Genomic DNA, 288358 nt, shown 5'->3' with positions numbered 1-288358 from the left:
AACAGGGTTATCCCTGTATACATGGTAATTAATCATTCGGGATATCTCGATCAAACCAGCGACGCGCGGAGAACGTGATGACGCAATTACCGCCATTTCCGCTTCTTCTTCCTGTATCCAAATTCAAAACAAATGCTGCTTCGCGCAACTTTTCGCTCACCTTCTTGTAAATCTCCCTCTCCCGGTACTTTCTACCGTCTACAAATGCCAAAATGTTCATATCCTTCATTACATTTATGAAGTGATTAGTCTCCTCCTCACTCCAAAAGTGTGGCGTGGTCTTGCGTTTCTCCGTGTTTATAAGAACGTCCTGGACTAGATACACTTCAGGAGGAACTTTGTTTGGTTTATTACACAAACACACACACACACACACACACACACACACACACACACACACACACACACACACACACACACACACACACACACACACACACACATAGTCACTTAGTCACAGTCACACGCATATACACACACACACACACACACACACACACACACACACACACACACACACACACACATGATCATATACATACACACACACACACACACATAGACATACACACTGGCTTGTTCACCTGCATGCTGGCTCTCTAGTTTTTGGGGTTAGGTAGCGGTAGCGATAGCTTAGCTCAGACTGCAATCAGATCTCAAGATTGAGGTCGATTGCTGTTATTGTTTTGGTTGGCTCCGTGCCGGTTTCGTGCTTTGTTTGTGGTTTTTTGTTGCAGATTTCCAGTGCTTGACGTGTGTTTCCGTGTGTTCCTGCTTCCTGGATTGGTAGTGGATGTCGTCACCCCACCCCCCCCCCCCCCCAAAAAAAAAAAAAAAAAAAAAAGAAAAAAATCACTGGGTTTGTATGTGTATATTTATGTATGTGTACGCATATGTATGCGTATATATATGTACCGTATTTTCTGGACTATAAGCCGCTACTTTTTTCCTAGGTTTTCAACCATGCGGCTTATACAAAGGTGCGGCTATTCTGTGGATTTTTCTTCCACCGCAGGGCGCTCTAACCGCAATTAGAATAAAAATTAAGACAAAATAAATCCAAAGAAGAATACGCTACTTCTTCTTTAGCAGATAGAAGTAGGTAGAAGCAGATTTCAAACAGATAAATAGATAAATAAATACCGGTTATTTTCTCTTGGTTTTGTCCCGTTTTAATCAGCAAAGTTGCTGCCGTGTTAAAAGACACTGTTAGGAAAGGATCTATTTAGGTACAAACATGTACATCATTTACACTTCAAAATCGTTCTGTACATGTAGTAAATATCTAATCTAACAACATAAATATCTGCGGCTTGCATATCTTTTTTTTTTTTTAAATAAAAGTGGGTGCGGCTTATATACAGGTGCGGCTTGTATATCTTTTTTTATTGTTTTTTTAAAAATAGAGCGGGTGCGGCTTATATACAGGTGCAGCTTATAGTCCAGAAAATACGGTTTATATATTAAATATAGTAATAATGCACATATATATACTTTTGGTTTCTACCATCATGGTATCAATCATTAATATGTGTGCAGACAAGGGAGGAAAAAAAAAAAGAAAAAAAGAACGTCCTGGACTCAAAAGACCAGGATTCCTTGCAAACAGAGCATGCGCAGAAAACAAATTAATGTTCCGTTTGATCGGGATATTCCGTTTGGCGTTTACATGACCCAATATTCAGGTTTTAAAAGGAGTAACCCAGGGGTCATATTCGGGTTTTTAAAAACCGGAATATGAGCAAATTCGGGTTATTCAAAGGGGTTATTGGTGTTTACATGGCCGTGCAAAACCGGGTTATTGCTAATATTCGGGTTTGAAAAGGGTTATTGACTGCATGTAAACGCAGTCGACTTCCATGCTTTTCCTGTGGTTGCAACAAATCTGTCAGACCTGTTTAATGGTATCACGTCAATATGACGCAAACACGTTTGAGTAACGTTGTTGAATCCTCAGTATGAAGAATTTAATGCAATTATATATGAAAAACAGGTTGCGACTTGGTACTAGTCACTTTTAACTAATAGTGACTGGTCAGTCTGTTAAGTCCTGACATGCTTTATATGTGAGTTAAACTATAAATGATGCAATGCTCTAATCTCCACACCTCACTTCTCCTCTCCAACACCCACAGGAGCTAAATTCCCCATCAAGTGGACGGCCCCGGAGGCCGCGCTGTACGGGCGCTTCACAATCAAGTCGGACGTCTGGTCTTTTGGCATCCTGCTCACCGAGCTCGTCACCAAAGGCAGGGTGCCCTACCCAGGTATGTGACACGATCAATATTTCCTCATAATGATACACGCACCTGAAGATTTGTGGCGACGGAAGTCTGGGATTCATAACTAGATTCATCAGCTTTCAGTCTGTCAGCTCCTGTGGCGGTTAATGTCAGAGGATGAAGGGAAGCTGTCTGTCATTGTCTGTGCTTGTTATTTATGCCTCTGCATGGGGAATACTGACACAAATACACACACACACACACACACACACACACACACACAGGCAGATTTGAGATTAGATGCGACCATCTGCTGGGGGACGATGAAGAGATTGAGCACCACTCTTGTTTATAGCCATCTGCCAGGCTGATACGGCCCCAGGGAGCAGTGCCGGTACTGTTCCTCTCTATAACACAGTCTGTCTTCATATCTGATGCCGGCCGGGACAATTAATAGATTAGTTTAATTACAGAATATAATGATCCAGTATAGTTAAAATAGCTTTAAAAAGGATTCTCAAAAAGTAAAATAAAACGATATAATGGATATAGCCTATATTCAGTTACTGGCAGCTTGTAATAAATGTAGATAATCTCCTGGTATCAAGTTAAACAAAATACTAAAAAATATTTATCGTTCTTTTATTGCACAGTCATACACTACAGGACCTGAAGTCGTACGTGACCTCCAGATTTAGACACAGCTGGAGGCTTCAGCCAGTATCATTTTGTTTTCTGAAACCAGGAGCGCTCTGTGCTTAAAGGCACAAAAACACTGAAATAATATGAGCAGAAATACTCATATAGTTCTCAGACTTTCTGTAGAGAATCTAAGCTCATGTGGGAAGAAATAGTAGCCTAGAAATAAAGACTTACCGTTAGCAAATGTATTTAAAATGACATCCAGCAGTCCTGAATGCTGGCTCTTGCAGACGAAATGGGAAAACATTGTAAGAGGGATTTGGTAAATTTACTCTAACGATAAAGATATTCAAGAAGTAATCTGAACATTATTACGTATGTCTGAGTTGAACTGAATTTGCTGACTCTGAAAGTGACACAATATGAAATCAGCATTAAGTGTATCAAAACAATTAATAAAGGGGACATATTTAGGCTCTAAAATGACTACCAAATCAGAAATTCCAACATAACACATCCCTGTCACGTACTCATGATCACATGAGTACCATAAATAATTCAGTGTGCTGTTCAGATTTCCAAGGTTCTCCGACATCACTAGACCAGAGTACAAAACTCCAGGGTCCCCATCTTTTTCTCCATCTAAATTTGAATCATGCTGCATTTCCCAGATGTCTGAAGTATGCAGCATAACACTGATTTAAAAAAAAAAAAAAAAAAAGAAACTCCATGAAGGAGAGAGATGAATTAAAGTTGAGTGTCTTAACTCCACCCCTATGCATGTTGAACAGTGAGTTCTTGTACTATACGTCTGTGGAGGTCAATCCAGCAGACGAGAGTCATAAAGTTCTACATGGCTGCAGGAAACATTTAAAGCCTTTAATTTGTGTCAAAAACTGTACAATCAGATACTCGTAAAGGATAATTACAACTTAAGGTTCACCAGAAGACAATCAGCAGTTGCAGCCTTCGTCTTAATGGTTCTAGTACTGCTATTCAGTAGGGGTGGGTATTGGGAAGAACCTCACGATACGATACGCATCACGATACTTGAGCCACGATACGATACACATTGCGATATCCCGATTATGCGATATCCCGATTATTATATTCTACATAGTTCACCGAAAAATTAAAAAATGCATTACACATCTTAAAATCCAAGTTGTATATATGTTTTATTATAACTATACAAGCTAAAGTTACAACTTATTTGTATATGTTTTTCATATTATTTACATCATATGAAATTAACATTAAATTTAGCATGAGGTTGCTTTAATTATGTGGCAAATGATAATAAACACAAGAAAGATGGGTACTAAAACCAAGGACAGGCACAGTGATCAGTCAGTATAGATATAAATCCATAAATAAATAAACCTCTGTCCATTATTTTTCATTTTTTAAGGACAGGCAATTGTGTTATATAAAAAATAAATTATAAAATGAAATAAAACGTGAAATAAAACCTGAGCTCAGTGCAGGGCCCTCCCAGGGTTGGTAGAGAGTGGCAATGCCCAGGACTGTCACTTAGGTAGGAGCACTGGGTGATATAATGGGAAAAAAATCGGGGATAAAAAAAAAAAAAAAATTTAAAAAAGAAAATCGATATTCAAATTTTTAATATCGATATTGAATCGTCTGAAAAAGTATCGCGATATATTGCCATATCAATATTTTTGCCCACCCCTACTATTCAGCCTCACTGGATTTCCACAGATCACGTGAATGTTTTGTCCCGTCTCCTGCTCAGGGATGGTGAACCGGGAGGTGTTGGAGCAGGTGGAGCGGGGCTACCGGATGCCCTGCCCGCAGGGTTGCCCCGAGTCCCTGCACGAGATGATGAAGGTCTGCTGGAAGAAGGAGCCGGACGAGAGGCCCACCTTCGAGTATCTGCAGTCCTTCCTGGAGGACTATTTCACCTCGACGGAGCCACAGTACCAGCCCGGGGAAAACCTATAACCACGGGAGGCTTGTTCAAAGACAGACAAGTCTGGAAAAGGCGTTGTCCAATGCACACACCACTGCTTCATCTCCCTTTTCTAACATCATTTTCGTTCTCCATCAAGCATCTTTTTTTTTCTTATTCTGGTACTACACAAGTTAGCTCTGTGAATTAGTTGATCATGTGAACTCTTCATGTGGATTTAATCACCATGCTTGGAATGACTGTGGTTATGGGCACTCACATTCTTGTTTTAATACCCTACACGTGGGATTCCTCGCTACACAGCGTTATAAGCTGTGAAATAAGCTGTGATTAAGCCTGGAGAAAGAAACACACACCATCTAGAACAGTTCGCCTTTATGTGGTTGAACCTGGAAATCACTCATTTGACTCCAAAATGTAGTCTTTATGCTATTTTAGTGAACTATTCATCTGAATTCTGGAGAAAAATAATAGACTTTCCTCATAGGTATGAGTTCTCAGGGGCGCGTGGGGACAGATGGTTATTACAGTGCATTTAAAAGTCAAATACTCCGCATTTTTGTGGGTATGGCATATGTTTTTGTTAAAATAATTGTTTGATGTATGTCTCTAACAGTTCATTATGGTATGGGTTAATTCATATCACATGGACATAATCTTATGGCTTCATTTGAAGACTCTCCTTCCTGTCCACTATCATCAAACAAACAAACACGTTTTGATCCTTGTACTCCTCACTACCCTTGTGATCATACTCCTGCTGTAATCACTACAGCCAACTGCTCTGAATAATCTGTGGCTGGTTTGGTTTTACAACCAACAACCATTGATGAAACTCATGGACTTGTCTCGCTTGTCATGCTCCCCGCCAGGTCAGCATGACACGGAAAGTTGCTTCCAGCCAAGCATGAAGGAGGATCGTACTGACAAAGCAACTATTTTCAAGTGAACAAAGCTACCATATAAGTTGGAAACGACCGTTTTATCCACTAAAATGTGACTGCTGAAGAACCCTCAAGCACATGCTCGTGTAATCAAAGAGACTCTACAAGAACTCTTTTGTACGGTAGTGGACGACTATGTTATTTTTCTTTGCGTTTTGCTCCCATATGGACTCGTCAGGTCAGTACTTGAATGGGAATTGACCTCAGAGCTTGTGAAGAAGGGCTTTGTAAAGTATGAAATCCTCATTTTATATATGATTATTAAAGAAACTGAAAACAAGAAATGTAAAATGTATTTGGGGAGGCAGTCGTGAGTAACTACACGTGGAATTTGTACAATAAAAAATCCTGATTTTACACGTGTTATTTTTGGAAGTGACAAGTTGATGTCTCTTTAAATGTCCTTTTTTTAATATATAACCGCTGACCACGTGAAAGTGGGTGGGGACGACTTCTGCAGGTGATTTTACTTTTTATTTTTTTTAAAGCTACCTACTTATGTGATTTCTGAAATGTTGCACAAGATAATTAATTTAACAGTGAAAGATGTTCGGTTCCCGACGTCTCTGGAGCAGCACGGCTCAGATGTGATGGTAAAGGCTTATTTATGGTTCCGCGTTAAATCGACGCAGAGCCTACGACGTAGGGTTACGCGGCTACGCGCAACGTGCGGTTTGACGCATATTTATGGTTCTGCGTCGGTGTAACGCGGAACCATAAATCAGCCTTTAGAAGTATCTGATTGACCCATGTGCTGCATTTGGAGCTTGTGTGAGACATTTTCTCTCTGTGTGTGTCTACACTGCAGCACAGCCGCATACGTGGTTCTGGACACGGACAGCGGCATTAAAGGTTTTGGATTGACGTTTACTCTGGGAACACGCACCGAAATCGGTGAGCGTCTGCAGCATGGATGTATTAAATAACGGTCTGCAGGCGTCGCAGTGCATTTCCGGACTACAACTACCGCCTTCACGAAGCTGCGTTCATGTGCTCCTTACAAGCTCGGAATTTTAATGTCTTGTAAAATTTGCCACCAGCTTCTGAGTGAAACTGCCGGGATAATATGGAGGTAGATTTGTTTCTTAATTATTCAACCAAAAAAAAGATTTTCAATTAAAAAAAATTCACTTCAATCAAAAAAAAAAATGATTTCAATTAAAGAAAAAAAGTGAAGCAACTTTTTTGATTGAAGTAGTGTTTTTTGTGTTTGGGCCATATTATGGGTAGGACATTTGTGTATTTATCTTTTAATCAAAAAAGAATTTGCTTCAAAAAGAAAAAAATATTTTCAATTAAAAAAAATCACTTCAATAAAAAAAAACGTTTTCAATCAAAGAAAAAAAGTGTTTGAATGCAAAAAATATTTGAGACCCAAAAAATTGCATTTGAACACTTTTTTTTGGATTGAAAATATTTTTTTCGATTTTAAGTGATTTTGTTTTTGATTGAAGTGAAAAAAGTTTTGAAGTCTTTTTTTTTTTGATTGAATCATTTTGACACAAACATTGTCAAACAGGCAGATGGGTGGATACTTCCCCATTGGTCATACCATAGACAGACATGTTTGAGTGACAAGTGTCTCAAAAATACAACAAAGACATGTAAAACAAACAAAAGAGACCCAATGGGGTCACCCTGAGCCTTTCAGAGTTGAGTTAAATGCAGAAGAAAGAAAAATGTAGTCCGTCAACTGGCCATTTTTTATTTTAAACATAATATGGCTTGTGTTGTAGCCATACTAAGACATGCTTGAGACCAGTTTTGAGTTGACCCAGAACGGTTCAGGGGTAAAGGTATCTTTGCCCCAGTTTGAAGTCTGTGGTAACCAGAGGACACCAGCCTTTTACCGCAGCTGGCTCCTCCAGTCGTGCAATTTTCCCCTCAAATAATTTAAGATCCTTCTAAGTTGACTTACCAGACCACAAATGAATACTCTTTCATTTGCTTAAACCCGCTTGGCAACCTGCAGGTAACCAACCTTAACTTATTGCAGGTCAGGTGACAGCAGTCCCATCAGAGCTTTGCCAGTCCTCTTCTCAGCTCTAGCATCACTCATTTTTGATGTTTTGGTAGCCGCAGTTGAAATAAGGATGTTTAAATTGACTATATTTGCTCTGAATGCGTGCAAAGTTATGTTATCTTAGTTTAGCATAAGCTAAGGTAAAATAGGTCATTTGTGGTACCTGGAGTGAGGTGTACCGGTATGTGTTACAGCCAGCTTCCAGACCTGTGGCCGGATTTACCAACGATCTTGGTTTTGCTGGTTTTGTGTTTTGTTTGCTGTTTTTGTTGCAGATTTCCAGTGCTTGACGTGTGCCTCCGTGTGTTCCTGCTTCCTGGATTGGCAGTGGATGCCCACCCCCCCACCCCCAAAAAACAAAAAAATCACTGGGTTTGTAGATAGATAGATAGATAAAGCTTTATTTATGTGTCACCCCCCAGCGTACAATATCATTATACATTAATAAAATTAGCAATAATAAAAAGTTGAGGGCCACTCACTAAGAGTTGTGAGACACAATACATATTCATATCGATAAAAAGTAACATACATTAAAGTATTAAAATCATTTGACTGTTACAAAAATCACAGTCATATTACAATAAAAACTCAATGGCTTAATCAATTAGGTCTACAATAAAAGGAGGAAAAGGGGAAATTAAGGGCCAGTACATATAAAAGCTGCTCTACGCTTTAGGATGAGGTGGCAGGCTTTGGCTGATTCGTTAAAGAGATGTTTAGCTGCTAAAATGTCACATACTTTATTAACATCATCGAGGTCTTGAAAATGTTCCTGATTCTTTGAAAATGAGATAAAAAGGTCCTCGCGAATGTCTTTGTAAAGTTCACAGTGTAGAAGGACATGGGACTCAGATTCGATGGAACCGCTGTTACATAGTGTGCAAACACGCTCCTGTATTGGGATGTTGGTATATCTACCGGTTTCAAGAGCCAATGGAGCAACTCCACACCTAAACTTGGCAAGGGCACTTCTATGCTGCCTGGGCATAATACTTTGTACATACGGCTCTGTATCAAAGGCATTCTTAAAGGTACAGTAAGTGCGAAGCTTGTTTCCCTCTGCTCTATTTATCTGCAGGAGCCATTTCTCCTTCTCTGCCTCTGCAACTGCTTGGTCAAGCCTGTTTAGATCGTTACTTGAGAGGACTAGGTCAGTGCTGGCGAGGTGGGATAGATGCAGAGAGGAGAAATATGTCCGTACCGTATGGGGATAGTTTTTCACATTTCTCATCTGATTAGCCCACAAAAACACACGCTTACATAACCGGTTATCTGGCATACTGCATAGTCTCTTCCAGTTCTTAAAAATACATGACCACTGGTGTTGCCAGGTCGTTTTCCATCCCATGTCACCTTGTATGGCAGCATTTGGGGTATATTTACCAACACCCAGAAAGAAGCGGCATGCTCTATTAAAGACTGCATTGATACAGGAGTAACTTCTGTAACCCCATACTGCGGATGCATAAGTAAGGATGGGTAGGACCAAAGAGTCAAAAAGTTTGGTAAAACATTTAAAGGGGAAACCACCCAAAACTTTACTTTTAGCTATAATTGCTCCTAGAGCTCTGTTGGCATAGAGGGCTAGTTGCCTAGCGGTTACATTGTAGTCTAAGAACTCAGTGAGCAGTAATCCTAAATATTTATACTCTTTGGTGACCTCTAGTGGGAAAGACCCGCAAGAGAAGCTGAAGCAGGTCAGGGGCTTTGCTGGGTTTCTGAAGTGCACTACTTTGGTTTTATCCACATTTATATTTAAATTCCATTTTTGGCACCAACTATGAACCAATGAGAGCATCTCCTGTAGCTCCTCTTCTGATTCTGAGATCAGGACTATATCGTCTGCGTAAAGGAGTACAGAGATGTTTTCATTTTCCATAGGTACACCTTTTCCTAGGGCCTTAATTGCTAATGTTAGGTCATTTATGTACATTGAAAATAACACTGGTGACAAAATACAACCTTGTTTCACACCGATGTCAACTGGAAAGGGATCTGTAAGATTTCCATTTATACGGACACAGCATTTCACACCCTCATATAAAGAAATCAGACAGTTAAGGATATTACCATTCAGACCTAAACTTCTCAGCTTTTCCCATAGCTTATCTCGATTAATATGGTCAAATGCTTTCGAAAAATCAATGAATGAGCAGAACGTAGACTTCTTCAGCTTTTTCCTTGAGTCAATTATAGTAGTTAGGGTGGAAATGTGATCTATACAACTCCGTTCCTTTCTGAACCCATTTTGCTCATCTGTTATGATGCTGTTGGACTCCGCCCACTCAGAAATCCTGTTGTGCAACACACAGCAAAACAGTTTGTATACAGAAGAGGTCAAAGTAATCCCTCGATAATTTGCTGGTATTCTTTTATCCTTACCCCCGCCTTTATAAATAGGGTTGATAATACCAAATTTCCACATTTCTGGGATTGTTCCATAAAGAAAACATTGATTAAATAACTTGTGCAGTAAACCAAGTGCATTGCCATTTTTCAGTACATCAGCAGGTAACCCATCATAACCATATGCTTTCCGTTTCTTGACTGCTTGCAGAACTTTAATAATCTCCAGCTCACTAATGGGCTGGTTCAGAGTTGTGTCAGGGCTATATCGGGGGGGTTCTCCGACTCTGGATGGGGTGGGGTTACTAAGTTTATTAGACTGAAACAAGCTGGCAAACTCACTCCTCCAGGTCTCTAGCACTACTTCTTTATCAGTGTGTGGTGAACCATCAGGCCCCAGGACCTCCATAGGGATGTTATCATGCCGCTCGTTACCCACACCAAGCTGATTAACTTGGTTCCAGAAGGTCTTCGGGTCATTACTTTCTAGCTCCTGGATATTCTCCTGTTGTTGTCTCCAGTGTAGTCTTTTTGCCGATTGGACTGAGCGGTCAAACTGTCTCTGTCTGTCCTTCATCATCGCCCTAGCCCTCGTTCTTGTAGGACCGGGGGGGCAAGATGTCCATTCCTTTTCTGCTGCACAAAGAGAGTTCCATAGGGAGGAGTGCTCATCTGTCCACCAGGCCTTTTTTGTTCTCCTCTTTTTATTTGAGCGACCAGACAGGATGATAATGTCCTTGTGGGGTATCTGTGTTCGCATCTCCAATTTAACAATGTCGCAGAACTTGGCATACACAGAGTCAACAGTGTGCTGGTTGGCCATAGGGGACTCTAACTGGGCTATACAGTTCCTCAGTGCTGCCTGACAGCTGTCGCTTGACAGGAAGTGATCTGGGATTGTGGACAAATCAAAAGCAGTAAAAGAGACCCCATCCCCGTTCCTCTGTTTGGAGGACTGAGGGTGAGAATGTGCTGCTGGGAGGGTCATAACGCAGGTAAGGCAGGAGTGGTCTGGGATTACTCTGGCTGTGTCCATGATTGAAATACATCCAGCTTGAGTGAAAAGATCCCTGCTTCTGGTTACATTGAAGTCACTGAACCACTGCAGATTCTCATAGGGAACGATGAAATAATCAACAACTGACAGCCCCTTAGATGACACACAGGTGAAATCATTCATACAGTAATTTCGCCCATTAAGAATACAGCAGTTTGCACTAATAAGAAATTGTGTGAGCAGTTCACCATAGGAGTTGGATGAAAAGTCCACTACATTCCGTTCTCCCACCAAATCAACGCCCTCAATATAATCCAAAGTATCTGCGCAACGACTGTTGAAATCTCCCATTATATAAAAGGGGCCAAGTTTCTGGAAGCTGTAGACATTAGTGAGGAGATTTTCATAGAAGTCTGCTGCATCCACCTGCCTGGTGGAGTTGGCTGGAGGTAAATAGCACACCGCCACACTGAATGTTTGGTTAATGTTGAGGTGGGGCTTAGCAGTCAGTTTTACCCACAATATGCCTTCCACAGAATTTTCTAGCATTTCACAGTGGTAGTCCTGGGATATATTGTCTCTTATGAATATGCCCACACCCCCTGATCCAGAGCGAGCCCGATGGTGAAGTCTAGTTCTGTTCTGCCCAAACCAACTATACCCAGTCATGGAGGCAACATTGGTCCCAGTCAAGTGTGTTTCAGCAACTCCTATTATATCTATGCCCATGTGGTTAATACACTGTGAACGAGTTTTATAGTTATCTGATGAGGTGTTGGTGTTCCAGCTCTGTACATTCCAAAATTTGTATGTATATATTTATTTATGTATGTATGTGTATGCGTATGTAGGCGTATATATGTATATATATTAAATATAGCAATAATGCACATATATATATGCCTTTGGTTTTTACCTGCAAAAAAAAAAAGAACGATCTTAAGAAATGTCTTAAGATCTAAAATTAAGAAGTTCATAAGAAAGTTCTTAAGTGCAATTCCTCAATATTTTCTTAAGAACTGTCTTAAGAACTATCATTTCTTACGAATTTCTTATTTTTATTCTTATTTTTCCTACTTAAGAACTTGGGTCTTAACCGTCAGTCACTCACTAAACATGGAGAAGGAGAAAAAGAGATGCAGGAACTTTTCAAGGTTATGGTGGATGAGATTAATGTGCGAAAAAAAATACTATTGGGGAAAATTAATAATAATTAACTACCACGCTAACTAACATGCTAACAAACAGTTAACAGGCTTTTGTGTAATTAATTACAAAGTATATCCTCAAACTATCACCTACTAGTCTAAACTTGTCTAAAATGTGTTGAAAAAAGTGATATTAGAGGCTTACCTTTTCACAGAAGAAATTTTACACCCCCTTGACAGGTCAAGGTTGTCGTTAAGTTAAGAAAAAGGTCAAGAACAAATTTGAGAACTTTTATTTCAAGAATACCATTTATTCTTAAGTTTTTTCTTAAGAAGAAACTTAAGAAGAAAGTACTTAAGAACTTTTTTGGAGAATTACTTCTTCTCTTTTTTCTTCTTAAGACTGAACTTAAGAAAAAAATGACACTTAAGAAGGTTTTTTTTTCTTAAGAATGTTTTGTGAATCCGGCCCCTGTTCTTTCTGCCCATTTGAAGCACGATGCCCTGCAGAAAGAGGAAAAGGAAGCTTTGAAACACTTCTAAATCCCATGTGTAACATCACTGGAGTTTGTCCAGTTCTTCTGAAACCGTCATGGGTTTGAGTTGAACTCGGTGTTAAATTGCTATGTGTTCAAAAGCCACATGACCTCTTAAACCACCTCCGTCTGTTTGAGCCCATGGCTTGATCCCAGTTGTGTCCTCAGAAATGTCACATCAACTACTAGAGGTCCCTCGTCTCGCTTGAACTTTATATGGTTGTTTCTTTACTCTTAAGACTTTCAAAGTAATTTAAACAACCACAAGAAAGTACAAATAACCTCAGAGATTCATTCTCTGTGTTTACTTGTTACACAGACATTGTCAGAATGAGACAAGATCTTTAATGACCCCAAAGACTCAAAATGACCAAAAAAAAAGGGCGTGACAGTTAAATGTTAAAAGGCCAAATTTATACACAGAGGAGGAGAAAACTATGACTAAATAACCAGATTGAGTAAGAAATCAGCAATGAGAGGGAATATTACTGTCTGAACAGTACACAGCTGAGAATGCAGTACTACTAATGGATAACATCTATTAATGGTTGCTTTGCCAATTTTAGTGTGTGTCTTTATTCTCAGTAGGAGTAGCGGGTAGCCTTTTAAATATCTCTGTAATTGATATCCATAATTGATATCTATTTAGCATGCTTTTACAGTCTTTCACAATTGTTTAAACACATTTATTGGAACATCAGACACAATGTGCACAACCTGAAACTCATGTTTCAGGTGGCTGAACCAATCCTGCTGAACTCCAAGCACATTTACTGCTCTAGACTCAAATTCCCATTCCATACCACACATTTCTCACAACACTACACACAATTCCCAATATCCTGCACACTCTTCCTGAATTCCCTCTCTTGCTGTTCACACAGAACACACAGTCAATCACATTTCTAAACTCCAAAGGCTGTTGTGCAATATGCAATCAGCAATTTGCCATTGAATTCATATTCATTGATGAAGCAGGGTTCAACCTTGTAAAAAGAAGGCGCCGATGTAGGAATATCATTGGCCAGCGTGCCGTCACAGAGGTCCCTGGCCAGCGTGGAGGGAACATAACAATATGTGCTGCCATCAATCACCACGGCGTCCTCCATCACCGCCACCCTTGGCCCCTACAACACTGCACTTCTTCTAGCATTCATACTCATACGGTAAAATATTACGTATTTGTGGTTACAGTAAAGAATTGTGTGTTTTCTATTTGAGTAGCCTATACATAAGAATACTATATGGTGATATATTACATCCAACAGCTGAAGGTGTAACACTGAACATACAAATGCATGATTCTACTGAGGCATTCATATAGTGTCTTCCATTCTGCACATCAGTGTTCAGTGGGTGCTGAGAAATGTCTGCTCAAATGATGTATGTGTTTGGCATTTGAGAAGGAAATACCATTTAGTGAAGAGTTAACACTGTTTTGAGGGTAGAGTGTGCTTTTGCAAGAGAAGTGTAGGATTTTGCATTTTGTGTGTGAGTTTTGTAATTTTTGTTTAGAGTTTTGAGAAAGTGAGGTAGTCAATCAGGAAATGTGTTTAAACAATTGTGAAAAACTGTAAATTTGACCGAGATGCGTATAAATAAAATATTAAACTGAAGGTATTTCTTAGCTAAGCTTCACAAGAAAAGAATTGTAAAGAAAAAGTTTTCACAAATTGCAAAGTCAAAATACAAATGTAACCCATTTGAGTTCTACTTCAAGATATCACTTTAGCAAGTGAGAAATGCTGTATTTCCTGACTGTACCTGAAGGGGTCCTTTTCCTCTGCTCGTTTGTAAACCCTACACTGCCATCTTCCGCTCAGTGGAGTTTACCAGCAGAACAACGGTGAACAAACCATTTGTAGACTAAAATTGTTGAAATATTAGGGACTCTGATATTGATTAATAACAAATGAATTCTAGCCCCATAAAAGTTAAAGAGTCCCTGTTTGTGTTGCTTTAGCAAGTTAGAGGCTGAAGGTTGTGGCCCATAAAATAATTAGGACTGATTGTTTTAGGGGAATAGAGTCTTGAAACAATTATCCTTTTTAATTGCTGTCTTTTCTTTCTTTTTTATTGTGATTGCAACCCTGGTGTGGTGTGTGCTGTGCAGGCTCTGACAGGACTGGTTGTTGGGAAATCTTTGCAAGAGATTGTGAGCAACTTTCGTGCGTTTTACCGCCTGCTGACGAGCGATGGCCAGATGAGATGAGTAAGGGAAGATGTTCACAAACCTAACCCTACTAGGCTAAATTAATTATATATGATACGTATTTTCAGTCATAATTTCTTGAGTGACTGCAGTTGAACCCAGTTATGACTGTAGCATCTAATGTACTAAACAGAATATCTCCACCCCCAAGCTCAAGGTGGGCGGTCTGAAGAATGGCCTCTATTGTTAAAGAAATTGTTATTGTTATTGCTTAAATTCAAAAATCATCTTATGTATTTTGTAGACTTGTCACTTTTGATGTTTTCTGCTGCTGTTATCAACAGTTATACTTATGCATGACAAAATGTATGGCGTCAATTGAACGCCAAATATGTTGCAGATCAAAATTCAGAACCTGAGAACCAAATCTCAGAATCTGTAACCAGGAACTCAAAATCTCTGATTCAAAATCATCTTTCTCAGTTACAGTTTTCTTTTCTCTCCATCAATTCTAAAACCATCTGCTATCAAAGCGTCTTTCGCAGTTGCTATTTTTTCTCTTTGCGTTCTCAATTCTGAAGTGGGTGAAATCAGTACCGTTGTAGGTACCAGATGTGGCCGGGTAGTCAGATCTGCACATCTGGTACCTACAGCGTGTCAATCTACAGCGGGAAGGTGGGACATTGGCTATGAATTATGTCAACATCATAGATGTAAGTTTAAAATGTAATTAAGGACATTAAAAAATTTGTCAATGACATTAACATTGTTGTTACAGTAACAACAATGATAACATAGTAACTCTTAGTGTGGCTTTGGAAAGCCTAGATTTATGTCACAATATCAGCAGAAAGTTCATATATGTGCCCCTGGCATAGCGCACCAGGATGTGCACCTGCAGTGTTAAAAAACGTGTTTGACCAGCCCCGCTTATTGGCATATTATTGGCAGTGGCTCTTTTTTTCCAACTCTGCAGGTCCATGTGCCCCCATGTGGTCAGAGGTGGGATTGCTACATAGATTGGCTTTTAAGAAGTAGCATCAGCTGTTTGTGGTCAAGGTCCATTTCATCTGCGTTTCACAGGAAATAAATAAAAGGCTTCATTGTTATTAAATATGAACAATTAGTTTTTATTTAATCTGCTTTGTTTGTCTGGCACAGTTGGTCCCAGAGAAAGGAGTTATCCACCTGGCGACTGCTGCAGTTTTAAATGCAGTGTGGGACCTGTGGGCGCGGGCGGAGGGCAAGGTGGGCCCTTTACGTGACTCAATGTGTGTAAATCTCAACATCTCCCACAAGCATGACACGTCATGTTGTCACTGTTTTCCTGCAGCCACTGTGGAAGCTGCTCGTGGACATGGTGAGTCCGGGAAGTAATCATGCGGGAAATGCCTTGTCCCGTGTGTGAAATCAGGATCCGGAGCAGATCGAGTCATGCATTGACTTCAGATACATCACCGATGTGCTCACAGAGGAAGAAGCTCTGTGTGAGTCTGCTTCACGACGCACCAAAGTACCAGAAAAGAAATCACTTATTTTTCATGGAGTGTTGTGAAATAATTAAGACAAGTCTCTCTGCTTCTCTTCCTTACTCAGACATACTTGGTAAAGCACAGGAGGGCAAGCAGCAGAGAGGTGAGCACACCCAAGAGTCATTCATTACATGGCTGAGTGGGATTTTGCTGACTTAAACAGCCTCTTAAGGAACTAACCTGAGTGCTTTCAGCCGCCATAAAACGGTCCTCATTTCTTCTGTTTAGGCAAATTTCAATGATGTTTCATCTGCCAGAGGACCAGATGCTGAAGGAGGGTTACCCTGCGTACACCACTTCCTGCGCTTGGCTCGGATACTCGGACCAGAAGCTCAAGCAGGTGCCATGAAACAGCACACAGCGGCCCCACTCATACAAGTGTTAACAGAAGCTGTGGGGTTTCTGAAGCTTTGTGAAAGTGGTTGGACCAGGTTTACGGTGAAGGTTGGCGCTGATCTGGAGGACGACATACGAAGATGTGGCCTCATACGGCAAATGTTTGGACCCAACAACACCTGGGTCAGGTTCTTTTTGTCCTCACTCCTGCATAAGATGGGATATATTATTATTATTATTATTAAAGTTTTTTCTGTTGTTGGCAGATGATCGATGCTAAGCAGAGATGGGATGTAGCTGAAGTCATCAGCTGGGTGAATTCAAACCTCTTTGGATCGAAGAGCCGACGTGTTCAGACGACATCCTCGGTCATGCTACTATCTCTAAGGTGAGATGGAGATGTTTTTTTATTGTTTGCTTTCCAAGTTTCTTGTGCGATTATGAGACGATTATTGGATCCAAAGGATTATATAGACTCCAAAAAACACGATTACATCTACTCTGTTGCTACAAACAGTATCTTAAAGATGGCTTTTCACATCCATCTTCTCAGGTTGCATGTCATAATGACTGTTCTTCATTTAGTTGAAGTTGATTTTGCTTCTGAATAGGTTGTAGCAGTTTTGCATGACTTTGAGGATGTTTTGTCTCTCTGTGGTTAGTTTACTCCTATTGTGGTTTTCTGTCTTTGTCTGTTCCTGTTTGTTAGGGATTACTTTCTTTTTGTCTCTTATCCATTTTTTTTAATATTATTTCTGCAATGTTAAGATTTGATTGCCTTTTGAAACAATAACTGTTGCAGCTACACCAGAGAGTACAGTAGCTCTTTAGGACACTCATCCGTGACTGAAGAATCAATAGCTTTCTTGTTGCAAGCTCTGGCGCCGCTCGGGATCGGAGTGGCAACGGGGGAACAGGTCAGAGCTGGAGTTTGTTGACTTGCAGCATCATTGATGGAGGAGATTTAGCAACTGATTTATTTTTGTTGTTGGTTGCAGTGTCACAACAGGATTGATGTTTAAGCAGTTCCTCCAGGCGTCTGCGCTGCAGTTTGTCCAGATAGACAGCTGTCGGCCGTGCTGCTGATGGCCCACAAGTTCCAGGGTAAAGGTCTAATGAACGACAGCAATGATGCGTCCTTCAGAAACCAACACTGTTAGATTTTTTTTTTTTTTTTAAAGGGAAAAGGCAGGAAATCTTGATTCTCCAACATTACAGTTAAACCAAATTTGTTTTTTTACCCACTTTCCCCAGTAAATCATTTATTTTTTCCAGGAAGATGTTTACTGCCAGTTTAATTCAATTGTATTTTCAGAGCCCCCGATGATGATCCCTGAGCTAATATTAAACAAAACTATAGCAAGTAAAGAAAAGTGCCCTCGCAGGAGAAAAACCTTTAAGCACAACAGTGACAAGAGATGAGGAGCAAAGGTTATGTAGAGCTTTTGTTTTTTTATTACCCCAGGTTCCCTTTACAAACCCATAGTAAATATTTAAACACTCATGGCAAAAAAAAGATATTGATCACCTGTAGATGCCACAGGGCTCTAAAACCAATGTTCAATCAATCAGCCCGTGCGACCAGAGTAAAGTCACGGGCCTGCTGCTTTGTCCTAAAGTATCAGTGGAAATGGCACTGAAAGAGAACAGTACCACACCCATTTGCTCTAGACTAGAGTAGTCCTGTACCTACAAGCCAAACCTTTAAAACCAAACCAAGAAATGAGAAGTGAATCTCTACCAAATGGACATTTCAGCTTCCATGGCCTATGGGGTTACATTTTAAATGTTGGCCTCTGTGTGCTGAAATGCCTGTTGTCTGACGGTAATGTTTGTGTCTAGTGCCCGTCTGTCCTCACGCCGGAGGAGTGGGTCTGTGTGAGCTCCAGCATCTGATTCTGCGTGTCGGCAAATCTGATCAACCGGTAAGAGCTGGGTCTTTTTTATTATCCTGCTGTTAAATAACATTTTACACAAATGAACATTTACAGAATGTGTGAATTTGTGGACCACCTCCATGAACACTTTACCAGTCCTGCGGTGATAGGAACAGCTGCTACAAACCCCCAAAGGTGGGATAGTTCACTAAACCCAAAATAACCTACGTTACTCTGAACTGTATTTGCTGCCATTTACAGTTACTGACAGCTTGTTTGTAGGATCCGGGATATTCCTGTGAGATGTTGGAGTCATCAGTGAGGAGACATCCGTATCCTGAAGGAGACGTGTGGAAACTGCACACCAATATTTAACATTTCAATTAAAATATTTACCCATGCCAGAGTTATAGTAATTTTTCTAATGAAGAGATATTTTTTAAAGCATCTTTTCCTGCCATGTAACACGTTGAACATATGCATTTTTCACAATGAACTGAGCCCTTTTGGGCTTGGATAATAAATGTCTTGCATATTATTAAAATAAAAAAATTAAAGTGCTCAAAAATATTAACATCTAAACACACAAACCATGCTTTGTTAAAGCATCCTGCACCAGACCTTTCACCGAATCACACAGGCCAAAACCTCATCTAAGGCACTAACGTGACTAACGTCCAAGTCTGGAAAAAGATCAAATGCCCAGATAATTACAACGGAGTGAAGTAGAGAACACGTCACTTTGGTTTTACACCGCCATCTGCATCTTGATGGCGGGGTGTGGGTTGTAGTCGCAGATCTCAAAGTCCTCTGCGCGGAAGTCGTCAATGCTCTCCACGTTCCTCCGGATCTTCAGTTTGGGGGAAGGTCGGATCTCCCTCTTGAGCTGCGTGTTCAGACAGATGAGTATGGATGTGAATTTGAAATCAGTCAGAAAGTTGTTTTAAATGTGCACAACTATCCCACCTGCTCTCTCAGTGGTTCCACGTGGTTGAGGTAGACGTGTGCATCTCCCAGGGTGTGAACAAAGTCGCCAGGCTGAAGCAGCACAAAGAGAGACATGGAGGACATGGTTTAGGACATTCTCCTGGACAAAGCAGACACGTCAAACTCAAGGCCCACTGGCCTCAGTCTCTTTCATTCATATCTTTGGTTTGTGAATCAGTTTGGAGACTGTGCTGCTTGTGGGATTTCCTTCGTTACACCATCGCCTATGATTAGTAACCATAACAACAAGTGAGTTGTTTACAGACGGGAGCAGCTGATTCAGATAAAGAAGTCAATTTAGATCCAGATTGGGATCCAAATCCCTCACCAGTTACAGAGGAGTAGGGCTGGGTATCGATTCAGATGTCGTCAAATGTGTAGTAAAATAATAATTTCACAATAATTATTGTGAAATAACTAAGAAATATATAACTCAAACAGGCCTTTCAATATCCATTTAAAGTGCAAAAAAAGAAAGAAATTGCAACAGTTCATGCAGTAAACAAATCATTTTAGCTTATCTAATTTATTCTCTCACCAGGCACCAAATTGCCATGAAGCACCTGGCATTTTTCAGAAGTGTCATGACAAACTGTGTGTCCGACTACTGGGATTAAAGAAGAATAATCGATCTTTAGACATAAGAATCGATTTTTAGGAATTAATATGAGAATCGATATGGAGTCGGAAAATCGATTTTTTAAACACAGGCCTACAGAGGAGACATCGTGGATGTAGAGCAGGAGCAACAGAGAGAAAGGAAGTATAAACCAGGACTTCCTATTGTTATTTGGGGGAATCTCGGATCTCACGTTTAAGATGGACGAACTTAAAGAAATGTCAAGACAAATCTGGAGATTCTACAATACAGTGTTTTGCATATATGAGCAGACAGACTTGAAGAGAAGCAGAATAAAAAAAAAGGAAGGGGGGTGGAGTTTAACAACAGATGCTGTAATCCAGGACTTGTGAAACCTTGTTTCTGCAGCCCGGATATTGAACTATTAGAGTTTCCATCCCTATTATCCAGCGAGAGAGTTCACCGGTGTTACTGTAGTGGCAGTTTACGTCCCGACATCAGCTCTGCTGTTGCTAAGCTACAGCCACAAGAGCCCGCCGTGCATCTAGCTGTCACTAGGGATTTCAACCACGTCTCTCTGCCACATTACCAACATTTAAAGTTTGTCAACTGTTCCACCAAACAAAATGTTGGATTTGTTTTGGGCATACAGCTCCTCTGCACGACCAAAATCTGGCCTCTCTCTCCTCCACCTACAAACACATCATCCAGACGCAACCTGTGACTAAAAGGACTGAGGAGGAGGTCACAGGAAGCTGGAGAAACTCTGCAGGCGGTGTTTTGAGGCTACAGACCGGGATGTACTCTGTGAGCCACATGGAGATGACATCAATGTCACGACTGAGTGTGTGATGACTTTATCGACTTCTGTGTGGACGTCACCCCCACCAGAACAGCGAGGCACTTCCACAACAATAAACCCTGGATCACCATTGACCTGAAAGAGCTCCTGAACAAGACACAAAGTCTTGGGAGGAAGACTGAATTATCGAGGTACAAAAACAACTGAGTATGTTTTGGTCATGTGATGCACTTTCCTTTTTTTGGAATTCTGTTACCAAGTTGATATCTCAATGTTTACATGTATTTGTCTCTCTGTCACCTCGTTTATGTCTTTTGGGAACTAGTATGTCAGACAAGTGGAAAAAATATCAATGCAGATATATAGATCTTGCTATGTTGGCAGCCAGGAAATGTATAACTTTAAATTGGAAAGAATCTAAACCCCCAGTATTAGTCCACTGGTGGAATGAACTCTCAAGCTACCTTACACTTGATGATATTTATGACAAGAGTAAAGGCAAATCCTCAGACTTTAAAAATATGGCAATCTCATATAGAATTTGACTTTAAGAATCTCGTAGGTCAATGTAAGGCATAGTGACAATGATAAGATCTGAGTGCAATGGTTTGTGTTGTTTTGGTGTCTTGTTTGTTTTAAGTGGGGTTTTCCCACCATTTATGTCTTTGTTTTGTTAGGTTTTGTTTCCGTTTTGTTTTGAGGGTATATGTTTGGATATCATTTTGGTTCTTTAACGGACCAGCCCCAACTTAGAATAAGAAAATAATAGGGGTGTAACAATATATCGTGCCACGAAATTTCGCGATACAAAAACGTCACGAAACGTGTCGTGGAGGTGACAAGGTGTATCGCGATATTATGTTATTAATATTAATCTATTGTGTTGACTAGAAACGCGCATCTGAGCACGCGTGACGACCGCAGCTCGACCCGCGGACCAAAATCTTCCTCCGCTCAGAAGAAACTAGTTCCGTTTTGCGGCCCCGATCACAGACTTTTAGGGTTTTGAGCTCTGAACCTTTAAGTCTGGTGTAGAGTTAAGCATTACCTTATTAAATGAAACCTTTTTCGGGTCGGGGAAAACTTCTTCAGAGTTCGAGAGTACTTTACTGTCCGCTCAACGGTGTAGGATTTTAGAACGTCAACACAGCAGCTAGTGCCGTACTGTGGCGTATCACAATCTAAAACAGACTAGCACTACAGATAAACTGATTATAGTCACTGATTTACATCAGAATATAAAGAATATATTTATAAAATAATGAACCCTGAATTACCAAAATTACCTTAAAAATAAATCTCCTCTTACACTTATAAGGTGAGCATGAATCAATCTTTTTTATTATGTAAAATTGTATGTATTTATTTACTTAATTTTAGTTGTTACATTTCTGGAAAAGAAAAAAGTAAAATCATACATGAGAGAAACTATTCAGTTTGTGGCAAAATATTTGTACTTGTATGAAACTGAAGATGCATAATGCGAACCTGACATTTACTTTTAGTTCAGTTTGTGGAAAATGGTTGGCCTGGGTTTCTCTTTAAAACTTAAACAGTTATAAAGCATTACAAACTGTAACAATAGGGCAAACGTACAGCATTGTTTTGTATTTTGTGTCTTTCAAAAAAAAAAAAAAAAACATTTTTCCAGTCATATGTTCCTCATTCAAGGTTGATAAAAAAATACTGCTATAATATCGTATCGTATCGTAATCGTGACCTCAATATCGTGTATCGTACCGTATCGTGAGATTAGTGTATCGTTACACCCCTAGAAAATAATGACATGTGTTTCCTACTTTTTTTGATAAGTCCCCTTCATCATGAAGTATGGTAGGAAGACTATTTAACTTTTTTAACTATTTAATTATTATTTGAGAGTCATTGATATGGTAGTACTATCTAATATTTTCAATTAGTGCAATGAGTAGAATTTTTGGTTAGAATATTTGGCATGATTACAGCACTATGAAATATGTCTTGGTGTGTATGGACTTTGACCGACTTAATTTTTTATTGGAAGTTGAGATGTGAGGGTTTGTGTTCCATGTATGTACAGTAAAAAAAAAAAACAACACAACAAGAACAAGCTCCGGGATGAACAAGGTACAACTGGCCCTTTGACTCGGCCCATGTTACATGATGTGGCCGAGGTTAAAATAAGCATGAAGTCGCCGGACTAAAGCATGATACCTTCAGTCCTGTGATGTGTGCGATCATGTAGGTGAGAAGTGCATAGCTGGCGATGTTGAAAGGCACTCCCAGGCCCATATCCGCTGATCGCTGGTACAGCTGACACGACAGCTCGCCGTCGGACACGTAGAACTGGCAGAGGGCGTGGCAGGGCGGCAGGGCCATGAGGGGCAGGTCTGCAACCATACAAGAGGACAGAAATGTTACAAACCAACACTAATTCAGACTTCAGAGAAGAACCAGACTAGTTTAAGATGAAACCTCATTTATCAATCACCTTTGGGGTTCCAAGCACACAGGATGATCCGTCTGTCCTCTGGATTCTTCTTGATGGTGTCTATGATGTTCTGCAGCTGGTCAACACCTTGTCCTGTGTAATCTGTGAGAGAAATTGTGAAACTAAAGTCTTTGGTTGGACAGTAGTCAGATGTAGCTGCTGCACAGGAAAGCAGCTGTGAGGAAATGTAGCTGAGCCTCGAACACAAACATTACAGAGTTAAATCAACGCTGGAATTTATTATTAGATGCTCAGGAGTTTAAACTTATGTTAGGGACCAAAATAATATGCATGAAGCCGTTCTGAGTGAGAACACAACGTGGGATTGCAGCAAAGGGCAGTTAATGTTATCTTGGGGGGTAACAGAGCGATGTCAAGCATGAAACAAACAGGATATTTTAACTTTGTATTCATACAAAATGTGCAAAGAGAAGAAAATATATACTTTGACACAGAAACCTGCATCCGTCACTTATTTTATTTTCATATATAAAGAACTGATCAAGTTTATCTATAGATACTGTATCCACACAATCATTAAAATAAAATACATTTTGAGGCCTGTCAGAGGCTTAAAAAAAGCAATTTGCAGCAAAATGGTAAATATTTGCTAGATCAAAATATGTTGCAGTGTAACTCAAAGCTGGTTCGATTCACGTCACTTTGGTCCTGAAAAAGTTTACAGTCCTCCCCATCTAATGATAGAACCAGGGTGGTTTTAACACAGGAAGGTTTCATTAAGTCTCAAAGACCTTTTGTAAAAAATGTACAACAGATGACAAAGACATGGTTGTCAAACATTAGTCCATTAGTCCACTGTGCCATAGCGTGGCACAGTGAAGTATTGATATCATTGCATTGTTTTATGCTTCCATCAACTGCTTCACTGTAGTGATGGGATGATGATACCTCAAGTTGTGTATTGACACACTACACAAACTGCATCGGTCACGCAATAGCGACCCCTGCAGTAGTTCTAAAATCATTGCAGGTAAACAAAATGAAAACATGGAAAAGCATACATGCTGCACACCCAACATCAACCTGTGAAATATTTAATCACTAGTCCTTTACTTAAAATATCATCTCATCATTGTATCATTTTATTTGCAGAGTTTAGTTGTTTATGAGAATACTTTGCTTAAAACTTTGTTTGTGTAATGCTAAAATTAGTTGGTATGTAAAATATAGCAATTTTGTCTTTAACAAAATTCAGTTAAAATGTTTAACTTATGTATTACTTAAGTGTTAAATCATGGGAAATAAAAGACTAATAATTGATTCATTTATGCATTTTGAGAGGAACGGGAGGGTGGTAATCTAGTGGATACAGAGGAGGGTTTGGGTCTAGAGGATCCAGGTTCATGCCCCAGAATGACAACCAGGATGAACCACCTTGGGCCCTTAACCCTAAATGCTCCATGAAAATGTAAGTTGCTTTGGATAAAAGCGTCTGCTAAATGACAGTAGTAGAACAAAAGTTTTTATAAGACGTCTTTGCTCCAAGGGGACACCAGCTTCCCTGCCTTAGAAAAAACTCTTTTACGGGGTACAGACGAGGATGGTGAGCATAAAAATGTAAGTGCGAGTTAATAAAAGGTGTGGATACGTTTTCTGGTTAAATGTTTACATTATTACTGAAAATGACATCTTGTCCAAGTGTACTTTACAAAACGTCTCTCTCAAAGAACAATCTTCTGTGCAATAAGAAATAAAGGTGTTTCCTGGTAGAGAACCTGGTGATGCGCTGACACGCCACCGTACCTGTATGCATGTCTTTGTACTTGGCACCGTACCTGTATGCATGTCTTTGTACTCGGCACCGTACCTGTATGCATGTCTTTGTACTCGGCACCATACCTGTATGCATGTCTTTGTACTCGGCACCGTACCTGTATGCATGTCTTTGTACTCGGCACCATAGTGCCTCCACTGGAAACCGTACACAGGCCCGAGGTCGCCCTCCTCTCTGTCTGTGAACCCCAGGTTGTCCAGAAAGGCACGGGAGCCATTGGCATCCCAGATCTTAACGCCTTTCTCCGACAGCTCCTTAGCATTTGTTGATCCCTGAAAAAGAAAATGTGTTGTTTGTCTTTTGTTTGCATGTATGTCTTATTTATTGCAAAATAATTCCCCACAAATGTATTTTCATTCACTACAACACATCACACAAACACTACAGTAATCCCCACACTACACATTCCTTTCATATGTCACATGAGTGTTTTTAGTCCTCTCTGACAGTTATTGAAATGTTAGATCAAACTGTCTAAGAGGACTGGTGAAGGACATGCTTACTCTCATACACACTTTAAAGAAAACCAACATCTGCAGCAAGATCAAAATGCATACAAATTGAGAAAAGAAAATCGCGAAATTAAAGTTTTTGTTTCAGATTCACCTTGATGAACCACAGCAGTTCTTCAAGAATTCCTTTCCAGAAAACTCTCTTGGTTGTCAACAAAGGGAACTGGTCTACAAATGTAAACACAAACAGGTTATTTTCCAAAATGTGCATGCTGCCATTTGATTTTTAACAGGTTTTAATAATGGTGACGTCACTGAGGTCCTGTGCAGGTGCTGTACTGCAGGAACTCGTTCAGGAAGGTGTATTTAGAAAAAGAAAAATAAGTCAACTACTTTTCTCACTGTTCATTTTCTAATAGAATAAGTAGGGCAGGTAACGTCTCTGCAGACCCCTCACACCCAGGACACAGTCTGAACTCCTGCCCTCTGGACGGCGCTACAGAGCACTGTACACCAAAACCTCCAGACACAGAGACAGTTTCTTCCATAGACATACATACGTAGACGCCACATCGAGTGGTTTTGCCCGCTGCTGCAATACGTCAACGTTGCCGCCATATTGGATGTGGCAAGACTGCGCTGTAAACTAATACAAGTAAATGGACTTATTTTCATAAAGCGCCTTTCTACAAATAAATTTACGTTTTACGTCTCATTTATTCATTCACACACGCACTAATATACTTGGGAAACAGTTAGGCACCAAATATAATATATTTAATTTTCTCAGATGGCAAAAATAAGAACTTTATTGATCCCACATAGGAGTAATTCATGTTATATCAGCTATAGAGAACAAGGTAGTGCCGAAAAACAATATAAATCCCCCCCCTCACAAAAATAAGAAAAATAGATAAACATATTTTCTCATCAACAAAACAAATTTAAAAATTTTCAAATAACAAAATAACATATTTGAACAATTTTTCAGACAATAAAATATCATTCGAACCATTTTCAGACAATAAAATAACTGAAAAAAATCTGAAAAATGGTTCAAATATGTTATTTTGTTACTTGAAAATTTTAAAATATGCTTACGTAATTTCTTATTCTCTTATCTATTTCTTATTCTCTTATTTTTGTGATTATTCTTTATTTTTTGTGAGCTGATATAACATGAATTACTCCTATGTGGGATCAATAAAGTTCTTATTTTTGCCATCTGAGAAAATGAAATATATTATATTTGGTGCCTAGCTGTTTCTCAAGTATATTAGTGCGTGTGTGAATGAATAAATGAGACGTAAAACGTACATTTATTTGTAGAAAGGCGCTTTATGAAAATAAGTCCATTCACTTGTATTAGTTTACAGCGCAGTCTTGCCACATCCAATATGGCGGCGACGTTGACGTACGGCTCAGCGCTCGATGCGGCGTCTACGTTTATGTCTATGGTTTCTTCCACCAAGCTGTTGCTCTGATGAACTCTCATCACTCATAGAGTCTCAGAGTAATCAATCACTGTGCAATAATGATGATGATGATAATAATAATAACTACAATCATATGCTGTAACAATGCACCTTTCAATAACCATGTCTACCTCATACTGCTGCACCTTCACTTTTTTATTTTATTTTATACATGTTAATAAGAGCCACATTTGTTTATTGTTTGATACTATTTAAATCTGGAGTATAATGTACAGTACTGGGATTCACCACAGGGGGGCAGCATGTAGCCTGCCTGTCCAGAAGAAGAAGAGTTTCCTTCTTCGCGGGAAATCATAACGGATATCAATGACGTCACAATACACCTTGTACGAAATGTAAACCGTGAAAACTACACAGTATAAATAAATGATATTACAAACAAATGCCTAGTTGGCTGCATGCTAGGAAAGGAAATCATTTAAAATGTGTCCATATTTACATAGCAGAAGATGTTACCGAGGCAATAACATGACTATAATGCCTCTGCTTCTCACATTTTATTATTATAATTGTATTTATTTATATTAAGTGTGTTTTTTTTTACTTTTGACCCGCCATTTGTTTATGTCCTTAGTTTACAACCTATGTTACATTTACTGTTGCACTCAGTGATGCAGAATGTGTTGTGTGCCTTATAAATCTACATTCTGTTTAATATGGTTCAAAGATTTGTACAATATTCAAGTGTTCAATAAAAAATGCATAAAAAATAAATAAATGATGAATAATATAATAATAATAATAATAATAATAATAATAATAATAATAATAATAATAATAATAATAATAATAATAATAATAATTATTATTATTATTATTATTATTATTATTATTATTATTATTATAATAATTATAATAACAATAATAATAAAGAAAGAAAAAGTTAAACCGAGGCTTCAAAATAAAAGTCCCTTCCTCTTTACTTAAAACAGTGTGAAAGAAAAACAGAAATAACCAAAATAAATACTGCATAACAAATGAATAAGAAATAAATTCAGTGGCAGCAGTTACACTTCCTTTGAATGTTACAAAGAAAGAAACCCTCTTGCTCGGGGTTCAGTAACATCACTTATACCAGTTTCCCTGAGTCTCATTATCAATCGCTTTTGCTCATATGGGCTGATTTATGGTTTCCGCGTTACACTAACGCGTTCCCCTACGCCGTATGCTACGTACCCTACGGCGTAGGGTCTGCGTCGATTTAACGCGGGACCATAATTCAGTCTTAAATAAACATATTTGCTAATCTGTGAATGCATTACTTTTGCATTTAAGGGTAATTTGACACGTGCATGAGTCTTAGCTTCACTTGCATCAGTTCTTTGTTGCAGAAATGTTGTGGCTAAAATGCAATGATTGAAACAAGTGGACGGTCTTACCTCGCAGACTGTATCTGACCTGAGCCCCGAACACGGACAGGACTCCCGTCCCGGTCCGGTCTCCCTTCTTGCGGCCACTTTGCATGATGTGCTCGACCAGGTCCAGATAAGCTTCTTCACCACACAAAGCTCCAGACTTCTTCTGCTTCTCCATCACCTCCTGCTTGTCCTCACGCTCACAGTCTTTGTGCACATCTTTGGAGAGTATTTCAGTAGTGGCAGGCATGTTTGGATTTTTTTTTTTTAAACCTAATTTACGAGGCTTTTTGCAGTTGATTCAACTGTTGCAAAGATAACGTGTTCCTGACAGCTTTTGAGTTGAAAATGCGCGGGGAATCCAGTTTATGTGTAGATATTTACACGTGGTTTCCCTCGCAGAATAAAACACGCCCCCTTTGCGTGACGTCAGAAAACACACTGTAAAACTCAAATATTTCAAATAAATCTTGATGTGCAGTACTCTCAATATCCAAGCACTCCAAACTGCTGTTAAACAATACATTCATGAGCAACCTCAACTGTATCTTTATCCTGCAAAAACGTTTTATCAAAATGATTACATTTTCCAATAGACTTCCACCCCATTGTTCCAATCCCTAAGTATTCTCCCATCTCACTTTTTGTAAAGATTCATATCCGGCAGTTTTTAATCCTCATATTGTACATTTCTGTTTATTTCTGTTATACATTTTACTTTATTCTATCTCTTAGTTTATCTCCATATATTTGTTTGCTTTTATATTTTTATTTTTATTTTTATTTTTATTTTTATTTTTACTGTATTGCACCAATCACCACAACAAATTCCTTGTGTGTGTTAAACTTGGCAATAAACCCCCTTTCTGATTCTGATTCTGATTCTATTTTTGCTGTAAATGTTTTTCAGATTTATATTTTTGTCTATCAATCCATTCACAAGCTACTTCCAACCTGTTTTCATTCTTTATTTCAATTAAATTACCAAATTCATCACTTCAATACTAGGTCTGCAAACAATCTCCATCCCACCCTTTTCAGGTCTACTTTTTCCCAGTTTTCAATTAGGTTCAGAGGTTCCTCTTTATTGAAACACCTTACCACTCAATATTAGAGAATGCTCAAGTACAAATAATTTCATAAAACAAATCACAACATTTTTGCTAACCCAACTTAGCAAAGCTTAACCATTCATTTCCAGTACTTCTCTGCAAACCCTCATTAGATTCCTGTTTTTGTTTTCTAGCAATTTAGCTTATTTTCCTTAGTTGTCCTATGTTTTACATATTTCTGTAGATATTGTTTGTTTCATTATAGGAGGACTACTCGACAAGCCCTTATGGGTTTTTTCGGTTCCTCCCGCACATTTTCTGTTATATTGTATTTCTTTTTTTATTTCATTTTTTTTTTCTACATACTGTTCGTCTGTACTTTTAAAACGGTTGTATATTTTTATGTGCAAATAAACTAAACTAAACACAAAATACACGGTACGGCCCATTTCCAAAGCCTCGGGGAAGCACCCCTCTTGTCTACAGGGGACAAACCCCAACATACAGGTTATTTCTGAGCTTCAAGGAAACATTATAAACCAACTCCAGATCGTTGATGTTTCTCACCCTTGTTAACTACAGAGTGGGAAAAAATCAAACCCTTCTTAGTGCTTTTTCTGCCATTTTTCACACTAGAGAACATGAATGGCTACATGATATGTGTTCATGATAGTGCAATGTGAATGGATACTTTCTGAAATGGAGCTGAAATGCTGGTGTATATATGAATTTGTTTGTTTGAAAATCTTTATTGTTAGCCTCCTTGAAACTGGTCATGAGGAAAAACATGGAGTCATACATGCTTTGCCCAGACATGCGGTGCGTCCGAAATGCCATACTAAAAAGTATATACTAAAAAGTATACTTAAGTTCGGCACACTTTTGAGTAAATATCAGTAGTGTGCATTAATTCGGACGTACTATTCAGAGCGCACACGTCACTTCCTGCCGTTGGGAGGAAGTCACGTGTCACAGCAGCAGTAACCATAGACATATATACATGTATATATGGTTATATATATATATACTTGTATACTTGTACATATACTTGTATGTATATATGTCTATGGTAACAGCACCGCTCCGCTATTTCCCGTTTATCCTGGCCGAAACAAGATGACATTATATAATATTATTATATACGAATATTATAATATTAATATTATATGATAATATTATTATACTTAATATTATACTTATGACATACGTATCACTTAGCAACCAAACACAGCTGCATTGCATTGTGGGAAGTTTCTGTTCAGCTAGTGTCCATCAATCCACACTAATACATTTCTCTGGAATGAGTATGGATAGCGCACTATTTAGTACGTTCTAATGTTTCGGACGCACTAAAAAATCTCGCATACTCATTTTGTATACTCATTAGGGTGGAAGTATGCAATTTCGGACGCAGCCATGGGCTACCAGGGTCCAATCCTAGGGCCACACCTGGAGAGGGGGGGTCATTAGTGAGCACCTGTTGCTCAGGCATTTACTCATGGTGCCTAATCAGACCTAGTCCAAATGGCCAACATTTTATAAAAAAAACAACAAAAAAAAACAACCGTATCTTTGAAAACACTCAATACAGAGGACATTGATGTTACTTGGAAATATGCAGATGGGTTTGTGTTATTGATGTGAGAATCAAATGATAATGAGCTATTAGGGACGATAGGCCTACCCAAACTCTTAACCCAAAGGAGCTGTTGACAAGTAAATGCAGTTGCCATGAGGGGAGCTTCCCTGTGGCTTCAGAAATAAGCTGTAATTTTGTGCTTTTGCACCTAAAAGCAGTTTTGAGAACCTGGCGTTCAGGAACAATTGGAATTTCAAGTCATATTTTGATACATTTAATTATTTTGGGGTAAAAAAAACACAGGTTTCATCTGGATACAACTATTGCATTGACTGACTGGATGCCAGTTTGATATTTCCAAATATCATGAGCTATTCAATGGAGAAAATGCAACACAACCTCGTTTTTAAACCTAACATCAGTAGTTTTATAGTACTGCTGTCTTCACTTTAAGGGGCGGGATCAGTCCGAGAGCTGGAACAAGCTGAGCATGTGCAATGTTCCTGTACCGCGCATTTTTAAAATAAAGCGCTAAATCTAACCCGCACAAATGTTACTAGTTTAGTCAACAAGAAAACGGCTTGCCACTTCTAAAATGCACTTAAAAGATGTACAGAGAGAGGAGACCTGTGAACTCATGGACAGGTCGGGGTCTGATGTGAAGAGGAACTACATCATGCAAAGTGGCCGCAAGAAGGGAGACCGGACCGGGACGGATCATCTCCGTGTTCGGGGCTCAGGTCAAATTTAGTCTGCCAGGTACAGTTCACTACTAGTTTCATTCATTATCTCTGCTTTTTAGCCGCAAAACTGCTTATAACAAAGAACTGGAGGAAGTGACCATAAGAGTTTTAGTTTAGTTTAGTTTATTTGCACATAAAACAGAACAGTAAAAACAATGGTCAAATGAAGCATTGTGCAGGAGAGGTAGAAGCCAAAAAGGCTTATGACAATGCCTCCCCTTTATAAAACAAACATTTAACAGTAACAGCAGCAGTAGTAGCAGCTGACTTCAAAGCAAAAACACAATATAGAAATACATAATATAAAACAGAAAAAGACAATTTAGCATGAAAAAGAAAAACAATACTGAATTATTGAAAGATAGGAAAAATGAAGATGTAGGATAATTGCATGAAAAAAAGTACAAGTGTTTTCTGAACAAAGCCAGTGAAGATATTGATTTTAGTGATGTAGGTAAATTGTTCCATAGGGATGGTCCCCTATTTTAAAGTGCGTTGATTGTGTGAAGTCCGACATAAAGGAAGGTGAAAGTCCTTTGAGTGTTGTGTCTGATATGAATGAATGTCTGAGGAAAACTTGAAAAATTCTGGAATCTGAGTGGCAGGTCATGAGATGAATATACATACTTATACATAAACATTACTTACTTATACATTTGATAGATGTGCACATTGAAGACAGATAACAAATTAAATTTTCCAAAAAGAGTCACCCCAAAACTGTCAAATTACTGTTAAAATGCAAAACTAATGCAGATTGTGAAATACATTCAGAATCTATGATCAATACCGGTTGATAATGAGTCGTTTTGAAAAGTTTATACAAAATACAAACAGCGCCGTACTTCCGCAGCAAACAGCGCCACAATGATTAAACCCTGTTAAATATCAATGCAGATATTGGAAATAAATAAGTCCTTTGTGTTTACATTTGCAGACCAGTTTACTTTGTTGACAACCAAGAAAGTTGTCTTGGATTCTTGAAGAACTGCTGTGGTTCTTCAAGGTGACTGAAACAATAACATTAATTTAACTTTTTATTTTTTGGTGTCCAGCAGTGATGGCCACCTGACTTGGACCTAAGGCACTTTGGTGCAGGAACCAGCCCTTCACCAGCCCTTCACCAGGTTCTCCTGTATGAAAGAACCTTTCCTTTTAATTGCACAGAAAATCATTTTATTTTCAGTAGCATTATCTTTTGTAAAGTGTACAGTAGGAGAGGGTCATTTTCAGTGATAATATAAACATTTACATAACCGTTGTTCACTTGCTGTAAGTACTTTTTTTTAAAACCTTGAAAGTATTACTCAAGGAGAAATACTTTAAGTACCATTTCACAGCTATACACATAATTTTGTTTTTGCTCTACATGTTTTACAAAAGGTATCCACTACTCTTTACTCTTTAAATAAGAGTTAATTAAACCCTGGTTCTATTACTACATGGTAAAGTAAACTTCAATTAGACACAAAAAAACAATGTGAATTGTAGCATTTTAAAGTTGCAATGTGTTTTTCATCACAATAGTGATTAATTTGGCACATTTGGCTTTAAAGTGACAATACCAGTTAAAAGTTTATACCCACCTTCATATCATTTTAATGGGAAAGTGTCCAACCTTTTGATTTGGGGTGTACGTTGAAATAAATTGCTGTTTTAAGCTTCTGACGAGACTCAACAGTGATCCAGTTTAAGTGATAGTGTGGGTAGGGTCCCAAAAGATAATGTGAGGTCATTTCAACAAAATGTGTATTGTGTACTGTTTGCACTGTCATCCCTGATATCTAATCGTAAACACAGGGTTGATTTAACTGTGTAGTGTCTAAGTTTGTGCTGTTTACAGATTTCCTGTGCAGCAGCTAAACCTGACTATTGTCCGACCTTCCACAGATTAAATGGGACAAAGTGTTGACCAGCTGCAGGACATCGTAGACGCCATCAGGAAAAGTCCAGAGGACCGACGGCTCATCATCTGTGCTTGAAACCCCAAAAGTAATTGAAAATGGAAGTTTTTCTTAAAGCATGCTGATACTTCTCTGACGTCTCAGTGGAGGTTTTAACATTTCTGTTCTCTTATATGGTTGCAGACCTGCCCCTCATGGCCCTGCCCCCCTGCCACGCCCTCTGCCAGCTCTACGTGTGCGATGGTGAGCTGCGGTGTCAGGTGTACCAGCCATCAGCGGATATCGCCTGCAATGTAGGGAGACCGGGGCCTGTTGTCACACTTTTTACTCTCTTATATATTTGTTGTAATCAATACATCATCAGAGGTGTCAAAAGTATTCACATTCATTACTCAGGTAGAAGTATAGATACTAGAGTTTAAAAATACTCCTGTAGAAGTTGAAGTATCAACTCAAGTTTTTTACTCAAGTAAAAGTATAAAAGTACTGGTTTCAAAACTACTTAAAGTATGAAAGTAATGTAAGGGGGAAAAAAGCCATTAAGGACTAAAGCCATTGAAAATGAATGCATCTTAGTATAATGCAAATATATTAAAGAACCATATATGTGTAGTATTGAGCATTAACATGTGTTTCACAGAGCAGGAGATATGATGACTAGTTGCCTATAAGTATTGTAATGGTGCAAAAATTCAAACTTCAGAGGCATGTTATCATTTATCCTAAACCTTTATTGGAATGTACATCCAAGTTTACTTGCAGGAATCTGAGGGCAACGGATGTAAGAACAAAACTGGACAAGAACATCTGAAACAACCACAACCAAATTCACTCTATCCGGATGGAGCAATTTAACTGCATAGTTTTTTTTAAAGGCTGAAATGAAATAGAGTAACGAGGCTGTTTTTAAAATGTAAGGAGTAAAAAGTACAGATAATTGCGTGAAAATGTAAGGAGTAAAAGTAAAAAGTCGTCTGAAAAATAATTACTCCAGTGAAGTATAGATAACCAAAATCTCTACCTAAGTAAGGTAACAAAGTATTTGTACTTCGTTACTTGACACCTCTGTACATCATATACTGTATAAAACAAATGTGTACCAGATGAAAGACAAAAGCCTCAGGTATATATTTTGTATTCATATCATGTCCATATCTTCTGTCAGTGCAGAGTTATTACCAATCAATTAGAGATTGTGAACATGTCTCAAGTTGCCCCACCAACTGGTAAGTTGTCACACAACTTACCCGGGTGATGTAACACTGGATTTTGCAATTAATAAAACAAGGACAAAACTATTCTTATTGTTATTTTTTTACTTGCATGTGAATAAACCTTGACATAAAACATTATGCAACATTAAACTAGTCCCAAACTAATCCTGGAAGATCTACGGTATTAAACAAACTAAAACAAAACCTGACCTCAGTCAGTCCTGGAACATCTAGTCATAAAGTTTCAAGCAAAACCTGACCTTACTAGAGTCAGACTCCTCATCTGAGTTGCAGGTCTGACATACATACATTGATTTGCCAGGGGTGCATTTGCACCCAGGTTTCTCCTGGGCTGTTTCCAAACGGCTCTAACAGACCAGACAGCCCATCAATGGAGAGGCGTGAGGAGTGGTTGTCAGGGAGGAGCAAGCAAGGCTTCTCAGCTCCACGAAATGATGGAGGAAATTGACAAAGTGTTGCTCTTTCATCCACCCTGTCTTATTTGCTCCACCTTTGCTGACAGGTAGCCCATCGTTGATGAAGTGATCACGAAAGTGCACCCGAGGAAATATAAAGTAGGGGAGGATACTGTTCCCTGTGGCTGAGACTGCACTGGCAAGGGTCACCAGGGTACTCCTTTCCCCCAGATCTTTGTATCACATGTTATCACACGTGTGACAACTAACCCCCAGATGACTGAGACAAGTTGCCCCAAAATACCATGTTTGCTTATGCTAGCTCTAGCACAAAGTTAGCTTAACACAGAGCAATGATGAGGTATGACAGGATACCTTAATCTCTTCTCTAACAAGTCCATGTTTGTCATTGCTAGGATTTTTATCTGAAAGAAGCCTAATATTAAATATATAAAGTTAATATATTTTACTTTGGGTGGTGGAAAATGGTTAATTGGTGCTCATCTCAACTTACAATGTGTTGCTGTCTTCTCACACTGGACATGAGACCTGACTATGTAGAGGAAGAAAACTAGTATTCCACTTTTTAGCTTCCCCCTTTGGTGAAGAAGATAATTGCAATGTGACAAGTTACCCCTGTGACAACAAGCCCCGGTCTCCCTACTTGTCACTGACATGATAGCACACATTAATAATAATAATTCATTTTATTTAGAGGCGCCTTTCAGGTGACCCAAGGCCAAACTACATTACAAGACTGAAGGTACGGGCATGCTTGAGTCAAAGCTCTTGTCTGCTTTCTCTAGGAATATGTTGTCCCTCATGTCCTGCATGTCTCGTTTTGTGCTGCGTCAGCCTGGCGACTTTGTTCACACTGGGAGATGCAGAGGTCTCTGCCTCAACCACGCTGAACCTCAGAGCAGATTGAGAAGTTCCAAACTGAAGATCCAGAGGAAAGTGGAAAGTACTGATGGGGTTCATGCAGAGGACGGAGGAGAGCGTGATTACAACCCACATCCCACCATCAAGATGCAGACGGCAGTGTCTCGTTCTCGACCTCACTTCAGCATTTTTGAGGCTTTTACTTTATATTTGTGCTTTAGATGTGGTGTGTGTGTAATTTGGTGAAAAACCTGGTTTGTTTTTATTATGTCTACATCTTTATTTTTCTGTACTTTGAATGGATCATATTATTTTGGTAAATTAAGAAACGAGTCTTGGTTCACTTGTACAGAAATGTAACTGGAACTATGTTGGGATCATATAAAAATGAAAACTGCAGGAAATGTTTTTTTTGTAATCCAGGTCATTCAGAGTTAACATGGATGCGCTTCAAGGTTCTCACCTCTGCGGGTTCTGTTATGCAAGTTTCAGATGTGGCTTTTGTGAATCATCTTTGGTGGAGGTTCTGTAAAGGAAATACGCCCTTAGTGAGAATAAAGTAAACAAAGAAAGGGCTTATGCAGTGTTCACAATTTTATTGCAGAAACATTTCAATCTAAGAACGAACATACGCTGTCGGAGAGTTTAGAGGTCTATGTGGTGCATTTTCAAGTTTTAGGAAGATAAGCTTATAGTTGTGCGAGAACAGCGGACTAGAGTGAAGTGTTTATTCATCTTCTATGGAAACTGATGTAGAAATGGTGGCGTCACTGCATTCCTGTGTAGAAAACAACCAAAAACAACAAAATTAGCATTTTTATTTCAGTTTCAATCGATTTGGGTTTACAATCGGTAAACCAGGCAGCTCAAAGATTATTCCTACTGATTTCAACACGTTTAAATATATTAGTTTATGATGTACCACTTTGCACTGCTTTTCTTCAAAACTACTGTAAAATAGTTGGCTCATTTCACTTGAATTCATAGTTGGAGATCTGCGAGATGGTGGAGTTGGGGTCAGCAGAGGGATCCTTACCTATTATCTGCTGTTTTTGCCGCGTTAGAGCTCCCTGGGTAACATGTTGGATGAAGGCAGGGTCATCCACGACCAGATCTGCTGGGACCAGTACAGTCAATGGGGTGGAGCCCAGTATGGAGACGACCACACTGCTGTCTGATGTTAGTTGGTTATTCTTCATCTGCTGCTGTGGATTCACCTGAAAAACAGGATGAAGCAAAAACCAGTCATCCAAAGAGAAGATTTAAAAGGCACTTTCCAACCTAGTTATCAGCCCTTGATTATTGAATCCTGACAAAGAAAACAATAAAAACATACTGTGATCACACTAAAGATGTTCCCCGGGTCCAGAGTGGTGTTGGACAGCTGGCTAAGCCAGCCGTAGTCGTCCTGCATGCTGTGCAGCCACCTCTGGGTGTCTGCAGTGTGCCTGCGGAGCAGCTGCAGCCTGTGGTTGTACTGCTGGCGGGAGGCGTTCAGCAGCGTGTGCATGTCGTCCAGCTCAGAGTGGAGCTGCTGCACCAGGGGACAGTCTGCAAGAGAGGCGGGCGCCAGCCCAGGTGTTGACATCAGGTATGGGATCGCTGGACACCCACATCGGGGTATTCATGTGTCCTCTGATGTAATATTCAATATTTTTAGGGCCCGAGCCCTTACAATGCAAAGGCCCTATTGTATCTGTAGGAGATGTTCTCGTTCTCGTTTTTCTTCAGACGACATGAGGGTCTTTTTTCCGCCCTAAACGTGCCCCAAAAGTCACCAAATTTTGCACGCAAGCCAGGCCTGACGAAAAATGTGATATTTAATGGTTTGCATTAATGGGCGTGGCCTAATGGCTCAACAGCACCCCCTAGAAAACATCGTGCCTCAAACCCCACAATACGGTTTGACGTACACGCACGAAAATCGGTACACACCTGTATCATGTCGCAACTTAAAGGAAAGTCTCTTGGCACCAGGCCGAAACCGAACAGGAAGTCGGCCATTTTGAATAAATCGTGTAATTTTGGCGCAATTTATGCCATTTCTTCGGCCGTTAATGCGGCCCGAACCGTAACGTGCACCCAGGTGTGTTATACATCAAAATATGCTTCTCGATCCTGCGATGATACGCTTTACTTTTCTCAGTCAAATCGCGTTAACGTGGCCACGATAGATGCCAAAAAGCGCATTCCCCCTTCACCTGATTGTTCCATATGTGATAGTTCCTACTTTCTGCCATAACTTTTGAATGGTATGACACAGAAACTCGTGGGTGGCGTCATCGGACTCGGTTTTGAGTCCTTGACCTTTATGGGTGAAAATTGCACGTGTGAGGGCCCGTTCATCGCTGCTTGCAGCTTTAATTTTTTTTTGTAATCAGAACATTTAACAGCATTTCCAGACATACATAAGCTACAACATAAGCTTGGGATCGCCTTGATTGATCAAATTCTGTTGTGATCTAAAGGGACCGTGGGAGTTCATGAGAAGTACAGCTTCTGGGCACGTGTCATAATGTCACCAGCCCCACCAGAGAGAAACCGTAATGTAGCTGATATAATGTTAATATTTATGTAAACACCATACTCAAGTTTGACACCACACCAAGGAAGGAGTGATCAGCTTCATCTACTGCCGATGCCGGCACCTTCCAGAGGTTTGAGGTAAGAAGGCTTCAAACCAAAAACCCATGACCAATATCACAGGAGGTTGGTCAAGTTCTTTTTCAGCAACAGAAGCTTTATGTTGCTTTATGTTTTCACGTTTATCAATTCAGCACTCACAGTTCAACGGTGCAAAGAGTTTAGATCAAGTTTTGGAGCTGAATACATTTTCAGCGGATAACTCAAGAACTTTGATGATTAGCTGAAACATAAATTCACTCAAAGACGACAAAAATTTACAGATTGAAGCTTTTCCAGTTTGGTGCGTCCTACACTTAAGTGTGCTGAGCTTTTCAGGGTTTTGAAATGTTCAAATAAAACCAACTAATCGATATATCATTATGCCATTGCTTTTGGTCTAATCTAGCTTTAAAAAAATCAAGACAAAAGAAAAAAGTTACCTTTGATGAGATCATTTTTGCAGGCCTCACACAAGTCTCGGAGCTGCCAGCACTCCGATACTTGTCTGCGCAGCCGTCTGCACAGATATCTGCTCGGAGGCTGTTCATAAGCAGAGCGCAAGCCTGCATCTTTGTAAATTAAACACATAAATAATATTAATCAGGTGAACACAACTGGGATAAACACATTTCTCTTGAAGGGCACCCTGCTGCATCAGATACCTCTGCCTGATTGCTGCAAGTATTCTTCAGCTTCTTGAATCTCTCCAAACACATCGGCCACCGTGGAGCTGATGTCCTCCAGGACATCCCTCCCAAGGTCAAACGCTGACTCAAGGATGTGATCGAAGCCCAAAGCCTTGAAGAAGCCACCACTCGGATCTACCTGCAATAAGTTTTGCTGGAGGTCGGAGGTGAGGCCTGCTAGAAAGGACTGCCCAAACACCTGCTCCATCCTCCTGGCCACAGCGATGCTGTGATTGGACAGGAGGCTGGTGTCGGCCAGCAGCTGACTGAACGAGCCTTCGGCCTGCAGCACCTCCAGATCCATCTCATCCTCTGTGACCTGGTTCTCAGCTGAGGGGGTTGCACCTGGATCCCCCCGCTGTTCATCGTGGACGTCCTCCGTGGCTTCCAACTGGGCAGCCATTTTCCTAAAAAACTCCTCCACCTGCAGAGACGGGGGTTCCCATTAAACCCTGCACTGGATCCACACTCTGAGCTCTAGCAAGTTTTGCAGGGAAGTCTAGGGTTGCCACCCGTCCCGTAAAATACGGAATTGTCCTTTATTTGAGAAAAAAATGTTGCGTCCCGTATTGAACTAATACGGGACGCGATTTGTACCGTATTTTCATTAACTTTTACACCATATTCTAGTTGAATTATTGAAATAAATGAACCTTTTACACCATATTCTAGTTGAATTATTGAAATAAGTAACTTTTACACCATATTCTAGTTGAATTATTGAAATAAATTTACTTTTACACCATATTCTGGTTGAATTATTGAAATAGATGAACCTTTTACACCATATTCTAGTTGAATTATTGAAATAAATGAACCTTTTACACCATATTCTAGTTGAATTATTGAAATAAATGAACCTTTTACACCATATTCTAGTTGAATTATTGAAATAAGTAACTTTTACACCATATTCTAGTTGAATTATTGAAATAAATTTACTTTTACACCATATTCTGGTTGAATTATTGAAATAGATGAACCTTTTACACCATATTCTAGTTGAATTATTGAAATAAATGAACTTTTACACCATATTCTAGTTGAATTATTGAAATAAATTTACTTTTACACCATATTCTAGTTGAATTATTGAAATAAATTTACTTTTACACCATATTCTAGTTGAATTATTGAAATAAATTTACTTTTACACCATATTCTTCACCTGCAGGCTATATTATACATCTGGGCTGATGTGGACATACAGTAGCATAGGAGGATATTTCAGTTGCTATATGGCTGGCTGTCTGTACAGTCATGCAAGTTCAATGCTATTAAAGCACTTTAAACTTTAAATCAAAGCATTTTGTTTTTTCATATAAAATAAACACATTTTTATTCAGTTTAGAAGTTTAGGGGCTTTTTTTTGGCTCCTGCGCTCCTTATTTCTATTTCTGAAAGGTGGCAACCCTAGGGAAGTCAAACCTTGAATGAGAAAGAGGCGTAGCCGCGGCGACACGTTGAAGTGTAGAAGGCCTTACAGGAATCTTCCAGACAAGGTTGACACCGTCTGAATGAAGATTTGGTTAAATCTCGACACTTCTGCTCGGCCTCCTCCAGTTTCTGCTCCGTTTCCTTGGCCAGCTGCGTCACCCCCTGGAGGAACCGCAGACCAGATCACTCAGAAACATTGCATCGTAATAAGCCAGATTCCTGGCACATAGCCCTTCCTCTTCTTCTGAACTAACCACAAAATCTATGAAAACGCAGACAGTTCATAAATCCCCACTGCTGTTACAGTACAACAGATGAACACCCACAATTTGCTTTCTGCTGTGAGGTTCCTGTGTGGCTTTGCCTTCAATACGTACAAAATATGAGGCAGGTTTCCGAAGCATGCATGGGAGTCATGTGCAGTGAAAACTGTTTTTACAACCCCGATTTCTAACATGCTGGGATGCTAAAATGCATATAAGCAGTATGCATTTGCAACCATTAATTCACAACAGAACATACAAATGTTTAAAATTAGGCACTTTGTCATGAAAGTTATTAGCCCCCGCTGGAGTTGATTATAGCAACATGTATAAAAAAATGGGAACAGAGCGATGTTTGTCACTGTTTGGCAACTCCCTCTTCTTTTAACAACCGCTTGCTGGACTCTTGGGAGAGAAATCTTATCCTTATCTGAATAGGGTTCAACTGTCCTCCCTCTTTCATTTCTGAATGTTCTCAGTTGGTGGAACATCTGGACTGCAGGCTGGCCAGTTCAGCACCCACACTCTCCAACTACCAAACAGTGCTTTTGTAGTTTATGCAGTTTTATATTGTTTCTCTGAAAGAGGCAAGTTCTTCCCTGAGAAAGACTTTGGCTGGCTATGATAACTTTAGTATGAATTATTTTTGAATGAGCTCCCAGAGAGGACAGCTTTATCTTCTGCCTGATGAGCTTTAACCTACATTTGTAAACACCACAGAAAACTGTGCTCTTACAGTGATCATCAGAAGTGTCCTGAGAAGCATGCAGGGACTCCCACTGGTTTTTGATGCAGTGCTGCTTTTTAGGGCCTGACAATCATGAGGATGATCCCAACTTTGTCCCATGCACGTTTGAAGTTGAAGATGCAAGTTCTCCAGATGATGATTTCACAAGATATCTAAAGACTACACAATTGTATATAATGATATATAATTGTATATAATTGTATAATGATCATCAGTTTCAGCAGCTTAGTGAGCATCTGCTGAACTTTACTGCAGAGAGAATCTGCCTCGCTAAGATGCTCCTTTTGTACCCGATCTGTTGCAAACCTGTTGCCAATTAACTTAATCAGTTGCAAGATGTTCCACCACGTGTTTGTTGTTTTTTCTTTTTTTTTATGTACCACTAAATATCTGGGTGAAGTATCTTAATATAACGAATAAAGTTAATTGAACTTTTGTTGTCCATATTTCGGTATGTTTCTGCCACAAAATTCATTAAAAAAATTACATTTTTCATCCCTCCATCCATCTTCTTTACCTTCATCGTATATAGAGTCACAGGAGACATTTTTCATGAAATGGTCAAATGCCTTGGTTGGTTGCCGTTAATTGTTCCTCTTGTGATGGTTTTTTGGGCAATAAAACCACGTTTTATGGGGTCTTTTCTCATCTTAAAATATCAGTTTTTATACAAATCAGAGTAATATTTGATACACAATGACCTGTCAAGGGTGTACTCCTGCCTTTTGCCTGATGAGAGCTGGGATAGCTCTCCAGCAGACCCCGTGACCCTGAAGTGTGTATAGATAATGAATGAACAGCATCCCAACTGTTTTGTAAATAGGGTTACACATCAAATATTTATTGGAAACATCCCAGTTGTGTACAAACTGTCTTCAAATGTAATCTAGACCTATTAAAGGAACGTCACCTACCATCTTCTTGTCGCTGCTCTGTCTGAGGGCGTGAATCAGCTGCCTGTGCATCTCCTCCTTCCTCCCCATCATTTCTTTCACCTGCTTCACTCCAAGTATAGCCTGCTTTATTTCCTCATCCACATACTCCTCCCCAGCTGCAGACAGCTCTGTACAAACCAGTGAAAAACATTACTCTCAAGTTCTCCCGTGATCTCTCCAGTTGTGCAGTTGTGCCATCAGAGAAGGCCTTACTTCTCAGCATGTCTTCACTCAGCGGCGGAGAGTCGAGGGAACACAACACGACCACGCTGGTGAACAGGATTTGAACTAGAAGCCTCCTCATCCTGGCTCAGGCTCTGGAAAAACTGCAAACTGTCATATTTCTTTGGTGTAAACTGGAGTAAACAGAGGTGAAAATTATTCAAAATTGCCACAAGGTGGCGTGATTTCTTTAATTTTAATTCTGACCTCGTTTAAACTTGCTGACAGCAGACTTCAGGATTGGAGTTTTAAAAAATCCGATTCATTTGCATCCATGCTGAATGCATCATTATATTTGAGACAAAATAACAAGCTTGGCTTGCAAAATATGTAATTTTTTGATTAATGCAGCAGCAGATTACTCCAATAACCCTCTGTATAAAGGTGAAACTGGATTATACTTGTACATAATCTTGCAAAAGAAAAATGGAAAATCTGTTTTTTGCTTCTTGGCTCATCTTGATAATAAGTCTGGCTGCTGTTGCAGCATCTTTACTGGATTTTAGGCTGCTGATATTGTACATTACACATCTATCCCCTGTGAATGTGTCAAACAATGGCTCATCGATGGTAAATTCAATACACATGCCTTATATAATATCTTCCAAGTAACGTGAGTGTAGAAAAGGTCTTTACCTTGAGGATGGTGTGAACCTCAGACTCCAGAGCTCCAGCAGCAGGTTGTGCGGTCGGAGGGATGACAGTCGGACAGTCCACCTCTTCTCAGGCTTGTTCTATTTTTATGGATCTACTCATCAGCGCATATCCTATTAGTGTATTTGCATTATGAGTTATTGCGCATTATGCTCAGATCAGCTTATGACTGGCATTACAGCACAGGTAACACACTATGCTTGGTCGTTTGCATGCCTATCTCTCACACTTAACTGACTCCAGAGCCCTCCGCAGGTAAAACTTCATGCTCTAATCTCCACCGACAGTAAGCCCCGGCCTCCTGCAGGGACCAGCACATACTGGCATGGTCTCAGTCCGCGGCTAAGCTCTGCTTTGCAGACCAAAACAGAAGAAGCAGGAGTGCGCGTGAGCAGGTCAAGAGGGAATCCAGTTGTTTATATGTCTCAGATTTTACTTCAAAGCAGGTATATTTTTTGTTTTAATGTATATCTTTATTCTTACCATTGCAGACGGCCATGGGGTTTTCTAGGTACATCTATGTCATACAAAAACTTTAACTGCTCCAGTTGAGTTGAGTTGAGTAATCCACCAAAGGGAACAAGCTATATTTTGCGCTGTGTTTTCCAGATACAACATTTAAACCACCTGTTAGATATTGCGAGTTTCTCTGATGTTCTGGAGAAAGAAGAAGAAGAAGTAGAAAGAAAAAAAAAATACAGGTCTGAACCACAGAAGTGTGGACTCCACAAGATGTTTGAAGGTTTTTATGATATCAGGTACCAAGACTTTAGCAGCTGATCCCTTAAGTCCTGTCAGTTTAAAGGAGGGGCCTCCAAGGGTCAAACTTGTTTTTCTAGCACGTCGTTCTAGCCCAGATGCCCAGTTGGATCGAGATCCGAGGAATTTGAAGGCCAAGTCAGGATCTTAACCTCAATTTGTCTGCAAAAAAAAAAAAAAAAAATGTTTAGGAAGGATTTTCACCGTAACAGAAATAATCACTGCTACGAGCAAATGGTGCTGGCACACTTCGCTGCATACCAGTCTCGTTCCTGCGATGCAAAATAAAACATCATTCATGGCAGCCTCATGGTTCAGTTCTGATGCTCAGTTACTCACTGGTGCTTTAGGGTTCGGCACGGACACTCTGAGCCACCCTACTGAGATTGTTCCCTCAACTCATCAGCATCAAAAATATGTTTTTTCCTAGTTAGTTGATTCAGGTGACGGGTCCCGTTGATGGAAGATGATCACCTCTGCAATCACCGATTTTAAAGTTGTGGCTCATCTGTGGGTGTCAAAGTGGTGTCAAGACCTTTCTAGTCTTCATTACACACAGTTGCAGGTTTTTTTGTTTTAATAGGTACCTGTAAAATATACTAAACTACGACGGAGTATTAGGGCCAAACTAAGACAAAAAAATTACGAGAATAAAGTCATAATATTACGAGAATAAAGTCGTAAAATTACGAGAATAAAGTCATAATATAATGAGAATAAAGTCGTAAAATTACGAGAATAAAGTCATAATATTACGAGAATAAAGTCGTAATATTTTGAGAATAAAGTCGTGATATTTTGAGAATAAAGTCTTAATATTACGAGAATAAAGTCATAATATTAAATATATTATATATATAACTTCACAAGATGCTGCTCAATATTCCTAATTTTAACACAGGGAGAAGACTGCTCTTCCTGTTAGAATTCTCATAAATTACCACTTTATTTTCATAATATTACGACTTTATTCTCATAAATTACGACTTTATTCTCGTAATATTACGACTTTATTCTCGATAATATTACGACTTTATTCTCGTAATATTACGACTTTATTCTCGATAATATTACGACTTTATTCTCGTAATGTTACGACTTTATTCTCGTAATATTACGACTTTATTCTATTACGACTTTATTCTCGCAACATTATGACTTTATTCTGGTAAATCTATGACTTTATTCTCATTATATTATGACTTTATTCTCGTAATTTCCAATTTTTTTTGTCTTAGTTTGGCCCTAATACTCTGTCGTACTAAACAATATACTAAACAGTGAAAAAGTTTCCCGTAGCTCATAAAGAAAAAACAAAAATCCCTTGTCGTGAGTTGAAAAGAACTACACTTCAGATCCACAATGGCCCTAATAGACACGTCACGTTTACTTCAGTTGTCGCTTCACATGTTTCCATTATTGCCTGCAAAGAAATGCATGACAGATGCCATAAATCTTAGGAGAAAGTTGATAGCCATCTCAGAATGCAATGCGTTTTGACTTCCTGTCCTCCTGGCCTCTAACACCAGTGACCCTCTTCTTCTCTCTACTGAATGATGTGAGTCGACGTAGCTCTTGTCATAATATCTGAACATGGCAGCAGCATGATAAATGTGGAATTCCTGCGTGTTTTCTGGGCCTCGTGTTAATCTAAGTTCAGCGATGAAAGCCTTGACCCAGCAAATGAGGTCCCAACCCCAGAATGAGGACCAGCAGGAGGCTGCCTGTAAGATATCTGACCCCGAGCTGCTTTTTATCAGCTCACCACCATCTCCAACCCCTAATACCAGCCTGCTGCTCCAATTATAGCCGCCAGTGAAATAACAGTTTTGAAGCCTTTAGGAAAACAAGTAATTAGTCTCTTTATCATTTCAGGCTGGTCCAAAATCTAATATGAAACAGAATGGCTCAAATTTGAGCTATTAGCACTGAAGCAGGGTTTGAAGGCTGTGTTATCAAAATAATGGAGGGGGGGGGGTAGTGTCTGTCTGGCTCTCTGCTTAAAGCTCGTGGATTTCAGAGCAAGACAGCTGGTGTTATCTGTATCATTTCCTGTTAATCAACTGGATTGAACTATTGACTACAAGAAGATTGCTGCCAGGGCCAGATCATGTGACCCAGTGACACTGGACTGCAACAAAAAAAAAAAGACCTGAAAGTAGCCCTGTCAAACTTCTTTGATGTTTCTTGTTAGTCTGGGAGGATGCAGCTGGGGTTCTGACTTTGATCACACATTTGCATCTGCAGTCCTGAGGCGTTTTGGACCCAGGAAGTGTCGGAACTATCACAACACCTGCAGGAGTCGAAGGAAAGTGAGCTTTACACGGCTGTGGCCAATGTTGGCTGCTCTTGGGACATGTGAAAACACTGTCAGAGGAATTTTGGCCAACATCCCAGTTTTATTCGTTCAAGCATCTTGGGTAAGAATTGTATATAAACTCCCTTGGGAGTGAAAGAACCTCTAACATGGATGTTTCACCGCCACCATAACACACAACTCATGATAGCTTTAGTCACTCTTTCTGCCGACAGTTAAGATTTCAGATTTTCTGAACAGCTGGCCAATCACAATTACACTTGGAGATAACGTGAATGAAGGTTATCAAAATGTGACAGTTCAGGAGCTTTTTTGGTGTTGATCCCTCACTGCATGGAAGTTTTGGATCCAAGGCCAAGAAAGTTCCTTCCTCGCTCCTTTTCCTTTCCACTGTTGCATCGTTCTTTCTCAGGGTCATAAAACCAAAGTGAAGATTTGATGCAATTGGTCTGGTTCTTTGGCTTGGCCCTTTTATTTATTTAAATGGTATTTGACTTTATGTATTTTGAATCTGAACTCTATTTTTGAATGTACTCTATCAACTTAATTAAAATGAACTGGAATTAACTAGATTGCTTGTAACCAGAATGTATTGACCTTGTTTTCTTTTTTTTTGTTAACAATTTTTTTATTAATTTTATGCCAACTTTAAATTGTGATTAAGTCAGGGCACCAATGTAGCAAGAATGGATCTCCATATTTCAGGATTTGGTTCAGGAACTGAAGTCCAGCATTAATGCAGAAGAGTCATCACAGTAAATATTAAATTTGTATAAATCTCATGTATTTGCAGATATAAGTCTTGGAAAGTTATGACTCTGAATGGTCCTAAAATACATCACTGACCTCCTGACCCAGTTTGACCCCTCAGGTCATCTGGATCCAGTTTATCATTCCCCAGAGTCAGAACCAGACATGGAGAAGCTGCGTTCAGCTTCTATGCTCCACATGTCTGGAACAAACTCCCAGAAAGCCTCAGATAAACTGAAACACTCGGTTTATTTAAGTCCAGGTTGAAAACACATTTTCAGCTGCATTTGAATAAAAGCTCCAAATCTCATCTGAACTGGTACTTTTGACCTTGAGTTTTAAAACGTAATCATATTTTAAGTACCGATGTAAAATTTTAAATGGGCAGGACTCACAAGAATCTATTAGTTACAATTATTTAAGTAAAAAAATAACCCATCCAATAATGTGCAGAATAGTCCAGAGAGCCTAGTCCAATATTTGTAATTCAATCCAATGTCCGTGTCCAATAACCGTTGGAGCTGTCCAGAGATGCAGAATAATCCAGGGAGGGCCAGGCAGAGACTAATCCAACGAGCCAGGAGTCGAAAACCAGGAGAGCCAATAGAGGCCAAGCAGACAAATCCTAAAGGGCTAGACGAGACACAAACACAGGAGAAACAAGTCTGAACTCTTGAATCAGGTAATCCCAAGAACAGGCTAGAGTATGGGGGTATTATTGTTCCAATATTATTTGTGTGTGCGTATCTCAATCTGTGTGTGCGTAAAAAGATTTGTGTGTCTGTATTCAGATTTGTGTGTGCGTAAAAAGATTCGTGTGTCTGTATTCAGATCTGTGTGTGCGTAAAAAGATTCGTGTGTCTGTATTCAGATTTGTGTGTGCGTAAAAAAAGATTTGTGTGTCCGTATTCACATTTGTGTGTGTGTAAAATGATTTGTGTGTCTGTATTCATATTTATGTGTGCGCAAAAATCAGCCGGGGGCTCTCGATTGGCTGTCTTTGCACACGTGGATTTTGACACACTTCTGCCGCGGCAAATCTGTAAAAAGATCTGTGTGTAAAACGATTTGTCCGTATCTTTTGCTTTGCCCTGAGCTCGGACTCACAGGCTCACGCCAGGCTACAGTAGCAATGCAGCCTTCACCCACTAGTCGGCGTGTAGCTCTCAGTCAGTACTTTACCTGCAGCAGTTCCATCGGGGTTTTGAACATATTATTAGACATCGTTTGGACTTTTATACTGCATGCAAACACCTGAACCCCATCTACTTCGGACCTATGTCGGACACTTAGTAATCGGGTTGCATATGGAGTAAGATAACTTCCAAAAAGATTTGTCCATGTTATAACTATTCGAATTCATAATGATAAACATTTGTATGTAAATAAAAAAGTTGCACTCAAAATTCTGCTGTCACGCACATGAGTCTGATAAATTATTAGGGTAAGAGTAAGAAATTAGGTAAGAAATTGACCTTTTACGTCTCATTTATTCATTCACACACGCACTAATATACTTGGGAAACAGTTAGGCACCATATATAATATATTTAATTTTCTCAGATGGCAAAAATAAGAACTTTATTGATCCCACATACTGTAGGAGTAATTCATGTCATATTAGAGAACAAGGTAATGCCGAAAAACAATATATAGCCTATCTCCCCTCACAAAAATAAGAAAAATATATTTTCTCATCAACAAAGCATATTTTACATAAACATATTTAAAAAATTTCAAGTAACAAAATTTGTCTGAAAAATGGTTCAAATGTGTTATTTTGTTATTTGAAAAAATTTAAATTTGTTTTGTTGATGAGAAAATATGTTTCTCTATTCTTATTTTTGTGAGGGAGGATAGATTATTGTTTTTTTTTTCAGCACTACCTTGTTCTTTATAGCTGATATAAAATGAATTACTCCTATGTGGGGTCAATAAAGTTCTTATTTTTGCCCTCTGAGAAAATTAAATATATTATATTTGGTGCCTAACTGTTTCCCAAATATATTAGTGCGTGTGTGAATGAATAAATGAGACGTAAAAGGTCAATTTCTTACCTAATTTCTTACTCTTAACCTAATAATTTGTCAGACTCATGTGTGTGACAGCAGAATTTTAAATACAACGTTTTTATTTACATACAAATGTTTATCATTACGAATACGAATAGTTGTAACATGAACACATCTTTTTGGAAGTTATCTTACTCCATATGCAACCCGATTACTAAATGTCCGACATAGGTCCGAAGTAGATGGGGTTCAAGTGTTTGCATGCAGTATAAAAGTCCAAATGATGTCCAATAATATGTCCAGAAACCCGATGGAACTGCTGCAGGTAAAGTACTGACTGAGAGCTGCATTGCTACTGTAGCCTGGCGTGAGCCTGTGAGTCCGAGCTCAGGGCAAAGCAAAAGATACGGACAAATCGTTTTACACACAGATCTTTTTACAGATTTGCCGCGGCAGAAGTGTGTCAAAATCCACGTGTACAAAGACAGCCAATCGAGAGCTACCGGCTGATTTTTGCGCACACACAAATCTGAATACAGACACACGAATCTTTTTGCGCACACACAGATCTTAATACAGACACACAAATCTTTTTACGCACACACAAATCTGAATACAGACACACGAATCTTTTTACGCACACACATATCTTAATACAGACACACAAATCTTTTTACGCACACACAAATCTGAATACAGACACACGAATCTTTTTACGCACACACAGATTGAGATACGCACACACAAATAATATTGGAACAATAATACCCCCATACTAGAGTACCTGGCGATCAGTGGCAACAAAGAAGGAGAGAGCCGAGGTAAATATAGTGAGGAATCCTGTCAATCTGCAATCAGAAGCACAGATGAGGTTGCATTCAGGTGACACTCGGAAAAGGCAGCTCTCACCGTGACAACTGATTGACAACTGATCTATTCTTCTTATTTCTGTCTTTTTTGGATAAATATGAAATCAAGTGGTTTTATTTTTACTATGTGATGATTTGATGTATCTGTAAAGCACTTTGACTCACCTTGTTGTTGAATTGGGCTATAGAAATAAACTTGCTTTGCCTTATTAGTATGTAGGGCTAATAAAAATATATAATTCAAATAAATGATATAGAAAATACAAAAAAAAAAACTAAACTAAACTTTGAGACATCCCAGTTTCTAAGTACGACAGGAGTCGATTCCACTTTACTGACAAATGAAAGAAATGAAAGTCAAAATGTCGCTCTCTTCACACTCTTACTGCTTTTTTTTGGCTGCAAACTAATGGGTAGCACATTTTCACCTAGGCACACGATGGCCATCAACCCTCAGTAAATGATTCTCATCTCCTGGTGGATTACGGCAGCGCCCCACGGTGTCCTCCATCCACTCAGGAGGCCACAGGACACCCACCCTGTCTTTCAAACACTGCCCACGCACGGATGTGGACACCACTTTTGGTGTAAAGTTTATAGAGAAAGCTGAGGAAAAAAAAATGAGGATGACACCGGAAATGGAAATTATGGCTGTCAAAATAAAAGTATTTTTCAGATTAAATGTATGGCACCTTTAGGACGCATTTTGAAATGTCATAACTACATGTTGATACATGGCCAATATATAATATGCATTAAAGTTTATATACAATGTGACAAAATGTTTTTTATAATTAATAATTGTTGCTGCATGGGTTTAAACAATACTCCTGGCAAGACCCTGAGGTTTGTGCAAAAACAGATACTTCGAAGAAGTGAAGCAAAATTGGGCAAAATTTCTCCACAACAATGTGAGGGACTGATAATGATAATAGAAGAAACAATGTGCTAAAATATATAATAAATCCTGTTGTGCACTTTGTTCTTCACACGCTGCTTCTAGTTTTTGGCTCAGCTTTTGTCAAATAAATAACGGCATAGTGTAATATGTCAAGTACTGTTAATCCAAGGTTGTATTTGGATAATTTTAAAAACCTGGAAAGGACCCGGTGATTTTTGGCAGAATTTCTTCCTGACAGAACTATACCAATCTGTTACATCTTGCAACTGAGAATTTGTGGTTTAGAAATTTTCCTCCAGTTGATATTTGAGAATTAACAGAAAAAAGCACCTGGCTCCTTCATGTGCTCTTCTGAAGGGGAAACAAAGGTGGTTATATTTCTCACGCTGCTAAGATGTTTCCATCCATCCATCCATCCATCCATCCATCCATCCATCCATCCATCCATCCATCCATCCATCCATCCATTCAGATGGATGGATGGATGCTTGGATGGAAGGATGGAAGCATGGGAGGATGGATGGGTGGATTAGTTTTATTTTATTTATTTATTCATTTATTTATTAAGTTTATTTGTGTCAGGGACAATGTACAAAATGGCATTAGTCTCAGAGATGAGAAAAGATGCTTTGTACCGGATTTAGCTTACTAGGTACTTTCCATCCGTATAGTCCCTGGGCAGGTATATGGATAATAAAAGGTAAGAGCATCAAATACAAAACAAATCAATCATATATACACATGTACACAGTACACACACATCTACACATCACTCACACACCCATGTACAACACATATGACATAACAGGGGGAAATAAGCTGTTGTAAAAACAATTGTAAAACAGTTTAGATATAAAATTAATGTTGACAAGTCTGATTCCTTAAAATCCACTTTTTGACTGCAGAAGAAAAAACGTTGAAGGCTGTGCAGAGTTTCAGGTAGGTTGAAAGATTATGTTCCATGATTTGATGGCTTTAAAGGAGAAAGCAGATTGTGCAAAGGCAGAGCTGCTTCGGGATGTTACAGTCTCCACTTGAGACAGACCTGGGGGCTCTGACAGTGTGTTCAGACTCAGAGCGGAGTTTAACAAAGTTTTTCAGTGGGGGAGGAGCAGTATTATGAATTATTTTATACACTAAACGGACAGCTGAGTACAATATTGAATTATCGAAGCTGAGCATTTTATATTTGTTAAGTATAGCACAGGGATGATACTGATGTGAAGATTTTCAGGGCTTGTTTGAGCCACTAAATCCTTAGTGGATTTCCCCTTTTGGTATTAGTTTGCTAACACATCATAACGAAGGGACAACCTCCGAATTAAAAAAAATGAGGCCAGTTAATTGAATGACCACTAAGGGTGGTCAATTCTGATATTGCCTCCAAAGCAACCGTTTGAATGGGATATTCTGCTGCTGACAGTTTGCAGACAACTCCTTTGGCATGGATTGGCTGAGGGAGCTGGAAGCTATGGCTAACTTTGGTTGGCATGAAGTGGATGTATTCCAGCCAGTTTTTGCCTATTTACAACTTATTATTGTAGTGGAAGATAAAAACAATGTAAAAAACAATTGACAAAGCATTAGGTCGTGTGACCCATTGGCTTCTGAAGAGCAGTTTTGAAACCCACAGTCTTTGTACGAGGTGGAGCTTTGTTGGTCGGGAAGCCAAAGGGAACACAAGACAGTTGCCACAAGACATCCAGAAGTTGTTTCAAATAAAAGAAAATAAACACAATCTCAGGGGAATATGTTATTTTAAAAAACAACATGTACGAACAAACATCAAAACCCATTGTGTATCAGTGAAGGGAGTCAAATTGTGGAATAACTGTAAAGATGAAATGAAATCATGCAAATCACTAAGTAAGTTTAAACAAATCTTTAAAAACACTACTCTTAATGGATACAAAATGGAAATGGACACATGAACTGACAACCAATGACCAAAGTGCCTTGCTCAGCTGAACCACTTTTTCTTTTCTTTTATGCTTTTCTTTTGAAGTTGTGTGAAATGAAGAAACGGTAAAAACAGAACATTAGAAGGGGTAGGACTAGAAAGGTTTTTTGAAACTTCATCCTACACCAATTCAAACAGGAAATATTTATTTACATATAGATTTGTCTCTTTAATTTGCTTTGTTTTGCATATGGTTTTCTTTGTTGTTCTTTGTTTTTTTTTGTGTTTTTTTTTGTATATACATTTTATGCATTCTGATTATTTTGTTTTTGTTTTAACCTGTTTGAATAAATAAATAAATGAAATGAAAAAATGAAATGAAACACTCCCACCATACTGTATGTCACCATACATCAATCAGAGTTAGCTTTCGCTACCAGCTCCTTCAGCAGATCCCACCATAAGATCTGCAGAGATGCTGGCAGACATTTATTGTCGATCATACTGTTAAGCATGTTCTCAGCGGTGAAATCAAAAATTACTGTCATGTTTACCCGATGCTGGGCTTGTACAAATGGCTGTTGACTTTACTAAGCGTGGTAACATGATGATTAAAGATGAGGAAGTTGTGATGGAAAATTCAGCCTTGGCCTCTGATTAAACCAAAACTGCTGAGAGCAGCAGAATAATAGCCTTGGCCAAGCTAAATGTACAGACTGGTAGTTTGATTAAAAAAAAGAAAGGTTAACACTGACCTTTAAGATGTTTTTGTCAACTCGAATTGTAAGAATTAATCATCATTCATGCTTTAAAATCATTATGCTTCCTTTGTTTCATTGTCATTCTGCATCAAGACGTCTGTATGTTCTGACCCTGTTGCATGCAATTGTTTAGTTAAATATACTGAAATCTGAATCATTTCTCAAGTCTTATTCTTGGTAACTTAGACACTCTTTCAGTCCAGTTATTCAGCTAATTGGAAAAAAACTTATTAAAGAGCATTTAATGTGTTTTTCCACATCAGAAATGATAATGGCTTGCCACTGGCTGAGCTAACTGTCAATCAATTAGAAATGAATGTAAATCTCTATATAAATTCTCTTGGCATGGTACAAAAAAACTTTACTCGTCCCCTCAGAGTTGTCATTGGTGTGAAATCAAACAATTGAGAGCCAAATGCTTTTTTGAACAGGCTGTAAATATGTTTATTTCAGCTCTAAAGTTGGACATTTTAACATGGGAGTCAGTGGAGATTTACTCGCATAAGCTTCATCCCAGAAGTTACTGTAGATGGTTGGCACATTGGAAAAAGAAGCTTCAACCCTACTCTTCAAATAAAACCTGTGGGTGGCATCAGGGAGGGTTTGTTTAGTAATTATATAGTCTATGGTCACTGGTGTATGAACTCACCCACCAATTTACAAGCTGTCATGACAAAGAATAAAGCACCTCCCTATATATGAATGAATGAATGAATTTTTTTATTTCGAACATGTATATAAAGTAGGAGTAGAGTAGGAAGAAGTATACACTTTTTCCTAGTTCCTACCCCTTTATAACTCTATGAATTTACATTATTGTTATTATCATATCTACACAATATCCATATAAATATAGTCTATATAAATACTACTTAAACATGCCTATTACTACATAATTATCCATATAAGTATATAGAAAATATAAATATTACATAAATATTATGTCAATATATAGAAAATACAAATATTATATAAATCTATATAAATATACACTATATAAACTACATAAATATCCCTATAAATATATATACTACATACCTAATAAATATATAACATATATTACATAATTATAACTATCCCTCTCAACATATGATATATACTACATAAATATCCACATAAATATCTAAACACATCTTAAGCAAGTATCATATACCTTTTTCCCTATTTAATTGTTTATCACACTCCTCGTTAACCCATTTCCTCTTCCATATACCTGTTTATAAATAATTATTTGTTTCTTTTTTTAAACAGATTTATGTTAGTACTTTGTTTCATTTCCTGCTTCAAACTGTTCCACAATCACTCCACAATTCGATATGCACATGTTTTTCACTGTTGTTCGTACTTTATGTTTTCTAAAATGTAGTTCCCCCCTTAGATATACAGTATATACCCCATATACCATCAAGCTGATATCGTTAAGGTTAATTGTAAATGGCTTCCCTTTCAAATACGTGCTGTATAATAAAATGAGCACAAAACACTTTTATTTTGAAAGTTCCGCAGGAAGCGTCAGCTGTCGTTTGGGGGAGCTTCACCGCGCTGGTTAAACAGTTCAGCAAGACAAGACTCCAGGGTCATCACTCCTGACTCCAGACCCTGCAGAGCCGCAGCCAGCTGCACAGGAGACGATGGGAGTGTAAACCGAGGACGAACATGAGCACAGATATATAGCTTAAAAAAAAAAAACAATAATAGCAACCTGACGTTTTATAATTAGATTCTACAACTTTGTACTGGATGCTGAGATGCGCAGAAAGTGACGGGGATCCTCACCGCTTCTACAGTCCTCATCCGAGTTATAAAACGCCATGAAAGGTACGAACTGCAGACTGCTTGTAAATAATAGTCAAGTGCTTGTTTTAATTTGGATGCATTGAATCCCGGTCTTTGGAGACTTTGTTCAATCCGCGCCTGTTCCTTTGTGGTGAGTCACATCTGGATGACATTACGGCACTGCGGTGCAGAAGTTGTGAAATGCGCGAGATTTTTCCCCGCTCCGCCAGTTGCATCCAATTGAAAGAAATCAAAGAGCAAATCATGTTTGCAGAATTGTTCTTTGCATCTGCTTACCTCCTACTGACAGAATTCAAAACAGAAATGAAATCCAGCTTTAAACACTCAGAAAAGTTGCTGATGAGTGGAGAGCACCACCTGCTGATGTGATTATTGAGTAATCATTTTAAAGGGGAGCATCCTCTTAATTTTGGCGCAGTATTTTGTATTTATTTAGTTTTTTTTTTAAGTTGCTATGATGCTCAGGAATCCAGTATCCACTCAGAGTCATCTAAACTAACCTCCTTTGACCTCCCAGCAACACACTCAGCTCATCCCTCCCCAGCTCCCTTATCTCTCCCCCCTCACCCATGCTGACCTCCCCCTCAGCCCCATCTGTCAACCATTACCAGTGATGTTCCCCGTTCAGCTCCAGTCTTCACTTTAGTGTAGCACGGTGTAATTAGGGTTTACTGTCAACAACCCAGAGAAACCGCAGCTCGCTGCTTTTACAGTTTCCTGGACCTCCTTCTATCTCCACAAACACAAACTCGAGACCTCATGGCTATCTTTATAGTTACTGTGGCTCGGTGCCATTTGCTTTGCTACTTTTATTTGAAGACAACGTCATGAATGCTTAACAAAGCAAAACGATATACTGTTTTAAATTTGTTAATGGACTTCAATAAGCTCGTTTGAATACTTTGCACCTCCAATATTGTCCAACTGAACCATTCACGCTGCGTGTTTCTGATTATGTCACACAGACGACTTTGGAGACGAGGAGGAAGTACAGTCTTTTGGATACAAGAGGTTCGGTGAGTGAGAAGTGCTTTTGGCTTTTCGAAAGAGAGAGAAGCCAGCACACTTGGAGCTCTAATCATAAAAGATTTATTTATTTATTTTTAATAAGCTGCCGTGAATAAAAGGCACCTAGTGTGTGGGCTTTCCCTCTTTTTCTCTTTCCAGCAGCTGCTTGCCTAGATTTATCTTCATTTTGTTTGCATTGTGCTGTTATTGAGTCTTTTTTCCCACATCTGGACAGACAGGCCGGCAGCCTGAACCTCATCATTCCTGTTATTTGGCATGAATGTGTTTCTTCTGAAAGCAGAGTTTAGCTGAAACACGGCTCACCGCAGCCTCATTGACTGCCGATCGTGAAAACTCAGAAACTCTCCTTTAATCCATTGCAACCAACTCACTCTAACATCATGACTCATACACAGTAAGTCAATGATCTCAAGTGTGGTTGTGCAAACTGATAAATCTACGCATCTGTTGTGGTCCAACACAAGCGCAGAGTTTACATGCGTCCGTTTCTGAACAACCGCGCTGACGGCCATGAAGCATGGCTGTTGCAGGGTTCAGTCTGGGACTTGTTTGAGAACCAGTCTAGACCCTTTTCTTTTGTAATCTGTCTTCTGAAGCTCAAGTTTGGCATTTAAAACTTGGGTTTTTGTACGTTTTATGTGGTGGATGACGAAAAGATCTGATTGACGAGACTTTACCATTTGGTTGCCACATGTTGAACACAAGGACGACCCTTAAATGGCACCCTACTTCACTGCCTATTTATGTTTAACCGCCTGACCAGCCATGACCATTACCTTTGTGAAAATTCTCACCAAATGGGTCTGGTAACCCTCCCGTTCATCTCTTATTTCCATCGGTATGGAGCGTACCAAATCAATGCATTGGGTTGGTCTCAATCAGAAGTTTCACCCCCTCCTGGTCGTTAGAAATACTGCAGATGTAAGATAACTGAGCATTGGTGCTGGTTTTTAGACCCAGATGCTGGATTCATCTTTAGTGCAATTGAAATTCTCATTACTGAATGTCTTAAAATTGGGTGACTTGAACCTTTAAAATGATCACCTCCAGACCTTTCCTTCGATCCATACGGTTGATGCTTAGTCATGCTTAATCCCTGCATTACAAAATACTTTTATTTTTCATTTAGATTCATTCGTTTTGTTTAATTTGATTGGGATTTGGGGAGCCTACACATTTGCCATCAAGTGCAGTCCTTCATGCTTTTGGATAAAGGTTTAAGAGTGACACCAGAGTCAAACTTTCCTTCACACACAATCAAACACATCATAATTATGTTCCTCGGGGACAGAGCCCATGCTCCATCGCTGCTCTGTTTATTCAAGATTGATTTGGCATCCGGAGTGTGCAGGGTGTTCCTGCGCTATGACTCATTCACACACGGTTTGGCCGAGGTCCGAGCGAGGAGATGTTGGGCAGCGGACCTCTGTGTTTAACTCAGCACCAGCGCAGAGGAATTCCAACTGTGTTAAAACACGAACCCTTTCATCCGAGTCACCTGAGTAGAGGCATCCTGTTTGCGTTTCTCTGTTAGCGCGTGCATGTCCTGCACATGGGTTCGATTAGGGAGCAGTGGGGAAGGGGAGCCGCATCCAGCTCCCTTTTTAACTTTATTCAAATGAACTCTTGACATTTGGATGTGTGGGAGGATGGAGCTGCCAGACTCTTATCCCAGTGACCACTCCGGGTTGCAGCAGCTGTTTGGATGAGGCGGCTCCAAGGATCTACCTCACCCATCCACAGGCTTTGTTGTGCAATTTCTTGCATGTATGTAAACCATCACAAGGGCTCATCCTTCGACTATTTACTGCTGTGATATCAAGTCGCAGGGGAAACAAACAGTTAGCTCTTCTTCTTCCTGCTGTTATTCATCACGGTTTCCCTGGAGACCAGTAGTGTTTGTACAGTTGAGACATGTCAGAAGCTGTGAATGTTGTGTAAAACTGTCCAACTTATAAAGTCATACTTCAACACTGAAAGACGGAACACTTGATCCCGCTGATTTTATGAAGTGAACATGGACGAGCACCTGAAGTGTCAGCAGGCTTCAGTCTGTCTCATCCTATTTTCGTTTCACAAAGAACTCCCACAGCTCTTCTGGGGAACCACAGATGCACGAACAAGTAGCCGTCAATGGATGAATTATGCTTCCAACGTTGAAACCTCTTTGAAAGCCTATTTAATAATAACCGATAATGTAACATCTGCAAATAAGCTGCTCGGTTGTGGTATAAAGGACTTTTATTTGAAAAGAACTGTTAAGAAAGGTTGAAACAACACTGACACAAGACATGGTTTAAATATCCCAGAAATCTGACATTTGATTCACTAATATCAGTTCTGTGCAGAACAGAATGAGTGAGTCTTTGTGGAGACGTAGATAAAATGTATACACACCTGCAACATCTGGCAGACCTCCAACCTCCTTGTAAGGGCTCTAGGGTTCATACGCTGCATAAAAACATGCACCGTATGAAATATCACACATAGGAGTAATACAAAGTGATCAGGCGTTGAAATGTCTTTAGAAGTATGCTTGGCACTGTTTGCACTCTTACTTATAAGGACAAGTCAGCATGCACGCCAGAAAGGGCCCTATAGTCATAAATATATGCTCAAATTGAAAACACTTGTTTCTGCTTCTGATGCAGCTGTCACCCAAAAGGAATTCCTACATCATTTATATTTACACAAACATGCAATAGACATACATTTTTCCTCTCGCCTGCATGTAAGTGGACTCGCATGCCCTGCACACAGAAACACATGCCTGACCATACGTTGAATGAATTTATGTGGTTACCCCACTGTGCTCCCTGCCCAGTTGGATCCAGGCTGGAATCGCTTCCACAGCGCTCAGGTAATAAGTATATTTATTTCTCTGTTGGGGTCTGCCGTAAGAAGGCCCTCGGAATGAAAAGCTAAGTCTACCTGAGCTTTGGCTGAACCCCTTGCTGCGCCGGTCGGGCTGGTATATCCATCAGTTAGTGAGCGCCAGCAGCTGTCCTCAGCACGACTCAAACCGCAGACCTTCCAGTCGCATTGAAATATACCATTTTTCAAAAGAGTTAACTGAAAGAGCCACATAAGCGACTAACCAGCAAGCCTCCATCATCACCAGTTTCATTGAAATGACATTGCTGTGGTTTATGGTTTGTTTTGCTTCTCTGTGCTTGACGGTTACATATTCCTACGTATAAAGGTAGGCTATGCATGTCCAAAAGCCTTTTTAACCCAGAACACTTTGTTATATTCTGCTAGCGGTACATCATGTGAATATAGTGTTCAAAATCGGATCTTCATGCACAGCCCCGGACCTATAAATTTGAAACAAATAAGCTTGTCCCATGAACTTGACAGGGGGAGGGGTTGTGTTTGTGCTCAGAAATTAGGGGAGGGGGAAGCTTGGGAGAGCGTGGTGGGCTGTTTCCCCGGGGAGGGAAGATCTACCTCTATGTTTTGTTGATTAAAAAAAAAAAAAATCAGAATATACATAAATTTGATGCTATCCGAAAAATGGCTTACCCTACCTTTAAAAAGGTCAACGTAAGACAAGATAAGTAGCAATAAAGTTCTTACTGTACTTCTTTAAGAATGACGACAGGGATATTAATCTCTGCAGAGGTGGTGAATATTCAAATGACAAAAGAAACCCTTCTTTTTTTATATAAAGACATAGTTTTTATCACTTTGGTAACTAAAATAATTACTGACAAAGAAAACAAATGTAAAAACTTAACTGATCCTAAGTTGTATGAATAATAAACGTCAGCTGCTTCATATTTCACAAGCCAGTTACATTTTATAAAAATAACATGTTAAAAACAGGGGGCAAAACTTTGACTCGATTAAGATATGGATCTGAGAAATTAGAAAATCCTCTTGAGTCTCTGACCCCGTCATGAAAGTTTGAGATGTTTCCGTGGTCCAAACATGGCCAGTTCACGTGAAGGGGTCGTTCTGGCTCCTTTAAAGCCTGATGAGGACCTGATGCGTTCACCCATTTATTTCAAACACGTGGGTTGAATCAGGGAAGCATGTAAGAAAAGGCTGGTTGAGAGGGGCCCGGGGACCTGGATCTGAACGACTGCTTCGCATTTCATCTTTAGGAGGTGTCACGAAGGAGAAGAGAATACTCCATGAATGGCTAAATGGCAGCATTGATGTGCACAAAAAGTGCAGTGACTGAATCCCCGGCTGGCCAGGTTCAAATAACGTTGCAGTTCAGCATGACATCAGAAAAAAATAAATAATTAAGTTCTTGACATTGTTGGTGCTTGTAGCAATGTGAGCTACTCAATATGTTCAATTCCCACAAGAAATAAAACATAAAAAAGTGGTAGAGCTGATGTTAATTGTGGTGTAATTATATTCAAAGCAACACATGTTACCATAAGCACATTGAGCACAGCTCAATCTTCTGCTCTGCATTCATCTAGTCACTGAGACCAGCGCGCGGCACATGCTTGTACAATACTTTAAACTTAAACTGAGGTTTTTGGCAAAATGCGAACAAGTGTCACCTCTTCAACTCGGGTCACGGGGGTTCGTTGGAGCCTATTCCAGCTCCTTACAGGCAAAAGTCAGGGGTTCAGGCTGGACAGGTTGCCAGTCTATTGCAGGACCACATGTGTATAGAGAAACAACCGTGCACGCTCACGAACAGGCAATTTAGAATCATCGATCAACCTGACATGCATGTTTTTGGACTTTGGGAGGAAGCCGGAGCACCTGGAAAAAACCCACAAAAGCACTAGGAGAACATGCAAACCCCACACAGAAACCCTCATGCTGGGCCCGGGAGTCAAACCGGGAACCTTCTTGCTGTGAGACAACAGTGGTAGCTGCTAAGCCACTCGGATGTTGCTTGATTCATTGCTAATATCCATCAAATTACCAAGAAACAACCCCAGAGCAGATGTTGTTTGTTTTAAATATTTATTCACGAATGAAAAATGTGTGCTCTGTGTATCCAACAAATATTAAATAAATAAGATATAATTGTAGAGAATTCAAAGATATGTTCAGCCAGGTTGGAAGGAAAGTGCCCACTTTTGAGAGAAACGTTTTCCAGCTATTTGTACCTGCCATTGTTGTTACATGGTCAGATTTGATTTAGTTTGGCTAAGACGTTGGTTAAATTGGTTACATTTGGAGAAGGAGACAGAAGGAGATGGGAAAAGTGAGAGAAAAGTGATCTGACTGCCAAGGAACAAGAAAAACATCAAACTGTAGACTCATACATTGGACTGAATCACTGATGTTGACGTGCTACCTCCTCAGATTCCTGCACATTTCCAACTACTTCTTGGGAGTTTAAAAAGATGGACAACTTTAAAAAGATGTCAAAGCAGAAAAAGCTCACAGCAGTTTTGGAGTGACTTTGTGTGTTGAAACTGATAAATAAAGCCATCAGGAAGACCGATGAGGGAAAAGCAACAACAGGTAGAAAGGCTGAAGAAAGATTGGCAAAGAAAATACACAAAAGACAAACTACAAGATGTCCTGCCAAATAAAGATGCTCTGCCTCGAGTGTCCCTGGCTGAGGATGAAAAACAAAGCGCGCGAGCCCCTTGGGATGCGCTTTCACGTCTGGATGGGGGTCTCGCTCCCTCCTGTTCCCACACATGTGGGTTTGGAGAGGCCGGGCTCGGGAGGGCTGCGGCTGGTGTGGAACCCGGAGTGCTCTAATCTATTTCCTGCACTTGTTATGGTTTCTCCAGAAAGGCCCCGGAACATTCCAGGAGCCGAGCGGGGCGTTGGGGTGTCTTTGCGTGGAACCAGCTGTGTCAGCACAGACGGGGGGCTCGGTTCGGCCCCGTGGGTCTCCACGGTCGCACCTCGCCCCCGCCACCTCATCCATCCCGGTTAGCAGGGGCCGGGACACGGTTTTGTTAACATGAGTGCCTTTACTGCACTGACGGATTTAATACGTGCCGCCATGCGATACTTCGCCGTGGTTTCTGTCTTGTGGGATTCTCAGATTCTGCTTTTTTTGTTCTTTCCTAAAATTGCGTGACAGCGTTAGATCTCTTAATTCTTTTGTGTACTCTTTTTTTTCACCCTGGCTGAATTTTCCTTTGGCACTGGAACTTCACAGTCACGCTTTGCAAACAAAATTCATTTTGCGTGTGGGTGAGCAGATGTGGGAATTAGCTTCTCTCTGATCACTTTCTCCTTCTCACATGATTTTCATAATTAACCAAGTCACAACTTTCTTTCTTACCCAGAAATGGCCTTAAAGGGAAAGTTCGCTTTTTTACAACCTGGACCTTATTCGTCCCAGACACAGCTCCGTGTACAGCTGGAGTTCGCTACTGTTAGTTTACTGTTAGTTATATGAAACATGTCTGAATATTTGTCAAATTCTGAGGTTGTGGACGACGACTTTGAATATGATGGACGTCCTTACCGTTTTGAGCCAGAGTATATGGCTGAAGAGCTCACTGAACGGAGGACAGAGTGCGCGCACAGAGATGACGTCATGAGTTCAGAGGTCTTGTTTACAAACGGATTTATTTATTACACAGACAGCGCCTTAATGTTACAACAGGTCCTGGAAGCAGATCTAGTGATTCATAAAAGAAATGAAGAGTTTCGCGGCAATCATGTGTTATTTAGACGCTGCATCGTCTGTGTCCGGCCGTGCCCTCATGCGCTACCGTTATATGGAGAAGCGGCTCGCAAAAAACTCCTAATATCTTCCGAAGGACTCCAAATGACACCAAACACCTCTGGGTGAGTATACGACCATAAAAAATGCCAGAAATAAGGTCCAGGTTGTAAAAAACCGAACTTTCCCTTTAATACACACATTTTTTTATTGGGAATGGACCTGAAGCCTTTGTCCTCAGCTTTGATTGCTATCAGATATGTAGCAGCAGGCAGTTACAATGAGATGCTACAAACAAAGCTGAAGAACAGCTTAAGTCAAGTCCCTTACTGCGACCTTCTTCGGTGAAGTGCAGATGTGAAAACCTGATCCCATTCGACGGGTCGACACCTGTCGCAGAGAGGACGCGGGGACGGGAAATCACTTACTGAAGTCACCTGTTCGAACGAGGCAGGAAAAGTAATCATTAAAAAAAAAGTATGTAAAACTCAGGCAGTGAAAACTGGTGCGCTTTAAGGCATGCTCAAGCATCTCTTTATGGTGAAACCAGTTTAAAACGCTTAAGTGGATTAGCAGAGAGGAGGAAACCCAGCTCTTTGTTTGTCTCTGAAAACACACAGCTGTTTCAGTAGTTACGAGTTAAAAGTGGTGCATTTATGTTGCTTAAAAAAAGACTAAAGAGCACATTAATGTTCATTGTCCAACATAAAGTCAATAAAAATTCTAGGATTTCAGTCATGTTATGATTACTGAATGATTGCTTTGTTTCCACTGGCTGTTAAAATGGCACATCAACAAACAACAAAATTATAAAATGTATATTAGTAAAGACTTTTTTTAAAAATCATTTTTGAATGTGGGATTTAAGTGTTAATGACTCAGTGGAGCGTTTTTCAATAGCGATCAACAGGTGATCCTCATCACTTGCTCATCCATAAAAGCTTTTTCTTCCAGCTGCATTTTTCAGTTTTTCCACAGATGTTTATCAGGATTTAGAGCAGCACTTATCAAAGGACACTTTAGACTAGTCCGTCGTTTTGTTTTTACATATTATTGGGTGTTTCTGGGTAATTATCCTGTTGGAGGACCCGTGACCTTCGGCTGAGACCAAACTTTTGACATGTTGGCAGCACGTTTGATTCCGCAGTACCTGCTAGTCTTGATGTTTTGTTGTACCAGCACGGATTCAAGACAGCTGTGACAGATGATGCAAAGCAGCTCCCAAACATAACGGAGCTTTTTCCGTGTTTCACAGTAACTTTTTCAATTTTTTTTGCTTTGAATGCTTCATGTTGAATCTGAACACGAACCTGATGTGATTTTTTTTTTTTTTTTTTTTCCCCCTCCAGAAAGCTCCCCTTTTGTCTCATCTGTCCAAAGGACATTTTACCAGAAGCTTTGTGGCTTCTCAATAGGTATTTTGACAAATACCAGTCTGGCAGGTTTTTTTTTTTTCGGTCATCCACTTTTGGTTCAAACAGTGATGTTTTGATCCGACACTGCACCTTGACCTTGGAGTTCACCTTGAATCTCTGGCAGTAGTTCTGGCCTCTTTGGTCACTTCTATTGTCCATCTCTTCCATTTGCCATCAAGTTTCCTTGTGTCCGCCTCCAGGGGGATTGGCTAGAGTCCCGGAGAACTTAAACCTCTGAATGAATATTGCACTAGCCTTTGTCTTAAAATTTTTGTCCATTTTCTTTTGATTTTCTCAGATGAACTCTCCTTTTGCATCCTTTCGTCCATGTTCATTGTGGTGAACACCATGGCTGCGTCCAAAATCCCATACTTCCACCATAATAAGTATGCAAAAACAGTGAGATTTTTTTTTTTAGTGCGTCCGAAACATTAGTACGTGCACAATAGTATGCGCTATCCATACTCATTCTGGAGAAATGTACTAGTATGGATTGATGGACACTAGCTAAGCAGAAACTTCCCGCAATGCAGCAGTGTTTGGTTGCTAAGTGCTGCGCAGATACGTATATGTCATAAGTATAATATTCGTATATAATTATATTATATAATGTCATCTTGTTTGGGCCAGGATAAATGGGAAAAAGCGGAGCGGTGACACGGTAAAAACTCCCCCTCCTAATGGCAGGAAGTGACGTGTGCGCTCTGACTAGTACGTCCGAATTAATGCATACTACTGATATTTACTCAAGTGTGCCAAACTTAAGTATACTTTTTGAGTATATACTGTTTAGTATGGCATTTCGGACGCACCGCATGATACCAAACACAGGTGGGTGACCTTTCACGCTTAAAATAGTCAGACTGACTAAGATTGAAGACCCCTGTGATAATTATTACGTGACATATTTTGTCACTATGTTCACTATGTATGTACTAAGTTTTTTTTATTACCAATTTGTCAGGTCCAAATATACACAGTATATGTGAATGTAGCTGTATTGGAAAATTCAGCCTTGGCCACTTGATTACAACAAAACTGCTCTACTCGAATCGTAATAATTAATCATCCTTTATGCCTTAAAATCACTATGCTTCTTTTGTTTCATTGTTATTCTGCATCGAGACGCCTCATATATGTTTTGACCCGATTGCATGCAACAGTTTAATTACTGTAAATCTACTTAAATCTGGATAATTTCTCAATTCTTATTCTTTGTAACTTAGACACTCAGTTTCAGTCCAGTCATTAACCTAGTTGGAAAGAGCACATTAAAGAGCATTTAATGGGTTTTTCCACAACATTGGCTTCAGAAACAAGAAATGTAATGTCATACGGGAGGAAAAAAAGAACAAATTAGGGTGTCACTTTACAAATGAGGAAAATAAAAATCAGGACAGACACAAAATGCTTGCTTATTGAACTTTTTTTGAACACTTGATTGTTTTTTTTTTTAAAGTGGGATGAAACTACTGCATCACTGTGCAAACAAAACGATGATGCACTGATGCAGGACTTCCTAAAAATGTGGTTTTGAGGGAATCTTACACCGCAGGAGAGACAGGAAGAACGATATCACATAAATGAAAAGTCAGCAGGAGTCACTGGGGTGATATATTATGCCAGGAGAAAAGAGAGGAAGTGGGAGATGAAGAGCTGGAGGAGATCCAGCCGGTTGAAAGTGAAGAGCAGGAAGTAGATGGATGGATTTTGGGGAGCCTGCGAGAAGATAAGAGTCTGAGTTTGTGATGGTTTGGGATGATAAGTGGGAGGGAGTCGTGACTGCATGCAAAATCCACCTGGAACCATTTATCTAAAGCACATATTACACACCTATACGGTGTAGAGCATATAAACTGTACTGTTTAAGAACAAAAATAAACCATTATTTTATACTGGGAGTTGTTCCAGGTTCACTCTGAAGATAATGTCTTATCTCTGATATAATTCAGTCCTTTTGGTCTGGAATCAAGTTGATCCAAGTGAATGTGAAATCCATTCACATGGATCAACCAAAAGGAGACGAGCAGATGGATTTTTTTTTCATGAATACTTATCTTTTCTTCTGCCATGAATTTTCATAGTGATATTCTATCTAGACAACCACAGTAAGTCAGTTCCTACACGTTTAATTAGTCAGCTATCTTCAGAGGTGTCAAGTACCAAAGTACAAATACTTCGTTACCTTACTTAAGTAGAAATTTTGGTTATCTATACTTCACTGGAGTAATTATTTTTAGACAACTTTCTACTTTTACTCCTTACATTTTCACGCAATTATCTGTACTTTTTACTCCTTACATTTTAAAAACAGCCTCGTTACTCTATTTCATTTCAGCGTTTAAAAAAAAACTATCCAGTTAAATTGCTCCATCCGGATAGAGTGAATTTGGTTGTGGTTGTTTCAGATGTTCTTGTCCAGTTTTGTTCTTACATCCGTTCCCTCAGATTCCTGCAACTAAACTTGGATGTACATTCCAATAAAGGTTAGGATAAATGATAACATGCCTCTGAAGTTTGACTTTTTGCACCATTACAATACTTATAGGCAACTAGTCATCATATCTCCTGCTCTCTGAAACACATGTTAATGCTCAATAGTACACATATATGGTTCTTTAATATATTTGCATTATACTAAGATACATTCATTTTCAATGGCTTTTGTCCTTAATGGCTTTTTCCCCCCTTACATTACTTTTACTTTTATACTTTAAGTAGTTTTGAAACCAGTACTTTTATACTTTTACTTGAGTAAAAAACTTGAGTTGATACTTCAACTTCTACAGGAGTATTTTTAAACTCTAGTATCTATACTTCTACCTGAGTAATGAATGTGAATACTTTTGACACCTCTGGCTATCTTCTGGAAATGTATGTAAAGTTAAAGAGGTAGCAACAGGGAGAGAGCAGATAAGCACATGCCTGCCTGTCTCCGTGTAACTGCCCCCCGTCTTCCCGGAGGATCCCCAGGTGCTCATAGGCCCACTGGGAGATGAAATCCCTCCCGTGAGGTCCACATGGCCCGGGGTGCTAAACCTCTCAAGGCAGGTTTACAGGAGGGCATACCTGTCAGGATCCCAAACCAGCCTTAAACTCTCAGAGAGTAAGCCCCGTTACCCTTCGGAGAAAACTCATTTCAGCCAATTACACCGGGGATTCTGTTTGTTATTCAGCTGTTATCCAAAGTTCATGACCATACGTACATACACCGATGGATAACTTCTCCACTAACTTTGGTACGGGACCCGCATCACTGCTGAAGGTGCAGCCAACGAGCAGCTTATGTTACTGTCCCTTTTCCTTACCCTTAGAGATAGGGCTGTTCGATTAATCGATTTTAAATCGTAATCGCGATTATGTAATTAGAACGATGTTAAAACGTGAAAATCGTAAACCGGCTCGTGTTCCTTGCAAAAACTTGCAAATGTGAATAGCAAATGTAATGAGTGACATTACACACCTCTACCTCCTTCATGGGTTGCATTATTATTTAGCATGCAAAGACCCAGTTTAGTTTAATTAGAAAATGTCTTTGTTTTATTTAATTGGAAATATAACTTACTGTATGTTTGCAACTGCTGATTTGCTGATTTTTTTTTTCAGAGATAAAACTTTATATTTTATTATATTTTTGAAAACTTTTTTTCAACTTATTTTACAGAGTTTTGCACTTTATTCATTCATTTTTGGTTTAATAAGAGCAAAGTTTGCACTTAAAGCCCAATGGGGCAAATGTTCAATAAAAAAACAGCATATTTGAAATCATTTCTTTGCCTTTTGTCAATTCACAAAATAATCGTAATCGAAAATCGGATTTTGAGAGAAAAAAATCGAGATTTTATTTTTTGGGCAAAATCGAACAGCCCTACTTAGAGATTAAAACTCCACCACTTGGGGTCAGCTCTCCCCCTTCACAGGGAGGAAACTCGCCATCCTTTTTCTGGACGAGAACCACATCCACAAGTTTTCTTAGTTGCCAATTCGCATGCCAGTCGCATCCCACACTTATGCAGATCAGTCAAGTCAACAAAACAGACATTTAGGGCTGTTATCCTCACGTTGGATGCCTTCTTCTCAACACCTCAACCTTGAGATTAATCAACCATAGATTCTTGGATACTTAGATCCACTAGGGAGGTGGTCTGGCTGCGTCCAACCAGGGGGAGCTTGTGACGTGGCACAACCAAGGACATAACTTTTGAAGATACCAGAGTACAGAATATCACCAAATAAAAACCCACTAGCCCAAACAGATGAAAGAAAGAACTGAGAAAACAAATAATACCGTTCATTTTATCAGAGATGTTTTCCAGAGTTAAAATCTGTGAAGTTCCTCTCAGTAACTTCAGGAACTGTTCGCCAACACCCCATCAACTACACTGCAGAGCTGGTTGTTGAGAAAGAAAAATACAATAAATTCAGCATTTATGTTGTTAAATAAATGTAGTGTAGTTATGGGTGCTGCCGTGTTTATTCCTCCATGTTCAGCCCGTTTGCCTCGTTACTGCCTTCACCTTTCTAACTTAGTGGCTGCAGTTTGTAAAAGATAAATGCATTTTGTTAGACTTTAAAAAGCCACACATGGCTTTAAACAGCTATTTTCTTATTTATTTATGTTTATTTTTTACAGTTCTAGTTGTTGGTTTTGTGGTTTCTTAATTAACTCTGACATTTGAAATCACCGGGGTGCTTATTTTTAATGATGTGAGGACACGTTCGGCAGCAGGTAAAGAAAATTAATGGTTTTAACATCACTTTCTGTTCCAAGAGATCCTGTAAATGATTGTCCAAAGTTTCCATCTCCTCCTCCTCCTCCTTCTCCTCCTCCTCTCTGTCTCCGTTACGCCTTCATTAGGCTGGATGAAACAGCAATAACGTGACTCCAGGCTCTGAATGCGAAGAGCAGACGTAGCTCTGTGATGTTTTTGCCAGACGAACACACATGCTGGTAATTAGCTGCTATTTTCAATCTGGCTCGTGCTCCTCTGAGTGTCACCGACTTCTCTGACTCACCTTTAAGAGTGAGGAAAAGCAGCGGACCTGAGCGCGTCCCTCCTCCTGCTCTCAATAATCCCGGTGTCCTTGATGTGACCCATATGCAGATGTCAGGGGAGGGGTCTGGAGTTCAGCAGTGCCTCTTTGAATGCCTTACAAATAGCTGGCTTAAGTCATTGATTTAGAAATTGAAAAAGTTCTTTCCCTGACACCTGCATTCTTTCAATGCACGTCTTTGTTCTGCAGGAAACAAGGCTGCACATTAGATGTTGCATTGGTACTCGCTCAGGTGTGTGCATTTAACTGCATGTGTGAGTTCAGCTCGGCAGTGACACGTAACAGCTCACTTTCTTTGTATAAGCGGATACTTGTGTGCGTGCGAGTCTCCTGTGTCCGTGAACACTAAGGTTTCTCCAACACCTCCGGCACCAGAACACACAGGAACATTTTTACAATGGTTTGGGGAGCTCTAATTTTTCCTCTTTTAGTCTAAGTCATAAAACCCCTTGAAAATCTGCTCCTCACCATCCAAAATGTTAACGAAAGGAGAAGAAAAATTAACTTTGAGAGCTGCCAAGATCAACCCACAGCTTCCTGGTTTGCAGAAGGGAGTTGAAGCAGAGAGGAACGGTGCCTTGCTCCAAAACCCTGTCAGTTGTATAATGGCTATCACATTTTCCATGTGTTCCTGAGACTGCAGAGACAAGGATTTGTAAAATTCATTTTTTTCTTACAAACCTTATCATACATGCATGTTTGAGACATTGCAAATTGACAAAACGTGCTAAAGTTCTGTCTTTGCACATTGATCATATACCTGATAACTGGATTTATGCTTTCTCTCTTCTCTGTGAAGAATTGGTTTGGTTGCTCTGGAATGGATGCAGAAATAACTTTTTCAGACTTGGCATGTCATGTGGTAGTTATATCTAATATCTTGTCAGCAGGATTTGTCAGCAGGACTAAAAAAAGAGAAATGTTAATATTGTCAATAAGGGTGCAACGATTGGTCGATGTTGTTGACAAAAATCGATGATAAAAATAGTCGCCACCAATTTTGTCAACTATTGTTGGCAAAAAGTTACCAAAGCAAGGCATCTGCTTCCTTCCTATCTCTGCTGAGAATTGAATAACGTTCAGACCGTATTGTCACCACGCAAGTTTTTCAAGTGAGGCATCTTCCTCCCTCTCTGCTGAGAGTTGCAGGCGCAATAGAGTACAGCACCTGGTAAACAATATGGCGTCGATTGATGCAAAATCACGGCGACTGGCAGTAAAGTGCAATAAAAGATGTATTTTTGAATGAAGTGTCCATCTTTAATGTCTTTAATTTATAATTAGCACATCATTTTCACAACCCCATGCAAAATTTAAAAGCTGAGAGCTAAATAAGAGCCATTTAATCATTTTGAGAGTCATAATCCGAGTAGTCCACTAATCGTTTCAGTAGTTGATGACTTATCAACTATCAAAATAGTCCCTAGTTGTTAAGAAAGGTTAAGTCATATTGAGGGATGCTGATGTACTAAAAAGACATTCCTTGTTGTCTCACAGTGACGGAGTCAAGAGAAGATGCACCATGATGTATTGTGTAATAGTGCACAACTTAATTTCGCACATTCAAGAACAAATCTTTGAAATCAGACAAGAAAAAAGTTGTGAGTCTATGCATCACAAAATAGTAGACTCAATTTTGTGAAGGAAGCCAGTTTTTAGTAAAGCTGACTTATTCCATCACATTCGTTACAGCTTCTGGAAAACTTCACATGCTGTTGGTCCTTGTGGGAGTCATTATTGCTCCAGGGTGTCATTCTTTTACAGTGGCTCTCTGCTCTGAATGAACACAAGCCCGAGCTTTCGTTTTATCCATGTCCCCAAGACATTTCCAGGCTGAATCGTCAAAAGTCCCCAAAACATTTCCAGGCGGAATTGTCCAAATCTTGAGGATTTGCTTGTGGAAACTCATAAAGGTTAATATTTCCTGAAGCTGAATTGTAGGGCTGTAAAAACCAAATACCTAACGTGCAGGTTGTTTCTAGACAGTTTTCAGCTTCGCTGTTTTGCACTGAGTGAGGAAACTCACATTCACCTGGCAGTGATATAAGTTCATCAGTGAAAACAATGTTCAGCTCCTGTAACGTTGACAGGAACGGGTTCATATCCCACACAAACACCAGATCTGACTCCCTCAGTTTTAAAGTGATAAAGGAATCGGTTAACAAGATATTGAACCAACACTTACATGTAAAGAAAACATTATATCACCTGTGACACACTGCCAAGCTGTCTTTGGATCTCTGACGTCCTTTTTAATGATTTCCTGGAAAAGTTTGAATCAGTTTTCCTCAGATGAAAGCGTTCATAGCGAAGCAGTTGGGTCTAGATGTGAACAGCTTTTAACTCAAACAACAACAAAAAAATCACCATTTTTCTTCTTAGAGGTAAAACTGAGCAATGAAATACTTGTAATTTATGATTCTATTAATTTATTTTGGGCTGGAGTTTGACATGAAAATGTGGAACAATTTCAATAAGTTTCAACTCTGGGAAACTTTGTCCACAGTTCATTTGCAGATCCATGGAGGCTTTTCCCACCAAACTGGTTCCACAGCTGGTTCAGAGAGGCTAGCAAACTTAGAAAAAAACCCAACAACTTAATTTATCATCGACCACCATGAAGAAAGAACCAGATCAGAGTCAGGAAAACTGGAGCTACGATGCCCCCAAACCTCTGCCAGGTAGACGGAACAGCCTGTCACGTCAACGGCGAAGATCATCGTGATGAACCGAAACAATGTGGCCGACGTTATTAAATTGTTAAAGATTAAACTAATGAAAACAAAAGGATGGACACCAAAATCAACTAGCGGTGGTCTTGGAGGCCTCCCAGCTCTTTGCACAGTGGTTGTTGAGTGAAGCACAAAAAGGTTTTGATGGTACAGCAAGATACCAACTCTTCTTACAAGAAAATCACCAATTTATAAAACAAGAAAGTGCAACGTTCGCCTCATTTTATTGAAATAAGAGGAATAAAATTGGTAGAACGCAACCTTTAATGTTTTAACGTCAACTGTGTTTGATTATCTGATCCATCAAAAAGGCCTTCAATGACCGTTTTACATCAGATTTTAAACACTGGGTTTCATCTTCACTAATAACCGCTGTCAGGTTGCTAATATTTGGGTTAGGGTTAGGATATGAGGTAAACTGTGATCTGTGTCCTTTGTGCACCGTAATCACTGAAGGGAAGACATGCAGTGATGTAATAAAGTGGCTCTGTGGGGGGTTCTGTGTGTTTGCAAAAGCAGACCATTTCTTAAGCTCCAAAATGAGTCGACTCTGAACTGCTTTTAGCACCAGGACATCACCAGTACCTGGTGCAAGTAGAAAAGGAATAACAGTGGGGCAGATTCAGGGTCTAAATCTGTAGCTGCGTCCTTTTTCTAGAAATGAATTCATTAGAAAAGTTCCTCTTTTTTTTAATAGAAATTAAACAACATTTCTACCTGGAAATCCAGCTGAGATTTCTCTCCATCCACCCTACTGAATCCTGTCTTTATGGATTAATCTTATAATGTGCGCTGTGAATCATTCATCTATGGTTTAATGGCCTCTGAAATTCTTTTGCCATCATTAAAATTACTCAGAGGAGTAAATTCTGTCAGAATACATCATTTGTAGTCCGATTGGAAACATTCCTGTTATCTTTTTTTTTCTGCACAGCACAGCTACCTGGAGCTGGGAGAAAAGGTCACGAGGACCCAGTAGTTTGACCAGCAACTGTTTTCGGTAACTAAATCCTCCTATTTAGAGGCGTAAAATAATCAGTTGGGCCTCAGCTGATTCCTGAGACCCACGGGATTTCACTCCAACAAGCTCCAGGGAGGAGTTTCCTGCCCAGCACTTCATAATTACACTAAACAAGCAGTTGTGTAGAGTCATTTAAGCCATTGTCTGGTGTCGATTACTGCTTTCAATAACCGGTATCGTCTCTGCGTGATTCACAAACCAGATGTCAGGCGGTTCCTCCTGCCCCGCGATGCTCAGATAGCGAGAAGAGCGTGCCACCCTCGCGTCTGGAGTGTGTCTGTGTCAACAGGCTCTTCTTCCTGAGCGGGATGGCTCTCCGTCTTTTACGCCGACGTGCTTCACACCCGCATCTGACAGCAGATGTGCAGGCCCACCCAGAAGAAACCCTGAAACCCCCGATGCAGCATTAACAGATAGAATTTCTCTTCTTGGAGCGTCAGTCTACACATCTGCCTCCATGTTTTTTTTCTTTTTTTTTCACTTGTTGATTTTACAAGATTTGATTTGTGTTTTTTTTTACTCCTACTACTACTACTACGTTATTTTTCAAAATTTGCATAAAAGTCACATCATACTACCTGAAGCTCAGCTGAGGCTGCAACCACCTGACCACACACACACACACACACACACACACACACACACACACACACACACACACACACACACACACACACACACACACACACACACACACACACACACACACACACACACACACACACACACACACACACACACACACACCGCGGTTAGATCTGTTTTACAGCCTTTCATGTTATCTCAAAACCACTGCCAAACGATAGAGCCTCCTATTACACGAAACCCAAAAATAACAGAGTGGTTTATTCCACCATGACCGTAATGTTATCCAGCCGTTACCCACAAACACCACCAGAGGTAGTAAGCCGAGAACATGGGGCCTGATTAAAAACGTCAGCCTGCACAGGTCGGTTGGAAGAAGACCAGTCCTCCGTCCAGATGGCAGCGCCTGCGGTGGATGTGGCCGACGTGGTGATGAATTTGGCTGATGGGCGATCGGTCTGTAAAAGATTTTTCCAACAGCGTTTTCACAGTGCCTCAGCAGAACAGGAGGTGCAGTTTCATGTCAGATGCTGTTTTAGGAGGACATAAAATCTGCCGAGGTTTTCCAAACAAAGAAAATTTTTACTTTTTATCGGTTTGATAAGATCAGCCTCAGAATTGGACTTTAAAGATTCCCCTTCTTATCATGTGACACGCAGCTTTACTCATCACTGATTCAGTAACATCCTTTACAACCTTTTGTTGCAGTCATATAACGTTGTTTTGCAGATTTGTCAGAATAACTGCTGTTACCAAGTTGCAACATCTGGTTTTCAAAGGTGGAAGCGTCCCAGAAGTAGGAAAAGTTGCACTTTTCCGGATGACCAGTAGGGGCCGGCTCCAAAAGTGAGTCAATCTCCTTTTGAGCCCAGAAAAAAACAGTTTTGATCTATGGATGGTATCATTTATTCACTTGTGTGGTTCACTTTATAACATCTGTGGCTGTTATGCATCAGTCTCCCGTTTTCTGTTTTGTCACATTATTAATGTATTTTTAAAATTTCTGTTCTGAATTCAGATTAAACATTTACCGGTGTAGATTGCAATTGTATTGTAAAACAAAGATTCTTTTTATTTTTCATAGTAAAAGTACTGCGCGTGCTAGACTCTTTCTTTATAGATTATTTGCAAAGCGTTGGCTCTTGTAATAGTCAAAAAGACAACATTTTAATGTTAAAGTAGACTGAGATAGATTAAAAGAAAACATATCAAAGAGCGGACTGTGGTTTGTGAGATGCTTTTATATCCCTATACAATCCTCCAAAAGCACAAACCAGAAGAAAAGAGCATGCCACAAATGCCAGTTTGTGGTTTATTATCCCAGCTGCTCATCAGAGGGAAACGTCATGTCATTTATTTTATTTCTGGCGTTCTCCCAGTCGTGGCATTTCGCTGTTTGTTTTTCTTTGAAGTGCTGGCTTGCGCTCCAGCGGTACTGGGGGGCCTTTGTAGTGGGTTTCACATTTTGACTGGCACTTGAAGTCTCCAGCAGGAGACCTGGTCGGGGACGGATAACATCAGACGGATTATGTTTTGGAGGAAGAAACTCAGTCTTTTCCCAAGTGAAGAGTCAGCAAGAACTTCAACACTGAAAAAGCTGACTGAATGTTTAGTTTAGTTTTTTTTAAATATATTTTAGCTCGAACGGGAATCTGATGCAGATTCAAGCATGGCACGGTGACAGTAGATCAGGGGTGTCCAAAGTCGGTGCTCGAGGGCCGCCGTCCTCCAGGCTTTGGATGTTTCCCCGCTTCGACACACCTGATTCAAATTAGTGGTCATCATCAGCTTGTCATCATGTCCGAACAACTCTGTTAATGACACAATCATTTGTGTCAGGGTGTGTTGAAGCAGGGAAACATCTAAAGCCTGCAGGACACCGGCCCTCGGGGACCTCGCCGTAGATGCTGAAATGAGTTATCGTTTCTCGTAGCTGACACAATAATCTTGTCTTTCACCGAGTGAAATCTTTGTGTTTTTCTTCTTCTGTTTTCATGAAATTACTCTGAACTCGCTTTTTTATTTTATGATGTTCTTGTAGTTCTATCAGACTTGAGCGTGGGGAGGCTATCGTGTTCTGGATGCTAACGTGATGGTCATTAACCGGTGGGCCACACACACTCATGGGCGAAGAGAAACACACACACACACACACACACACACACACACACACACACACACACACACACACACACACACACACACACACACACACACACACACCACACACACACACACACACACACACACACACACACACACACACACACACACACACACACACACACACACACACTTACAAAAACGCTGAAACACTCGGAGCGCCTCAGCGCTGATGTTTTGCTTTGTAACTAAAACCCAAGTCTCTCCGTGGGCCCCAAATCCCCAAGCTGAGTAAGACCATTCCCCACTCCTTTGTTGATGAAATTCTCTGGAAAGACAACCTGTTTGTGTAACTGCAGCGAGCACTGAGTCTGAGCAGAGCCGAGCAGGGGCCCCTGGGCTCATGGGGAGGGAGGGAGAGAGGCGGGGCAGATGAGGCGGTGGATGCTGCCGCTGCCGCCTGTCTGACCGCAGATCAGAGAAGAACTATTCACTTTTACTCTCCACCGGTCTTCACGGTGCAAGAGGTGAAGTGACCCCTTTGTTTCAGTTTCAGTTTCCTCCTGTGACCTCATGGTGACCAAATTATACACTGTAGTTATCAGAGGTGGACAGAGTACTCGACCCCAGTACTTGAGTAAGAGTACAAATACTACTGGTCAAAATTTACTCCGTTACAAGTAAAAGTAGCTCAGTCAAAATATTACTCAAGTAAGAGTAGAAAAGTACTTGCTTTTAAAGGTACTTAAGTATCCAAAAGTAAATGCTTTTAAATTTACTTTAAGTAAAAGTAAGAGTAAGAGTAAATTTCTTATTTTCCACATCAGTAAATTACTATATTTTTTCTAAATTAATTTAAGGATCTTTTAACTCTTGTTTCTGAGAATTAACTCTTTGAAACCAGCTGCACTGATGTGCTGCTTTTAGAACCACAATGTTATATAAAACCTGAAGAAGAAAAAAGACCTGAAAGTAACGAGTACTTTTCAGCCTTCCTAGAAATTTACTCGAGTAAAAGTAAAAATATTTTTCTTGGAAATGTATTCAAGTAAGAGTAATAAGTACCAAAGAAATCTAATACTCAAGTAAAGTACAAATCCTCTGGATATGTACTTAAGTACAGTACTCAAGTAAATTTACTCCGTTACTGTCCACCACTGGTAGTTATTTGAGATACCAGAATATTTTAGCTTCTTGTATATCTCATTAGCAGCAGTAAGAAGCAGAGAGCTGCAATAAATCCACCGTACGCCGTCCACCAGCACCAAGCATCCGTCAGATCACAGTAGCGTTAGTTTAGTGGACTTGATGGAGTACATGGCAGCAAAAGAACCAGAGTTCCCTCTCAGGGGTTGAAGAAAACCCAACCAGAGGGAAAAGATGAAAGAGCTGCTTCCTGTCTGTTTAGTGTGTCCAAAACCAACTTTTTGTAAAACACTTGTATAACATCTTTTAAATAGGATTATAATAGTTGAACTGTGTTAAAGGTCTGAGCTGAGCCAATAAACAACTTCGTACTCCAGGAAAGTAATTTCATTCAGGGACACTGAGGGAAAATGCTTTCCAAAGGGAAAACATTTACTCCCCACATCCATCCAACACGCAGACATTGCCTGCATTTTTCAAATTCAGCTCAGTTTTATTCCTATAGCTCTGATTCCCAGCTGAAGTCAAGGTTTTACTGTGTCATGATGACAGATGCGTTCAGCGAAAAGGTTTTTCATGAGTGTAGAATACCCAAAGACAGTCATTTGTACGACCTGTGAGGTAAAATATTACCTGTGGAGGAATAACAACTAGTAATCGATCGTGGCATTGGAAAACTGGGCTGATCACGGGATTTCCGAATGATCGGGATGACTGGATTTTTTTGTCATTACTAAATTAGAGTATTAGAGTATTCAACTAATGGTTATATTCATCAATTATTTATTGTCTTTAAGTACGTTTCATCATTAACAAATGGGCATAACCTTCAACCAAGAGTTGCGGTTGCAGCTGGTGAGCCGATGTCAGTGCTGCAAGTTTTCAGACTCCTCTAGCAACTTCTTTTTCAAAAACGTGCCTGCCAACAAATCTAACAGCTTTTTCCAGGTGTCATTGAAGACATTTGTGGACTCTAACTTGAAGGTTCATGTCGTTTCAATCTTCTCAGCGAGCAGCCTGTGCTGCCATGGGCCCATCCCCAAATCGGACATCGAATGCAGTGCGACAGAAGCTTTTAAGTTTGAAAACCTTTTTTTGTGTGTGTGTGTGTGTGTGTGTGTGTGTGTGTGTGTGTGTGTGTGTGTGTGTGTGTGTGTGTGTGTGTGTGTGTGTGTGTGTGTGCCATTTGTTTCCTTCACCTTCAGTGTTGAAGCGAGTAGAACCTGGTATCTGTTGATTATTATGCTGCATGTGGTTGATCACAGTTATATTTTATTTATTTATTTATTTATTACGGATCCCCATTAGTCCTCACTGCAGTGAAGACTATTCTTCCTGGGGTCCAACATTGCACACATAAAACAATGAGAAAACTCAAGGATCATCAAGGATGCCTTGAGAAAGGTTGATGACCGAAACGTTGGCCCAATACTGTAGTTTGGTGAGAAGAACGTGTGCGGGAGTTTTCTCTTTTTTTAAAATTGGCTGCGGCTTTCCTCCTCCGACGCACCTTTCTGCAGAACCGGTGTGCAAAACGTCTCTATACTTTGGACACTACACATAAAACAATAAAATGCAATCCTTACAATTAAAACATAAATAAATCTAAACAAAAATGATCTGAGGTGTAATGCAATTCAACCCTTAAATTGTTGAAACCAGCCAGAACCAAACAACAAAATATTCAATTTTTCACACTCAGAATTTCAGAATAAACTAACTAACTAAAACTGTTATGAGGGGACCGAGCCTTCTCTGTTGCTGCCCCCGAGCTGTGGAACATTTTACCTCTGCACATCAGACAGGCCTCCTCACCGTCTGCTTTTAAAACCAACCTCAAAACCCACTTTTACTCATTGGCTTTTAACCCAGTATGAGACCTTGCTCTGTTTTTAGTGGTTTTATGTAATTTTATTTGTTTATTTAATTGTTTTTATTGTCTTTTGCTGTTGATTGTTTGTCCTCTTATGTACAGCACTTTGTTTCAGCTGTGGTTGTTTTAAAGCGCTTTATAAATAAAGTTGAGTTGAGTTGAGAGTTGAGTTAAAAGAGACATATGACCGTACTTGTCAACAGTCAGACTTTGCAATAAAGGGAGGAGTAAGTTGGAGTCTGGGGTTGGTAAAAACAAATTATTTCTTCTTCTTTTTCTTATTCTTTTCTGTATACAATCTACATAGTCCAAGAATCTTGGGTATGTGGATCAAAATGATAGTATTAACAAGCTAATAATGGCTAATATGTGGCTACACAGAACATTGTGAGAAATACAAAAGTCTCCTGGGAAAATCTGGAGGGCTGCTGGATGTGTGGTTATGACATATTTGTAACCAGATCAGAAATTTTAATTGTCCAAATAAAATGCAACAGCTGCATCTCCATGTATGTTTATGGAAACTGTTTTATAAACAAAGAAGATTTGAAAGATAAAATGGAAAGACATTGCGAGGAAAAGTGCTCTTACACTTGCAAACAGCGACCTGGCAGAGAGGTTGAGTCCGTGAGAGCTCCTGGATGCTGAAATCTGCCTTCATTCATAAAAGGACAGTGATTGTCGTTGGCTGTCATGTGTGAAGCTCAGCGAGGGATCTCCTGTCAGAGAAGCCTCTTAAACCCATCTCGTTCGAGTAACCTCACATTTAATCTTTTCTCCCAATTCACCCTTTTGTGACTGAACTTGGCAGGGCGGTCTTTACGCCTCCTCTTTTTCCCTCATTTACCGACAAGCACGAGCATTATGGGTAGCTGTTGTCATGCGATGGAGTCGTATGGTTTCCATCACGTGTAATAAAAGAGACGTAGCCGGAAAAAGGGCCACACATGAAGTTGAGATGGTGTTGGTTTCCTGAAAGGCCCCCAGAACCATCTCCTGAGCTAAGAACCATTTGGCCTCACATCTGCACTTCCTCTGATTGCATCATGGGCAGGCACAACCTCGACGTGAACACAGTGGGTACGTCGTAGGATGTAATACATTCTCCACGCTGTTAAATAGTTATGAGCATCCATGAGCCAGGACCTCCACTGTGAGGGAGACTTGCGCGTTCCCTGTAGATGGTCTGTAGCAAATGTTCTCTCAAAAACATGGTTACAAGAGCTGTTATTGGCTAATTTTCTTTGTTTGGTGGTTCACAACTTTGTTTAGGGACATAAAACTCTTTGTTTTCTTACATCAGATACACAACAAGGAATTTGGCAGTACAAAATCATCAACTGAACGTTTCCTGTTGGTACATCAAAGGATCGATGGTTCACCTTGATAGCACTAAACATTACAATCTGAGGAATGTCAAATGTTTTTAATCAGTTTTGATAAACCAACCCAGCAAATCGTGGCTCTAGCGCACGCAAACACTCACTCATACCTGCAGTGCAGCACATGATTCGATGCAGGCCGCTGCAGCGCTGAAATTGAGAAAGCTGAGCTGTGCATGACTCATTCGCTGGGCCGTCGTCTCCCTCCTGACTGTAAAACAACTTGGCTTACATTACAGTATATCAGAGATCTCGTAAAACATCTTATTGTTTGAGTAATGAAGGACAGATGGCTTGAAGGATTACAGCTATTTTAAAAACACAGCAAAAAAGGAAACAAACACAAACATCACGTGGATGAGATGAATATAATCAAACCAGTCACTCATTCAGGTGTTTCAGTGGTATTCACTGTGAAAGATTGGGGATACACCTTAAACAGGTTGACAGAACACAGAACCAAACAAAACAACTGGACAAATCGCTCAAACCAAATTAGATTTGGGAAGTCATCTGAGTTTGTAGCTTAAAGCAGCACTATGTAACTTTTCCACCTTAATATCATATTTCCAGAGTCATTGTGATGGTACATCAACTTCCAACAGGTTTAATGACACCTCTGTCATGGTCTGAGGGGTCTGTATCGCCTTCACTGGCACTATGTAACTTTGAGGTGCATGATAGGAACCCTGCCACACTACTGGTAAAGCACTACCGCTTTTGTCCAAAGGAGCCATCAAACTCAACAAAAGTTGAAAGTTACGTTGTGCTGCTTTAAGGGGTGGAGGATAAAGGGGTGGGGGGACCCGGTCACCCTACTGACAGAAAAACGAAGTGGGACTTCAGCTTAGACTACTGAATAACCTTTTATTCCTGTCAATAAGCACGTCATGTTGCTGCAGCCACTGGGGAGCATGTTGTGGAAGATTTTCACTGGGTACATCATAGTGAAGAAAGCATGTTTTTAAAACCTTCGGGGGCACGGTGGCGCAGCTGGTAGTGCAGCAGTCTCACAGCAAGAAGGTCCTGGGTTCGATTCCCGTTGTGGGCGCTGAAGTGCGTGTTAGTTCCCCCATGACTTCAGTGCCCACACCATGGGTGGGGTTGGAGAAAGGATCTTTCTGTGTGGAGTTTGTATGTTCTCCCCGTGTTCCCCTGGGTAGCTAATGTGAGCTACCCTCACAAAAACATGCAGCAGTCCTGGGCTATACATGCCCCCTCTGGCCAACCGGGGCGCCAGATGGGGTGGGGAAGATCCAGCTGGAATAACGTGATCCTTCCACGCGCTACGTCCGGCCGGAGAAACCCCACCCTGTCTGGTGAAAAGATGCGGCCTGCTCACTCCTCAGGTTAAGGAGGAGACCTGAGCTCAGTGCAGGGCCCTCCCGGGGTTGGTAGAGGATGGCAATGCCCAGGACTGACTTAGGTAGGAGCACTGGGTGATAAAATGGGAAAAAACCGGGATAAAAAAAAAAAAAAAAAAAAAGCATATTTTTAAAACCTGTGGGAAAAAAAAACACCTAAAAATGCAAGGCAAGGCAAGTTTATTTGTATAGCACAATTCAACACAAGGTAATTCAAAGTGCTTTACATCAACATTAACAGCAGCAACCCCCCCCCCCCCCCAGAAAAAACAGCCACGCTGACCATGCTCAATGCTATGGAGCTACTGTAAGGATAGTTAAGATGCTAAAAACAAAGTGGAGCACGCAGCCTGCAGCCTCTACTTTCTTTCACTGTTGATTAGAAAATTGCATTTGGTGCATGTTTATGAACCAGATTTGACCTGCAGTCCAAATTGGACTTGTTATAAAAATGATAAAGAAATATAACTGTTGTTGTATTCAAATAATGAGCTTAAAAGTTTTGTGATTGAAGTATACCACATTATAGTCCAGTTTAGTCGCCATACCTAGGGTTGCCACCCGTCCCGTAAAATACGGAATTGTCCTTTATTTGAGAAAAAAATGTTGCGTCCCATATTGAACTAATACGGGACACGATTTGTACCGTATTTTCATTAACTTTTACACCATATTCTAGTTGAATTATTGAAATAAATTAACCTTTACACCATATTCTAGTTGAATTATTGAAATAAATTAACTTTTACACCATATTCTAGTTGAATTATTGAAATAAATTAACTTTTACACCATATTCTTCACCTGTAGGCTATATTACATCTGGGCTGATGTGGACATACGTAGCATAGGGGGATATTTCAGCTGCTATATGGTTGTCTGTCTCTACAGTCATGCAAGTTCAATGCTATTAAAGCACTTTAAACTTTAAATCAAAGCATTTTGTTTTTTCATATAAAATAAACACATTTTTATTCAGTTTAGAAGTTTTGGGGCTTTTTTTTGGCTCCTGCGCTGCTGAAATCAGGGCGTCCCTTATTTCTATTTCTGAAAGGTGGCAACCCTAGCCATACCAGCTCTGAGTTGCTGTTGAAGTGGTGTGTAATCAGCTAAGCAGGGCTCCGTCGTGACTTCTTCTTCCCCCGCTGCCGTCTGAGTTCCTCCTTCTCTCTGGTACCAGCTAAAACTCACTGATTGCCCTCTTGGAGTGGATCTGCACTCTGGTTCCTGGAAAGAGCGCTCAGAGCGGCTGGGATCCAAATCACAATTTACGTGACCTCAGCGCACAGCTCCGTGTTGTCATCCGTTACTATAGCGTCCCCGCTGCTATTTACAGTAAATAAACGTAGTATTGGGGTTGGCCGAAGCCCACGTATCACTCCGGCATCGCGGACATGATTCTGGCATTTCAGGGGGCCGTGCTGAGATGAAAACGATTCTGTTTGAGCAATATTTTGCCTAAGTTAATGAGGCTGGTGAAAGAAGCAGACTCAGAAACACTTTATCATCACCGTGGTGGACGCGCTCTGGATAAGTTTCCAGCCTCGTGGTTTTCTGTAAAAAAAAAAAAAAAACCACAATGTTGCGCCAAAGCACACGATAACAAAAGGAATTCCTAAATGTTTAAAAACCCTCTGGTGTTTGTTGTCCTTGTTTTGGAAAGACCCTTTGTATTCAAAGAACCATTTGTCTATGTTCCGAGCGTCCGGGACGTCAGTTGTTTTTGTGGTTGCGGTCAGTGTGATCCAACTGCATTTGCTGGTTCAGGGAGAGGGGAAAGATGACGAATCAGTATCTGCTTCTGTGACGAGCAGCCAAAGCAACGAAAACTGACTCTGGCTCCTCACCATCTCCTTGAATTTCATGATATACAAGAGAAATAATTGAGACTCTGTCACTTGAAAAGTGTTTTCAACTTCATCAGCTGGCCAGTACCTGCTACACACACACAGAGTTCCCAAGTGCCGGATATTAAATCCATGTGTCTGGATCCGTGGATGTGGGCTTTGTTGGCCCGTGAGATTGTCCGCTTGTTTAGGAGGGTTGAAGGGATTGTATCTGCCATTTTGTGGTGTGTTACTCATTTACTGGCTGAACTCATAATCATCTTTCTCTATTTTTGTCAACCATTCGAAACACAAACAGTCTCATTATCATATCGCGACCAAAGACTGACATGGATGGGACATTATTGTTGACAACGTTGTAATCTTTGTTTGAAAACTCTTATGGTTTCAGCAAGTAATTAGGACTTGCATGACTTTGACATGTGCTTTTTGTAAAGCAGTACGTTTTTGATTGTAAAGCATAAAGTTTTGATTATTTCGGATGGATTAACGATCACTTTGCACCCCGTGTGAATAGTATAGTGAATCCCCAGATTCCTATTTTTTCTACTCTGATATTAAATATGTGCAGAAATTCTCATAATGGGACTTTAGCAAGTTTATTTGGAAAATATGGGCGTCAGTGCAGTCACCTAGAAATGAATAAAACTGCACAAATAAACTTGCACTTGCAAAGAATCTGCACCACTATGGTACTTACAAGCCATCACATACTCGCCGTGGTCCGGCTAGGTGGCTCTGTTGGAGCAACCAGCAGCGGTCGGAGTTCAGACGCAGCCAGCTGAAAGTGATGTTGGATGCCAATTTACTCCACTGCTAAAGCCTTCGAGTTGGTTGGTGGCCTTCTGCAGAACCGGCTATTGGCCGTTTTGTCAGGAGTGATTGCTGCCAGCTAGCAACAGCTATCAGCCTCCGGAGCCGTCCAGGCCAACCTCAGGCTGATTAGTGGTCTGTTAGCAGCACATCAAGCCATATTATCATTAAAATAGGGAGGATTATGTTCTGTAAGCTCATTCCCAAGTGTTAAGTTCACCAAAAATGCCAAGCGCAGAGTTGCTAAAGAGTTGACAGTTAGTTATTGATAGCATGGTCTGCGGTGCAGCAGTGAAGTTGGACATTTTAACATGGGAGTCAGTGCCAGCTCCAAGTGGTCATTTCCACAATGACATCAGATGAATAAGCCAGATCTCATCCCTTGTGAGCGATCAATACCCAGAACACCACTGACAGATGGAGTCTCTTTAATCACACGAGCTATGTGACGTGTGCTGCGTGTTTTTATGGCATCCGGATTTTCATTTCGGCTCCCGCGTTAAATCGTGCACAAAGGCTACGCCAAACATGTGACTCTGCCACACACCTTCCACCCACAGACCATAAGAACAATGGACAAAGCATTAAGTCACGAACCATTGGTTTCTCAAGAGCGGTTTTGAAGCTTCTTTTTCTTCATATGGCGCACAGCCATGTTGTCAGAAAGCCAACAGGAACACGCACACCACATGTCATTCACAGTTATCTGTGGATAAGAGCTCCTTCAGCCGATCCCCACTGAAATATCTGCAGAGCTGCCGGCAGACGTTTACAGCAAAATACACCGTTTCACATGTCACAGGCCTTAAAAATCCAGCTTTGTTTTCTGATTATTTTCCTTTTCTTTCAACATTTCCATGTGATTGGTCTGATGTTACCTCTGGTTGAGGTACATAACTTCACATTTTTTCACCAAACTAAACCAAAAATAGAAAGAATATTCACATTTTTAGAGTTTTAGAGTGTCGGGGACCCAAATACAAAAGAAGGAGAAGGAGTAATCATATTTTTTGAGGAGAGAAGACACCTCACACAGAGGAGCAAAACAGGATTACGCTACAAACAGACTGACAAAGGGAAGTGAGTACATGCACACACTTGGGGACCAACACAAAACAGGTTGGGATAATTAAAACAGAAGATACACACTAGGGAGATGTGTTTTCAAAATAAAAAAAGGAACCAAAGCCAACTACTCCGCACAAAGCAGGAGTTTAACACAAGCAGAGAGCACAAGGAAATGAAGGCAATAGTAAAATGAAACAAAATAGAGGAACTGAATGAACTTAGATTAAAACTGGAGATCAAAAACCTAAGACCATGACAGTGAGACTGCAAAACCAGAAAGGTTGGCAGTGTGAAAGCACACGATCAATAATGTACACGCCATGCAGCTGGTGTGAAGCCGCCGTTACCATCGCGTAACTAATGAAAGTAAAATGTGGTCTTAGTGGGAGAGTTTATAGACACGAAAGAGACGACAGACAACCCAACCTCTTATTTCTGCCTGAGGGTCATTTAAAAGCAACAAACTGATTCATGAATAAAGATAAAAGATGATGTATCCAAGGATTCTTAAATATGATTCCATTATTTTCTAGCCAACAGTCTTCTTCGTTTCTCCGCTTTAGTAGATCTGCCCAAGTTTTTAAATCATCCCTCCTGCAGTGTGCACATTCTCATGTCATGGCTGAAACTCCGTATCTCGCAGACGTACTGCAAAGCTTTTTTCCTCTGGACAAGGACATCCTTCATTCCTCCCAGATGTAGGTGATAGTTCCTGCAGGAAGCTCAGCTAACATCAGATTACAATTACTTCTAATAACTTTGATCAAACTGTGAACAGTTAAGACTGGATATATCTGATGCTACTACTGTCATTTAGCAGACACTTTTCCCCAAAGTGACTTACATGTTAGAGCCATATAGACATGTTGCTCAGGGGCCAAGGTGGTTCATGTTTGTTGCCATTCTGGGGCTTGGACCTGGGTCCCAAGACCCAAGCCCTCCTCTGTAGCCACTAGACTACCACTGCCCCATGCGGCTCTGCTTTAGACTGGAGCGATCCAAAAGTCATCTTTGTGAAATTATGGGAATTTTTTCATGTTAATGGACATGAAAGCTAAGACAATGACTTACAATTAAACAGAAAGGTTGTCATTTCATTAATCTATCAGTGTCAGAGGCAGCGAAATCCAAGTTTTACATTTATGTCAAGGGTTTCAGAAACCGTCAGGTTCAAGGAGGCTGGTTTCAAGAGGCGGAAGTAGCTTTAGTTTTAGGTCTTAATGTGTTAAAGTTTCGTAAACCTCACCAAAGTGTGGCCTTTCTGCTTTTTTTTTTCATTCTTAAAAGGCAAAGCCAGACTTTACATTTAAGTATCACAACTTGGGTACAAGAACATATCTGTTTCTAAAAGAGGAGCTATCAGCAGATTGTTAATTTCATTAATATTTAATAATAAAAGTGCTCACTGTTTGACCATGTGATGTCTGACCCCTCTGCTTACAGAGGAGCTTTGAAAGCAAAATCGCTCCTTTCTTTCTGCAACGCCACGCCAGTCGTTTTCAGTACTTGACAGCCAAGTCATCATTTTCCATTTATCCGTGGAGTATCTGAAGATGGTTGTGCTAAAATCCAATGATTTATAGCCTTACAATTTGTTTTTGGTATAATTTCAACAAAGCAGCTTTGTAAGCACTGTCAGTTTGTTTGTGTTGATCACTGAGGGCTGATGAACTGATACACTTGCTTCGTTATTGAAGTGTACATGAGCAGACGCTTCAAACATGTCAGGGATCATGAATAACTCAGAGTCATTTATCGTGGCGGTATGTATTCCCGGTGTGCACTCCTCTGCTTACGATCAAACTGGAGGCGTGATGTGATAATTACCTTCTGCTGGGTAACTCCCCCCCCAGACACACACACACACACACACACACACACACACACACACACACACACAGACACACACACACACACACACACACACACACACACACAGTTGTAGGTATGCTTTTACACAATGCAGATGTTTCTGTTGGAGTTAGTGGAGACAGAAAAGGAAAAACCAAAAGAATCCTAAACCAAAACTGCAAGGATATATTGGCAAGAAATCTGCAAATCTTACTGCTGTGATTAATGTTTTCCTTTCCTTCTCATCATTTGCGATTTAATCACCATTTGCTTAATTTATGTCATGGTCAAGCAATAAATAAATAGAAGAAACTGTTATACCAGAATAGTTGGAATAATCTTTTTTTATAAACTACTTTTGGTCTTTAATAACGCTGGTATTTAACTTTGGAGGGCTTTTCATTACCCCAACTGGTTTCTCTTCGAGTCCTCTGTCCTCCCACAAACTGGCAACAAAACAAGTCCAAACACTTTAAAGGGGACCTATTATGGCATCTAATACTTATCTTAAACAGGCCTTAAATGTCTTAAAAACAAGCTTTTGATTGTTTTTGGTAAATAAATTAGAAATTCAGCCTCTGAGCCATGTCTTTATCTTCCCATTATCTAACCTCATTCTCTATGCGGGAGTCTGAGTGGGTGGGGCTATGATAATGAGGCCCTGTGCTGATTGGCTGCCTGAATGACGCGATACACCGCTACCAAAAAATGGCGGAAGCTCCGGCCGGCGGAGTTAGTTGTGGGCGTTGTTTCACGCATCGGAGGCCAACCTATGTATGGGCGCAGAATCTGAACGGCTCGTAGAAGTCACATCACACTGGATGTCTCATCCGGGCGGCTGTACAGACACTGCAGAATTTGGTTGCTTTCCTCCTTCTCTGAGTTGGCAGGCTGAGGGGAGACCACGAAAAAACGTGTTTTTCATAATAGGTCCCCTTTAATGTAGCAATACCACTTCTGAACCTACAGTATGGGCACAAGAAGGTTTGCATGTTAGTCCCTGGTATAAGACACAACAAAGTGCATCTATGCTATTGTATTGTCAACAGAGTAGATCGGTATGCCCCCATGTGGTCAGAAATGGTATTGCTACACAGAGCTTTGAAGGGACACTGTTTTTATATTATATTTTATATTTGAACTGATTAGCATTTTTGAATAATTAATGTGTTCGCACAGACAGGAATCTGACTTTGTGGAATCATGCTTTGTTCGGTTCGAAGTCATAACATCCCATCTGTTAAAACTAGAGACAACTGAGTTGAATGCAATGCTTTGCCACAACATAAGAAGTCGAAAAAAGAAAACGTGACACACACGTACAGGAGAGCTACTCTGACATTGCATCCTGCAGTTTTTTTCATGCTTGTCAACATCATTGGTGAATACCAACAATAAGACCATATAGAGTATACGGCTTATAAATATTTTACTAACAAGTGATACAATCAATTAGTCAATCGGACTTGAAAAATAGAAACATCCAGACAGTTGAGTTTCAGCTGCATCAATAGTCCATTATCAGAGGTGGGTAGTAACGAGTTACATTTACTCCGTTACATTTACTTGAGTACGTTTTGGGAAATGTACTTTTAGGAGTAGTCTTGAATCACTATACTTTTTACTTTTACTTGAGTAGATTTGTGAAGAAGAAACTGTTACTCTTACTCCGCTACATTAGGCTACGTTGAGCTGTTACTTTTCTTTTATCCCTTTTATCCGCGTCAATCTCATGACATCACTGGGTGATTCTTTGGGAAAAATTTTTGTTTTTGCATGTTTGTCACATTTACACAGACTCAAACACACACAGAGTTTATATGAGTTCATGGGCTTGTTCTAGTTCTGGTTAAAAAATAAAAGTACAAAGGCTTGACATTTTGTGCTACTTGTGCTTAATTTATTTTTTTATTCTGTTATTATTTTATTATTTATTAAAGTACTTGAATTTACTTTAAGATTATTTTAATTTAAGCTATTTTTTATTTTTTATTAATTTTAATTTATTTTATTATTTTATTGATTTAATTTGCCTGAAGATGATTATTTTGTACTTTTGTCTGTTTGAATGGTTGTTAAAAAAATAAATCAGACGTTACTCAACAATTACTCAGTACTTGAGTAGTTTTTTCACCAAGTACTTTTTTACTTTTACTCAAGTAATTATTTGGATGGCTACTTTTTACTTCTACTTGAGTCATATTATTCTGAAGTAACAGTACTTTTACTTGAGTACAATTTTTGGCTACTCTACCCACCTCTGTCCATTATATACAACACTTGATAGAGAAAATGCTACATTTGCGTTTCTTTTGCCTGAATAAAAGAAGCACGAATCTCCCACTTTGAAGTTGTTGTGAGTGTCTTACTGCCACAGCCAGCAGTCAGGGCTCAGTTTCAATGGTTGGGGAGAATTATTTGGGTGCTATGCTAACAGCTACTCAAAGTGGCAGCCGTGGAAGATCGATTTCGAACCCTCCAATATAACTCAAACCTCATAAAGGTCTTTGTGCTTCAGGCAAATACTATACCATGAATTTTTAACCCAAATTACTTTTTTGCATCAATCTCTTACATGAATTGGAATCATGAGGCCTGTTTCCACTGGCGGGGGTCCAGGGTAGTTATACTAGACATAAATCATCAGGGCATGACTCCTTTACCAGGAACAGCCCCACAATGACAGTTGTTGGGAACCAAAACATATCCCTTCCATGGGTTAGAGCAGCCCTGAAAAGCTGTAGAGGGGACAGTTGGTGCTGACTGGATCTGCTGTGGGCAGGAGAAGTATGGAGCTAGAAAAGTCTCATAATTCGCAAATGCACACACCGTTTCACAAATGCACAGGACAAAATTCACAAATGCACAGACCGATTCGCAAATGCACAGACCGAAGACGTCCTTCAGGTGCCCTTTGAATATAAGTCGTCTATTGTCACCCTTCGCCAACAGAAATGCGGCAGCCATCACAATTCCTTTGAATTGAATTGCCTCTTCTTCTTCATTAGCAGTTGGCTAACAGTGAAAGAGGTGAACTAACTCAGTGGATCCTTCCAGCTCTGTCACTGTAAAAGGATAGAGGAGGAAGGCAAAACTCCAGCCCTGTTACAGTTTTTTCCCAGGACTCCCATTAACTGGAATGCAGCTTTGGACGGTAATGGCTAGATGGGGGCGGCCATGGCTCAGTGGTAGAGTCGGTTACCCTCCAAACTGGAAAACTGCCAGCCCCATTGCAAAACCCAGTCGCAAAGGGGTCACCAGCCAGTGCTCTCAAAGTTCTCGTCCCACAAGGTGGAGGCTTGTGTCAACGTAAAAACGTATACATCAAAAATTAGTTCATGGGGATCTATCGTGGCACCCCCATGATGGATGAATGAAGGTTCTGCGGTAACGGTTTTATATTGCCAAAGCACATCACTGTCTGGTAGGTGAAGATCAACTTGTCAGGGCTCGGTGGTGAGCACATTTTTTAAAGCTGACAACGTCTTTAAGTGGCTTCAAACTTGGACTGCAGCACATTATTAATCCCTGGCCAACACTCACACGTCTGCAATAAGCGCAGATCTGGCAGCTTCTCACCCCGGCTGAGTGATTGGTCGGGCTCAGCTGAGGAGCTCGAGACAGCTCTGGTAGCGGGTTTGATGCACAATCATAACCGGGAACACGCTGTGTGCCGCTTTTGTCAGATGAAGATCATCTGATACTTGGGCTGTGAGTTGGTGTTGTTTTTTTTTTTTTTGTGGGAGAAACCTTTTTCCCCACGATCTTGGACACACTTTCTCTCAAGCGAAATGGGTGCGCTCTGCCAGCTGGATTGTCTAACTCGAGGGGATCTTTAACAGTCCCTTCACACCCATTAGAGTCATTCTTAATTGGGAATGTTGGCATCTAACCTCCCAGCGGGACCCTGCAGAGCAACCAGAGCAGTAGATGTAATCTATTAAATAATTACCTCAACATATAAATCATACTTGAATAGATGTGTAGCTTGAAATTGCCTGTGACTGTTGCTGGTTGATGTGGGATGGCGACTGACCGGCTCCTGTAATCCCAATATGTTTTTGGGTTATGTTACCATGGCAAATGATCATGTTACCTTTGATATGTATATATTATAAATAGGAACATGATGGGAGTCTCATTCCAGGTGCTTAACCCCCCCCCCCCCCTATACTCACACACAAACTGCACTCCCAGACCTTCCACTCACAGAGACACACACTTCACGGATTGAAAATGAAACACAGCTGTGTTCCCGTCAGCGCTGGGGATCTCGCCATTCATCTGTTATGAAAAATACCCGCGGAGAGGACTATTCCACTAGTGTCCCCGCGAGCCGGAGGTCGTAGCAGGTCTCCGCAGCACGGACGCTGCAGGACAGCTGAAAGTTGTCGTTAGCGTCGCACAAAAAGCGCACGAAAGCGAAGAAACTTTCAAGCACACGGTGACACTTTGCTGAGGGAGGTGTGAATTCAATAAGTCTTTGAGTGTCAACAACTTCCTCGGAGGGGGGGATTGTTTTAGTGTCCCCTGCCCCTTCGCCACCACGGTCCTGAGGGAACTGCTGGTCTGTTTTAATGTAGACTGCAGGGCTGTTTGTTCAGATGTGGGACCCCCGGATCCCCGAGCCAACTCCAGCCTCCACCAACATGTCCAGTCCGAACATTTCTACCCTGGTAAAACGCAAAACAGAAATGTAACGACTCACGTGGCATTCTTCTTTGTTTCCACACAGGGATCCAGGAGGGAACCCAGTGCACTAAGTGTAAGAATGAGTGGGCGCTGAAGACCTCCATAGCTCTTCTCTATGTGCTCTGTACGCTCCTCACCATCGCTGTTGCCGTACTTGGATATAAAGGTGAGATGAGGTTGCTCCTCTTGGAGCTCTCAACTGTTTTCTACCCTCCTCTTTCACCCCAACCTGACAAGCCCGTTTAAAATCACGATGGGAGTCTCACTCTTTCCCAAAATGATGAAATGATTCATTTATCTGGTGTTGAACGAACTGGCATCCAAATATATCATTACTGGAACTTTGGAGAGCGTTACAGTTCAGTGAGTGGATGAGTTCACCGAGACCTCCTGTGTTTGTGTGCATCTCTTCATCCCCCAAGTGGTTCCTCGGCATGGCCAAGTATGACATGAATGTTCTGCTGCAATAAGAGATCAGGAATGGAAACTATGACAGCAGGTTTGCCACACCTACAAGAAAAATTGGCAGTTTGACTCACACTTCTCCCGTGGATAATAACTAATTACAAAATGAAAAAAAAAATAAAATTGGCATTACCGTGTTGTTTCAAATGAAAGCCCAGGCTGTTAGTTGCTACAACTGACTTGTGACTTGTTCTGTTTTTCACCAGTGAATAATTCTGATGCCTGCAAACAAAATCTGGGATGGGGCTGCCTCTTTTCCACATACCTGCGTGTTTGAGTCATCTGGAAATACATTCATATCTGTTGGAATACCATAACGTCCAACCGCGGTCAAAGCACCGCTCTATTTTCATTCAGCTCAGCCGTCTCAACTGCAATAAAGATTTTTAACCGTTGGAGTGGATTTCAGTGAAACACCAGCCGACTGTTGGGCTGCATCCAAGTCCAGTGGCCGATGGGCTTGATAGGTTCTTGGCTTTATGCAATTCTTACCTAACTAGGTGCATTAAAAATCGCCTCCTGCAATACTTCTTGCATGACTTCAAATTAAAATTCCCTTGATTTGTATCGGATAGAAACCCGTCACGTCTTGCGAGAGCTTTTATTATGAAGGATCTGCAGGCACATGTATGCAGCAGCAGACTTTACTGATCAGAAGCGAGTCTGAGTAATATGTTATCCTGTCAAAAGCATGTTTATTTCATTCACATAGAGAACTGGGGTAAAACATTTTTGGTTTTGGTATGTAGGCTATATTATAATGACAGACATGCATTCCTTGCCAACCATGCATTCCTTGCCACCACCCCCCTACCCTTTATTTTGTGTGTGTGTGCGTGTGCGTGCGTGCGTGCGTGCGTGCGTGTGTGTGTGTGTGTGTGTGTGTGTGTGTGTGGAGGGGAGGGGGGAGTCTTTCTTTTTAGTCGGCCACACCCCCCAATCTAAGTCTGGTTTTTATTATTAAATTCAATTTCTTTAGTTGAGGGTATAGGTTATGCTATCTGCCTTCTAAGATACAAGACATCACTGTTGTTACTTACTATGAAGTTACTAAAAACGAAATGAAGTTTTAAAAAAGATCAAAGCATCTGTAGTTAGTGCATAACTAATAACTTAACAAACTCCAATTCTTTTTTTCAATCATCCATCCATCCATCCATCATCCATCATTCTCTGTTTTTTTTTTTTTTTTTTTTTTTTTTTTTTTTTAAATATTTTTTCCCGGTTTTTTTCCCATTTTTACCACCCCGTGCTCCTACCTACTGACAGTCCTGGGCATTGCCATCCTCTACCAACCCCGGGAGGGCCCTGCACTGAGCTCAGGTCTCCTCCTTAACCTGAGGAGTGAGCAGGCCGCATCTTTTCACCAGACAGGGTGGGGCTTCTCCGGCCGAACGTAGCGCGTGGAAGGATCACGTTATTCCGGCCGGATCCTCCCCACCCCATCTGGCGCCCCGGTTGGCCAGAGGGGGCATGTATAGCCCAGGACTGTGTGCATGTTTTTGTGAGGGTAGCTCACATTAGCTACCCAAGGGAACACGGGGAGAACATGCAAACTCCACACAGAAAGATCCTTTCGCCAACCCCACCCATGGTGTGGGCACTGAAGTCATGGGAGAACTAACACGCACTTCAGCACCCACAGCGTCCCCCGGCGGGAATCGAACCCAGGACCTTCTTGCTGTGAGACCGCTGCACTACCAGCTGCGCCACCGTGCCCCCTGTCATTCATTCTCTGTTTATCTGAAGCCGGGTCATAGGGGCAGTAGTCTAAGCAGGGGAACCCAGACTTCCCTCCCCGGCTACTTTGTCCAGCTCATCCCAAGGTTTTCCCAGGCCAGCCGAGAGACATAGTCACTCCAGCATGTCCCGGGTCTTCCCCGGGGTCTCCTCCCTGTGGGATATAACTGTAAAACCTCACCAGGGTGGGATCCAGAAGGAATCCTCACCAGATGCCCGAGCCACCTCATCTGGCTCCTCTTGATGCGGAGAATCAACGGCTCTACTCTGAGCCCCTCCTGGATGACCGAGCTTCTCATCCTATCTCTGAGGGAGAGTCCGGACACCCTGCGGAGGAATGTAGCACCCAATAATGTAATAATTTCCTGAAAATGTAATAAAATTTGCACTTAACTCAATCGAAAATGTAATAGAACCCAATAATGTAATAACTTCACCAATAATGTAATAAAATATCCTGACGGATATTGTAATAACATTTTTACCAATAATGTAATACATTATTACATTATTGGGAATTTATTACATGGTACTCAAAGTCTGCAATTTAACCCAATAGTCATTCTGGTGTTTCAAATCCAGCGTATATAACATTCTTAGATTCTTAAAACACAAAATGTAGAACTCTGGACTGAAAATGAACATATTACATTATTTGTCAAGTATTACATTATCAGTTTTGAAAAAAAAAGACCCACCTAAAATGTAATAAATTCCCAATAATGTAATAATGTATTACATTATCGGTAAAAATGTTATTACAATATCAGTCAGGATATTTTATTACATTATTGGTGAAGTTATTACATTATTGGGTTTTATTACATTTTCGAATGAGTTAAGTGCAAATTTTATTACATTTTCAGGCGTTATTACATTTTCAGGAAATTATTACATTATAGGGCGCTACAAGGAAGCTCATTTCCTCCACTTGTATTGGCGATCTTGTTTCTATCGGTCACCACCCGCAGCTCATGACCGTACTGTAGGTGAGGGTAGGAACGTAGTCTGACTGATAAATCAGAACTTCACATTTCGGCTCAGCTTCTTCATCCAGACCGAAGCAGAGTCTAAATCACTGTGGACTCTGCACCGATCTACCTATAAATCTCTCGCTCCATTCTTCCCTCACTCATGGACAAGAGCCAGAGATACTTGAACTCCTCCACTTGAGGCAGGATCTGATTCCCGACCCGGAGAGGGAGCTCCGTCATTTGCCAACTGAGGATCATGGTCTCGGATTTGGAGGCGCTGATTCTCATCCCAGCCGTTTCACTGTGAACCGCCCCAGCGAGAGTTGAGGGTCTTGGTCCGATTAAGCCGACAGAAGCACTTTATCTGCAAAAACCAGAGAGCCAGTTCTGGGGCCACCAAACCAGAATCCCTCTGAAAATCTATTGTAAAAAGATGTTTCAATTATTTTCAGTTCATATCATGATGCATCGTATTATGTGTGCGGATACAAACAACGTTTTTGAGATCCTGGATTGTAGATCGTAGAGATCGTAGTTTCTGGGTTTGCCAAAATAAAAAAGTAAAAAAGATACACAGACCAAAAAATAGAAAACGTCAAGTATCTTGTGTAATTGTTGTAGTGTCTATGTGAAGTATATTTGTAAATAAAGAGAATGATTCCTTAAGTTCAAGGTCACTTTATGAGATAGTGGTGGAAAAGGTTTCTTCTGCGTACCATGGATGAGGTTTGCAAGAAGAAAAAAAAGTATCCTCTTTGTAAATGTTACTTTTGATTGTACTTCCTGTCAACTTCCTGAGGCTGTTTCCTCATCAGATAGAATATAATATAAATAATATAATATAAATATAATATAAATATATATCTGACTCACTCACTTCTGCAGAACTAGGTGGAGACAAAAATGTCAAAACCTCAACATGACTCAAATCTCTACGCATTGTTACAAACTGACGGTTTTTCCTTTTAAATTGGACGAACACGGCACTCTTCGAGTAGCTGTCTTGTCTCCTCTTCCTTTGCTCTGCAACCCCTCCGTCTCCACCCTCCAACCCTCTCTCAGTAGTTTTCCACCACCCCCCCAAAGCTCACACCTCCAGAGAACCTCTTCAGCCCTTGTGGAACTTTACTTCCTGGTTCTCATTTTTTCCAGTTCGGAAACCTGTCCCGTCGTCTTTCGCGGGATTGAACTCTGAATGTCCCTGCTGTGTTTGTGCTAAACGTTCCCATATGTGACTGCTTTATGTCCCCTCATTACTTTCAATTGGTGAAAACGGCGTGAAGCGAGCATGTTTGGGGGTTATCTGTGTATTTTAAGTATGATGTCCCCTTATGTTCTGAGCCCAGTCGGTCTTTCTTGTTCCACGCTGCATGTTTTCATGCAGGCCTAATTGATCCCAGATGAGCAGCGAGTGAACTCAGTGCAAATCCAGCAGAACCCACTGAAATTGGGTTTTTACTGGCGCTGAAGCGCTGCTTTGTCAAGGGAACCACAGTTCAAATACACTCCTGGAGCCAGATGGTTATGTAGTGAGACCCACAAGGCTATGCACTTAACATGTGTGCTTGCTTCTGTCCTCCGTCACTGACCCACACAAACCACCTCAATGTGGCTGCTTTGTTTTGATGCAGACGAACCTCCGAGGCATGGCCGGGCTGCAGAGACCTCTGTCTTCTCCTGCAGCTTCTTTTCTTGATTGACACAACAAAGTAGCAACATGAGTTTTGATTCTGGACTCTTAGCATTTGCGTGTCATTAATTGTCCTCAAAAACATCAACTATACAGACAGTGAATGTCTTTCTTTTACTGTATCCACAAATAACTACGGAGAAAGTTTATTTCAGCAAACCAAAATGACAAATGAGATACTGCATCAGTAGCAGTTGTTTATAAAGCAGCATCTTTAAACTGAGCAACGTGACACACCTTCACCCTCGAAATGCATGAGACAAGAGACATGAAAAGAACGGTTTTCTGTCTGATGGAATAAGATTTGCTATAATTGAGAGTCAAAAAGGCCTGACTCCATCTAAACACCATGGCTATGCTCTGTTAAATCTCTATTCCCAGCTGAGAAGTCAAGAAAGTGCTAAACACAGTAGTTAGTGTGATGACAACGAGCCAGCTGTCAATCAGAAGACCACACCCCTAATTATGCATAGCTTTCTGGCTTACAAAATGTTACCTGATGTGGTGCATAAAGTTCACATGAAGTGCGTTTCCACTAGCAAGAGTTTTGGGGGAGATTTTTCGGGGGTCAGATTGTCTCCATTACCAGGAACGGGCCTGCAAAAGTGGCCTTTAGGAACCTTTACGTTCATGTAGAAGGAGAGATACTCAGGAACCTACTGGTGGGCGGTTTCTGCTAATCAGGATTTATATAAGATAAGATAAGGTAAGTTAAGATAGTCCTTTATTGATCCCCAGAGGGAAAATTCGGGTGTTACAGCAGCTCAAAGTCAGATACATGTTCAGGGCAACATGAACTCAGGCCCCGTTTACACATAGCCGGGTATTTACAAAAACGGATATTTCCCCCTCTACGTTTTGAAAAATTCCATCGTTTACACGAGATCGTTTTAAAAATGTCTTCGTTTACACGAATCCGCATAAAAACGCTGTTAACATCATGCCAGCCAATCAGAATCCTGGAAAAAACATCAACAAATGACACGTGTCCAGTTAAGGCTGATTTGTGGTTCCACGTCACACCAATGCAGAGCTTACGGCGTAGGGTACGCGGTGTCGCACACCGTACGGCGTGCATCGCCACGTACTCTACGCCGTAGGCTCTGCGTCGATTTAACGCGGGATCATAATTCAGGCTTTACTTCCAAGACGGAACGAGAGTCTTTCGTTTGGAGTGACAGAGAAGTGGAGTTACTTTTAAGTGTGACTTTAGGATATAAAACAGGTAAAATACAAGAAAATATTGACGGTGGCCAAACCAATTGTAAACACAGGTCGCACACATGACGCTAGTGACGTGTCTGTTGCATAATGTGACGTTCTGAAGCCTAAATCTCCGTTTTCCTCTGTTTAGACGCAAACGTGAAAACGGAGTTTTTGAAAATCTCCACTTTGGCCGGAGTTTTCAGAAATGATCGTTTTTGGGGGCTTTGAGCTGAGTTTTCGTGTAAACGAACGGCCAAAACGCATTAAAACGCCTCCGTTTTTGCTCCGTGTAAACGGGGCCTCAGACTAAATAAACGATAAAGATAAATTATAAGTATGAAAAAAAAAAAAATACAGTAAAATAGAAAACTGAATAAGTGTACTGTAAACTGAATAAGTGTACTACAAACATAGTAAGGTAGTATCAGCAGTCTCATGTGAACATAAATCATGTGAACACAAATCATTTGAACCTGTTGGACCAGAAAGTTGGAGATGACAAGAAAGAGTTTGCAAATGTGGAACTCCGTTTTCCTTTAATCTCAATCGCTCCCACCACGATGTTTGTAAAAAAGTAAACAAAAGCCCAAGTAGCATCACTTGTTTCATGTTTCTTCTTTTGCTGCATTCTTCTTTTTCGTCTCCCTTTGTGCTGATGGTCGTTTGCGAACTGCAAAAGATGCACATTACTGCCACCTTGTGGTCAGCTGAGTTATTTGTTGGGTCAGTGGTTCTTGTGTGGCGCTACAGTGTAGTGGAGACTCGCCGGCTGGAGTGGCTGAGGAGACGGTCGTCCCTGTTAGAGGTTCCTCTCCGGCCGGTTTACTCTGAATCTCCGATAATGGAAACCCACCAATACTGCACAGCTGTAAAATCCAGCTACGGAGACCAAAACCAATTCTGAACCAGACTGTAAATATGTTTATTTCTGCTGCAAAGTTGGATCATTTAACATCAGGGTAAATAAAGCTTGACTAGCTGTTGGAGCAAGCCCCTAGAGGTCATTCAGAGAACTGCAGTTTTTTGTACTTCCTTGTTGAAAAAAACCTGGGAAACCGAACATTGACCGCTAGCTGAGAAACAGGGCGGCTACTCAAGATAGTCGGGAAAAAAATGAAAATTTTCTTTCTGCATAAATGACCAAGCGGACATTTAATACACCATGTAGTGACTAAGACTTGATTTTATTGATAAAACCACTGCTCTTTGAGCTTGTTGGCTTGTTCTGTTCACATCTTTAATGTGTTTCATTAGTGAGATTGATTTTACAAGACACACACTTTCAATAACCACCCACAGAAAATCTGGGTACGAAACATCTCACTTGTAAAACATTTGGACGTCTAAGCCGAAGCCATGCCTTTCTCTGCACCACTTTCAATTTTTTGCACGTGTTTTATGGTTAGTTTTATGGCAGTATGATGCAATAATCCTCTCTCTAAGCCAGTACATGAACAGGATATCTGGAAAACACCCAGAAATATGTACATGTGTAAGCGTTGGTGAATGAAACAATATGCCTTGGTTACAGTTGGTCCGTGGAGCTTGTTTTGTTTTCTGTGGCGCTGGGCTGTAACATCCTGTGTCTGGAAACGTGTCCGATTTACTTTTTGGAACATTTCGTGTCCACATAACAGCTTTCCCCTCATAAGTTAAAATAATGTGGGTTTAAATCTGTCGACAGCTTCAGGTGGGTTTCTGGGACGTTTAAGAGGGTGACGACAGGAGACAATGACCTTTGACCTTGTGAATTGAATGTTTCTAATTTGACGTTTTTGAAGGTCTCTACATGAGTTACTCAGGAAACAATTCCTCTAACCTTTTCTTTTGGTAGTGTAAAGACTTAATAATTGTCTTTCTTTGCACAAAAGTAACTTTAAAGGTCATAACTGTCATGGAAACATAAACTTCAGACATACTTGGTGAGTTTAGCTTAGTATGAATCTGGAAAAAGGAAAACACATGGTTTTGATCAAACTTTAAAATCAACTCTCCTTCTTTTTGTAGAATTTACCAATTAATATGATCCTATGTTTGACTTAAAAAAAAGAGAGTCTGGGATCATTAGTTAGTCATTAGCTCTATGCTAAAGTAATTGGCTGCGTCTACGTTTTACAAAAATGTGAAACAAAACTTCTTCTCTGATTTAAAAACCTAATAAAAACGAGGCCAACTTTAGCGTTTGCGGGACCATAAATCAAATCTGGGAGGAAGGATGGATTTCCTCCAACTCGTCTCTCTTGTGAGGAGTGAAAGCCTTTGGACTTTGCTGTTGTCTTAGCTGCCGGGGTAAACAACTTCCCAGCAGAGGAGCCCATGCTGTTCCCAGTTAGAGGAAGTGTCCCCCTGGCAAGGCTGGTGCTACAAGTGGGATGCTTCCCTGGAATCCCAGACACATTCCAGAGGAAATGAACGCTGGTGTCGCCTGTGGGGGCGCGCAGAGCCTCGCTGCAACAGTGTCTGTCTCCAGTGGGTAGTCTTTGATCCGTGTGTTTACTGAAGACCTCCCCTGGTCACTTCCTGTCCCCGGGGCCTCTGGCCAGTGTCCTCCTATGCACCTTTAGCCTCCGTCTCCGTCGCTGACCACCCACTCCATCCATGCTGAATTTATGTTTCCTCCTCCCTCCGTCTCTTTCTTAGAACCCTTTCTAATTCTTGAATAAATATATTTGGACAATAACTCTCAATTCCATGTTTGTAAACCTGTTAACCTCTGTCACAAACTAAATCTGGGCTAATAAAGAGATCACACTGAGTCCAGCGTTATTGCATGCCTTTGAGACATGATTACACATCTCTCATAGTTTCTGTCAGACTTTCCCTCTGATCCCTTTTATATATGGTGTCTGAGGCTGCGGGTAGTTCTATCATCCCTGTTTGCTTTTTTAATAAAGCTCCATCAGTATCCTACAGCACTAATCTTTGTCTTGACTGCTGTGTGTTTTTTTTTTTTTGCAGTTGTACAAAGAGTCGACAGTGTGTCTGAAGGTATTGCAAACTATGGCGGAAAGATAAATGCTGTTGAAAGCGATTTAAAAAAGCTAGGTACGTATTGTGGTATTTATAATAGTAAAAGCTACAGTGAGATGTTGAAACATTTTGCAGTGATGCTGTGCAAATCTTCACTTCTAGATGATCAAACCGGCGAGAAGTCGGAGAATACCACCACGGAGATCCAGGCTTTTAAGAGCAACATCTGGAGTCTCCAGAGGCAGCTGTCTGCGGTGGAGGAACGCATCCACAGCGATCAAGTTAAGCTGAATCAGCTGCAGAGCATCGGCTCCGACATCCAGAGCAGCCAGGGCTCCATTCAAGGACTGCTCAACAGCAACACGGCCGTGCTGCGCTCCGTAAACGGCACCCTGCAGTCTTACGGCAGCGTCATCAAGGGCCTGCAGGAGGACACAGCCAGGCTGCAGAGGGAGCTCCAACAGCAGGTCAAACTCCAAAACCAGGCACTGTTCAGCACCAGCAACCTCAACCTCACTCAGGCCCAGCAGAGAGGCCTCATCGCCGCTCTGCAGCGCTCCGTCGACGACACCAGCCAGAGCATCCAGAAAATGCGCAATGACTTTCAGAGCTTGGAGCAGACGACCCGTCAGACGGTCTCTGATTCGGAGTGGCTTCGCAGCAAAGTTGAAAACCTGCAGGTCTTGGCCAACAACGCTTCGACTCTGGCCAGGGCCAATAACGACAGCCTGGAGGACGTGGGGGCTCAGCTCGCTGTCATGACCAGCCAGCTGCAGAACACCAGCAGCCAGGCCGAGGCCCACGACCAGACGCTGAGGGAGGTCATGGACCGACAGAGGGACTTCAGCAACGGCACGTCTGCAAAGTTTGACCGGCTGGAGGTGCGGCTGGACGAGATGGAGCAGAGTATGGACCGCGTGACTGGCAACATCAGCTTCACCACGCAGCTACTGGGGGCCATCAACCTCAACCTGAACGACTTGCGCACTTGCTCCGAGATGGTCGGCCGTCACTCAGACTTCCTGCAGAACCTCAACAGTAGCGTGACGGATGTGAGGACAGACGCTGCCAGTCTCCGGTCGCACCAGGAAGAGCTAGCAGCCCGTTTGGACAAAGAGGTCACCAGTCTCTCTATTGTCATGGAGGAAATGAAGCTGGTGGACACCAAGCACTCACAACTTATAACCAACTTCACTATTTTACAAGGTGAGCAGTGTTTTTCATTTCATTTCATTTCATTTATTCCATTCATGGTATATCTTCTTAATAATGTTGTACAAAATTCCATGAAGTACACATTATCACCATGAAAGAAAAGGAGCAGGAAGAAGAAAACTTATGATACCTGCCCCTCTCTGTTAATACAATTACATTGACTTACTGAACACCAATCTATCTATACACATATTTATAACAAGAAAACAAACAAAAATACCACTCTTCTATCTATTTTTTTCTCTTTCTCCTTCTTCTTTTTTGTAGGCCTTTATCTTTTCTTTTTTAAACATTTTCTTAAGCTGATACAAACTTGTGCAACTTTTCAGTTCCTTGCTTTGTCTATGCCATATTTTTACACCTGTAACAGAAATACACATTTGTTTTATGTTTAGCCTTGCAAAAGTATGTTTGAAATCAAGTGTTGTGTTAGTCACTGAAAAATAGTAACTAGTTACCGTTACTAGTTACTTCATTAAAAAGTAATTCAGTTAGTAACTCAGTTACTTAGACCGGAAAGTAATGCGTTACCATGAAAAGTAACTTTTTAGTTACTTTAAATACAAACATTATTTTAAATGCTCCCATTAATGCCCCTCTAGCCTTCATTTCAGCAGGTACTGTATGGATTTGCATTGTGCATCGTGTTCTGCATTTTAGTCTCCCCGCTTCTTCACTTCCTGTGTCAATAACGTTGGTCGCTTAGCAACAAGCTGAGAACGGCCAATGAGCTTCAGCAGCAGCTGAAGAACGGGACCCTTTGATGAACCGTTCATTACAGTCTCAAATATAACCAATGGTGGCATGTCGGTTTATAAGAATCTTTTTGCCCAAAAGAAAAAAGAGCGACAACAACGACCCATAACTATTTTCTTCCCTCGAAAAAACACACCTGCACCGCGGGCTTTAGGAGAAAAAGACGCTACAGAGTCGGGATGCAGCGGCTCAGAAGAGCAGTGGAATACGTGCAAGGCGGGGCTGATCTCCGCTATTTGAAGCCTTCTATAATAATTGTAAAAAGAATTTCACTTATCATGGGTTCTTTTTGGACCATAACCCCTACGAAAAACCAGGGATGACTGTAATGACAATATATCCACGTTGTGAAACTCGCCTTCTCTGGGCTCGCCATGACCGTCATGTCTTTGAATGCACACACACTACATTTCCTCTGGTCTCCGTGTGTGGGGAAAAAAAGCTTCACTGTAGCCAGAAATAACGGAGTAACGCACCATTTGGTAACGGTCAGTACTCGAGTTGAGGGGGGATGAGGGGGGATGGCATTCCCCCCTGAAATAAAAACGGTCTAAATCATCCCCCCTGTAAAACTGCCATCCACCCTTTCCATCCCTTATGTCATTTCACCAATGAAAGTGGTTTTACTGCTATTTCAACATTTAGAGTCATCACCAGAAAAATAACTTATTTGGCAATTTTCACCTGTTTCAAGTAAATTTTCACTTGAAATAAGTAGAAAAATCTGCCAGTGGGACAAGATTTTTTTTTGCTTGAAATCATTATAAACTATTGTTGTGTTTTGATGTATTTGATGTAAGCCCAGTGCATATTTAAAGCTTACAGAAGGCTGCATTTAACTGTTGCTATGTAATTCCTGCAGTATTTCTGCAGGTGTTTTGGTCAGTGCTATTATTTGTAATATTTTATATTATTGGTAATAAGCACAAATTATCTGTCCCCATATGATAAAATCCACCATCCCCCCTGATTTTTTTTTTACAACTCGAGTACTGGTAACGGTAATTGCGTTACTGAATTTAAAAAGTAATGCATTAGAGTATTAGTTACCGCAAAACTAACGGCGTTACTGTAAAAACGCGTTAGTCCCAACACTGAAGGTGAGAGATCCATAAGTAATGTTCCAGGTTGTTAGGTCATCAGGCCTCACCGAGAAAGCATTTCTTCAAATGTGATACAATAAGATAGTTTATAAGATAGTAGATAATTTTCTTGCCAAGCTGACAGTGTGTTTTATGTTCCAGGCCCCCCTGGTCCCAGAGGGCCCAAAGGGGACAGAGGATCTCAGGGACCACCTGGGCAGTTTGGCCAAAAGGGAGAGCGAGGAGAAAAGGGAGGTCCAGGGATACGAGGACCCAGAGGAGAGCAGGGTAACCCAGGACCACAAGGGGCTGCAGGGCCCAGGGGTCTCCCCGGCTTACCTGGCAGTCCTGGCTCCAAGGGCTCAAGGGGGTCCGGGGGCCGGGCCGGGCCTCCGGGACCTAAAGGAGAGCCAGGTTCTGCTGGTCTGCCTGGAAGAGACGGACAGCCCGGTCCTCAGGGAGCACAAGGCCCACCAGGCATCCGCGGCCCGATTGGACCAGCTGGAGAAGAGGGGCCGAGGGGACTGCCGGGGCCGGTGGGGCCTCCGGGGCCAGTCGGACCACCAGGGCAGCCAGGATTCCCACTTCAAAATCCAGTAATTCCTTTTGGACCTGTGTCGATGCATGACGAGGCAATGCCTCCTGTACTATGGGCCCCAGGTACATCTAAACTCATTCATTATCATCAGCATTGATGTTTGGTTTCTTAGCTTTTGAGAGATTTCTGCAGAAATTTGACCCATCAAATGTATCAAAGTCCAAAAGTTGATTAAAAAGAAATCGGTTAAATAAATGGGGGAAAAAACACGTCACTTGATTACTTATTCAAACTAAAGAAAATAACTGAGCACATGGTTGTTGTTCTGCTGCATGGCTTCACTCTGTTGAGATTATTTCCGCCTGAAGTCTCCTGATATTCTTATTTGTAATGTTCAGCTATTATTCAGAATGTATTCTTCAAACTGGGATGACAAGAGATCCTGGGATCCCCTCCAAACACCTTTGATTTTTTTCTTTTTCAATTACTTAAATCCATTTGGCAGTTCCAAAGCTGCATTAATACTTTTGCCTGATTTTTATTTATTGGGACTGTTAGGAAATGCAATCAAACCAAACTCTTGATTAGCCATCACTGATAATACTGTGCTACTTGATGCATTAACTGATCTCCTGTGTTCCTTCCAGGCTGCCCTGCAGAGTGGTTGAACTACAGGGACAAGTGCTACTTTTTCTCCAAAGATCTGAAGAATTTTGACGATTCAAAAGTGACCTGTGAATCGAAGTCTGCGTCGTTACTGATCATCAATGACAGGGAGGAACAGGTGACATGTTAATGAATGAATGAATGAATTGTTTATTTCGGTTACATGACATTATTTGCAATTCAAACTGTGTGTGTGTGTGTGTAAATGACAAAACACTTTCATACAAGTTTACACTCATCAGTTTCACACAAAAAATAATAATAAACTTCAGAATAGGCTGAAGCCAAAGCTTATATTTGCCTACCCTGTACTTTCCAACAGAAAACCCAGAATATCTGCAATATGAAAAGAAACAAAAAGAGAAATTTCCCTTTAAATTGTTCTGCTTAACCAAATTATACTCCAATCATTTAGCATTGTAATCCTTAATTATTTTACTTTTCAATATTTTTTTAAAATTCAACAGAGATTTACAGTTTCACTTCATCACTAAGTTGATTCCATAATTTGACTCCCAAAAATGAAACACATCTATATTTAACATTAGTCCTCACACGACATCTTTAATCTTAATCTGCTCTTGTGATGTGAATCACTGCTGTGCTGTGAGTCTAAGTCATGACTCGGTTCATCTTCTTCCTTCACTAAGAAATGGCTGAGGAAGCAGGCGCTTGGAAAGGGTTACTTCTGGATGGGCCTGACGGACAGGGAGGAGGAGAACGTTTGGCGCTGGCTGGACCGGAGTGAACCCGGTTTTACGTTAGTATTGAATTATCATCGCTGACGTGTCCTTGTGATTGATCTTTTGTTTCAGAAAAAAAACAAACGATTTTCATCACTGAAACCACATAAATATCCTCAGATTGTGCTGTCTCCATTCAAACTGTAGAAATACTTGTAGAAATGAAACCCAGATGTCCTCAGAAAGCATCTCTTATGTCTCAGGGATCTGCTGTCACATCCAAACTTTTCACGTAGAGGAATCTTGAATGGAAAATTCTAGCTGTAGTTTTGAACCTGCCTCCCGACTGGAGATGAGCCACCGTTGCGGGGATGTGATGTGATCGCCCCCTATTGTCTCCCTGCAGAAACTGGAAGCCCGGCCAGCCTGACAACTGGGGTCACAGCCATGAAATAGGAGAAGACTGCGCGGGTCTGATCCACGAAGCTTTATGGAACGATTTCTTCTGTGAAGATCTCATAAGCTACATCTGTGAGAAGGATAAGGAGGCTTGTACGTGTGCTTCTGTGCTTGTTTAGCCTCACAGCCTCATTTTGAGCCAGTGCACTAGGATTTAAACAGTCTTTTCTCCCCTTTTCTCTCTGTAGCAATACCTGCTGTGTCATAGCAGCGTGTTAAAAGCGAGCCCACAGTGAGCAGCTAGACTTCACCCATGTGGCACCGCTCCACTGACGCAGCACATGGACGTCCGTACGGAGACAGCAAAGGGACATTTTTGGAGACCCGGGCTGCACTAGCAAACGTCTCTCTGACACTTTCCCCTCCAGAGTGAAGGCAGTCCATTATTACCAGCAAGTGCAATACAGCAGGCCAGCCAAAGGAGGAGAATCTGTTTGATATTTTTTTTAAATTACGAAATCACCAGCTGATTTATATATAGATATATTTTTATGGTTATGTGAAATACATTTTATAAAACTGTACTCCATGAGCAACTGAATATCTGAATGTATATTTCATTATGCAAGTTTTGTAGGGAAGTATAAATGTTTTGAAGCCAACTGGACTTACTGTAATGCTTTTCTATGTTGCTGAGAATAAAAGTGGAAAAAGATGCGCCAAAAAACTCTGTTGCTGGTAATCTATGTTCAAGGAAACACTTATCTAACCTCACAAATGTCTGTATAACATTTTTATCTACCAGTATGAATAGTAGGAATAAATTACACATAATCTTAGGAAAGGGTCAGTCACTTTGGGTTCGGGTTTTAAGTCTTTTGAGTCATTTTTCGCTTTTAATGACATACATTTGTGACATTTTCTTCCCTCAGGTTTAGATTAAAAAAATTAAAAAACACCAATAAATCTGTAAAACCCTGGGATTTTTTCTAGTCGTTTGAGATTAAAGCAGACGACATGGAAACAAACCTCTGACGTAGCATCGGCTAAAAGTGAGAGATGGTAGCCAAAATGTCCCCTTCTTTTTTCAGCTGTTTTTCACATATTTACTAATATATTTTATAAACTACATTAAGCAATAATCTTGGAGTAAAAGTATGCATCTAATCTTGACTGTATCAGTCCCAGTCCATGCTATTAATAGGAAAAAATCAACTCATGGACCTCTAGTTGTCTCATTCTGTTCAAAAGAAAAGCTAAATTAAAAAAAAAAAGTCTTACACATAAACTTCTGGAAATAGTCTTGAGAATTGATACTTGATACCAGCAATCTGGACATACAATATTGAAGAAAATGCATTTATCAAATAGCACTTTTCCCCCTATCTCAGTTTTGTAACCAAGTGAAAATGAAGAACCTAATGAGTGGTGTGGAGAAAGCAAAAATCTGTGCTCGTTCCAGAAATCCTCTATTTATTGGGCCTAAGAAAAGACGTAGACCTGCTGCTGTTGTGTTTTTTACGTTTCAATACCAAACCATGACAGCAGCAGCATTTGGATACAAGTGACTGGTTGAGCAGAGGACAGCATTTGCTCTATTTCATGTTTGTCAGCGAAAAAAAAAGAAGCAACTTGAAGAGGAATAGTATAAAAGCAACGCATGGAGCTGTAGTTCCTCGCGCTGAACGCCAGGGGGCGCGTCCCGGCTTGATGAAGGAAACGAAGTTAGTGTGAAGTTCATCACAAAACTCTCCTGTGTTGTAGAATTGAATTTATTAGTTTTGCACAAAAAGGTTTTCACATTTTTATCGTCCTGTTCTCCTTGAAAAAAATCCCCATTAAATTTAATATTTTGTCCCCCTCCTTTATAACCCTGACTACAAGAAAAAGGTGTTGATTCTGCTGGATAACTACAGGCTATGCATCTCCTCTGTCATTTCACAATCCTGCTTTCCTGCTTTAGGTCAACTCCAATCACAGTCACTCCTTCAGCTGCACAGAAGTTTAAAATGATCTTGTAAAAGCACCTTTAGTCACGGGAGTGTAACTACCTTTCTATCCTATGGACACGAGATTCCCAAAGTTAAAAAACAAACAAGACAGACTGAAGACTCCAAGTGCTCACAGAAATGTCAAATGTGGTCTTACTGTAGCTACAGCGCCCTACTGCAAACACGTTTGTGAAGACTCTCGTTAGTTTAAGAGGCTCGTCTGTGAATGAACTGGACACGGTAAACATCAAAAAAACAATAAAAGGATGCAGGAGCTGAGCAAAGCGGACAAAGTGTTAAGTTTGAGCTGTTCTTGCTCTGAGCGAGACAGTGTGTGAATAAGTTAAGAAATATGCTTCTTTTTAACTGCTCCTTTCACATTGCATCATTTACACACAAGGTAAAACAAACATACACAAAAGCAGCAGCGCATTGTCTAAATGTAAATTTATTGTTGAGGTATGATAAAACTTTCAAATCTTGCTTTGTTTAGATTTGTGTGTAAAATCTGTCATGGAATAAGTTTAAACGATTATAAATATGCCAATTTTTTTAATGTTGGGGGACGACTCAGAGCACACAACTTACAATCTTTCTCCAATGTTTCTTTTCACATTTCTCCACCAGGGTGCAGATGTGTGGCTCAGTGCTCGTTTTGTCTTCAGCGCAACAAGGTGGTGTAAAGCTGGTGGGTGGATAACGACATGACGCCAGGTTTCTGCCTCAAACTCAAGCAACATCTGGGCTGTAAACTTCTTGCAATATTTCTACTCAGACAGGAACCCCCTCCTGCTTTCAGAATCGGTCGAATCTCTGATGAAGTCCCACAGTTTTGTTATTTCTGATCATAGCTGGTCGTCGCTTTCGGGTCCCGTGCAATGAAGAACTTTAACAGCCGAAAGGTGAGATGGAGATGTAGGTGAGGGTGACGTGGAGGCAGGCTGGCTCAAACAAAGGCGTGAGTTGGCGCTCGTTTAGTCATCCTTCTCCACTATGACTTCCCCGTGAAGCACCCTCCTCCTCTGCCGCAGCATGTGGAAGAAGAGCTGAGGAAACACTGAAGGGGTGGAAAAACAACAGAGAAAATATAGTTTCGAAGGAAAAAAGGAGGCAAAAAGATCATTCACATTCAGCTACACAATCATTTCAATTAAGCAACAGATGCATCTTTAATTTCACTTTTCTTCAAATCCTTTTAGGTTTAACTACAAATGCATGGAGTTCTGCTGGGTGTGAGAGAAAAAGTGTATACTTCAGGTGCTCTTCGGCATGGGCATCAAAAAGATTGAAAAACAATTTAGAAAAACCGAGGCACTCAAGAAGATGAAGAAGAACAAAAGAAGAAAAAACCTTCTATCTTCTATTCTATCTTCTTGAGTGCTTCGGTTTTTCTAAATTGTTTTTCAATCCTTTTAGGTTTAGTTTTAGGTCTAGACTGATGGCTGGCTGGTTCAGTACCCAGTCCTGGTTTAATTCATGCAATCTTAGGCATTATATTGCTGAAATAAGCAATCAATCATCTGGAAAGCAGCGTACGTTGCTCAAAAAGCTGTCCACGTCCGTTCCACATTAAAGTTGCAGTTTTGACCACCAGTCACAGTTAGTGTCTAATCATGACTTAATTATGTGTTGCTGCACTCTTTCCTTTTTAAAGGAGGGTGCTTCCACTCTGATGAACTTGAAACTTGCTGGTGTTGGACTGGGGGCAGAGCCAGTTCAGAGGATGGTACTACTTTAGAAACCATTAACTGCTTTTGTTCCTCCGTACATTAAACAGAGTCATTGCAGAGCCACAACTTGACATCTCTTCCTATGCCAAACCTCCCTCTTTCTGTACTCAACACAAAAAAACCTGCAAAACCAGTGTCTTAATATCACCAGTCTCTTTTTATAGAGGTTATTATAGACAACAGCCAGCAGTTGCTATGACAACATTCTTGTCCAAATGCTTACTAGCATCTATGAACACGGCTACAAACAGGATCTATTCCTGTTTTGACTGCGATCCAAAAACATTTTTAAAAAGGGTTAAACCCTAAACCAACAATTAGAATTAATTATTTTTAACCAGCGTCATTAGACAACATTCACAAACACCAACTGCTGAAGCGACAAAAATAAAAGTAGCTGTTATCAACAACCATGGTGTGAGGAGAGAGCCTCCCCCGCAGACCACTGGAGCTACATTTTGCTAGTCTCTTCGTTTAATTGAACACAAGGTTTTAAATATTTTGCAAATGATTGCATTTTGTGGGGGACTGTATGAAGTATAGGTGTCCGTACGTGGGATGTAGGACAGCATGACGATGATGAGGCAGTAGTAGTAGTCAAATGACACGTTGTACGTGTTAGGAAGCCTCATGGAGAGCATTCCAGATCTGCGCACGACCGGCAGAGCAGCGTAAATGGAGAGCAGCTCCCCTATGACTCCCAGAGGGTACAAGACAATGAAGAAGTTGTATCTGTGGGGAAAAATGACAAGTCAAGTGTCAAATTCACCAGGTTATACCTGCAAATACGCATTTAGAGGATGTTAACACATCAATCGGCACAACACAAGCAGTCCAACTGTGAGTAAAAGCAGCACTGATATAATCAGGTCTAATACGAGACTGGATTTCTGTAAGAAGTGAAAGAATAAAGATTAAAGGGTGATACAAAGGGTTTTGTCTATATACAATTTAATCAAAGTTTTTTTTTGTTTTAAACCGAATATTCATGTTGTTTTATATCATTTCATAGTTTTTTTAATGCACAGTTTCGAGGCTGAAAGCATGTTTTTTCTTTTAAAAGTTCACTAAAGTGGTGGGATCGCATCCAGAGGTGTAAGATATGTGACATGAACACAGAAAAAAAGGAGGCAAAGTTTGAGTGTTTTAACAACTTTAAAGCAGGCTTTTAACAACACTTTTATGCTGTTTCAAAACGTGCCAAGATTTAGGAGAAACAGCAAACGACCCACTCGGGGAGAAACTGCGGGAATGATGATGTGTGGTGACTAAAACTTGGAACCGAGGGCCAGGAATCTGATTTGGCACAAAGTTGAAGTGGGTAAAGCCGTAGGATCAGATTGTAGCGGTGATTTAGGGCTCAGACAACAATCAGCAATACTAACACCACTATCAATAGAAGTCCTGGAGTTATTTAGCACGGTGACTGAACGATGCAAAAACAGCCTCTCTCTATATTTGTTATACTGAATATACTCTCACAGTTTTGTAAACAACTGCATTTAACCTGTATTAAAACATGATAGAAGCTACTGTGGTCTAAATTTCTAGCCCAAACTATCACTACTTTGTGCATTTGTAAGACAGCCTGACAACTTTTTTTAAATCTTTACATCCGAGCCCTACAGCACAGCACAGCAAGCAGGCCATGACTCAGGAGCGCAGTGATCCTTCCTTCAGTCGAGCCCACAGCAAAGGCTCGGGGGAGCGTCTCGGCGGATGTGAGAGAAATGTTGGGCGAACATTCCATGACCAAAACAGATGGTCTTAAAAACAGGAGCAGCTGAACATGAGCCCCTCTCCGGGGCCTGGCGTCTCCGCCGTGCTTAGAGAACGACGTGAAGGCTGGGGGGCAGGGAGGGGGAGCGACCGAGGAGCCAGAGACAAAAGAGAGGCCGGCACAGATCTGGTCGGGACCCCAGAGGATCCACCCAAGTAGTGGACGGAAAAAAGTACATTTATACTTGACATGTAAGCTTCGGTAAGAGAGCAGTTAATAACTGTAAATGAGACATCGTACACGATCCCAGAGATCCTAGACGAGTCACTACCAGTGTGTACAGCTGACGATCCTCCAAATGACTCCTCTTTCAGGCGAGAGGAGAGGGCCACGTCACAAGTGCTCTCGGGATACAGATGCACAGATCCAGGGCTGCTGGGTGGCACAGTGGTTAAAGTAAAGCGGCCCATGTACTGAGGCTACAGTCCTCCTGCAGCGGTGACAGGTTCGATGTGATCCCCATTAGGAATGAGCGATATTTTACCCTTCACGATATACCGTCAAAAAAATTCCCCACCGTGAGAATTTGTCATCTCGCGGTAAAAACGATAAATTCCCGTTGATGACGTTTTTGTGTAAAGCTGATTAATGGTTCTGCGTTAAATCCACGCACAACGTACGTGAAGGAAGGAAGGAAGAAAGACTGAATGTGGTGATAGATTTATAGTTACAAAGGTGGAGTTGAATTGGTATTTTTTTTATTGTCATTTTTATCGTTATCGGGATAAATGCCAGAAATTATCGTGATACATTTTTTAGTCCATACCGCCCATCCCTAATCCCCATTTTCTCTCTCTCTACCCAATCACTGTCTACACCTTGAGTAAAGGCCACTAGAGCCACAAAAAAATCCCAGAAAAAAAGACCCGGTTCTGATATATCATTCGCGATAACTGATCGTTCTCGTTAATGTTACGTGTAATGCTACACAAGAAAATATACAGAAAGTCATGCCTTTACATGTGATCCAAAGACATCTGTTGAACAGGCAGGAATTAAATTCAGGTTTTCAAAGTAAATATCTGAGGTTAAAGTGCAAAAACAATCAAATTACTACTGAACCCTCCACCTACATTATCCAGCCTCTCAAATATGTTAAAAACAATGGTGCTTCAGCTGAATGGCATAAATCAAGCACTGCTGTTTGAACAGCAGCCACTTAATATTTTAACGTTTGGGGATCAAGCATAAACTAAAACCTGACATGTGCAGTTTATCTCTTGTGTTATCGGAGTCGTCACACCGTCAGCAGTTAGTTTATTCACTCATATATATCGTGTAACACAAGTGCTGATCATTAAAAACACATGCGTCGCCCCGCTACGCGGTCCGGAGGACATTTATTACACACACCGCTACACCACACCCATGGGTTCAAATCATGCCAGAATCAGAATCATCGCCATATCAAGCCACCATGCTCAAACACGGACATGACGATTTGCTCCTGTGACGACTAACGGCAACTCCACCTGGCCCATTTGATGAAGTACGGCAGGTGGTTGAGCAGCTTGAATGTGTAGTAGGAATATCTGGTAATCTCCGTCACTGTCCACACGACCAGGAACAGGATTACGCTTTCTTCATTCTGGATCTTTAGCAAAATATGTATAGTTGTAAGTCCCTAAAGCTGACAGGTGCTGCTCCGACAGGTCATGTTCCAAGTGCGCAAATGTGTGGGGATATTAAAACATACTTCAACAAGGTTGAATTTAACTGGTTTTGTTTTAAAAAGATTCTCGAATACAGTGGCCGGCTTTGTGCAGCGTTCACCTGTCTGATGCTGTCGGCGATAAACCAAACCATGAAAATCCGTGAACACACTTGAACCCCTGTTACAATCACAGAAGTCCTCACGATTCCTGCAGGAGAGCCAGAGAAGAAGAAATCAATACCTCTGCAGATGTAATAGAATATGTTTAAGCTTGCACAAATACAATTGAACAAAATCACATACCAATGGCACAATGTCCCACCTAGAAGACAAAATGCACAATGAGTAGGAAGCACAGCCTGTAAAGTGTCTGTTTTTCTTCTTTTTTTTCCTGCAGTCAATGTCTTACCTCAACAAGCGCAAAGGTCTGGAAAAACTTAAGTGTCCTTGCTATACTTCGGTACAGACCCTTGTGTGTGCCTTTCCTGAAATAGAAGCGCATCATTGCGATGGCCAAAACCAGCCACCTGCAAAAATAAACAAATAAAGATAATAAATACAGTCATTTCTGAACACTGCAAAAACAGCCCTGCTAAAAATAAGCCTAATATTCATAAATCTAGTCAAATGTGTCTTATTATGAGCAAAAATATCTTAACCAGTAAGAAAGATTTTCTTGACTAGAACTCTTAAAAGTAGCAAAATAGTCTGAAAACAGTCTTCTTGAAACAAGGCTTTTTAACTTTCTAAGAAATTAGTTTTTTGTAGTGAATATATGGCTTTGCAGCAAGTGCTTCATCATAAAACATTTTTAACAAAGGCTCAGTTCAAACACTAGTCTGTACAGTAACTGTTTGATATTAGCTGTTATCCTGGACAGATGTACCTTATCCAAATCAAAGTGTTATCTTCTGAACATCTTCTGAGCTCAGAATTCCTGGAATATATTTTGACGGCAAATACACAAGTCTCACTTCTCCTGTATACAACCAATATCCAATATCAGAAACAAATCACTCCATAACAATCTAATTCATGGATTTTACTTCAGCACTCTGTTCTGGGATACAGCAGCAACTAATTGTAGGCAACAGGTGAAGAGAATCCAGTATATAGACGAGTAGCAGGAGTTGTTAACCTGTTAATCAATATTACCAACAGAATTAGTCACGAGGAACCAACATTGCTGTACATGGGAATATACAGATCAGTAGAGTCTGGAAGCATGTAAATGATGGGAGTAAATATAGAATATAACAATCCTAAAAGTATTTTAACTATTTTAAAATGTGGTTGTCCTATGATGTTACATTTTAAATCAAATAAAAGTCTCAATCTTTTGTAATTTTCTGCATTTCACTTTGACTTTGGAATCCATTTTCTTTAACGTCTGTCATTTTTGTTCCATTCAACATAAATCTCACTTACTTTTCCTCTCAGTGCGTCTGCACTATTGGAGTTTGCACCCCATTTAAATGATGTATATATCAGCGGGACTCATCACTCAGATGCTGACAGCAAATGACTGCGTGTCATTTCTCTTGGGAAATCTGCTAATAACTAACAGCAAAAAAAAGTCTGGTCGCTCCAGCAGATCTTGGCTGTTTTTAGGTGCCGGCAAGTGTTTATTCTTCCCCCCTTCATTTGAGGGATTCCTCCCTTGATGCTCATCATCACCTTGAGCGGGCTCATCCATCATCAAAAAGAAAAGAAGCAGAGCCAGTTCTGCCTGTCTCCACCTCTTATTTGTTGCTGACTGACTGACCTGCGTTCACTCACTCCTCCCAGTGTATATATAACTCATGCTATCACCCCTCCCTGTATGTAAACTTCTTGGTGTTCACTATTCTCTGCCATTTGATCATCGTAGTTGTGGAATTGTCAGGTATATTTTCAGCAAGATTAGCTTGTTGGATTGTTTTCATGAACTTCAAGCCTTCCAGCATCTTGGTTTGAGAGTTTGAAAGTCTTTTTGTTTTCCTTATCTGTCTAGCTACAAGTATGAAAAGGACACATTTTGTCACATTATTATCATTATTATTATTATTATTATTATTATTATTATTACTTGCTGAACTAAAAGACATGCTTGAAGGCATATACTTGAATGTTTGAAGGGACTACCAAATCAAAAACTCAACCATCTCGCTTTTTTAGGGGCCACCCATGTCTGAAAATGTGTCGTCCAGTGAGTGGTCTGCAGATTTGCAGAGTATTGTGACATCCCAGACTCAGATCAGAGTGTTACGCATTTACCCATCGTTTGCATTTGCACAAAGCAGTGACAACAATTTCAACAAGTGAAGTAACTCAAATCACCCAATAAAACCAGCTGGTAAGAACAGAGGTTTGAACACGTGGTTTAAAAGGGAGCGTTTGGACTGTATTTCTGTTATTTTCAGCAATGCATGTCAGAGACATTTCTTTAAGACAACAGGAAACTGCATCGTCAATTTAAGAAAAAGAGGACATAACTGAATCCTTCAAAACATTATCTAATGAGTTGCACATATTACTCCAGACATTTTAAATATAATTCAGCATTAATGGTGCACATTATGTGCTCACACCCTCATACCATTGTGGATATCGACTTTGGAACTGGACACATGTAAAAAGCAGGAAAACTCTCCTCTTTAGTTCAGAGGATGAAAACTGGAATTTCATAAAAAAGAAGAAAAAAAATCTGATTGGTTGGAAAACAGCTTATTATTTAATATCCCTGCAGTCAATCTGCAATAAGTAAAATACACACATAGTATTTTTTTTTCTTCTGGATACTGAATTCTTTCTTCGAGTTCTCTGCAAACTAGTTTTGACTCGCTTTTTTTCTTTCTTATGGATCAGTAACCAACTGTGTTGACTGACGCTCCTGAGACCAGAAATAAATAACTCCAACTAAAAAGTCATACTTTTCTGACATACATTCACTCCAGAAAGAGCCTGGAGATCATGCACATTCAATACTGGGTTTCATTCTTGTTTGCCTCGTACAGATATTTCTCTGAATCTTTTATTGCTGATTTACTATGTTGGTCCCCACAGTCCTTCACATTGTGTCTCTGGAATGCCTATTTATCCCCCCTCTCCTTTTTATTACATTAACATGTTTACAGACCTGCTGTAAATAAACATCAGCAATTATTACAGCTGTATCGCTCTCATATGGTGGTGTGCACCACGTTGAACCAAAGAACACAAAGGAAAGAGTTGTAAATAGTAGACCAGCATGTTAAACGTAAAAGTTAGAAGAACCTCTCCGAGCACCTCGATGTTTCTGTGACAACAATTGCGAATTTCATTCAGGAGATTGATAATACGATTGGTAAGTAGAGCCGAGAACAACTTTCAAAGAGATTCAAGGTGAAGTCCAAGGTCAAGGTACGTTAGTGTCTGATCACGTCATCTGTTACCGTTAGAGTTCATGCAAGATAACTGAGGAGGATTACAATATTAAAACCAAATCATACTGTAACTGAAAATTGTCCAAATAAACAATGACAAGCCACACAGCTTCTGAGACAACGTCTTTTGGACAAATGGGACAAAACTAAAGCTTTTCATATGAATTCTATGTTCACAGATGAAAACATTAAGCAGTCAAAAACTATAAAAAAATAAATTGTTACTGAAAAAATCCCCCACAGAACCAGGAAAATGACCACAGACTGAGAAAGAAACAGTATGGACCAGCAGGGAGGAAGGGAAAGACAAGACAATATACACACTCTCAGGGGCTTTCCATAGACTGTGTATAACAATGAAGTATTCGGTCATGTAATAATAGTTAGCCATTGGCTGAGCTGACTGCCAATCAATCATATTGGAAATAAATTAATTGCTTGATATAAACTCTCTGCTGTGGTACAAAAAAAATTACCCCCCTCAGAGTTGTCATGGGTGTGAACTCAAATGACTGAGATCAAACAATTATGCTCTTATCACTTTAAATAGCCAAAGTAATAACAGCATCACCATACACTCCTGATGAAACTGTCAGTCCAAAAAAAGAAGAAAAAGAAAGAAAACATGCTGCTAATTATTCATAAATTTGAAGATGAACACTTTTAACTGATGAGGTACATAAAAATGTACTTTCCATTGTAATAGCATAACAATGTTTCTTATTCAGAGAAATCAGAAAATAGTGAGGCTCAAAGGACTGACTCACTTTTGAGGACATCCCCTGGTGGTCATTAGATGAACTGCACATTTTGGCATCAAAAGGAAGACTGGGGGTTGTTCCTCAGATAAAATACCTTCACTTTCTTTCTCTTCAGAGCATTCATTGGTGTCTTAAGTGACTACCAACTTGAACTTCAAACAACATAATGTAATTTGGGATGGCCTATGGCTAAAAGAGAACAGTCTCCTATGATAGCTTCATCTTTAATTTTACTTTGTTTAATGTTCAAAAAAATATTCAAAAACTTTACCAAAGCAAAAGTACTACAATGACAGCTCAAAAATAGTTTTAACAAGTTCTGTAACGGAAATTGATACTTGTGGTTCTTAAAATATAACTTTTACAGCCACATGAAAATGTATATACTTGACAGCTGCAGAGCTCAAGGTGTCAGACTTTATATGTTTTTTAATTTAGTATGTTCACATACTAAGTTAAAAAAGATTTACAAACCTAATTGCTCTCATGTTTTTTTAAATGTATTTTATTCACTCTTGGCATCCAATCCTAACAAACAACTTACTTACTTAGTCTTCTTTTACTTCTGCTCAGAGACTTTAACATTCAATATGCCCATGGGGCCTATAGGGTTTGAAATGTAGCGCTTGTTGTTGTTTTCTTTTTGGCATTTCTCTAACCACTGCATGGCCTAGACATAGGGTTAATTTCGTGGGATGGATATCTACTACTGAGATATTGAAAACTGTCTTGAATGCTTCCTACTAGTGAACAATCTATTATTATAGAAGTCAAATTGATTGAAAAGGGTTTAATAACCTTTTCCAAGTTGATGTGCAGTAGTTTCTCACTAAGACCAATGCTTATGTAGATTAAGTGCACTGAAAAAAATAAATCTAAGCGCATGTAAATATAACATATTTAAATCTGTGATATTACCAATTAAAAATGAAGTTTGTTGCTTTACATTAATACATCTAGTTTTGAACTTAATCTGCATTTGTTCAAAAAACAAGACATTGTGTTTTTTCCTTGACAAGCAGTATTTATGTAATCCCAGGCAATCTTTTTATTTACACACAAACAACAAGTAATGATCTTGTTGTATTTACTTTTCCTTTAACATTTTAATCTATTGGGCAGATTGACCAACGTTTAGATGAAACATGCTTTATTTGTTTAAGTAGAACACCACAGTAAAAAATATCTTGCTTGATCTACTTTAAAAAAGTTAAGGCAACTTTTTCGCATGAAATTTTTATGTAGATCAAGAAAGACTAGTCTTTGTACAAACTACTTAATTTTTAGTATGTACAAAATTAATTTGCAAGTAAAGTCAACTTAATTTTTTTTCCTTTTTTTTCTCCTTTTTTCTTCTTTTTTTTCTTTTTAAAGTCAACTTAATTTTGATATATAAAGTAAACTTAACACAATTAAGTTGACTGAACTTGCAAAATGTATTATTTACATACAAAAAATTAAGTAGTTTATACAAAAACTAGTCTTTCTTGATCTACATAATAATCTCATGCAAAAAGTTGACTTATTTTTTTTAAGTAGATCAAGCACAATATTTGTGTCAGTGTAGTTTTGAACTTATGTCCATGGCTAGACAGAAACCGTGTCAGCAGAAACCTTGACAGAACATGTTGCAGGTGGAAGGCTCCCAGCTTGGTCCAGAGATCTGTCTGTTCATCATATCACCAACAACGTCTATGAATGTTGTGTTGTCTAAAAAGCTGCCCATTGAGCAGTTCGCAGTCCCAGACGTGAGCTCCAGTGTCAGCAGCGCCGTCCTGCTATACTTATCCCTGCAACTGTCGGACGCACCGCGGGCCGTGACGCGCACACCACGCAGTCAGCCCTATTTGGACACGGCCCAGGCGCCCGCCCGTCCCCGGGCGCACCGACCGCCATTCATTCATTTCCTAACACTCACACAAACCCACTTTGCAACTTTTTTCTTTTTTCAATTCAATAAAATATAAACTCTGCTGTCAAACTGCCTATACCCAAGTTTATCCAAACTCCAGGACCGACGAGCCGCAGAAAGCAGCGCGCTGAACAGGCGCTTCTTTCGGCTCGGGACGTGCGCGCACACAGTCCTATAAACAGCAACGCTGCGCTTCCAGTGTTTCTGTTTTTGAATTATCGTTCTTATAAATAGACGACAGAGGGGCGGAATAAAACGCACGTACCCGGCGGTCATGGTGATGTTGTAGAGAGTGAGCCATGCGGTAATGACGGCGCTTTTCGTCCTCTTCTTGTTGTTGTTTTCCTTCTCCTCAACCGTGCCGTCCTCCTCGCTGGACGCCATGGCACCGCGGGCAGGGTGGGGGGGTCGGGACGGCAGCTGACAGCTGCGCGGGGAGGAAGGGGAGCGGAGGGCTCACACATGCATCCATGTGGGGACCCGAGGTACGGAATCCCCCCTCTGCCGCGGGACTAGTGGGACAAGTGCGTGGCCTGTCGGCGGACCGGGGACTAGGAGGCAAAATAACTTGTTATTTGACCATTTTCACCTGTTTCAAGTACATTTTCACTTGAAATAAGTAGACAAATCTGCCAGTGGGACAATATTTATCTTCTCATTACAAGCAAAAAAAATATATATATATTTTAAGGGAAAATCTACTTGAAACAGGTGAAAATTGTTGTTTTTTCCAGTGATGAGTCTTGTTTTAAGTGTCATTTTTTTGGACTAAAAATGAGACATTTTAACTAGAAATAAGACAAATATTCTTGATAAGATTTTGAGTTTTTAGAGTGTGTCAAGGTTTCTGCTGACATTTCTGTCTAGCCATGAACATAAATTCAAAACTAAGCCCTGTTTGTGTTTGTACAGGACTGTCTCAGAAAATTTGAATATTGTGATAAAGTCCTTTATTTTCTGTAATGCAAAAATGTCATACATTCTGGATTCATTACAAACCAACTGAAATATTGCAAGCCTTTTATTATTTTAATATTGCTGATCATGGCTTACAGCTTAAGAAAACTCAAATATCCTATCTCAAAAAATTAGAATATTCTGGGAATCTTAATCTTAAACTGTAAGCCATAATCAGCAATCTTGAAATAATAAAAGGCTTGCAATATTTCAGTTGATTTGTAATGAATCCAGAATATATGACATTTTTTTTTAATTGCATTACAGAAAATAAAGGACTGTATCACAATATTCTAATTTTCTGAGACAGTCCTGTATGTGTGACCTAAAGATCATATGAACACATTGGATCTTAATACTAGACAAATACAGTCTCAGACAAAGCACAACTCATGTGGGCAATACTAAGTATATCCATATATTTTTTTGATGGTAAGTTACTGCCAAACATCAGTCTTTAATGAATTTGTCAGCAGGTGTGCAGACCTCTGTAAAAGCAGATATTTTGGCAATTTCTGAATTTGAGCATTTACACACTTAATCTACATAAGCATTGGTCTTAGTGAGCAACTGCTGCACATCAACCTGGAAAAGGTTATTAAACCCTTTTCAATCAATTTGACTTCTATAATAATAGGGAATGGAAATGTGGGAATTAAAGCTACTCTCAAGATACGCTCAACTGTTTCACAACTCATAGTATCACTTGTTGATTATGCAGATATTGTTTACCAAAACACTCCAGACACCCATCTTAAACCTCTGACTGTATTATTTAATTCATTATGTAGCTTTGTGTTACGTTGTCCTTTCAGAACACATCACGGTTTTATGTTTGATTCATTGAACTGGTTGCAACCCAAATCTAGACGGCAATTTCACTGGCTTCAATTCCTTTTTAAATGTGTTTATTTTCACTGTCCTCCATATTTAAAAGAACTCATGATTCCTTATAACTCTCCATACTCACTCAGACATATGAATTTTCCTTTTTTCTTTGTTCCTAGAATTTCAAAAGAGGTTGGTAAAAGATCATTTCATTTTAAAGCTCCATCAGATTGGAATGGTCTTCCTCTCTTTTTGCATTCTATTACCTCTTTTCATTGTTTTAAGTTGTCATTATACTCTCATCTTAAAATTAAGTAGTTTATACAAAGACTATTGATCTACATAAAAATCTCATGCGAAAAAGTTGCCTTAATTTTTTAAAAGTAGATCAAGCAAGATATTTTTTACTGTGGTGTTCTACTTAAACAAATAAACCATGTTTCATCTAAACGTTGGTCAATCTGCCCAATAGATTAAAATTGTTAAAGGAAAGGTAAATACAACAAGATCATTGCTTGCTGTTTGTGTGTAAATTAAAAGATTGCCTGGGATTACATAAATACTGCTTGTTAAGGAAAAAATGCACAATGTCTTGTTTTTTGAACAAATGCAGATTAAGTTCAAAACTAGATGTATTCATGTAAAGCAACAAACTTCATTTTTAATTGTTAATATCACAGATTTAAATGTTATATTTACATGCACTTTTTTCAGTGTAGAAACAATCACTTTCTCATCCAAATCATCATACTATTGTGCTTAGCGAAGCAACCAGCCATTTGTTCCTACAGTGTTGCCTAAACACAGTAGTAACCTATGACTTCGCCATCCAATCAACATGTGAAATGGGATATTCAGCTGTAAACGTCTGCAGCTATTTCAACGGTGAGCGACTAAAGGAGCTGGTAGCCACTGCTCACTTTAAGTGACATATGGTGGGTGTGTTCCTGTTGGTTTCCCAGGCAACGTGGCTGCGTGCAGTACAAAGAAAAAGAGGCCTCAAAACCGCTCTTCAGAAATCAATGGTTCATGTGACTTGATACTTGCTTCCTTTATACAGTCTATGGGTTGAATACTTTTCAATTTTTCCCAGAGGAATTGTGGAGCTTTCAGCAAACATGCAGGAGAATATCCTGTTTCAATTGTTGTTTTGGTGTCCAAATCAGAAATGACCTTCATCACACAATTAAGTCGACAGTCGGTTGGCACAAGCTGCCAGCTGCTTAGCTTCTTCCTTGAACCCTTCAGGGTTAACCAACCAACAGCATCATGCATCATGCAGAGGTCTGTTAGTATGATTACCAGCATAACAAAATATATCTTTAAAATAAGAATGATTATGCTCTGTAAGATCTCTATTCACAGCTCATAAGCTCATAAACTATGCTCAGATGATGAGGAAGTGTTGACAGTAAGCCATTGGCCAAACTGGCTGCCAATCATAAGACCACACCCCAAATCATGCAACCACTTGCTGCTTTATATAAATTTATATACATTTATAAATGTGATACAAAAAATACAACAACCAAATCTCTGCATTTTTTCTTACCTCTTGGTTCTCAACAATACTAATGTTAGTATAAAAAGTTGGAGCTATGGTAGAATCAGTAATTAGATATTGTGCTATGCCACTAGTCTTGGAGATGCAGTTTGACTAAGGCTAAGTTTGTGATGACTAGCGAGTTTGTCCTTTTCACATGCAAATATATTTTAGCATCATCACAAACAGAGAAGACATAACAGACTTATATCAGAAGAACACTAACACACTGCACATTAATAAATCTGACAGTACCGTCTATACAATGGATTTGCAATTACACCTCAGTGCAGCCAAAAAATTCTACAGAGTTGTAGCAATACTCAGTATTGGATCTTTCTGGTTAATAAAGCATCCTCAGCAAAAAGTATTTTAGAAAGAGGCTCAGGTACAGTACAAATATAAGCTGAAGTAAAACATTTTGCATCCTAACTTTTTCTTGCAGAGTGATCTTTTCAACTTGGAATTAATTCTTTACATGTCTATGCTCACTCCACCAACACCAATAATGTTATCAGATTACAAAATTAAGGAACTATAATCAGTGCAGTTTACAGTACATTTGGAAAAAAGGGTATTTACCATGGTTCATTAGAAATGACTACTTGATTGCATTTTGATTAGAGCTTTAACATATGCCAAGAGGGTAATTTCATTACCGAATGCTATATGTAGTGGCCTCTTAAAGGTAGTAAGGAAATGTTCAACCTTTCTCCATAAATATGCTTCATCAGACATGTGTGCTGCCTTTGATGGGTTCATCAGTGTGTGATAGAAAAAGCACTGCACATACAGTACTTGTGTTCCTTAACCCATGTTGTGGAGGGCTTTGCATGTTTTGGATGTTTGCCTGCTCCATCATATCGGATTTAATTAAGTGGCTCATCGAACAGACTTGAACACTGATGATGAGCCACTATCCATCTTTCGCAGTGAGCATATTTCGCCACTAGATGGCAGCAAACAAATTGGCCATGCGCCTTGTTTTCAGTTGTGTGGTATTCAGAGCTCTTTCAGGCCCTTGCATGTTGATTTTATTGCAGGAGGTAATTTCACCTCTGTTTAACACAGCAAGTAGAGGAGATATTCAGAATTGAAAGTGCTGTATGTTTGTGGTGATGAGATGGGATTTTGGCCTCTGAATCTCAGACTGAGATATGGGTTGTTTTTACTTCCAGAAGCTGTGAAGATAGTATCTCAGGCACATCCTTGAGGATGCAAAGGTAGATGAACTTTGTTTGTATTCTGTATAAAAATAAAGTAACGGACCAGTCACATCACCGCCACACCAAGGTACACAATGCCTAGTGCAGTGTAAGCAGTTGGGTGATCAGAGAGCCAGGGCTGTGGTGTGTGGAAAATGCTAGTGGAGGCAGACAATGCGGCAGTCCGAGGCCTGACCAGCCCTCAGAGGGACAGGGGTCGCTTCACTGCGACAACAGCCCCCGTCTCCCTCCCTTCTTTCTCTTTTTGTGACTTGCCACAGGATGGGCTCTGGGAGCACGCTGAAGTTCGCCCTCTGCGAGGTGCTGCAGTTTGCAGGCCTGTGCGTGCCACTCTTCATCGTCATGCAGAGGTTTGCTGTGATCGTAGCAAAGGTCAAAACCTCGGCGCAGCCCCCCGGCGATGGCAGAACGGCCTACTGGCTGATCGTGGCCTCTTCCATCGCCTACGTCACCACCACCGCCCTGCTGGTCTGGGTACCCCTGAAGTATATGGTCTTCATGAAGAAGAAGCTTCTCATCGGGAGGAAGAAGTGGTGAGTTTCTGTAGACCCAGTAAAGGAGCTCCTAGCCGTGTGTGGTCATCAGCTGGGCTCCCAGTGATACTTTAACTAAGAGCTGGCCAGCTGCTGTGAGTCCAAACAGGCCTGTGGCTGGTTTGCTCAGAACTTGGCTACTAAATACCATGAGTTAGCAAGTCCTGTAACCGCCTTTGACCTCCTTTTACTTTTTGTTGTGTTTCCCCTCTTTTGTCCTCATATCAGGAGGCCTGTGGCCCTCGTATACGTGATCTTGTCCACATTGCCCTGCTTTGCCTTTCTCATCGCCAGCTCTGAGGTACATAATGCAGTGGATTATTTTTCATTCATTTTGTTTATTCCATCAATTTACCTGTAATCCCATCATGACCTTTCACCTAAATGTTGCTTTATTTGTTATAATGTTATATATGTTTTGGTCTTTATATGTTTATTCTCCAAAGAAGACTTTGACTCTTTTTTTTAAATTAATGCACTCACAGTGCAAAGCATCTACAAATGGAAACAAGGTGATGATTTGAGTGAATCCTTTTGGTTCTCAAGGGAGAAATATCCAACATCATGTATAAGGAGCGACTGATAAGCAGCTTGGTTCCTCTTCCTGTCAGTGCTGTCAAACCGTCTGTCCATGATGCACATTTTCACTTCCTCGCTGGCTGCAGTCCAGGCCCTAGCACTCTCTAAAGCCCGAGTTGACCTCTTAGCCCTGTGCTTATCTGCTGTCTTTTCCATAAGAGCCACAAATTCTGCAAAGATGACCAGTTCGTCTGCTTTGTTCAGTGTCCTGTTCGTGTGAAGTCCTGACTCAGGCAAATACCATAGAGCTGCGAGTGATATAACGCAGCTCATTATTGCTGCGGTTAAGTGATGAGTTCAGGTCAAATGTAAGTGCATCAGCGTAGTATTTTTAAAAAATTATGATTATTTTCATTTGTTCAGGTGCAGATAAATAACAACATGACACATGATACATTCATAGAGCTCCCAGTGTCACTTGTCCTCTTCTCGCTCATCTGTATTGACGTTGTGGAGAGGATACGCCACTGCAGACTGACCGGCCAGGGTGAGTGCAGCACTCAACACGTTACACAAATCACTCACTGAGTGCTGCAGCTCCTGAACATTCCTCTGCCAACTTCTATAGAGATACCAGCCTGGTTTCACACTGCAGAAGCTTGGAGGCAACAAACGGTGAAAATGTCTTTATATCATTTAGAGAGCCATTTTGAGCCCCTAAACCCGTGACTCTGTTTCATCAGCTTAAATATATCAGCGCTTCTGAGGAACTGAGCAAAGCTCAGCTTGTCAGCAAAGCTCAATTCTCAGAAAGTGGTGGTTGCAACACTGCTTACAGTATATCACCACAGCGTTTACAGTTGTACTTTCTGTTTCTAACATTCTTAAGAGAAGAAGAACAGAGGTGTTGAAGACTTTTTGCAATTATTTTTTGGATAAAATTGAGAGAAAGGCGGCGAGATAGTGACAAAGTTTTTATATCGTTTCAGTTTTATCATTCCGGGGTGTGGACAAAGACTTCAAAGACTCTTACCAATAACCCAACTTGAGTTTCAGCATCTAGGTTCACCTCCAATAAATCTCCATTTTTAAAGCACAAATGGAGATACTGGGTGTAATGAACACAACTTAATAACCCTCCATAGAACTGGAGTCTGCAGGTGAAAACTGTTTCCATTGAACGTTTTTCTTTCTCTGCAGCTTCACTCGTTCTCCCTACGTATTACTGTAACTCTCTGTATCTCATCCTGTGAGACCTATCTCTAAAACTTAGAAAAAGGAGATCTTAACTTTGAAGAAGATGGACAAAAGCATCTTTAGTTTTGGAGAAATTATTGCGACTACCACTACCGCTGTTGCAAAAATAGCATTCAAATGATATTTCAAAGGCAATGCCCTTATGTATTGCAGTAATGCAATCAATTATGTAGTGCTGTAGCACAACTACATCATTTAAATGAAGCCAAAAATAGCTGGTAACTTCATTTTGATGACTTTAGATTGATCGACTACGTCACATCCAGCACTGACAGACACATGCAAATGCACAGAAGGCATTCAGTTACACTTTTAGGATAAACTGGACTATTGACACATGTGAAAAACCACCTAGTGAAAGCGTAAAAAGGTTTTTGGGATGTTTGGCAGTTTAAAAAAAATTAGAGGTGGTTCCATTTCAGGTTTTCCTTTGTTATATTTAGGTTTTACACAAATATAGGGGCGATGGAAATGCAACACCAAGTATGAGCTTTCAATTCTTTGTTTATTTCCACCGCTGAAATATATCAGTATCTCTCAGGAACTGGGGAGGAAATTTACTTGCACTGCTCAATTAAAAAAAAAAAAAATTGTGCCTGGTCCAGCTGGGAGTTATTTTAGATAAAATGCAGGATTTCCGTGACTGCAAATAATTGCATTTGTTTTTCTCTGTACAATCCAGTTTGCTTGTTTTGTTGTTTTTTCTCTCCTTGTAGCTAATGAGATTGAAAGAGACACTGAAATTCCCTCCACGGTCCTGACGCATGTGGAACAAGTAACACCAGTAACTCCCATCACGCCAGCTGTGCCTGCGCCAGCTGCGCCTGGGCCAGCTGCGCCGGCGCCAGCTGCACCGGCGCCAGCTGCACCGGCGCCAGCTGCACCGGGGCAAGGAGGGCCCGCACCCCTGCAGCCGGGAGCCGGGAACCAGAACGGAGCAGGAGCTCGACCAGAGACCAACGGGACAGTCCCGGGAATACCAGGGAACCCTGGCAGGCCATTCAGCATTTCTGGACTGAGCTTGCGATCAGCAAGCACCACAGCATACCACATATCACCATACGCCTACACGGGCCCTCTCAGGTTCCTGTGTGCCAGCGATGCCCGGGCAGACGTTTTTGTGGACAGCTTCATGTTCTGGATGGACACTGTTGAGATGATGAGAGTGGCGGGACATCCTGCAGTCTTTTTCTCAGGCTGGGTGTTCCCCATCTACATCTTCAGCTACGTGTCTTGCCTCCGTGTGGTGGTCATGCCCCACAGCCCCTTGCTCTCTTCGCTGGGAGTGGCTCTGCAGGACCTACCCTTCTTCTTCGTGCGAGTTGGGCTCATTGCCTTCTTCGGTTTTGTCACACCCCTCCTCTATCTGATGAAGAACCTGTTAGTCTGTCTGGCCTTCGTCTATTTCAACTTCATGACCAAGCTGAGGGTCTTCAACACAGAGAGGATGTTCTTTTGAGAGCAACACCGGCAAAAGTGGAGAGAGACAAACAGGAATAGTAGCCTGATGGGATTCAGACAGTGGTTTGCACCAATGCTTCATATTTAAAGTTAGAAATAAAAAAGAAGAAAAAACAATGTAAAATGGGATGCACTCAATCTAGTTGAAGCATAGGTTTTACTATGGCTGTCATGTTATCTTCTATGAAGGTAACATAATATGAGGTTTAGAATTTGTGGTCAAAGAGACAAGGAAGTAAATCTTTTAAGAAAAACATCCACAAAATGAAATCAACCCTTCTAACCTACTAAATATTAAAGGAGCAGATGAGATCTTTTCTACCTGAATGCAATAATTGCTCCAGCAGGGTATGATGTCACGGTGACGTTCTGTTTACAGAGCTTACACAGTTCTTGAGTTTTAAAGTGGCAATCTTTTTAGTAATTCATTTTGTTAAAAACATTTCAGAAAGAACTTTACACTCAAATGGTAGATATGAGAAAAAGCTAGTGCAACCAAACTATGTATGCATTAGTATTTTTTAATTTTCTTTTTAAATACATGTTGGTACTTTTCGCAGGCCAAAAGGGAGTTCTTAGGCAATGGAAATTATGTGTCAAGTCGGTTGTATTATGTTTTATTAACTTCATGTGCAAACTTACTTTTTTACCCCTTAAAACCCCGCACCCCCACCAAAAATGGCACTTTGGAAATGTACCTGTAATGTCAACTGAGAGTTAAAATTTTTCTTTTTTTTCTACCATCACATGGTGTGGCAAATATGTAAACAAATAAATCCATGTTGTTCATATTCTGAGGTTTTATTTGCTAAGATAATACTCACAGGAGGAAAAAAAACTACAAAAAATAGTGTGAGTTTGTATCATTGATACATTTATTATGGTAAAAATAATAAAGACTCAAAATATTTGTTTGAACTTTTCACTTGATTTATGATGTGTGTAGAACTCACTGACAGTGTGTGTAGTTGATCTCAATTTCAGCCTCTTACACTGGCATTTACACCATTTTTTCCCAAATGCTTCCCAAGAGAAAACGTTTCCTGTCATTTTTCTGCAAAACATTCCCATCACACAAAAGAGAACAGAGAACACGTCGTCAAAGCACCTGCAAAAATGTGCTGGCATTCCACAGTGCAGCATCTCATTAAGTTAGTGCAGCTCATTATTTTGATAATGGACCAAATTAAATTGTGTTTCAGGTTCAACGCAATTTCACCTGTCCCACTTCAGTCTTTTCTTCATCACCAGTCTATCACCGAGCCACACAGAGACAAATGCCCCAAAAAATCCATTCATGTGTCCACATACACCCATGGTCAGTTACAGTCACAGTAGGTCATATTAATCCATTTAAATTCTATGCATTTTTGTATATAAGAACATAATACAAAATTGGGGATTTGTCCATGCCCAGCCCTCTTAAGGTACCACCACAGTACATGTATGTCAACCAGGTTAATATCTGGACTTTGACTGAATCATGCAGAAACCTTGACCCTTTTATTTTTCCAGTCATTTTTATGTATATTTGCTTGTTGCCTCAGATCATTGTCCAGTTGTATGATCCAGTTTTTACCTAGTTTTAGGTGTTGGACAGATGGCTTCAAACTTCCCTCTAGGCTGTTTTGAAATACAGAGGAGTTCATGGCCAGCTCAGTGATTGCAAGATGCCCAGGTCCTGCAGATTTGCTGCAAAACAACCTCAAATCATCGCCCCTCCACAGTAGACATGAAGTGCTTGTTTTTTACAGAGCATAGCACTGGGCACTGGGGCCTCATCCACTTGGGTCTGATGTGTCCATAAGACATTGATCCAGATGTCTTGTAGTCTGCTGGGCGGCAGTTTGTCAGATCATGTTTATGTGTTTTTTTTTTTTTTTTTTTTTTTTTTTTAAATCAGAGGGTTTCCCCTGGCAACCCTTCCAAATAAACTCAATCCAGTCTTCTTTTAATCATGCTGTCAGGGATGTTAACCTTTACCCATATTCAGTGAGGCTTGTTGTATCTTAGATGTAGGTAGCTCTGTGGCTTTTTTGTATTTTTAAGCCTTTTTATTTCCCTTTTGGCTTGTGTTAATACTAGAAAAAAAAGGCTTTTTGAGTTTGTGGACTACTGCCCCCATGTGGCCGACATGTCTGGATCCATAACTATATGGAGCTGAGCAGCATTTCTGGGCATTCCTTCACTTGTGAGGCCAGGGTGGTCAAATTGGCACTCACTTCCCCCAGTAGGAAGCAGGATTTCCTCCTGCTTTCTGTTTTTTACTGATTTTGACTGAACTCTGGAATCCTTCACTGCAGCCTCTTGGGGGGTCCTGTCCCCCAAAAGCTGCAACATCTGCACATTTCTAAAAAAAAAAAAAAAATATCATCCATATATGCTCTAACTTGCTACTCTATTCAAACTTCACATTTGTCCAAATCATTGGACTGAATAAGACACTTGGTTTGAAGTCCGGCTACAGCCATGACACACAAATGGACCATCTATTCCAGAAAATATCTCTGAAAAATGAGCCTCTTATAACGTCTCAACTCTTCACCCAGCTCTCATTTTCTCTGGTATTGTTTTGTTTTACAAGAAACTATACCGTAATGTTCATTTTTCTTGCTTAGCTGTAAAATCCCACTTCCTCTTATCCTTTGCCAAAGAACGTCGGGGAAAGCTCATGGAAGTTGCGGCCTCCTAACCAGTCACAGCCACCCATGTGACAGGATATCCATCAGTGTGATTAAGAAGAGAGGGACACATGTCTCTGTGCTCTCTGTTGCACACCTTTGCACACGCCAGACTCCCTCTCTCATGACTGGAAAACTCATCCACAGCCTCCACCACTGACTGAAAACCCCCAAACTGAGGATGTTGCCCTGTTGGCATTTTGCTGTGGTTCTTTGTATCTTGCAGGTCCTTCGCACCAACGCTGACATAGGTATGTACCATTGATACTTTTCTGTTTCACTATGTAATAAAATAATTAATAAGTCTTGCTTAGTTTGTTTCTTTGTTTCCCAGACGATGGCAACTTCTTGATGTTCAACCAGGAGCACAACAAGTGCGTAACAGTGGAGAGTGCATCCTCTTTAACGTTGATCCAGTGTGATCCCCATGCCAAGGAGCAGCAGTTTCGCTGGGTCTCCGAGTCGCGCATCATCAGTCTGTCTCTTAAGTTGTGTTTGGGGGCTGCGGAGATAAACGACTGGGTGAAGGTGCTCCTCTACGAATGTGATGAGAACAATGATCTGCAACACTGGCAGTGCAAGACTGATACCCTGTTTGGCCTAAAAGACCAGGACCTGCACCTGAACTGGGGAAACCGGAATGAGAAGAGTTTAATGATATACAAAGGCTCAGGGGTGTGGAGTCGTTGGAGGCTGTTTGGCACTCAGTTAGACCTTTGTTCAAAGGGGTATCAAGGTAGGAACTCTGACTCTGCAATTGAGAAATCCATGATGTTGTTTTGCAGCAACAGCTGTTTCCAGGAAATTTGAAAAGCTGCTTCATAGTGTTTCATCTTGGTTGAGAGATAGTTGTAGAAATATATGCTGTCATTGATCTAGATTAAACATGTAGCTGGGCTTTTAAGGTCTTTAGTGAAAGTATATCCACATGTTGTTCTCAATGCATAAAGGAATGTGTCGTTATGTTCACATTCCTGAAAACTGGAATGTGTAAGTTTAAAATAAGATTTAAAAAAAACTCCCTGTGAGAAGTGAAACCCTCAGGGATTTTCTTGTGTGGTTTTACACTGAGATCGTTTTAGTAAGAAAAAAACCCTGGATAAAATCCCCTTATTGTGGGTACGGTATATTAATGCTTCTCAGATGCTTTCAACAAGTTCTATCTGCTGAGATTTTTTTTTCAAGAATGTCAAAATTGACTGTAAAAACAGTCTGATTGATTCACTTACACTCTTGAATCCATTTGGGTAAAAAAACAAAAAACATTATTAAAAAACTCCTTGTGGCAGTTTGCAAGTCGGTTCATGGAGTATGTGTACTTTTGGTGTGGGACTCTTTATCTTTATCTACTTCAAGGAAAAAAATAGTTTTGAAATAATATTTTAGACAACAATGTACTTTCAGTGTTGTGGCAGCAGTTATCTAATGATAGACTGCTCTCTAAATTAGAAGAAAGGTCTTCCAACCTGTTGCTGAAACAGTTTCACCCAGAGTCAGTAAATAGTTTGAGGCTAAATGGGTGCAGATTCCTGGAACCACCTTCCAAAGTAATTAGGATCCATCTCAGAAGAGTGAACACTGTTATAGGAGAAAAAAAATGCATCCCTGTGATGTAGTGCCTGCATGTCCATACAGTTTCTTATCTTCATTTTCTGCATTTGTGTCTTCTCAGAGGTTTTCACACTAGGGGGCAATGGTTTCGGAATCCCTTGTCAGTTCCCATTTAAGTTCCAGGAGAAGTGGTACGCTGAATGTACAACTGACGGCCGTGCAGATAAGCGCTTGTGGTGTGCCACAGTAACTGACTATGACAAAGAGAAGAGATGGGGCTTTTGTCCAACCAAAGGTACGTTTCAGCAAAACATTATTTCAATCTGGAGAATTCACTTGCACCTACAATAATCAGGATTTCCAAAGAACTTTGACCCTTTTTTGGCTGATGAAACAAATCAAACACCAGACCACACAGAATTGCCTTCTCTTATTTGATTAGGAGGTCAGTACTTACAGGTCTGGTTTCTGACCCCTCGGTCCCCTCTCGTCCCCTTGCAGAAAAACACTACCACTTCCTCTCATGTTGTCAACACAGCACTGTCCTCGTTTTCCTCTTTTAACAAGCCTGTCTTTCCCCTGACACTGCTCTTCAGCTTGGACAGGAAGAGAACAGGAAAATAAAGGGATCTCACTTGACAGGAATCTTTAGTGAAACAGTTTTGTTCTTGATAAGAATATAGAAGATTTTTCTCAGCATGCAAACATTATCTGCTTCTTTGCTTTCCCTCGCCCTAAATACAGACCAATGTAACTTCATTATGTATGATATAAATGATAAATTTAAACTTGCAACGGTTTGTTTGTTTGACATAATCTAGGGTCCTCTGGCTGGGACATTGACCCAGTCACAGGAGTTCAGTATCAGAGGAATGCACAGGCAGCGCTGACCTGGTATCAGGCCAGGAAGAGCTGCCAGCAGCAGGGAGCCGACCTTCTCAGCATTGTAGAGCTGCACGAACAGTCTTACATCTCAGGTGCAACATTATCCTTCTCTAAGCTGTCTGCAGTATTGTTTGCTGGAGGCTAATTGATTTCTAATGCGTGTTTGACAAAGGGCTGACACAACATTTGGGAACGTCTTTGTGGATTGGGTTGAATAGCTTGAACTTTGAGAGTGGATGGCAGTGGAGCAACGGAAACCCATTCAGATATTTAAACTGGGCTCCAGGTTAGTGACTAAAGCGATTTGTATAGATATGTTTTTATCAAATTGGAGTGACTCAAGTTTATTATCAATCCTAATTGCTTCCGACAGGTCATCCCTCCTCTGAACCAGGTCTCAACTGTGCAGCTCTTAATGCCGGAAAAGCCTCAAAATGGGAGAGCGGTGCCTGCACCATGAAATTTGGTTACATTTGTCGAAAAGGAAACTCCACCAGTCTGCCCCTACCACCAAGTAAAATCCCTACCTTACACTCATAATGTGAATTACCATTGAAATACGTTCTTTTACTGCAAACCATTGTCTGAAAATGTGCTCAGCTCCTTCTGTGTCTCTCCACAGGCATAGGGCCCAGCTTCTGCCCCATTCACTGGGTTTCTTATGCAGGACACTGTTACTACCTGGAGAGGAGTCAAAAGATGTGGAAGGATGCGTCGGCTGAATGCCGCAAGGCTGGAGGAGATTTGGCCAGCATACACAATGTAGAGGAGCAGAGCTTCATCATTTCTCAGTCTGGATATTGTAAGTGTACAATAAGTCATATCTACACAACAATGAAGCGTAGGATACCTTTAAAGATGACCACTATCACTTGCCTGTGGGGGTTCATTAGAAAGCAAAAAGAGATTATGAGTTACAGTGCAAAGCCACAATAAAAAAAAGTTAGATGTCAGTTACAGTGTAGTACTGAAATTTACATTTTAAATTTTTGAAATCAGACTGGTCAAAGGCAGCTGTAAACAAATGAGTTTTTAAGCTTGATTTAAAGGAACTGGGGGTTTCAGCATTCCTACACATTTCTGGAAGTTTGTTCCAGATCTGTGGAGTATAAAAGCTGAATGGTGCTTGTCCATGTTTCGTTCTGATTCTGGAGACATGGAGCAGGCCTGAACCAGAACACCTGAGAGGTCTAGTTGATATTGCAAAAAATAAGTTTCTGATGTATTTTGGTCATAAACCATTCAGCGATTTATAAACTAACAGAGGTATTTAGAAGTCTATTCTCTAAGTTAGAGGGTCAGTGTAAGGACCTCAGAACTGGAGTGATGTGGTCCACTTTTTTAGTTCTAGTACTACTACTACTACTACTACTACTACTACTGTCATTTAGCAGACGTTTTTATCCAAAGCGACTTACATCTAAGGGAACGTCTAGTAAAAACTCAGGCAGCAGCATTCTGGATTAGCTGTAACTGTCTGATTTACTTTTTAGGCAGTAATATATTCGACTGAAGGTAAACGCATGGATGAGTTTTCCAAGATCCTCGTGGGCATTAGTCATTAGTCCTTTGATCCTGGAGATGTTGTTCAGGTGACAGAAGGCTGACTGTGGTTCTTCCACAGTCTGTATTTATGTGGATGTCACTGAACACCTTGACAAGGGCCGTCTCAGTGTTGTGGTGAGCACAAAAACCTGATTGGAAGAGGTCAAAGCGGTTGGTCAGAGTTAAGAAGGTATTTAACTGTCCAGATGGTTCTTTTCAAAAGTGGTTTGATGACTTCTGTCTTCAACGTCTTGGGGAGTTTTTTTAAAATTTGAATCAGATCAGATGCCATTATGGGTAAAACTTCTTGAAGAAAGATGTGGGTAAAATATCAAGGTAACAGGAGGATGAATTTATTTGATCCATAATGTCCTCCATGTTTTTGAAGTTGATTGGGTAAAATTTTGTCCACATTGGTGTTGATTGGACACAGCACTGTTCCTGGACTTGGTATTGATGCACTGCTTTTCTAATCTTCAGGATTTTCGCGAAGTTGGCAAATTCATATCATCATATATATGAACCTTGAGTCGCCACCTCCGTTTGGCTTTTTGACACTCCCTTTTTTCACTTGTTACCAGTGGGGCATTTCTCCACCGAGATTTCTTCTTACCAGAGACAACCTTCAATTTAGTGTGAGCAATGGAATCAAAGAAATCAGAAATATTAGAGTAAAAGTTATGTAGTAGTTCATTTACTGAATTATAGGACAGAGTGGATGTAGTAGAGCAGACTTGGTTAAAGGTTTCAGTTGAGTTGTCCTTAAAAAAGCATTTTTTTATGAATTCTCTGTGGCTACTGGGGAGGATGGAAATGGTGCTTTCAAAGAAAGCTGAAAAGTGGTCAGACAGGGTGATGTAGTTCACCAATACCTTGGAAATGCAAGGCCCTTACTGATGATCGAGTCCAAATTATGCCCCCATTCATGCTTTGTCTGTTTTACATGTTCAGTCAAACCAAAACTGACCACTTAAAAAAATACAAGCCTAGCCCACGAGGACATTACAACTACTTCACATTTTCTATGCATTTCAGTGCCGACGGATGAGCTTTGGATTGGTTTGAATGATTTGAGGAATCAGATGCTGTTCGAATGGTCCGATAACTCCCACGTCACCTTCACCCAGTGGCAAACTGGTGAGCCCTCTCATGCCACAAACTACCATGAAGACTGCGTCCTCATTCGGGGAACGGTAACAAGCGTTCTTGTCCAAATGTAAAAGACATGACTTTGTGGTCACAACAGTGACCTAATATTCAGTTTATCTGTCACGCAGGATGCAAAGTGGTCAGATCACATCTGTGAAAAAGCATATGGGTATATTTGTAAGAAGAAAGCTTCATCTAAACCAATAGAAGGCTCCCAAGGGCAAGTAAATCCAGGCTGCAAGCACGTGAGTGATGCGTTTCCCTTTAAATATTTGTGTAAAAATAAAATAAAGAATTCTGATTGAGTATCTCAATGCTTTTGTTTTTATAGGGCTCCTATAGGTTTGGTTCACACTGCTATAACATTGGAGCTGAACTAAAGAATTTTGAGGAGGCAAAACAGGCATGCTCAGAGGTTGGCGCTTACCTGGTAGATGTGGCAGACAGGTATGATTTATTATTTGTATTGTATATATTCATAAGACTAAAATTAATATGACTTAATTCAACCAGTTCAGACTAGATACAATTGAGAATTCACCCTTTTTCTTTCCAAAAATTGCAGGTGAAGTCACATTTACACTAACTGTATAATCACAAGAACAAGATTAAAAAACAATCCATGGTTTTATTGTGGCACAATACTAAAATTGTGCATTTTCATGCAGGTATGAGAATGCTTTCCTCATCAGTGTGGTGGGTTTGAGACCAGAGAAGTATTTCTGGACAGGTCTTTCCAACACTGAAGACAGAAACACTTTCAAGTGGACGACCAAAAGGACGGTCACCTTCACTCATTTCAATGCAGGCCTGCCAGGTAGCACGCATGTTCTCACTCTGTTTAAGTGTATGCCTTTTTTTTTATTTATATTTTTTATTTTGAAGACGGTGTTGTGCATCCTCTTCAGCAAGCTATTGTTTATGTGCTATATAAAATTCATGAATTACTTCAGTGGTCTGTTGTCTAAGAAGAGATTGTAAAACGTGCAAACAAAAAAAAGACTGAAATTATATTGCTCATTCCTTGATAAGAATCCAGACTTTCAAGAGACACTGCCTTGAACTAGATCATATTCTGAAGAAACATGACATAAAAACAAGCAGGACAGCTTCTCTGCATCAACAACTAAACCACAGCTGCAAACATGGTTGTTGACAATATTTTTTTTATTTTGGAAACCTAAATTTACCCTGTAGTCCAACCTTCAGTGCTTAATTGGTTGTAATCGTTGTCTTTTTCTTTATTTGTGTTTGATTAAAGACAGACATCAAGGATGTGTTGTCATGACAACTGGCGTTTTTGCCGGATTATGGGATATCATCAGCTGCAGCGACAAGGAAAAGTATATTTGCAAGAAGCTGGCAGAGGGTATACAGACGACAACTATTCCTCCCACCACCCCGGCCCTGAGCTGTGCGTCCGGTTGGACCCCCGTGGACAACAGGAATGCCTGCTACAAAGTAGGAGAACATGCAGAAGTAATCTGTGAGAACCTGAGAAGCCCAAAACTGAACAAGTTTTTATCTTTCACTCATTCAAAAGGCATACAGAAAGACCAAAGACCTTAGGAAGACTTGGCCTGAAGCCCAGAGCTTCTGCAAGGCCATTGGTGGAGACCTGATGAGCGTTCACAGTTCGGAGGATCTAGACAGTTTACAGTATGTCAGCGCGCACAGAGTCAGAGTTCATACTAAGCAATTTAGGCGATCATGAGTCAAGATATGTTTCTTGCTCTTTTCAAGGGTTCTTGGCTCTGAGCAAGCCTGGATAGGCCTCAGCCTACAGAGCACCACCGAAGGTTTTGCCTGGACTGATGGATCTGCTGTATGTAGCATCTCTGCAATCACAAAAATACTTTTTTGCTCCAATTCCAAATACTGATTATATGTTTGTGTAAATACTGTCACCTAGTTCAGCTATGCGAACTGGGGCTTTGGGGAACCAAACAACCACAATGACAATGAACATTGTACAGAAGTCCACTTTTATTATGGAAGGCATTGGAACGACAGACACTGTGAGTTTTACAACAACTGGATCTGCCAGATACGAAAAGGTGAGTTCTCATATTCATAATTGAGTGTTAAAGTTTTTTTTCTGCTGTTTTAATTTGTGATTCTTGTTTTTTTCAGGTGTGACTCCCAAACCAGAGCCTGTTGTAGTTCCCGAAGGTAGGTTTTGGCAGTAGCCTGTTTACTTAGCTCCACAATGTTGGTCTCGTTTTCCAAATCCAATTGATACTCACGATTCCTATAATATATTTGACCAATGCAATGAACACTCACCGTCTGAGATGTCAATTCAGATGCTATTTTACATGAAAGGTGTTGTGATGACAGAAGTGAAAGAAATGAATGAGGAAAACTTGGGAAAAGAAAAAGTCGAGGATTAATTTTAGATGTAAAGCAGAAACACACTGATTTCAAATCCTGAAGTATTTCTTTATATACACGACCGATCGAAAGTGTGGACACACTTTCCCATTCATTTGAATGTGGTGAGCCCGCAAATGGGCAACTACAGACAACATGCGATGGAGATTCTAAGAATGGGTTTGTGTGATCTCAATTATTTAATTAACCTCTATGCCGTGCACAGACACTTTCAGCTACATGAGACCTTCAGGCCGATGAGATATGAAAGGGCATCTCTATGGCTTTGGTGAGCCACTGAAATCTGCCATGTGATATCAATAGTACCAAGCAGAAACACTACTACTGTCATTTAGGAGACGCTTTTATCCAAAGCGACTTACATCTGAGACACACACCATGGAGCAATTGGGGTTAAGGGCCTTGCTCAGGTGCCCAAGATGGTTCATGTTTGTTGCCATTCTGGGGCTTCAACCTGGGTCCTCCAGACTCAAGCCCACCTCTGTAGCCACTAGACTACCACCCCTCAAACACCCGAAAACATCACTGGACGAAAAATAACACACACAAATGGCACACATGATGTCATATCCACACTCATGAGCACATTGTAAAACTAAACCCATCTACGAAACAGTATAATTATGAGTCCACAGTTTAACTTCCAGGTGCAGATGCAGTTGAATTGACTCAAGAGGCTATAACAGTTAACATAGTTTCGTACACCTGACAGCTGTTTGTTCTCTTTTCAGTATACAACACCACAGAAGATGGATGGATCATATATAATGACACTCAGTACTACATCAACAATGAAAACATGCCGATGGAAGCTGCGAGAGCTTACTGCAAAAAAAACTTTGGTGATCTTGTAGTCATCACAGGCGAGAGCGAAAGAAAGTTCCTCTGGAAACAAGTGAGAATCATTTCATGATGAAAAATGCAATCACAATTTTATCTAAACTGCTGGTAAAAATGTTACACAATGACTTTGAATGTATGCATTGTTTCCCTAACTGTATTTTTATGTTCAATTAGATAGCAAAAGGCTCTGAAGGGCAGTACTACATTGGCATGACAGTGAATTTGGATAAATCATTTAGGTAAATCAGTCTTCAACATCAAGCCTTTACACTGTGTATAGCGACTATTACAGCACATGCTATCAAACTCTGATTATTTAAAGTTAATTTCATCTTTCTGTTTCTACTGCAGCTGGCTGGATGGGACACCTGTGACTTACTCTGCATGGGAACACAATGAACCCAACTTTGCTAACAATGATGAAAACTGTGTGACTATATACAGGAGTATGGGTGAGTCCAGCTCAATATCATCCCATGGTTTACTGGTTTGTTGAATAGAAGAACTGAATAATTTCTTCCTACCACTCTGTATATTTAGGCTACTGGAATGATATTAATTGTGGCCTTGAGCTTTCCTCTATTTGCAAAAGAAACAACAACTTTATCAATACAACATTGGCACCAACCACAGTTCCTAAAGGAGGATGTGCACCTGAGTGGGTTGCTTTCCAAGGCAAGGTAATCACGCACAAATACCAAGCAAAAATACTGAGTACAACATGCTTATTTTAAAAACTAGTGGATTCCTCCCCCTCCCACAAGTCAAATGAAACATTTCCAGTAAACTGTATTCTCATATTGTCCATAAGTCTCGACAGAAAGCAACAACTAACAGAGCAAATGTTGCTTCATTCACACAGTGCTACAAGTTTTTTGTGGGAAATGATGCTAAAGTCTGGCAGAAGGCCAGGACACACTGCCAACAAGAGGGAGGAAATCTGGTGTCCATCGTCAATGAGAAAGAACAAGGTGAGCAATATGAGCAAGGCTGGCACACGTTTGTCAAGGTTTTGAGTGCCGAGGACCCAAAATGCAGGGGATGAGGGCAGAAGGAGTGAAAACCAAAGTCCTTTAATAAAACAAAGGAGCTACACAAACAGGAATCCAAACAAAACTCAAAATACATCCACTACAAGAAAAAAACCCCACAGAGACAAACAGTAGGGACCAGCAAGGAGGAAGGGAAAGACAAGACAAGGGCTCTTTATTCATGTAATCTTGTGTGTACTTGTGATTTTCTTAAACGTCGTCATCTGTACCCAAAGTACTGTTCCAATTGCAAGAACGAATCTGAACAAGAATAGATGAAATGCTCAGATGTGTTCTTACAAAGAATTAATTCCCGTCAACCAGGGAAAGTGACAGAAGATGCTATAAAGTCAGGACTTTATTTTTGCTTGACAGAGTGACATTTTTTCATGCAAGAATATAGGTAATATAACTTTATATTTGTGGTGAAGTTATAAAGATAACGAGTTTTTTTCTTTTCCCTTCTACCTGGCTTTATTTATAAAGTGGCTTGCACACAAAAGCATGAAATCCATTCAAAACATATCGTATAAAGTGTATAAAGACTTGAACGGGAGCAATATATGGCCCATTCTCAGTTGCTTTAGTGTTTAGGGTGTTTTGTTTTTATAACCAATTAAGCTGTAGACAGTGGGCCTGATTTACTAAGATCCTAAATAAAGAGTACTAAATTGCATGTGCACTGAAAAAGTTTGCACGTGCTGTTGTTGTGTGTTTTGCGGGTGATCAACTAAGAATGCGTGCGCAATTGATAACAGGTGCAAACCGCAGTATTTAAATGAGGTGTTGCGTGTCTTACGGTTTGCGCCATGGAGAGTCTGGATGGAAAGCAGGATAGTTGCAAGCGCAAAATGAAATTTGACGAGTTGGAGTTAGAGATATTAGTGGAAGAGGCAAATAAACACATTCATGAACTACAGCAAAGAAATTTAAACATTACCAAAAGAAACGCAATATGGGAGAAAATCTGCGATAGAATAAATGCAGTTGGTAAGACAAAAAGAACGGCAGATGAGGTTAAAAGAAGGTGGCAAGATATAAGGCGAAGAACTAAAGAAAAAGTGGCCTTTAATAAAACTTCGGCAAACAAGACAGGTGGAGGGCCTGCAGAAGAGATGCCTCTAACCAGCATTGAGCAGCAGGTGCAGCTCACCTTCTGCGAGGAGCAGATAACTGGGATACCCGGGTATGACACGCTAGAGCCAACTGCAGAACAGGCGCACAATAAGAAACACTTTTTTCTCCATAAAAACACGTGATTTATTTATTATCACAAATAAAAAAATTAAGTTGACTCCTGTGGCAACCTTTTGCTGAATAATTCTCGATTTAACATTCAAATAAAATATTTCTCCTTTTGCATGTGGAGAATCCTCACCACAAGTTGAGCCATCCCCACCGCAGTCCTCAAATCAGCCCTTAACTCATTCAACAGCTCCAAGATGGAATCGCTAGATAGTCGATATGTTTCAACTATCTGGTTTTCATTCATTCCAAACAAATTTACACGAGTCCGAAAGACTCTCTCTCTGCGTATTCTTTGATTTTGGCGATGTCGCCTCCTTGCCACAATAATAGCAGCCATCGGTGCGTAATGCTGGGCAGATTAGCACCTTCCTTTCAAACGTATTAAATACAGACGCAATCACAATCCCCGCAATTACTTTTAGGCTTGGTAAATCTCATTGCGTGTGGTAAATGAACCTATTTGCATTTTCCCCTCCCAGTATTTAGCACTTTCTGGCGGGTACGCCCCATATTGATTATTCATCAGGGCAAAAGTACTAAATGAACAGCGTGTGCTATTTTGCTCATTTGAGAGACGCAGTCCTCTTTGCACGCTGTTAGTAGATCAGCTTGCACATTGGTTTGCGGGTGATGTCAAGTTTGCACACGTTTTTACGCACGCAAACCTTTAGTAAATCAGGCCCAGTATGTATAGTGCAATATGTGTTAACCTGTAAGCTCAGATCTGACGTCACCAAGAACACAAGAACGTTGCTGTTCCAATTGCAGAAAGAGAGAAATGCATTCTTGGATTCTCACGTCCTCCAAAGTATATTCTCCCAACTAGTACTTACAAGTACAAACTTCCCATGAACGCAAGTCCACACTTGCATTCTTCAGAGTTGAGAAACGGCCAAGATATACTCGCAAGACTGACGAGATACAGGTGCAAACAATCAGGGCAGATGGGAACATGGGAAGTCAAACTTTAACTAAACACAGACTTTCAAAATAAACAAGGAACTAATCAAAACCCAAAACCATGACAGTGTTCCTAACAAACAGACCTCTTTGGTGTTTTTCTGTTTGAATTCAAGTTCACATGAGTGAGAGAAGTCTTCATTCTTTTTAACTAGCATTCATGACGACACAACTGTTACGTTACAATGACGATTTCTGGATTGGCATGAATGACGTCAACTGGGAGATGCACTTTGTGTGGACTGATGGGAAAGGCGTTTCATACACCAACTGGGCCAAAGGGCAACCCACGTCATCACCAGATGGACGCTTTTATATGGAGGAGGTCAGTAATTCACTCTTTTGTGTCCAAAGCTTTCTTCGTATCTGATTCACTTCATTTTGATTATTAAAAAAAGAGAACAAATCTGCATGCAAATTTGAGTACAAATTTAAAGCAACTGAGAAAATAATTACTTCTATTTATGAGCCTTATTTATTCTTTTTATCCACAACTCTAACATTATACATCCCAATATATAGTCTCAAATGTAACTGCACAGCATCTCCTGATTAATAAACTATAGAGGTTATGGACAAAAGAAGCCTTTAATTAACTGACCTAGGCATTAACAAAACAGATTTACTGTTTTGGTTGCATTTTTCTGATTCACACTATAGTATTGCATAGAGTTACTGTAGATTCCAAAATATTTGAGCAATGGATTTGAAGTAAAGTAATCAAGATGTGAAAAAAGTTTAAAGTTTCATCTTTGAGAGGTTTCACACAAAATAAATAAAAGGCCTTTCTTCTAATCAAACACATTTCAAAGTCAGAATTTTCTCTTGGGATGTTTTGTCACCTTAACTTGCTGTTTGTTTGTGGGCTTTTCTGCCATCATTTCTGTGTTCAGTGCAGTCCAAATTTACCTTCGGGTACAATAAAGTTGAACTGAACTGAACTGAGTGACTGAAAAGTATACTTTATTTGTCTGAAATCAAGTGACTGAGTTGACCATTGAAGAATATATTGTCCATTCCAAAAAGGTCTCAAGCACTGCCAATTTTGTAGCATTTTCTTTTATATGAGCAGAGTTTAGTCCTGTACACCTGATATTTCATCTTGCTACACTTGTCAGCAGTCACATCATCAATAACTATAATAATTTAATAATCACTTTATTCATCAGTATACATGGAAACACACTGAAATTTGTCTTCTGCTTTTTTTTAAGTCATCACTAGTTAGACTAGTAGCAGAGGACTGACTTTATTCTGGTGCCCGGGGAGAAATTAGGGTTAAGGAGCCCAAAGTGGGATATTTTCTTTGCCATCCTTGGGGCTTGAACCTGGGTCCTCCAGAATGAAGCCCCCCAATCAGATTTCAGAGCATGGGAAGCTTTTATAATAATATAATTTTAAAAAAAGTTCCTGAAAAGTCTAATTTAAAATCAGATTTTTTGTTGATGAATTTCTACCTCACAATTTTGTCAGTGACGGTGCAATGACTTTGAGATCTTTATTATCCAGGAAAATAGTGAAACCAAAAGGATCTAACAAACCCTTTTCTGCCCGGTAGACGTTCGACTGTGTGATCATGGTGGGGAGTATCAACAAACAAAAAGGACACTGGAAGGTGGAGGACTGTGGCTTAAAACGTGACTTCATCTGTAAAAAAAATGTTGGTTAGTAACATATTGTCAAGACCATATAATCATAAAGTGCACTAATTACAATGGCATCCAAACTCATCTCCAAAAAGGCATAAAGTTAAAGGTAAACCTATTTTAACAAAACACAAATAGTGCCTTAGTGAGCTGTGATACTTGTCAAAGCAAGTGTCAGTAAGTACTGACCATGACTACTTCTTCTTTCATTACTTTGACACATTTTGAAATTAAAATGTAAACATCTTAAAATATTGAATGACTGTGTCGTCTTATGCCTTTTGAAAATTAGCACTTCTATCTGAACTGCTTTCAAAGTTATTTTGACCCCAATTTTTGCACACAAGTGTGGAACCATCTGTCAAGAGCTGAACAATGTGTTTTATCTACTCAGATTCCCAGATTGCAGTCGCACCCACCACTGTGTCACCAAAGACATTTTACAAGCTTGGCAACGACTCGTTCAAACTGGTGGCCCAGAAGATGAGGTGGGACGAGGCTCGGAGACAGTGCCAAGCAGATGATGCAGATCTAGCCAGTGTCCTAAACCCTGTAACTCAGGCATACATCACTCTGCTGATTTCCAAGCACAATGAGCCTGTCTGGATTGGCCTCAACAATAATGTGGTAAAGGGTTTACCTGTTATTGTTCACGAGACCTTTATATTTTCTAGTTCTTCTGAAAATATAGTCAATGATGTCTTTTTCAGACTGGTGGTCGCTTCAAGTGGGTTGATAACTGGGTTCTCTCTTACACCAAATGGGGCCTAAATGAGCCTAAAAACAACTATGGCTGTGTGTATATGGATGTGGATAAAACATGGAAGACAGCACCGTGCACCAGTACCTACTACTCTATTTGCAAAAGGTCACCAGGTCAGACAGTCTCTCAGTTACCTTTTCCTGCACTTCATACACAAACAGTTAACATTAGTTCCCCAACAACTTCTATGAACGGGGTGTAACCTCCTGCATCTTTTTCAGACATCGCTCCCACTGAGCCGCCACAGCTTCCTGGCAACTGTCCAGAGTCAAAGAGGAAAAGAAATTGGATACCCTTCAGAGGCCATTGTTATTCCTTCCTCAGCTCAGTGTCGGATAACTGGGCCCATGCCTCAGTTGAATGTATGAAAATGGGTAAGTTGTGAGATATTCCACTTATTTACTAATGTATTATTATATTTCTGAGCAAAAACTGCAAGATCATTCAACTGTGGTTGTCAGGTGCTAGTCTACTGAGTATTGACGATCCTGCTGAGGGGATGTTCATACAGCAGAACCTAGAACTCCTTCAGGATGGTGCCAAAACCTTCTGGATCGGTCTTTATAAGTCCCATGATGGTATGTATACTGGAGTAAAGTTTAGGTTTGATTTCTTTAAAAAAAATAAGCAACAAAAAAACCATTCATATATATTTATGTTTAACTCCTTTACAGTAAGTCACATACAGAACACAAGGGGGCTGGGATTTGAAAGGTTGTGCTTCAAGATAATACAAGTTACTTAGGGTGTTTCTGGAAGAACCTGTCCTTAAGTGCCCTTCTCTGAAAAATAAAGATAAGTGATAGTTAATTTGAGCTTTTAACCACACATGATATACCTATCACGCAGGCCTCGAACTTTGAAAATGGTTCAAATAACCCAATGACCCACAGTGCCAAGAACTGAGCGGTCATCATATATTAGGGGCCAGGTTTACATTCATGTGAATCTTTCCCATTATGTATTAGCACATATCAAAAGAAAGAAGAAAAAAGATCATCCAGTCCATACCAATTCTCTAATATTGTCAAAAGAAACTCACATGAAAACAGCTCATGGCTTATTAATCTGTTTTATTTATTTAAGAAAACGAATCTAAAATCTTGAAGCTATATATCAAATCTAAGGGTTTGCAGAAGCACCAACCAAACATTACCTTAACGAAGTCATTTTCTGTACGACTCGATCGGACTCTCACATCCCTCTCAAAATATTTGGACCTATTCCTCTTTTAAGATTTGCCACAAAATTTGAATCTGGTTTAAGGAAGGACTTTCAGAATGCTATTGCAAATTGTTTTGACACGTGTTTTTCAGGCATTCTGCCGTATATTTGCTGGTGTCTTTGAGCCTTGGTCCATGACCCAGGTTTGGCCAAGCTTTCATACAGATGCTATACACTTGAACTGGGAATGCTTTTTATATACAGATATTTTCACAGTCTGCCCAGTAAATAAAAAGTGAGGAAACAACTCCAAAACATCAGCCTTCCGCCAATTTGACAGTTGATATGAGGTATTTACGGGGATATGCTGTGTTTGAGGAGCCACATGAGAGGGCTCTGGTTTGGATGCTTCCTAGTTTACTGGGCACATCCCACTGGGAGGAAACCCCAGTAAAGACAGAGGACATGCTGGAGGGACTATGGAGGGACTATGTTTCTCAGCTGGCCCTGGAACCCCATGAGATCCCCCCAGATGAGCTAGATGAAGTGTCCAGGAAGAAGGAAGTCTGGGCTTCCTTGCTCAGGCCACTGCCCCCTGATCTGACCCCGGATAAGCAGTAGAAGATGGTTGGATAGAGGGAAGGATGGATGGGACACTGCAATTTTTGTAGATCACAGACATGTTAAAGAGACAAACTCTTGGCAACATTTCCAAGCAAGTAACATTTATTATTGTTAGTCTTTTTCAAATTTTACCATAATGAAGTGCAATATTTTATCGTCTTAGATGTAGCTGGGTTTTATTATTTTATTTTTTCACAATTTCTTTGCCCATTGCAAGGTCTGAACATGGGGTGAACTTCCTGGGATGCCACTCCTGGTAAGACAGGGAAAGATAAGATAAAATATTCCTTTATAATGCCGCAATGGAAACATTGACGAAAACTGCAACTGTCTTGAATATTCCTTGTGAATAATCTTTCTCTCTGATAACTGATGAACGCCATAATGTCTGAAAAAGGCCTTAAAACTCCTCCAAGATGTATGTATGTGTAGCAAGAATTGCTTCTCAAAGATCAATACTGATGTCTTTCCTCTTTGGAAATGTGTTATCACATAGCTACAGACTAGCAAATGACCAAAAACAGCTGCTTAAACAGGTGGTCACACTTATTGATTATAAATTAATCAAACTGAGTTTTACAAACTTTTTCAGCATTTTAGCTTAGTGCTTTGTAAACACTGAAACAATTGAATACATTATGTGTTGCTCTTCATCTGAGGTTGTATTTAACCAGATTTTTCAAACTGGGATGATTTATCATTTAACATTGTGCCAATACATAAACCTTAGACTAGGAAGTGTGCTTTTTAAATTCCCGACATATAAGACGGTGGAGAATTCCATTCAAATCTGCCAAAAGGCATATGAAGAAAAACAAACTAGGAAAAAAAATGGATTCTTAGGATATTTTAAGAGTAAAAACACAATTTCTTAGGATATTTTAAGACTAAAAACAAAAAAAGATCTGGTATTTCCTTTTCTTTTTCCAACCCTATACCATTGAGAGGAATGTTATAGGTTTATTTTATAGTGAGTATGCACCTTTGGCCCGTTAAGTGACTTGTCTTTGTTTTAGGTCAGTGGATGTGGATTGATAACAACGTTGTAGACTATACAAACTGGAAACCAGGAATGCCAAAGTCAGAGTCATGTGTGGACATCCATTCTGTAAGCGGAGAGTGGAGTACGAACAGCTGCAGCAGATATCGGTCTTATATCTGCAAAACACCTAAAAGTAGGTTTATTCTGATGTTCTTTTACTTCTAACATCTAAAAGGTCATTTAGACTCATTGTTTGTTATCTTTTTTTTTTAGTTATTACACCCACAGAAAAACCTCCAATTGTTGGTAAGCAAGCAATATTTACTTATATTGTGTATTGCATAAATGTTTAAAAATAAATTATGCAACTATTTAACTTCTGTTTGTGTTGCCTCCTCAGATCATATCGTTCAAGAAGCTTCACATGGGTCTGCGGGCATCATTGTTGCAATAATGCTGGTTGTCATTGCCGTAGCTGGACTTGGTGCATTCATTCTCTTGCGTAGACGGACACCCGCGGCTGTCATGGAAGAGAGCACCTTTGACAACAAGTTATACTTCAGCAATCCCAACCGAGCCCCTGTGGACACCAAAGGCTTAGTGGCTAACATAGAGCAGAATGAGCAATCATAGAAAGGGATAAAACCAATCAGCACTGTCAAAATAACGGGATAAGAGGTTTAAACACTTTACTTCAGATCATTTTACAATGAAAAGGACCTCAAAGTAACCCTGTAGTGTTCTTTTTCAGGATTTCAAAGGACTGGCTCAAAGATTCTGGTTATTATAATTATCAAGAACGGGCACTGCACTTATAAAATTAGACAAAAAGATAATACTCTTAAAAAGAAAAATCAAGAAAAAAAATATCATCATGTGATTAATGAAATGTGTACAGATTTTGGGGGATTTTGCATATCAGTGTAACCAAGAGTATCTACATGTTCAAAATTGAGAGAGATGAATATGTTTTTTAAATCAGTCTGACAGATCTCTCATCGGGGGTGCTTGTTAATATTCTCCAATGATGAGGTTTTGCCTTACTTGTGATATTGTAAATATTGAATAAATAAATGGATAAATAACTGAGTTTTTTTCTCATCCAGTCAACCATAAAAAAGGAAAATTTGATCTACTGATTAAATAATTAATGAATCCTTTTGTGCTCCTGAGACTCCACAAACGCCACACACCTCTAACTTCATCAGCACCATTTCTTATGATTTGAACAATCTGGATGTAAAACTATTATCAAAAAATGGTTGGTTCTTTATATCAGTCACAGTTATAATTAAACACAATTCAACCAATAAGACACACTGTTACAACCAAAAACGTAATAATGGCCAATAACGTAATAATTTTGGCCATTTCAAATGTAATAAGGCCAATAGTGTAATAATGTGCCAATAATATAATAAAACTTTTGAGCCAATAACGTAATAACTTTTTGCCGATAATGTAATAAGTCATTACATTATTGGCTGGTTATTACGTTATTGGCCTGGTATTAAAAAATTATTACAAAATTATTACATTACGGCAAAAAGTTATTACAATATTGACTCAAAAGTTTTATTACATTATTGGCACATTATTACACTATTGGCTTTATCTCTCTTTTTTTTTTTTTTTTTTTTTTTTATCCCGGTTTTTTTCCCATTTTTACCACCCCGTGCTCCTACCTACTGACAGTCCTGGGCATTGCCATCCTCTACCAACCCCGGGAGGGCCCTGCACTGAGCTCAGGTCTCCTCCTTAACCTGAGGAGTGAGCAGGCCGCATCTTTTCACCAGAGTGGGTGGGGATTCTCCGGCCGAACGTAGCGCGTGGAAGGATCACGTTATTCCGGCCGGATCCTCCCCACCCCATCTGGCGCCCCGGTTGGCCAGAGGGGGCATGTGTAGCCCAGGACTGTGTGCATGTTTTTTGTGAGGGTAGCTCACACTAGCTACCCAGGGGAACACGGGGAGAACATACAAACTCCACACAGAAAGATCCTTTCGCCAACCCCACCCATGGTGTGGGCACTGAAGTCATGGGGGAACTAACACGCACTTCAGCACCCACAGCGTCCCCCGGCGGGAATCGAACCCAGGACCTTCTTGCTGTGAGACCGCTGCACTACCAGCTGCGCCACCGTGCCCCACTATTGGCTTTATTACATTTGAAATGGCCAAAATTATTACATTATTGGCAGTTATTACGTTATTGGCCGTAATTACGTTTTTGGTTGTAACACACACAAATTGAATATTTTATGACTTTACTTAGAAATATTGGATAGTGGACCTCTTTTCTAGAGATTTTGATAAAAAAAACGCTTGAAAGTTGACGTTTGAGTTAGGGAAATAAAGCCAGAAGTGAGTATCGTACAATTTTGATTAGTTTAGAGGATTATGAAATGCTGGATGCTGGAGGATACACTGAAGTCTGACTCAAGAATGCTATCAGTCAAGAACGAAACACAGATGAACAAACCTTTTTTTTTTTTTTGCAAAGACATTGCTGTGCAAGTCACATAAGTAGCTATAGCATCAAATGTCAGAGGCTGGTGCTGGTGAGGGAAACCCACTGTGACAGATTATACAATGTTTTCAATAAAAACAAATGTGTAACTGCCGATGAGTAATTGATGTTATTGATTTGGTCAATTTTGCTTGACCAAATCAATCTACTATATCCAGTCTATCCGATCTATCCATCCATTTCCATGTATCTGGGTTTCCTTATCAGGGCTTCCCTGTTTAACTTCTGCTAAGCAGAGACACTCAGACCTTTATCCCTGGCCAGCTCCTCTAGGAGAATACAGAGGTAATCCCAAGCTCATTTTATGAATAATCAGTTCAAGAATTTACAATTCTATTGATGAGAATAAGACATATGACAAAAGTGAATGTGCTAAATATAAAATAGATGACTGGCATAAGGCTTTTGATGGATTTGTTTATCAAAATGGACATTAGGAAAAGAAAATCAGTATGAATTTACTTTTCAAAATAATATTCCATCAGGCACTAAAACCAGAGCTTAGGTCCATGGCGTCCACTCTTAGTTAAAAGTGAGGTAACTCTCCATGGTAACCACCACTCTCCACGGTAACCATAGTTAATCCTCAAGAGCTTACTCACTTCTCGTAAGAGGGTTTTACTATAGCACCAATAACCACAAATTCTTCTTAGTCAAGAGCTCAATCTTTTGTTTATTATATGAGAATAACCTTCGCCCAACCATCAAAACAAATGCAGAATTTCTCACCGGTAAGTCTCTCGTCCTCTCGTCTCTGGGATGAGTTGACCTGTACGATCTCCAGTGTGGGAGGCTGCTGATGGGCTCGGCATGTTTTGCTCCGTGTTTTCGATTCTATATGACTCAGAGATCATGAATAATAAGAAAAGCCAAATCTCTGAGCATCACTGGGTCTTTAAGCATGGGGGCCTGACAGTCAGCACAACACATCTACTCATAAACACCAGCTCATGTCTTTCTCTTGAACTGCTATTGCTAAAAAAAGGAAACTGCCTCAGTCCATGAAATCTCGCTCATACTGATAGAGAAACTTCCGAGAAAGCTCTTTGTGTCAGATATTGAACTGTCTGCCTGAGTTATTACCGTACATTAAAAACAGCTTCTCCCTAATACTAATTATTTTCTCTACATTTCCCCCCTCTTCATGCCCCCTTATCCCTGCCCTGTGCTCTCTCTCTCACTTGCCTGCACTAATCCTTTTGTTGTGGACTGAGGGGCCCAGACTCTGACTGACCATTCGGGACTGGTGGACGGGTTCAGCCGAAGTGTGCCTGCAGAGCCGCCCTGTTTTCCAACAGACCAGCCGTCCGATTATTAATGCCTCTCTCTTAATGCCTTCCTCGGCAAAATCAAACCTGTGCTCTTATATTTTAGAAGATTTCTTTTGTCATTCACCTTTGCTAAAATCTCTTCCCTGATTTTCTCTCCTATCGTTTCCTTTTCTCGCCTCCTTGTCTCAATCCTGTTCCCCGGTCCGGGGAACGTGCGTGAGTTTCAGGGCACAGGCAGGAACATGGGTTTATGTTTGCTGCTGCTGCATTTTTGTCTGCTGGGAGTGCTGGACGGGAAAGGCCAGGACCAGGGGTACCTGACAGAGTCGCTAAGAGCTCTGGATCTTTCCCTGGGGAATGAAGACGAGCCCAAGCTCCAGAAGAACAGAACCAGTGTCCTGATTACCAAACTCTTCCAGACTGTGCACTGTGCAGAGAGGACAGGCGTCTCCCAGGATCTGTGTGAGAAGGTAAAGTTTAAATCTGATTCTTTATCATGAATGTGTCACTATGTTTAAGCGATATTATACTCCAGTGTATTTTCTGCTAAATGTTGAATGACTGGAGAAGTTAAACATCCATCAGTTTGAGCTAGAAGTAACGCACATGTTCAATCAGTGGACTGGCAAAGACATTATGTATGTGTCAAGCCCCAAAAATAATTGTAAGAAGCTGTGCTCTCAGTTTCTAACTGTTTGTCTCTGAATATGTTGATACTTCTAACTGAGGGCAGTGCTTAACCTACTCTGTTAAAGGATTGTGAGTGTAACTGGGCTTGTATTCAACTTACAACAGCAGAACAACAAAAAAAGACTTCCATGAAGCACAATACAGTGAGTGTGGAGAAAAAATAAGCCTATTATCAAGGTGACCGCTGTTCACCTACATGCTGATACCTGCCTGACCTGGTATTTTACAACACTTGCAAAAATCAGCCTATAATAGTTTTGTTTTTCATGCTAGGTGTGATTTCTGTTGCAGTGCCTGACGTCAGACATGGTCCTCTCTTTGCTGGAGGACGATGAAAGGGTTTACCTAAATGAAGAAGACTACCAGCGGATGTCAACTCTCCTGCTGTATTACATAATCAACATGAAAGATCTCTGTGTGTCAAACACGACCTCGTCATTTCAGTTCTATCTTCAGGCCCTCACCAACCTACATCCAGTTGAGGACAATCACTTCCTGTCATACAGCGAGACAGAAAGTATTTTGCAGCTCATCAGCCAGCACCATCACCCTTACAATAAACACAATTCCTCTGATTCGCAAGTAAGGGCTGTTTTCTAACAAATGTACCCTTTACAATTAAATGTGCATATGAACATGTCATCTTTGATTCTACAGTGCATTGAATCAGCTCACCTCCTAGAGGATGTGGACACTGAGGGGACTTCTGGTGCAGGGCTGACAGCTGTGCCCAGACTTGCTGCAGCAATCATCAGCCATATCCTGCAGGGCCACTGTTTCACACGGAGGAACCTCCCATCCCCTGCTTTCTTTACAGACTACATATTTCATTCTCAAAATTGTACGAGGAATATGCAGATTAAAGGTAAATTTAAACATTTACATCAAAGTATCTTTTTCATGATCATAACTTCACGGACATGCTTCAATTAGCCATACTACATAACATGGCATGTTTTCATTAAACTCCAAATTTAACTCAAATTTAGTCAAATTGATATGATTTAGAGCAAAATAGCATGTATGGTTTCTGTTATTTGCATAGTCCATAGAGAAGTGAGTAGATTATTATGGCACCGGCAGCATGAAATCCCATTTTCATAATTAGTTTTTTTGAACATGTGTCATTAAGATTTTGAGCTCTCATGCTCTCAGCAAAAAGCTCTCAAAGTAATGCTGTCCCATCCCGCTTGTCTCTTGTGACAACTGCAATTTATGAAAACATGTCAGTCTGGAAAAACGGCGATCGCTCTAAATGACTTGCAATATAAGTCAAATAAATTGTGAATGCTCTTGCATATACATTTTAACTTTCTCTAGTTTCTGGAAAGCGCTCAAAATTTTTTTAGACAAGCATACTCAAACTACCAAACTCCTATTATTTGTTGGGGTGGTAATTAAAGCCTTTATAGTAGTGTAGCCAGCAGTTTTATATAGTGCTTCTTTATCTCTGTTGCTTTATGAACTATGAAACTGGTTTCTTCATTTTTCTGCAGAAAGTTGATGTTTTCCCTCTTCCCTCTAGCTTTCTCATGAACTTGTAAACATGCAATTTCATGAAGAAATGTTGAGGCTGTGGTGTCACATGTTCTCTACTTAGACCTGAAGGAGCTGCTTCATCAGTTGGGAATAGGTCACGAAGAAGCGGCAGACTCTCATGACAGGAAGCGGCAGAGCACCAGGAGCTCACAGAAGCTGGTAATGCATTCGGTGGACAGCTACAACCACAAAAATGAAGAAATAAGCAGAGACTGGGGACAGGTAAGGCTGGGAAAAATATTTGCTCGGTATTCAGAGTAAAAACACTGTGTGCTTTGAATGACACCACACTGTACTATGGCAGCATTGCTATAACTAAATGGAGGTGCTGTACATTCAGAGTTGATAGGTATCCTGCTGATCTCAAACCCGGTTTTGTTTTCCAATCCAATCAGATGTGTTTCTCAGCCAGTCAGCTGATGGATATATTTGCTCTGGATCCTCATTTGGCCATGTCTGAGGACAACTTCAGACAAATTTGTCCTGCCATCGTTCAGCAGTTGCTAAGCAATACCTGTGGCTCTTCAGAGCAAAAAAAATCGGATTCTTTGCCAAGTGCTATTGAGAGTAAGTTATCTCATTATTTTGCTCCACATACTGTACAACTGTCTTTTAAGTACATGCTAACATTCAATTACATAAATATTTGACTAGTAATTCAATACTAATTTAACTGGGAAATCAGAAAAGTAAAAATATTCAAAGCAAGCAAAAATATATGTCATCATTGTTCAGAAAAAAAGTATCTTTGAACTAAAATGTTCAAGTTTCCTCCTACAGAGTATGGCTACAGCACAGCTGCCGTTCTGCTTATTACAGTGGGATCCATGTTCAGCATCTGCCTGATCTTCTTCAACTCCTGTCAGGAGACCTACACAATCATTCTGCAGCTGTTCGTGGGCTTGGCGGTGGGAACCCTCTCAGGAGACGCTCTCCTGCACCTTATACCACAGGTACCAGGCCATTGCATCAGTGGCAACATCCTTGGTGGTAGAGTAAGTTCAAGCCTTTTTATGTCCTTTACAGATCCTCGGCCTCCATGATGAATCTCACAGTCATCATGATAAGGACTATATTGAGGAAAAGGATTATCTGTGGAAGATTCTGGGCCTGATCGCTGGAATTTATGGCTTTTTCATCATTGAAAGGATATTCTCCTTTATGGGCCCTTGTCATGGCCATGTAAGAATTTTCTTTTAGCTTTCATTAATTCATTTAATTTATAAATATACCTAACCCACATCATATCAACAGAAAGAGGCTGCAACCGTGTTTTTTAAACATTAAAACAAATAAATAAAATCTGGGATGTTAAGTGTGAGGGCAAAAACATGAACAATGAGGTAATTGGAGATTCCAAATCATCCATAGCAGTTTCTATAGATATGTCCCTGTGACGGACTGTCTAGCTGTCCAGGGTGTATCCCTTTCCTTATGCCTGAAGAGAGCTAAGGATCCAGCAGATCCCCATGACCCTGATTAAGAATACGTGTGCATATATAATGGATGGATGGGTATAGATAATGGATGGTTGTTAAGGGTGAGTGCTTTGCAAAAGAAACGTTTGTGTCAAGACGGTGAAGCATGTGAAGTAACACCCTCACGTTTCTGTTGTCTGAAGGGTCACTCCAGCGATCTTCCCTTAGAGCTGAACTGTAATTCTCAGTCACAGAAGGGCAAATCCATCTCTACCATCCAGCTGGTGAGTCTATCCCCAACAGAAGCTCAAATGCAATGGGCTTTTATCTACACAGTGATAACAGACAATGAGGACTATGGTTACACAGCTCTTGGAAATTAATTAAAATGCTGCAACATGGACTAACTATAGACAGAAGTCACTTTAATGACCGTATAGCTACTGTATATAGAAAGACAAAAACATGCAAATGTTTGAGAACCAGCGTTTTGTCTAGGCTGAAGCATATACTCATTTAACATTAAATGAAGCTAAGTAAAAAACTGTTCTGCGATAAAATTCAACATCATGGAGCTTCCCCGGTCTAAGCAAAAAAAATAAAAATCCTCGTCAATTTAAAACCACACTTCCAAATTATATGATGCATTAAAGTACATGGCATGGGTAATTTCAATTATGAAAAAAATATTAGTGCTGTAATGATGCATTCATGCCAGTTCTGACTGGGCATGCTTAATTTAGTACACCACTTTCTGTGTTCATTACATCAACATGACTCTGTAGTAAGAGAGCCCAGAATTAAAAATGCAACATTTGAGACCCCACTCTGTTGAATTGCAGGTATCCAATATCAAGCAGAAACAGGAAAACATTTAGTCTTCGAAACTATAGACTGGTATTCTCAGTTCCCAAACAGTGAGCTGTTGAAGAGCTGCATAACTGTGTTAAATGAGGTCCATCATACTTTCAGAAACAAAAGTTTGACTACATGTGCTTTGTTTTTATAGTTCCCTATGTAAACGTAGTGTTTAAATAATAAGAAAATAACTGTTATATTAAAATTTCTAAGTGATAATTTATCATAACTCATAAAACAATTTTTATAACGTTTCATAAAATTATTTCAACTTACACTGTGACATTATTTGACAAAAACTAGGCCAAAATACAGTAACACAGAGGACAACTCATGTTTGTAACTTATAAAGTACAAGTCATACCTTGTAAAACAACATTAAGGGTAAGGGTTGAGTAATTGTTTCTATATGTTATCAGTTTCTAACGTCATTGTGGATAAATTTGGCCCACTCCTCATGACAACATTACTTCACTTCATTGAGGATTGAAACACTGATTTATTCTCAGCTCTCTTAAAGTCTCACACTGCTTTTCAAGTGGGTTCAGGTTTGGATTTTTTTATCCCACCACAACAACAACTTGGTTCTTTAGTTTGTTATATTTAGTCATTCTGTTGTAGATTTGAAGATTTCTGGAGCCTGTCAAAGGTGTTGCCTCTCACCCTGGGATGGGTTCATCCTGGACAGACTGAGTCCATTACCACACAGAGACAAGCAAGACAAACCATCCTGCATGCTTAAAATCCCTATTATAGTCCTTTTTAGAATCAAAAATCAACCTAATATGGATGTTTTTTGGAAGATCTGAAAGAGTCAAAGTGGTACCCAAGTTCTGTGGCTACGACACAAATCAGTACAGCAAATTGGCACAATTGTGACTCCACTGTCAAAAAACTAGATAAAAGAAAATAGGAATATACAGTACACAAGCAAATGTTAACTACTACTACTATTTAAATTCTTGCTGCACTGGTGTTATGCAACAGGAAACGAGGAGCAGCGTAGGAGGGTGCGCAGAAACACGGCGTGTAGGATGCTGAATTATCTGGAAAGTACTTTGTGTTTGTGTTGAATTGTGTACCTACAGTTTAATACCTACATTAAAATTAAAGCATGGAAACCTAAAGGTTGGGACCTTCCCACCCCCCCAAAGTACCCCTTATTGGTTAATCTGTCAAACCCTGTTTTCTTCATTTGACATTGAAAACTCCTTGTCTCTACTGTATCTTGCAGGGAACAGAGGATGATTTAGAGTGTCCAGAAATATCTCCTGAACATACAGACAGGATAAATGCTCAACAGAGTAAGTTAAATGGTTCCATCAAGTAAGATTTACAGTGTCACATAGATGAATGTGTTGTATTTCGTAATTAGTTGCTTGAGTGATCTCAGTACAAGCTTCAATGACACAGAAACCTCTTTGTGTTCCCAGAACAAGGGGTTCCTCTGCTGGCTGTGATGATAATTGTGGGAGACAGTCTTCATAACTTTGCTGATGGCCTGGTTGTCGGGGCAGCTTTCTCCTCTTCAGTGGAGACTGGCATGGCAACCACTGTAGCCATCCTTTGCCATGAGATACCGCACGAGATGGGTGAGAGACGAGTTTTTATGGTGTGTTTTTGGCTGAGGCCACACACCATCGTGCTTTAACTGACCACCAAGTTACTGCTTTTGTCTTGAAGGGGACTTTGCAGTGTTGCTTAGCTCTGGACTTTCTGTGAAGACTGCTGTGCTGATGAACTTCCTCAGTGCTCTGACAGCCTTCATGGGCCTGTATGTTGGACTTTTTGTTTCTTCAGAGACAGACGTACAGCAATGGATTTTCTCTGTCACTGCTGGGATATTTCTGTATTTATCACTGGTAGAAATGGTAAGACATTCTCCTTCAAAGATAAGGCTGGTGATTTCCACGATTTGCCAAAAAAAACCCCAAGAAAAGGCCAAGGCAACAACTTTATAAATCTGGTATAATACATTCTAAAACTATAATTAACATGCAAATGATCAACAATCTTGAATAGGAGGCCATATCCCTTTATTATAAGGAACAGAGACTATTTTGGATAAATTCCACATGTATTAACCATCTGTAAAAACATACTAGAGCGCAAAATTTGGATAGCAAGTTTTAAACAATGTCAGCATATGACTACAAATAGATCCCCAACAAATAAACTGTTAACAAATAAACTCTTGTCTAACATTTCCTAACAATTAAAAACCTAAATTTGTAGGAAATTAAACTGGTTATCTTAATGTCTCAAATACCATTTTTAATATTTGAGGAATAGACAATCAGCTGTCATACAGTCCAAAAACATGCAAACTGACTGTAGGATTATTTTTCATGGCTGTCTCTGTGTGGGTCTGCAATGAACTGGCGATCAGTCCACGGTGTCTTTCGCCTCCAGATGACAGCTGGGAAATACTCCAGCTCAGCCTCAACTCTGAATAGGATGAAGTGGGCAGAGTAAATGGATGGATGGGACTGGAAATTCAAATATTTAAAACTGGAATATCATGAGGTCCTCTGCAGAGATGGCTGTGCAATCTCTATTGTAATCAACCTTCATGTGCCAGGCTTACAGATGTCTTTGGTTTTTAAGGAGTCTTTCAATTAACTCAAACAAATGTTGATTCCCCTTTTAATCCTACTATAATTTATTAAGATTTATACATTATTTTTTATTTTTCGTGACTCCCCAGAAGCCCATCTGACCAAAAACCTATTTAATATGCTAGAACAGGCCTGAGCCAGAGAGACCTAGCAACCCCACTCTCAAGACCCAAAGGATCTGCTGCCAATATTCTGTTACCAGATACCACAGGACGCCCCGAACCCTCTTGTATCAGCTCAGCGCTCTGATGGATTCAATCCAATTCAAATGTATTTACCGTATTTTCGCGACCATACGGCGCGCCGTGTGGAAAGGCGCAGTCTCAGTTATGTGTGCCATTACTGTATTTAACACACACACACAGCGCACCGAACGAAAAAGGCGCCATCTACACACACATATGGGGCGCCGCACAAACATACAAGTGTGCGTATTTAAAAATAGAGCGGGAGCAAAACTGAGTTTGATTGTGCTTTATTTAAGTCTTTATTACAAAGTAATACAAATTTTCACCAATGAATAAGGAGAGCCCCCGACAACACATATTCGGCGCACTGCGTCATTGGGCGCGCGGCACATTTTGAAAAAAAAACAAGACGTTTATATGCGTATAATGCACGCAAAAATACGGTATGTAGCATCTATTACTATACAAGTTGTCTCTAAGGGGCTTCCAGAGACCCAGAGCATGGCCCCCGAGCAATTATTAAGCTCCATGGATCAGGGGAGCACTTATAGAACATTAGATGGGTGGTTTTAATATTATGACTGATTGGCGGATATAAGAGTAACACCTTGTTTGCTATTGTAAAGCCAGGGAATCAAGACTAGTAGGCTCAGTCGGGTCTTGGGTTCACTACTTTGACTGATATCAATCGAATTCTGATGACACCAGTCTAATGGATAATCATGGAGGGCTGGATGCATCCTCCTCCTTGCAGAAGAGATGTATCTCAGCAATGGTTGTTGCGTCCACAGTCACGGTGTGGGTTTTTTTTTCCTTCAATCCGATCATTGTGTGTTTGTGCTATGGACACAAGGAAGGATATATGCAAACTTTTCAATCAAATGCCAGTGTGTAGTAGACCTATAGGCTATGTTCACTTTAGGTGACAGTTAGCATTTGACCTTATATTCATTTACAGTTTTGAAATTCCACACAGAACTTTTTGTCAACTCTAGTGTTCAGATTTGCGTATTTCTGATGATTGTACAGGATTAGCATCATCTCGTGAAACATTTTACTGAAACCTGGCAATGGTGAAACACTCTTCTTTTGATTTTCCAAGGCAGTTGGCACACAACCTCCTACATTACCACCACCTTGTGGCAGTAGTAAGAAGTTACTGTTGTACCAGTTCAGAGCTCACAAAGACAATAACTGCAAAATTAATGAATTTTCTTTCAAATCCTTATTCATCTCCAACATGTATGTATACTAAATGGGCTCAGTGGCCACAAACCTTATTTCCTTCAAGTCTACCTTCTTCACTGTTAAACAGTCCATACTCCTCCGCCTGAATCAGCACCAAAGAAATTGAACCAAATATGCATCAGATGATGAAATGGCATGTTTTTTCAGAGTGCTTATCGTCATTTTGACCTGCATTGTTGTCGAGGGACATGACCTTTTTTCCTCCACATTAAATGGCCCAAAACCTTTAAATAAATAATAAATAAATAAAAAGCTATTAATTTGGGTAGTGAATGGCAACTTTTGGCCCCAACATATGATGCTGGGACGCTGTCTTTAGCATCTAGCTCAAAGCAGTGCTCTGCTTTGTTACAGCCTTGAAGGGCAGCTATCACGGCTGTGGACGCTGGTTTAAAACCAGGGTAAACAGCTGGGAAGTACTCAAAGTTGTGCCAGTTGTTGAATTTGGTCTTTTCATAGGATTACTTGGTAAAAAGAAAACTAGAGTCATGGCAGCCTTATTCCATCTTTCTGTCAAACCGCTGAATGCATTGTTTTCACCCTTATCTTTTTTCTTTCATCAGCTTCCAGAGATGAGTCGAGTGAAGACCGACAGACCGTGTCTCTTGTTTTTCCTGCAGAACATTGGTCTTCTGATGGGCTGGGCTTGCCTTTTGTTGCTTGCAATTTTTGAACATAAACTCAAGTTCTGAATGCAGTATATAATGCTTTATACAGAGGACAGGACTAAAACAAATACAGGCTTAATCTAATGATTTATTTTTATTTGGGGTTTTTTTTGCAAGTGGTTAAATGTTTAGTTGCCTTGTAATTATCACACCATGCTCTACAAATGCAAGAGTTAGAGTTTGTGACAGCATTGAATCCCCAATATATGTTTCTTTTTTTTTTTTTTTTACTTAATGATGAACTTTTTTTTATCTCAAACACAATGGCTGCCTTTATTCTGTGAATTTGTTTAGACTTTCTACTGGCCTATTTGGCAACATGTACATATGTGCATATCTGCTGCTTGGTAAAATATTACTGAAGCCTCAGAAAATGAAAAAGTTTGATTTCTAGATCAATTTGCATCAAAAAATTGATAAAAAAAAATGTATCACAAATTTTCTAATTTCTTGTTCGAATGTGTTAAATACATTTTTAGTTTAGTTTAGTTTGCTTATTTTGTACAAATATTTTTTATCTAAAAGATCAGTGAAATGTTTTACCCCTGAGAATGAGAAAACTAAGATGCTGTTAAATGCATACACTTTCAGAGAATATTATTGAAAGTAGAGCAAAGAATATTATTTATAAGGTGATACTGGAGTGCTGCCAGACATATCTGGAAAAAAAACTCTCCATTTTATCTATTCATAATCAGATATTCACAGCTGGGTAAATGTACTTCTTAAAAAAATAAAAATCAACAAATATTAGATTTGCACTTTAAAACTAATAAACAACCACTCATACAGACTTGACCACTCTCCATGAAACTTACAATATATATATATATATATATATATATATAATCATCATTGGGGTCCTGTGATGAGCTGGTGACCTGTTAAGGGTATATTCTGTCTTTTTTTTGTTTTTTTTTGCCAAAGACACCTGAGGTTCCAGCAGATCCACTGAATGGGAAAAAGGAGTGGATGACAGATGGATAGATGGATTTTTTTATGGAAATGTTTTAACAGGTAAAACTGGGCATGACCTACTTCCGGACTACTTTTTTTAAAAATCATTAAACCTTATTGGCCTGATATAAGGGTCTTTGTTATGAAGAAGGACTGGAAGTTCATAACCAAGCTGAAGATACTGTCAGATAGTTATTTATGAAGCTCTGTGTTGAAAAACTCTGGTCTCTTTCAGCATCTCATCCCATAAGCATTGTTCTTTGTTTCTGAGGCCTCTCTGTGATCCAATACACGGGCATTTCCACCCACCTGAGCTCCTCGTTCTCTTCATCCACCAACCTGGGTGACTAATGCTTCTGCTGGTGTACAAGACAGAACTCCGACCCACACAGTGCACACGCTCTTTAGCGGTCAAAGTGGGCCTGTGGAAGGAGGTGGAGATAGAATTGGGTATGATGAGCACAGAAGCACAACATGATAAATGAAACACAGTAAATCAACTTATTTGTACATAAAATTGGATCTGTGATACTGACAGAGTGAGTGGGCTTGAGAATATTTTTCTTTTGGATTTATAATCAGCCTACAGTGATTAAATTCTGATGCTTCTAATACTGACAGTTCTCAATAATTTCAGCAAACAACTGAAAAGCACTTGTCTTATTTTTGCTAAGGATTAGTTTCTTTGCTCCTTTTTCGTGGTGATTATGTTAATTGCCCATTCAAGACTCATTGTAGAAACTGCAAAGTCAGTTCTATCCACAGCATAGTGGGATTATTTTCCTATCATGTCAGAAAAAGCTGACTCCATCTACTGTGACTTCCCGTGTAATGTTCAAACAATGGAAGGAAGTCCATTGTATTTTATCTCATTCTAGCAAAATCTGCTGTTATTTTAGAAATGCCCACCTCTTTGGCATTTCCAGGAAAGTATGGATCTTGCAAATTTGTACGTAAATCTGCTCTTTAACCAGCAAAAATACATTCTTTTAAGCCTGTGTGTGTGTCTTTTCAAGGCAACTACTGCCAGGATAGAGGAAGGAAGGGCTTTTATCTGTGGTATTTTGGTGTGAACACTGAACATTCTCACTTTCTCAGCAGAGACCTGTCAGAACAAGGCTTCAACTCAAGGGTCAATATGGCAGCAGAAAACACAAACAAGCTAAAAGAGAAAGGCAGTACAGGATATATAAAAATGTTATTTTTTTCCCTTTGATTTTAAAAAGATCTGATGGTAGCAAAAACCCTGTTATCACATTTAAATTGGCTCTAACCCAGATCTGTATTCTCCTTTTTTATTATTCTATTGAAACTGCCAAACAAGTATATATCTGCCAAAAGCCACAACTGTTTCCATCAGATTTACTGTTATGTGTAACAATATTTACTTACAAAAGCAACATAAAACTATAATAGTCATAAGATTAGGTTTATAATATTGGCTTTCTGACTTTCAAGTCTTTTCATTTGTCAAAAAAAATAAAAAGTATACACATACACGTAAACAAGATGTGCATGTGAGGGCTGAGAGAGAGCAGAGATAATAAATTGCATGTGTACATTTAAATGCCTTTTGAATTCTCTAAGTATCTTTTCCTGGGGAAATCTTAATACACAACAACATTTTGGATGTGCAAATGTAACTGTTCTTCCCCTCAAAAGATTTGCACGTACGTAAAGTTTAAGTGTAAGTGTCGCCATCTCACTCTTTGCTGGATTTGACCCTTACAAGGCGCTAAGCATGGGCGCAATTTCCACTGGGGACAGGGGGGACATGTCCCCCCCACTTTTCAAAATCACGTTTTTGTCCCCCCCACTTTTTATAGCTTAAAAACTAACCGTAGGCTCAGCCTGTAATTGCGAATCATCAAGACACCCTGTGCGAAGGTACTGACGGCACGCCAGCCCCGCTCTCCCTCATTCCTCCCCGCAGTGCGGATCAAGGCTGATTTATGGTACCGCGTTAAATTGACGCAGAGCATACGGCGTAGGGGTGCGCGGAGAGCGCACCGCACAGCGCGCGTCGCCGCGTACCCTACGGCATAGGTTCTTCGTCGATTTAACGCAGAACCATAAATCAGCCTTCACAGACAGACAGCCAGGACGCGGCAGCAGCAGAAATGAAGAGGAGCCGGCAGCTCAGTTTAAAATCCAGTTTTGCAGCGGGACAAAAAAGCAGCAGCACTGCTGTGTTGCAGGTAGGCTGTGCAGAGATGAGTATTGTTACTTTAGAACAATATTACTCCAGTAAAAGTAAAAAGAACTTTGCATTAAAACTACAATTAAAAGCACAATTTATCCAAAACCTTACCCAAGCAAATGTAACTGAGTACTACCCACCTCTGGTTATGTGTGTTGGTATGGAAAGCACATTTTCCCTCTGCTGTTACTTCACTAACTGTAATGTTGGACTTACACCTCAGGCTCAAACTCAGAGAGAGGCAGGGGAAAGCAGTAGCTGCAGTAGTAGCAGCACTGTAGTGCCAGGTAGGTTAAAAATATTAACCATTTACAACATATTATGTTGTAAATGGTTAGGTGATTTTGGTTTGTTTATAAGGAAAGGAATGAATGGACATGATCTATTTTCATATTTCATGGGAGAAATATGTGGAGACAGGTCCAAGTGAAGAAGTGCAGGCAGGAACCCAACCATGTTAGCCTAAAAGTGATTGTAGAACAGCATCTCAGCAACAAAACCTTAAGATCAAGAGAAGTGGTACTGTGAATTTCCTTGGCTCCATTATAAACAAAGAGTCAATGGAATCCTATGTTTTTTCTGTTCCCAAGCTTTTGAAAATGAAAAATCAAGCCTGGCCAAGAATGCAGATCCAGCATTTTCCCAAAACGGGCAAAAAAAAAAGTTAAAGTGTCTAAAAAAGTAAATGCATATTAAAATTGTTTGATTGTTGGCATTCACACACACATAGTCTTACAAAGCCACACTGCACATCCACGCTTCAGCTACACGCACAAATTTGCCGTTCCTACCTGTGTCCCCCCCACCTCTGAAACTAAAGTTTCGCCCTTGGCGCTAAGGGATAGTTAAACTCTCTGAGGAACTGATGGCCTTTGATCTTGGTGCCTTGCAAGGGTTAAACTTTTCTTTTTATTTTGACGTCTTCTATTTTTTTCTTGTTCAAGCATCTAGGATCGAAATGTCGCAGTGCACACCTATGAGGCCGCTTTTTTCCCCCTTTAACCTTATTTAAATTCTATAAAGCCTTTAACTAAGTGTTTCTCAGTCCCTTATTCATATAAAACAATCACAAAATGCTTCCTATCAAACTTATAACCATCTTCCTTCAGGGAGGCAGACAGAGAACCATTGATGTCAGTACAAACACAACTGAAAGTCAAGATTAGAAACAACAAGAGGTTGTAGAGGAGAACGCTGGAGAACAAGCTTCAGCAGAACAACATAAGAGATGTGGTCAGGGATGAAGAAGATCACGGGCTTCCAGCAGGAGGAGGACCATAAAGATGGAAGTCTTGACAGAGCCAATGAGCTGAACACATTCCTCAGCAGGTTCAGTTCAGAAACAACCTCAGCATCCTCCTCTCCTGTGTTTGTTTTGTGTCATGGATGTGGGAACAATCATCTCATCTCATCTTGATTGTGAACAAGATGAAGGGGATCATTGTGGATTTTAGGAGAGACAGAATAAGTGGAATAGTTTTTATTTGATGGGAGTAAAAGTGGAGGAAATACTTCTGTGTTCATACACAACATACTGGACTATGAAGGGCAATGAACTGTTACTGTACCTTTCCAAAGAACACTTTACACACTGCTTTACACACTGCTGCCCCCGCGACCCGGTTCCATGGAGAATGGATGGATGGATGGACTTTACACATGGAGAAGCTGAGGATTAAAACAACAATCTCCTGTTAGAAAGAATGTCACCTCCTCCAGCTCAAATACGACCTGCCCAAATATGCTCATGGCTTTCCTGACTTCACTTTCCTTTATTTGTTGGTAAAGTGTTGTTTCCAAGCAACATATTATAAATGTCCACCCCTTATCAACTTAAAAAGTCTAGCATTACAGCTATGATGTAATGTGAGTCTGAGAGGGTTTAATGATTAGGGTACAGATATGGATCAAGCCACACTGTGGGAACAACAGTACACAACACATACACACAAGCCAGTGCTTTCAGTGGGTTTTCTCAGTCTGTCAACACATTATTTGAGATAATGTAATCATCAATCTGGGAAGATTTTTAAGTGGCAAATCTGCCAAATCCAGCAACAGCTGATCCTTGTGTTTGGTTAATGTCCAAATCACTACAACATCATACAGATGTTTTATAAATGTGAGGTAACCCTTATGGTATTATTATATTATCAGGGTTAAAATGTCAGACTTTGCTGCCTCAGAGCTATAAATCTTATTATAAAAGTATTATCATAGACAGCGTGATAGTAACTATGATTGGTAAACATGTCTAAGGTACTTTTAGTGCCCCATTAACATGAAAATAAACATGGAGCCACTAGAGGGCAATGATGAATAGTAAAATCTCAGAGCTGCCAGTGTTTAAACGTAATCTGAGTTAGTGGTTTCTCTGCAGCAACATACATATTCACAATGAAAGCTGCACTTGCTTAATTGAGGAAAATGAAAATCTGCAGTTGCTTCCTTTCCAGTGATTCAAAATGGGCTTATCCTACATGTTTCATGTAATTGCACACAGTATATATGTGGGTTATGAGTTACTGGCTGTACTGTATAGTATGACATCAAACATAATATAAAAAGAGGTATTATATTCAATATATGTCAATATACACCATACTATACTATACTATACTACATGATCACTATTTTTCTATAATGACTTAAGTGTAGGCTCTTTTCACTAGTAATATAAGAGTTTTTTCATCTAATTTGTATCCAAACATGGCAAAGGGTGTTGGAACTTACAACTCTAATAAATCTTTGTCAGGAGCTCAAATATAATTAGCCATTCCACTCAAAAGCTTTGTAATGGGCATGTATACAGTATGCTATGATTTTACTTCCTATTCTACTATAAAGCATGTAAAAGGTCTGGTGTTGACTCCACATCAAGTCCAAAACTTGTCAATTCAAGTCTAAAAGGCTAAAAGTCATCAGGCTGCAAAAACAAAACAATCACCAAAGAGGTAGAGGGAGTTTTAAAAAGTGTTCAAATGGACAGGCTGGTACATCTATGAACATTTTTTATTTATAATCAGGCAACTTTGGAAATGGGAGACTACTTTAGCCGATGTTTGCAGGATATTTTACATTAATCAGTACCACACTGCTGAAAAACAGATTTTGATTATTTCAAGTTAAATTCAGTAGAGTACAGAGCCAAAAACATTGAAATTGTATTCTGTCTAGACTTAAATTTATATAAAACCTACTCTTCTTCTACGATTTATGATACATTAACCTTTGAGTTTTTACCTCACACTTCCACTTTTCTAGTTCTGAGTTTACGTGATCTGTGCAGGAATCGGTGAGTAACTAAGTTCTTATGAAAGTGTCAGCAGCTTTAACCTTCTGCATATTCATATTTGCTGTGAAATAGAAGTTAATATATGTGTGAACACCAAAGAACAATTTTGTCATTGTTGGGTAATATAAAGGATTAAATACGAGGCAAGTTTGAGTTCAGTATAACTTAAATTTGTTATTTAAAACTTTCTAGCATATTCTTACCTTCAGCATAGCTGAACGGCGATTGCAGTATTGTCACTTTGTCATTAATGCCCGTCAACAAAAAATAGATTTATATTACCAGCTCTAAAGTAATTTTTGAGCCTTCCTATTTACAAAGTTATGAGGCATTTGGTTTTTATGTCTGGGAGCCGCATACTACAGAAAAGTGTTGATTTAAACATCCCATAAATGCTGGTGTAGACCCTCAGCCAAATATATCATGGTAATCATAGGAAGTTCTACACTGCAAAAACTCAAAATCTTACCAAGAATATTTGTCTTATTTCTAGTTAAAATGTCTCATTTTTAGTCAAGAAATCTCATTACACTTAAAAAAAAGACTCATCACTGGAAAAAAAACAATTTTCACCTGTTTCAAGTAGATTTTCACTTAAAATAAGTAGAAAAATCTGCCAGTGGAACAAGATTTTTTTGCTTGTAATGAGAAGATAAATCTTGTCCCACTGGCAGATTTTTCTACTTTCTACTAATGTCAAAAATGTCAAATAAGTTATTTTTCTGGTAATTTCTGGCGTCTAGAAATAAGACAAATATTCCTGGTAAAATTTTGAGTTTTTGCAGTGTAAAGCAACCGGATTCAGATCTTCAAGATGTATAACTTTTTATCCCAAAACCTATTCAAAAGTCCAATTGTCTTAAAGTAAATATTTCCTCCCACTTTTCTGCCTCCAAGAGTCTAAGTTACTCTAAACTTATGTAATTCAGTACTTTGTTAACCACTCTTCGCAGGGATGCTGTTCATTTTCCTCCTTTGCTGCTTTCAGGAAGCAGAAGTGTTGGCGTTGGATGAGAGAGAGAGCCATGTGTGGGTAGGAGTGAACTGATGAGGAGGCTTTGCGATGCTGCTGAAGGCAATAACATCCCAGAATTCACATCATCATCATCATTAAAATGATCGGAATTTGAGAGAAACCTTTTTCTGGACAAGCCCCTCCTTTAAATCTCCCGACACAACCTTGAAGATTAGTGGTGCCAGCTTGAGAGGCAGCAGCGTCTCGTTCCTGTCAGCCTTTCAACTGCTTCACTAACCGCGTGAACATGCGTCTTAGCTTTTTTCTTTTCTATAACCGGGGCACCTATCCAAGCCACGCGTTTTTGTTGAATATTTGCTTTTTTCGCGTGGTGTAATGGTCGTCAATAATAATATCCCAAAGACAACAGCAGCACCGCCCGACAAAGACATGGAAACTCTGGAACACACGATTTTACAAGTAAGTTGATTGAAGTACACTTTCACCCAACATTTTCACTTCAATTAACGTCAATGTATCACCCTGCTCTCTCAGTGTTTCACGAAAGTCAACATAGTTGAAAGAAAAAAGTCAAATGAATAACTCACCTGTCCATTTACCTCGCGTCATGTAAATTCAGTTGGGATTACGCAACAGCGGGGGAATGTTAACAGCTCCAAATGACTTTATGTCTTTCTAAAGTAAAAATATGTTCTGAGTCAACCGGACGTCTCAAAGTCTATTGTCAAGTTGGAGACACTTTTATAGTTTCATACCAATATAGATATTTCTTTATCCAAACATGGCTAGTTTTAACACAAGTTGGTTTAGTTTCTTTTAAAATGTATTTTACTTGACAAAACATCCTCCATCCTTATTTCCCTCAAAGTAAAAGCTCTGCCATATGGAAAATGAAAGTAAATAAACACGTAGATTTGACAAAACTAAACATTTTACCAGTCTTTTCATTGTGTCACCTTAAGAGCTCTTATTTTTGTTTTATTATTTATTTTTCTTAATGAATGCCATACTGTACCATGTTGGCTACATGTTTGAATAGTGTTTACGAAAGTATTAATTTGCTCTAAATTTTAATAAAGTTCATCATATTTGTATAAATGTTGGTCCATGGTCCAATATCAATGCTATTTGAGAAATAATAATGAGCAAAAAAATAAATATAGAAATAAAAAAATAATACCAATGGTATAAATAATGATTTGGGCAATGTGTATACACACAAAATACACACAGTATAATTTATTACAATAGAGATGCTTTCTTACAGTTTGATTACAGATTTGCCACTTCCTGGATTTAGTAAACTGAAAATATGTTTAGTTTAATTCATGCCTTGTGAAGTGGACAAATCCCTGAAAAGAGTCAAACATTTCTCTCAAATAGCATTATTATTACACATGTTTGTTATTATGATGATTATACTTTAATTGAATCTGAATGATTTCCTTATAGGGACGTATTTTGGACACAACAATCATGTTTTGTAAGGATATCCCGACAACTCTAACATATGTCGTAAACTGGTAGTTTAACAAGACTTTAGAAAGACAAATGGTCTTCTCACGATTGGCACAGTCTGGAAAAACATTTTCACACGGAGAATTTTCAAAATACCTGTTGGTAAAAGACTGTAAAGTGGAGTAAATATTGTACATTCTCCATGATGTTAAATGCATTTATTTGTTTTAGGTTGTACAAACTGCCTTTTCTGTTCAGACTGGTTTACATGACTGACTCAAAAGGAAGAGTCAGAATAGCTCTGTGTTTATTTTATATTCATGATTAACATGCCCCAGGGGCGAGTGGGTTGGAATAAAAGGCAAATTGGAAGTGAATTTATGGTTGTCGGTTGCTAGTGGCAACATATGTAGTGAGAGGACCTCTGCAATGCTTTTCCATCCCATCATTTTATCACCTGGCACAATAAACCACCCACATAATTACAATTATTTAGTGACACCTGTTATAATGTTACACTTCAAATAAACCACTTCCATAATTTCACAAATAGCAGGGATACCATGTATGTACACAGAGTTAAATTATACTTTCAAGCCAATTAAGACTCTGTAACAGCATTGATTCATTTATTTCCTGCTGAGGAGGCTTCATGATACTGTAGTAGATCACCAAAATGTATTCTACAAACTCCGGCTTTTCTTTGTAAAATTCCAGTGTTGTGTTATCGTCCATTGTTGATCGGTAAAAAAGTTTGAAAAAGACAAAGGTTGTAAAAATTGAAAGTAAAATGTAACCAGTTTTACAACCTAGCTGTTAATAAACGTTTTGCAGACATCGTGATTGTTTTAAACAGTGGATCTTGGCACTTACTGTATAGTAGTCGTTGCTTAAAGCCTGCGCCAGATCTTTTATTACTGGTTCAGTATGTTCTGTAGTGGTGGAAATGGCTCTGTATAAGGGAGAACCCAGACCTTTTCACTAAAATGTCTTCTTTTATTATTTTAAGACTATTAAATCAAACCTTTTCCAAACAGTAAGGCGTTTCGCATGCAATTTTTTGTCTATCATCTGTCAAATTTGGAATTGGAAAAGATTTCTTGACAAGTAGCTTGAACAGCAGCAAAATCTTCTTGAAATGAAATAGCCATGGGTCTGTTATTAGATGATAGGGAGTGGAAACCTTTGTTGAGGACTAAAACAACATGAATCGAAGCAGTATTTGTTTGCAGAACTTGGGGCAATATATTAACCTATCTAAAATAAATTGCTATTTTAACCATCTGACAAGACTCACAAATGTCAATCCACTTAAGTGATCGTGTAGATTTGATTTCCAACAGACAAACAAGGTATTTTTAACCTTGTATGTGTGTGTGTGTGTGCCGTTGTTGCACAAACTGCTGTCAATAACAGATACTTAACAGCTTCTGCTTCAAACACTTACGTACTTTGTCATAACTGTATAACAGTAGAACAGTAGCTTCTGTGGCAATATTCAGTTTGCACGGACTGAGGTAATTGCCCTAAGAGCTAATTCATTTTTCCTGCAAACACATATTCTGTTCTAACTCAAAACTACTTTTATTCATGTGTTTATGGTCCCTAATGAATGTTTACACTCCTTAGCATCTAATATTACACTTGAGGTTGTTTTAACTATGGAAAGTTCATATGGCCTAGGTTTTGTATAATGGTAGGCCTGCAATGATGCACTTTTTTTTCTTTTCTTTTTAACCATTTCACTCTGCTCTTTTGGCTGTAAAGTCTCAAGGTAAAGGAGCCCGGAGAAAAAGTCGGTTTAAAGGTTCAGATGGCAGCACTTCCTCCGACACCACGACCAACAGCCTTGTTCGCCAGGTAAGGTGGCAGTTAAGTTTTGATTTAGTTTAAAGTTCTTAGCATTGTTATTTTCATTTTGAATTTATTTGGGATGGTTGTTGCATGTAATTTACCATCCTTCTCTCATCTTAATTTCCTTCCATCTACTGTCATGACATATTATCTAATAGGGAAAAAAGCATATACTCTCTGAAGCATAGACTAAGGTGCACATCATAGATTCTGTTGGGGGACAAAGTGCATTTGAGAACGTGTAGAAAAGTGTATCTGATCATACCAAACAAGTATAAACGTGAAGTATAATTCAGTTTTCTTTTTATAGAGTTCCAACGTTTTGGAATGCAACTCTTGTGTGTGTGTGAGTGTGTGTCTGTCTGTCTGTGTGAGTTTTTGTAAATACGTTAGAGTAAACAGGCGCTGATATAAAAGCTCAACTTCAGTCATCATCATCCATTAGGGATATGATGTGCAGAGCAGTGAAAGCCCTTTGTAAACACTTCTGGGTACAGTATGTAAAGTGGAAGTCTCTATTCTGAGCTGCATCCTCAGTGCTTTGAGTGCAGCAGCAACACAGTGGTGTGTTATAAAGCAGACCCCGCGATGAACACACTCAGCGAGTCTGGTCTTTGTTGAGCAAGCCTACAAAGGGACAGGATGGGCCCGGTTAAGGATTCACACTCCTGCCTAAATGTTTCTGCCTTTTTTGGAGGAGGCGCAGAACGCCTCGTTTTTGGCACAGCAGCGGCAGAGCGACAGGAAGCTGGAGGAGATCAGAACAAAATGGCACCTCCTAGACGGCTGCCTGCTTCATCTCATGGCCCAAGACAACTTCTGAATATGTTGCTACAGCTTAGTTGGAGCTGCTTAGTGAGAAATTACCAGATTTTACCATCACCCTTGGGAGTTCATGACCATTCCCACAGTCTCGTCTCCAGAGCAGTGTTTCCCCTAACGTCAGCGTCATCACTCAACTTGGCTGAAAGTGACTGTCATTCTGCTTCATAAAGCCATATTGTACAAAAATGAAAGGTTGTTTGAGTAACAGAAAGCATAAAGCTGTGGAGAGTAGGAGTGATGTGTTTTTGGGTCAGTGAAAGCCTTGTACAGTGAGCAGAAATGTCTTCTTTTAGATAGTTGCCGCAGGACAACCCCATAAATAACAGACCTTCCAGTAACTCCTCCTCTGTTTGGATAACATTGTAAATACGGTTATTAAACTGTTTGAACAGAACAGTGGTTTTTATCTGACCAGATTATCCTCTTGTTCAAGCTGACTCATACTGAAAGTAATCATTTTCACTTCTCACAAAAAACAGAGTGATTTAAAAAAAAAAAGACTAATCTTAAACCATCCTACAGTAGGAAGTTGTGGCATTGTGGTTATCCGACTGATTATTCATCCATCTGTCATCTGCTCTTGTCTTTACTGGAAACATTCAAAGTTGCACGACTGGGTTTATCATTTTGAAATAGTGTGTTATATATTTTCTTTTGCTCATCCTTCTGTTTGACCTGTTGTTTCTGTGGCTCCTAGTCCTTTCATTCCTGCAGGCGTCTTAACAATATCTAATCCATGTGATCGATCCAGTGCAGCTACAAGCATCAAGGCTGTACAATAACTTCTCATAAACAGCTCCTTAAAGACAGAATTACTCATGCTTCTGCAGAAAGAAGGGGCAGAGGGCAGACAGAGAGTCGGTTGCGAGAGAAAGGATGAGAGACTTTCCCTGTAGTTATGGCCTGATGCCCAGGGGGGTGTAGAGGAGGCTGGGAAGGATGGCAGTCCGGGCCAGACCAAACTGTTCCGCCGTGGGAGTAGCGAGGTCATCGTTTCACTGGAGCTCAGCACTCCATTAAGAAGATAAAAGGCAGAGCTGTCATAGATTAGTCTGCAAACTTAAACATCCTTAGGTGGACAGTTTATTTATATTTATATGGGGGTGATTTCGTTCTGCAGTTTAAGTAAACAAGTCATCTCACAAATGACAGATTGTGTCATTTGCTTTGCTCAATGATTTCTTTTACACACGGTGAGGTTTTTTTTTAATAAATAGTTTAGAGATTATGATCATAGGCTCTGAACCAAATGGTACCAAAAATATTTACGGCTGTTGATATTAATCTACAGTTGTTCAAATTTATTCTACTTTGAAGTGTAAGACAATCCAATTTTGACAAATGCATGTTTACATTGTGCGCTCCAGTTACTGCTAAACCCTCTGAAAGGTTGTTGTCAGAAAATCGATGCTAACCCTATGGAGCAAGTTCATATTTGTCATTCAAAATGCTGAAAAAATATAAGAATGAAAACTATTTTCCAGGTCCAGCGTTAAAAATAGATAATTTTTGAAAATAAATACCCTAAAACCAAAATTATAATCTAAAATCATAATAAAACCAAGAAGCATGTTGGGATAAGTGCAGGTCAGAGAACAGCTTATGGCACAACGTTCATGAGCTGGAGAGCATCGGGGAACAAGCTGCACCTCAGCTTTGTTGGCCAGGCTTTGAGACTATGCAGCGATCTGCCTGAGGGGACAAGGGGGAACGAATCACGAGCCGGGGGGCTGGCGTTTTGCAAATGTTCTTTAAGGAAGTTAGGCTGCCATAGCCACAGAGCAGTCGCCATACAAGACAATATAGAGAAGTCTGCACTGTTGTTGCCCTGCTTCAACCTCCTCATAGAATATGGGTGTTGTTGAGCCTTTTTAATAATACTGACTATGTTCATGGTCCAAGTCACTGGAGGTGCAGAACCAAGGAAGTCTGTGTTCACCAACTCCACAACTTTCCCAAAGTATAAAAAAGAAACCCCTTAAGACTTCTTTACCAAAGCTGAACTCCCACTGCTGCTACATCTACAGTGCATCATTCAGTGGATAATTCAGACTACTAAGTCAAACATTGTTTATCATAGCACAAGGGACAAAAATAGCAGAATGTCAGAGGGGTGTTGAAAATCTACTGTGAAAGATTTCTGATACTTGGTACGTGGTGTCTGGTTAGTTAAGGTATACTCTGTAGAAAACAACTAATTGCAACTAAAAAGGTACTAAGATTCAGATTCAGAGAAACTTTATTCATCCCCGAGGGGCAATGCAGTGATGCATATTTTCTTTAATGCTTATGATCTTTAACTGTACAAAGGTTGCCTCCATTTATATCTAATTAATGTTATTCCAACTCACTAGGTTTCTGTCCTGCTGCAATTTAATTACAAGACTATAAATAACAGTAGCAGTACTGGTAAAAAAAAAATGAATGCAAGAATGTTCATCCCTACCATAGGTGTTCAGTAGTATTAATTATCTGTCTGCTAGATCTTTGTTCAGATGGCGTGCTGTTGCCTAATGCACCCTGGGAAATGATCCAGACCCCTGACCCTGAATAATAATAAACTTTCTTTATATAGTGCCTGTCTAAAAACAGTTTGCAAAGTGCTTTGCAGAGAGAGAAACAAAGCACAGAACTAACAACGGGGCTAAATACAAGCGACTGGATCACTTGAAAGTAAGCTAATAAAAGTTTGCCCTTAGCAGTGAATTAAAAGAGACAGACTGTAGGTATAATTTCTCCTGTAAGGTTTTTTCAGAAGGTAAAGTCGCTACTGAAGACTCAAAAATTGCCAACAATCTTCTATGAAGACGTAAAATATTGCAATATATACGCTGAACATGGTATTTAGACCTGCTCACTGAAGATTATTCTATTTGGCCACGAGATTAGATTAAAATTAGATTCCAGAAAAGACTGCAGGAAAAGCACCTGCTTGTGGGAGTAAAAACAAGAATATCCCATGCAGTAGTTAAAATGGGTGGCGATTTGTGTAACTCACTGGTTATGTCATCATTAACCTCTTGCTACTTCCCACACTGGTTATGTCTGTGTAAATGATTGCTCCAAGCATCCCACTCTGTAAAGTTTGTTTAGTTTTGTGTATTTTTCACTCCAATCCATATGTAATTGTGTCCTACTGCAGTAATATTGGACATTGTTGACGTTTGTCTTACTCTCTTTGTACAATCAGGCTGTGGAAACTGATCTAGTGAAGAGAAGCTGGCTGATAATGTGTTGTGACGACATAAAACGTCCTTACAGTCTGTCAGATTACAAGCATTTTTCTTTCTCTTCATTCTGTAGATTTCTTTTTTCAACTTAATAGAGAAGATGAATTATTCCTCTTGTGTCTATCAAATCTGGCAATTTCTAACAGACAAGGTACATAAGCTCAGCTGTGGTATGGAGCTGATGCCACTGGCAATCCTTGAAGATAAAGATCAAAATCAAACCTGCAGACTTCGCCGCACCGTTATGAGCAATAAATGTTAAGATTTTTCCTATATGAATTTTTGTTTTCCAACAGTCCTTGATATCAAAGAATACCAGTGAAGCCTGCAGTAAAATAGTCCATTTAAGAGCCACATACCATCAGTGCCGTTTAGTTACTTATTATAGTGGCACTAGACTGCCATCTTGTGGTAAATTGTATTATTGTCAGTTATTATCAAAACCAGAGCAGGAAGCAACTTGACTTTTTTTCTTGGAGTTTGTGGCGCTCACTGAGGGGGATAAAAGTCTCAATAATGAAGTATACCTGAAAGCTTTAAAAATCAGACTAACTGTCAGAATGCTATGCCAACAAACAGACAGAGCAAAAATAAAAGGAACTCAAACACGTCAACAAAGATGTTTAATATTGATACACAAACCGAGTCAAAAAATGTTGTCATTTCAAATGTGCAGGTGGGTCTGAGAAGCTCTTGGGTTTTTAAAATGCAACATCCAAATACACTTAAGACCAAACAACCCTCTCAAAGAACTGTACTTTGGGTGCTAAAGATTATAGCACCCAAGCATTATCTGAGGATCATTATATAAGCAATTTATTAAAGCAGGGAGTGTACAGACTAGACAAATGGGAGACTCAACACAGCCGAGACCTTGTGCCCTGACTACATCTCAAGTATAAGGGTTAACACTTATTTGAGGACACTGAAATACAGATTCTGGACAGTAAAAGATGGATGGTTTAAGTGAGGAATGAAAGACGCCATCTATGTAAAACAGAAAAAACTAAAGTTATCAGAGGAGGTGGCTTCAGGTTACACCTACCAAATGCTTTCAATGCAGCCTTGACTCAAAACCATTCAATTAGAAATGAAGATGCTTTTCTGATGTGTGCAGATCAAGAAACCAAGAAAAGAAGTCCAAATATATGTTATGCAAGTGTTTTGGATTACCGTGATTGATTACTTTGAATTTACACCTTTTTATAAAAAAGATAATTTTATGAATACGACATTTCATTATTGAACTGTAATGACACACATCTCTATCTTCTTCTTTAAACTATCAAATGTGTAAGAATGATGAAAGTGGCTCAAGATGATCTGTATCATTTATATCATGTGAACCTTGCAGGGCTAACACTGGCAGAGATTCAGTCAAGTTGACTACAAATTATTAAAAAAGAAAACATTAATCCCCTCTACTTAGAACTTGAAAGCATACCTAAATAAATGCTGATCAAGACTAATCTTTTTTTTTTAGATTGCCATCTTTCTGCTTTTGTGTTTCTGTTTTATCATAGTGGCTTAAATGTGCACCTTTGATGGCCGTAGAACTATCAGCAGCCTGCATTCTTTCCCTTGATCTAACTTTATGTTATCACACAAAGTTTGCATCCAGCGCTCAACTTTACTTGGATTACATTTACTCCTGCAACCCTGCCTGTATGAATTAGTGGGCTTGTCCAATCCTCTTTTCTCTCTTCCCATCTCAGCTTCTTCACGGTACTTTTGTAGTATTTATTAAAATGGTGCAGATCATTATATTTAAGTCATAAGAGGGGATGAAGTTAGATTTTAAATTTAACCTCTGAAGAGCAGGTTTTGCTTTCACTCTTTTCAGTCATCCCATGTTGCTTTATTAAAAAAGGCTACAGGGATGCATAGCCTACTATAAAGTAAGGTGTTAGATATAACTGATAGATTCAATTAATCGCTGTTTTCATGATCAATTCTAAGGCTGTATATTCACATGCTGGTTAAGAAATTGTTCAAGTCCACAAAATATTGTATTTAGAAAAGAGCTGAGCTCCAACAGTCACCCCTTTTCCTGGTATTTTAATCACAATATGGAGTAATTTAATTAGCTTGTACTCAACCTTTGAAAGCTTGCTCCTGCTGCTTTCTGGCTGATTTATTGAAGCCGTCTTCTGGGCAGTGAAGGAGACAAAAGGAGAGAAAAAACACATCTTTCACAGTTCTATTACTTGCATAATCTCATTAGGTTTCTAATTCTATGTAATGAGTAAACCTTGAAGCAGGAATTACAGCTTCTTCATTGTATTACCATGATTTTAGAAGGTGCACCCTGGCAGCACATCTTGAGGCTAGATTAAAATGGGAGTATTTTATTATGCAGACGTAATACCCTGTCGTAATGCTCATGGCATCAGCTGCTGAGTGATTGTATCTGAAGAAAAACGGCCTTTCAAGGTAACTGATACATGTGATTACCTCCTCACCATGAGGTCCACAGCTTTGTTCACGATGATGCCTTTACATAACTGACACTTGTCAGTCCGTAAAATATTGGCTGTAAAGATGGGACAACAGCCCAGACTTTATGAAACATGAAGTGTGTGTTAGGTTTGAGGAGATGTTTAGATACTGATACTATCACTGAGGAGACTTGCTAAAGATTGACCATTTTATGTTTTTACATTTTCTTTGTGCAAAAATTCTGTATACAACTCAAATCAACAATGTTTCCTGTGTATGGATGTACAGTTTGATATCTTTAAATTCAAATTCCACCAACTAAATACCACGTACCCCCAAAATTACAACTCAAAAAATAGAAAAGCCTGGACCAATATGAAAAATTTAAAAAAATATCCAGCAATTTTAAATGTACTTATCTGTGCAGATAGCATGAACGCATGCTTTTTCCATCAACTCAATCCTCTTTACACTTCATGCCTGCGAACATGCATGTATCATCCCAATTTTTCAGATTTTTTATATTTTCCTTCGGGGATTGATAAAGTATTTTTAAATTGAATTGAGTTTTTGAATTTGGGGTTTTAAATTGGGTTAAATTGTTAATTGGTAAATTAACTGTATCAACTTTAATTCAACTATTACAAAAAGTCAATCAGGTTATGATGGTTAAGTTTAATTGAGGGGTAATTTGTAAGGCACACAGAGCAGTGTCATAAAGACTACACATAACAATAATGACATAAAAATATAAGGGACATGAAAACACCAACAATACATAAAAAGCTATGATCAGCTGCAATTACTTATACATTACAGTAAACATTAAAACAGGGGTAAAAATAATATGAAGTTCAAGTGGCCTCAGGTACATTGAACTTACATATTGAATAGAAATTATTTTCTTATTTTAATAGGTCTCTTAGGAGACTATTATGAAAAACATGTTTTCTCTTGCAGACATGGCTCAGAAGCTGAATTTCTAATTCATTTAGCAAAAAAAAATCAAAAGCTTGTTTTTAAGATATTCAAGGCCTGTTTAAAATAGGTATTAGATGCCATAATAGGTCTCCTTTAAATAAAACAGTAGATAAAAGACTTAATGAATAAATTAATATAGAAAAGGTTCTGAAAACCACCACAAGTATTATTGGACTGCGTAGTCATTTTAAACATCTATATAATTTCTGTAATTCCAGTGACACTTTTTTTTTAATGAATGCCCTTTAAATGTTTTATTAAAGTGTTAATATAAGTCATTTTTTTTTCAAAGTGCATGACACTTCAAGAAGGACTTTGGTAAATATTAAAACTCAGTCAGTCTCTAATACTATTTTCTCACTTGCCCTTGTCCTTAATAAAGGACTAAAGGAACGTCACTGCTGCTTTTTCACCTCATGTCTGTCATTAAACACTGACACACGGAGAGGATTTGTTATTTCTGCCTGATGCAGCAGTAACGACACAGCAGTGAGTCTGCATCTCATTTTGAACTTAATCATCTTAACATTTTGGGATAGGAGAAGAAAGGACTGTGGGTGGGTGTGCAATGAGAGGCTGGAATGACACAGTCACTCTCCCCGGTGGTAACACTCGGCATAAATGCATGATTTAAGTGTGCAAACGACTTCCTGCTGCAGCACAGGCAGAACTGTGCTGCAGCTCTGCTTTCTTTCGCAGGAGACGTACAGCGTTTTGTAACGTAAAGGAAAGTGCAACCTCCACAGCAAGCTGTGTCTGTCTCAGCATCTGTCTTTATCTTTCACATAAACTGTAAAGGGTTATACAATGGCAAAGAGGACTTAACCATGACACAGGAAGCAATAACAGAGAAAAGTGGAAAAAGAAGAAATGAAAGCTACAGAAAAAGAGAAAATCAAGAAAGCTCATGTTTGTGTTAAGCCTTTAAAACATGCAAATCTTAGATCAAAGGAAAGAGTAGATGCAGGGGGCATAGAGGCGGTACCCTCTGAACCAGCACACGCCACCTCCTCCTCATGCTGAGAAGAAACATGTGTGATGATGAGTGCGTCTAAATCCACTTGCAGCTGAACCAGTGTGCCAGCCCTGCAACTGTACTGTATGTCTCTGCCACAGCACAGCAGTGCTGCAGAGGATTTGGCAGCACGGAGGATCTGCTGGAGCGTATACAGATTTCGGGGTGGGGTAAAGCGTTCAGACGTGCACCTCACTGTTAGCTGGAGGGCACGCTGCTGCAACAGTCTGGAGATGGGCAGGGCAGCGGAGTATCACAATCTGACTTTCTGAATCCTCTCTGTTTGTGGGTCCGGAGAAATAGGTGCTCGCCTGGGAGGGGCGGACAGGCGTAGGGGGCGGGTGTGGATACGACAGCCCTCTTCTTTGCTCACTCCTCCATCAAGGATTCTTCTGCCCTTGTTCTGTTGGATCTTTTTTCTTTTTTTTTTTTTTTTTCTTTTTGTTTTTTTTTGGTGGTCTGCAACCTTGTGGACCCAGTCTGCAGACATGGATCAAGGCTGAATACTGTCAATGCTGCTGACTGACGGGGAGTCTGCGAGACAGCCTGTCTGTTTCTCCCCTCCCTGGTCCCCTTCATGCCGTGCTGTGGGCTGGGCCATCGCCGGAGAGCAGAGCTTCCATATGTGAGTGCTCTTTTGTGCGAGAGTAAGAGATTAAGAAGCTGATGGAGTCAACAGTTGCCATCATGTTGAGACGAGTAAACTTAATGATCGTTTTTTAAACAGCTGTTTTATGTTGAATTATAGTGTATGAGTTATTTCTGAAGTTGCAGATTCATAACTTTTTTTTAAATCTCAGGGCGCCTTTACAGCACGAATATAAGAAATAAAACATTTGTCAGCTTTCTTTATCTATGCTGATCACTCTTCTCTGGTGTAGTGCTCTTATTTTGAAATATATCCAAATTTTGAAGAATTCAGCTGGAAAATGTTTCTTGCACTGAGCTGCCAGTTATCTGCAGAGCTGCTCTAACTGTGCATGCAGCCGAACATGATAAATCTTTTATTTCGTATTTATTCCAGGGTTTGCACAGAGAGCTGAAACAGTAATGCTTTTGAATAGTAAGAGCACACTACAGGCTCAATGACTGATCTAACTGTGTTTTGCTGGTTTATTTCACGTGCCTTTTGTGTGCTAGTGTCTTTAATTAGATGCCCATTGTAGCTGTTCAACTTATGAACTGCAGTGAGAGGAAAATGTGGGTGTTTTTCTGCTAAATTTGACGTAAGGTGCCCTCCCCCAAACTATGTTTTGTGTTTATCATTTATATGTGGCTGGTTGACACAACAGATAATATATATTATCTACATTTTGATGCTCTCGATTACACAATGCAGAAAATGAGGGTGTTTTCCCTTTTCCCCACAGTTCTGTAGTACTGCAGATAAAATGATGCTCATTAATTGAATTTACCACTAGATGGCCACATTACACTTTAACTCTCACTCACAAGCAGAACTAAATCTTTTACCAGCAATGAGTTAACAAAGATCCCCGGAGTGCCCCCCAAAAGAACTGACACTGTGAGCACAAAGTGATACACCACTTGGGTCCTTCACATTTTTCCAAACAAAGGCTCCTGATAAGATTGCTTGCCAGTGACATTTAAAAAAAAAATAACCTTTTGTAAAGGGACCAAGACATGTGGGCCCATTATGACGTATTCTGTCTAGAAATGTGGACTTTGAAGGGTCCAGCTTCTCAGCTGGAGCCAAAAGGTTGAGAGGGAATAGTGCCTAGTAGTTCTGTGCAGACGTTTTCTTGGTTTGGATTACACAATTCAGTTTTGCGTGACACGCGCCACAGATCAATATTCAGCGCACAACAGTGTAAGCTTTAATTTAACTGATGAATGGATTAGTGTAGGACCAGCTGTTGAAACACCACTCTGGAGCATTTAAGCCACATGGGCAGAGTTTTTTTGCTTAAAAACAAACGCTCAGTCTGGTGGAGTATCACTGGCAACATGTTTGTTTAATACACAAAGGAAACATGTTGAAATTAATTTAATGAGTGGAGTTCAAGCTATGCTTGGCAGAGGGCCATGCAGGGCTGAACTCAAGAAGACCCTAGTTGCCGTGACACACCACTCTCTCTATGACACTCCTCTCACATGTTTCCAATATGGAGCACCAAACCGCCGTTTTACGTCTGAAATGGGGCGGAACACAATTCTGCTCTGGATGGAATGTGGAGCATGGAGACCCGGCCGGATGGGACTCCGTCTGACAGACTGAGTAGCCAGTCCCAGACACTCCTCATGGAAACTCAGCTAATTGAAGACAGCAGGGCCTACTCCATGCCCACATTTGTGTTGTAGGCTTCCCTGCTTGACATGATTCAGCAACAGGCAGCGTATGAATAAGCTGTTACACTAGGAGGCAAAAAATCTATCTGTTTTATAAAAAATTAACCTCATGGTTAAAAGAAAAGTAAAGCAAACATCAACCAATTTGTGCCAATGCATGTACTAGATGTAGATGAAATTTGAATATAAGAAACAAAAAATCACTCGTCTGAAGGTTTCCTGCCTCTTAAAAAGATTAAGAAAGGCAAACTATGTAGTTTATGTGTGCAGCGGTGAGCTAAACTCTCATTGCCAAGGTATATCCAGGAACTCCCAGTTTTCCAGACACTGGGATGAACGCCCAGGAAAGAGCGTCAGGCCAGCACAGAGTAGACTGGAGAAGGGTTTCCTTGGCAGCAGCTGCACGTTCTTTCACTTTTCCAAACAATATAGAAATTTCCGGAAACTGAGCAGCTAATTGGTCACAGAGGTCTTCAGGAATGTTTCACATTTAACTGCTTACTGATTTTAACAGCTTTTACATAATGCATCACATCACCATTAGACTGGAAAGTGTGATAAATGAAATATACATACTGTATATATATATGTGTGTGTGTGTGTATATTGGGGAGGTCTATGTCGAGTATAACTCTGCTCCAGCATGGAAATGGTGATGTGAGAGAGACATATTGATCCTCAGGCACTGAGGGTGTCTGAATTTTAAAACTGCTGCTGGTCTGGAGACAGTGAATTCATGGGTCGTGGGATGCACTTTAGTACAGCTTTGAAAAAAAGGATGTGTCATCTTTGTGAACAAATCCCGATATAATATAAAATGGCACAAAGGAACTTTACAATTTTTAGCTCTCTGTAGGCACTCTCAGTCATCATGTATACTATGGAGCTGTAATCAAACGTAGTTGTTGCAAGAAACAACCGAAGCATGGATGTGTTACTTTTTTAATATAAATTAATACTTCCTAAAAGTAATCAGTAAGTAAAAACCTTAATGACATTTATGAAAGCCTGCATGGCCGTGTTAGTAGGTCTTTTAGGTAGTTACAAAGAAAATAGTGCTTTGATTATTTATAGTAGAATTACAACACAATATGATTAGTTTTATTTGCATTTATTAATAAGTCTTCATTTGGAGTAACTAAATATTTTGACATTGGCTCTGTACTTAAAAGGATTTCAGAAGGCCCACGGATGTAAAGTCATCCATTCCCCTTGGTCAATAATACATTGTTCTTTGACTCTTGTTTGCTGCTCTGCTGCTGTCAGAATAAAGGTTTTGGAAGGATGGAGTGCTGTCATCAATTTTTGCAAAGCTTGCAGTTCCTAGCACAGCCTGTTCGAAATTTAATTTATAAGTCTCACATGATTTTACAACTATGTCTGTAATGTCCTATGCTGTTTATTTGCTCTGTAAAACAAAAGGTTTGGTTTAAAGCGCTTTATGCTCAGATTTTAAGCTACATAACTAGGCATGGGGCGATATACGATATTATCGTGTATCGCGATAAAAAACGGCAGCAATAACGTTATCGTGGGGTACTGTAATTATCGCCAAATTTAGCGAGTGTTATTTTTTTCATGTATTTTATTAATATTATTTATTATTATTATTTATTTAATATTTTTTCAGAGAGTAGTACAATCCGTGTGCATTTGACTACTGTGGCACTTTATTTTCACTCAATCTTTGTGTTGGCCATGCAGCTTTTGTTTTGTATACTACAGAGCAGTGCCTTTATTTTATTATTTTTCCAGAGAGCCGTACTAAGTAGCAGGCAGCCAGCCACTGTTAAAGTTTCAGAGAGTAATACAGAAGTATTTTCTTACAAAAAAAGAAAGTTCAAATAAGTACCGGTACCGGTACTATAGTTTACACTTTGTAATGCATAACATTTACAGTACACTATTTGTTTTCTACCTCAAGTGTCACTGTGTTGAGAATGATTTGAGAATAAATGTTCTGAAGGAACCAGTGGATCCACGGTTAGTGTTTTTCCTTGCATTTTAAGAATTTTATAAGCGACGCGCTAATATCGTGATACTATCGTAATCGTGATATTTTTGTCCACTAATATCGTGATATGAAATTTTCATATCGTCCCATGCCTATATAACTCAACATTCCCACCCTCACTCCTCCTCTTTCTCAATGTTTACATTGCCTTTAAGATACCTTATGTTGACTTGTGCGAAGTGCAATTTCCTTTTTGTAACCATGTTACAAATATTATAAGAGCTGCAGGAAAGTGGATGGTTGTGCTGGCATTGGACTGTTGGGGTTGCAGGCTTATCTTGCCCTGTAGAGGAGCATGATGCTCAGGCCAAACACACCGTCACTCAGGAACAGGAGCAGATGTTCTGTGAGGCCAATTAACAAGAGAGAGATGAAGACAAGCTTGTGGACCCAGGGAGGATTTCTGGTCCATATGGATATGAGAACGTTAATTAGCTTGCCATACTTTGAGATTGGATCAGGATCTGTGTACGGTTTAGTCTTAAAGTGCGATATTTGATTTTGTTCTGTTTTGTTTGATGATGTTATCAGTGATTTAATGAGTTCATACTTTTTTTCACACAATAAAAGAGAGAAACTTGCTTTTCAAAATGTGATGCATTGCTGCAAATAAAAAAGATACAGAAAAGAAAAAGTGAAATCTAAAAAAAAAGGCAATATTTACATTTTTTAAAATAAATTATATACCCGGTAAGTCATAGTGGATTTGATTCTCACATGACTTGATTGTTACATGAAGTTATAAGAATGTAAGGGTTTTATGTTATTAACAGACTGGCTCCAGCCCTCTTGATGAGGTGAATCAAAGAGAGAAAAAGGCTAACAAACTTTAATCTGCCACATAAAGGAGGATCTTTTCTGCTGGAATTTAAAAATCTACCTGACTGGACCACTTTTTTTTTCTCATAAATTTCGAGTGAAAGAGGGAAAATATCCTGTAGCTGACTGCAGTTTAGGGAAAATGTATGGATACTTGCAGACAATTTTGGTAGGTTACTAGTCCATTAGATTATATTTCTCAGAAAAAAATTACAATTAGCCTTGAGTTGTTCCAACATACCAAAATAAAGATATTGTATTGTTATGTTTATGCACTGTATTATTTTGGTTAACCGAATCCCAATTTTTTTTTTTGTGTTGTTCTAAAATCCAGCACAGGGAGTTATGCAATACTGCCTGGTATTACTGTTTTGAGTTGCCAGGTGAACAAGCAGTGTGAGTGGACGGAGAAAGCTAGCTATTTAGGACTGGCATATTGTTGGCTATATGGTGTTATTTTAAGAAGTAAAACCAGACTCTGTATACTCATTAAACAGAGCTATGGTTTCCAGAAGTTGCATAAATGTTGCTAAGAAAAGCAACCCAAGCCACCGTATTAAGAACTGAACTCTCTGCAGTCTGCTTTTTAGAGATGAGATACACTTCTGAAAGAGAGACAGAAACCAGAGCAATGGTGGTCAAAACAGTAGAATTCATGGTCTTAGATGACCAGCTCACGTTGCGTGTTGTTTTGATTGAACGTCTGGAGTTACTACAGTTTCCCAGGTCAGAAATACATCTGTGAAATAGCTCTGTCCAAACACTGTGAGACTTAATGATCATATGTCATGTCAGCTAAAACAGCTTTATGACAAACATTTGGACAACCAGGGTGTGTAGATTTTAAAATACTTTTTTATTTTGCATATGTGTGCATGTTTGTTTTTTTTACATCATATTCGTGCAGGCACTTTCAGTTGAATTCCTGCATTTCTTCTTTTAACATACAAAATCAATCAAATCAAAAGATGCTTTGTTTGTTAATAAAGAAAATAGAACTAATGTTAAATAACACTGGTATTGGATTAATTGTCAGTATTACAAGATTGGTTTATTCGGACTACACCAAATACCATTTTTGTTGTGCAGTGCATTTGCTCTAGTGTTTTGGATCTTCTCTGTGGCTCAATATCAACAAAGTGTGGGCTCTCAAATCAGCAATTATAGACTCCACTGATCTTTTACAAGTAATCCGGATCAACTTATACAAACAGACTGAAAGAACTACAGAGCTCTCTCGTATGGGAAGGGAAGCTGTTACAAAAGTGTGTTAGGCTGCAGAAGTCCAAGGGGAAGAAGGTCATTTAGAGTCCAAATTGTTGTTAAAAGAAAGAAGATTTAATTCTGGGTCAGAGAGCAATGCAGCTGAGCGCTGAGAAGAGATCAAAGAGAGTGCTCCTGAGAGTCTTCCTGCCGTCTGTCCTGGTATTCATCTCTTAGTAAAAAGGTGCCATGACAACAGGTACCAGCTGATCAAAAAGATGCACCCCAGAGAGAGGCAGAGATGCAGGGAGGATGGGTGGAGTTTAGAGGAAGAAAAGTGACATTAAGTAGGTGTAGAGTAAGAGAGCAGAGATAAAACAGCAGAGAGGGGAGGGTCATTAGTAGAGAGGGCATCCATATGAAGACAAGAGCAATTACTTTAGGAGTTGTGTTGCTCCTGTCTACTACTCATATGTGTATTTGTCAGTGACCTGGTTGCCAGCAAACAGCTCTGTGCTCTCCTTCAAAGATTCAGTGTTCTTCCTAATACTTCCATAAGCTCACCCTTGGGACCTGGCCACAACGATCTGCTCCGTGATTGGGCACATGCTGGTGCTCAGCAGGGCGGGGTTAAACCTGCGCGGATGTTTCATATTCATACTAAGCTTGAATACATAATCAGTCCATCAGGTCACTGTGTGCTGTCAGCAGGAGGAGACCCTTGGAGTTTGCTGGAAATTTCCCACTTGATTTTTGTACTTTTTGCCTGCTGAAGGAGCCTGAAAAATACTGCAAACTTTTTCTCGAATCGCTCCTTTTGCGTGTAGTGAAGTGTGGCGGGGTTCTTCTTCTTCACTGATGCTGAATTCGGTCAGAGGAGGTGTTCCGGCGTTCTCGCAGGTTTGCAGGGCAGATGATGACCTATGGCGGAGCTTGACGTGCCCCTGGCCATCACCCCTGATCTCGTGCAGACCTGGCCACGCAACAGGCTCTGGGGCTGAAATCTGCTGAGGAGGGGGCTCCTCGCTCCACATTACTGGCCTGCTCTCGTTGCCATGATCAAACCAAACAAGAATAAAAATGTTTCATGGGTGAGTAGTGAGTTCACATGGTGCAGGTTTGCTCCTATCGTGTGTTTTTCATATCTGTTCTGTAGTGTCTTCAAAACAACTGAAAGCTGTGGTGCATTTTGATAAGACTGATTAGATTTTCTAGTTCAACAGATTATATAGAGAGTATTGCAGTGCATTATCATTGATTTTTTTTCTGGTTTTTTTTCTGCTTCTGTACCCATTGGCTATTCCAAAGAGAAGCTTAGAGATTTAGATATTATATAACTGCAAGCTACTATGTGCCCACTTTATGAAATCTGGTTATCAGTCCACCAGACCTGTCTGTGTTGCAAGCAGCATGGCAAATGTTGATGAGTCGAAACAGGCAACTTTGTGCCGAGTCTCCAAGACAAGACCTGTAAGACCTGTTTAGTAAAAACAGTGACAATAACAGCAGGTAAACCAGCGATCGCTGTCCTCATCATGTCTCAGGTTCTCTTAGCCTGTGTGTGTTTGATATCTGATTCTTTGCCAGTGCAGACGGATCAGGAGAGATTATAGTGAGAGTGGCTTTGCAGGGATGAAATCAGCTACTTGGGAAAGGGGGGGTGGGGTATGGAATAGAGAGTATGAGATGGAGTTACGAATCCACTTTTTGTCCTTCTGTGGATATTTTTGTTATCTGATTCTGCAGTTGTTTCACCCACTCAACTCAGGCTCCTTTTCTGTAATTAATGAACTCTTGCCGGAGTCACTCATTATTAAGAGCAAGTGAAACTGTAATTGTGTCATTAGTCTGAAGCTAAATTCACATCCACATGTACTGTGTGCTTCATACAGTATAGAGGTGTTTGACACTGCAAATACTTATGATTTGTGTCCATTATAGTATAAATGTGCACATGTGTATAAATAGAGACGTACTTGTGTGTTTTCCTCCGGAGGGAAACATTGCTCTAGTTTGCCTCAAACCACCCATATGGCGCATATGTCAAGCTGCTTCTTTTCTGCAACCCCTCTCTGTGTCCTCATGCTGAACCTGACTGGTCCTGAACTGATCTGAGCTGAAAAGTTAAGAAAACATATTGAGATAATGTCACACGGATGGCAGGACCATTGCAATCAAAAGAAAATATCTTCACCGTTTTTTTACTTGAAAACGTGATTTGTTTTCATCCTCATGTTTGAAAGATTTTCTTTTTTACACAGCACAAAATAAATATACTGATTGTAAAAGATAAATACATAAATAGATATATTAAATTAGGAATCCCAGTCTGACATGTACACAGAACCACTATCACTCTTTTGTTCTATCTTCTGTGCATCTAGTATGCTCTTTTAACTCAGTTCCTTGTTTAATTCTCATTTAGATTCTGTAAGATAAGATAAGATAAGATGTTCCTTTATTAGTCCCACAGCGGGGAAATTCGCAGTGTACAGCAGCAAAGGGGATAGTGCAAAACAAGAGGCATCAATAGAAATAATAATAATACAATAATAAATATCAGAAGCACTGGCTTTTTGCAGTTGTGTTTTGCAAGAACAAAAGGAACAACAGGAGAGTTTCACAATCAGTTCATCAAAGAAACCTTTATGAGAATCCTTTCAGAATACTCTTAGAGCTTGTAAAAATGATGAAAACATTCCATTGAATTCCAGCTATTTGTTTTCAAACCATGCACTTTTAATCAATCAAATAAAAGGACACATTACTGCTCTGATGCTTTCAGATACGGATTCTGATACCTGGGCTTTGGGTACCAGTTGATATGAAGTACTCATCTGGTATTAATCTTCCAAAAAAATGTTTTTGTTTATTTTAGGGTTTTTTGTATTTGCTGCTACTTTATTTATTTTCCTACAGCCTTGAATGACTGTAAGATGATTGTAGCCAAAATATTACTTACACTTACACGTGTTGTCTTATCTATACCACGACTACAAATGTTCTATTACGCAGTGAAATCTAATATTTTCAATGAGGCTGGTCATCCAGGATACTGATTCCTAATTTTTGCACAGTATTGCTTTAGGTTTCTGACTTTCTTTGAGGTCTCTGAGGACAAAGTCCACAGTATACTCCTGCATCTCATCCATCTTCATCTTTGACAGAATGAAGTCCTGAATGAAATCACCCGTCACTGAATGGCCCTTTAAATGCCTTAAAAAGATTGCTTGTTTGGCATTTAGCAGCATCTGTGCCACCTCTGGAAGCAGTGGCTTTGCATGATGAGCATTCCAGCATAAAGTAGAGCCATATTCATGACATAATTCTAATGCAACATAGTTAGGTCAGTCCAACAACTCATGGGCCATCTGTTAACTCAAAACAGGAAGTTGCATGGTAGTATTACATAACTTCCTGTTTTGACTTTAAGAGACGAATTGGAAGTCTTTTATCAAAACTTGTGTGGTATCAGTTGGTGCATGGAAATGAATACTTTCAGATCCTGGTACCCACCCTTGGTTTTTGTTTTTCTTTTTGGCAGTAACAGCAAGTATTTCCAAGGCGGGTATCTGAATTGGAGCGACTCTTGGCTTGCTGTTGTTTTTTCTGGACTAAAAGGGGCGAAGGAACATGCGTTATGCAGCCAAATGGGAAGAAAAAGAAAGAAACATTCTGTTATGGCATTATTCATGCCATAACCTCTTTAGATATTAGTTTATTTCCTTTGGTTTCTGTAGAAACGTTTTAGATGCAGTTACAGCACCTCTGTAGCATGCTGCTCCTGAGTATTCACTTTTCTATCCAATAAGCTTAATGACTTTGAGGGCCACATTCATAATCACAGGGGTGGGCCGTGCCAGGCAGATTAGAACTCCAGATGGTGCTGTTACTGCCTGACTGTCTGGCGACGGATGCATAGCTGCAGGAGGTCACATGTTCTACAACTGCCTGTGCACCCTCGCCGCTCAGTTTCACAGTGATATGAAAGCTGCCCGTTCCTGGTAACTGCTGAGTTTTTGGGGAATTTCAAGGTTTGCTAGTGTATGTACAGAGTGTGTGTCTTACAAGCCGCCCTACATTATGACAGTTGAGTGGAGCATGCAACAGATGTCGCACTATCAAATTAAAGCGCACACACACTTCAGGGCTAACCATGACACCACAGAGCTTAAACACTTGACTATTTGTGTGTGTGTGTGTGTGCGTACATAAGTGCGTGTGTGTGTGTGCGGGTATGTGTGAGGACTTGTACCCATGTCAAAGTGTGATTGCCAGAGTCCCTCAGGGACTCTCTTAGCCACATGAGAGCTCTTGAGGATGACCACATCTCACATCTTCTCTAGATTTCACCCTCAGACTGACACCGGATTTATTAAAGAGCAACTTGTGTGCAGTGCAGCAGTCACTGTTATCCCTTTTGACCGTGTCAGAGGTTGGCTGTTTGTATGCCAGGCGTCAGCTGCTTGCACCTCTGGGTCATGGCGCTCTGAACAAAAACCAGGGGATTTGCATTATTCATTACAGTCGCTGTGGAGCGGACAGGCGACACAGGTGTCTTGGCATTGTGGGAGAACGAGTATGCCTAAGAAGCCAAAGGTAAATGAAAAATTGAAAACAAGGAACTTGTTCTTGTTTTTGATTAAATCCACAGCTTCTTTATGCATAGTTTTTGCTGTCAGTTGTGGTCCTCGCTTGTCCTGTGGGAGCTTTTGTTTAACTCACAGTGCTTTTGCTGTTTTTGTGAATTCTTTGGTGTTGTATTCATGGTAACATAAAGACCGTTGGAACATATTGTATGGTAGGTTTGTGAGGTCTAAACATGGAGCTTTTCTGCAACAATTCATCTTAGCATACTTTAAAAATTAGTTTAGTTTAGCTTGAGTTTTTTCCTGTAGTTCAATAAACAGGTGAGACAGGCTCCCAAGGCTTTTTGGTTGGGGAAAGACAATCTGTAGGGTTGTCTTTCTCTTTCCATGTGCAGATAACTTGGAAAGGTCCAGTGAAAGTGTCCATTAGAGCAGCTTAATCCTGTGTTTGCACAATGGTTCAGATAATTTAGGGTAGAATGATTTCATCTGCTGTTTTTCACAAAGTAAGATGCTCTCTAAAACCCTTTAACTGGTGATTCTACGTGTTTATATAAGCAATGCATGCTTGTGGGTTTTTCCAAAAAGGTTTTTTTGTTTGTTTTGCTTATTTTATTTCATAATTTTCAGCAAGTGTTAAATGCTTTTTATTACAAATCATATTCTGTGTACTTTCATATCCAAACAAGTTGTGGAAGCTTGTTTATTGAATATCTGGCTTTGACATTGTTCAAGATGGTTTGAATTTTGGGAAATGTTCTCATAAAGCTTTAGCGATTATTGTAGATTAAAATATACATTTATAAGAAAAACAGCCATCAGTTGCAGTTTTACTTTGCATCCATTCACTTGCCAAAAATCTTCTCTTATGCTTATTTAGTTGATATACTATACCATTTGGTTGGGAGCCACCATATAAAGAAACAAAGCAGCAGCTATTTGTGCTACAATCTTCATGTGTGTGACGTAAAATGTAAATCCACCTGCAAAAAAACATTGTCCGTAAGCCTGCAAGGGCTTATTTGAGTAACTCATTGTTGCTGGGTTTCATAATTCCAATATCACTCCCCCATCACATATCAAGAGATACATTACACATGGGGCCACTTTGGTTCTGTTGAAAACACCCCATATATAGTTGAGAAATATTTCACAGTAGGTTACAGTCTTCTTTTTTAAAGTTGCTGTAAAAATACCAGATCTTGTCTTTCATTTCTTCTACTATAAATCCTGGATAGGTTGAGAGGCTGAAGCAGATTTAAATCTGCTTACTAAAAGAAGCAATCACTACAATGTGAGTCAGGGGATCAAGTTGGCACAAGCAATCACCCCTGTGGGTGTTCTTGTGTACAGCGTGGAGTGTGTCCTCCTGACTGTAAAGATGCACAGTTTACAGACAAGCGTTTGTCTCTGACTGATCTGTTCAAGCTCGTATGTTAAGGGAAGCCAGATGCTCATCAGCAGTGTCTCATGTGTAAAAAAAAAAAAAAAATGTACTGTACTAAATTGTACTTTAAGAGGTAACAAGTATTTATAATTTTAGAATATAAAGAAAGTGATTTTTTTTCTGAAATACACACCAAATCTGGTTTGTGTTATACCATTTTTTCTGTATTCTTGAACTTCAGGTGGCTCCTCTTTCCCCCACTGTTCTGTGGAGTTAATTAATGTACGGTTTGGTTTTCAAACATCATGATATCAAGGTAAACTATTGCAATCAAAACTTGTCTTTGGAACAGATGCTCTTGTGTAACCTAAAACCCCCATGATTTAAGTATCAGGCCCTGAGTTTAGTTGTTTAGAGAGGACAGGTACACAACTTTGTACCAAAACTCTGTTTTACAAACTGTTCAGTCAGTGCATTTTGTCCTTGTGGAAGCGTGTTTGCGTACACAGTGTTCATCACGCTCTCCCTGTACTTTCCTGACCTGTGCGTGACTGTATTGGTCACAGCAGTCCCAACTACCAGTGTGTTGATTTGTTCAGCGAGCCTAAAGTGACTCAGTTAACACCACACACAGCACTGCTGCCGCCAGACATCGCACAATCTTGTACATGTCAGCACATCAGAAGTCATCAACTGTTCGCTTCTCATAGCTGCTGAGAAACTCCGAGCTCATGATCTTCATTCCCTTAGGCATGCTTGACTGGCTTCCTTTATCTCCTCGGACTAGACACATCTTAGGAAGGGTAAGCTAAAGCCGACCTCTTAATTCAGTTTTTGAGCCTGTTTTGTATTGGCTGGACATCTCTAGTTTACTGATTTAGATGCTGCTTTTTTAGGGCTCTTTGTTTTTTTTTTTCTGTTTTTTGAGTAAATAGGTGTATTTTCATGAAGAAAGGAAGAACGTGTGCCTCATTTCTATAGTGCATGCCAGGTTTAGTGCTTTTATCATCTTTTTTTGACATGCTAGTGGGATGCTTGTTGGCTGTGGAGGAAACTAGTCAAACTTTCTAGTTGCTCTGGGGGCCAGCAGGAAACAGCAGCTGCTGCTTCTAGCTCCCTGTCTCATCCTCTACCTCTGTTTGTTTTGCTTACTCCATTCATTTTCGCCCATTGTGTCTTCCTCTTTTTGCCTCCGTTCTTTTCTCTCCTCTTCTGTAATTAAAGATGGTCCCGGGGCTCAAGCAGCCTGGCATGTAGGCAGCTGTAACTAGGTAACTAAAGCGTGATGCTGGCTGCCAACCCTGGGGCTTTCATTAGCCATGAATCAGTCACATCAGACCCAGCATGGTTTCTCCACCATATGGATGGTTTGTATCAGGTTCAATACGATCCACAGATCCATTGTAACTGAGCTATCAGTGCCTACATTTCTTATAGAAGATCTAATCATTGCAGTTTCAGATTTTTGATATGATCATTCAACAAATAAAATGAAAAACTAATTCAATAAACAAAGCAAAACTTCTCAAATGTGTTGGTTCAGAGGAAATCTTTTAATGTACCTTTTTGCTCCGTTACATAGAAGCTACTCACTACTATACTAAAGTGTAAACTGTTTTTATTTTTATTTTGGGTTATTTGCTAGACCAATCCCTCACAAAGAAAATAAATCGAAATAGAAAAGATGTAGCATCGTTGTTTCTATAAAACAGAAATGTACTAAGCTGACGTGTTTTGCCTCATAGTAGTAACTTGAGGTCGGGAGTAGGGCTGCACGATTAATCGTTAAAAAATCGCGATCTCGATTCATGCTTGAACGCAATCTCATTTCCAAATGACGACGATTTAAAAATCTTTTCTTTTTTTTTTTTTTTTATTTTGGGATGTTTATTGTTTTTATGTTCAATGTCAGCTGTTATAAAGTTGATGCCAGTCTTTTATCAGGCACCATCATATTTTTTGTAACGTTTACCTTTTGTATCGGCAGCTTCTCAATAGCAGCAAAAGGCAATGGGGGGTTCATCCCAGCCAGAGGAATAATTTGTTGCCTCAGAACTACAGGATCTGTTACAAGTCCCCTTTCTGAAAGGGCGTTCAACTCAGGGAGGAACAAATATTGTTCAAAATTGTTATTATTGTTTAAATTATTCAAAGGTTTGTGTAAAGAAGACAAGAGATGTTTATTGTTATTATATTTTTGTTCAGCTGTTGCAAAGTTAAAGTAATAAGTGCAATACATTTTATATTGGAAAAAAATCGTGAGAGAATCGTGATCTCAATTCTAAGCAAAAAAATCGTGATTCTCATTTTGTCCAGAATCGTGCAGCCCTAGTCGGGAGATCTATAGGTGGATTGGTGCAACATTTTTACTAGTGTGGACTGTACCGGTTTGTTGCGATGAAGAGATTCTGACCCTGACCTGTAGTCATAAACTCTTTTGAAAATTGCAGATAGAAGCTGCTGACAGACCTTCCCTTAGCAATAGGCTAAGAAACTCTGCTATTCAAGAGGGTGTTAAAGTAGTCACTGCTCCTCCACATCAAGAGGAGCCAGTTGAGGTGGTTTGGGTATCTAGTAAGGATGCACCCTGGACACCTCCCTGGAGAGGTTATCTAGACGTATCCAATTAGATGGACACCACAGGGCAGACTCAGGGCATGGTGGAGATAATACATTTCTTGGCTGGTTTAGGAACCCCTCAGTATTCCCCTGGAACAGCTGGAGGAGGAGGCTGGGTTGAGGGAGGTCTAGGCCTCTTTGTTTATGTTGTATATTGTGATTGGCTTAAAAAAAGTAAAAAAAACAAAACAAACATTGCTAATATTTATGAATCGTTTGAAAATGTTGGATGAAAGAAAAAGTAATGAATGATGACACTATGAGACCTTTCAAAGAGTTAAAGGTTCACGACATCTCGTTTGAAAATAAGCTCTGATTATTAAAAGGCTGCAATCAAAAGGCTGCATTGTGTCAATAGTTGTATTTGTTGAGTAAAAGTAATGTCAGACAATCCCACTGTGAAGATTTTTTTTTGTCCACAGACAAAGCCAAAGATTTTTTGAGCAGGACTCAATGGTTTGTGGGGGGTTTCATTTGTATAATAACATTCTTGGCAATGCAAAGCCCCTTTCAGAGGGGTCTGTCTGGTATTTCATCAGTGACCTGACTGTTGTATACTTTCAACCAATTATTGTTCTATTTAAAGGGGACCTATTATGGCATCTACTACCTATTTTAAACAGGCATTGATTGTCTTAAAAACAAGCTTTTGATTGTTTTTGCTAAATAAATGATAAATTCAGCCTCTGAGCCATGTCTTTATCTTCCCATTCTCTAACCTCATTATCTATGCGGGATTCTGAGTGGGCGGGGCTATGATAATGAGGCTCTGTGCTGATTGGCTGCCTGAATGACGCTACACCGCTACGAAACAATGGCGGAAGCTCCGACCGGCGGAGTTAGTTGTGGGCGTGGTTTCACGCATTGGAGGCCAACCGATGTAAATCGCATTTTTGTTACGTAACGACGGGAGCAGAATCTGAACGGCTCGTAGAAGCCACATCACACTGGACGGCTCATCCGGGCGGCTGTACAGACACTGCAGAATTTGGTTGCTTTCCTCCTTCTCTGCGTTGGCAGGCTAAGGGGAGACCTTAGCTTAACTTTATATATGTTAAAGGAAAGAGAAAACGTGTTTTTCATAATAAGTCCCCTTTAAGTTAACTTACTTCTGACAGAAAGCAAAATACTGTTGACTTGGTTGCATAAACTCTGTCAATGGTCTTATGCCCCTTCAAAATTGGTTTGCTGCAGCTTGTGTTTTTTTTTTCTTTATAACAGTATGTTTTGATAGTTGTATTAATGTAATGCACTTTAGCACTTAGTCTCAATCGCTTTGTCAGTGTCAAATGTATTTGGCAGTGTTGCGAGATGTTATCTGGGGCTGTTTACTTTAATAGTGAGCGGTTGTCACTGTGAGGTCCAACTGGGATGAAACTGCCTGACCCTTTTTGTACATCCCTGATCTGGTAGTAAAGAGGCCCAACGCCTCCAGAGACTGCCCTGTTTGTCAGAGCAGTGCATTGCTGTCTTAAACAGGAGATCGCCTGTAAAACTGAGCAGTGCTGCGTGACCCATTCCCACAGCGTCGACTGTAAATGTAAGGGAAAATGAAGGCATTCTTTTGCTTATACTGTAAGGTAAATAACAAGAAAACCTAGACAACACATAGACAATATCGATGGTATTGAGCATGTCCTAAAAATAGAAATTCGTCAATACCTATTTCAGATTCAGTAGCTCTAGCAACCCTCTAGCAACAGTTATGTTTTAATAAAAGATGCAAGCTGATCCTGGCACAGGATGTAATTTGCACACATATTATATGCTTTTCTGTGTTGATAGACAAAAGATACACACATTTTACAGGTAAATGATAATCGAAAGAAAAAGTCTAAATAAAGACATAAGCTTTGAACATCCACACTGGCAGTGTACTGAAATAATCTTGATTCAAACACGATGTTCATTGTACATAGTTTCAATCCTAGTATCTATCACAAAAGAGTAGCAAAAAATAAGCAACAGAAAAAATAAAGTATATTGTTCAGCTGAATGTAAATGAAAACAAATCATTAATTAGATCTTCAATTACAGTTTTAATTAACCAAATGTATACAAAAACAATAAAGCAGACATGTTCCGTGATAAGTGAGTCAAGGTGAGCTACACAATGAATGGAAATGACTGCTGTTGGTGTCATTTTGTTGTGGGATGTCACATTGATCCCCACCCCCACCTCCAATTTACTGCATGCTGCTTGTGTAAGCTATCCACGCTGGCCTGTGCCTGTCAGTTTGAATGACTGGTGTTATCTAGTGTGCATGTCCACTTATCAATAAGCCAAAGACAGAACTGCAATCTTTTTTTTTCTGTGGCTCTGACCAAACTGAAGCACATTGATCTGTTAAGGCCTAGTTAGAAAGCCCATTCAGAGAAAGCTGATCATTTCTATTTGGAGTAGAAAGTGATTATATGTTGTCTTATGTACATACTATAATAAGATGAGGCAAGTGTTTTATACTGCTTAATTAAAACGGTGAGTCATTTTTATGCTTTAATTTATTTATTTTCACAAAACAAATCAAGCGTGGGTGTGCATGTTTGTGTTATGTTTTGTCTCATTTGTCTTTGTGTGCCACTGTGACCGTGACCTGTGCAGGCTGGGCCTGATAATAGCAGTGATAGAGTAGCCTTTTTTGTAAGTCTGAGCAGGTTATAGAAAATGGAAAGATGGAAGTCAGACCGGTTATGTTCTGGCAGTGTTCATTTAAGAAAGACATTTGGTGGGATTTCATAGACATCAGATCACATCTGATCAAAATCTCATTATCCTCAACATGCTTAGGCATTGATCCCCATGACCGCATTTTATTGAACTTGGCTTGTTGTTTCCATAGCAGGATATAGACTGCAATACAGAAGTTGTTTATATTTATGTGTTATTTTTTTAAATACATAACATATTTATTTAAATAAATAACATATTGATTAGGCATACAACTTGAAGACGGTCTTTCAAACTGACATTGTGGGATCGTCTAGGGCACATTCTATAAATGCAGTTCTATGCTTATGCACCGACTCACCAGACGTATTGACGTCGTCAACCTGACCGACCAATCATAGTGAATTACGGGCAGTGACGCGCTTTCCTATCCTTGTTTGTGTGTGTAGCGGTAGCGCATGGAGAACTGGTTGCAAAAAAAACTATTCCACCTCAATTATATGGAATTGGTTTGGATTTTCAACAAGTGATCAAGCTCAAGCAAATGTAATTTGCAAAGTGTGCACAGAAACCATTTGCATGTTGGGTGGTAACACGATCTGTTTAATCACCTGAAGAGGAAGCACCCCAAGCAGTGTGGGGAGAACCAAACAGCGAGGGGCCGTAGCTAGCATTCAACAGTGTTTTTCCGATCATTTTTTGTGTGTGTTGTAACTTACGATAGGTTACCTCTGCTAGGCATTCATGGAACGCTTGAAACTGAAACTCAGACCTTACCTGGCAACAAAAAAAATTATTTTCTGATTGGCTGATAGATTGATAACTCCAGACAGCTGCTCTGAGCTGAGAGCTCAGTAGCGTAGTCTCTATCTGACTTGTTCGTAAGATGGGCTGTTGGAGTTACATATAGTATAACATTGCGTCCCCCATGACGTGAAATCCTTTTGATCACAAGCTATCCTGTCCTCCTCCATATTTTCTGATTCCCAACATCCAGGTTTATCTTTGTTTCAAACATCCAAAGAAACATTGGAGGCATTTTTACTAAAATGTCTAAAAAATCTTTATACATTTTCTGGCAAAGTCTAATCTCATGTTTCTGTTCTGAAGTTGTTCTGAAGTTGTTTGCACCTTGTTGTAAACCCTCTGCATTTACATTCATGAAGGTGTCTCTTGGTTGTAGATTTTGTAGATTTCTTCATCAAGGAAATTATTCTTTGAACTAAAGTGCAGATTTGGTTAGCTTTGGTCTGCTCTTACGGATATATTTTTTCTTTTTGTTGTTGGGTTTGTCCTTGGGCTTCATATTGGTAGCTCCAGTCAAACAGCTGCCAATTGCCAACCCAGTACCCAATATCAACTCGATACCTCTATCATTTGTCTTGAAGTAACAAGTTGAATTCTTTTCAGTCAATTGTCTCAATACTTTTAAGGCCCTTGAAAATGAAGGCACTTTGCCTAATTAACTTGGCTGTAATCCCTGAATTTTAAATGCTGTGTTTTTGTGGAGCCTTTTAAAGCTGAAAATCTTCACTTTGATCACAACTTGACTGTTTTATTTCAAATCTATTGCATTAGTGCATAAAAAGGCCAATCATAAAAAAATATATCTTTATCTGTTTAACTGCCAAAGACAGATCTAAAGATCTACTCTTCCTTTGTATTTTCATACTGGCTTTCTCTCCACCAAGATGTTTTCTGTGTAGTGTCTTTATTTTCTACAGCAACGGGACACCCAAACAATTGTTGTACGGATTCAGGTCTCTCCATTTTAAAACAGCTTTGTAGTTTGATATAAAGATAAAGTTGTCAGCTGACCAACTTCCATTCTTGGAAAACTGAATGTATTATTCTCTTTCTGCAAGTGACCACTTTGTACTTTTGTACTTTTTCCACAGTTTTTAGCATATTAACTGATGAAATAAGAAGCGTGTCATAAGACAACGGTATACATTTCTTCTCCAGACGCATGCACGCAGGACTTGAAGTTATTGTCCTGGTGAAATGAGAATAACCATGACACAGATTGCCACGTGCCAAGCACACACCCTGGATGATAATCCTCAGAATGGGGTTAACCCTGATCAAACACAACATAATCTAGGATTTAGGCGGGAGTGGCCACAAAACATTTTTTTTTCCCATTAGAAAAAAAAAAAATCAAAATCTGGGTTTTAACAGAATGTCAAATGTCTGATTTGTTTTTCTACTTTTTCCCTTTTTTTATAGTGACTTTGCTGTAGTACCCAGCTACTGCTCTCATTTTATAACAGGAACATTGAGATTAGTTTTGGTTTTATTTTATGGACACATGACTAAGCTTTTAACTCTTTTATTATTATTATTATTACTATTATTGCCATCAGAATATTTAACATGTGAGTCTACAAGGGCTCAGAGCAGTGTGATTACAAAGCACACAAGAGTGTCTCTGATGTCAGATCATAAAGAGATGGATCTGTTGTGAGTTTCTTTCATGTAACCGCTACAGTTTTTAGATGCATGCCAGCTGCTCTGGTCACATGATTACTGAGCCGGCTTTTACTGTATATGCTTATAGTTTTGAGAGATAGTCACTTTTGTATGTAAAGCCAAGCACAAGCTGGATGTCTGCCTTTACGGTATGTGCCATCAAATGCCCAAGCGGAAAGTTTCTCTGGTTTTTCATCCCGTTGACAATGAAAGCAAATATGGTATTTTGTCTATGCAGTTGAGATAATTACTTCCTGACATTTTGGTGTCAGCAGCATATGTTTAGACGATACAGCCAGATCAGATCCTTTAGCTTTCCTTTCCACCAAGTGTAATCTTTTGAAAGCAAAGTGGAACACATGTAAACTCCCAAGATCACACACTCGCACACAGACATAAAAAGCTTCTGCATCTGCTTTGGGTGCTTTCTGGAATTTTCAGGCCGGCCCCATTGGCCAGAGATCTTACTTCCTAACTAGCTGTGTGTGTGTGACAGGGAGAGTGTGTGTGCGTGTGTGTATGTGTGTGTGTGTGTGTGTGTGGGAGGGGAGAGGGGCAGGGGGCTTGTTTTTGGGACTGGAGGACGGTCGCAGTACTCTGAAGGAGTCCTCTCCAAGCGTGGGAAAGACGTTTGACTATTCTCTGCCTCTCAGGGACTAAAGTTAGGCCAAAGAAGGACTGAGAGGAGCCAGCATTCTTCTCCGGCTTCAACTTTCTACAAAGGCAGAGCTGTTCCCCTCTGGAGCCGGGACAGGGGATTGGTAGGAGCGAAGCAGCCCGGCTAGTAGGAGTTCTTGTGCTCCGAGAGAAGATGGACAGCAGCTGAGGAGATTTTCTCCCAGCCTGTCTGAACAGCACAGCGGCAGTAGGGCAGAAATGTTTTACTCTACCAGTGAGGAGTCAGATCTGGTAAGTTTGTATAAACATGTGCTCTGTAATTCAAACTCTGAAAACTCTTCTAACTCCTCCACCGCTTGAACAAAGAGGAAGGGCTTGGACTGCAGGGGAATGGAGGATATCAGTGCATTATTTAAAGAAACATAACCATACAGCTTCTGGTTTTTTCCCCCCCTTCACTTTCCTGGAAAGATTCTGAGTATTTCTTAAAATGCATTTAACTCTCTTGCAGCAAACTGTTTAGAAACAAAGACCCAGTATAAGTTTGCGAGCAGTGCTGCATGAGTACTGCAAGCTTGAAGTAAGGATTTGAGGCGCTGGTTAACCAATAGTGAAAGAGAGAGAGCAAACAAAAAGAAAAACAGGATGAGTTTGGTTTTTACGTTCACAGACCAGTTAATACAACAAAACCTTTTCAGCCAAAGGGGTTTTGTCTCATTCACAACAGAAGCTTTTTTTTTACTTTTGTTTTAATTTTTTCACAAGTTTAGTTCAGATACCAAGCACCATGAGTGACCCAACGTTATGTTTACAGAAGTTGTTACTCATTATTTACCATATTTCCGGTCTTGTTGGTGTGAATGATTTGGCTTATTGTTTACGTTCATGATGAGGAATTTGCTGACAAACCTTTGTCCTAATATTTTCAAGTGACATTATTCTGACATTAAAATTACAATCTCCCAGTGTAAACATCATACAGCTATAATGAGAAGTTGTGGCAAGATCATGCACAATATACAGGACTGTCTCAGAAAATTTGAATATTGTGATTTTCTGTAATGCAATTACAAAAACAAAAAAGTCATACATTCTGGATTCATTACAAATCAACTGAAATATTGCAAGCCTTGTATTATTTTAACATTGCTAATCATGGCTTACAGTTTAAGAAAACTCAAATATCCTATCTCAAAAAATTTGAATATTCTGGGAATCTTAATCTTAAACTGTAAACCATAATCAGCAATATTCAAATAATAAAAGGCTTTGCAATATTTCAGTTTATTTGTAATGAATCCAGAATGTATGAGATTTTTGTTTTTTTAATTGCATTACAGAAAATAAAGAACTTTATCACAATATTCTAATTTTCTGAGACAGTCCTGTACTGTCTACCACAGACATTTTCAGATCCTGTGATGACAAGCAATATGAAGAATACTGAAGGGGTTAGAGAAAAAGTAGGGTGGAATAAAACTGATAAACTAACCAACTAAAGCCAAAGTAATCATATATCATTCAGTCCTGCAGTAAACTGTGTTATGTGCTTATTCATGTCCTTTGATGTGAAACATATAAGATAGACTGTGCACTTAATCAATAGCTCATTGCTCTTTATTAGGACTTAAATTATCAGTTGTTCACACACAAAGAAGCACTTGTATGATTATATTTAGACTGTGCTCATGAGGTGCTGTTTAAAGTGTTTATGCATCTACTTCTATGTGCTGAAATGTTACTGTGTGCATATTGCTCTGCCACTGAGAGCTGTTGCTAACTGTGAAGTGCTTAGGTGATAAAACACAAGTCTGAAATGTGAATTGAGAAAATGGATCAAATGAGTTGCACCAATGCTTCCATCAAGGTTCTGGATTTACATTTTAAAGTTTTTTTCTGCTGTTGGTTGTTTAGTTCAGAACCTATATTTACAAGACAGTAGATTTAGCTAGACACTGCTCAGCACTGCTTTTAAACCAGGAGAATCTTTTCTCAGCTTTAATAACGTGTAACTACTTATTTGTTGCATTCAATGCAATTCTGGTTTGATAAGCCTACTAATATACAGTAGAACTTAAGGTGGCATTCAGGCAATTATTTTCTGCACCCTGGATAGATGTTATTCTTCTGCCATAGTGCCTTTATCTCGGTTTTTCCCCAATAGGTAATTTCCACTAGTAACTACTCAGATCTGCTCTGCTTGACTCTACTCTGTCATAGGGGTTTTTCACTGGGTGACAGATTAGTGCCTCCTTTTTTCGCACCTACCGGTACTTGGCTGGGGTTGTAACATAACTGAAAATGCAACGTCACCAGGCTGCAGGCCACGGATTGGCCAGAGAGTAAACATCTCTGAGTCTTGAGAGCAGCTCTGTCTCACCCGCCATATTTAAAACCTGGCAGTAGGGACCAAGATATTTACTCTATTACTAAACGTTGGTAACGAGGAGGTCCATGCAGTTCTGTGCCTCGTGGCCAACTGCCACATCCAGAGGGACTTGATGCAGCAACGTTTTTCAGGCTGCTTTGCCATGAAGGCCCCACTCACATTGAGGTGGTACTGAACTGTAATACAATAACGACTGAGACTGAGGCAAGTAAAGTCGAGGCGAGTTGAGTCCAGTCAAAAATTGTATGACCGAAAAGGGGCACGAGTGAGACAAAATTCAGATAGAAACTTAGGGTAAGAACAAAGTGGACGATGTACCACAACAAAGAGAGCTGGTTCTTTTGATTTCCACATGCAATGGATGAAAACTGGGTGAAGCTGGGGCTCCTGTTGCTGATTAATAAACTTAAGTGCTTGATTTCAATCACCCCTACTTCTCTGCTACCAAGATGATGAACTTTAAAAGAGCTGGATGATGTAGATTCATTGATGCTAGCATGACTGTCCTAGAGCAGTCAGGTTCTGTAAAACAGAGCAGATTAAATAAATAGTATGATAAGTGTGTATGTCTGTATTTATGTTCATTCACTGAGTCACTACATCTTATTTAACCCATTACAACTTATTACAACTCCTCTCTAAGGGCTCCTATGCAGTACACAATGTATACCAGGGGTATTCAACTAGATTCGGCCGGGGGCCACATCTGCAAAAGGACTGTATGGAGAGGGCCGCACAATTTGAAAATTTGGGGGTTTTCAAAATGTATTTTGCACTCAAAGACGAAGACTTATGTAAATATAATACATTTGTATTATACATTTGAATATATCTAGTTTACATATGAATTATGTATTAATTGTCTCCAGATTTAGTAATTGTGAATGTTAAATATAATATTCAGATAAAGAAATATTATTTTAAATGCAAGTTCAATTTAAAACCATGCATTGTGCAAACTTAATGAAATTGTTATTGACCTACTTTTAATAAAACACGGCATAATGACAAAGCACCACTTTCCACCAAGATTTCCTTATTTGAATATTATATTAAGCATTGAGCACAAGCATTTCAGTCCATAGTGGCCAGTTTGATGTTATAAATAAGCAACCAAAATATTAACCATAAGCTCCTTATGACACAAAAAAAAAAATAAATCTTTTTTAATCAAACACCCCCTTTTTTGAAATATGACCAGGGGCCACATAAAAGCTCCTGGCGGGCCGCATGTGGCCCGCGGGCCGCCAATTGAATATCCCTGATGTATACTGTTGTATAAGATTTTTATATCTCATATTGTACGTCTTGTATTTGCTTAATCTTGAGTACGACATTAAGAATGGTATTTGTAGCTATACGCTGATGAAGCTCCTTTAATCGGAGGCATCAGCCAGTGTAGAATAGTATCACTAGTATGTCCTGACAGTAAACAATCAACACTTAAAATAGTACTTAAAAAAAGAAGTGGGGAAGGAACTTGTCTGGGGAAAGATGGGAGAGGAGACAAGTGGCATTAATTAATACATCCTTTCATGTTGTATTTTTATTGGCTTGTCAGTAGAGGAAGTCGAAAGATAAGAACTAAACCAAGCCAGGGGTGTGTGAGCAGTGTCAGCTAATTGTGCAATCTTTGGTTTCAAGACCATTTATACCGCCATCACCAAACCACCAACACTGTAAGGGCCACAGATGTGGAACAACAACATGATAGTTTGCCACAATCCTTTCACGACAGTTATCTTTTGTCTGCGAAAGAACAAAATTGTGTGGTGCATATCAGGGATCAAACATCCCGGTTGTGCCTTACTGAGCAATGCACTGATAGCTCACTGGCTGTGCAAGCAGGTTCGGGGACAAGACAGTGTTTTTTGGAGTCAGTTACATGTATCGTTAGAACTTCTTCTCTTCCCTTTAAAGGACAACAGACTGGATCATCCACTTCCATCTTGCCTGTCTCTGACTGTTCTTCAATCCCATCCACAAATCTCAGTGTTCCCATAGTTCCAAGCCAGGATAAATGGAGAGGGTCATGTCAGGAAGGGCACAAGATTTAATATCTATGCCAATAAAACCTAGAACACTAAGCATTAAACCAGCTTAATGTACGATGCTTTTGCTGTCTTTGTGAGCAATATAGTGAGGTAGTATGGCTGTACACCACATGTTACTGTGCAAGATAAAAATATCCCCTTTTTCCCCCTCTATTTTTATTAATTAGAATTTTGTTCATGTTTTCTTCTGGCATGAAATGAAATGAAATGCTGCTCGTAAAATATGTGCATAGTTTACGTCCTGTCTTTTTCTTGCTTTTTATGAAGTTTCCAGCTAGCTTTTAACTACGCTGCAGTTAGGGATCCTGTAATGGGACTGACAGCTGTGGTCCCATCACTTCGATGGAGTGCTACTCTTATCTAATGCACTGGCTCGTTGAATGCTGTATGAACTTTTTTTTTCACAAGTCCATCAGTTTCTACTTCATGTCTATCCAGCTAGTCCCTTTTTTTGGCATACCAGAAGGAACATTTCTTCTTCTCTTTTTCTATTCATATTTTTTTCTTCCGTGTTTCCCTTTTCTTTCACAGAAGCACTGGCAATCTGTTTTTTTTTCTTGTTCTCTTGTCATCTTTCCTCTGTTCTTTGTAAGATATTAGTAACCTTTTGTAGCAGTCGCACATTTCTCACTAATGGCTGTCGTGTCTGCCGCCATTGTCTCCTGTTGATGAAGGAGACGCTTTTTGTGGAACAATGAACTGAAGGACTGTGCGTTCCATCAGCTGAAGTGGCAGTGATGGACAGATGGCTGGGACCAAAAAGCTTTGGTTCTAGCCAATAATGAGTCATGCCAAGTCTTAAACTTCTAGCTCACTCAGTCAGCCCATTCTCAGCTCGCTGCAGTCAAGTACAGTCTATCCGCCAGGACTGTAGATGGCTTGGCAGGAGCAAGACTTCATTCTTTAGTCATGATGCGAGACGTGAGCTATACTATGGACTCTAAAGAGGTTGCATCATTAATTTCAGTCCTTTGTTTTTTTCTTTCTTTCTTTTTTTATGGTTCACTGTGTTTTACAGTTTTGAGTTGGTATTAATGGTAGGGCCAATTAACAGTACATACAATCAACTCCTGTTGGGTTTTTTTTTATGTGCAGGCTTTACAGTTGTATGTCAGTGTTTGATTACTCATAAATGTATGCTATTCCTATGAAACATACACGTCTAAACCATCAGGTATAAGTTAGAAGTGGGAGCCCCTGAACCAGGGTTTTCTATGTGGTGTAGAGTCACATCATTTATGCGTTAAGTATTTGTAAGTAGCTTCTGGGTGCACTGACACCATGAAGTTGTGTGACTTCATTATCTCACACAATTTGACTTACCGTATTTTCCGCATTATAAGGCGCACCTTCAATGAATGACGTATTAAAAATGTTTTCCTTATATAAGGCGCACCGCATTATAAGGCGCTACAGTAGAGGCTGAGGTTACGTTATGCATCCATTAGACCAGTGGTTCCCAAACTGTGTGCCGCGGCACACTGGTGTGCCTTGAGGCAAGTCCAAGTGTGCCGTGGGATTTTGTGACAACCATAGCCTACTGCAATATAGTATACAACTAGACAAAAAATAATTATTTTAATTTACTATATACTACTTTGAATGCACTCATTCCATAATACAGAGGCAAACTCTTTATCTAAAAACTATTTAAAAAAATCCTCCTGAAATGGGTGTGTTTGATGAAGCCCAATTTGATAAAGTTTAAATATTTTTGTGAAGTATTTTGTTAATAAATATTTCATGAGTAGAATAGTTGTCTTTGTCATATCTTATTTGGCATTGGTAAATAATAAACTTAACAGATAAACAGATGATATTAGTGATAACACGTGTTATAAGGCTATTTTGCACAATACGTGTGCCTTGAAATTTTTATTTGTCCTTTGGTGTGCCTTGGGCACAGAAAGTTTGGGAACCACTGCATTAGACCAAGGGTCGGCAACCCGTGGCTCCGGAGCCGCATACGGCTCTTTCATCCTTATACTGCGGCTCCGAGTGGCTTGGGAAAATAAATTACAAAAAAAAAAAAACTAAATATTTAATTGAAGTGTATTTTATTTGTGTTAGTTCTTTAATATTTTAGTTCTAAATTGGAAGATTATTGTGATCTTGACATATTAGAATAAATATATTTGATTGCTTTTCATCGCTCAAAATACGTATACATGTATATGTCTATGGTTGCGAGACCTGTTGCGGCTCAATATTGATCCATATATAAGGCGCACCAGATTATAAGGCGCATGGTCAGCTTTTGAAAAAATTGAAGGCTTTTAGGTGCGCCTTATAGTGCGGAAAATACGGTATTTGACTTGAATGAATCAAGGCTAGAACTGATAAGGCAAAGAAGGATTTTGAGACACCAAAACATAACGCTACTTGGAATATCTAGACAGAAATGTTGAAAAAAACCTTCATAGTCAGTGCAGTAGCTAAAATTGAGAGTAGAATACATATTATATACAGAATACATATTTTATAGTGAAAATATATAGAGAAATAGTAGCAGTGGTTAAAAATTAAAATGGAAGCTTTCAAATAGTGGATAATTCCCTTGTGCAAGTGCTTCATTCATTATAATTGATCTTGTCAGATATAGGAGGCAGTAACAGCTGACTCACAGCTTCTTCTTTCACCGTGGCTGTAGCCACTGTGATTTGTTGCTCTAATGGAAGTATCGCCCTGACATCACTGCATGTAGAGGTTATTGGTGGTCTTGGAGCAATACCTCTGCCTAATAAATCAATAAGGTTGGTGAAAAGCAAAAGAAACCATTGCTCTATCAAATCCCTGCTTCAACTCTATTACTCTGCATGCCGCATAAATACAGTCACCTTTACCCCAACTTCCATGTCTCCCTTCACAGGATCCAATTTGGGTTTAAACTTTCAGCCTAGTATTGTGCTCTTTCTTTGGCCACACAGAGCGTGTTCAAGAAACAACTGTATTTCCATATACTACATATTGCTGTTCATAAAGGATATGAGACTAAACCCTGTGTCAAAGCTCAAAGTGCATATTTGTAAACCTAATTTTGGTGCAAGAAAAAACGAATTCAGGATATCTGTGTCAGTGTTCCACGTGAAAACCTGCTGGGGAGGGTGCAGGCGAAGTGCCTATATTACCATTCTCAAAGCTTTTCACTTAGTCCTGAATTGTCTGATGTCAATATTTTGTTCGAATTACATTCCATTTGCTGTAATTTGTTTAAAAAATGTGACGTAATTATCGACCTTTCCAGGTCATGCAAGATTGAAAACATTGGCAGGAAAAGCTCCTTGTAGAAACAAACTCAAGTATGCTGGGATTTCTTGGAAGAACACTATACTCCAACTACTTTAAAGGGGACATATTATGGCATTTAATGTATATTTTAAACAGGCCTTGAATGTCTTAAAAACAATCTAAAGCTTGTTTTTTCTACATAAATCAGAAATTCAGTCTCTGGGCCATGTTTTTATTTTTTCCGCTTCTAAAGCCTTTTTCTGTGCCTCATTTTCAGGGCGGGGGGGGGGCTATGATAATGAGGCTCTGCGCTGATTGGCTGCTTGAATGACGTGTAGGAGGGGAGGAGACAAAGCATCGCTCCGGGCAGAAGAGCAGCGGCTGCTGCGTAGCAAAGCGTGTCCACGGTTCTGCGTTAAATCGACACGTACCCTACGCCGTAGGCTCTGCGTTGGTGTAGCGCAGAACCATAAATCAGCCTTTAGTCACCTCGTCTTCCAACAGGTTTTAATTTAATTCTAAACAGGTACACCACAGTTATTTACTCCGATTCCTCATCATTTCACTTCTTATGTTACAAGACAAATGAATCATGTTAACTGTAAAGAAATCACAACACTGAATTTTCACAAATGGCAACTTTATTGTTAAAATATTTAAATAAAATGTATGCACTATTGCTGGCTCAAGGAAGGGCCGCGCGTCTTCTGAAAGTGAACAGCTCCAGGTGCTTGAAAGATCTGAAACCACAGAAGAAAAATGTATTACGGTACTAATAGAGCCCCGAGCCCGGGGCTCCTCGACGGTCTGGTCCGTGAGCAGCCCCCGCAGCTCCGTATGCGGCGCCGGGGCTCCGGAGCTAAGCTAAATACTTAGCCCTTGCAAAGATCATACAAATATAAATAACATTAAAAAAAGGAACTTACCGCTGACTCGTGTGCAGTTACCGGGTCCGTGCTGTGGGAACTGATCCTTTTATGAGGGTAAATGTCGATGCAAAATCTAATTTCTACTCTCCCTCGCTGTTCAAATAGCCACCGCTGCTGAACAATGGAGGACGCTCGAGCCGGCGGAGAGAGCTGGTTGTGGGCGTGGTTTCAGCAGCGGAGGCCGAACCTCTGCGCCTCAGGTGACGTCACCCGAGGTGCAGATTCTCATCGGCTCAAAAAAAATCACGTGACACTGGGGGATTCTGTAAGGCTGGGGTCAAAGACCTTGCAGAAATTAATTTTGTCTCCCCTGTGCTGGCAGGGTGAGGGGAGACCACTTTATATATGTTAAAACAAGAAAAAACGTGTTTTTCATAATATGTCCCCTTTAAAGAAGCTTTGCATCTTCAGTCTGCAGGGTGAGCCCAAAGAAGGAGTATCTCTCCTCACAGATCAAAATGGTTTCTTACTATTATTATGATAGGATTATTATTAGGTGCCACTGTCTGGGTGACACAGAGCTGTCAGCATCAGCCGTGGTGGGTCTAGAGGTCGGTTGTGTCGGGCACCCAGAGGCTCTTTCTGTCTCTGAGTATTTGTCAGTGTAGCCATCAGACAGCCGCCTTCACAGCTCCACCAGCCTCCTCTCTGGGTTCCTCAGCTCCATATTAAGAGCATCAGTCCACTGCCCCCAGAGCTCTTGAGGCTTTTATTAACCTTCCATGTTGAAGTATATGTGACCAGTGATTAATTTCGTGGATTTGTGGTCCTTTTTCGAAGCTGTTGTTATCTGTTTTCCAACAACTTCCTGGCTTAACTTGATTTCTCATTAACCAGTATCAATCTAATTGGACCCCATTGTAATTTTCTCTTGTCAACTACTCCCATCCCTCTGTATTCAAAACGTGATCTACTTTAGGTTATTGCTTTCTTCGTTAGGCTTATTGGTCTGAGGAAACAAAAAAAAAAATCTAATTTTTCTCCCCAAAGAATGTTCCTTTTTTTCTGTGGGACATCTTGTAAGTATGCACATGTTGTCGAAAAGATCCTGGGCAAAATGGAGCCTCGTCACTGATTGTTTGTTATAAGCACTAATGATTAGCAAGTTCTCCTTTGATGCGGAGTAACAGTGTTTCTCATGAACCAGCCTGTTTTAACAGCTGGTCCTGCGGAGTGACTTGGGAGTGACCGTAGAGCTGCTCCTCAGACAACGGGTCAGACGAGCATCATGTGTCAGCAGCGGTGAAAAAACAAAAACAAAGCGAACATTCTGTATAATCCTTCTCCAATGTTCAACTTCAGAGACAGGTTTTATTAATGTTTTTATTATTCTCATTTGTCTAGTGTGGGTTTAGGAGGGTTTTCTCATATGTAGAGGATTCCGCGGTGATCTGAGAGAAAACTTGCATCTTTTTCTGTAAAATATCCCAATCATTATTGAAGGGAGTTTTGAAACATGGAATGTTTGTCAAAAGATTAAATACCCAAAGTTAAGGAGAATAACTAAATGTTTTATAGAGAGGATATCTAATTAATCAGTTTAGTCATAGATTATGCAGGAATGTGAATCATTCACATCTTCAGTACTTTCAGATGTGAATCTTAAGCATTCCTTTGTTTCCATGACATAATTGACCTTTTGTCAAGCCCCGCCCCTGTTGCTAGGTCAGACAAAACTGTCATCTCACCCGTCCACTCCCATTGTAAAAACGGGGTGTCACTTTATTTCTAATTAATGTACCAAAGAAAATCAACAGCAACTAGGTATGAATAAAAAGGAACACCTCGGGTAGCGTGTAGTGAGATTAAAAACGTAGGTTTTCGGTGAAAACGATATCTTTTGATTAGTTTAGCTAATAGGAAGGGTTGAACTGCGAGTGTGGCAGACATTTTACGTAATTTACCGTTGGTTTGGGGAAAGGGATTAAATGTATTCCTGTGATTTTCTCTGGGTAGCGGGTGTCACTTTTACAAAGGCCTGAAGCACACCGCTTAACCATTTTAAGACAAGTAAATTAATTAAAAGCTTTCACGGTTGTAGCTATGGGTTGTAGCCTGCTGCCAAGCTGACTTTGTTTTGGTAGTACAGATCGGATTTCTGCCATTTTGGGGATAAAATTACGCTGCACTCTCGCTACACTCTGCAGTGTGTTCCCAAGTTTTCCTTTTTACTAATACGAAGTTTAAAATAAATAATCTAGTGATTTAAATTTTGATACAAAGCAAGTAAAAACTACGCTTTTTCCATAAATAAATTAATTAATTCATTCATTCATTCATGTGAACGAGAGATTTTGAGAGATTTGGTCCAACTGGATATTCTGCCCCGGAGAATGATTTTTCTGATTGGTCAGTCAGGAACCAATCAGAAGGCTGCAAAAGGGTCAATTGCGAATAATTGAACTTAGGTTTTAGAATCACATATTGTACTTTGGACAGAAATCTTATTTTTGCATTTCAACCAAAGAGATCTGGAATAGGCTTCAGCAGATCCTTGTGACGCTGGATAAAAACAAGTATGGATGGATGGATGGATGGATGGACGGACGGACGGACGGACGGATGCTAGTATATCTAGAACAGTGGTCCTCAACCTTTTTTCAGTGATGTACCCCCTGTGAAATATTTTTTTCAGCCAAGTACCCCCTAACCAGCGCAAAGCACTTTTGATTGTCAAAAAAAGACCTAAAACTGTGCCATCAGTAACTGATTTATTAAACATAAAAATATTGCTGGTATGCTTCAACCAGGACTCCATCGTTGGTCCAAGTGATTGACAGGTGAAGCCAGGTGATTGACAGGTTAGGTGGAACCATCCTGGTGTGGGGGAAACTCTGTGGTTTTAGGATAATAAGTTGAATAGCCTACTCCTGAAGATAAAATTCATTTTATGAATTTAGACTTACTGTATATTTTCCTCAATTATTTATGACATATTTATTTTTAAAGGTTTTTTGCATGGATGCTACTTTTTAAATATATGTATATTTTAAAATCTCACGTACCCCCTGGAGTGTCTTCACGTACCCCCAGGGGTACACGTACCCCCATTTGAGAACCACTGATCTAGAGAACTTTTTACCTTGTATATTGTGAGCAGCAGTGTTAAGCATATTGCAAAGTAGCCATTGGAAAAAAAAAAACAAGAAAACACCCAGCTGAAAAAAAAAAGATTAAACATGTTTTTGGCTTTCCTAAGGAGGTTATGAAAATGCAGGAATATATACAATAGTAATGACGAGTGCAGGGTAAAGAATAATTATACTTTGAGGTAAATACATTTAAAAGAGCTGATACTACCAGAGAGGCGGTGAGCAGTGTGTGTATATATATATATATATATATATATATATATATATATATATATATATATATATATATATATATATATATATACTGTATATGCATGTAAATAAGTACAGTTGATGCATGGATAGTATTCATCTAGCACTAGCACTGCAGACACAAAGTGAGCAGATGGACTGACTCTGAGGGGTAGCTGAAGATAAAAAAGGGTGGGGGGAATGAGAGAGGAGGAGGAGGAGATGTGGGTAGAGACAGAGATGGAAAGGCGGAATCACTGAAGTAGCACAGGAGCGCTTACGAAAAAAAAAGCAGTGCAAACAGACAGGCTGAGGCAGAGTGAGAAAGGAAGAGCTTGCAGCAGCAGCTTCATTAGCGCCGGGAGGAGAGCCGGTCACATGCAGCCTCTTGGAGAAAAAGCATTACACATCGCCGGCGGAGCAGTATGGGGAGCCAGCACTAGAGAAGGACGGCACGGCTGGAGCCAGAGCTGGGACTACCTGACTCACACTGGGAGTCAGCCGCAGCACCTGCAGTGGCACACTGAGCACTCCAGCTATTAGAGGAGACTGGGGCATATGGGGGGAGAGCTGCTGAGATTATGCGTGGGGCAGAGAGCTCCAGTGGATTCCCTGTCTTTGGCAACAGCAGTAGCAGCAGCAGGGGGAGTGGGAGCGTGTGCTCTGCAGACAGCAGCAGTGTCTGCTGGAGCTGCCACAAAACAAGGCGCTCAGACTCCAGATCTATTTATTTATCCAGAGATGAAAGTAGCATTTACAGCCAAGGTGTAAGAGGAACCAGCCATCAATGTAGCAACTGTATTGAATGTACCTGTAGACAAACCCGTCCCAGTAGCTGCAGCGCAGGTGCTGAGGCGACCACAGCCGTGCAGTTTAGAGGCATTTGTAGTAATAGTGGGGGGGCCAGTGGCTCGGGACACTGAATGACCAGTGTGGCTGATGAAGGCCACCTGGATCCGCTTGCTGAAACGAACCAAAGGCGGTCGAGTCAAGAGCTCCGATGCCTGTGTAAGGGGAAATCGGAGCGTTTTTTCCATCAAAGAAGTTGGTGTGATTTTGTGTGCATGCATGTGTATTTTATTCATTACACCTGTGTTTCTCAAGGAAATCCATGATCACTGCATGGTGCTGAGGTCAGTGTAGCACAGTTGTATATTACCTGGTGATGATGTCGGTGTTGCACACAGTTATGAGAATCGTGATTCAGGGCAGGGCTCCTCATCAACTCCATATGACGTATCTCTGTTGTGCTTTATCTTTGTATAATGATTAGGGAAGACCAAGTGTATTGACCTGCATCTATAAAGCCAGAGTGTGCTGTTAATTATTGTTTTTTCATTTTTGTCACAGAAATTCTTGAAGACGTGTAGGCTAATTTAGATATGTGGCACTTTGAGAGCCACCAAGGGTCGAATTTTCCGCATTTGTGATGACAACAATAGCAGGAGAGATCATGAGCCTTGCTTACTAATTTGTTTTTCATCTCAGGTACAAAAGGGAATAATGGAAAAACACCCAGGCAACTAATGGGCAGCTGGGCTTTTCTGTAATATGGGGGACAGAATTATTAATAACGTAGCAACAACACTTTTGTTGTCTGGATACATAAATCAGGTAACCTAAGTGCTGAGGAGGGAGTGGTATGATCCTTCTTTGTATGTATGTGATGGCTGGGAAATTCTAATCAGCCACAGCATGAGGGAGGCTATTTTTAGCTCAAACAGCAGAGTGTGATGGTGCAGCGAAATGAATGAAAGACCTTGTGTGGGTGGCATACAAGTCTTCAGGTACGGATAAGAAACAGACTGCATCGTGTAATTAAAAACAAAGTTTTTGTTTGTGATTGCTCATTTGTTGCCCATATGAACCCATGATTACTGAGGTCATTAATGATCAAATGTTTATTATTGTTCTGATGTTTCATACATGTATGTATATATATATATATATATATATATATATATATATATATATATATATATATATATATATATATATATATATATATATATATATATATATATATATATATATATATATATATATATATATATATATACATTTATTTATTTAATTCTTTATTTAATTCTCCATCCATCCATCCATTGTCCACCGCATTATCCGAATATTTCTTATTCTTACTTTTCTTTATTCTTTATTTTTTCTTAATAAACTCACCACCTTATGAGGTAAACTGGTGCCAGATGTAAATCATAACGTGTACTGTGAGTGTTTATTACTCACTGATGGGGAAAAAGGAATGTCTTACTGTTTTAAACCTCTAAATTGATACAGTTATTGCCCCCGCCCACTTCAAATAAATGTTGTACCATGCCAGGAGAATTTATATAAAGCATTCAATTTATTTCTAATGTGATTGATAGTCTGCTCAGCCAATGACTAACTACTATCACTTTTTCATACATAATCGGCATGCTACTGCACTTAGCAAAGCGACCACCTCAGTTAGGGCTGGGCGATATGGACCAAAAGTCATATCTCGATATTTTCTAGCTGTATGGCGATACTCGATATATATCTCAATATTTTTTCTGTGCCTTAATTGGGGTTTCCCCCAAAGCCTTATAGCATAGCATCTCTGTTAGCTTCATTTTTTTCTGAGGCAAACCCTTAAAAAAACAGTCAGTTTTAATACAAAGCCTCGTGCTAAATGTCACACAGGTACATTTATTAACAGAGGTCTGCACAATATCAAAATGTATAAAACAAATGAAATAATAAACATAATAATTTATAATAATAAACTGCCTGCATATATAGAATACAAATGCTTCTTGAATAAAATAAAACAAATATCCCTTTCCTGCATAACAATTAAATTAAAATACACTGTGCAATTAATACAATGTAGACAGTAACAGGCAGACTTTTCCACTGAGGTTGACAGTTGTGCAAATAACAAAACATTTGTGCAAATCTCAAATAAAACATTCAAGTCAATTTGTCACAAAATAAGCTATATCAAAATCATTTAAAAAAAAAAAATGTAAAAAAAGAAATATATATATATTTTTTTAAATCGATATAAACGATATTGTCTCATACCATATCGTGTTTGAAAATATATCGATATATATTAAAATCTCGATATATCGCCCAGCCCTAACCTCAGTTAACAGCTAGATTTCTATCGGAGTGGCTGTTTTCTGGGCAGGCTTCTTCTGATCTGATTTTATGACACCATTCTAATTTCGATGAGCAATTCTTTGTGTCTCTAGACAGAGATTTTTTTTCATGCATTCGTGAACAAAAAAACAAAGAAACAAGAGAAAACAACTCTTCTATCTGTTGCAGGCTGTCATGTACATACTCAAATGCCTCTTTTCCCTTAAACCTTGTCAGTGTAGTTAAAAACAAGATCACAGACGGGCAAAGTTGTGAAAACAAAGCATTACTTTTACTACCCCAGCAATTATTTATGACTGTTTTTATGCATACCACCATACTGCATGTGAGTGCTAATGCAATGTCAGGGGAGTGAGCAGCGGATCTCATTTGTACCCGTATGTATGAGTGTGGATCTTCATGAGATAATCTGGCTTTACTTCATGTCACAGAGAGAAACTGGGATCTGGTGTTCCTCAAGACTTTTCCCTGTTTCCCACTAAGGGTTTGACTCTTGCTATTTCAGCGAGCAACTGAGAGAGAGATAGCTAAGGATAGAGAAAGAGCTGCTAGTGATGTAATGACCAAAAATACAGTTTCTGTCTTTTAAAATCATTCTGCTTAGATTTTGATTTGCCACTTCTGATTTCTCCAAAAGATCCACAAAGACCCCCTTTTTGAAGCACTAGGGCAATTGATACTGAAATATGATTTCTGTTGTGTCTTTTTAAAGCTCTAAAGCCCTTTGCTTTTCTTCTAATGCCTTCATTTCAAAGTGTGAAAAGACAGATTTAAGTTTAACCTGTCGCTAAGGTGTCGATGCCTGTGTCTCTGCAGGGTTCGGCCGACTCCTACACCAGCCGTCCATCAGACTCCGATGTGTCCCTTGAGGAGGATAAGGAGGCCGTGCGCAGAGAGGCAGAGCGACAGGCTCAGGCACAGCTTGACAAAGCCAAGGTTGGTGTCCTTAACCACTTAAAACCCACGTCACCCTCTTGTATTAATACGTTCTTACATCAGTGTGTCAAGAGTATTTGAAACACCTGTTGAAAGAGTGTCAACACATGGAAGTAGTAATGGACGATATTTTACCGTTCACGATAAACCGTCCAAAAAATTCCTCACGATAAGAATTTGTCATCTCGCGGTAAAAACGATAAATTCCCGTTGATGACGTTTTTGTTCTTTGGTTCTAAATCCACGCACAACATACATGAAGGAAGGAAGGAAGGAAGGAAGGAAGGAAGGAAGGAAGGAAGGAAGGAAGGAAGGAAGGAAGGAAGGAAGGAAGGAAGGAAGGAAGGAAGGAAACAAGGAAAGAAGGAAAGAAGGAAGGAGGAGAGAAAAGAGGAAGGGAAGAAGGAAGGAGAGAGCAGGAGGAAAGAAGGAAGGAAGGGAAAAAAGAAGGAAGGAAGGAAGGAAGGAAGGAAGGAAGGAAGGAAGGAAGGAAGGAAGGAAGGAAGGAAGGAAGGAAGGAAGGAAGGAAGGGAGGGAGGGAGGGAGGGAGGGAGGGAGGGAGGGAGGGAGGGAGGGAGGGAGGAAGGAAGGAAGGAAGGAAGGAAGGAAGGAAGGAAGGAAGGAAGGAAGGAAGGAAATGAGCCTGAAAGAAAGAAAGAAAGAAAGAAAGAAAGAAAGAAAGAAAGAAAGAAAGAAAGAAAGAAAGAAAGAAAGAAAGAAAGAAAGAAAGAAAGAAAGAAAGAAAGAAAGAAAGAAAGAAAGAAAGAAAGAAAGATAAATTCCCGTTGATGACGTTTTTGTGTAACAAACATGGCGGATCTGAGAGCGAGATAGATTTATAGTTACAAAAGTGGAGTTGAATTGGTATTTTTTTTAATCGTCATTTTTATCGTTATCGGGATAAATGCCAGAAATTATCGTGATACATTTTTTAGTCCAGACCGCCCATCCCTACATGGAAGTAATCAGTAATCAATACATGGACAGTTATAAATAACATGTTATGATTAGATGTAATTTAGTGTATTTAGCTTCAAGAAGGGATGGCAGTCCTCGCTGAAATTGTAATGTAAACTTTACACTGATGTTTTTCTTGTTGAAAAGCTGAGTCTGCTTCTTTTTTTGTTTCTCCTCTTAGGCCATTACTAATATTATTACTTGTTTCTACTTTCATAACTGCAAGCAACTGAGCCATTTATCTCAATGTGTTAGAGGACTCCAACCAAAGTTCAAAGTTGAGACATGACACAGTCACATAAAAAAGAAAGTACCGGTATAGCCTCTTTGAATTCTGATAATAATAGATTGAAATAATAATAATAATGGAAGGAATAGACTGGTCCTTACCGGGTATAAGAAAAAGGCATTTAAGGCCTCAGATGTAACACAACACATGCAACACATGGCCTATTACTCCTTGCCATTATTTATGTATTATCAGCACAACCTTGGCCAGGAAACATACGGTAAGCTCTGTGTACAAAAAAACATGTTCTTTTTACTTTTGCCCACTCCAAGCTACCGTTCATAGTGTAGGATTTTGCAGTGATGGTTAAAAGTTTCTCCTTTTTTTTTCAATGATCCTTTTTGTAGATTTGCAGATAGGGCTGCTGGACTGACTTAAAAGCAATAAGGGAAGCAGGATATTAGAGTTTATTTCCACTGCTTTTTACACATGACAGAGGGCTGATGAGGGCCACTGATGTGAGAGGTTCGGGGCCTCAGAGAGTTCAGCATCACTATTTATCAAAGCCAAGCCTCTCCTGCTCTGCTCTGCTCTGCTCTGCTCTTGGCCACAATTAGCAGCACATAAACAAACACACACATGACAAAGCAGGCTTGCCTTTGCGCGACAGGAATTACAATCAGAGCTCACTTCCACAAAATTGCTCAGCTCACTGGCACTGTTAAGATTAATGTCTTTGATCTATGAAATCATTTTATTATCGTCAGCTTGCGTTCTGTTCTCTTCCCACTTTACAGCCCATTGGATAGCCCATTATTCAGGTGTTTCAAGCAGATATCTGAAAAATGGGTTTATTGTCCATTGCCATTGGGTGTTTAGGGCCTATAACAGCTGGTATTTCATTAGACCAGAGCCTTAAGACTCTGGCTATCCATCCATTTGAGCAGAGATTTCTCCTCTTTTCTGTCCCTCGGTTTCTCATAGCTGGCAAAGACAGATGATTCCAGCAGAGCTATGTTGTTATTTTCCAGAGTCACCCTCTGTGGCACATTAATTAAAAAGATAAGTTGACTTTATAGATAACCTGGCATAAATTACCCCTGCTGGTATTTTACGTGACAGATGACTAGTAAAAAAAATAGCCTCTCAGTGGTCTGGCCACCAGAGAGTGCAAGTTGGAGTCAGAGGAAGTGCAGACTCTCTGACTTTGATCCTTTATGAGCAGTAAGTGACAAGCACTTTACTCTGAACACTACTTAAATAAGCGTACTGGGGACAGGTGATACCTCTAAAACCATACTTCTGAAACATACATGCACATAAAAACATCTTCTTTAGTAGTTTTTTTATATCTGGATAGAGGAGAGTTAAACACAGGCACACAAATGATCTTTACTTGACTTAGAATCTTGCAATATGTAACCTGCAGGACTCTGGGTTTTTGGAGTTTAACACATGTGAGGGACAAAGCTTGTTACAGTAGCTGTAACAATCAGACTATCAACAAAAAGTTATTTAAAATAGCTGTATCGGAGTATGAATGTCTTTGACTGACTGTTGAACTTAATGATCAAAAGTGTCATTAGCAAATCCGCATCCATCTTGGTTGTTTTGAACAGTGGCTCATGAATGTTCCTGTAGATCTCATCGCATAAAATCCACCCCAGAGTTATTTCATGAGAGCGAAATAAATAGATATTTCTATTCACCTTGAACTCTATACAGCTTTAATTCTCTTTCAGTGGATAATTTCACTTTTCATGATGTTGTTGTCACGACCATCACCTCTTACAATCAGTCAAGACCTGCTCTGAATGGCCTGGAAACAAAGCCCCATATCAAAGTTAAATTAATTTATTTAGCAGCTAAAGACACATGTATTTCCTATATGGGGTGGTGGATGCCGAAACAAAGCTACAGGTAGTTATAATGTGCAAAAATAACGTATTTTAAAGTTTGCTTTTACTATCTTCAAACAACAAATGACATGGTAGAAGAGCAGTTACTTAATTTCTCCTGCTCTCACTGAGCATTTCTTGTAGAATTAGATTCTTTGTAGATTCTGACAATAAAGAGCTAATTATTAATGTAAACAAGATGTGGCAGAACAACCAATTCAATATCCCTCCAAGTATGCATGATGGGCAAAAGAGGTTAAATAACTGGCAGCAACATTGGCTTAGTCAGTGTAGTCAAACAAACTTGAATAATTATAGAAATATCTTCCCGTTATAACTCAATAAAAGTTGTTTTGGTGCCATATAATTATACATTATTGAGGCTCTCTGCCCTGCCTGAGGCAAGTGCACAGAGCTGAGGCGAATTAATTTCAAATCAATCCAGAGCATTCAAGGTGAAACAATGATAGAACTTTGATTTATAGCATCAGGCTGTGTGTGTGTGCTGCTAATGGAAAGGCTGTGGCATGTTACATGGCAAATCAGCAAGAGAAGGCTCTCATCAAGTCAATATAAGCACAAGGAGGCCTGGGAGGTATAATCTAATGAAATATGTATGTTGTGATGAGATACTATAACAAGCATCGTGGGTTGTGAATTGGCCGCAGTCCATGGCACTACTCATTGGGTTCACAGTTGCAGACGAGACCTGGCTTAAGTTGGTTATCCTGTGCCACGTTCTTTGTCTGCTTCCTTCTCCTCCCATTGCCTGTCCTCTGCTGTTTTTAGACCGACTGCTCCTCTGCTTTGCAATCCTCTATCCTCAATATTTATCTTCCTCCCTCTTTCACTGCAGTCAATATGGCATCCATAATGAAGGCCTGCATTATGTAAGAAGCAGTATGGGCACAACCTAAAGATTAAGAGACATTGTACAAGGAATAAAGATGTCATTATGTGCAGATCTTGCTTTCATGGGTGATATAAGTTGGTGTGGGAACACATTTGTTTGAGCAATTGCCATCAGTCTGGAAAACGTCATTTAACTTATAGAAAGCTTTGTCTGATAAGCCATGATAGATATAGACCAGAGGAGAAGCAGGAAGGGAGAAAAGAGGAAGCTGTAAAACAACTGAAAGAAAATGTGCAAATGAAAAATGGAGCTCATACTTTCCAATGAATATTTATATTGGCTCTTAATAAATCTTAGTAATGTGATTTCATAAGGATTTCTAATGCATTTTTTGCCAAAAACTCTCTTAGTTCATAATCTTTATTTTACACCTGCAGTATTTCAATGACGTACCAGCAGTGGCCTGTAAAACCTTTCCTGAGGTGTATGATGCATTACTCCCACAGTGAGATGCTTTACTGGCTAATGCTGTCTGGAAAAAAACTAAAAAATAAATCTTGAGCATAAATCCCAGGGTAAATGATCTAATTGAGTTTCATACTCAATTACCCCCCTCCAAAATGTGTGATTGAATATAAAAACAGTTTGAGCCATGCATGTACGGAGAAGTAAAATGTTCCACAGCTTGGGGGTTGCAACTACACACTATCAATCACATCTTTTTTTTATTTGGAAATTGGAACTAAAATGAAAAGAAACTGAGTAGATGATTGCAGAGCTCTTTCAGGGATGTGAATATTTTGAATTTGAAAAAACAAAAAGGGAGTCAGTGAAGGGGTTGCCATGGTGCTGCCTTTTGAGTTTTCTGCCGACATCTCAAGGAACGTTGACCGAAACCAACATAAAATGCCACATAAAATGTATATCCCTTTTATAAGGGCAGTCGATAAAATACTTGAAATTTCAAAATGTTTAACTCTAAAGGGTTATTTTAGAATATTAAAGGACCTCTATTAACATTGTAACTTTTTATTTTTGTAATAAGCATAGACTGTAGGTCTACGTAAGTGACCAAATATGGTCACTTGACCACTAAAGGGTTGATGCCCTTTCTTTGGAAAGGATCACTAAGGTGAAGCTTTCAAGGCAATCGCTAAGATTGATAAGCTGATTGCAGTCACTCATAGCTGGGAAAAACTAGACTTAACCACAGCTCATAAATCACACCCAGATTTTTGACATAAGAGTAACTATGTGGAGCAAAAAGACCAGCGTGATTTGCAAATGGATCACACATCCCAAACCAAAATAACAGTCTTGTTTTCATCAAGGTTATGAAAGTCGAGGTTTAGTCATGCTTTATAGTCCATGGGCCAGAGCCCAAAATTTCACTTGTCAGTGCCACTCAAGGTGACCAAACATACTTATGATTTTTGAAAAAACTATGTCTATAGATGATATTTTGGTATGATAACCCTTCCTGAGTGGCAGCTGGATCACAGTTATCAGCTCATGAAGTTACCCACCTCCTTCAGAAAATTACATTTTAGATACTGGTGCATATCCTGGTTTACACTCATGTACAGGATATCTGTCAATGTTTCACTATATAGTCTTTGGTATCATTTTAAAGGAGACCTTTTAAGCATTCATTCAAGCTAAGATGTGAATCTTTCTGACCAACATAGAGGTCACTGCAGCTCTTTATACTATAAACAAGACACATTTTTACACAATTTTCGCCTAAAGGCTCAGTTATGCTTCTGCGTCAAAATGGCGCCGTGCCTACGGCGTCTGGTTTTCGTCGACGCAGAGGACACGCCGTCACCTGCGCCGTCGCTGACGTGCACCTCCCGAAAATTGTAACTACGCGTCGAGGAGACGCCGAGCACACGCAGACCGAGAGGGCTGTGATTGGTTCGTTTGAAAGCGAAGCATTTCCGGTTTCCGGTTTGAAGCAGTAGTGAACTTCCAGGGCTCTTTTCTTCGTTTATATGTGATTTTTTTTGTTTTGGTTTTTTGCACAATAGTTGTCCTTATTTCTTTGATTTACTGTGACCGGAAAATGTCGGATAAACCATTCAGAAAAAGATCGCTAACTAGTGGCCGCGGGGGGTACTGCACCGCGACCAAATGGAGTGACGGAGAAGTCAGAAGGGTTCAGCACGGCGTCACGGCTGCGGCGTGTGCTCTGCGTTGGTGTGACGCAGAACCATAACTGAGCCTTAAATGATATACTATCTTTTAGCCCTGTGTCAACTACGAACAACAGAGACACAAAATACAAACTGGAAATACTGGAATACTCACAGGACAATAAGGATTGAGGAAATGTATAATATACCCCTACTATATTGTTGTTACCGGTCATTGTGAGCCTTAAACTAGATGAGCATCATTAGGCTCCTATGAAACTATAACAGGCTACTGTCACAAACTGGTCTTTATCATGCAAATACACGACATAAAGGACATAACAATGAGATAAGGAACCAGCTTAGTTTTATAAACAACATTAGAACACAAAATACAAAAAAAAAAAAAAAATACAAAAACGTGAATACTCACAGGACCATAAGGATTCAGGAAATGTATAATATACCCAATTTAGAATCATCAATTAACCTGAAGGGGGTGGTTAACTTCATGAGCTGATAACTATGATACAGCTGCCACTCAGGAAGGGTTATCATACCAAAATATCATCTATAGACATGGATCTTTTCAAAAATCATAAGAAAGTTTGGTCACCTTGAGTGGTGCTGATATCTGGTCTGGCCCATGGACTATTAAGGGCACCAAGCCAGTCGAGTAAAGATTTTAAGAGCATTGCTGTTATGTTATGAATGTTTTAAGTTAAAGAAAAATAGAGAGGAATATTATATTTTCTATACTGATATTATGTTTATAATATTATGTTATTTTAAAAATAAACTCTGAAGTCAACGTTTACAACAAAAAGTGTATAGGGCCCAAATTAGAGCCTTGGGCTTCCCCAAAAGTACAGTATTCACTTTCACTGTAGGCACTTTTTTTTAATTTATTTTGATTTCCAAAACTCTGAAATATATATTCACTAAGAATTGCATTTTACTGGTGACCTGGGTGTACCCTGCCTTTCACTCACTGACAGCCGACTTAAGCTCCAGCAGACCCCTGGGACCCTGAATATGATTCAATCAGATGTAGTTAATGGATGAATGGATGCCTAAAAACTAGTCACTAACCGTGTCACTTTTTTTAGCCCATTGTTTTGATTATACTGCTGGCCAGTTACACTCTCATTGTAATCATCATTTTAGTAAACAGTTTGTAAAAACAGAATCGTCGCTGGTTGCCTGGAAGTAACAGGAGAGATAAACTTAATTTAGCATCTAAGACTTTATGGAGACCAAAACTTAAAAGAAAAGTGGATATTCATGAAGTAACCAAAAATAAGGTAGAATAAATAAGTAACTATGGTGCTTTTCTTATTTTGAGCGTGATAGTAATTATACTAGGATAATTTTTACGAGTAAGGATATATTGGTGTGTGTACTGTTTTGGCTTGTTGAGGTCTTTTTTTCTCCACATGGGCAGAAAATCATTTAGTGCCACTTTAGAAATAAAACACAAGATGAACTTGTTTCTGTTCTAAGTTGAATATGAATATATCTTAGGCCTTAAATTTGACGTGGAATTTTGGCACAAACCTGAAACTGTAGTGGACATTACCTCACTCTGTTCATATACCGTACTTTATTTTTGGGTTGCTTAGAGAAAATCTGATTGTGGCTCTGCTATGACGAAACAGCCACAGCAGGCCAGATTTGAGCACACTTTGAGAGCATTTCCCAGAATCTGCATAAAGTCCAACTGGATAATAGCCTTAGAGCGCTGATTTAGTAGGTTCATTTCGGCTCGGAGCAGAATATTTTTCTCATCTTGATGTTTTTCATCTGCAGGTAAATATTTGTCATGTGAGTTTACACTGGGAGATTACGCTGAGCCACATCCTTGTGCAGTCACTTTTGCTTTTCAGTTGACTTCTGTCATGCTTGTCACTTCGTCTAAGGCTGAGCAAATGTAATCTGGTTGAAGCCGTGACCATGTTGCCAACTGTTGCCGCCGCTGCCGCCAGACTGGCTCCAAGATTATGTCCAAAAGCATTTTATGTAATTCTTAAAAAGATGTGTGCCTAAAATGGATATTCTGGCCATGGAAAACAAATTCAAAAAGAACTTTAATTGTTTACCTATAACATTTAATCAAGATGTGTCTATTTTAAATCCTATTCAGATTTTGTTTTATAGAAATGTAATGTGTTGGTGTGAGCAAAGGAAACGGGCTCTTGCATGGTCAATGAAAAGAGGGTTTTTATCACATCCTGCAGGGGTATGAGCAGTATTTCTTTGGATTCCTCCTTCATGTCAATTATTATTTGTCCCTAAGAGGAAGGGCAGCAGTTATCAGATGTGAAGGTCAGTATTGATTCTGCCACTATCAAGATTGTTGGATTGACATGTTTTCAGACATGTTAAACCGGATTTGTGTGCATGTATATAGATAGATGTGTGCACATTTGGTTTAGATTTACCTTATTTAGATTTATTTATTTTCTATATATTCAGTTAAAATAGATTTATTTATGTATATATTTATTTACAAGGGATTCTACATGTTCAAAATGTGTGTATATGTGTATATATATATCTATTTGTATATAGATACATCTAATGTTGTTATACAATAGTTTTGACACGTCTGGAAAGAATCAATAAATGAAATTAACATGTGACCCATTTGCAAAGGTGCTGTTTGTACTGCCCATAAATAACTATGAGAAGGATATTATGATTAATAAAAAAAAACTCTTTAGTGTGTAAGCAAAGACACAGTGTATCAGCAAATACATTTGTGTAAAGAAGACTACCGGTAAGTCTGGATGAGTCAGAGCCTTCACTGATCTCTCATTCAGTTATTTTTGAACCTCAGAAAAAGACACGAATCACAGCTCACCAAAAGTGAACAAAACTAACATTTGTCTAGGTTTCCTGTCTCATTCTGGAGTTATGGCTGTGGATTTTCTTTTACATTTTTTCTTTTAATCTTTTAAATGATTTGCAATACATTTTTCTTTGCTTTCTTATTTTGTGCTTTCTGATAGACCAAACCAGTTGCATTTGCAGTTCGCACAAATGTCAGCTACAGCCCTTGTCATGACGATGACGTCCCCGTGCCAGGCATGGCCATCTCCTTTGAGGCTAAAGACTTCCTTCATGTCAAAGAGGTGACGATACTGGCGATATCCAAGACCCTGAAAAGTAGCACGTTGATGACAATTTTCTTTTTTTGTGTAGAAATTCAACAATGATTGGTGGATAGGACGTCTGGTTAAAGAAGGCTGTGAAATCGGCTTCATCCCCAGTCCAGTGAAGCTTGAAAACGCTCGCATCCTCCAGGAGCAGAGAGCCAAACAGGGCAAATTACTCTCCAGGTACAAATTATTATTATTATTATTATTATTATTATTATTATTATTATTATTATTATTATTATTATTATTATTATTATTGTTATTATTATTATTATTATTATTATTATTATTATTATTATTATTATTATTATTATTATTATTATTATTTATTTCGTTTTTTTAAACACTGATGTCACTAATATTTATTTTTTTCCAGTAAATTGGGAGCAAACTCATCATCTAGTTTAGGTGAAGTGGTTCCTAACTCACGGAAATCTACTCCTCCTTCATCTGGTAAGTGGCACCACGGGCAGATTCCAAATCTCTTTGCATTTAAACTTCACATTTATTAGATTGTTTAACCTTTTTAACCAACATTTAAGAACTGAAATCAGGTTGAAGGTAAGGTACACTAGATTTTTCCGATTTTCTGTCAATCAGCGATTATTCTTGTGATTTTGGTACTTATACATGTTTCATTTATTATTTGCGCAGCATCTACATTCTGTGTCATTGTTGATGTGAAGTGTACAGCATCGGCTGTGACCGCCCGTGTTCACCTGTGTGTGATGAGGCTTTTGTCTGTTTGTGGATAGCCATTGACATAGATACCACAGGATTAGACCCCGAGGATAATGAGCTTCCGGTCAACCTGCGCTCCCCTAAAGCCAGTCCAAACACTGTCATATCACCCCTAGCAAAAGAGAAACGAATGCCCTTCTTTAAGAAGGTAAACTCTGGGCCGCCCCATCTTTGTCTTCCACCTTGTCGCCGCCACCGCTCTGACTAAAATGCCTGCGGCTGTTGATCTATCACTCCGCGCCCATCCTGATTGTCAACACCAGTGTCTTTTTCCTTCAATGTGCATGCAGCTATTAGCATGCATGCCTGTTCCTAACATCTCTCTCTTTCCTCTTCCGTCCCACCACAGCTAAGCAGAAGCAGAAGTCGGTAAGTCTTGTTAGTTGTTATGTAGCGGTATAGCAGAGCCCGGGCAGGACATCCATGTTCTGAACTGTACAAATTCTACATTTCCTGAACAAGAAAGTCCATCCCTGCTCTGATCTCCCACCATACTGATATAATAATACCTGCAAACCTCTGTGTTATGAGTGCGTGTAGGTGAACTTATGATGCTGACACAGTGAGACCTCTATTATTAAGATAGAAAACATTCTAAATGTATTTATTGCTTAGATGTGAGTGATGAAAATAATCTATGTCATAGCCATCCATCCAGCAGGGGCTGGAGTTGATATGATATTGATATGAAGTTACAGTAAGAAAGAAGATCGACCTTGAGCAAAAACTGGAAACGAGTGCACAAATATACCCAGTAAAAGTCCTCATAACAGCCAAAAAAAACACGTCCCATATCCCATTATCAAACTTTGAGACTTTATATGCCTAAATCAAACAATATTCATTATGCTCCTTCATTGGAATTGAAAGTGCTTGGTCCACCTTTCCTAAAAATATCAAACCTCTCCTTTGAGCTTGCATATATGATTGTAAACTACTCATTTTGTCTTATATAATCTGATATTATACTTTGTTATGAATCATTGCAGCATTACAAGTAATTTTTCAAGAGAGAAAATATAGCAAATTCCTGCCAAATACTTGAAATAAAGTTTGATATTGGGCTTGTTTCACATAATTATAGACACCAGGGTGGGCTATGAGCAAGACCACGTTGCTCATGAATACGATCATGTTAGTCGTAAGCAGAGTGTGCACCAGTTCCCACCACATTCCTGGGGAAGCTCAATGACGACAGCAAGCAAAAGTTATACAGCAAGAAAATGTTTAAAAGTGGAGCGATGAGTAAGAGCAGGGTGACAGATTGCGAGAAAGAAGTTAAAAAAAATCCACTGAGACGCAAATCGAGTGAGCAGCTCGAGCAGCCGGGCAAATAAGGAGGAGGCTGAGAAAACGACTGTGTGGTGAATGAGATAATCAAAAGTCCTTTCAGAGCTTCTGTCTGCTTCCCAGCTGTTTGCCTCCAACAGAGCTTCACTTTACATCACGGACTGTTTTTTTCCTTTGGGAATTTAATGATTTTTGCATTTCTCCAGTGTATTGACATATTGGTAAATCCTTTAAACGCGCTCCTTTATCTGAAACCAGACACACTGGCTGCTGGATTCAATCCAACAAGCTCAGTAGGTACAAATCATGTAAAAAAATTTATGGAAAAAGTAAATTATATTTAATGTAAATGCGCTTAAAAATATGCTATAATACATGAAATTATATATATTTATCACCTGATGATCTGTTAATAGCTTTTGCGTTTAAAGGTCATAGCTTAAATCAAGAATTAGCGGTTTTCATGAAAAAAAAATCCCCAAAACTGTTTTGCATGTAGAATTCACTAGTTGGACTCAAAATAATTCCTATCTGCTTTAGACGCATATTTAATCAAGGTGAGATTAAAGGTGTAAATGTATTGGTTTAGCTGATCACCACCTTAAACTTAGACAGAATTAATTCACTCTCATAAACAGCAAAGAGCACCAGCAGTGGTTCCTGTTTGGGTGTTGGTACAGAAGCAGGTAGGGACACCAAAACTTGATATTGCATCAATTTAAGGCAGGAAGTCGGACAAAGGGATGTTTAGTAGATGATCAAACAACCACCCAACAAACCAACTTGTCCAATGACTCTTGTGGAGGCTGTGGGTAAACATTTTATAGGGTCTTGAAAGAGATTTCAACCACATAGGAGGAGAAGTTATTCATTTTTAAAGTCAAGAAGCACAATTTATTTGACAAGACCCACCTTTTTCGTTTGTATTATGGCAGAAATTACAAAATATGACGAGAAATAAATAAGCAATTTAACTGAAAACCTTCAGTTAAGCTCGTAATTTGACAAATCCAGGCAAGCATGTAGCACTCAGAAGCACTGGGCTTCTGAAAAAGTTTGCACTGATCGAGAGTAAAACCGCGGTGAAGCCTAGCTTCCTGTAGCACCCAGCAGCTCCTGTCCACAATTTCCTGATTTCAGTTAAGAATTTCTTTTAATACACTGCTTTTTCCAGTCGTTGGATATTTTTAAACTCTAGAGATTACTAGAGGATAAGACTTGAAATAAAAATTAAATCAGCCATCTGACATTCTGAGAATAACAATATTATGTTCAATAATCATGTTATGGACCAAGTTAATTATAGTCTTTATCTGGACTAGAGGTGAAACGATATACCGTATTTTGGTATGCAGCGGTGGTAATTAATTGATTATTTTAATATTATGCTGCACTGTCGGTGCAACTCCACATTATAAATCATAAATCCCACTGTGGCCGGTCTATGATGTTTCATTCAAAGAGCATGGTCATTGTTGTTGGACGTCGCTTTCATTGTCAGAGGAACTGCGTGGTCTTGTTGTCTACAGAAGATGCAGATCTACAAGACATCACTACGTCGCTTAGCAACGCTTTGTATGACATCATGCCAAAGCGTAACCCGAAATGACAAAAATACTATATACATCTTCACATAAGGCCTCTACTATAGCATATATATATATATATATATATATATATATATATATATATATATATATATATACAGGACTGTCTCAGAAAATTATAATATTGTGATAAAGTTCTTTATTTTCTGTAATGCAATTAAAAAAAATGTCATACATTCTGGATTCATTACAAATCAACTGAAATATTGCAAGCCTTTTATTATTTTAATATTGCTGATTATGGCTTACAGTTTAAGATTAAGATTCCCAGAATATTCAAATTCTTTGAGATAGGATATTTGAGTTTTCTTCCTACTTAAGCATAAAGCAAATATAAGTTGTGTTACTTTACATAAATTATGTACATAAATCTGATAATTTGATACTGATACTTGTCTGTTTTGTTGGTCATTTGATGTCCTCTAGTACCAAAAAGAATGTTAATAAAAAATAAAATACTGCCCCCGTGAAATACCGCAGTATAATGTACCAACACCTTCACCGTACCATACTGTAAAATCCCACACCGTTACATCCCTAATCTGGACTGATATCAGTCAGGCATCTGCTGTCCGTCTAAATGTTGATCTCAAGCTGAAGCAGCTCCACCAACCTGAGCTCTCACTCTGTCCCACAGCAGGAAGCATGTTCCTCTGTGTCCCAAACTTTTCTTTTCTCTCGTTTTGTTAGTTGTGGCCTTTGCATTTCCTCCCTTTCTGACTAATCTTTCCCGTATTTTTGTTGTTCTTATATATTTTCTATTTTATTTATTTTCTCAGTGGCATCGGAACCATGAGATGAAATGACCAGTCATGAAATACCTTAAAATTTGTGAAGCAAAGCTCCAAATCTTTGTCCTGAAAGCTTACCTGTGTTTGGTCTGGCTCGCTCAGATGCCCCATTTCATGGTTCCAAAATGTGCCAGTGCTAATAATTTATCTTCTTAACTATGATTTCAACCTTTAAAGTAATTTGTTATGGTATTTATTTAGTCTTCATAAATGTATAACTCCTTCTTTTTGCTTCCTTGGTTCTCCAAAGACGGAACACATTCCTCCATACGACGTTGTGCCTTCCATGCGGCCCGTGGTTCTGGTTGGACCATCACTGAAGGGCTACGAGGTGCGTCAGCGCTGCTACATTTCAAATGCAACCCTTTACATTGGTCATAAGCTGTGGTCATCAGTCTTCTTCCTTCCTAAATCTTCTCCCAACAGGTGACAGACATGATGCAAAAAGCACTGTTTGACTTTTTGAAACACAGATTTGAGGGAAGGTAAGTTCCCTGTGACCTTTTAAAACACAAGCTTGCATTCCTCTTCCTTCCTCATTCTTCCTCTCTCCGCGTCTATAGGCTGGTATTTATCTGTCCCCCGAGGTTAGCAGAGGGAGTGTGTAACAAGTTTGTTTGGCCTGGAGATGTGTGCTGCTGCTCTAAATAGGCCCTCTACATGTCCTTAATAGGCCATAGTGGGCCCTGAAGCAGAACAGGATTGTCCTTATTCAATGTTGAGGCCGTGAAGTTACACAACACAAACATCCACTCAGGCCATTAGCAGCTGCAGAGAATAGTTTTCAATTGACTTTAAACTGTCGATTCAAAAAAATGCACCTTTGTTACACTTCTTAAAGTCCAGACAGTTAAACGAAATCATCTTCCTCGCTGCTCAAATTGCGTCTTTAAACAGCTAGATATTAGAGCAAAGTTTTTGAATGCAAATGTTTTGTTGATCTCAGTAACTTTAGTGTAAAACAAATGGTACGTCAAGTCCAAACTCAACTAAGCAACTCAACAGTTAGTGAATGTGGAGCTGATAGAGATCAGAGCGGGGGGCGCCCCATCACGGCTTGGCATATAATGGTGTGGCGTGGGTGTGAATGTCAGCGTGCCTGTTTGAAAAGGACATAATTATTTTTCCTTGATGTAGATAAAACAGCAAAAATACCCACACGTCTATTTTGTAACTCAACTGCTAAGGGTTGTGTAAAGAGATTGAGGAAGTTGTTTTTGCTCTTTGACACTTTTGTCGCTTTTAAAGAGGCACTCATTGCCGTTAGTCTGGCCAGCCATCCTAAGTCTTTTCCTCTTTGATTCAGCCAATCAGAGAAATGAAGCATGTGATCTAAGCACTGCGATAACCAGATCAGTATCAACAGTAGACATTACAATGGTGTGTAGTGGAGCTGCAACGCTGGGGAATGACTGAGGTTAGTTTTTCAGTAAAAATGTGTTGATCCAAGGTGTTATTATTAGGATAATGATCGGTAAATGTCAATATTTGAAAGAGAAAAAAAGACATGACTGTCTTTGCTGAAAGACTCCCCTCTAAATCAGTTATATATTTGTATTATTTATCCATCTTGCTTGTTGTTGTTTTTTTTCGATATCTGCCAAAGAATTGTATTTAACATAATTAGACTGCATGGCATGTGACTTATGGTCAGCATATTTGAAAACTTAACAATGTCTCTTCAGAGACACTATGACCCAGTTCCTCAAGAAAAACCATAAATAATGTGCCTAATTTAATCTAGGAACTATTTTTTTCCCTCTGAGTAGAAATTGTTGTGAGTCCGATATCTCCAACAAATCAAAAGCTCACACGAAACAATCCAGATGCCCATGTGGTGTTCCTACTAATGCTTTGAGTCCTGCACTGGTGATGCACACAATGTTCTCGCCCAATAGATGGATAATCAGAGAATATAGAAGTCAGGTGTAAAGAGAAATACATAATCTGGTTGTATGTTGCAATTTTCAATCACTTTTATTGTTCCTCATGTCAGAATATCCATCACTCGTGTCACGGCGGACATCTCTCTAGCCAAGCGCTCAGTCCTGAACAACCCCAGCAAGCACGCCATCATCGAACGCTCCAACACGCGCTCAAACTTGGGTGAGTTTCTTCTGAATCTCCACAATGCTTGGAAACATCTGGTGTTGCGATTTATAATGTTTTCAAGGAGACCGGCTTACGTGGAGAAGGAAGGAAACAATTAAAGAAACTCTTGACAACGCTAATGATAATTCCCGAAGGCTCTGAGTGGCCTTGGCTTGGCTCTTTTGTTGGGAATGAAAGATAGAGCATAAATGCACGATAACGAGCTCAAGAGCGGCTCTGATTTGACTGAGCTTGATTGGAGTTTAGATGCGATTACAATGAAAGAGATTCCTGAGTCAAACAGAGGTGACGAGGCTAATCTCTGCTATTTATCGCCAGAAACATCAGTCAGCAGTCAGAGCAGAGGTACAAATCTCTGGAAGAGTTTCTAAAGAAAGCAAAACATGTATAAGATGTCATTGTTTTATCTCCTCAGTATTAAAAATGCGCCACTGCTGTAGGATTTAACAATTTGACCTTTTTGTTTGTTCATTTTTCAAAGCGCCTCATGAATGAGAAACAAATCATACTCCCCTTACGACTGACCCAGATCTTATTATTTGATTAACAGTTCTGTCCTCATTTTTTTTTTTTATGTCATTCATTGAATAAAAAGAGATGTTGATTTGAAGCAGAATCACTCCAAGTTATTTCAAGAAAACCCAGCTTTGGAAACAGCTGAGATTATTTCACGACTTTCACAAAACTTGACTGTGCTGTAAAACTGGAATGTTTTCATGTCATCACGTCACTTCAAACTTTCAGTCATGACTGAAAGTCATGAAGCTTTCTTCCTGCCTTGCTTGCAGGGCGGCTTTTGCAGGCAAATCCTCATCTGTGAGAGTGTCTGAGTGTAGTCATGTGTTGTAACAGTCAGTTATCCTTCGAGGTAACATAATATGGCTTGCTGCTCCTCTCAGAGCTATTAGTTTCAACCATAAACCTTATCCCTTGAGTCTTGATGTCTTTTAAATATTTCAGTCGTGATGCTGCAGGAGGATTGAGAGCGAGCATCATCTCAATGATGCATTGCAGTTGGATTTTCCAAGACAGATATGATTACCGGACTCATAAAGAAGCAATCTGGATGTGCTTGTTTCTCTGGGGAATCATACTGATGATCATTTAATAACATTTTCAAGCCATTTTTCTGCCATGCTGGTATCATGAGGGTTTCTCAAAAAATACCCCCCAAGCCACCGTTCTGGCCATGTACAAGTCACAACATATAGATGATAGTATTTTTGAGTTTTTAGAAAGTAAAATTTGAGTTTTGGGATACTCTGAGAAGTCACCAACTGTGAATATGTTGCTATTTTAGGTTTGGTATATGTGAAATGATTGTGGTTTTTATTATTATTATTGTAGTGAGTCACAAACCTCACTGCAAAAAAACACCTGTCACAAACCTCACTGCAAAAAAACACCTGTAAAAATGCAGTATGATAGAGTTAAATGTAATAATAACTGTATTATCATGGTGGTGTTCCAATGCTACACATTACAGTTTGAACAAAATGTCCATTTATAATAAAGATTGGGTTTTTTTCAAGAATAAATCTGAACCTTTGCATCTCCCTTCAGCTGAAGTCCAGAGTGAGATCGAGCGGATTTTCGAGCTGGCTCGGACATTACAGCTGGTGGTTCTGGACGCTGACACCATAAACCATCCGTCACAGCTGGGAAAGACCTCCCTCGCTCCAATTATCGTCTATGTCAAGATCACCTCTCCCAAGGTGAGCAACAAATGCTAAAGTCTTTGAACACACACAGGGATGGAAAACAAGGACAAGGTGAAAAAAAGAAGGCAGTGTTCCCTCTCCTCTCATTAATTAGGTTTTAGTCAAGCCATCCAGACTTATTTGCATCCTCCTTGTCGTCGTGCCTTGTCACAGCTTGTACTGCCCTTCTGTGTCTGAGCCGCTCCCGACTGCAGTTTTAAATCCACCATGTCAGACTTGACTGCTGGTTTGTGAGCTAGAAAATCCAAGAGACGTCTGATTCATCACTCTGACCTTCAGCAAGTGCAATAAAAAGCCTCATGATTCAGAGATCAATAAAAAAACAAGCATTTGAGTAATACAGAAAATGAGAGATGGCCCAGTGAAAGAGACATGAGGTGCAGGCTTTAAATCAGTGGCAGCAGACTGAATCACTCTCACAGCAGGATCAAATAAATTCTTCTTTATCGTCCCTCCTCTGCACCATGCTGCCACTTCATATACACTGAAGAGATAACAACGGTATCTTTGTGAAGTTTAATGTGGCTTTGTAAGGTAGAATGGAAATGTATTAGACAAAGGTGCAGAAATGTATGATCAGTGAATTGTACTAGAATATCATCAGTGATAGCGTTGTTTCTGCACGTTCGTTTCTCCTTTTACTTATATTATGTTAATAGATAACCAATCAACGTCTTCTTTTGTACTCTATAGAGCTGACCGTGACATGCTTGAGGATTATCTTGATTTAATTCAACCAAAAGCAGCTGTGACCTCGTTGCCTTGTGTCCTGGTTTGCTTTTAGGTGCTGCAGAGGCTGATCAAGTCCAGAGGCAAGTCTCAGGCCAAACACCTCAATGTCCAGATGGTGGCTGCCGACAAGCTGGCTCAGTGTCCTGCTGTGAGTCTCCACATTCAACCTAAATCACTATTTCTGTGAAATGTAGAGTCTAAAATAACCCAGGGATTTCCTCTTTTTTTTTTTTGCTCTTTGTTTAAGAACCTTAAATTAGAAAAACCTGCGATTCTTTCATTTGCACTTTTCGTCCCAAGACGTCCATTCACTCCTTTATTGAAGACATTGCGACCAGTGGTGGACAGTAATGGAGTAAATTTACTTGAGTACTGTACTTAAGTACATATCCAGAGGATTTGTACTTTACTTGAGTATTAGATTTCTTTGGTACTTATTACTCTTACTTGAATACATTTCCAAGACAAATGTTTTTACCTTTACTCAAGTACATTTCTAGGAAGGCTGAAAAGTACTCGTTACTTTCAGGTCTGCTCTTTTTTCTTCTTCCCTAAAATCCTATTGGACACAAGCTGTTTTTGTCAAAGGAGGAGACCTATCACAGTGCACGCTCTCCACTGGGATGTACGTAAAGAGGAAATACGTCAAGCCTCCTCAAAACGATACCGCCAAAGTAGCCTGCGTTTGTCAAGACAGCAACAATTGATTTAGAAAAAATATAGTAATTTACTGATGTGGAAAATAAGAAATTTACTCTTACTCTTACTTAAAGTAAATTTAAAAGCATTTACTTTTGGATACTTAAGTACCTTTAAAAGCAAGTACTTTTCTACTCTTACTCAAGTAATATTTTGACTGAGCTACTTTTACTTGTAACGGAGTAAATTTTGACCAGTAGTATTTGTACTCTTACTCAAGTACTGGGGTCGAGTGCTCTGTCCACCTCTGATTGCGACATATTCTAAAAAGGTCTGGGGCGACAACACTTATATCTCTTTTTAAAGCTACTGTTTCTTCTCGAAACACTTCAGGTATCCTGGCATTGAGGATACATTCCTCTGAGGTCACATTCTTCCTGCAAACGCATTTCAAAATGTGCATCAGTACGGGATCTTTGTTGTTACATTTTTCATTTCTAAAAGTCTCCTCACATTATCTGATGTGGACGGAGAAACCAGACCAGAACCCAAGCCCTCTTGTTTTGCAGCCATGCCTAACATTGTAGTTATCCTGTTGAAAAAATGTACGGATGTCCCTGGAAAAGATGTCAACTGATACAACTCCCTCCATAATCTGCCTTTGAAATTTATCACTGATAACGGTGTGCATGGTCCTTTTTTGTGTTTTATCTTGGCACATGGTACGCATTTCTTTAAGAAAAAATGATATCGCCTCATAGCCTGTCATTGGTCACTTTTTATACACACAGTGGAAACATGGTGGAAATGTGACAGCAGTATATGTTTCTATTGTTTGATGATCCATCCCAGATGCTTCCGAGCTCGGGAAGTCAATGTCACCTCTATACGAGGCTTCAGTTTTTCACAGTAATTTTTTTAATTTCCATTTGTGAGTATAGCTCTGTATCATATTGCTTAACAAAGTAATCTGTTGTCCCTATGGTAATATCAGCTATTGATGAATGACGCAGTGCCATCTGAGTGATTGGAGATCACAGGTTTTCAGCCTGTAGATTTTAAGTATAGAAACTCCTTAAACCCCTAAATTCCTTAAATCCTTAAATGACATTGCTCACTATTGAGAGGCAATTCAAAAATCTCTTCCAGTCTTCCTTTGAGGAAGTTTACTTTTAAACATTTACAGGGCTTTTCTTTTTTTGAAAAATAAATGAGATGAAGTTGATGAGACAAAGCACGGTCTATCTTGGGTTCATGTTCCTCTCTAATCTGCTTAGCAATTATTTTAGAGAATGGAGCAAGCGCCCCCGGCTTGTGAAAGTGCAGACTTAATTTAGGAAGATATTTTTAGGGGGCAATCGTTTCATATTTCCTGAGAATTAGCAGCTGATGTTTTTAATTGAGTGGGTTGTTTATCTAAAACAGCTCTGGTATTTCTAATGTACAATAGAAAGATGTTTTTGACGTCCTATGGATTTCTCAAACATGAGTCATTTAACTGCGTTTAACTCGTTTAACAGTCGGTTAACTGCGATTAAGTTTTAACATCTCTGTGTTTTTTCTTTGACATTGTCATGCTTCATTTCCTTAAACGGGGGCCGTCTCGCTTTTCCCAGGAGATGTTTGACATCATCCTCGACGAGAACCAGCTAGAAGACGCCTGTGAGCACATGGCTGATTACCTGGAGGCCTACTGGAAGAGCACTCACCCACCCAGCTCCAGCCCACCTGAGCCAGTCCTGACCAAGCTGCCCACAGCCACCCTGCCCTCCAGCCCGGCACCGGCCTCCGGAGTGCAGGTAAAACACGCTGAGGCCATCCCGGTCCGGGGCAGAGAGGGCTAGTGCTTGCAGAGGTCTAGAAGGAGAAAGATGAAACCAAATGGAGCCTGTGTTTATCCAACTTTGAAGAACTGCACTTAAAAATAAGCTACACTTTTATATAAACACAGAATATATACTGTATATATATATTACTATTCAATTTTTTTGTCTGCAATGACATGTATCTATTAACTTGTCAATAATCCACAAGTTTGCAAATGAAGTATAAAGTAAATATTCCCATACAGAGGTCTCCAACCTTGGGAAAATGTGTAAAACGACACACTCAGGCAGGAAACTCTGAGTACAAATTGGAGGTTTGAAGGTATGCAACATAAATACCAGTTTTTCCAAACAGCTTTCCACAAACTTTCATTTTGCCAACATGTCTCAGGAGGGTTTTTTACCTCTGTGTTTTTAATGTATTTAGCTGGAATTCAATCCTAAATTATCTAAGAAACCTTGAAAACCTAGGAGGTAAAAATAGCAGAACTATTAACATAACAGCTTATTTTACTTTCTTTTTATGATCTACGCTTTTTTTTTGCTTGTGACTGACCAATTATCCTTTTTAGTTGACTGAAAGAGATTTTATGAGTTGAGTTGTTTAGTTGAACAAGTCTACCTTTCCCCCACTCACTGCCATTACAATGGGAAATGTAAGACTGAGAATGAGGACAAGGCTGATACCGATGACGAGCAGGAGTGAGCTCGTACTTGCTCGAGTGGTAAGTGTGGGAATGCTGAAGCCGAGTAGTGTAACATGCCGCCAAAGTGAAACCTTCTGTGGATTTGATGAGCAAGTGTGTGTTCAAGTGTGATAATTCATGCTTTCACATCGTGTGTGAACTGGGGTGAATCCGTGCAGAAGGATCGGGTGGGTATTTGTGTGCGCATGTGTGTGTGTTTGCAGTGAAGAGTGCTGATGTGGCGCTTTGTGCCGTCTTACTGACTGATCCGTGTCACTACTTTCAGGGCAACAGTACAGAGCAGAAGGGAGATAAAGCGTTAGTGGAGAGGAAGGTCTCAAAAGAAGATTACCAGCACCATCATCACCACCACCACCATCACCACCACCACCAGAGCCTGGACCCGGCCGACGCCGACGCGGAAGCCGAGGGGGAGGGCAACGAGGAGGAGGAGAGGCCGCTCAGGACAGACTCCTCCAAGAGAGCCCAGCACGTCCACCACAGGTCGGCCTCCACCAGGACGGAGCACCACAACCACCACCACCACCACAGCAGTCGAGCCAGGGGGCTCTCCCGGCAGGAGACCTTAGACTCTGAGACCCCCGAGAGCCGAGAGAGCCACGAGAGCAAGGACTCGGCTCACACCGAGCCGCGGGCTCAGCTCCGCCATCAGGATGAGGAAGAGGACGAGGAGGAGGAGGAGGAGGAGGAAGAGGACGAGGAGGATCTAGGGGAGGGGCACCCCCAGCAGCAGCAGCGCTACGAAGCGCTGCCCCACCGGGACCACAACCACCACCACCACCACCACCACCGTAGCGGGGCGGAGGAGGCCGGCCACAGCGCGGGACACCACCGCTTGAAGGAGCGCGAGCAGGACCACAACGAACGGAACAAACAGCGCTCTCACCACCACCACCGGCCCGCGCGCGACCACCACCACCACTACTACGACCGGGACAGAGAGAGGGACCGAGAGGGGGAGGTGGCACCTAAAAAGAGGGGCGAGGCAGGGGAGTGGTCCAGAGACTCGTACATCCACCAGTGACAGACCAAACTCCTGCTGCGGTTCCTCTGGACTCCTCCCACAGACCGTTCTGTTCTCCCATTGTGCTGCTATACCCCCAAACCACAGCATCCTATTTATGTACACTTCTTTGTAAAAGTGCTTGCATCATTTGCAGGATTTTGATTACGTAGATACAAATATAAATATATAATTATATGTATGTGTGTATCTATGCATAGACATTGTTTATGTGTGGATATGCATGAATATTCTCAAATATGCATATTTTAAACCTGTGTTTGGTAAAGCATGACACAAAAGCAGAATTTTTTTCTGTTCTGAGCTGTGCTTTCTGTGATTAGCATCATAATTTTTATTATTTCTATTATTCTTAATTTTTATTACTTGTTACCACTTGAATAATTTGTTCCTTCAGACTACTGCGAGGGTTGACCAGCCACCATAGTTTAATGCTGTAATTGCATATTGTTTTGCTCAATTTGGGAAATTTGCTTATTTGCCTGCGTAGACTTAAACCCAGATTCCAGTTTATGAGGTTCATCAAGCTGAAACTTACTAACCTAATGCAGCAGTCCTACGGTAAATCTCCTTGTGGTGAAACCTGATGCTCTTTTTAGAGACATAGATTCAACTTTATGATCATTTTGAATTGTTATACATTCATACTGTGTCTCCTGATTGACCTGTTTATTATAAAAACAATTTATTACAAAAACAATCTTAACAGAAGCAGTTAGTACGATAAATAACACTTCAACTGAACGACAAACTGAAGCTTTAAAAAAAAGTCTGACTGTATTTCACTGAAAACGTTTGTGAAATGACATTTTTGAATCTTTTCAGGGGCTTGTAATAGCATTTTAATTTGACATAAGGCTGTTGCTCCTTTGATAAAAAAAATATTACAGATTTGCAGCTAATGCTTGATCCTTTCTCACCTAAAACTGATTCATTTCACATTGTTTAGGTCTGGATCAAAGGTTTACACTTGTTACCATCTAATAACAGACCTAGAGTTGTTTTAAATCCAGAATGTTTGTTTGAGCAGCTGCTGGTTGTAGCCTCATATTTACCAGAGTTGTCCAGGTCTGTTTAACTCTCAGCAGGAGAGCGTTTTTCCCAAATTGTCAGTCTACTTCTTTAATTTATTGTCAACATCTAAAGCTTAGTTCCTTTTTTGTTTATTATTATTAATTATTATTATTAATATTCTGTCCACAGTTTCCGTCATTCATTTTCTGCATATTTATGTCTCCTTTGAGGCGCACTTTAGTCTTTCTTTAAAAGATGAATGATTTCAAACCAACGTTGTCTCCAACATGCAGTACTGTTCTTTGTATGGGTCCAGAAACATTTTATAACTTGGTACATGTTATTCTGCACTTTTACTGAATCAGACTGGTTTGATACGATGTTCAGCTCTCTGTAGATCTCCCAGGAAAAAATCCACTCCGCTTCTTCTTTTATCAAATCTGACCCCTTTTCTAATGAATGATGTTCTTTCATTCCCACCTGAGTTCCCACTTCTTAGTACAAAGAATGTTTCATGCAGGAAATTGTGTTTGGTATGTTCTACACCTAAAATTAAAAGATGCATTTGCAAAACAATCTCCAACAACTGCAAATGTTTACCAGATAGTATTTGTTTTTTTAATCTTACTGCCATTTGTCCCTTTCCCTGACTAAAACACGGGATCTATTTCAAGTACATTGATGTCATTTTGGATATTTTTTTAGCTTCTACCTGCACTCTTGGTTCAAGATTCATAACACAAAAACTCCTACTAGTTCTGTTGACTTCAAGTTTCACTCCATCCACTCTGCCTCATCTGTTTACACATCACTCCCCATGTCCTTTGTTATTTTTTTGCCCAACAAATGAGAAAAAAAAAACATTTCTAAGCTACATTCGTAGCTCTACAGATTTTATAACTGTGTACATGTCTATGTACATAACGATGCATAAATATGAAGAATAAAGTTGACCAAAAGAAAAAAACAAAACAAAACTGAACAGGAGAAGGATTTGATGTGTGCTTTGTCAAAAGAGCCAGACACGGGAGGGATGCGGCTGCTAAAAATAGTCCCTAGAAACTCACCGGCCTGCCTCCTGCGTCGTCATGACAACCGCGACGTGAAGGATGATACTGAGGGGATGCGTCTAAAATAGAAAGGCACTTCTTTACACACAGCTGCTGCCAAAATAGACAAGTGCTCCCAGAGACGCAGTTTGTATCAGAAGTTGAATGCCAATTCGAGAGAAAAATGTAAATAAACCTGCTCTGCTGCCGTTGTAGTCGGTAATGTGCTGCTACAGTATAAACAATAAAACAGTAAGATGCAGTGCAGACGGATGTGTGCATGATTTGGTAACAGTTAAAAGAAGAAAGAAAGTCAGTGTGAGGGCTCCTTAAAGTAGTGCAAAACAGAAAGTGCACCGTGGAGACACATAGTTCCAGTTGGACTGAGCTAGTGATACCACTTCAAGTCCACATTTTAAATATATTTAAACAATCTATGCACGTATGCATGTTTTACAAGTCTTCACCGGTATGTCAACAATTAAAAACGTCCTGTTTAGGAATGATTGTCATTAATTAACAGCAAAATCACAACAAAAAACAATCAAATACAAAATTTTATTCTCATCTCTGAGTGGCTTCAAAAGGTTTTCATAAAGAGTTACAGCTATGAAACATGTCCATTTAGGATGAGTTATAATTGTTTGCAAATAATGCGCAATAACAAAACTCTCATATATTCAGACAGCTAGATTACGGTCTTAGAAAGCACTCATTAAATATTCATATACACATTAAACAGAGCACTTGAGGTTATTTTTTATTCAGTGTGTAAGGCAGAAATAACTTTTATTTTGAAAATCTGTAACTTCCTTCTAATGATCGCTGTGATTCGTGCAAATGGCAGGTTCAGATGTATTAATTAGACGTCCCACTGGTCTCCAGCACCAGTAAAAGATGCTAAATTGTTAATACCTCCTATGACCTCCTTCTGCACACACCACTTCCTGGTCTACACTCTCGGATCCAGCGAATCAACCGTCGCCATGGCAGCCGTGTCGTCACTGTTGTTATGGCGACACGAGAACTGCTGCATTCGCCAGCTCTCGTTCAAGGCTGATTTATGGTTCCGCGTTAAATCGACGCAGGGCCTACGGCGTATGGTGCGCGTCGCCGCGTACTCTACGCCGTAGGCTCTGCGTTGGTGTCTCCGTCCCTTCCTCCCGCATGTCCTCCGTGTTTATAAAGCTTATCCCTACATGGCCCGCGGTTTCTCGGAGCAGCTGTTTAAGGGGCGGACGCTGTAAACAGCAGTGGGCTCTTTAGTCTATTGTCCCCGATCTTGTCGTCTCGTGTGAGGAAAAAACCGTGCCCTCCAGTCAGTTTTTCAGGAACTTGGCGATAAAGAAGCCGATGGTGTCCGTGTCGGCCCTGCAGGGGAGGGGGGCTGTGCCTCCCGTCTGGTCCCAGCTCAGCTCAGGACTGAACCTCTGCAGCAGCCGCAGCTGCCCAGGTGACAGGCCGGCTCCCAGCATGCCCTGCGCGCCCACCTGAGGCACCTGAGAAAAGATAACAATGAGATTTTTATTATTTTTTTTATTGAACACAATTTATGAACAAGGAAAACATATTTTATACAAGCTGCTAGTAGAGAAAGTAAAATATAAGAAAATAGAACATTTTGGGAGGTATCATGAACAAGGGACATATACACAAAAAATAAGGTAGACAATTAAAGTTAATAACAAAGAAGCAGTAAGGCATTTTAAAGCAAATAGCATCGACATTTCAAAAAGATACTTAAAATAAAAGATACTTTGATATATCGGTTAAACATTTTTGTTATTTGACTTAAAGGGGACCTATTATGGCATATAATCCCTATTTTAAACAGGCCTTGAATGTCTTAAAAACAAGCTTTTGATTGTTTTTCCTAAATAAATTAGAAATTCAGCCTCTAAACCATGTCTTTATTTTGTTTTTATTTTTTTTAAACTAAGCTACCGCTACCTAACCCCAAAAACTACAGAGCAAGCATGCAGGTGAACAAGCCAGTATGTGCATGTATGTATATGATCATGCGTGTGTGTGTGTGTGTGTGTGTGTGTGTGTGTGTGTGTGTGTGTGTGTGTGTAATAGTCCTATCAAAGCTCCACCTGAAGTGTATCTATAGTGTCTTTATCTTCCTATTCTCTAACCTCATTATCTATGCAGGATTCTGAGTGGGCGGGGCTATGATAATGAGACACTGTTCTGATTGGCTGCCTGAATGACGCCATACACCGTTATGGAAGAATGGCGGAAGCTCCGGCTGGCGGAGTCACACCGTGTCATAACTGCATGCGATGCGAGCGAGTGTCAGCGACAAAATCAATTCCATTGCTTTATTTTCTATTGGACTGTCCTAACTGGTCGCAGCAACGCAGCAACGCAGCGCTGCGCTGCGCGACGCAGTGCCGTTTTGAGCTGAACATTTGTCGGACGCCCTGCTTCTATTCTCTTCCTGTCGCTCGCGTTGAAAGCGGGTTGAAAGCGCTGTAGGAAACGGTCATGATGAGGAACGGCTGATCCAGTTAGTTGAAGTGAGAAGTTATCTCTATGATTCCTCCTCATTTCACTACAAAAACCTCAATAAAGTGGCAGCTGCTGGAGGGAGATGGACAGAGAGCGTCCGATGTCACGCAGGGCTACGCGATAGTCAGACGCTCGTGTGCAGTTACACGGTTTTATAGTTGTGGGCGTGGTTTGTATTTTGGTTACGTAACGAAAATGCGCAGAATCTGAACGGCTCGTAGAAGCCACATCAGACTGGATGGCTCATCCGGGCGGCTGTACAGACACTGCAGAATTTGGTTGCTTTCCTCCTTCTCTGAGTTGGCAGGCTGAGGGGAGACCACTTTATATATGTTAAAGCAAGAAAAAACGTGTTTTTCATAATAGGTCCCCTTTAATGTCTTGGGGCGGCAGTAGCTCAGGTGGTAGAGCGTGTCGTCCAATGATTGGCGGTTCGAATCCCGCTCTGTCCCAGTTGCTGTCGTAGTGTCCTTGGGCAAGACACCTTACCCACCTGGCCCCATGTGAATGTGTTTGAGTGTGTATGAATGTTGGTGGTGGTCGGAGGGGCCGTTTGGCCCAATATGGCAGCCACGCTTCTGTCAGTCTGCAGGGCAGCTGTGGCTACAAACGTAGCTACCACCACCGGTGAGAATGTGTATGAATGAATAATGATCTCTGTAAAGTGCTCTGGGTGCCTTGAACGGCGCTATATAAAACCAAGCCATTATTATTATTAATATTTTTCATAGAGACAAAAAAACTTTTGAAATCATTTAAAAAACATTGGAAAGAGGCCTTCATTTTTCTCCACTTACAACAGTGTATATGATATTTAGCCAGTAAGAGAATGATTAACCAAGAAGGACACTGATTTGTCAATTGTATCTTTGTAAAAAATAATATTAGCGATTTCGGAATGGAATGTCATTCATTTTTAAAGATAGCCAATTTCTAATTTCACGCCACAAAGTTTGTGAGACAGGACACAATAGAAACATGTGATCAAGTGATTCTTCAGATTCATTACAAAAAGCACAGGGGTCAACTTCAAATTTAAATCTTTGTCTCAAAAATTCAGCGGTTGGATACATTTTATTGATCAATTTAAAATGAGTTTCCTTGACTTTGGGGGGAATGGGCCATTTGATATAATTTGAGTGGGCTTTTTCTAATGTAGACAAACTTAAAGACTGTGAAGTGTCAGAATATAACCCTCTGTGATAGTCATTAAATGATCTCCACTTAAACACAGCACTTATAAACTTGTTATTACATTTCATATCTAATAACCCATAATCCTCAATAACTAACACAGGAAGTGCTGTCTCAATATCTCCACACATTAGATAAGAGACAATATAAGATAAGATAACAATGAGATGTGGTGACGTGGTGCTTGAGTGTCGGGCTGTGGTTTTGTTTGTTTGTTTGTTTCAAAAACTGACACAGGAGAGCTAATCACCTTTACGCTGACTAAGGGTCAATTAAAGTTATTTCTTCGTCTTTAATCAAGAACTGACGACTCTGTCTGCAAGTTTATGACAGATTGAAGTCCATATAGTCCAGAAGTGCCCCCCCCCCAGGACTACCTACACGCCAGGTTTTCAGTCATTGTGGCTTTAACCACCCTGAGACAAAGCCTGTCACATCCTACAAACAAAAGATGTGCAAAATGCACTAAAAACAAAGGCTTTATATATTTATATTTTGTGGCTGCTGCTCTGCACAAAGATGACCCTAAACATCATCAGGGTCCACACAAGTTATCAAAGTAGGTGAGAAAATCACATTAGACATGACTAAATTAATATATAAACCTAATTTCAAGAGGTAATCGTGAGGGGTCAAATACAAATAATTAGTCTAGGTCGTTTGTTTGTTTGTTTATTTCGGTGATTTCCAAAATAAAAGAAATGAAAAAAAGAAAACAACAAATAAACATAAAGTTAATGCTAATAGTGCATTAGACCAAAATATACAAATAAAACAAGACGGAAAAGGTGAAGCTTAGCTTATTACGCCTACCCTTTTATAATCAACTTCTGTCAGCTCCCACTTATACCGATACAGAGCAGTAAATCAATTAAAAGAAAAACATTTCATATACTTTTTGTATATTGAAAACATTCAATATACTGCATAGACCTTTTATCTTTTTAAGTTCTGACACTTACATAAACACTCATACAATATGATCATACTTAATGAGAATCTTGTTCTTCAATATTTGGTATGTACTGCACTCTTTAATTTCCATTTCCAAAACGTTCCACAGATTAACCCCATAAACTGAAACACATCTAGGTTTCACCTCCGTTCTGTTCCTTGTTTTTGTGAACAATAGTTTGGAGTGTGTGGGTGGGGAGGGCGTCTCACCTGCGGCTGCAGTGTGAGGCAGGGGAAGGTGCCGAGGGCCCAGGCGACCAGCTCCTCATTCTCCGCCAGGGTCACTGTGCAGGTGCTGTACACCAAAACCCCGCCTTTCTTCAGCAACCGCACTGCCTGCAGCAATAAACGTTACAATCAATGTTAGCAGACATGTGAGGCAAAGTCAAAGCTGTTTTTTTTTTAGTAATTAAGCCTCTTCTTGGCTTAAGAGAACACGATTATGCGTTGCACACATTCATCTCTGATCTGGTTCACTAACACCAATAATGATGTGATATTTGAACAGAGATGGGATGTTTAGCCTAGATTGTTACCACACAAGCCAACAGGGCCTTACAGTTTAGCTCTTTGGATGTGCAAATCTAAATAACAGTGAGTGAAAACACGACAGACAGACTTTAAAACAACAACAAAATGTTTTCATGAAGTCGGGAATGGGCTCATCGTTGCCCCCTTGTGGTTGCTGGGGGGAAATAACCTTGAACTGTTGTTGCCTGTCCGCCCTCCAGGGGGCACTAGTGAGCTCGTTACAGTTGAGCATAAAACATGAAAACAGAGAACACGTCACAGCAGAAAACAACCAAGCAGCTAGAACTGGACACCTGACTCAGAAATAGTGGCAGTTGTTTTGAGTTAGATCTGCTCTCCTGGCACTTCTGCCAAATATTTCTAGATTTTGAACACATGAGCGTCCTACACCGGCCCTGCTCAGATGTTACAATGAAAGAGTTTCCCTCTGCAGGACAGCATAAATGTAAAACTCTGGGTGTTTAAAGATCATAAAGTATCCATGGACTTAAAAAGAAATGTCTATGTTGACATGCCTCAATAAATTAGATATATCTTCCATTAAGAATTGCAATTCTTCTTCAGATCAGATCATTTTTCAGACCTCTTTCCCGCCAATTATCTTTCAACTATCCTTTTGTGTCTCTTAAGCCTACAATACCCTCCTTTTCTTCAATGTAGGTTTCAATGCATCCATCTATTAGCTTCATCTTATCCAGTTTCAAGACCTGGGGGCAGCAGTCTAAGTAGATAAGCTCAGAACTCCCCCTCTCCAGCCACCCAAGTCCAGCCGAGAGATAAAGTCTTGAGGCATCCTCACCAGATGTCTGAAGTTGGAATAACCAGCACCAAGCTCTTAATAAATTATTTTAATCCTTTGCATCGTTTCCTCTGACAGCTTATAATTGACATATCTATCTCTTTTTCCTGTCAATCACTCAGGTTCGGCATCTCTCCAAGGTCTGCAAACACCTTCTTTGTTGCAGATCATTTGAACTTGTTCAAGTATTTATTTTATAAATGCAAATTGCAAGGTTATTCTATATTGCTTCCTTCCACTTGTTCTGAAATACAACATGTCATTAATTGCTGCAGTTTCTGTAAAGTAAAAGAGCAGAATGAACATCCTCTAGAGACTGCAAAAAGCTAAACGCTGATATACAATTAGAGATTTTTCGATAAATTATAATTTATGTTTCCTTGTAACTGCTAAACGAGATAAACGATCTGAGTGTCCACGTGGCCAAAGATAAAAAATGTTTTTTTAAATCAGGCGCTGCACATCTAACTCTCTCTCGTTACATAATTCAAAGCCTGGTGGTGTGTGCCGGATACGGGCGCATCCGTCTTCAGAGAAGCCGTCTTTCTTCAGGGTGACCTTGAGGAGACGCTGCTGGACACTGATGGAGGACCATCTGCCACAAAGATGAATGATTCTCACTGCAAAGGGCTCCATCTAGAATCCATAGTTAAAGCAAAACGTCCACCCACGAAATCATTCAAAATTCATGGGGAAGAAGAGAGCACCTCTCCAGATGACATCCCTCCGGGACCGTGTTCTCGATCTGCTTCTCTTTTTCTCAAACATAAAACCCTTTATGTTTGAAACCCTTTCTCGCGATCACAGTTATGAGGAGGCTTGTTAATGAATATAAATCAAAGGAGTGACTTCTATAAAAACCCTGCGAGCTGCATATTTCCCCTCACTGTGTGTGTTTTTTATCTCACAGCAGCCCAATGCCTCCACCTGCAGGCCGATATCCGTCACTGTCAACGCAACAAACCCTAACTGGCAGCAGCAAGAGACAGTAAAACGCTGGGAAAAGTCTGTTAGGTGAAACCTACTGCTTGAAACAGCTTGCGCTGCAGCGGCGAGTAGGAACAGATCTCCTTCAGGCTCCAGGTGGTGGCCATGTTGGGCCTCTGTCCGAGGCCGCTGCAGGGGGCATCAAGCAGAACCCGGTCAAAGCTTTCAGGAGGGAAAGGTGGTCCTGGAGCACGGGCAGACACAGAGATAGCAGTTCGGCATCACATCCAGTCGTACACACAGCGGGATCAAAGGTGCTGCTTGGTACCTTCGCTTCCCTGTGCTGCTGGATCGCTGCTCACGGCCTGAGTGCTGTTGAAGCAGAACGCCTTGACACTTTTCAGCTGCAGCATTTGTGCGTTCTGACGAATGCGGTCCATCTTGTTCCTGATTCTGTCCAAGGCCACAACCTCTCCCTGGGTGGGACAGGACATTGTCATGAGGCAAGAAAAGCATCGGCTGTAAGCTGGAGCAAAGCATCGGACACTCAAGTGTGGGGTTAGGTTGCTGCTGGAGGCGCCGTCCAGCAGAACCGTGTGTGTGTGTCACATAAAAGAATACATGTCTTTCCTGAGAGTTCTGGTTCTGCACATAGAAAAAAAACTAAATTCGATACGATAGCAAGAATTTATTTTCTTTTTTTTTTAACTGAGCTCAAACGTGTGAGAGGTCTGTTTCTGACCATAACAAGTCAAAAAAGATGCAGAGTCCTTACAGCTGTCTTCATATTCCTCCATGGTACGGATTCTTGGATGTGGTATCATGCAGGAGTGTCGTGTAATGATGTGATAATGGATGTACATGTGAGAGTTGGCTTCAAGCATGACTGAAAGTAGAGTCCTGTGAGTGCAGGCCAACGGGGGAATCGCGAAAGACGGTCAGTCATCCCTGAGTTGGCAACTATGATAATCCCTGTGTGAAAATATTGTACATTTCCTCTCAGATGCACTAGGTCTTGGAGTGCATCTGTCATGATGTCCACGGTACCTCTGGGGGAGAGTTTCATCGATGTCTTGAGATAATGATAATACGCGACAGAAGTGAGTCCAAAGTAACTTTCGCTTGTTTTTGCTGTCAGAAGGGATTGGAGCTAAGAATAATCTAATGTTCCTTTAAATTACATTGATACTCATATTATATTATGAAAGAACTCATTTGTGTTGCTTTAAAGCTACTCTATGTAACAATAGCACTTGTGACCACATAGGGGCAGCATATAACAATAAAGGTAATGTGGTAGCCCCTGGCATAAGATGCACCAAATTGCACCTCTAGTGGTCGATCAAAAAATATTTTTTTTTTATAACTTTATTTATAAGATTTTTCAAAAAAAATTTAAGACAAACAACCCTACATACATCCCACCCTCCCCAGTTCCCACATACAAAGAAGATAATAGCAGTAAAACATAATATGTAAACAAGGAAGAAAAAAATAAAATAAAATAAAATAATGAAATAAAAAAAAATGAAAAAAATAAAATAAAAAAAATAAAGTACACAAATAAAATAACATTAGTAATAATGATGCTAAAATAAATAAATAGATGAATAACCCATGGACGGTTAAGGGTTACACATTAGTCCAGTTGAGGGTTTCCACAAATCCGAGTAACACTGTAAACATGACCAAAATAATACTAAGCTACATCATCGAAAGACAGCGTAAGGATGAATTCTGATCAAAAACTATTTTTACGCTACATTTTTAGTTTAAGAAATATTTGCATCTGGGTCAAAGTTGTACTTTTTCAGACAAATTTTCAGACATAAATTGTATTGCCCTGCTCATATTTGTATGATCATTCCAACAGAAGTGCCAACACAAATATCTATTTAAAAACCTTTTTTTTCAAATAAGCTTTCCTGAAATGAAGCAAAGCTGCTACCTGATCCCCCATGAGAGCAGCGATGTGGCAGGTCTTCCCCCCAGGTGCAGCACACATATCCAGGATTCGTTCGCCAGGTTGAGGTCCAAGCACGTGTCCCACAACCACAGAGGGCAGGTTCTGCAAAAAAAACAAAACACTCACCCTGCTCAGCTTGGTCCGTGAGGTGTGCAGGTTACTCGCAGGTAACAACTCAAGCTTTGACTTTTAGAAAAGTCAAGAGGCTACAAGTCCAACTCTGTCCTGTTTTACCAGCAGAGGAATTCATCTTTCAGGCCTTAACAGACTCCAACAGAAATACCTGCAGGAACGCGAGGCTGGGCAGGACGCCATCGAAGGAGGGACTCTGGTAAAGCGGCTCCACCATACGAACTCCTACACCTCTGAAACCAGGAAATCATCATCAGAGTTTCAGGAACACTGTTGTGCAGCCACAGATATGGATGCTTCTCTGTTGATGAAACAACTGGTTTGTGGTTTTAAAAGAACAATTGCTGTAATTATTGTACTATTTTTAATTCAATTTTTCAATTAAATTTTATTTATATTTTTTTTATATATTACAACAGAAGTTGTCTCTAGGAGCTTTCCAGAGACCCAGAACATGACCAAGAGAAGAAAAAACTGTAAACAACCTGGGAGGTTCAGCTGTACAGAAGATGTTCGAGCGATCCATTTCAGCAAGTCCATTCCCAACAAACACTTTGTTCCCCTGGAAGCTTGTGGCTCCTCGAGTGCATCTGCCCTCCAGATCAGAAAAGACAGACACCAGGTCCCCCACCTTCATGTCTGAAGACACAAGCAGAACACCGTTTGTGGTGTGTAATCAACACGGTTGAAGCGATAAAAGCAGGGGAACAGTATAGATTCTTCCTCGTAGCTCTGAGTCTTACACTTGGGGCAGGCGACAATCCCCGGGGCGAAGACGTGAGCTCCCCTCAGCACGGCACTGCCACACTGAGCGCCCACCACCACCTCCGAGCTGAGCTGCTTCACGGGCCTGAGAGTGCAGCACGACACATGCGTTCAGTCACTCACAGCTTGTTGTAATGATGTCCTTTTTTTTGTTTTAAGAAGAATCTGGCAGGAACGTGCGGATGACTTAGTTGTTTTTCGATTGAGTTAGTCCACAGTGATCCTTTTAAATCCCAAGTATATTTTCGCCTGAGAGAGCCAAAGCTCAGTGGTTGGACTGATGCTGGGTTTCCAGCATTCCCCACATACCTCGGGCCATCAACAGGAAGGAGAAGCACATCTGCAATTTGCGGGTGTGGAAGGATCTGAAGAGACGCCTCGTCTCCCGACGAGCCGTACATCATCTGCTTCTACAACGACAACACACTCGGTGACATTGACGAGGGCATCCACCGCTGTTGAGAAACAACACAACACATGAAAACCTATTGGCTTGCCTTCTTCAGCTCCTCCCTCAGCCTGTCCCTGATCTCCTCCAGAGGAGCCAGGTGGGTGCTGGCTCGTACGCACGTATATGAAGGCGGGTGAGACAGGCATTCCAGCAGCTTCTGGAAACGACGCTCTGCCTCCTGAAGACCCACAGATGCCAACACCTGAATGCATCACAGCCAGACAGAACAGGAAAAAGTTCCAGAACAGTTAACATATCATTGGAGCAAAACTCATAAAGAAGGAAAGAAAAAAAATTATCCCCTGCGTGAGGAAAAATGCCACATCTAAGTGGTGAAGAAACTGAACTGGAAAACTGCTGACTGGCTCCTCAAAGCTCCATGTCAGGGCTTTTAAAGTTAAACAGGAATTTGAAACGACAAAGCCTTAATTAGTGGTTCTTTTGCAGAATCTGGTCATTTCTAGCTTTTAGAGGTCAAATCAAGCAAATCCAGAGTGTCAGAAAAAATGTCCATATTCCATTTTTTTTAAATCAATATTCACAAGAGAAAAAAAGAGAGTAATTAATTAAATTGAAAAAGGGATTCAATTAATTTCTCTTTGGGGATTATTAAAGTTTTTGTTGAATTTGAATTGAAGAGGCAATCTGCAGAAATAGGAGAATGACCAGTAAGGAAACTGCTACACATATGTGTAATAACCACAATCGAACTTTACCCTTAAAACCTTGTCACAATCTGCCTGTTTATAATGATTAGATCTGTGTATTGGCTCGAATATATCTGTGTTACTGTCTTTAGATATGGCGGTGTATAATCAGTGAAGCAGACTCCAGAAGTGATCAGGTAAATTATGACATGACAAACTTCAGGCCCACTTATATCAATTTCTGGAGTTATAATCATTATTATTTATCAGTAAATCATCTTGTATTGTTAATCTCAGTCTTATGCTTTGCTTCTAATGTGTAATATCAGTCACATGTTGCATTTGCAATGTTTATGTCATAATTACACCTTTGGCTTATCGTTATTATGTTGATGTACCACTTTTGTATCATGCATCTGTTCTGTATGAAAACATCATTAAATGACTTGTGAGTAGGGCTGTGCGATTAATTGATTTTAAATCTAAATCGGATTTATTATTCAAGACGATGTTAAAAAAAGGAAAATCGGAAAATCGATTTTCCTTTTTTGCAGCTGGCTGCATTACAGACAGAGCTCGTCTAGTCATCTTTGTTTAGTCAAGAAAATTGTAAATGTTGTCACTTTACTAAACTCAAGGAGGATTTACAGTATCTTTCAATTGCACTTCATTCCCAATAGGGACATTTGTTTGCTATTTTTCTTTAAAAATAAAGATATATATAATATTTGAAACAATTTATTCCATTGTCTTTTGTAGTTTTACCAAAAAAATTGAAATCGAAATCGAAAATCGGGTTTTCAGAAAAAATAAATCGGGATTTTATTTTTGTCCAAAATCGCCCAGCCCTACTTGTGAGAGAAAGGTGGATTCTTGTTAGAAGCTGTATTCTTATATTTAACTGTGAATCTGAAGAAGATATCCTTTACAAACACTTGAAAGAAAGAATTTAAGATGTAACCTGATCAGGTTGATACTGAAAATATTTCAACTGTTCTCTAAATGTTGTTGTTTTTTTACTCTCCTGAACTTCCCCTGCCTCGAAAGAAACTTCTTACCTCCTTGTTTAAGAAGACACTCTTAAGATAGTTGGTCACTTCAGGTTTCAGACGAGTTCTTGGGAATATTGACATGTCTTTGGTGTTCAATAAATCTTCTGTCTATTCAAAGGAAAGCAGTTAAGTCAATTGACAGACAAATAATAACAGAGCAGCAAGTCCAGGAGTGTTAGACAGGTCTAAAATGAAAACAAAAGTTCTATCTCTAATTTATTCTATTCTCTTTTTTGTTTGCTTGTTTCTTTGCATAATGTCTTCTCTCTGAAACACAGCGATATAAAAACGCATAAAGGTAGTCAAACCTCAAAGTGGAACATTAATGGATTCATTTTAACAGAAAGCTGTCTTTTTGTGGTAAATTGCGTGTGCAATGGTTCGTTATTATGACCATAAACGCGTTGAATTTAAATAATAAAGACTTAGAGGATCTATAAACGTCTCTGGCCTGCTCAACGCATCTTCTTGTATACAGATTTATTAAGTAGGAGGTCGCCCTAACTGCAATAATAAAGGGGTGATGGTGACGGGGGGAGAAAGTGGTTTTATTGATCAAATACTCACAGCACATCTTGGGTCCATCTGGTAGGAATTCTGAGCGTGCCGCTACTTCCGCATACGTCATTGAGTGGATCACGTGACACAGAGAAGACCTAGTAACACTTTTAGCATTTTTTTTTTTGTCACGAATTCGTCTGATTTCCTCTCTGTTGTAATTCTTTAGTAAAATTCGTGAAAATAAGAAAGAGAAAAAAGAAACATATAAAAACTTTTTTTTTCTTTTATGGGGAAAACGTGCAACGTCATCACGTCGGCGGAAGATAAGCAGCAGCCCGGTTTACTCTGCTCACAAAACGGTAACGACGCTCCGTTCGGTGTCTGACTCTGCGCGTTTCATCGAGGTTTTAATACCGACTAATTAATCTAGCGACGCTTCAGACGACAATAAGTGCGCATGGAGTCTGCGTTCACCAGCTGCGGGGGGTGTTTTGCGGATCAGAAAGTGTCCTGCTTGTGTTAGCTGGCCGCAGCTGACCACAATCCATCCCAACAATGGGCCTCATATTCGCCAAGCTGTGGAGCTTCTTCTGCAACCAAGGTTGGTACATCATGTTTAATGTCTCGGCAAGGGTTAATATCAACTGTTATTCCGTTTGCACGAGGCGAACAGCAAGAGCTGCAACAACAAATGAAGAAAAGTATCAGATCTGACTGACTCCTTTGTCAGCTTTATCTCTCTGTTGAGGACACATGGCTTTGCTTTGCTTTTCAACTTGATGCAAAGTTATGTGTTGGAGATTTGCGCACACGTGTCATTTTCTGTGCTGCTGTTTGATTTATATTTGCCTTTTATTGGTATTAAAGATATTTTAGAGATCTAGTTTAGTCAGAAATTATGTGTTTTCCTCTTATTATTGTTTTGGTGCGTCAAGGACCGAAATGATTTGAACTGCATTGATCAGTGTTCCCTGCCTTTGTGCCAGACACCTTTCATACCCTGATTGTAGATCATTCTGTACCTAGTAGGGCTGTTCGATTTTGCCCAAAAATAAAATCTCGATTTTTTTTTCTCTCAAAATCCGATTTTCGATTACGATTATTTTGTGAATTGACAAAAGGCAAAGAAATTATTTCAAATATGCTGTTTTTTATTGAAAATTTGCCCCATTGGGCTTTAAGTGCAAACTTTGCTCTTATCAAACCAAAAATGAATGAATAAAGTGCAAAACTCTGTAAAATAAGTTGAAAAAAAGTTTAAAAATATATAATAAAATATCAAGTTTTATCTCTGGAAAAAAAAATCAGCAAATCAGCACTTGCAAACATACAGTAAGTTATATTTCCAATAAAACAAGACATTTTCTAATTAAACTAAACTGGGTCTTTGCATGCTAAATAATAATGCAACCCATGAAGGAGGTAGAGGTGTGTAATGTCAGTCATTACATTTGCTATTCACATTTGCAAGTTTTTTTGCAAGGAACACGAGCCGGTCTACCGCATCTGGCTTGAGGGATGCCCGGTGGCATGTTACAACGCCCCCTCCTACACTAAAGAGCCTCTCCGATGGGGCACTTGTTGCAGGTATTGAGAGGTATTTCCATCAATCATTAATATGGTATCAATCATTAATATGTGTGCAGACAAGGTTAAAAAAAAAAAAGTGAAAAATCGATTTTACGATTTTCACGTTTTAACATCGTTCTAATTACATAATCGCGATTACGATTTAAAATCGATTAATCGAACAGCCCTAAGTCAGAAATGATGTGTTTTCCTCTTAATATTGTTTTGGTGCGTCAAGGACCGAAACGATTTGAGCTGCATTGATCAGTGTTCCCTGCCTTTGTGCCAGACAGCTTTCATACCCTGATTGTAGATCATTCTGTACCTAGTGTCAAGTTTCACTCACAAAGAGATTACTGTGTGGTTTGAGTAGCAGCCAACTGCATATAATCTATACTAATGAGATTATGAGACAGGTTACTAAACAATAAGTACTGGTAGGTGCAGTTTTGTAAAGCATGCCTTCAAGCTTTTTGATAATTGGACATGTTTAGAACCTGTTTTTATTTATTTATTTATTTATTTTTCTTTGCATAGTTAATAAATGAATCTGCAAGTGCTGCTTGCAGCCCCTCTTTAAGGAAGTAATACACATGGATTATCTTCCACCACCAGTGTAGTTCATCCTGATCGCCAGCCTTCCTTCCTCTCAAACCTCAAAAGGCCAAAAAAAAGTCAAAACACTTGAATATAGTATTTACTTTCATTCGTCAACTGTAGTACTGTCTTTAGTCCAACATATTTGCTTTCTTGGTAACATTGTCATGGACTTCGTAGTTGTTCAATAGAATTTTCTTCTTATGAATGCTCAATGAGAACCAAGGAAGGAAGGAAGTTCAGCCAGTATGACTGACATGAATGCTTGTGTCGTTCTCAGTGTTGCTTTGTTTTTAATGTGACAGTACAGCTACTGTATTTGTGCAGGTCATAAAAAAAAAACAAATCGGAGTTAACGGACTGTTTGTATTGCAGAGCACAAGGTGATCATTGTGGGACTAGACAATGCAGGGAAGACCACTATCCTCTACCAATTGTAAGAACTGTTTGAACCTGATTAAACATTCAAATTTGCTGCATTGAGACATGTTCACTTGGTAACTTTTTTAAATTTATTTCTTTATTTTTTTTGTTTCCTCTTAATTAAATCAAGTCTAATGAATGAGGTCGTCCACACATCACCCACCATCGGAAGCAATGTGGAGGAGATAGTTGTGAAAAACACCCACTTCCTGATGTGGGATATCGGGGGGCAGGAGTCCCTCAGGTCCTCCTGGAACACGTACTACTCAAATACAGAGGTGAGAGTGTGTGTTTTTTGTTGTGTTTTTAGTTAGTTTTGTACTCGTTTATAATTAAACTCCCGTGTAGACATGTGTATTGTCCAGCAGCTGTTTTCCTCTTGAGCTTGGCAGCTGGTGTGTTTGTTCGCTGCACAGACGGCAGCAGGGACCGCCCAAGTCAGAGGTCAACCCTATAACAAAGAGAAGCAAAGCAACGGTCAGCTGCCAAAACACTTTAGAAACCCCAGAGCAGAATGAAGCACAAAAAGAGGCAGATGTGCGTGAGAACTTGAAACAATGTTCACCGCAGAGTCAGACAAACGTAACAGAAACTTGCACATGACGCACAACCTTCAACAAATGTTAAACTCGCTATTCGTCAGTAATTCAAGCTTCAGATCCTCAGCTCTTGTTTTCTGTTTAGTTGATTGATAAAAATATTTACAATTAATCTTTAGTTTACTCAAAGTTTGTCTAGTTTGAGCATTCGTTATGAAGATTTTTCTGTATTTTTATTTTCTGATTTATCTATTATCTGATGATAAACTGAATGTTTTGACTTATTGGTATAATATTGATCAACATTAATTTATAGGTGCCTTCCTAGCACAGTAAAATCCCAGTAACAGTAAAATCCAAATACTGTAATATTCCATAAACAAAACCAGAATATACAGGACTGTCTCAGAAAATTAGAATATTGTGATTTTCTGTAATGCAATTACAAAAACAAAAATGTCAAAGCTGTAAGCCATAAGCAGCAATATTAAAATATTAAAAGGCTTGCAATATTTCAGTTGATTTGTAATGAATCCAGAATGTATGACATTTTTGTTTTTTTAATTGCATAGAAAGTAAAGAATTTTATCACAATATTCAAATTTTCTGAGACAGTCCTGTATATATGATATTTAAAACATGATAGTTAAAATGTGACAGATGAGCTTTGAGTGGATTTAGAGTGTGGAAGGGAACTGGTATTTCTATATTATAGCTCCTCGGATTTCTTAACTGAACGTTTTACAGTGTTGTTTAACTTCTGTGAACTCTTTAGGCATTTTTTTTTCTGGGCGTTGGTCAAATGAAGCGAGTGAGATATATAGATTAGAGAAAAATGCTGTTCCTCAAAACTGATGCAGTAGTTTGCATATGAGTCGATACCTGGCACCATTGCTGGATTAATGAGCTGTAAACCTGACCATGTTGAAAACACTAAAGGCCTTATGCTCGACTTCAACATTTCTCACTAAACCAAACAATCATTTCCTAATGCAAAATGTAACCAAATAACACATTTTATTTGTTACAAAAATAAATTCACTACATGCAATTATAAATAATTGTGCATTCCTAACATAGACCTGTTGTCTTTTTTTTTTTTTTTTAACGTAGACCAAGTTCAATATGCTCAGTTTAGTTTTTCTTTTTCAAATAAAAATGAAAGATTTCGCAGTGTTTCTCACTTTCCTTGTAGCACAAATATAGTATAGTTTCTGCTGTATTATTCAGCTGATTTTAATTCACGTTAGGCTGACTGACACACACACACACACACACGGTTGGTTGGTTGGTGTTTATATATGATACACAAATCCATGTTTCTATTTTGTAAATAAGATGGCTAAAGGGCACACTGCTGTTGCTGCTAATGAGCGTAGGAGGCACCAACTAGACCTGGGGAAAACGCCTCTGGTACGGTTGTCGGCTTTGACTAAACTGTTGAACACTGTTGTTTCTGTATCAACACCAACATTTTGCTGCAGTGTTTCCCACAAGTTGAGGATTTACTTATGAATGTGTTTTACAATTTGCCAATATTGCCTGAATATTTTCATCAACATTAAATCAGAGGTTGTTACTACTTAATTACGACGGAGTATTAGGGCCAAACTAAGACAAAAGAAAATTGGAAATTACGAGAGTAAAGTCGTAAAATTACGAGAATAAAGTCATAATGGTGCGAGAATAAAGTCGTAATATTACGAGAATAAAGTCGTAACATTACGAGAATAAAGTCGTAACATTACGAGAATAAAGTCGTAACATTACGAGAATAAAGTCGTAATTTATGAGAATAAAGTCGTAATATTACAAGAATAAAGTGGTAATTTATGAGAATAAAGTGTGAATTTATGAGAATAAAGTCGTAATATTACGAGAATAAAGTGTTAATTTATGAGAACTCTAACAGGAAGAGCATCTTCTCCCTGTGTTAAAATGAGGAATATTGAGCATCTTGTGAAGTTATATTTATATATTTAATATTACGACTTTATTCTCGTAATATTACGACTTTATTCTCAAAATATTACGACTTTATTCTCGTAATATTACGACTTTATTCTCACAACATTATGACTTTATTCTGGTAATTTTACGACTTTATTCTCATATTATTATGACTTTATTTTCGTAATTTCCATTTTTTTTTTTTTTTTTTACTTAGTTTGGCCCTAATATTCCGTCGTACTTAATAGAGTATTTTATGGAAATAGATCGAAATATTTTTAAAAGGGAAGTGAAGAACACAAACGGAAATGTTTGTAATGGGGAAATCAAAGCTAATTCATCTCATTTGACTAACCCATATGGTCACTAATGTTTTTTTTTTTTTTACAAAAAGTCAAGTATTTAGCACATAGTCGGCACCCTGCTCAGTGTCCTGGTCCCATTGATGTAGATTGCTTGACGACCCCCTCATCCCTCTTGTTATGGTTTTAATAGTCTGTCAGGTTTCTTCAACTGAAGTTCTTTGGTCTTTTGTCCTGCAGCGCTGCTCTTTCTTATTCTGGAAAGCCTGTTAGCATAGCCGTCAACTCTGCTCATTGTAAGGCCGTCGGCCCGGAAATGGCCACCCGTTGAGTGAGCATTTTATTGCTGTAAATGTCTTGAAAAAGAGGTCGCTGGTTGTGACTCTGCCTCCTCCTCCTGCAGTTCATTATTCTGGTGGTGGACAGCACAGACAGAGAGAGGCTGGCCATCTCTAAAGAGGAGCTCTACAGGATGCTGGCTCACGAGGTAAAACATGGCATCCTAACACTTTCTAGCGAGGAAACGGACGGCACAGAATTGAGACTGGGCTTGTAATGGCTGTTGATGTTCCAGCCCAGTTAGACCTTTCCATTCAGCAACTTTGTTTAAAGGCTTGTGGTCCAGAAGGAGAGAGGGAGCAGCGTTACAGCGTCATTGTTCTCTGCCCCCCAGGACCTGCGGAAAGCAGCTGTGTTGATATTTGCCAATAAGCAGGATATGAAGGACTGCATGTCTGCGGCAGAGATCTCCAAATACCTCACCCTGAGCTCCATCAAAGACCACCCCTGGCACATACAGTCCTGCTGTGCACTTACAGGAGAGGGGTAAGAGATCTGCTGCCGCTTCCCAAAATGCACGTGTACACAATTTCACACACAGATGTCTCTAGTTGCTGCAAGTTATCCTCACATTGAACAATGTTGGAAGAATCCATACAGATGTTTTTAATTTTAGTTGCTCTAATTTGTTCCAACATGTCCTTTTTATGCTCTAGTACAAGAATGGTGTAAGATTTATTTTGTCGGGAGCTGAAAGTAAACAAATGTGTTTTATAGAATGATTTCACTTTTAGTATTATATTGGACATTTGAACATATTTGAAATTAAGAGTATGTATTGAAATCTATCTTAAACAACTACTGAGAGTTTTGGAAGCCCCCAGATGTCACTATCCCAAGTATGCTGTCACCATTAAAATAAAAAATAAGCAGATGTGAGTGAGGGTAAAAGTTTGTTTCCTATGGAGTAAATTAAGACGGCTCTAAGATGTATTTTAGGGATGCACTGATGATAAAAATCATCCAGTTTCTCAGTCTGAATGCTCGGGTCCAGACTGGCTGCACAGGAAGTAAAAGTCTTCTTTTTTTCCCTCTTGACAGTAAACACATCATGGCTCAGCTATAAAGACACAGTCTTACAGTTTCACTGGCAAATGTGTCTTTAGTGTGGAAGATTTCCACTGAGTACAGAATATCTGAAGATGGATATTTATACATCTAAGAAAGGCTTAGAGGCGTGATGTAAAGCGGTGGAATCTGTTATCTTTCAGCGCTTTCACCAGACTTTGGCGGTTTTAACATTTTGGTCTGCAGCCTTGATGTATTTAGCACACAACCCGCATGTTGTTCCCATTTAGACTTTGTACTAAGATCCATCCTGAGTGATTCCATCATAAGTACAGATGTAAATACCCACAGGATGCATTTGATATCAGATTACTAAAAGGAGATTGTCAGTCTGTGCTTCAACGACAAGAGAAATGTCATCACCCACTCTGTTTGGTCACATGACGAGGGACGGTAGCGTTAAAAGGTTACTACTGTCATAATGTCATTCTGTGACAAAACTAAAACTGCTGGGACGGCAATCATGGAATTCCAGGCAGTGGATGCTCGGCCGTTTTCTGCTTCTGGGGCTGGAAATTACAGAAATCTCAAAAACCACCTGAGCCTAAAATAAACACCCCTGAGCAGGAAGAGGTCACAGCTGAACGGCACACTGCTTCAGTATGTGACTGTAGAAAACAGCTGTGTGTCTGAGGGAGAGAGAGAATGACAAACGGTGTGAAGTGCTTTGTTGAACCTAAAATATGTCAAAACAGTTTTTCTAATCTTGACAAGAGAATATTTATATCAGTAATACCCGTAAACGGTAAATATATGTTAAGGATTTTGTCTTTGTGAGCTGCATAAACCTGGAATATGTGGAGCTTTTCAGTTTTAGGCAGGGGTGGACAGAGTACTCGACCCCAGTACTTGAGTAAGAGTAAAATACTACTGGTCAAAATTTACTCCGTTACAAGTAAAAGTAGCTCAGTCAAAATATTACTCGAGTAAGAGTAGAAAAGTACTTGCTTTTAAAGGTACTTAAGTATCCAAAAGTAAATGCTTTTAGATTTACTTTAAGTAAGAGTAAGAGTAAATTTCAAAGCAGAGAGGTAGTTCTGCTTCGGCAGACACGATAAACATTTGAAAATAAATGTCTGTAGTTTGTCTGTGCCCTCGTTTTTTACTCGGTCAAACTCAAACATTGAGTTAAGATACGGCCAAGGATTTTGTGAAAGTCCCTGCTCCGAGTCCGGCTCATTATCAGACTCAGACGACTCAGCGGATTGTCTTTCTTCTCCTGACGCAGGCGTAGCCATTGTTGCGGCTATGTCTTGACAAACGCAGGCTACTTTGGCGGTATCGTTTGAGGAGGCTTGACGTATTTCCGCTTCACGTCCATCCCAGTGGAGAGCGTGCACTGTGATAGGTCTCCTCCTTTGACAAAAACAGCTTGTGTCCAATAGGATTTTAGGGAAGAAGAAAAAAGAGCAGACCTGAAAGTAACGGGTACTTTTCAGCCTTCCTAGAAATTTACTCGAGTAAAAGTAAAAATATTTGTCTTGGAAATGTATTCAAGTAAGAGTAATAAGTAACAAATAAATCTAATACTCAAGTAAAGTACAAATCCTCTGGATATGTACTTAAGTACAGTACTCAAGTAAATTTACTCCGTTACTGTCCACCACTGGTTTTAGGCCTACTAATTCACAAAGCTGCTACATTGATGCACATCTCCACTCCTGCTTTCTTTTGTTTTGCAGTTTATGTCAAGGCCTCGAGTGGATGACCTCCAGAGCTGGACTCAGATAGCCCCTTTCCTTCGCCATCGATGACCTGACTACCTGCACCACCCGCACGGTGGCACAACATCTTGTCCTTACTTGATTATTGTTACTTTTTTATGACAAACTGTGGGGAAAGAGGTTGGCAGAATAATTGATACAATGGAGCCAGTTCATCTCCTCGTGATTATGATGAAGAGGTACATTTCAAAGACCTGGTTACGAAATGAGCAGTGGTTTTTACTGCAGAGAAAATTTTATTTCAGAGGACGACCCCCAACATTTATATTACATATCATGTTTAAGTCCTCTGTATTATATGAGATACACGGAGGCACAAATATGGTGCAGGAGCCATTTTTCCCTCTGTGCAAGTTTGTTGACATTCAGGACAAACAAAGGGATTACAGACAGTATTCTAAAAGCAGTTTCATAGGAATGGTGACACTAACTTCTAATAATACGCATTATTTAATTTTTATCTTTTTCCTAATTTTCTGCACAACTATTGGTTATGTTACATAAAACTTCAGTTTCATAAGCTACATTGTTGGTGGGAGTTCTCAGTTAAGTCGATGATGCCACGTGGAATTATGGTAAAGGACAAAATCTTTTTCTTTCTTTAATTTTCTGTACTTGTTATTGAGCCAAATGGGTGTCGAGTCAATGTTTTACTTCATGTATATTTGGAAAAAAACAAACTTGCCCGGCAACGTGATTTCAAATGGAATTGAAAGCTCAATTTTAACTGTATTTTAAACATCTTTATCACTAATGCTTTTATTTTTACTCATAAGACATTTTTTTCTGGTTTGGCATATGGTTAACTTCTCTGCTGCATCTGCATTTCAGTAATTTCTGCAGAATATTTTATACTTTTTTCAAAAGGGATTGGAGGAAGCCAACTATGATTACTTTTAAACCACTGTAGCATTCAGTGGTTTAGTAGCACGAAATAGTTTGGCCACCAGTTGCAACACTTGATCCTCAGCCTTAACGGAGCCTTAATGGTGTTTTGAGGATCACGGTTGGAAACTTTAATCTGCCTGTGATGTTTGCCCTTTCCTCCTCTAACCTCATACGAAACATCCTTGAACTTGCTATCAGAGCTATGCACGAGTCACTTTGAAACCTTGTATACTTTTTACAAGTCTTTAAGTGGCCACATAGGAGGTGCACGGGTTTCAGTGAGCAAATTGGCTGGACTACGTTTGGGTGCGAGCACTTCTGGGTCTCTGCAGATCGCTACGCCTCCAAACTCACAACAGGAGTCGAGCTTTTTAAAGCGTCAACGTTTTACAGTTTTTACCTTAACATCACAAAGCAAGGATGCTGATCATACTGTGTGGTGACATCTAGTCTGTATGTTTTCATTAAAGGTTTGTTTTCAACCAGTTTGTTTTTGATGAAAATGTGGAGTTTGGACACATATTCATAACAGTACCAGGGGCCTCATTTATAAAGCTTGCGTGTGCACAAAACAGGGCTTGAAAGATGTGCACGCCACCTTCTACGCAAAGGTTGGGATTTATATTTAAAAAAAACTTAACGGGAAAATGTGCGTATCTCTACGCAAACTTTGATCCTAGCGCACAAACATTTTGAAGATATGGGGAACTGGCGACGCAGACGGTGAGGTGGTGAAATGAAGCCAGATTCATGTCATACTTTTAATTTCATCACATATCAAGACTTATAGATCCATGTACACCCAAGCCAGCAGTGTTATAGATCTATGTGTTCTGTAAGTGATCCATTACGCCTGTATTTGCAGTAGGTACAACGTTCATACAGTGCACCCGGAAAATATTCACAGCGCTTCACTTTTTCCACATTTTGCTATGTTACAGCCTTATTCTTAATTTGATACACACAACACCCCATAATAACAATGTGAAAAATGTTGAGATTTTTGCAAATTTATTAAAAATAAAAGAAATCATATGTACATAAGTATCCACAGCCTTTGCTCAATACTTTTTTGAGGCACCTTTGGCAGCAATTAAAGCCTAAAGTCTTTTTGAATATAACGCCACAAGCTTGGCACACCTATCTTTGGGCCGTTTTGCCCATTCCTCTTTGCAGCACCTCAAGGTTCATCAGGTTGGATGGGAAGCGTCGGAGCAAAGCCATTTTCGGATCTCTCCAGATATGTTCAATCGGATTTAGGGCTGGGCTCTGGCTGGGCCACTCAAGGAGAATTGTCCTGAAGCCACTGCTTTGAAATCTTGGCTGTGTGCTTAGGGTCGTTGTCCTGCTGAAAGATGAACCGTCGCCCCAGTCTGAGGTCAAGAGCGCTCTGGAGCAGGTTTTCATTCAGGATGTCTCTGTACATGGCTGCATTCATCTTTCCCTCAATCCTGACTAGTCTCCCAGTTCCTGCCGCTGAAAAACATCCCCACAGCATGATGCTGCCACCACCGTGCTTCACTGTAGGGATGGTGTTCTCCAGGTGATGAGCGGTGCCTGGTCTCCTCCAAACACGACGCCTGCTATTCACACCAAACAGTTCAATCTTCGTCTCATCAGACCAGAGAATTTTGTTTCTCATGGTCTGGGAGTCCTTCAGGTGCCTTTTGGCAAACTCCAGGTGGGCTGACATGTGCCTTTTACTAAGGAGTGGCTTCCGTCTGGCCACTCTACCATACAAGCCTGATTGGTGGATTGCTGCAGAGATGGTTGTCCTTCTGGAAGGTTCTCCTATCTCCACAGAGGAAGGCTGGAGTTCTGACAGAGTGACCGTCGGGTCCTTGGTCACCTCTCTGACTAAGGCCCTTCTCCCATGATCACTCAGCTTAGGCGAGCGGCCAGCTCTAGGGAGATTCCTGGTGGTTCCCAACTTCTTCCATTTAAGGATGATGCAGGCCACTGTGCTCATTGGAACCTTCAAAGCAGCAGAATTTTTTTTTTTTTTCCCCAGATTTGTGCCTCGTGACAATCCAGTCTTGGAGGTCTATAGACAATTCCTTTGACTTCATGCTTGGCTTGTGCACTGACGTGCACTGTCAACTGTGGGACCTTATATAGACAGGTGTGTGTCTTTCCAAATCATGTCCAATCAACTGAATTTACCAAAGGTGGACTCCAATTAAGCTGTAGAAACATCTCAAGGCTGATCAGTGGAAACAGCATGCGCCTTAGCTCAATTTTGAGCTTCATGGCAAAGGCTGTGAATACTTATGTGCATGTGATTTTAGTTTTTTATTTTTAATAAATTTGCAAAACTTTGAAAAAACTTTTTTCACATTGTCAATATGGGGTGTTTTGTGTAGAATTTTGAGGAGAAAATTTATTTTAATTCATTTTGGAATAAGGCTGTAACATAACATAAAATGTGGTAAAAGTGAAGCGCTGTGAATACTTTCCAGATGCACTGTATATCATACTTCCATCTTCAAATGGTATGGAGTGGTGAATAGCACCAGATTGATTATTTATCGTGACAAGGTGTGGACTGATTTATAAAGAGAACATTACGACCCGGTTCCGGATAAGCGGTGGAAAATGGATGGATGGACATTGCGTGCAGGTGTGCGTGCGCAGTTTTATAAATCAGGATTTTTTTTTGTGCGCACGCCATTTTCGGCTTTTGAGTGCACGTACACTTTTAGTATGAATCCTACGCACTCTTTTATAAATGAGGCCCCAAGTGACTAGAACAATGACACCAAAATACCTGTAACAGTTGTAAATAAGTGGGTTGATAAACAGGACACGTCGAAACAAACTGTTTAATGATCATGTAAGGAGTTTTTCAAATGTCTAAAGTACTGTGTAATGCTTTTGTCCTCTAATCTATACATTCACTTTTCAATGAAGCCTTTTAAAATGAGGTAACAAGCAGGAACATTAGGAAGACACATCCAGGAAGGCAGGATGTTAACAGGGGAGGGGAAAAAAATTATTCAGACAACACAAAAATATTTAACAAGACATGTCTGATAAAAGCTGATATGTCTTCTAAGCTGCAGCTCAGGTGCCAGGAATGTTCTCCTGGACCGTCTCCTCCTATCACACTGGTATACATGAGCATATGAAGTACAGAGCTACCGTGAAACATTTCAGTCTTAAAAAGCAATTGTTTTTTTTTTTTAAAAGGGAAAAAAAAGATTCACAGTTACATCACTGTCACAAAAAGCATACACAAAAGTAGCACACATTGAAGAACAGATCGCCTCATCTGTTTAGTCAGTCTCATGTGGCTTTCCTGTGGACCCGGTTCAGTCGGAGGCTGGACGACTACAAAATGTTCATCTGTCAGTTGTCATTGGTGCTGGTCGTCACCCTCTTTAAATAATGGAACAAGTCATATTTTTCTCAAGATCTTCAAAAAAAAAAAAAAAAACCCTAAACCAAATATTTGGTTAAGTTTAGTTTATTTTTTTAACTTGAGATAAATTGACTTGGACCATTATTTTGAGTGACTTGGTGTCCGGACTCACTCTGACACGATGTAAGTAAAATTGACTTTCTCTCCGTCTCTGCCCCGGCTGTAAATCCACATCAACAACTTCGGATCAAGCATCCATCAACAAGGTATTTGGAAAGATGTGTAAAGAAGCCGTGTGCGGGTTTGTTTAAACTCCGAGACGACGTCCCGGAGAATGAGTAGCGGAGCTTGATGTCGCTGTGGGGCATCATTTCAAAAACGTCCACCACCTTGCTGCACAGCTTGCTGCCACCAGAGGAGCGAACACAAGTGGGAAGTGTGGAAATGGCTTTGGATGAGGCAGCTAAATGTCAGCAAGATCAAAATAAATGCGGTACACAAAACCGCAGGAGGGAAAAAAAAAAAAAAAGGGGTGAGCCTTTCTTTGGATGAGGCATGTCCAGGATCTACACACACAGAGCTCTGGGGCACCTGGGAAAAATAAATAAGACAATAATTATCTTTATTGAGGGGAAAAAAAAACAACAAATGAAACCACATAATCCTTACATACAACGTGCAGCTGTGCTGGCTGTTACCTGTCCTCGGTAAAGCCGTCCATTTCTTCTTCGTCATCCAGGTCCATCACAAGCTCATTATAGAGAGAACCACGACCATAGTCACTCAAGACACTGCAAAGATTTTCAAAACAAACAAAAACAATCAGACCTCTCCGTTGTCAGTTGTTACATTTAGTTGGGAATCAAAGACACCCAATATTTCCCTTTTAAACCATTTAAATTAGATCATGCTTAAACAATTCATGACATTTTTGCTGACCTGACAGAGCGACAGGTGAAAAATACAATCCTCTTGAGTTTCTTGTTGTAGAAGAAGTAGTTAAAGGACCAGAGACTCCCTTCTTCACCAAAAGGGTCAGAATCCAGATCTGGGTTATAGCTGAAATGAACACGCATTAAAATTAAAATCTTGGAAGAAAAGAAAAAAAACCTTCCAAAAAACACAAAATGGATTTGCAGCAGAAATCCCTCCGACCGTTACCTGTATATGTCACAGCTCTGCAGGTTAATCTCCTGGTCGATGGCGTTCCACAGATCCGGCCCCAGAGAGTTGAAGTCTTCTCCAACAGCTGAGAACAAGCTGCTGTTTACTGCATTAGCCACCTGAGATAAATCACAAGCAAATAATTATTCACCCGTTTCAACTCCTCGTCAGATTTCACTGCAGAGGAGATGGGATGCTGACCCAGTTAAGGCTGGGCTCCCGACTGAATTCATGAGCACGTGCTGCGCTGAAGTCGTAGTCCGGCCTGAAGGACTCGTTGAGCGTGGTGATGAGGTAGAAGAGTGTCTTCCTGCAACACTTGTCACTCAAAGGGTTTTCCCCATCTTCACTGCTCTTCCCCAGCCTTTAAAAACAACAGCAACATCAACATGTGTTGTATTAACACATTTGATCACATTCTATGGAGCGAGACAGCAGTACTCACAGTGAAGGGCTGGTGGCGCTGGTGGACTGAGGGGGAGAAAGGGCCTCCAGGACGTGTGGCTCCCCCTCCTGGCAGAACTGCTTGAACATGTGTTTATCATCTCCTGCCATCTTGCAGGAGTAGCTCTCGATCCTGCAGGGCACAGAGAGAGAAAAACATTGAAGAACAACAGAAAATGCGTGTAAAAATCACACAAGAGCCCAGATGGATGAAACGAGGCCTTGAATCATAATCTCAGTTTTAGTCTATTAGGCTTTAATACTCTTGCATAAACAGATTAGAGCCACTTTGGGATTTTAATCTACATTCGACTTAATTTTAACGCTATTTAAATGTCTCCCCCTCCAATTTTATATAGATATATAGCTATAGAGCAGCTGACATAATTTGCAGCCTCTTTCTGTGACTACTTGACCTTTGTCCCACAATAAACAAACTGACCTTTAAAGAGAGGTAGAATGTTTTATAATTCATTATTCAAGCTATAAAACTGCACCGGGACTTTGTATTATAACTCATAATATGAACCGTTTCTTATCTCCAACAATACCTGACCAGCAGTGGCTTAAAGGTCTGCTGAGCTCAAGTTTCTGGGTCAGACGTCGCTGATACAGATATCAGAGTGCAGCAGAGTAGTTTGTTTTGCTCCTGCCTAAGTAGAGGTTACACAAGGGCAGGGGGCTGTGCAGTTTCTGGGATAGACCAACTATCTGGACCCTTCAGGATCACAACAGTCTAATTACAGGCATCTCAGGGGACAGCAGGGTGGGAATGGCACCACTGGCATTTTCAACACAGATGGCCTGCCAAGAAACCAGATGACTCCAAGGACAAGGAGCCAAGAAGATTAACACAACCTGCACACATCTATTTATGAACTGTTTATTTACCAATACAGAAACCATTTTTAGCACCAAGCACGGGACCTTTAGTAAATTTAATTTACTTTGTTGAGTACTGCGCGATATCAAAGTCTAATAATATAATTATTTTATATTCTGGTAGAAATTATAAGACAAGAATTCCACACATGCCGCAGCTTTTGCAATGACAAAACTACCAAGATAATCCATTAAGCAGTCTGCGAAGTTCCTGCAGCACTCAGCTGCCGTTCTCTGATGTGTCTGTACATACACCCCAACACCCGGAACAACGGTCTCCGAAATAACCAGGAGTGCAGTGCGAGGACACGGTGATCTGCGTCAGTTTAGGTCACAGTCTGCATAGCTCAGCTTCAGCACCCACACACCCAAACTCTGCTCCGAGAGAACAGCATAACTCCAAAGCCCACAGACATTTACGTAATGCCACCAACACTATCTGTATCTGCAGGCCCCGCTGTGGGACTTGCATAACATGAACTTTGAGTGCATTCTTTGAAAGTAGGTTTTCAGAGTAGTTAACCATTGCATTAACTAATGGTGACTGTTCGCTCTACTGCCCCGGTTGTGAGCAAGGCTGGTGATCTCTGCACCATTCACATTTTTTCTACAGTTAAAAATAAATAAAACTAATAATTTACATGTCAAATATGATTTTTTTTTTCAGTAAACAGAAGTTCAGCCAAGCTAGATTTACAATATGCAAGTGACTCCACATACGTTTGTTGATAGAATATTAATTAGTGCTAGTCACAATATTCACTGTGCTGGTTAAGTGTTTTGATATTCTGCTTGTAGGCTCCAACAACAGCAACTAAACATACAGGTAGACTTTGTGAGACCGTTGTGGATACAATACGTCTAGGGTATGCGTGAAGGTTATCTACAGTCGATAAGGGTGATCGTGGAAACGGAAGAGGCTCAATAACAATGTCAGCAGCTGGTTTCTGTGAGCATCACTGTCAGGTTCAAGCAGGGTCCGTGTACTCCGCGGCCATCCGTTTTTTGTTTTGAAATGACAAAATAAAAATAGAGAAATAATCCAAAATAATCAGTTTCCCATCTTTTGTTTTGATAATAAAAAACGTAAAACTGATCGTTATCCATTATCCGTTATCTGATTTCATTGATGTGTTTGAAAATCGAAATTGGGAATTAAAACAGCGAGTGGAAAACTCTTTTCTCTATTTCCTATTTGTTTCCAAGGATACTGAAAACAAGGATTGGACAAATGGGGGGATTGCACATGCGCAGTAATAAATGAAGAAAGTTGTTTCTGGTTACTTTGTTCATCAGATTGAAAATGAACAGTTTTAGATATTTTTAATGTTGAAACAGAAAATAAATCAAATATGAAACCTGGGAGTGAAACATGAGTTTAATCTGTAATCCGTCTTCACTCCGTCATGAAACTGCAGTGATGTTGTGACAGTCCGTTCACCTGCAGCGTCCAATCAATAACAAACTGATCTCTAACATACTGCCCCCCCCCCCCCCCCCCTCCCCGTTGGAAACGAATAGGAATTAGAGAAAAGAGTTTTCCACTCGCTGTTTTAATTCCCAATTTCGATTTTCAAACACATCAATGAAATCGGATAACGAATAATGATCCGTTTTCCGTTTTTTATTATCAAAACAAAAGATGGAAAACTGATTATTTTGGATTATTTCTCTATTTTTATGTTGTCATTTCAAAACAAAAAATGGATGGCCGCAAAGTACACGGACCGAGCAGGATATGAGCTGTGTAACGCTACATGCTGAATGGTGCTGAGGTGAAAACAGAAAATCCCCTAAAAAAAAACCTGTTGTGCAATAATACGAGTTTGTTTTGGCAGGCAGAGCATCACAGTAGTTGACTCCTCACCTCCCAAGGATGCGAGACTCCCCAGTTTCAACACACAGACGGGAACTGAGGGCTTCAAAGCTGGAGTTCTCCAACAGTTTCATGGCTGCCTGGTTTGAAGATAAAACAGAGCATCATTTAACATTTGCATCCAAACGTAATAACCCAATACAACTTAAAGTAAAGTAAAGTAGCTTTATTTATCGATTCATCACATGTCAGACATACAAGGAATCGAGAGGACGTTTCCCACTTCCCTCAGTGAAACATATAAAGTGCGCAGGCACAACAGATAAAGATTTAAAAAAGATAAAGATAAAGATTAAAAAAAAAAGAGTTCACATGAATGAATACAACACAGACATTTAGTGGAACTGACCTGAGTGCAAAAGGCAATTTTTGTAAAAAAAATAATGTAAAACAGGTTTATAAATATATATTAAAAAAACAGTGAGCAGTAGATTAAGTGAAAAACTTAATGTTAGTTTGCTAGTTTGTAAAGGTCTTTGTGTGTGAGTGAATTAAACAGAAACTGTAGCGTGCAGGATGGAGAACACAGAATTTAAGCCACATTTAAATATCACAAAAAAGGTACAAACATGTTTATTCTGTGGAATAGCAGTAGTGCGCATGCGCGCATGTAACCGTAGCAACAGCGCCCCGCGAGGACACAGTTCAAAACACCTTTGATCCGCCGCCCCTCCCCCACAAACCAAACTCAAACACTCTTCCTGGTTTACTACGTCGAAATAATTCACTTACCGATCAATATTTTGGACACAGGCGGACAGCAGTGGGTTTTAAGTTAAGCGAGCAGCTTTGGCGCCACGACCTGGACCGATGTTGTCGAAGATTATCGGTCTGTTGTTGACCAGCTAGCCGCTAGCGTTTAGCTTCCTAATTATTCACAACGGAGTTATTAATGTGAACTTGAGCTTACGTATCTGGCGAAAGAACTCGGTCGAGCAGGAGTTATTCTGAGGCCTTTTAATTTTATTGAGAAGCTGCTTTTCCCGATCAGATGCGATGACATTAAATCCAAAGACTGCTGGCGTCCGTCGGAGTCTGTCTGCAGCGGCATCCCTTTATGCGGCGTTTAACAAAGCGAACTAGATTACTGGGATCAAGTCGCTCTTTTCTAAGCGACTTGATCAGGGAAGCGGCGACAAGCTTTTTACGCGAATAAAATATATAACAACTAGTTGCGATTGCTGCAATTCTCCTGTTCTCTCAAGAGAGGTCTGTTCTCATCACAACAACGGCACCTACTGTACGAGAAGACCCCGCCCCTTTCTGTTTATATACGCCCCTCCGAGAGGCCCCGCCCACTTCCCCCCATGTCCTCTCCTGATTGGCTGTTTGAGAGTGACGCTATCCAAAGTAACAAGAAACAATACATTTTGAAATATATATATATATATACATTTTGAAATATATATATATATATATATATATATATATATTTCAAAATGTTCAGGTTTTTGAAGCTCCACAGAAATATTTGGAAAACTGCTTGTGACTGTATGTTCTGTCAAAAAAACGAAAATCAATAAACATATTGTTAAAAAAAAAAAGCGGCAAGACATAATTAGACAGTAAATAACAAATAAGATTGAAAAAATTAAGAATAAGTTGATAAGAAAAGAAGTAAAATAATAAAAAGCACAAGCTGTTAAAAATAAGGGCAGTAGAATACAGCAGGTAAGTATTTAATTATACGCTTGAGTAAACAGTAATGTTTTTAACCCTGATTTAAAGGAGCTGACAGTTGGAGCAGACCTCAGGTCTACAGAATCAGAATCAGAATCAGAATCAGCTTTATTGGCCAGGTTCGAACATTGTCCAACAAGGAATTTGACTCCGGTAGTTTCGCTCTCTATGGTATTAAAGGTGAACAGTAAACAAATGAACAATAGACAAATGTGGAATTTCTATGTACAAAAATTATAAACAGGAAGTTTGTTCCACCGGTGAGGAGCAGAATAACTGAACGCTGCCTCACCTTGCTTGGTTCTGGTTCTTGGGAACCACAACAAACCAGATCCAGATGAACCTCAGGGGTCTGGGAGCTTCATAGGGAACTAACAGATCCAGCATGTATTTTGGTCCAAGACCATTCAGGTCTTTGTAGACCAGCAGTAAGATTTTAAACTCTATCCTTTGACTAACTGGAAGCCAGTGTAGTGATTTCATGACCGGTGTAATATGGCCCAGTTTCCTGGTGTTTGTAAGGACTCTGCGTTCTGGATCAGCTGCAGCTGCCTGATAGATTTCTTGTTAAGGCCTGTAAAGATGCCATTGCAATAATCCAACCTACTGAAAATGAATGCATGAATAAGTATTTCCATGTCTTGTTTAGACAGAATCCCCTTAATTCTAGCAATGTTTTTTAGGTGGTAATAGGCAGATTTAAGTGATAAACTTTAGATAGCTGTTGAAGTTCAGGTCTGAGTCAATAATTACACCAAGATTTCTGGCTTGATTTGTAGCTGTCAATGACATGGAGCCAAGGTGAGCGCTGATCTTTCCCCTATATACTATATATATATATATACATATATTTAAAGCATATATCAGCATCTCAGGCTAGTGTTTACAAAGTGCTTTATTCCATATTTACAACCACATTTTTGAATAAAATTGGAACACTGTCGCATGAAAACAAAAACAGAATGCAGTGATTTGCAAATGCCACAAACCCATATTTTATTCATAACAAAAAATAAAATACATAGAGTATTTTTTTATGAGAAATGTACTATTTTGGAATGGAAATTAAGAAGTCATTTTTAATCTGATATTACTCAGAGAAGCTGAATTCTGAAATATCCACTGATAGCAAGCCAGAAGATCCACCTCCTCTGGTTTCCAAAAAGAATAACGAAGTTAAATTAATGTGACCACAGAACAGGTTTCCACTTTGGCTCAGTCCATTCTAAAGTAGCTTTGGCCAAGATTTTTTTCTATATACATGTGGCTTCATTTTTGTATCGATACAGCTTTAACCATCATTGGTTGAAGAAATAGTAAACTGTGTAATGTATAGATTTATACATTAATAGAGATAGAAATTTGCAAATAGTTGCATTCTAATTTGATTTACTTCTTACAGTTTTCTGATTTTGATTTTAATTTGTTGTTGCACTTTCATCATATTTCTATGATTTCTTAATTATTGGTATGATTTTGGTGTATTTTTCAATTTCCAGTAATATTCATAAAAATAATGAATACATTAATTCCAGGCCTACTATGTTCAAAAACATGTTGGAAAAAACATTATTATTCACCTAAACTAACCCATTTTTAATGAAAAATAAATATATAACTTTGGTACAGAGACTTTAACAGGGGATTGTGTGTTTTTATGTCACCCATAAAGCTGTGGTCAACTCAGTTCAAGTGCAAAACTCCAGTTTCATTTTGAGAACAGATAAAGATATAGATAAAAGAACAGATCTATGTATCCTAATGGCAAAGTTCAAAATGCATGTTGTGTTATGAGAGCAGCTACAACTACCCAAACGATGCATTTTCCACTTATCTTGCAAAAACAACCCAGATCCACGATTTTAAAAGAAAGTTTTATTGTCATAAATACAAACTACGCAGACAAAACTCATGCACACAGTAGGTGCTGTAGACTGGTCAAGTTTCAGTAATGTATTCAGAAACATCCTCTAGACCTGTGCACTCGTTGTCCAGGTATTCTAAGATCACATTACCCCCATTATGGAGAGGAGATTCTGGTTGAGCTAACAACGCCACCAGGGTGTCATCCATCTGGAAAGCCTTGCCTGTCTGAGGATGGCAGAGTCGCAGCTTCTGCAAATGAAAAAGTAAGAAAAAAAAAAGGTGCTGAATATCAGTGACACACAGTTTTAATAAATAAATTCAGATGAAAAATGTAACTAATGTTCAAACCTGTACATTCATCGAAGAAACAACCATCTAGGTGGAATAAAATGCGGAAGTGTGTGTGTGTGATTGTGAGTGTGTGAGAGAGTGTAACATTTTATCCACACTTACACTACACAGTTCAAATGACCTAATCTTGATATTTTCCCCACATGCGGCACGGATTGGGTGTGGCCAGTGCATGTGTAAGCAGTTTAAAAAAGAAAAACTAAGAAACTAAAATATTTTCAGACCATAATCATATGTGGAAATAAATCTAATATGAATCAAATATGCACATTCGCATCTGCCATCTATGTTGCCAGATCGGATTTTCCTCATCATTGCAACTCATACGTCCTTTCCTCTTTCTTCTCTGCAGTAAAATCCTTTGCTGGCAGTTAAGAATGCTTCAGAAGGGCCGCTCGGTGGCACAGTGGGTTAAGCAAGCGGCTCATATACTGAGGCCACAGTCCTCCTGCAGTGGTCCCAGGTTCGAACCTGCGTACCTTTGCTGCATGTCATCCCCATTCTCTCTCTCTACCCCCTTCCTGTCTGCAACTTGAATAAAGGGCCACTAGAGCCACAAAAAAAAAAATATATAAAAAAAGAATGCTTCAGAAAGCAAAGTCCTACTTAATATCTCCTATTTCCCATGCATTAATTTATGGCAGAATTGTTTTTTCTTCTATTTTTGCCTAACCTTTTCCAGGTGAGTAGTCAAGCTTATCTAGCTCACACATCAATTCATCAGGTGTTGACAACAGTAAATGCAGATGGCTGATATGGGTCGCTTTAAAAAGAAGATGTCAAGCAACAAAAAAAATAATGCATATATGCAACAAATCCTAATAGGGTGATATATAGATATGCAGTGTAAAATGCAGCCAGATAAAAAACTACAATTAAAAAAAGACAAGCTGCAAATGACACACAAACATACAAATAAATCACTGATGTATTCGGCTTCCAGTTGTTAGAAATCAAAACCTGCGAGAGGGATAACTGACCGGACGTGACATCAACATTGCATGCGAGTACACAATCCTTATCTAGATATGGAGAAAACTCTTCTAAAATGTATGCACTAGTTATGAAGAAAGAGTGACTAAATAGAAAAGAAATGTGATCTGCTCTTGTAGTGCATACTGACAGTTGTATATGTGTTAAAAAGAATTACACTAACTTCTATTAAACCACATTGTTTTTACCTTTGCTGTCAGTACATTATTGTTGTTCTTGAGGCTGGCCAGAGATGCTGCATAATCCACCACTTTCCCCACACTCCATTTGGAACTGAAGAACATCGGCTTGCTGCAGTTACCGGATTCTTTAGGAAGATACATCTGAAAATAGGTTCTTTCGGTCTACAAAGCCCAAAAGCAACAACCAATGAGGCATAATAATGATAATAACAACAACAAAAACAACATCAGGTGCTTCATTAATAATGCACATAAGGCACTGGTGATATTGCAAGTAATTGCGATGATTCTAAAAGTTTTAATTTATGTGTGTGAGTTGGGATTTTACCTGAGGCAGTCCTTTGTCTCCTGCAGCGTGCAGCTTCAGTTTCATCAGTGCTACCTTTGCTGCAGTAGCAGCATTCTTTGCTCCTCTGCGTCCTTTTGTTTTAGAGCCATCCTTTGATTCTGAGTATTATAGTCAGATGCACAAAATAAAAACCCAAATATCAGCATGTTAAAGCTACCAGATGTGCTAAGCTATGAGAGATGAGATGAACATGCGTTGTATATTACTGAACCCATGTGGCCAAAGGAGGGATGACAAAAACACAGCATGCATTTGTTCCACTGACCTACTATCTTTTGCACCAACTCTTTGGTGGCTGCCATTCGAGGCTTTGGGATCTCCAACCTTTCACATTTGTGATCATTTTGATGACGATGGCTAGGGAAAAAAAGATGGTCACACTGAAGACCCTTCATTTTAAATGACTCTGGAGTCTTCATGAGCACAGTACAGCCCAAAACAAGTTCTTTTGCATTATACAATAGCAAAAAACATTAAAAAAAAAGAAGAAAAACTCACGCTAAACAGAAGTGTTTTTCACAGTGTTGACATATAACTTGTACTAGTTCTTTTTCCTTGCAGTTTTCAAATGTGCATGGATAGCTCCTGCTGCCACTTGGAGTCTGGGATTCTTTTTTTATTGGTTCTTCCTGGGGAAAAAAGTAAAGGAGATAATATATCACAAACGAGCCAGAAACACAGGGCTACACCATGAAAAAAGTTAAACAAAGCTATGCCTTCTTTGAGTGATCTGGTTATGGAAATACAAAATACAAAATCAGGGATGATAAGATAAGATAAGATAAGATATCCTTTATTTTCTCCCTCAGTGGGGACACTTATTTTTGTTGTCAGCAGTACACTTAGCACACACATGCAGGGGAGGTTGTAAAAAGACTGAAGAGTCAGAATAAAAAATATATAAAAAATACATAAAATACATATAAAATATGTATAATCACAGAATATGAACAGTATATACAGTTGGTTGAAAGAAGAAACGGTGCAGAAAAAGCAGGTGGAGTGTTGTGAGGTAGACTGGCAGATTGGCAGATATTGCACATCTTATATTATTGCACATCTTATTGTCGTATTATTGGGGCTTTGATGCTGATCAGGACCTAAATTATTACACCCAGCTTTCTGATTCAGGCTCTGTGCACACTAGCCTGACTAACCCTAACTTATTTGATTCTTAATCTGCACAAATCAATGTCCTAACACTGTTTGAATGAAAAACTGTAACCAATAGGAAAACCATAAAAATAGTCACAACAATGCTGCTATAATCAAACATCACTGAATTTCTATGATGTGGCAGAAGATTTACCTGTGAACACGAATGGGCATCTCTGCTTCTGTGCTCAAGACTAAAACAGACAAAAGGAAGAAAAAAACAACCTTTCAATAATAAAACATTGCAAATTTTCCTGGATTTATCTGAGCTTGAAAATTATAAACTATAATAGTTACTTTGCTCACTTTGAGTATTTCTTGCATATCCAAATTTAGATTTTATATATTTATTTTAAAACAAACATGCAGCTAATATAAAAAAAGTTAGTCCAAACCATTCCTGCTAAAAGTGATGGTAAAAAGTATTTTATTTGTAAAAGGTTTGAAATTTTAATTTAGACACAGGAGATAAAAACTTACCAGTAAAAACCACAACAAGAATCACAAACAAACGGAAGAAAATCTGTAAAAGGAAAGTTTGAGTTTGTGTGAATTAGTCACCAACAAATTGATCAAAAATTACTGGTGGAACTGTATTTAACACAAAGATCTCAAAGACTAAACACTAGCGTTTTGCCTTTAAAAGCAACTCATATGGTTAGCGTTAGCCTTCTGCTAGCTGACCAGCTAGCTATGCTAAAGAGACTTTTGTCTTGTTTTGGTAAAGGAAGACCAATATAATAACACAACACTCGATATAAGTACTCCTTTATTCAAATATATATTAAAATGTAACGGACCTTTAAGATTGCAGGATTCAACCTGACAATGTTTCCCGATGTTTAATTCAGCCATTAGTTAGCCGATGATGCTAATTCGAACTTTGACCCCCAAAGTTAAACACGTGACATTTAAAATAAGTTATTTTATTATTTTTTTTAATTACAGTTTAAAATTATTTATTATCGTTGCACGTATGTGTGGAACAAATATGTGAATTAAAATTATATATCTAATTCATGTCTATTTTTATATGTTTTTATAATGTTTTTATATTTATAGGGTATATGCGAATTTACATTATTTAATTAAGTGTTTGAAGGGGAACATTTAATATATATATATATACATATATAATTTATAAAATAATCTATAGTCCAAATGTGATAAACGGAGAAAACGCAGAGAGTCGGGTGTCAATACGTCACAGCCAGGTAATGATGGTCAAAGTACTGAATTATGGTTCCGCGTTAAATCGACGCAGATCCTACGGCGTAAGCTACGCGGCGACGCGCACCCCTACGGCGTAGGTTTGCGTTGTTGTAACGCGGGACCATAAATCAGCTGTAAAGGTGTGGTGAAAGCTTCGCTCACTGGCTGGTTTGAATAGAAGGCAGTAAAGCCGTCCAGCTGGTTAAACTACAACACACCCGCTCCTGAAGTTAGGCGGCTGTTGTCTTCCTCGACAACCTTTTTGTGATTTAGTTTTCTCACCGATTAACGGCAAAAAACTTTCAAAATGAGTAAAATATCTAAGCTTTTCAAGGGGAGCTCCAGTTCGAGTTCATCCAGCTCTTCAAAGTCCAAACACCATCACCGGTCCCGGGCAGGGCCGAGCCCTCAGGAGGCCTTGCACAGACTCCGGGAAACGGAGGAAATGTTGACAAAGAAGCAGGACTACCTGGAAAAGAGGATTGAACAAGAAATAATGACTGCCAAGAAGCATGGCACCAAAAACAAGAGAGGTATGTTATCACAGTAGGATCATGCACCTGCTCTTCCAGGACTACACTGAAAAAAATACATCTAAGCGCATGTAAATATAACATATTTAAATCCGTGATATTAACAATTAAAAATGAAGTTTGTTGCTTTACATGAATACATCTAGTTTTGAACTTTATCTGCATTTGTTCAAAAAACAAGAAATTGTGCATTTTTTCCTTAACAAGCAGTATTTATGTAATCCCAGGCAATCTTTTTATTTACACACTAACAACAAGCAATGATCTTGTTGTATTTACTTTTCCTTTAATAATTTTAATCTATTGGGCAGATTGACCAACGTTTAGATGAAACATGCTTTATTTTTAAGTAGAACACCACAGTAAAAAATATCTTGCTTGATCTACTTTAAAACAATTAAAGCGACTTTTTCGCATGAGATTATTATGTAGATCAAGAATGACTAGTCTTTGTATAAACTACTTAATTTTTAGTAGTATGTACAAAATTAATTAATTTTGATAAATAAAGTAAACTTAACACAATTAAGTTGACTGTACTTGCAAAATGTATTATTTACATACAAAAAATAAAGTAGTTTATACAAAGACTAGTCTTTCTTGATCTACATAATAATCTCATGCAAAACGTTTACTTGTTTTTTAAAAGTTTTTTTAAGCACAATATTTGTATCAGTGTATAGATGCAATCTCTACACCTTCAGACAGTATCTTGTGTATTGCCCCTGAAAAGTAGTTATTTCCCTTTTATTCAAGCAAATATCACACTTTGTAAATGCTGCACAAGATCACCTTTTTGGCTTCACTCACATTATTTTACATTTTATTTATTAAACTGACAGCTGGCCTCTTAACTGCAGTATCACTCACGACACTTTTTTGAAAATGACACAATCAATATTATTGTTATTCAAAGATAACTATAACATAATATGAACTAAAAACTACAGTAATGCATTTTAACTTTTAACATTTGTATGATGTAGTCTTTGATTTTGAAGCAGCATTTCCCCAAATCTCAACAGTTTCACTCCCTATGCAGAAACCTTATATCATAATCCATTGTGAGTTGTTTTCTTAGCTGCAATGCTGGTGAATCAGTTTCAATGACAAACATTTTAAAGGGAAGAACCATGCATCATGCAGTTTGTTTGCAATACGTTTTAACCAAATGAAAGAAAGGGATGAAATTGATGAAAATAGTATTAAGGGATTTCTCCAACCTCTGTGTTAGCTGCCCTGCAGGCCCTGAAGAGAAAAAAGCGCTTTGAGCAGCAGTTGACTCAGATTGACGGCACGCTGTCCACCATCGAGTTTCAGAGAGAAGCTCTGGAGAACTCCCACACCAATACCGAGGTCCTAAAGAACATGGGGTTTGCTGCTAAGGCAATGAAAGAGGTCCACCAGAACATGTAAGAAGCAGTACAAGAATGCAGAGCTCTTGAAATGTTCCAGCCTTTTGCCCACCAGTCCCTGCATGGTGATGGCTTAAGAATTTGATGAGAAACCAAATAATATGTACTAGATTTTTTTTTTTTTTACCTTTTGGAGAGAGAAAAGCAGACACATATTTAAGTTGCTTAACATAAAAAATCCTGATCCAATTGTCGTAATTCAGTACAAAGTATCCCAACATATTTTACCTGACAAAAGCTTTTCATTGTTTGATGGCAGAAATGTTGCTTTGTCTAATTTTTCTTTTGCATAGCATTCATAACTGCACGAAAAAAAAAAGATCTTAACAGTTTAAACTTCAACTTGCAACTGAAATCTGTCATATCTTTCCTTTCACTCTCAGGGACCTTGGCAAGATAGATGATCTGATGCAGGATATCACAGAACAACAGGATGTGGCTCAGGAGATCAGTGACGCCATCTCCAGACCTTTTGGCAAGACATTCGATGAAGTGAACTTTATTTTCTTTTATTTCTATTTTCTTGTGGATCAGATCTTGAAAATTGTGTATGTTGTGTTCTAATCTGTATGCTTTTTGGCTTGTTAGGATGAGCTGCTGGCAGAGCTGGAAGAGCTGGAGCAGCAGGACCAGGAGGACACCATGAAGAGCATGGGCGGACTGCCCAGCGTTCCCAACGTCAAACTTCCGTCATCACGCCCCAGTCAGCGTACAAGTGAGTCTATAGCTCAGCATGGACATGTTAGCCCAAGCTTTTGGTCGCTTTAAATGATTCAAATTCTTGTGTTCAAAACAGCATTTTTAAAATTTTTATCTATAGAAGGTTTTCTCAAAATGAATATATTGAAATATCTCAACATATAGATGCAAAAACAAAAGTTTTTATGAAAGAGCACTAAATGTTAATCTCAATTGAAGTGCATGGTTGTGCCATTGAATCATTTTTTATAAATGTAATTTTATATTAATGTAATTTTGATTTACAATAATAAAAAATGATACAAAAGACAGAAAGTTTTAAAATAAACATGTTGTTATCCAAGTTTAAATGCCCAGCCTACAAACACTGCATATTTGGTATGTTTAAGATCATTAACCCACAGATATAATTACATCTACTCAAATTAATGCAAAATATCAACAAAAGGCTCTGACCTGCAAACCTTTTAACAGTACTGACTGTTGTCAAAAATGTTTCCTTCTTTTTTACAGCGACCAAGAAGAGGGTTGAAGAAGATGAGGACGACATGCGTATGCTCACGTCGTGGGCAACTTAAGTGTGTCGAAAAGGCTCATCAGACAGAGTAACACTGAAGACTATACAAAGATCTTATTTTTTTGTCTTTGTTTATAAAACATTTTGTAAAATATTTTTGTTGAAGGATTTTAGGGAAAATGAAGAGTTATGTGTTTTCTTTTGTTGAATAAGCTTTAAATTTTTTAATGGTACTGATCAAAAATAAAAATGAAGGAATAAACCATCTTGTTTTACACTTGTGCTCATGTATGTGACTTTGTTTCATTTCTTTCTCTTTTTTTATATCACTCACTTTTAATCAACCAGTATAATAACCATATGCTTGTCAGTCTAAAAACTATTGAAACTTTTACGTCAATGGTGTTGTGATCGAACCTCGGCCACCCCGAATCTGTTGATCGAGCTGGTAAAGTTAGAGGAGGACAGACGACTCAGAATTCAGTTAGGCCTCTGCAGAGGGAGAACCAGCCGAGACAGACCCCGCAGCCTGTCCTGTCAACGCCCCGCTGAGTTCTGACCACTCTGTGATAGAGACTCGGCTTTATGCGTTCTCAAGGTCAGGAGGATGAAACCTTTTATCTCTGGCCTGGCACATCATGTTACGGTAATATTCAGAGTAAACTCACAGTAAGCTTTCGCACATACACAGATTCAGTTAATCAGCACATGCAGTTTACATATTCAGTTTGGTTATGAATTATTTTATTCAACAATGGGCAGAAACTGATCTATTGCAGCTGTAAATAAGGGAAGAAATGTTGTATTGCTTTATCACTATTGAACAATAAAATATCTTACATCGTGTTTAGGTTTTGCACTTTTGTTTGAGTAATTCTGATAAGTGACAGTGTTTTTTTCCGTTTTGTCATCCAGATGTTGATTTATTCCTTCTTTATATGCTCAAAGTTGAACCAGAACCAAGCAAGATGAGGCAGCGTTCAGTTATTCTGCTCCTCACCGGTGGAACAAACTTCCTGTAGACCTGAGGTCTGCTCCAACTGTCAGCTCCTTTAAATCAGGGTTAAAAACATTAGTTTACTCAAGCGTACTCCTAAATTAAATACGTACCTGCTGTATTCTACTGCCCTTATTTTTTAACAGCTTGTGCTTTTTATTATTTTACTTCTTTTCTTATCATCTTATCATACATATTATTACCTAGCTTATTCTATTTGTCTCATCACCTTTTTAGTCTCTCTCGGTGCAAAATAACAGTAATTCCCCCCTTTTGTTTTTTTACAATCTTCCCTACAAAGTACTGCTTCTTACCTGTATGTTATTCAATGTTATATGAATTTAAAAAAGGTCTCCAATGTAAACAAGTGTAATGCTTTCTTGGAATAATGCCTTTTAGTTGACTTTGTATCAGCGAATCTGTACTGTCATGAAACTGTACCTGATCCTATGCAATTCTTCTAATAAATTCTTCAATCAATCAAACAATCAATCTTATTCTTAATTTTTTCAATCTTATTTGTTATTTACTGTCTAATTATGTCTTGCCGCTTTTAATGTCAATGTAAAGCACTTTGAATTACCTTGTGTTGAATTGTTCTATATAAATAAATTTGCCTTGCCTTGCCTTGAAAGTAGACGTTCGCCCTCTTTTGTAAGCCGCTCTTATTTTGTAGGTTGGGGCCGGAAGTCAGGTGTGTAGTTTCCGGTAACTTCTGTCGTCAGGAGGAAGTTCTTGGAAAATCGAGGCGCTCAAAAGAGAAAGAAGTGGCCTGTAAAAGCTCTCCTACAAACATAACCGAGTATGGAAGCGAACAGACCTCCACAGACATCAGGTGAGCCGCAATGCTTTATTGCGTGGTTACATTAATGGGTTGTTTCCGTGGTTTTTAAAAGTAGCCTGAAGTTCGTAGACAGTTTCAGGTTGACAAATGAGCTGGAATACGACACGTTTCGCACGTAATTGATATAAAAGAAGATAAATTCATCCTACGTGCTTTATCTATCACTGAGCCAAAGTTAGTATTTTATTATCCTTATTAAGTTGCGTCATCACATTAATATTGAGCAGTTATACGTCATAGAAAAAGCCGGACATGTGAAAAAACGTGCCTATGTAAATACAGGTTTATTACATCTAAAATTAGGTGGCACAAGCAATTAAATAATCTAGGATGTAATCTCTTTTGAAACGACAGAAGTGGCTCACATGACCATATCTGTTCTTGTCAGAGAACAACTTTGATGAAATGATTGGTTGGCTAGTATATATGTTGTTGGTTGTTGGAGGAAGCGGAAGAAGCTCACATTAATGCTGTTTGAAGTATCAACACAATTATCATCACGTGATAGATCTTCGCTTCTGACAGAGGACAAAATATGTGAAATATGAAATAAATGAAACGTGAAATAAATTGAAGCAACAGCACAACATAAAACACGTGGAGAAACTGATCAATATGACTCCTTTGAGTGAGATGAAGACAACGTTGGCTGAAATATTAAAGTGAAATACTTTTCATTATGGCCATTTGAAACCGCGGTTGAATTGGTTTGATATTGGATATTGGATATTCAACATTCGACATAAAAAATCATATAAAAAATAATATATATGTGATATATATCTGTGTTATGTATCACAAGTTTTATGGGTGTTGAATTCATTAAACCTCATTAAATCAGCCCATAATATGATTTTATAATAATTACTCTCTTGTGATATATAGTCTCTAGATGACCATAACCACATCACAAGCAATATGACCAAAATCAGTGGTATGTATCACAAGTTTTATGGGTGTTGAATTCATTAAACCACATTAAATCACCCCACATATATGATTTTTTTTTATATGATTTTTTTTAATAATGACTGTTTTGTGATATATAGTCTAGATGACCATGAACGCATCACAAGTGGTTTGACCAAAATCAGTGGTATATATCACAAGTTTTATGGGTGTTGAATGTCGAATATCCAATATCCAATATCAAACCAATTCAACCGCGGCCCATTTGAAGAGATATTAGGTTGTTCCAACATTGCATGTAGCACATTAAAGATATTCATTGTAGTTAATAAAAACATTTTTTGAAATAGATCATTACAATGATTTAAGTTCGAGTACAATACAGTTTGGTCCAGAAGAATTTGGACAATGACAGGATTTTAATTTTAATTTTTTTTATTTTACCATTCTATACCAGAAGAGAACATTTCATTTAAAATAATGAAGATATGACCAAAGTGTAGAGTTTCAGCTTTAACCTAAGAAATTTTGCAAAGGTGTGCTATTTACCACGTAGACATTGTAGCTATTTCTTTATCAGCAAAGTGCCACCACTTTTGAGGGTTTAGAAGTATTTGAATAACTGACTGATAAGTTACAGTAATTGGTCGGGGAACAATCCCTTGTTACTTCAAGACAAATGATAGAGGTCTAGAGTTGATATTGGGCACTGGGTTGGCATTTGACTGGAGCTACTAATATGAAGGGGAGGCTATCATTTGTCTAAATAAACATTAGAGATAACAAAAGCCTTAGGGATGGGCAGGCCAACAGTTTGGTACATTCTTTAAATGAAAGAAAAACTGGTGAGTTCAACAAAATGAAAAGAAATGGAAGACCGTGGAGGATGACTAAAGTGGATCATTGCAAAACAATTTCCTTGGTTAAAAAAAACAAAAAAACAAACCTGTAAAAAATGAACAGTTATCAAGAATACTCTGGGGAAAGTAGGTGTATTCTTGTCAAAATGCACAATCAAAAGATGCCGTATAGAGGAATTTCAACAAGGTGCAAACCACTAATGACATTCAAGAACAAGAAATTTAGATTAGACTTGGACTGAAAACACCTAAACAAAATAAAAAGCCTACCATGTTCTGGAATCTTTGGAGAAATGCAACCAAGACAAACTTGTATCAAAATGATGAGAAGAAAAAATGATTGGGAAGGAAAGAAACGTACAATGAGTGCATCATTGTAGTATTGTGATACTTTTATCTCCAGTTGTTGATCAGTCATTAGGTGAACTCCTGATCTGTTACGTCTTCTCAAATGTATCAGCTTGATAGCTCAAACTGTTTCAGCATAGAGAAGTGGCGTAAAGACTTAAAAACTTCCTGAATGTTTTTTTGATTAAAATATCACATACTAACTCTGACATTTGTGAACTCACTGTAGCCGCAAATGCTTCTGGACCAGAGGAGACCAAAATCACGGCAGCTGCTGCCCAGGCCGTCAGCCGCCTGCCTGAAGTCCGTCTGGTGGTGTTGGGCTGGAGGTGGCCGGGGAAGAGCTTGACGGGCAACACCATCCTGGGCAGGGAAGAATTTCACCTGGAACGAGCGGCTGAGTTCTGTGTAAAGAGGCAGGCGGAGGTGGAGGGACGGCAGGTGACCGTGGTTGACACTCCGGGCTGGTTCTCCGCTCAGGATACACCGCCCTCCTACAAAAAGGAGCTAGTCCGGGGCCCGTCTCTTTGCCCCCCAGGTCCTCACGCCTTCCTGCTCGTCATCCCTGTAGGCATGTTCACCGAGGTGGACCGCTCACGCATCGAGGAGCACGTGAGCCTTTTTGGGGAGCATGTTTGGAGGCACACGATCGTGGTGTTCACCTGGGCAGAGGTGTTGCGGACCATTTCCATCGAAAGGTACATACGCAGGGAGGGCAAGGAGCTGCAGAGGGTGCTGGAGAAATGCAAGAAGAGGTACCTTGTTATTAACAACTGCATATTTGGAGAGAACCCCCAGGTGGGACGCTTAATGGAGAGGGTGGAAAAGATGGTGGCAGAGGAGAGGGGTCACTACAGTCTAGAGGAGAAATGTGTGGATGACAACCAGAATCCACCCAGTGGAGCGCGGGAGTTGGGGGCCCGGCCCAAACAGAACTCTGGGCTGGATCTGTCAAAAAACATGGATGTGGGGCCGCTTACCCCTGAGTGATGAGTCCGCTTGCTCTTGAGACGGTAAAGTCTTGAGGGAAATTTCTGTAAATCAAAGATCCCATTATATTAATTTGAGACATTAACCATATAATCATCCATCCATCCATTTGTTGTAGCTGCTTAATCCAACACAGGGTCACAGGGGTCTGCTGGGGCTAATCCCAGTTTATATAATTAAACACATCTAATGAATATTATGTTAATAACTGCTCACTTCACCAATTGTTCATGAAATTCAAAAGGCTTTTCAAAATGTTAACTTGCTTCATGTGATCGTTTGCTTCATGGTATGAATGTTGTGTCGACTGAAGCAGTGATTACACGTCATATATCTCAAAATTTTACCTTTTGAGAATACGTTTGTAATGCCCTCCTCTTTCCTCCATAAGAACCAAAGAAGCTCAAAGTAAGGCAGACACCAAACTATACTACATTATAATTTCTCTGGTTTTTCAGAATACTTGACTGACAGTGATTTTTGGCAAGATGAGCTCTAGTTAAAACTTTTTATGGCAGTTTGTTTTTGGTTCCAGATTAATGAGCCTCTCAGGATGGCAAACCTGCATAAAAAAAGGAAAGAAAATTGAAATGTTACTGAATGTTGCTTGAAAGAAGTGTGTTTTATCATATTTATATTTATGATAATCACAATAAGTTACTGTTGTAATTCTTGATGATTTATTTCATTTCACTGTGATACGAGAGGCCTTTTTAACCATCTACTGTCAAAAGATTTCCTCTTTATTATTAGTCTGTAATCATACCTGCAAACTCAGAGGTGCTGAGAAAAAAGTGACCACGGTGAATCGTATGCATTGAACTGGTTGGCCTACGGTTAACCATAACACACAATAAATAACAGACAATCTACAAAAAAGGGATCACGACACAGTTTAGCAACTTTGGAAAAAGCTTCATTAAATGCTATAAAAATGGTCAAAATGTATGGCCTTGATTGTGATTGCTCAAACGACTCGCATGCACATGTTGGTTTTCATTAAAGATGTATAATTCCGAAGATGACACTGAAGGTAAGGAAAGAAAGGAAAAACTATTCAAATCACATTTTGATTCAAAACAACAAATTTAGCCAAAAAGCGATTTTGCTGAAAAGTGTCTGGTTTGCAGGTATGTGTAATGGTTTTTAGATGAATATAGATGTTTGTAGTAGAACCCTGAGGGTTGTTTTAGTCTAAAATATAGAAGCACAGGCTGTTACACAGAGAAGGTAGCTGATGTTATTGTGAAAGCCAGCACTCCTTAATCTTTGTCGACACCAACAGCAGAACTGCACTACTAAACTAAACTGTCAATGAAAGTTCCTGTTGATTGTTCAATGAACTGATTTTTCAAACAATTCCCTTTTTGTTGTGACCAAACTGTAAATGTTTTTCTCTTAA

At 39.6% G+C, this 288358-nt stretch overlaps 16 protein-coding genes and 1 long non-coding RNA gene across 32 annotated transcripts in view; 11 read left to right on the top strand and 6 right to left on the bottom strand.

Annotated features, from left to right (window-relative positions):
* Positions 1 to 4950, top strand: part of LOC133423697 (tyrosine-protein kinase yes-like) — a 38320-nt gene extending 33370 nt beyond the window's left edge. The window contains exons 11-12 of the mRNA XM_061713988.1: positions 2136 to 2267; positions 4621 to 4950. Coding sequence (XP_061569972.1) covers positions 2136 to 2267; positions 4621 to 4829 — 341 coding nt within the window. The 3' untranslated portion in view covers positions 4830 to 4950. The remainder of the gene's footprint in view (positions 1 to 2135; positions 2268 to 4620) is intronic.
* A 1303-nt stretch (positions 4951 to 6253) lies between these two features.
* On the top strand, positions 6254 to 19128 carry enosf1 (enolase superfamily member 1). The gene is given in 20 exon segments (XM_061713522.1): positions 6254 to 6351; positions 6550 to 6633; positions 14889 to 15006; positions 16108 to 16194; positions 16280 to 16306; positions 16361 to 16433; positions 16543 to 16581; positions 16736 to 16818; positions 16887 to 16997; positions 17081 to 17126; positions 17129 to 17215; positions 17691 to 17731; positions 17813 to 17827; positions 17829 to 17886; positions 17889 to 17918; positions 18657 to 18714; positions 18716 to 18739; positions 18806 to 18858; positions 18861 to 18886; positions 18974 to 19128. Coding segments are annotated over 20 exon segments (1251 nt in total). The 3' UTR covers positions 19067 to 19128.
* Positions 19129 to 19146: 18 nt separating this feature from the next.
* On the bottom strand, positions 19147 to 28991 carry tyms (thymidylate synthetase). Its single transcript, XM_061713521.1, has 7 exons — positions 28653 to 28991; positions 25932 to 26005; positions 25423 to 25597; positions 23531 to 23632; positions 23254 to 23429; positions 19658 to 19729; positions 19147 to 19577 (listed from the first exon to the last, which is right to left on the bottom strand). The coding sequence occupies exons 1-7, from the start codon at positions 28876 to 28878 to the stop codon at positions 19440 to 19442; spliced, it is 963 nt and encodes a 320-aa protein (XP_061569505.1). The 5' UTR covers positions 28879 to 28991; the 3' UTR covers positions 19147 to 19439.
* Positions 28992 to 32899: 3908 nt separating this feature from the next.
* Positions 32900 to 34333, top strand: LOC133423573 (uncharacterized). The gene is made up of 3 exons (XR_009770821.1): positions 32900 to 33137; positions 33893 to 33994; positions 34090 to 34333. It is a non-coding gene; the product is annotated as an uncharacterized LOC133423573 (long non-coding RNA).
* A 3056-nt stretch (positions 34334 to 37389) lies between these two features.
* Positions 37390 to 44196, bottom strand: LOC133423375 (clusterin-like protein 1). The gene is made up of 8 exons (XM_061713560.1): positions 43971 to 44196; positions 43326 to 43429; positions 43092 to 43240; positions 41158 to 41328; positions 39706 to 40153; positions 39484 to 39612; positions 37755 to 37969; positions 37390 to 37635 (listed from the first exon to the last, which is right to left on the bottom strand). Exons 2-8 carry the CDS (start codon positions 43414 to 43416, stop codon positions 37390 to 37392), a joined length of 1449 nt encoding a protein of 482 aa, XP_061569544.1. The 5' UTR covers positions 43417 to 43429; positions 43971 to 44196.
* An 11650-nt stretch (positions 44197 to 55846) lies between these two features.
* Positions 55847 to 107769, top strand: LOC133423675 (collectin-12-like). The gene is made up of 10 exons (XM_061713950.1): positions 55847 to 56075; positions 57020 to 57070; positions 92687 to 92809; positions 101677 to 101763; positions 101851 to 102894; positions 104904 to 105401; positions 105927 to 106063; positions 106596 to 106705; positions 107035 to 107180; positions 107276 to 107769. Exons 1-10 carry the CDS (start codon positions 56069 to 56071, stop codon positions 107293 to 107295), a joined length of 2223 nt encoding a protein of 740 aa, XP_061569934.1. The 5' UTR covers positions 55847 to 56068; the 3' UTR covers positions 107296 to 107769.
* Positions 107770 to 108783: 1014 nt separating this feature from the next.
* hacd1 (3-hydroxyacyl-CoA dehydratase 1) lies at positions 108784 to 120681 on the bottom strand. The gene is made up of 7 exons (XM_061713952.1): positions 120525 to 120681; positions 114592 to 114709; positions 114486 to 114504; positions 114302 to 114390; positions 114001 to 114122; positions 111302 to 111480; positions 108784 to 110075 (listed from the first exon to the last, which is right to left on the bottom strand). The coding sequence occupies exons 1-7, from the start codon at positions 120641 to 120643 to the stop codon at positions 109993 to 109995; spliced, it is 729 nt and encodes a 242-aa protein (XP_061569936.1). The 5' UTR covers positions 120644 to 120681; the 3' UTR covers positions 108784 to 109992.
* A 4388-nt stretch (positions 120682 to 125069) lies between these two features.
* LOC133423671 (transmembrane protein 236-like) lies at positions 125070 to 129372 on the top strand. Its single transcript, XM_061713944.1, has 4 exons — positions 125070 to 125346; positions 125575 to 125647; positions 126289 to 126412; positions 127839 to 129372. Exons 1-4 carry the CDS (start codon positions 125075 to 125077, stop codon positions 128579 to 128581), a joined length of 1212 nt encoding a protein of 403 aa, XP_061569928.1. The 5' UTR covers positions 125070 to 125074; the 3' UTR covers positions 128582 to 129372.
* Positions 129373 to 131350: 1978 nt separating this feature from the next.
* mrc1a (mannose receptor, C type 1a) lies at positions 131351 to 149362 on the top strand. The gene is made up of 30 exons (XM_061713941.1): positions 131351 to 131515; positions 131599 to 132000; positions 132937 to 133110; positions 133637 to 133792; positions 133873 to 133986; positions 134074 to 134214; positions 134323 to 134502; positions 136281 to 136438; positions 136523 to 136639; positions 136726 to 136841; positions 137063 to 137211; positions 137656 to 137855; positions 137938 to 138053; positions 138138 to 138219; positions 138307 to 138451; positions 138528 to 138566; positions 139520 to 139683; positions 139806 to 139870; positions 139983 to 140083; positions 140172 to 140311; positions 140494 to 140602; positions 143026 to 143195; positions 144429 to 144534; positions 144911 to 145143; positions 145227 to 145392; positions 145501 to 145653; positions 145741 to 145857; positions 148084 to 148242; positions 148323 to 148355; positions 148450 to 149362. The coding sequence occupies exons 1-30, from the start codon at positions 131446 to 131448 to the stop codon at positions 148680 to 148682; spliced, it is 4308 nt and encodes a 1435-aa protein (XP_061569925.1). The 5' UTR covers positions 131351 to 131445; the 3' UTR covers positions 148683 to 149362.
* A 2456-nt stretch (positions 149363 to 151818) lies between these two features.
* Positions 151819 to 161849, top strand: LOC133423670 (zinc transporter ZIP12-like). Of its 2 annotated transcripts, none has more exons than XM_061713942.1 (12): positions 151819 to 152319; positions 152831 to 153121; positions 153197 to 153404; positions 154140 to 154300; positions 154474 to 154645; positions 154859 to 155031; positions 155105 to 155260; positions 155700 to 155780; positions 157589 to 157658; positions 157788 to 157946; positions 158038 to 158225; positions 160972 to 161849. In XM_061713942.1, the coding sequence occupies exons 1-12, from the start codon at positions 152092 to 152094 to the stop codon at positions 161098 to 161100; spliced, it is 2016 nt and encodes a 671-aa protein (XP_061569926.1). In that variant the 5' UTR covers positions 151819 to 152091; the 3' UTR covers positions 161101 to 161849. The 2 variants fall into 2 exon arrangements, with proteins under 2 accessions (XP_061569926.1, XP_061569927.1); XM_061713943.1 differs by having other exon boundaries at positions 152192 to 152319; positions 152813 to 153121.
* Positions 161850 to 168554: 6705 nt separating this feature from the next.
* cacnb2a (calcium channel, voltage-dependent, beta 2a) lies at positions 168555 to 242152 on the top strand. Of its 11 annotated transcripts, none has more exons than XM_061712967.1 (14): positions 168555 to 168963; positions 171730 to 171822; positions 216892 to 217011; positions 226095 to 226217; positions 226288 to 226424; positions 226621 to 226697; positions 227000 to 227133; positions 230924 to 231004; positions 231100 to 231158; positions 232670 to 232779; positions 234349 to 234500; positions 235291 to 235386; positions 237494 to 237676; positions 238676 to 242152. In XM_061712967.1, the coding sequence occupies exons 1-14, from the start codon at positions 168880 to 168882 to the stop codon at positions 239432 to 239434; spliced, it is 2208 nt and encodes a 735-aa protein (XP_061568951.1). In that variant the 5' UTR covers positions 168555 to 168879; the 3' UTR covers positions 239435 to 242152. The 11 variants fall into 11 exon arrangements, with proteins under 11 accessions (XP_061568951.1, XP_061568954.1, XP_061568955.1 ...); XM_061712970.1 differs by lacking the exon at positions 227000 to 227133 and adding an exon at positions 227335 to 227354 and having other exon boundaries at positions 168556 to 168963; positions 238676 to 241723; XM_061712971.1 differs by lacking the exons at positions 168555 to 168963; positions 171730 to 171822 and adding an exon at positions 180836 to 180931 and having other exon boundaries at positions 238676 to 241723.
* A 497-nt stretch (positions 242153 to 242649) lies between these two features.
* On the bottom strand, positions 242650 to 254032 carry nsun6 (NOP2/Sun RNA methyltransferase 6). 3 transcript variants are annotated; one of them, XM_061712960.1, is made up of 12 exons: positions 253997 to 254032; positions 253436 to 253537; positions 251777 to 251932; positions 251589 to 251689; positions 251258 to 251364; positions 251000 to 251153; positions 250666 to 250747; positions 250365 to 250484; positions 248745 to 248892; positions 248515 to 248660; positions 246370 to 246495; positions 242650 to 242996 (listed from the first exon to the last, which is right to left on the bottom strand). In XM_061712960.1, the coding sequence occupies exons 1-12, from the start codon at positions 254012 to 254014 to the stop codon at positions 242817 to 242819; spliced, it is 1440 nt and encodes a 479-aa protein (XP_061568944.1). In that variant the 5' UTR covers positions 254015 to 254032; the 3' UTR covers positions 242650 to 242816. The 3 variants fall into 3 exon arrangements, with proteins under 3 accessions (XP_061568944.1, XP_061568945.1, XP_061568946.1); XM_061712961.1 differs by having other exon boundaries at positions 251777 to 251908; XM_061712962.1 differs by lacking the exons at positions 253436 to 253537; positions 253997 to 254032 and having other exon boundaries at positions 251589 to 251734; positions 251850 to 251915.
* A 217-nt stretch (positions 254033 to 254249) lies between these two features.
* Positions 254250 to 263811, top strand: LOC133422926 (ADP-ribosylation factor-like protein 5B). Its single transcript, XM_061712966.1, has 6 exons — positions 254250 to 254531; positions 256472 to 256532; positions 256650 to 256797; positions 259714 to 259797; positions 259984 to 260135; positions 262400 to 263811. Exons 1-6 carry the CDS (start codon positions 254486 to 254488, stop codon positions 262446 to 262448), a joined length of 540 nt encoding a protein of 179 aa, XP_061568950.1. The 5' UTR covers positions 254250 to 254485; the 3' UTR covers positions 262449 to 263811.
* A 2322-nt stretch (positions 263812 to 266133) lies between these two features.
* On the bottom strand, positions 266134 to 272293 carry maf1b (MAF1 homolog, negative regulator of RNA polymerase III b). 3 transcript variants are annotated; one of them, XM_061712965.1, is made up of 8 exons: positions 271789 to 272293; positions 271048 to 271136; positions 268300 to 268431; positions 268056 to 268218; positions 267852 to 267973; positions 267630 to 267749; positions 267360 to 267481; positions 266134 to 267281 (listed from the first exon to the last, which is right to left on the bottom strand). In XM_061712965.1, exons 2-7 carry the CDS (start codon positions 271128 to 271130, stop codon positions 267385 to 267387), a joined length of 717 nt encoding a protein of 238 aa, XP_061568949.1. In that variant the 5' UTR covers positions 271131 to 271136; positions 271789 to 272293; the 3' UTR covers positions 266134 to 267281; positions 267360 to 267384. The 3 variants fall into 3 exon arrangements, with proteins under 3 accessions (XP_061568949.1, XP_061568948.1, XP_061568947.1); XM_061712964.1 differs by having other exon boundaries at positions 267364 to 267481; XM_061712963.1 differs by having other exon boundaries at positions 267389 to 267481.
* A 2303-nt stretch (positions 272294 to 274596) lies between these two features.
* Positions 274597 to 278487, bottom strand: zfand1 (zinc finger, AN1-type domain 1). The gene is made up of 8 exons (XM_061713407.1): positions 278433 to 278487; positions 278113 to 278155; positions 277787 to 277826; positions 276976 to 277106; positions 276743 to 276834; positions 276457 to 276575; positions 276135 to 276290; positions 274597 to 274851 (listed from the first exon to the last, which is right to left on the bottom strand). Exons 1-8 carry the CDS (start codon positions 278485 to 278487, stop codon positions 274675 to 274677), a joined length of 813 nt encoding a protein of 270 aa, XP_061569391.1. The 3' UTR covers positions 274597 to 274674.
* Positions 278488 to 279025: 538 nt separating this feature from the next.
* On the top strand, positions 279026 to 282285 carry chmp4c (charged multivesicular body protein 4C). Its single transcript, XM_061713377.1, has 5 exons — positions 279026 to 279377; positions 280612 to 280789; positions 281176 to 281284; positions 281381 to 281507; positions 282005 to 282285. The coding sequence occupies exons 1-5, from the start codon at positions 279152 to 279154 to the stop codon at positions 282067 to 282069; spliced, it is 705 nt and encodes a 234-aa protein (XP_061569361.1). The 5' UTR covers positions 279026 to 279151; the 3' UTR covers positions 282070 to 282285.
* Positions 282286 to 283712: 1427 nt separating this feature from the next.
* On the top strand, positions 283713 to 287993 carry LOC133422982 (GTPase IMAP family member 9). The gene is made up of 2 exons (XM_061713055.1): positions 283713 to 283840; positions 286196 to 287993. Exons 1-2 carry the CDS (start codon positions 283810 to 283812, stop codon positions 286954 to 286956), a joined length of 792 nt encoding a protein of 263 aa, XP_061569039.1. The 5' UTR covers positions 283713 to 283809; the 3' UTR covers positions 286957 to 287993.
* Positions 287994 to 288358: the final 365 nt, after the last annotated feature.

This window comes from Cololabis saira, chromosome 22 (assembly GCF_033807715.1).
Source record: "Cololabis saira isolate AMF1-May2022 chromosome 22, fColSai1.1, whole genome shotgun sequence".
NCBI classification, from domain to species: domain Eukaryota; kingdom Metazoa; phylum Chordata; class Actinopteri; order Beloniformes; family Belonidae; genus Cololabis; species Cololabis saira.
This window is presented reverse-complemented; position numbering and strand designations above follow the sequence as displayed.

Excerpts from the sequence above, each read along its gene's own strand:
- tyms (XM_061713521.1), bottom strand. The coding sequence starts at position 28,878 with ATGCCTGCCACTACTGAAATACTCTCCAAAGATGTGCACAAAGACTGT. Across the intron at positions 23,633-25,422 it reads GTACAAAGACATGCATACAG|ATTACACAGGACAAGGTGTT; the intron begins GTACGGTGCCGA and ends TTTCTCTCACAG. Across the intron at positions 19,730-23,253 it reads CACACATCACAGGACTGAAG|CCTGGCGACTTTGTTCACAC; the intron begins GTATCATGCTTT and ends GTGCTGCTTCAG.
- LOC133423375 (XM_061713560.1), bottom strand. The coding sequence starts at position 43,416 with ATGAGGAGGCTTCTAGTTCAAATCCTGTTCACCAGCGTGGTCGTGTTG. Across the intron at positions 41,329-43,091 it reads AGAGCAGCGACAAGAAGATG|GGGGTGACGCAGCTGGCCAA; the intron begins GTAGGTGACGTT and ends CGGTTCCTCCAG. Across the intron at positions 37,970-39,483 it reads CAAAAATGATCTCATCAAAG|ACTGTCCCCTGGTGCAGCAG; the intron begins GTAACTTTTTTC and ends CCTCTCTTGCAG.
- LOC133423675 (XM_061713950.1), top strand. Across the intron at positions 92,810-101,676 it reads TGCCGTACTTGGATATAAAG|TTGTACAAAGAGTCGACAGT; the intron begins GTGAGATGAGGT and ends TTTTTTTTGCAG. Across the intron at positions 102,895-104,903 it reads CAACTTCACTATTTTACAAG|GCCCCCCTGGTCCCAGAGGG; the intron begins GTGAGCAGTGTT and ends TTTATGTTCCAG.
- hacd1 (XM_061713952.1), bottom strand. The coding sequence starts at position 120,643 with ATGGCGTCCAGCGAGGAGGACGGCACGGTTGAGGAGAAGGAAAACAAC. Across the intron at positions 114,123-114,301 it reads TCGCCGACAGCATCAGACAG|ATCCAGAATGAAGAAAGCGT; the intron begins GTGAACGCTGCA and ends ATTTTGCTAAAG. Across the intron at positions 110,076-111,301 it reads CATGCTGTCCTACATCCCAC|TGTTTCCTCAGCTCTTCTTC; the intron begins GTACGGACACCT and ends CCACCCCTTCAG.
- LOC133423671 (XM_061713944.1), top strand. The coding sequence starts at position 125,075 with ATGGGCTCTGGGAGCACGCTGAAGTTCGCCCTCTGCGAGGTGCTGCAG. Across the intron at positions 125,648-126,288 it reads TTCTCATCGCCAGCTCTGAG|GTGCAGATAAATAACAACAT; the intron begins GTACATAATGCA and ends TCATTTGTTCAG. Across the intron at positions 126,413-127,838 it reads CTGCAGACTGACCGGCCAGG|CTAATGAGATTGAAAGAGAC; the intron begins GTGAGTGCAGCA and ends CTCTCCTTGTAG.
- mrc1a (XM_061713941.1), top strand. The coding sequence starts at position 131,446 with ATGTTGCCCTGTTGGCATTTTGCTGTGGTTCTTTGTATCTTGCAGGTC. Across the intron at positions 138,452-138,527 it reads GATCTGCCAGATACGAAAAG|GTGTGACTCCCAAACCAGAG; the intron begins GTGAGTTCTCAT and ends TGTTTTTTTCAG. Across the intron at positions 139,684-139,805 it reads GAAAGTTCCTCTGGAAACAA|ATAGCAAAAGGCTCTGAAGG; the intron begins GTGAGAATCATT and ends ATGTTCAATTAG.
- LOC133423670 (XM_061713942.1), top strand. The coding sequence starts at position 152,092 with ATGGGTTTATGTTTGCTGCTGCTGCATTTTTGTCTGCTGGGAGTGCTG. Across the intron at positions 152,320-152,830 it reads CCCAGGATCTGTGTGAGAAG|TGCCTGACGTCAGACATGGT; the intron begins GTAAAGTTTAAA and ends TTTCTGTTGCAG. Across the intron at positions 153,405-154,139 it reads GAGGAATATGCAGATTAAAG|ACCTGAAGGAGCTGCTTCAT; the intron begins GTAAATTTAAAC and ends TTCTCTACTTAG.
- cacnb2a (XM_061712967.1), top strand. The coding sequence starts at position 168,880 with ATGGTCGTCAATAATAATATCCCAAAGACAACAGCAGCACCGCCCGAC. Across the intron at positions 171,823-216,891 it reads CCAACAGCCTTGTTCGCCAG|GGTTCGGCCGACTCCTACAC; the intron begins GTAAGGTGGCAG and ends GTGTCTCTGCAG. Across the intron at positions 235,387-237,493 it reads AGCTGGCTCAGTGTCCTGCT|GAGATGTTTGACATCATCCT; the intron begins GTGAGTCTCCAC and ends CGCTTTTCCCAG.
- nsun6 (XM_061712960.1), bottom strand. Across the intron at positions 251,365-251,588 it reads CTTCCTGTTGATGGCCCGAG|GCCCGTGAAGCAGCTCAGCT; the intron begins GTATGTGGGGAA and ends CTGCACTCTCAG. Across the intron at positions 242,997-246,369 it reads GCCTCACACTGCAGCCGCAG|GTGCCTCAGGTGGGCGCGCA; the intron begins GTGAGACGCCCT and ends ATCTTTTCTCAG.
- LOC133422926 (XM_061712966.1), top strand. The coding sequence starts at position 254,486 with ATGGGCCTCATATTCGCCAAGCTGTGGAGCTTCTTCTGCAACCAAG. Across the intron at positions 256,798-259,713 it reads CGTACTACTCAAATACAGAG|TTCATTATTCTGGTGGTGGA; the intron begins GTGAGAGTGTGT and ends CTCCTCCTGCAG. Across the intron at positions 259,798-259,983 it reads ACAGGATGCTGGCTCACGAG|GACCTGCGGAAAGCAGCTGT; the intron begins GTAAAACATGGC and ends TCTGCCCCCCAG.
- maf1b (XM_061712963.1), bottom strand. The coding sequence starts at position 271,130 with ATGAAACTGTTGGAGAACTCCAGCTTTGAAGCCCTCAGTTCCCGTCTG. Across the intron at positions 267,974-268,055 it reads GGGAGCCCAGCCTTAACTGG|GTGGCTAATGCAGTAAACAG; the intron begins GTCAGCATCCCA and ends GATTTATCTCAG. Across the intron at positions 267,282-267,388 it reads GACGGCTTTACCGAGGACAG|GTGCCCCAGAGCTCTGTGTG; the intron begins GTAACAGCCAGC and ends TATTTTTCCCAG.
- zfand1 (XM_061713407.1), bottom strand. The coding sequence starts at position 278,487 with ATGGCTGAATTAAACATCGGGAAACATTGTCAGGTTGAATCCTGCAAT. Across the intron at positions 277,827-278,112 it reads TCTTGTTGTGGTTTTTACTG|TCTTGAGCACAGAAGCAGAG; the intron begins GTAAGTTTTTAT and ends TGTCTGTTTTAG. Across the intron at positions 276,576-276,742 it reads GTTGGTGCAAAAGATAGTAG|AATCAAAGGATGGCTCTAAA; the intron begins GTCAGTGGAACA and ends TATAATACTCAG.
- chmp4c (XM_061713377.1), top strand. The coding sequence starts at position 279,152 with ATGAGTAAAATATCTAAGCTTTTCAAGGGGAGCTCCAGTTCGAGTTCA. Across the intron at positions 280,790-281,175 it reads AAAGAGGTCCACCAGAACAT|GGACCTTGGCAAGATAGATG; the intron begins GTAAGAAGCAGT and ends TTTCACTCTCAG. Across the intron at positions 281,285-281,380 it reads TTGGCAAGACATTCGATGAA|GATGAGCTGCTGGCAGAGCT; the intron begins GTGAACTTTATT and ends TTGGCTTGTTAG.
- LOC133422982 (XM_061713055.1), top strand. The coding sequence starts at position 283,810 with ATGGAAGCGAACAGACCTCCACAGACATCAG. Across the intron at positions 283,841-286,195 it reads CAGACCTCCACAGACATCAG|CCGCAAATGCTTCTGGACCA; the intron begins GTGAGCCGCAAT and ends AACTCACTGTAG.